Source organism: Aedes albopictus, chromosome 3, assembly GCF_035046485.1.
Source record: "Aedes albopictus strain Foshan chromosome 3, AalbF5, whole genome shotgun sequence".
NCBI lineage: Eukaryota > Metazoa > Arthropoda > Insecta > Diptera > Culicidae > Aedes > Aedes albopictus.
In genome coordinates this window covers 284,184,030-284,427,822 of record NC_085138.1, presented here as the reverse complement: position 1 = coordinate 284,427,822, position 243,793 = coordinate 284,184,030, and the positions used below count along the sequence as shown (strand labels likewise).

The 243,793-nt window shown below is 40.2% G+C and overlaps 1 long non-coding RNA gene and 1 pseudogene across 1 annotated transcript; one reads left to right on the top strand and one right to left on the bottom strand.

Moving 5' to 3' along the window:
* Positions 1 to 9,840: 9,840 nt before the first annotated feature.
* LOC134292206 (uncharacterized) lies at positions 9,841 to 124,861 on the top strand. Its single transcript, XR_009999522.1, has 2 exons — positions 9,841 to 11,993; positions 122,389 to 124,861. It is a non-coding gene; the product is annotated as an uncharacterized LOC134292206 (long non-coding RNA).
* LOC115256941 (uncharacterized) lies at positions 116,597 to 117,505 on the bottom strand (annotated as a pseudogene).
* Positions 124,862 to 243,793: the final 118,932 nt, after the last annotated feature.

The following is a 243,793-nucleotide window of genomic DNA, read 5'->3' as shown; positions in this document are numbered from 1 at the left end:
TATAAATCAACTCGCTCACTCACTCACTTTTTGTTTTACTGTTAGTACCTAGATACATAAGTCGGCGGGAGAATGAGTTGTCGAGTCAATGTGCTGAAGGCTAAGTGAGTTGATCGTTGATCAGTAATTGAGTTGCCCGTTCTCTGGCAGAAGAATAACTAAGATGATGAGCGAGTTTTTGGGCACTCACCTGAGATGAGAGGGGAAAGTGAGCTAGCTAGTAAGTGATTGGATTATTAGTGAACGAATGAGTGATTAGTTGATGAGTATGAAAGTTGGCAAGGGTTTTTTGCGTGAAAACACCTACTCGAGTTCAAATTGCCGGAATGATTAATGCTGTCCATGATAGCTCATGCAGATCACAAACGCGTTTTCCAGGGGGAGGGTTATGTGTTAAAAAATTGTAAGAGTAACAATAACAATAGAATGCTTACAGCAAAAAAGTTAAAAAGTGAAAATAAACATGGGACAATACTACGTAAAAGGGCACTGTAGATTATAACTACTTTCATCCTCAAAATGAAAATTATTGGAAAGGTGCGATAAGATAAGAGAGACCATATAGAACATTGCACATGCCGTCTGAAACTCATCATTATTCACAATTAAATATAGGTACAAAACAGCCGTAATGAAAGCGCTCAAGACCTTCCTATCAGCTAGCCGAGAAATTCAAACTCCCGTGCCAGAAGGCATCATTTGACGAAAACATCTCGAGAAGACGACGACGGACGGTCCCATCCCATCCATCGCATTACAGCTGCCGATCGTATACCGGACACACCGGGCAGCGGCTCTGCGCCAACTTTCCACATTCTATTCGAGATGAGCGAAGACGACGACTACTAAAACCGGGAAGAGAGGATAAGGAATGCTGAAAAAATGCCTTGCCGTTCCTCGCGGAATTCTTTGAGCTGTGGCTCACGACGCCGTCGTCCCGTCGTCCAGGTCGCCGTCCGTCGTCGAACGTCCAGTTCAACCATCAATATTGTGGAGGACGCGGAGACACGACGATGACGACGGGGCGCGATCACTCACGGTAGGTGACTATTTTATCTCCCGAAGCAGCACAAACCGGGAATCAGAAGGCACACACATGCGTACGAGCGGGAATTGACCTGCCGGGCGGGGAAAGTGGCGCATGTGCCAGACGTCCGGGACTGCGGAATGGAGAAGTGGAGGGTTCCTAGGTACTCTGTAAATCTTTGATTTATGTTAGATTAAGAGCATCATCCTAGAGAATTATTTTCTATTAGTACATACATTTAATTGTTCTATAACAAATTAGGGTAATAACACATACTAACAATAATATACCACACAGGCTGCCGCTCTCCATCCTCGGTCACACCCGATGCCCGAAGACCGCGTTCCACCTGGTCCACCCATCTTTGTCCTTTTGTACCAACTTGTCGGATTTGTGACGAACACCAACTTTGCAGGATTGCCATCCGGAATACTTGCAACCATACCTTTCTGGCTTTAGCTATGGGACAGATTACCCCTTCCTTCCACTCCTCCGATAGCTGTTTGGTTTCCCAAATTCTGTCTATCAACCTGTTTAAAAAGGTGACCAACTTCTCTGGTCTCATCTTCATTCATAAGGTTCTACTGGGATACAGGTATGTTCCGTTTTTATCAACACGGTCCGCGATTTTCAGTTGACAAAAACGGAATAGTGATAAAAACGGAATAATTTTCTTTGACAAAATATTTTGCAACATTTTAATACGAACTGATAGTTTTACTGTAGAACACATTCCAAAAGAAAAAAATATGCAGTTTACTATGAAATTTAATTGTTTTTTGATATCTTTGATCTTTGATATCTTTTAGCACACCTCAAATTAAATTTTCTGACTATGATGCCGACAAGTGGTTTTCACAACATTTTTTGAAATTTATCTTCGTTGAACGCAGGAATGACACATATTATAGTTCCAGTACCTAGATCGACGTTTTGAAATATGACATACTTCCAGAAATGATTCATCTCCAGGAACATAATTTCGAAATCCTAACAAAAATGGATATGTTTACTTTCTTCCGGAAGGCATTTCTCCACCAGTATCATCTTCACAGATTCCTGTAAAAGTTTCGTCTAGGATACTTAAAATCTCCAGGATTTTTTTCTAAGTAATCACTTGTAACTTCTCCAGAGTATAGGATTCCCCAAGAAGTTCCTCCAGAATTTTTCTAGGTTACCTTGTACTACATAATCACTTGTTTATCCTTTGGAATAAGATAAGAATTTTAAAGAAAAGAGGTTCTGCCCCTAATGATTTCTTAAGAAATTCCTTCTCGGATCAAGATGTCTCAGTTTAAAATTTTCCTGGAGTTTCTTCGAGGATCCCTTTAAATATTCTCCCAGGAATTGGAATTTATTAACCAACCTTATGCATTATGTTGGGAACAGCTCGCTGACGTAGACATCCTGTTGGAATTCATCCAAGAGTTGCTTTAGAGATTCACCAAGATTTTACTTTTGAAATAAAGGATTTACGCCGTTTCTCCAGAGTTTCATACGAGAATTCTTCTAAGATTACTCTCTGAAATCCCCCCAAGAAATGTTTCTGATATTTCTCTAGGAGTTTTTTCTGGGTTTTTTTCCAGAATGTCTTTCTGGGATTCCTTCAACATTTTTTTTCTAGAATTTCATCACAAGCTCTTTTTGGATTCTTTAAAGAGTTTCTTATGATATTTTTCCCTGGTATGTCCTCCATTCAAAAATTTATTTGAAGGATTCCTACAGGACTTTATTTTGGTATTTATGCGCAGTATAAACACCTACACCTACTGGAACTATTATGCACGGTGTACAGAAGGTGATATATTCCCGAATTCTGACAGTTTTTTGATGACGTAATTCAAATCGTTTATAGGAGATCTAGTACTCCACACCAATTTGATCTACGTGAAAAACGATAAGAACGACGTCATATGTTTACATCAAAAATAGATGTTTACATAGGTTACCAGCCTGCCTTGTGATATGTATGCCGTGATTATTATGAATACTTTCAAGAGATTTTCCAAGAGGATTCTCTATCTTTCATCTTTGTTATTTCTTCATGATTACTAGATGAACCAGCCTTGGGCAGAAAATCTCGTTAATAAGATACTATAATAATAATTCTCCCCGATTTCTTACTGCGTCTCTCAGAAGTTTAGTCTAGTAATCTTCCAGGATTTTTTTCCTCAAATCCTCAAGAAGTTTCTTCAGGGAGTCTTGCTAATGTTCTGTATAGAAATCTCCAGAGAGTTATTCCTGAGAATCCTCCAGAAGTTCATAATGGGAAACCTTGAGAAAATCCTCAAGAAATCATCGAAATGTTCCTCAAGGAATACTCTCAGAATTGATAGGATTTCTTTAGGATTTTTTTAGAGTCCTTAGTTTTTTGTACGTCTGAGAACCCTTCAGGAGTTGCTGGAGAAATCCCCAGATTATTTTCCAGGATCCTAGACTCCTCTTTCCTGAAGAAACTTATATTTGAAAGACTTAACTCCTTATTAACCTAAAGAAGCTTCTGAATTATTTCCTGACGATTAATCAGTAGAAACCCATTAAGGAATCTGGACGAACACAAGGTAGAATCGCTAGTAGGAATGACTGAAGAAAGTCAAGATTGCATTTTGAAACAATCGAAAGATGAAATTAGCAGTTTCGGTCGGGAAAATTTGGATAGGGTATCAAGTATGATAAGAGAGATCTCTGGTAGAAATTCGAAAACTTAAAAAAGTTTTGTAACATGATTGCAGTGTAAAAATTCAGACAATGACGTGACAGTCAAAGATAAACCATAAACTGTTTAAGTTCTCGAAAAACACTTGATGAGGCAGGCCTAGTTCCAGTTCACATCCGTGAAGAAAAAGAAGAAGAAGAAATTAGAAGAAGGATCTCCAAATGGACTTCCTGGAGCAATCCCCGGATAAGATACCAACTAAGATGCCCTAACACAATAGGCAAATGAAATAAAAAAAAAGTTCGATTATCCAGGATGTTTTTATCCTATTGCCGGAAAAACGAGTCCGTCCTTTGATGATTTTATATGCACATCCCATTTCTTATTGAGCCATTTTACAAACCCGACAAAATTGTTGATGATGATATTGATATTCACGTGTTACCTCCTGCCACCTCCTGTCTGGTTTTCATTAATTAAATTGGCTCGGTTTAATTTTTCTATTGGACCATTGGTTTAATTTTTCTTATGTTCAAATAATGAGTAAAATTATGCGTGAGATAAACTAACACATGAATTTACACACAAATTTGAAATGTGTTGAAAGCTACTGTAACGTATACGTCTTCTATATCATTATTGGTGGTTGCTTCAAATTCTTTCATGGACGTATTGCCTCAAAATTATTGTTAAACTATAAATAACTCGTGTTCGAGGGAACAAATTTGACAAAAACTTTAGTGTTGACAAAAACGGAATGAAATGTTGATGAAATCGGATAGTGACAAAAACGGATAGTGATAAAAACGAATAGTGACAAAAACGGAACATACCTGTACCATCCCCATCAACTGATTTGTTGATCCTTGACCTTCCTCAGCATGGGAGTTGTATCATTTCCGTCCTCTACTGCACTATCGTAGTCGTTTGCTCCGTTGCTTTTATCTCCCGTACCTCCGTTCTCCATGCCATTCAGTTGTTCATCGAAGTGCTGGTTTCACCTTTCAATCATTCATAGAGCATAATCCTATAGGAATGTCAATTGACAAATTTCCGGAAAGATTTTCGTAAAACATCTTGAAGGTATTATCGTAAAAGCCTGGAGGAAACCCTCAAGGTATCCGTCGAAGAATTCTTGAAGAAAATTCCTGGAGAACTAATAGGTCTCAAAAAAAGGGATCTCAACATCTACACCGGTCTAATAACTGGATACTGCCCCTGCAGATACCATCTAAAAAGATCGGAGCAATCCAAACCTCGAATTGTCGCTTCTGTAACGAGGAGAGAGAAACATCAGAACACATCCTCTGCTATTGCAGTGCCCTCACCCAACGTAGGTTCAAAGTGCTCAGCAAGCAAGCCCTTCTTAGGGCCTGCTGACATATGGATCTTATCCTTCAAGGACGTGGTTGGCTTTATAAAGCTAGTCTCGCCAGCATGGGAGAACCACATACTGTAACTCAGGATCTCTATTCATCCATAGTTGGTCTTGAGTTCAGTCAATACTAAGGTATCTCAGTGACAAACATGTTACTGAGATAGCTTGCGTAACTCACAGCAAAAAGGGTATATCACAATAGTTCTAAAATCTGGACGCAGTGATCTTCACCCGACAAACGAGAGAGGGGGTATCGGGAGGTCACAGGGGTGTTTAACGAGGTATTAATGGCGTCTCAGCGGATCTCAAAAGGTTCCATAGGGCACTGCATTGTTTTGATTTTGTATGGGATTTTGAAGTTTCTTGGCCTTGTTGTTTACAAAATTGCTGTAAGAGTGAAAGAGAAGGAGATAATTTCATTGCAGTACCCTATAAGGTTTCAAGAGCATTACGAAGGCGGTTTCGGAGAGTCTTAGTTGTGTTACATGGAGTCCGAGAGGGTGGGGGATTTTTGGCGGATTTAAGAGGCGTTTCGCAAGCGTTTTCCCGTAACGTGGGTAGATCACCTTAGAACGGTGCGTTGCGGTGTAAGATCTACCAAATCAAATTTTGATCTTTATATTTATATTATTTATAAATATTCCAAGATCAAAGCTTGATGTACTTGTTTGTGTTTGTGTAGTATATGTGTTTCAATGTAGCTGCTAATTAACATTTTATTTCAGAAGGCTTCAGGTAAATTTATCATATAATACATATAATATTGTAAAAATATGTAACTGTTGCGAGCGTATCACTAATATGTAACTTACTCGACGTACGATGTTAATATTACTTTATATTTCAGATTTTCAACCGAAGCATCTAGTCTAGGGCCCATATAGCCGAGGCGGTAAACGCACGGGTATTCAGCATGACCATGCTGAGGGTGACGGGTTCGATTCCCGGTCGGTCCAGGATCTTTTCGTAAAGGAAATTCCCTTGACTTCCTTGGGCATAGAGTATCTTCGTGCCTGCCACACGATATACACATGCAAAATGGTCATTGGCAGAGGAAGCTCTCAGTTAATAACTGTGGAAGTGCTCATAGAACACTAAGCTGAGAAGCAGGCTTTGTCCCAATGAGGACGTTACGCCAAGAAGAAGAAGAGAATCTAGTAATTCAACCGAAAGCCATTAAGATGACGAGGAAACGGGCAGATAACTGATTTGAAGCAGTTTAACAATGGTGTGCATAAACGTTTACCAAACATATCCTTTGGAGTCTACCCTTCCACTAACAACACCCAAATTCCCGTGACACCTAGGCCTAAGGAGAGATCGTAGAGTTGTCTACATCTTTCTTAGGTGTCCAACTAACCATCCTTTCCCTTTCCTTAGCAGTCGTAAGGACGTGGCCAGGACAGTTTTCGACCATTGGAGGATTGCGTCAGTCTTGTCTAAGAGTCAGAGATTAGTCCCAAATCTTTGTGCTTTGGTTCGGACGGGAAGGAGGCAACCCTCATAACAACGGTCTAGGACTGTACCACCTACGAATTTGTGCGACTCGCTTAATGCTAATGCTAATGCTAATGCTAATTTAAGAGGCGTTTCGCAAGCGTTTTCCTTCGGAGAGTTTCATGTGCGTTACATGGGTCCGAGTAGGTTTTAAGACGATTTCAGAAGCATTTCAGGAAGCTTCAGAGGATTATCAGCGTTTCAGAGGCGTTTTCGAGGGCTTTGCAGGATCTCACGAGGGTCCCACGGGGCTTTAGTGGGATTTCGGAGGCATTTAAGAAAACTCTAGAGGATTATTGATGGGTTTCAGAGGCATTATGCAAGCGTTTTCGGGGGTTTCGGAAGGTCTCATGCGTTAAATGGAGTCCGTGGGGACTTAAGGAAGATTTCAGCGGCAAAGGAAGTTTCAGAGGATTTTCAGCGGGTTTCAGGAGCGCTACATTTGAAATGCTCATTCATTTGAAATGACCTGGAAATCCATAGATTAGGAGTATTCGTGAAACCCCTCTGAATTATGACTTAAAATGCCTAGAAACGCCCCTGAAACTTACATAATCTTAACGCCCTTGAAATCATCATAATCAGTTTGAAACATCCCTAAAACCCCAGAAGGCCTTTGAATCGCATGTGAAAGGTCCTAGAATCCCCCAGAAACGCACCTGAAAACCTCTTGAAACGCCCCTGAAATGCTAACAAACGCCAGCGAAACCTGACGGAATGTCCTTAAAAGGCTCCTGATATCGTTTGAAACAACCCCCTGAAGCCCCTTGGAACTGCTTTTTGTGGGCTCTCACGGAAACCCCCTTGGCCCCATCTCAAATATCCAGGAGCAAGACCTAGGGTATGTGTGCCATCAGTAATCTCACGCTCTCATAGTCATCATATTCGGGAACAAGCGATTACGGCACCGATTGATTCCTTTCTTTTTGTTTTCATGCGTGCTCAATTCTAACTTAAAAAAAACAAAAATAAGAAACAAAATAAACAGCGCTTCAATCGTTTGCTTTCGTAGGATGAAAATGGGAGCTGCATGCTTGATAAGGGAACTAATACCCTACATTCTCTCATTAAAGCCCTGACTTTAGGACAGACTTGTTAGAATCCCAAAATGGCCGACCTGTATTACTCCCAAGTACTCTTTGAAAGATATCTCGGTAACCAAATGTCCAATCCTAATGAAATTGTACAGGGTTCTACTAGAATGTTGTAGCTTTCATTTGGTGACAGGAGAACCGAAATCGGATGACAGACGGCTAAGATATTTATTATGATACACTTGGTTAAAAATCTCAAAAGGTTTAGTTGTATAAGTCCTAAGTACTCTTCGAAAGATATCTCTGGAACCAAATGTGCAATCGAAATAAAAATTTCGGGCGATCTACTAGGATGCTGTAGCTTTCATTTGTTGCCAAGAGAACCCAAATCGATTGACAAACGGCCGAAATATTTATTATGATACACTTGGTCAAAAATCTTAAAAAGTTCAGATGTATGCATGGATGTATGACTCATAAGTACTCTTCGAGAGATATCTCGGTAATTAAACGTCCAATCGAAAAATAATTCAGTAGCGTTCTACTAGGATGTTGTAGCTTTCATTTGCTTCCAAGAGAACTAAAATCATTTGACAGACGGCTAAGAAACGTGCGTGACTTTTTTTTGTAACGCACATACACACACACATACACACATACACACACATACAGACATCATTTTTTTTTATTATCCCCCTATGGTTTAGAAGAAAAAAAAAGACATCAGTTCGTCGAGCTGAGTTCTTTGGTATATGAGACTCGGCCCTCCGGGCCTCGGATCGAAAGTCGGTTTTTCGAGCGATATTTATACCCTTCTTATGGGTGTAAGAAGGGTAAAAAGGCTGAAGCACCAGAAGGAGCTTTTGCGACAAGAAGCTGAAACAGAAAGGCACGAAATGTAGGTTGCATAATGGAAGGAGCGAATGTAGTTACAAATTGACGAATAGGAAGCACACCGGAAGAAGTGTGATGAAGTGCTGACAGGACATAACCTCCTTTGCAGCTGTGAGAGTACCTGGGGTTGTATAGAAAGAATAAACAGCGGCAGTTCGTAGCAGAAGTCGATCAACGCTTGTAACTAGGCTTTGGACTAAGCGAAGAAGTGTTTGAAGAGTTGGAGTGGGGATAAGAAGAAGAAAACTCCTCGCAGGAGGAGACATGGAAGTTTGTCCAAAGGTTACCATACATGGTCTACATGGTTCTGGCTAAGAAGCTTCCGTTATTTACAGGGCGAATGTTCATCGATGTCTAGGAGACGTTCATATCGGTGTGTAGATGTAGCGTGACTTCAAGAGCGTTTGGAGCGTTAAGCAATGGAAGCAAGGTATTGCTTCTCAATACAGTATCACAAATTATTAAGAGCTTGCGGATGCTGTATGGTGGGCTTGAACATGCAGTTGACGAACGTCCGGGAGGCACCATCTCCAAGAGCGGATGGATAGAATCTCGAGTAAGCGTTGTTGGATGAGGCCGAATTTGGAGGGGTTCCTCTCAAGGATTGTTGGAGATCGGTCAAAGCAGCCATCAACGACACTGCTAGGACATCGTCAGCTGGAACATATAAGATAGTCGTTTGAACTACTGGTACGACGATATGTTTGCTGGAGAAGAACGCGGCGTGAGCAACCCTTCCACAGTATGGAACTAGACAGAACTTGGAATGCTACAAACAGAAGCGAACACATCTGCTTCTTTCAGCAGAAACGCCATAACATGTGCCGTTCACAAGAAACACTAGCTTTTAAAAACCTCAAAACATCGCACAATGACTTCTTTCTGTGAGCCGGATTGTACAGGAATAAGGATGATTGTATCTTGATTAACTGATTTTAGGTGAATGAATGCTAGAAGCAGCACTTCGATAAGCGTGTGATGGATTAAAAAAGATTTTTTTCTAAAATTTGTGCGATCACTGTTCTCCGCACAACTGTAGCTTCACTGAGCAACTGGTGCGTTGCTGTCTCAATTCAAGCGACTCTCCCCTAAGCCAAACATCACAAGCATGGATAGGTGGTTCTCCGACTCACCAACGATGACCTGATCGGTGAGCATAAACATAAGAAACTTTGAACCAAAGAAACTCTCAAATCGAAGAAAACCGAGCACTCATTGAGTGATGTTGGCGAATAAGATATGTAGCTCTGTACCGGTCAACTTGACCTGGTGCTATCCAGAAACCCGGAGAAGACTGAGAACCCGGTCAGAGAGCGGCATGGCAGTTTTCCGCTCTTTTCCAGCGCACGGAACGAACCAACATGCATGCAGCGGACCACGGCGCACGCTCCGGCGCAGTCTGTTTTGACGAGTCGCGCATGTTGGGTGGTGGTGTCGTTCGCTGCTGCTGGTTCGGATGCTGCGTGCCCACTAGCTAGGCATAGGCTCATAAGAAAATTCTTTAGGACGCGAGGGGGGTGTTGATGGATTCACCACCCCACGACGACGGCACATCCCTCTGGTTTTGAGTGGACGGTGGTTGTTGGTTGGCTGTTAGTTAGTGCTGGAGATTGCGACGATCGGAAGGCGAGAAAACTGTTTCGTGTGATGGTGTGTAGCTGCGGCTGCTGGACGTTACAAGTTAAGTGAGTGAAGAAAACGATATTTTTTTTTTTCGGGGTGCAATTCAATGTTGGAATGGAGTGTGTCCTTTTCTTATTATTTAAATGAATAATTTCGTTTCGCGCGGGTAATGATGATTTTTTATTCCAGTTGATTGGGAGCAAGTGCAAGTGGAAGGGAAGAATGTTTTGAATGGTGAAAAATGAGTTCATAAACCGGTGAAGAAGGCGAAAAGTTGCTTGAAAAAGGGAGAGATAGAGCGAGGGAAAGGAAGATCACGCGTTTGCGAGTTTTCGGGTCGAAGAAATTCTTCAGTGATGCTTGATGATGATAACGATAATGGTGACAAAAGAGAATAACAATAAAATTTATTTCGCTTGAGATAAAGCCAAGAAGAAATACCACGCAAAGGGTTAAACGAGAGAGCGAAAGATTTTTTTTTTCGAACCACGAAAGTCGTTGGAATGGAGAAGGAATTTCGCCGTCCTTAAAAATGTGTTGCTGCCTTAGCGAGGAAAGATAAGACGAGTGAAGAATGAGAGTAATACGTGGTTGTGAGTTGATGAAGAACGCTTATCGCTAACGAAGAGGCAAAACATAATCTGCAAACTGCGGAAAAGTAATGGAACAAGTGATAAATGTATTAATTGTTTGAATTAATCATTAATTAAAGAGGCTGGTTTGGTGGGGAATGAAGTTCATCGCTTTTTAACAACGTTTCGTGCAAACCAAGTTCATGTACAGAAGAAGACTGTAAAGTATAACAGAGGTAATTGACAGCAAATAACAATAGAAGCCAGGAAAGGAATCGAGTATCTTTCGTGTGTGGAGTGACTTCAACGGTGAAGAGCAACAGAAGCAGCGAACCCCTTCTGAGATCTAGACTCATTGTAACCAAATCCCGCGCCGTTTCTGATCCCATAATCCCGTAAAGCGCTTACTGAAGAGATAGTGTATACAAAACGTGCAGGCATATTCCAGTGCAACTTAAAAAGGGCGGTTGTGTGCCAATTGTGTTTTTTCATAGATTGATACGGTGTTTGTGGTTTCCCACTGGTTGAAACAAGCGAAAACCATCAACAGACAAAATCTCCATTTGAGATTCTCAGCAAGTGGCCGTAATTCAGTACGCAGCAGTATCCCGTGTAGATGCTGCAGCGTAAACCAGACTTCGTGAATCGGTGCCGTATTACAACGGTCCTCGAACGAGACTTTAGACGGTGAAACAACAGGCAAAGCGATTACGTAAAATAAAGGCACAAGTTGATACAGCGAGCGCCGAAGAAGGGAAAAGATCAAAAACAATTTACAACCTTACAACCTGAATAGAAGACATCCGAACCGTACCACGTACCCTGGAGCTAGAGAAGAACCCAATCTATAGAAGAGCATCAGGTTCCTCCAGTTGAGGCAAGCATTTCGATTATTTTGTGTTGTTTTCTTCGTGTGGTGTTTGTGAACCTCCTTGGCCACCGTCAGTTCCAGTCCCAGTCAAAGAAGAAATCAGTGCCAGTGTGGTGGTTTGCATCGGGGTCTCACATCTGTGAGTGGAGTGCTGTGGCTCTTCAAGCTCCTACCAACTCTCTTCTAAATAAACCGACGGGAAGGACGACGTGGAAGAAAATCGACAAAATAAAAACACTGGATCTCGCGCGACGCGGACGCTGAACGAAGAACCGACGACACTCTCTTTGAGGCCGTGTGTCGGAGACGAGAAACTCTTGGAGAGGCGCGCAGAGGACGGCCGCGCAGGAATTCGGTTGTAACGCAGCGGGAAACCTGATTTTTTGCTTTGCCTTTCGAGCTGGCGAGGAGAGTGTACGCGCGCGAGCTCTACAGCGAGAGGTAAGTGCCCTTCTTCAGGTTTTTCTTCTTCCCGCGGGGTTCGTCGTCAACCCGGGTCGGTCGGTCCGGTCGTTGAAGTCTCCGTTGATGGTTGGTTGACTTCTGTGTTGGTTCATTTTTTGGATATTTTGTTTGAGATGCTTTCGTGTGTCATTTTTTTTTTTGTTCTTCTCTCTCGTCTTACCTGTTCGAGAAAGGATTCGTTTCAAGTTTGACGGGCTGGCTGACTGCTGCGGGATCATTTGGGTCATTATTTCACCTCCTAATGACTAGAAAATGAAGGGTTTTATTTCATTTTTTATGACTTTGCGTACGGTCGATGTCAAGCGATCGGAGCTCGATCGGAAGGTTGAGATTTTTTCTCGATGGAATATCAGCGGTTTTATATTGCATGATTAATGTAGGAATTATGTGGCGTTGAATTCTAACCACAAGTCATAATAAAAAGGTTTAATGTTCTCCACTTTCATGACTTTGAAATGAAACATAAATTATAATAGACATTGATATTTTTGTGGGGTTCAATACATGTGGGGTCCAGATGATTTTTTTCTCCAGCATAATGACAATTCAATATTTGAGGCTGGTGGTTGATCGTGATCGTTTTTTTTTTACAATAATCTCATCGTTGGCATTGGAAGTCAAAATTTAAATTTTTGACCTGTGGGAACGTTTTTCCTGAGTTTTAATCATTCCGGATGGAGTATTATGCTTATTGAGCTACGCTTTATATCAATGAGTAGTCCAAGCATCTGTGCTTGGTATAATCATTGTTCTTAGAACATTTATTTATTTATTTATTTGTATTAATTCATGTAACGTAGGGAAAACCCTTTTTTAACGTAGGAACATTTTTTCTATACGTACATACAATAAAGTCGAAGCCAACTTTTAATAGCCTATTCTGTTTGTTCTGATGATGCTGCTGTGCAAATTTGGACGTATCCGATCAAATCTAAAAGATCATGTTATTTTTTTTTCATATAAAAATAGTCATCATATGCAGGTAATTGAATAAGCCTAAAATTTTCACAATTGATTGGTGTTGAAAAGATGCCAACGAAATCTTTGAAGCCATTCAAGTATTCGCAATTCTTTTGTTTTTCTTAATTTCGAATGTCATCAAACACAGCACTACTTTTACTATATGTACCCTAAAACTGCGTATTTTTTGTAGTCTGGTATGTAGACATCTTTCAAATATTGAAGGTAATTGTTGAAACTGTCAGCATGGCATTATAAGTTACCATCACATGTTATTATAGGTATAAAGATTCTTTGTTGTAATAGAATTTCACATATTTAACATGTAATTGATGGCACTGAGCAAATAAGCCATGAAACAGTAACTGTAAGTTTGAATGTATGCATAGCATATTTATCAGTGCACTTTCGCAATGACGTTGACCACACATGTGCTGTACAAACTTAAGCACACTCAAACGGTTGAAATAATTTTGATGATACTTATTTCATCTCTACGATGGTACTTATAATTTTCTTTCACACTTTCTTCACTATCACAATTTGCTTTTCTTTATTTAATGACGTTAACAATTTGCCATGGTAGCAACACGTTGCCAAAAAATAGTCTTTAACAGCATCTTTGAGCTTGGCAATGCAATGGTATTTTTAGTGTCGAATGATGTACTGATTCCTAAAACGCGTTGATAAATAAAATGCAGCAAAATTAAGCAAAATTTTGTGTTTTTAATCCCTTTAAGTGTTTTATTTCTGCGACATTTGTGTACGATTGGTTGCGTCCTGGAGCTCAGCATTTTGCTTGAAAATGGTGTAGTATTCAATTTGGAAATAGTAGTTTGCTCAACAAGGTACAGAATGAAGATTTTTATAGCACGAGTCGTGCGAGGCTTGCCGAGTTCGATAATTACGATGAGTGCTGTAAAAATCGACTTCTGCACCGAGTTGCGTACAAGGTTTTTTTTTTTTTTGCAATTTTATGAATAACCACTTGAGGATAGTTTTTTAACATATTTTTTTCATCAAAGTACACATTGATGTTCATAGCCATGTTTAAGAAAGTCTGATCATAGCAGGTTATACTGTGCAGTTGTTAAGGCCGGACGGGACGGTGGTTGAATCGTCCGCCATTGCTCTGTTGCTAGTAAGATGCAAATCTCAACTTTTACTTCATATTATTGGCTAGAAATTTGATCGTTCATTTGCTCACTTGTGGTGCACAATCGACTAAAGTTTCAGCTACGTCAGTGCAGTGGAAATTGATATTTGCTTCTTCAAAATCGCGAGGCAAATTGTTAGAAAGAGAGGGAAGATAGGAAAAATTACACGTCGTCCCGTGCGGCCTTAACATTTTCAAAACTGAATCGAGAAGTTGATCAAAACTGAAAGCAGTGCTGTAATGATTCATTCCGCAACGCACATTAGTGCTGTAATGAACCATAAAAGTACTGCTAATTTGATGTGAGAAAGTAGGCCTTTTCCTGTCATTTGCAAAATGCAAATTGCAAAATGCAAATTGCAAAATGCAAATTATTTATACAACAAGTTACAAAAAGATGATTTTTTCAGCACGAGTCGTACATTTATCCAACGAGGCCAGCCGAATTTGATAAATACGATACGAATAGTGCAGAAAATATCAAATTTTGCAACGAGTTCCATGCTCAATTATATGCAATGATTTTTTCATTATACAACTCATTTGAGTTGCACAGTGTTCGTAATGCGCTTAAGTTTCATGATAAATGTTATCATTCCAGTTGCATAATGAATTAGTTCGGAAAAGTAGGTCATTCTGATACTGAAAGTAGCATAAAACAGAAATTATGATACTGAATTGCATAATAGTTGTTTATGCAACGAGTTCCAATTAACCGCCGACATCTTTGGAATGCAGTTTCTTTACTATCACATCCAGTTTTAATTCTGGGTGATATGAACTCACATGGTACTGGGTGGGGCGATCCGTATGACGATCACAGGGCGGTCATTTTATATGATTTATGCGACGATATCATCTTCGATATCATCTTCGAAAGGTGATCGAAGATTCTCATGGTAGTGATCACCTGCCCATTATAACCACCATCAAACATAATAGTGAAAGGTCAGACCAACCAATTCAGGTTCCTTTTGACCTCACTAGGAATATCGATTGGTAACAATTTGCAGCAGCGGTATCCTTTGGAGTTGAATTATTCAATCCACTCCCACCTTTGCATGAGTATCGATTCCTGTCTGAACTGATTTACACGAGTGCATTACAATCATAAAAACGGCGTGTTCCAAGTGCAACCTTCAAAAGAAGACCAGCCACACTAGGCTAGGATGATGATTGCAAACAGTTATATCATAAAAAATCTGATGCTTTCAATTCATGCTACTTCAGACCTTTATCAAGAGTACGCTAAGCTTGAAAGACATCTGAAAAACCTGCTGAAAGCAAGAAAAGCGTAGTTATTGCTATTGGTGACATTTCATTGAGGGTCTTGATGATGATGATGATGATGATTGTGTACCCACCATCAGCGCAAGGATTACCTATGGCTGCAGAGTCATACCGGAAGGAAATGATCTACCTGATGGTTTGTTGTAGCAGGGTAAGCTAAATTCACTGGAAACCTTCGGAAGACAACACGATGGTTGTTATCTCGTGACAAAGTCTGGCCACCCCAAGAACATTTGCCCAGAAACCAGTTCATTTAGCTTCCTTAGGCTACCCCTCCCAAAATCCCAAATATCATGTAATTTAAATATAAATAATTATATAGTTGATCAATTACCTGATTTTACCTGAAATAATAAATATTATTATTATGATATATAGAATTTAATTAACCTACATTACAATTACAACTTTATTTACCTGAACAGCGCTGAAACAAATAGTTATTATAGTAATTAGTTATAGTTAAAATCAAGCAAATAGCGACATTTCATTGAGGGTCTTCAAGAGAAACTTCGATGACAACGCTTTGGAAAGTGGCTCGCAACATGCGAAACCGCTCATCCTCTAATGAGAGTGACGAATACTCCAATTAGCATTAGCATTAGCATTAGCATTAAGCAAGTCGCACAAATTCGTAGGTGGTACAGCCCTGGATCGCTGTTATGAGGGTTGCATCCTTCCTGTCCGTTACCAAAGCACAAAGATTTGGGACTAATCTCTGACTCTTAGACAAGATTGACGCAATCCTCCAACGATCGAGTGCTGTCCTGGCCACGTCCTTGCGACAGCTAAGGGATGGGAAAGGAAGATTAGTTGGACACCTATGAAAGTACATAGAGACCTCTACATACTTTCAGGCCTAGGCGTCACGGGAATTTGGATGTTAGTGGAAGGGTAAAGTTCAAAGGAAACGTTTGGTCAACGTTCAGGTGCACGCAATATTTTTGGTTGATGCCTGGTTCCTTTCCTAATTCCTTGTTGGGTGTTCGATTCCAAATCTGAAATAAAAAGTAAAATTATAGATTTTTAAATGGTGATAGGCTCACAACAGTTACAAATTACCTGAATCCTCCTGAAAGAAATGGTTTATTAACAATGAAAAACATAACACGTAAAAGAAAAAAAAGTAGAGCAAATTGTGATCTTGAAATTTTTCTGCGTTTAAATTTACAAAGCTAAAAAATACAAGATCAAAATTTGTTATGGTAGATCTTACGCCGTAACGCACCATTATAAGGTGATCTACCCACGTTACGGGACATGAGAGTGACGAATACTCCAATCGCTGGATATTAAACTTCGCAAAACAGGTCTGCCCAGACTCGGTCCCAGCTGAACCGCTCTCTTGGGAAACTTGCTCTCTGGACAGACCATTCTCCATGCTGGAGTTCTCTATGGCTCTTCTTTCATCAAACAATTCAGCTCCGGGACGCGATATGATAAAGTTCAATCTTCTGAAGAATCTCCCAGATATCGCAAAAAGATGATTACTGGACCTGTTCAACTCCTTAATGGAGAACAACATTGTTCCGCATGAATGGAGACAGGTCAAAGTAATAGCTATTCAAACGCCTGGTAAACCAGCGTCTGATCATAATTCATACCGCCCAATTGCTATGTTATCATGTATGAAGAAGTTGTTGGAAAAAATGATCCTATAACGACTCGATCATTGGTTTGAATCTAATAACTTGCTTTCAAATACACAATTCGGGTTTCGCAAGGGTAAACGAACAAACGATTGTCTAGCGTCAAGTCTAGCGTTGCTTTCATCAGATATTCAACTGGCCTTTGCAGAAAAGGAGCAATTGCCTTAAGTTTTTTTTGGACATTTGGGGCGCTTTTGATTCAGTTTCCATAGAAATATTGTCAGAAAAACTGCACAATAGTAGACTACCAGGAAGCTTTAATAATTTCTTGTATAATTTGTTGTCAAAAACATATGAGCTTCAACCTCGGATAACTGATAACTTCCAGAATTAGCTACATTGGCCTACCCCAAGGCTCATGTTTAAGTCCCTTGCTTTATAATTTCTATGTGAAAGACATTGACAGTTGTTTGGAAGGCCAATGCACGCTGAAACAACAGATGATGCTGTGGTTTCTTTAAAAGGCCCACATGCAGAAATGTTGCAAAGACCATTGCAAAATTCCCTAAATAATCTGTCCGGTTGGGCAACAGGTTTGTGGATCGAGTTTGCTCCGCAAAAAACTCAATTGATTGTTTTTTTTTTTTTTCTAGAAAGCGGAATCCAGCCCATTAAAACTTAAGCTTTTGGGAATAGAAATCGACCAGTCTTTAACACCGAAATACCTTGGGGTCTGGTTTGATTCAAAAGGCACTTGGGGTACTCAAACTAAGTATTTGGTGCAATAATGCCAACAAAGGATCAATTTACTCCGCACAATTACCGGATCATGGTGGGGTGCTCACCCGGAAGACCTCATAAAACTATACAAAACGACTATTCTCTCTGTTCTCGAATATGGCTCTTTCTGTTTCCTCTCAGCAGTAAACTGCCACCTAATACAGTTGGAACGAATTCAATACCGTTGTTTGCGTATTGCCCTCGGCTGTATGCACTCAACGCATAATGCGGGCATAGAGGTCCTGGCAGGGGTGAAACCTCTCCAGTACCGCTTCTGGGAGCTCTCGCTAAGGTTACTTATCAAGTGCGGAGTGAGCAACACACTTGTTATTGAAAACTTCGAAGAAATGCTCAGGCTGAACAATCAGTCAAAATTCATGAGAATCTATCTGTTCTACATGTCGTCTGACCAAGTTATAACCTTCCTCGTGTACACTTCACTAATGACAGTTCCTCTGTTACATAAATACGATTTGTCCATGAGACAAGCTATTCAGGGAATACCAGATCAACTTCGGTGTATATCTATTCATCGCATTTTTAACGAAAAGTACCAAAATGTCAATTCCTGTAAGAGATTCTTCACTGATGGGTCTCGCATAAATGGATCCACTGGTTTCGGTGTCTTCAATGAAAATTTCACCGCCTTCCGCAAACTTCAGGAACCTTGTTCGGTTTATGTTGCTGAGCTGGCAGGAATCAACTTTGCTTTGTGGATGATTTCCAACATGCCCGTAGATCATTTCTTCATCTTCTTGGATAGCCTTAGTTCGATTGAGGCTTTCCGGTCGATGAAACCTGTAAAACATCCATCTTACTTTCTTACGAAAAATAGGGGAGCAGATGGGTGCACTGGTCCTTTGTATGGGTCCCCTCACATTGCTCAATTTATGGCAATGAAAAGGCGAACAAACCAAGGAACAAACTCTCTCGCAAAGGTGAGCGCACATGAAGGAGAGATCTATGATAGAAGAATTTCACATGATGAATTTTTCCATTTTGTTCGCCAGAGTTCTCTTCAACCTCGCGTTGAGCAATGTTTGTACTAAGTGCGGTTCCGGTTATGATGACATCGACCACGTAGTTTGGCAATGCCCAGATAATGACGCCTCCAGAGCACTACTTTTGGATACCCTTGGCCTTGAGGCCCGAGGTAGACAACCCTTTGTTCTTGTGAGAGATGTGCTGGGGACCCGCGATCTCACATACTCTCTCTCTCTCTCTTCTTGGCGTAACGTCCTCATTGGGACAAAGCCTGCTTCTCAGCTTAGTGTTCTATGAGCACTTCCACAGTTATTAACTGAGAGATTCCTCTGCCAATGACCATTTTGCATGCGTAGGGGAACAGAGCCCAAAATGCCAAGATGGGGTAAAACGGCCCAACGCATAAAATCATTCCTGAATGGGACTTGATCATTGCTATAGGTGAATGGTGTCAAGATATGTTTGCATTAAACATTCTTCTAGAAGCTAGGCCGCCAAATCCACGGAAAATCTTTTGATTTCCCAATGAAAACTGGCAACTTCCGGTTTTTCGTGCTTGCAATTAAGGTTTTCGGGTGATTTTATTACCAGCCAAGTGTTTCCAAGTAAATTGAGGCACCCATGGAGGCGCATGGTTGTTGAAGTCTACGCTATCCATGTTAGGGGTCATTCAAATATTACGACCATCGTTAAGCGGGGAAGGGGATGACACTCCTTGTATTGAGTATACGAAAAAACGTGACAGAGGGGTGAAAGTAAGTCGAAAATGCCAGAAAACTGATGGACGTAATTTTTGAATGTTTTCATGAAGTGGCATCTTACCCCATGGCAGATGGGCTTTTTGCACCACTTCCGTTTTACGAACCAGTTTTTGAAATCGCAAAAAATCGATGAAAATGCAATAATTTAGTGAATATTTTTGTTGAAGCATCGAGCAAATATTGTCTAGTTGCTGTTACCACTTTGAAAGCCTAACAAATGAGGCTATATATCATTGAAAACGATGAAAGTTTGAAAAATGGCATATTGCCCCACTTTCCCCTATATCGTGTGGCAGGCACGAAGATACTCTATGCCCAAGGAAGTCAAGGAAATTTCCTTTACGAAAAGATCCTTGACCGACCGGGAATCGAACCCGTTACCCTCAGCATGGTCATGCTGAATACCCGTGCGTTTACCGCCTCGGCTATATGGGCTCCATACCGATCTCACATACATAGGATGTATTTTCGACTTTCTTCGCTCTGCTGGTATAAAAGTTAAATTCGCTTGTGTTTTCTTCTCCAGTTTTTTTTCTCTGTTTTGTCCTCTTTGTGTTACCAAGCTGCTCCTGGCCATCCGGAAGACCAAGTCCCACAACAAGTTGGTACCAACACCACAAGGCACCGAATACGCTAGCAAGATGCGATTCACACCCGGATGAGCTGCAGTGAAACCTTTGGTCCAATCCTTACCCTGTCCATCCCTCACGAGTACCCTGGCTTCCACCCATTACTAACAGATATCATTAAAAAGTTATTACTGTGTATAATATATACTATTAAGTACAAAAAAAGATCTTCGGCTCCGTAAAGCGTTATACGCGATTGAGCCCCAAATAAATGAACTAGATAAAAAAAAGAATTTAGCAGTAAAAACAGGGTGATGCTAGGTTTACGATGCATGGCCAATTATTAGTGCTCGTTTTCTATAAGAAAGGGTCAAATTTCTAAGAAAACAAAACAAAAACTGTATCAAAATCAATACTTTATTGCCCTTCAATGGTGTTTGAGTAATGCGACTTGCATTACACTAAGGATACGGGCTTGGAAACGGTAATGTAACAATAGATAAAAAAAACTGGTCACAGTGACAGACCCGAACAGGAAAAAAAGTTGTGTTTTCTGTAGAGCTTCGTACGTGGATTCGTTTTTTCTAGTATTTATTCAAAATGAAAACTTCAGCTACCATACAAACATCTGTGATTGAATGCTAATCTCATCAATGCCCATTTCGGATACTGTTTCACCCCGGTCAAGCTACGTCATGCTATTGGTGGCGAAGGCTATTTATGGCGCGCTAACATACGCGGCTCATCCCCCCCCCCCCATCCTCCAAGATCGGATCCCGCTGAGCGAGAGCTCCGTTATACTCGCTCACTGCGGGATAATCGCGAACAAATCCCTGCCATCGCATCCATAAGCAACGAGACCCACTACTCAAGAGTCGAATAATGCACTGATTCTGACACGATAGATAAACCACACGAAGTCGAAGATATATGGATGCCAAAGGTGGTATGTTCCTGGTAGGTATAACCCATACCCATCCGGGTGTCGAGGAAAGAGGATTTTATAGCATTAAATTTGCATACAAACATGTTCCTGCGATGGTTGGTGGTGTTTGGTGTTGCTAAAGCTGAATCAGGAACGACACCCCAACGCAACGCCAACACTATCGATATTGGCAGCAGCAAACCTTTTCAGTAACCTCAGGCCGAACGAACGACGACGCGGCGGCCGGCGTGTCTCTATGAATGGACGCGGTTAGTCATGCACGCTGCTGACAACAGCGATGCGATGGCTCTATGCCTACACGCAAAACAAGAAAAGCTACCAAAACTTGCGATATGCCTTTTCTACCAATTTATGTATTAAAAACGTACAGAAAATATGATGAATCATAATCCATTCGTTGTATTAAGATGCGCTACACGGTTCCATAGCTTCCATACCACTACACACAAACACCTCCATTCAAACCCGAGAAGTTGAACCGGGTTGCGTCTAAAAATAACTTTCGCTTCGCTGCTGAGCTTCGCGTCCTATTGTCTACATGGAATTTTCCACTTGCAAACAGCAACCTGCTGGATGCGGGCTTTTCAGTGCACAATGGGTCTAGAGTCGTATTTACGAAGACAAAAATGTTTCTGCCAAGTTCTATCATTTCTTTTTTTTTCATTATTGTGAAATGATTACGGTCAATCAAGTGTGGCTTATCCAAAAATCTGCTGATTAATTATTCTCTATACAATATCAGAATGTTTTACAAAGTCATAGCAAATTTACAAAAATAAAACATTCGATTGATTTGATTGATTTGTCTTTATTAAAGAGACTTTCATCCCTTGGATAAAACATTCGAATCATTAGAACTTTTCGAAAAGTTTTCAATAAATTGCAACTTTTTTGCCTTTGGTCATATTTTAGTCGAGTCCAACGACACATGAAGACCAATACATTAGTCACAAACTTTCAAAATTTAATTTAATTCGGTTCGCTTAGTCCTAAGGTACAGTAATTTGATAAACGGAAGTCAAAAACTAGATATAGATAGAAGGGCTCTAATTTCGTGTAAAGTTGAATAATCAATCAAGCCAAAATTTGCACCAATTAAATCGAACTCGTTGAGGAACAAGTAATCAAAATTTGAATAGTTTTGGTGGACTTTATAAAAGGATACAACTTGTTAAACATGTTTTAGGCAATTTTTAAAACTTAGCCTGCTTTTTTATATACCACTAGGCGGTGCTAGAGGTCAAGCAAATTTTAAATTTAATATATCTCAGAATTCTGGTCACTTACAAAGTTGGTGTCTTTGACAATGTTGTTTGGTAGGTCAAGGGGTTACAGTTAATGGTCCACTTGTTTCGAAATTTTGCCACAAGGAAGCGCAAGTTACACATTTGCAAAATTATGAAAATGAATGTTTTTTTTTTCGTAAAGCAATCAAAAAGCTGTAATTTAGTTTTCTTTGAACATATTTAAGTCAAGTCAAAGGTTTTTCAAAGAGCTATATATTAGTCATAAATGTGCAAAATTTCATTTCATTTGGTTCACTTAATCTAGAGATATAGCAGTTTAACGAAGAACACTCAAATATGAAACATTTTACTAGAGTCGCTCCAACTTCATGTAAAATTATCCAATCGAGCTCAAATTTGTACCATTTATAGCAAATTAGTTGTGCAACTAGCAGATAAAATTTGAGAATATTCCCTACACATTATAGAAAGTTACAGGTTGCTGAATATATTCGAGATAATAAGTAAAAGATACATGCTTCTACTAATTTGCAACTAGCGCCGTTCACTGGCAGAATCCTGAACCAATCAGCTATTCAACTGAAACGCCTTAATAAACCAAACAACATTGCCGAAGAAACCAACTTTCTAAGTAATCAGAGTTCTGAGATATATGGAATATAATAATTAATTTATCGTCAGCGCTACCTAGTGGTGGAATTTTAAATCAAACGGCTCATGACCAGTAAAACCTTGGCTGGCCTAACAACTTTGCCAAGTATACCGAATATTTAAGTAATCATGGTGCTAAGATGTACGGTATGGAAATTTCGCCAGTGCTATGTCTTGCTGTCTGTGATATCTGTCATACCAGAGACAAACAGACGTAACACTGATGAAATGTTTATACCAAATATCTCATCATCCTGATTACTTAGAGAGTTGGTGTCTTCGGTAATATTATTTGGCTGGTCAACAACTAACAAATGATGAGCCGTTTGATTCAAAATTCCACCACAAGGCAGCGCTAGTGAGCAAACAAATATTATATTCCATATATCTCAGGACTCAGATCACTTAGAAAGTTGATGTCTTCGGCGATGTTGTTAGGTTGGTTACGGCCGCTCAGTTGATTAGCTGATTGGTTCAAGGTTCTGTCAGTAGGCGGCACTAGTTACGAATTAATTGAAGCATGCAACTTGAATTTATTATTTCAAATATATTCAGCAAGCTGTAACTTTTTCAATAATGCACCAAATATTCTCAAATTTTTCCTGCCAGTTGCACAACTAGTAAGCTATAAACGGTACAAATTTAGGCTCGATTGGATAACTTTACATAAAATTGGAGCAACTCTAATATAGTAGTTCATATTTGAGTGTTCTTCGTTTAATTGCTATATCTCTGGATCAAGGGGACCGAATGAAATGCGACATTGCACAATTATGACTATTACACAGCTCTTTGAAAAACCTTTGACTTGACTTAGACACGTTCAAAGAAAACAAACTTTCAGCTTGTTGATTACTTCACGAAAAAATATCAATCATTTGAATGATTTTGCAAATGTGTAACTAGCGCCGCCTAGTGGACCATTAACTGTAAGCCCTTGACTCACTTAACAACGTTGTCGAAGACACCAACTTTCTAAGTGGTGAGAGTCCTGAGATATATGAAATTTAAAATTTGCCGTTTATTGGTGGAATTTCTAATTAAACGATCCATCACCATCCATCATGGCATCGCAAATAAAATTATTAGAAAGCAAATTTTTGAATCAGTTTAACCAGACGAACCACCCTAACATAACAATAATAGGGAATAGGGTCAACAATTGAAAATAAACTTTCTAAAACACAATATGTGTCTAAAAACTTAAAGCTGAAGCTTAAACAGTTTTGTCTTCGCAAATACGGCTCTGGACCCATTGTGCAGTGTGGCGGCTGTATCACTTCCATCACCAAGCCACGTTTGTGTTTATCATGATGGCTTTCAGCCTCTTGTCTATTCATGTGCAGTTATAACCGTGCTGGTTAGAGCGCAGGATACCGTGTAACATCATGATAGTGTCTCGGTTCGATTCCCGCCGCCGCCCGTATTTCTTTTTAAACATGTATTGGTATTTGATGCCGCCGCTGCTGCCATGATCCGTCTAAAAATAGAACAAATAATGAGAAACCAGTGCGACAGAGCACACGCACACATGCGAAATTTTCCTTTTCCAGGTTCTAGGAAGCCAATACAATTTTTGGTATACTGCCACCTACCAATTTTTGTATTTGCAAGGCCCTAATACAATATTTGTATATGTTTCATACCCAAATGTATTAGAATCTGCCAATCTCAGGTTGCGTGTATGAGGGAACAAAAACAAGCTTTTACGGTGGGCATTTTTCACTGTCAAGAATGGCTTGTACGACCGGACAGGGCACATCTTTTCATTGTCATCTCGCGTATCTGTCTCGACTTGTGCAATGTTGTCAAGAAATACAAATTTCGCGACGAAATGTACTGCACATCCTTAGGTAGTTTCTTTCGGGGAAACCGTAAGATGCTATCATATGATCATAGCAATATGATGGAATAGTTGATACGGCTACTCACATCTACATGTAAGATGCTCGTCCAGATTCTCGTTTTCTCTAGCAGTCTTATTTTCCTTACTAAATTCTTCAAGTGTTCGTTGACGAGATTATTCTGCTGCACAATTTTCATCTTCCTCAGTAATTTACTTGGAGGAACTTATCACCTCATGTACCATATTACCCACTGTTTCAATAGTTCACCTCTAAATCTCTCCGAAGATTTTCCGTTAGTCATTCCTCCAGAGAATCAATGTTTCACATTTATTTTTTCGTAAAAAAAATCATTTTAGTCCACTGTGACTGTAGGAGCTGCAGTGGACTTTAATGCGGCTTAGTGACAGCGATCTCTTCGCGTGCAAAAAATCGCAAGCAAATACCTTCCTACATAATGCGTCCGTGCGAGAATCCTAAAAGAGTCCGATGCCGGCGACATCCAGCTGACGAGAGCCGTTGTTGAGGCGATTAAAATTAGAAACGTTATTGTTCGAAAGGCTAAACATTCCAGGAATCGCACACGCACTAACCTAAATTAAGAAATTAATTAGCTCTATGAAACGAACCTAGCGGGATGTCATTTATGCTCGTTCAGGGAGATACCAGCAGTCAGTCAGCAGAGAAATTCTCATCTGGGGAAAGGCAGCCATAAACGTGTTATTCGCTTAAACAACACTAATTTAGCGTCACGCCTAGTCGCATACCTGACTGCGACGACGACGACTGGCTGGTGGTGGAAAGTGGCAACGCCGCACACTGGAGTAACAGGGTCAAATTCATGGCCAAAAAGTTTAAACACGTTTTTATGGTGTATTATGCATGTACTAGCGATAAAATTGTGAATTTAGATAATCAGGAAGCATTTTGGATTATAAATAGCCATATTAATCCACGTAAAGGCTAGAAATGATTTCTTATAACCTCTCCACGGACAACGTTTATTTTCACCCCCAAAAATCGCTTGAAGCGTCGAACATTTTTATTTGACAACAGAGAACTGAAAAATAATTATACTTCCATGAAAAATATTGTTTCGAAACAAGGACCACCTCGTTTCATAGAAATTCTCCTAGAAGTGTGAGAGAAATTCAATTCTTTTATAAGTGTAGATAACGTGTTTATGTCTGTATCAAAGTTGTAAGGATTGTCATAATTGGGAAACTTGTTGAATAATTGTTCTATCTTCACACTTTTTGGGAATATGGGCCGTTATTTTGGAACGGCCCCTTAAACGCAGTTTAAATGTTGTACCTTTTTCTAGATATTTTGGGAATCACATTTTCATTTTGGGGTAACTTTTATAGTGCCCTGGAAAACACATCAAAACTAAAAAAATAATCATGGATTGAAATTTTAGGAGTTTGAACATGACGATAGAAGCCGTGTGGAATATATCAGTTTGATTTTTTCTATTAAAACATGGCATTTTAACACAACTTTATACATAAAAGTAAGTTCGTGGAGTACTGAGTGAAAAACTCAATGAGTTTAGCTATAAAAAAAAACAATATTTATCTGAAAATATTTTATTAACGGTTCATCAACATATGATTACATGCTACAAATAGTGAGCTCTTTATTTGAGTTGTTTTTGATTTTTTTATAACAAATTTTAAACACAACATTTCTAGCTACATTAGATTACACTGCGTTGCAAACATTTAGGCGTTTATCGGTGTATGGAGATTTCTGCCCAAGTTTACTAAATTAATTCCATTTGAAACATTTTGTTAATAGATAGAAGACCAGATTTGTATTCTGCTATGATCTACCGAGAATAAGTGGCCATTCATTGAAAATGTAGTCAAAACGAAGTTGCTTTTTCGAAATTAAACTTAAATTTTAACTAAGAACTAGTCAAAAAGGTGTAAATTTCAAAATGATTTATTTTTTCGTCTGGTACTTTCTGGTACCCGTTCTCTTGCGATTCACAAAGGATATGCCTTATATTTTATTGTAATTTTATCCAGATCGCGGAATGCTGCAGAATCTGAAAACTTTTTGAATGCTGAAAATGGTTCAAAACTGACAAAAAACATGATTTTGAAAACTCTTCTGTAAGAGAGCAAAATAAATGAAACCAGGTGAAGTTTTTTGTTTAAATGTTACACCCTTATCAGGAGAACTGTGTTACATGCTCAGTTATTTTCTTAAATTGTCAATATTTCGATAATTGAAGTTCTTCCGATGAGTTATGATGCAAATGAAAAAAACAGTAGAGAAAATCGTCAAATTTCGACATTTATTCTTAAAAAAATATGTATCCCAAAGTATTTTATTGATTGCCACATGATGAAGCATTACTTCATTCATCTTTAAAACATATTAGACTCTGGAAAACCCTGATAAAAGTTTTTCGACTTATGGCCAGGAATTTGGCCCATTACGCCTGTGTGCGCCGGTCGCGGTCGCTCGCTAGAAATGGGTCTCATCACTGATCCGATGGGGGCTGAGAGCTGAGGATACCTTTATAACCTACCTCTACAACTTCCTCGGTGTGGAATTAATTTCCTCGACTTGACTGTCCCGGCGGTGAGCATGTTGGTAAACAGCGATGAATGCATCTTAGCTGCAGCAGTAGGTAGGTTGCAATGCACACAAGTCGCTGGGGTCCAAGAGCTTGCAGCCGACGAGACAGCAAGCTGCCGCCGCACCTGATGGCGATTCATTCAGTCGGAAAGATTGTCTCAGATATGGCCACCATCATCACTGTATTTACCCACCATTTGAGATGGGTTTGAATGGATACGGGTCCGAGCGGTGCGAGGTAAGCCAAGTAAACTCACAGTTATCTTCTTCTCCTACAATAACATTACATAATTTAGTGTTAGATTTGTGGCGGCTCGGTGTTTACATAGGCCGTTTATGGCTTTTCTCAGAGGGTAGATTATAAAGAGACATTTTGTATGTATGACTGCAGCAACGGGGGGAAATCTAATTGAGTTTAATAACGAAATAATGGAACCTCTCTGTCGTGCAATGATTGCGGTAACATCGTACAAACCAATCGAGTCAACGCTGATTCGATAGAAGAGAAATCGTTAAACTTTTCCACTTTATCTCACACTTCTAACGCCATACTCGGTGCAAGTATCGTGTATTATGCCTACATACACCCATCCTAGAGTTGGAGAGATTCTTGTTTGCGTGGTGCTCAAGTGCTGTATGCACAAGTAGCTACTTGAATCGTTACGACTACGAATATCTGAATTAATGTCGTAAAAAATATGACGTTTCAATATAGTGTTGCTGATGGTGAAACTGTTGCAAACTGTCTGGGTTGGCCTTGCGAAATAGTGGTCGTATATTATGGACTCTCTGCATATACGTAGTGAACACCCTACAGAAAAATCGAAATATTAGTTCTCAAATGGTCGGCGTTAAGAGGATCGTGTATCTTTTTCCCAATTCCGAGAAAAACGATTTTAAAATTTACAACTCTGTAAATTCTGAGTTTTTCAATGAATTTTCTTGAATTTTTTGCTTTAACTTCTATGACTATTTATCGAAGCATCACTCTGTATTGATTGCGATAAAACGTAAAAATAAAGCCTAAAACCGAGCGATTGTTAAGTAAGCGATTTTACTTGGTCCATTCTGACTGAACGATTTGTGAAAAATCTACAACCAACTACATTAGGTACGTACTCAAGTTCATACATATTTGATTAGAAATTAATGCACAAGAAGGATGACAATTGACAGGTGTGTTGTATATGTGAACTGAAAGTTTGAAATTTGGAATTTTTCTTATAACACTTAAGATCATATTTTTCAACTTTTATGTTCAGTTAGAGTAGACCAAGTACAGCAGTTCAATTTCAATACCACATGAATGGTAGCCAACAAAAGGCCTATTCAAGCACTCTTGACTAGAACTTGACCCGGCTAACAAACTTTGAACTTTTTTCATAGCTCGGTAAGTTTTTGGAATGTTGTAGTTACACAGTTATTTTTTTCTTCAGAGGGCTGGCGTTTTTCGAATATTCGTTTAATCTGGGTGAGCTAAGTACAATCCTTAAATTACTAGTAACATGAACTTCTCCCTCAAACGGGTAATGGTTCATTTCAGTAGGATGCTTGACAGTTTATAAACAATCATATTTTGATATAGATAGGATGTCGGAGAATAGGTAATTTCAACTTGTTTTTCTCAGTGACATATGGTCCACTCTGTCTGCACGCAAAATGCCGCAATTCGCTTCAACATGATGATCTGCAAAATAAGATAATTGACAAAAATAAAAAGAGTTTTTACGTGTTAACTTGATCCATGATCTTTAGAAAATGCACCAAGGAGTGAACCGATTCGGTAACATATTACAGTTTGATGATGTATTATTTTGATTATTGGATTTCAACCAAAACATTTTTTTTTTCAATTCTCTTGACATCAAGCATTTGGTCCACTCTGACTGCATACTATTATCGATTTTCGCAGGTCAATCATAATGAAATTGTGCTATAACTCTAGTTTTTTTATTTATTTATTTATTTCAATTCATAGTACATATTTAACAGTTGGTAATTAAGTATGATCCCTATTGAACTATTGTTCTTTGAAAGGGTCATCAGATCTTATTGGACTAGCTTAGTAAATTATTCATTACAATTAAAAAAGAAAGATAATGAAATAACAATGATTATAACTAGAAAAAAAGTTGTTCACAGGAACTCAACGAACAATGAAGGTTTCAATATTACTTTTTATATGAGCTATAAAACGACGTTTAAACTGAGCTATGGATTGAGCGTTCTTGATGTCCTCTGGCAGTCGATTAAATGTGTCTGGTCCTATATTCTGGAATCGTTTCCTTCTTACCTCAGATCTGAAACCAGGTCTCTGCAAGAGATGAGCGTACCGCGTGCGATAGTGATGGGATGCGGAGTTGAACGACCAATTGTGGTGCATGTTGAGGCTATTCGTGGTTTTGTACATGATCATACAGACTCTGAGAGTGTAGAGTCCTTGAATTGGTAGAATATTATGTTCTGTCGTACTGTACAGATCGTTCATTGGATGTAGGAAAGGTAGCTTGAATATTGCTTTTATACATCGGTTTTGCTGAATTTGGATGTCCTTGAGATAGGTGTTATAAGACGATCCCCAAGCAGAGATACCGTACTGGTACCGGCTATGGATGTACGCGAAATACACTTTGAGCAGTACATGTTGAGGCACATATCTCGCGAGTTTACGCAGAATCCCACACAGAGATGCACAGTTTGCAACAGTTTTCCGTATATGAACGTCCCATCGTAGTTGATCATCTATGTGAACACCTAAGTATTTGTAGTACGACACCCTTTCGAGAATCTCTCCTTTGATAGTCAGAGTAGGAAACAATGAAGGTTCATCCTCTTTGGCACCAAAAACCATCAATTTTGTTTTGCTCAGGTTCAGCGCAAGAAGGTTATTCTCTAGGTAAGCTGTAACAAGATGTAGATCGTTGCACATATGTTGATACAGTTCAGCCACAGAGTTGGTTTCGTACGTAAGCGCTGTATCGTCTGCAAATAATCTAGGTTGTCCTTCCAACGGGAGCTTTGCAATATCGTTTATATAAAGCAAAAACAGCAAAGGGCCGATGTTGCTTCCTTGAGGAACGCCACAACTAACGTTTCGATACTCACTACAAATCCCGTCAACCATAACCTTCTGATATCGACCGGTGAGATAGCTATTAATGAGATCATTCGCAATACCACGGATTCCATAGGCGTCGAGTTTCTTCAGAAGTATCGAATGATTAATGGCGTCAAAGGCCTTAGACAGATCCAAAAACACTGCTCCGGCTACCTTCCTTCGATCTACAGATCGAGCGATGTCGTCCACCAACTCTAAAATAGCTACATCGGTCGTAGATCCTTGTCTGAACCCGAATTGTCTTTCATAAAGCAGGCCTGTAGTCTCTAGGAAACAGTGCAAACGTGTCGACAAAAGTTTTTCAAATACTTTGTTGATAGTTGGTAGGACGGAAATGGGTCTATAGTTGGTTGGATTTGTTGGATCGCCGCTTTTGAAGACTGGATACACGAGGGCCTTTTTCAAACAGTCGGGATACGCTCCAGATGACAAACTATCATTGAAGCAGTTGCAGATAATACCAGATAATACTGCGCTGTACTGCTTAAGTTCTTATACAGGGAAGCTGTCTACTCCTGTTGCTTTAGAGCTGTCTAATGTTCCTATGATGTTGATCACTTCTGATTGTGTAGCAGGTCTGAAGAATATAGATCTATCAGATAACTCCACGGTATTGAACCTGTTGATATTGCCATCCGATTGCAAACAACTAGCAACGTTTTCTCCCACAGATGTAAAAAAGCTGTTGAATACATCACCTACTTCACCGGGCTCAGTAACAAGGTGACCATCTACGATGAGTTTGTGTTGCTTGTGTTCGCCGGTTTTGTTTCCAAGTGCGTCGTTGACTCGGGTCCAGAATACTTTGGGATTACTCGTAGAGAAGAATCGTTGGTAGTATCTAGATTTTGCACGCCTTTTAGCTTCAGCCAACTTGTTATTGGCATGTTTTAGGAGATCCTTCACATGTTGATCCTGACAATTCCTTTTCCACCTTTGAAACAGATTATTCGATATTCTTCCGAGCTTCCAAATGTCCAAATTGTACCACGGGCAAACATTTTTTTTTACTTTCACCTCTACTGTGATTGTCTTGGAGAAGGAATCTTTGAGCTGCTTATAACGGCTGGTAATTGCTAGCAGTCGATCGTTGGGTTGCATGGATGAAAAATCGGTGGTCTCCAGGAACGATAGGAAATGTGTTTTTAATAATCGGTGGTTTACAACAGATTTGTATAACGTTCTGGTGCATTTTTCTATTTTAGTATTGAAGTGAGTTACTATGTAACAATGATCACTTAAATTACAATCCATTGTGCAGTTCGTAATGCGCTCGGAGATTTCAGCATGACAAACGACGTGATCAAGTATGTTGCTGCTTGTGGGGCGTGTAACATGCGTATTTGTGACAAGCATGTTGTACGAAGCCAATAACTCTGTGCAATAACTGTAGATACGTTTGGGCACCGCGCGAATCGATACTGTTTACAGGGAAATTGATATCCCCAAGGATGAAGCAAGGGTTTCTTGGATCCGACAATGATATGATGCTTTCCACGAAGGAGAAAAAGCGGTTGGAATCGAAGCTAGGAGGTCGATAGATTCCATGAACCGTGACACGAGATTTCCCAGGTAGTATAGCGGTTTCAATGTGGTGTAAACCATCGTCAGCTGTGTTAGCTTTCACTTCAAAATTGAGCCCATTTCTGATGAAAACGGCAAGCCCTCCAGAGGATGTTTAGTTTAGGATAGTTAGTTGCAACATTAAGCAAATCGGGTAGAAGTGCAATGTAATTCTTGATCAAATGTCTTAAATATCTTATTTTCATCAATTTTGTTACTTGGTGCCCTCTGACTTAACGCCGACCAAATATTCTATTCGCATTCTATCTGGTGAACTTCATTTATACATGCTACACTTCTTCTTCTTGACGTAACGACCTCACTGGGACAAAGCCTGCTTCTCATCTGAGTAATGTTCTATAAGCACTTCCACAGTTCTTAACACAGTTCTTAGAGCTCCATCTACCAATTATCATTTTGCATGTATATTGTTGTGTATATCGTTTGGCAGGCACAAACATACACTATGCCCTAATTTCCATAACGAAAAGTTCCCGGACCGGCCGGAAATCGAACCCGTGTCCCTCCGCATGGTCATAAAATATATCCACTCCCCTACGCCTTTACAACGTGGCTCTATGGGCCCTTAAAATAATGAAAGATTATCCGAAGGTATTGATGGGAAAGAAATTATGAACGTTTTCGTTTTGGAAAAGTTTTTTTTTGAAAAAATATGACATTAGAATAAGAGAAATGAATATATTATAATAATATTATTTGGAAATTTATTTTTCACTGGAAGACTTTTTTTTGTCTGTATTAACGAGATTTTTAACCCTAGGCTCGGGACCCACGCTTTACTTCCCTTCCGAAGGAAGAACTGACATGTTGTGAGAATGTCGGGAGTGGGATTCGATCCCAGGTCCTCGGCGTGATAGTCTAGTGTTCTAACCACCACACCAGGTCCGCTCCCCACTGGAAGACTGTTTTATTCAAAAACAATATGTTATGGCATTAAAATTGTTTATAATCATTGGATAACATCATGTTAACCCATACTGTTTCATCTTACCCCAGCCGTTGAACTCGCCCTGGTGTACCCTAATGGGAAATAGGCCATGATAGAGGTGGGGGTGATGAAAATCGACCAAAATGTCTACATAATTTATGGATACTCGCTTGAGGAAACTTGTAACGAAATTTCTTGAAAATTAGATCTTTTTTAAACTATGCTGTACACTGAATCAAAATTCAACCATCGCGCAACAATAACGATAATGTCGCAAGCTGAATTTGTTGTGACATTCTACCTAATGCGACATAGGTTTGTCCCAACTTGAACAGAGTAGGACAAAGATCGTGCGCCACGAGCTTAGAGATTTTTAAGGCTTGCATTGTGGTTTTCGTGCGGTGAAGTCTCTCAAATAAAGCTAAATCAATCAATTTTCGTGCGGTAACTTCGTGTCGGTAAACACTGCAACGCTGCTGAAGATATAGGGTATCGGGATGCTTCGTTGGCATAGTCCCCTCGTTCGGCCTATCTCAATGTAAACCAGAAACTCAAACAAGCACGCATAACTGGATATCGGAAAAGTTATGCGCTTAACAACTGTAATATTTTGTTTCAATTTTAGCACTTTGGAGCATTAAAATTGAATGAAAGTGTCACTTTGTTTAGCTTTTGTAGACGCCATGAATCTTCGGCTTAGTGGGTAGTCTATACACATGATAATAAATGGCATGATTCTGGAACATTTCGAATTGACTTTTCAATAACTGAACATTTGATGCGACGGTCAAAGACGCTATTTTGAACTTGTATATTTGTTTTCAACGAATAATTACTAATTTACAAATTGAATGTGGGCCGAATATTGAGGACATTTTTTTCACTATGTACCCAAATCTTGGCCCATCAATAAAGTGACGTCAACAACACTGATAAAGTGACGTCAACAACATTGCCTGCGTAAGAATCAAAAAGAACGAACAGGAAGAAAGATTTTGTGTGCGGTGACTGTAAAAATATAACACAATAATAGGGTTGCGTTGTTTTCTTTACTAAATTAAGATAAAACTTTAGTTCAAGTGATTTATTTATAGTTTTTTGAAAATTTGGCTCCGAAAATGTAATTTAAAAGTAAGATTGGTGAACAAACAGAGACAATCTTCAGCAGAATATTGAAAAAATGAGATATTAAGTGGTTCTAGTTCATGGAAAGCAATAGGCCAACGTTGTATCCACTAATAGGCCAATTTGTGTACCATAGACGAACGTTGCATACCATCGCATCGTATCTTTTTAACTTAATGAAGTAAATTCTTAAATATTTACGTTAGTTTACTTCCGATTGGTGAAACATGCATTGCCTAGAGTGTGTAATAGGGTCAACATATTATTTCTAGTGCAATTAATTCATGAGTTATGGTCAAAATTGTCAAGGCGGCTTGCAAATTAGGCCAAGGAATGGTACATATACCCTATCATCAAAAAAGTTCGTTTTTTTTTTGTTGGTAATAATTGATTATTCTCGAGTTAAAAAGTACGCAACAAACTCAGCTTCCGTTTCGTCTACGACAAAACATTTCGAGATCATTTCATTCTCTGTTACCAGTTGGGATAAAGAGTAATCGACGCGGCTTCTTTGTTGCTTGTTTTGTGCCTCTTTTGTCTGACAATTCTCTTCCCTGGCTGTGCATGTATCGCTCCTGTAAGGAGTGAGTATCGCAGCATAATCGATCGTGTTCGCTATTGTGTCGTGTGAAAACGGAACCAATAGACGCATGGATGTTTAAAATCATCCTTCATATATTTACTCAACAAGAACTGCAAACTTCATCACTTAACGTGTCTGGCAAATTTGTCATGAATTTTGTATCAATAGAATAAAACATTCCCGTATTTTTGTACAGTCCGTCACCTTACGATGCTGGCCACACTGATATGATCCGTAAATTATGCTTCAGTATTTTTGCTAAGTTTGTGCGGTTCGTCACTGTTGGTGTCGGCACAAAGCTTTGTTTCAATATATCGATATCATGGCAAGTAGCAATACATATTGGTTCACCAGTCCTTCCAATTGCGAAGTGACGCAAAATCTTTTTCATTTAGAATTTTCATGGTCTCACCATTCTTCCAAATTGTGAGGTGACACATTTGTGTGTATACTGTACAATTGCATGGATCGCATCGCTTACCAAAGTGAATCCTTGATCAATGCTACTATCAATCCCTCCTTACTAACAAAACTCCTTCCCGTGACAACTGTGAAGAGTCCAGTAGTACATACAACCTCTAGTAGCAACGGTTATCGAACTAACATTCCTTTCCTTCCCCGGTAGACCGTAAGGACGTGGCCAGCGCCGTTATTGACCCAATAAAGGTTGAGCTCTCGAAACGTGTACATTGAGGATGGTGGCAAATCCCAAGCCCCAAACCTATTGGTTCTCTGTGCAATTTCGCTAGCTCAGGTCAATCACGGAGTAGCAACTACGAAGTGCTCATGCTCATGCTCATATGATACCAGCGAGGCCGTAAGATTTGAGACGCAATTTTTCGCCCCCGTTATGGGTCGCTTTCAATCAATTTCAAAACCGGGTGCGAATATTCAGGGAACACCTTTCGCAAAAAACTTTTGTCTTGTCGGTCGTACCAAAAAGGCTTCTGTCTGTTTTTAGGACTCGAGAAGGTGTATATGCATCCCAATATTACAAGCGGAGACGACAAAAAATAGGATGCTTTCAGAAGAATGCTGCGTGGTTTTTCCAGGAGTTTCTTTCCTGAAAAGGTTTCGTCTGGGATTCTTTCAAGAGCTCTTGTCAGGATTTCTCCATTAAGTACTCTCGGGGTTCATCCAGAGATTCATTCTGGGATTTATTAAGGTATGCCTCCACTTTCGAGCACGCACAGCCTTTCCTTTTTTCTCGCTCGTTCATTTCATTGAACGCAAGAAAGAGCGAGATAACAGAGAGGGCAAACTGCCCACTCTATTATCTGTTTCTTTCGTGTGTTTGTTTACGAGAGTGAGTGAGAAAAAAGAAAAGGCTGCGCACGCTAGAGTATGCCTCTTGACTCTTTGAGATTACTGAGTTCCTAGATTCCTGCAAATTTCCTTCCGAAATTTCATAAGAAATTTATTCAAAAATTCATTAAGAAATTCCTTCTAGGAATACCCCATCTATTTTTCCTGAGATTTCTCCAAGAATTTCATTCGTGGTCTCTCCAAAAATTTACTCCGTAGGGTCATCTGGGGGATTCTTTTTTGGGATCCCTTCAGAAGTTCTCTCTGGTATCCCTTCTGATATTCCTCAATGGTTCCATGTCAGATTCCTCCTGGAACTTCTTCCAGCATACATTCATTTAAGATTTTCCAAATATTTTTTGGACATCCAGATTCCTGACAAATAATCGTGGAAATTCCAGCTACTTCACCCGGGATTCCTCCAGGATATTTTTTTGGGGATTGGTTCAGAAACTTTCAGAAACTCCTTCCAAAATTCCATTAGGGATTCCTTCCTGGAACTCCATGCGAGATTTCTCCCGTAAATCCTTCTGTGATTTAATCTGGAATTCTTTCTGATCTCGTTCTAGGAATCCTACACGAACTTCGTTCAGTATTCCTCCAAAAACTTCTTCGGGATTCCTCTAGGAATTCCTTTTGAGGTTCTTTTAGGAACTACTTCTGGAATAGCTATAAGAATCCCTTCCGGGATTCCTCCAAGAACTTTCACCGGGTTTTCTCTAGAAACTACTTCTAGTATTGTTTCGGGATTCCTCCGGGAATTTCTCCTGAAGTACTGTCAGGAATTGTTTGTGGAATTCTTCATCAACTCCATCGAGGATTCTTTCGAGAACTTTTCCAGGATTTCTTTGGGAAACTGTTCCGAGACTGTTTTTGGAACTTCTTCCGGGATTGTTTTGGAAAATCTTTTCGGGATTCCTCTTGGAACTTCTTTTGGGGACTTATTTTGAAATTCTATCAGAAACAGCTTCCGGGAATTCTTCAGGAAACCTTTTCAGTTTCATTTAGAAGCTTTTTTCTGGTTTCCGCCAAGCGTTCCGTCGGGGATTCCCGCAGATCCTTCTGGAATTTTTCCGCAAGTTTATTCTGGAATTCTTTCAGATGTTCCTAATGGAAATCCTTCAGGAGATTATTATGGTATTCTTTCAGGAGTTTTTTGAGAAATCTCTTCAGCTGTTTTTGTTAATGGAAATCCCCATGCAATTCCTACAGGATTTCCTTGAGCAAATACTCCATCAAGTTCCTTCTAGTTTTCCTCCAACAGTTCCTTCAGAGATTATTTTTTTTTCAGAAATACCTTCTGGAAGTTGAAAATAACTTCTGATGACATTTAAAAAAATCCCGGAACTCCTTGAGAAAACCCAGAAGAATTCCAGAGAGAATACCAGAATAAACTCCTAAAAGTATCCTAAAGGAAACATCTGAAGGAATCCCAAAGAGAATTTCAGGAACAGCTCCCTGAGGAATCACAGAAGTAAATCCTAGAGGGTCCTAGAATAAATTTGTGGAGAAACCCCGGAAGGGATTCCTGGAATAATCTCAGGAAGAATGGCTAGGGTGATCCTAAAAGGAGTAATCCTGCAGGAATCTTGGAATTAATTTCTTGAGAAACCCCAGCAAGAATCTGTTTAGCTTCCTGGAGGAATCCTGACAGGAACAGTCCAAGGAATTCTAGGCGGAGCCTCTTTAGAAATTTCAGAAGGAAATCCAGGAAGAACCCCAGAGGGAACTTTTGAAGGAATTCCAAATAAACCACCGGAAGAATATCATCCAGTACTCCCTGGGAATCCTAGAAAAAACTCCGGAATGAGTCCTAGAACAAATTTATGGAGAAACTCCGAAGGATTCCTGGTAGAACCCCCGGAAGGCGTCCCTGTGGAATCCCAGAAGGTCCTTTTTGGGGGGCGGGGGTTGCCACCCTGCCGTCATCAAGTCAAAAAGTCAACACACTTCCCACGCACGTGGACCCCATAACATATTGAATTAAGACAAACCACCCATGAAAAGCTGGCGAAATTTCACAGTCTTAATCGCAAACAACAAAGACTTAGAAATAAAAGAAAGTTTTACCTTTGTAACCGTAGCGTGCAGTACCTTATCGTCTTTTAAGAAACTAAAGAGTACTTTTAAGCATCAACATGTCCAAAGGGCGTAACTGCTTTTGAAAATATCTCCTGTTTACAAAGAACGGTTTTGTCCTTTATCCTTCTCACGCATTTTCAAACTATTACTTGATGGATAAAATATTCCTCTGCGATAGTGGCGGTGGTTTGCGTACGAGGGAGAAAATACGAAAATGGTTTCATGACTAGGTTTGTGAAACACGATAAAACTAAACTAAAATTTACATTGTTACTTGATGTTGGATTCTGGTAGTTTTGAATTTTACTGGAAAATAATAAAAAGAAGCCAAAAAAGATAGGTGGATTTTAAAGAATTTTAAAGAATTTTTAGAGATTTCTCTAAATAGAATGATTTGGAGTTTTGATTGGCTGTGAAATATGATAATTGTTAGTTGTGATGCTATGCAATTTTCTGTAAAATGTTGTTTGTTTGTCTCACAAATATTTACGTTTTACTAGGGTGATGTTGAATGGACTGTAATACATATTTGTCATGTGTTTAAATAACGAAAAAAGAGAAAAAATGTGTTGCCTTATGCTCCAAATTTTGCTTTCCTTCCCTGAGGATGTCCTCATTCAAAATCCAGCTAATCTGATTACAAACGATAATAAAATATAAAATGAACGCAACAAAGCCCAATCAAGCTGCGGTTTCAGAAGCGTTTCAATTCGGTAGCTGGACAACATTATAAATCCCCGACATTTTTGGTCAAAATCCGTTGATTGAACCTGAAAAAACAGCCATTATCAAACAGCTCTATATGGTGCACACACGCAGCATCTTACATACGTCTCTACGTCCCTCGGCCAACCGCCAATCATTCTGAAAGCTGTCCGTCGTCGTCGTCGTCGTCATCCAGTTCCAGTCTTCAAATCGTTCGCTTTGGGTTTCTCGCCGTAGGTATACATATGGCAATCTACCCAGCCATCCAGCGCGCTTAGTGTCTGCGCTTCAATTTGCTTCGCTTCCAATCTGGGCCGAACGTACCCCCATATACGGCCATAACACATTTCGATCCACATGATACAAGCCATCGGACGAATTAAAATTGCCCTGTTAAAATCACGCAAATCAGATCGCATTATATGTAAACTAGTTCTAATCCGATTGTCTTCTATCCGCTCGCTGCTGCTCACGGCTGCCGATGGATTCTTCCTTCGCGTCCACGAGTAGGTAGTGCTGCGTGCTGCGTCGGTTGTCTATGTTGGACTTGGCTATTTTTTTGCTTCTTCTTGCTCCTACCACTCCTATAGGAACTCCCATCTCCTGTTTTGGTCTTATTGCTGCTGGTGCTACTTCTCCGGAGCTGCCATGTTGATGGCCGCAGCCACTCAACCAGCTAAACGGAATGGAACTTCTGTGCACGCATGGAGATCAGGCCAACAACGCAACGCACGACGGACGGGGTCGGCGGGGTACCGAGTCTAGGGTAATTGGGTCTGTGCTGGGCGTGTTGGTTTGATCGATTCCAGCAGCGAACCGGTCATAGTCTCCGACTGCACCCTAAATAGAGCGTCCATAAAAATTAACGTCACCCGGCAAATTGGACAACTGGGGATCGCCGAGGAACTGGTGCTGCGCTACCACACGGTCTGCATAGACTGGGGCTGCATGCTTTCAGAAAGCGTAGATCAATCAACCATGATATCGCGTTGGACACCACCAGGCTGACGTGGGGCCTGTCTGGTAGTTCGTCTTTCACTTGACTGAAATACTAATTATGTACGTTCAATAGAGCGTAATGGGATAATTCCACAACTGTCCCGGCAGTGATCGGAGTGACTGGGACCCATAGGCGAAGCATAATTGTCTCTGTCTCAATCGGGGTATTTGCTGAGAATTCCACTCAATAACGATGAATAGTTCCGTTTTTCTCTTCTACCATTTATCCCTCCATAGGCTCGCAAAAAAATACTCAAATGCCATTCCTTATGACTGCTTCGAATTGAAATATCACGCTACTCTACTGGTTGGGCTTGGGATAGTTCAAGCATCCGAAGTAGGCCCTCGTTGCGCGGCAGCAAGAGGAAGTGGCGAAGAATCATCATCGCGTCAAAGGCCAAGAATTCCAGACATTCGCGGGCGCAGGCTCTTTCGCCGATCCGATCATCATCGTACCCTAGGTAGGTAGCGGGCAGGTCGGTTAAACGCTGGCTGTTGTTATTGTTATTGAGTGGCTTGCCTGTGCGTTTGGAGAGGAGAGGAGGCGGTCAGCGTGAGCTTCTTGACCGAGAGCTGTTCACGAACGGCCCGTGGCTAGTTTAGTGCGGAGATAAAAACAACTGCTAGCTGACGATGGCAAGGAAGGAATTTGCAGGGTTGGGTTTGGGGTATAGAAGGGAATCGAACCGGTAAGAAAAATCAGTCTGACGTGTAGTATTTTTGTTCGAATTTTGCATCCATATCATTAAGCAGGTTTGATTAGAATGAGAAACTTTTGGGTCTATCGATTGGCGTTTTTCTCGTTTGGAAATATTAAAACTGTCATCGGATAATCATACGGGGTTCGGTTTAAAACGGACCCCCAGTGAAAAATAGACATAGGCTTTTGTAGAAATCGTTGTATTTTAGGTGGACTTTCTTGAGATTTTTGGGAGAGATCGTAGCAGGCTCTGCACGCGAGTAGCTGCGTTTTCAAAACGTTACGCGTTTTCTTTGCTTCGCGTTGTTTTGAATATTGCTGGTGGTGCTTCGTCTTCTGAAAATTTTTCCTCAAAATATCCTTAATCGATCTTCGCTGCCCCCATTCGCTCAAAATTCATTTTTTTAGTTAACATAAAATTCATGATAATACTGAATCAACAATTTGCCGCCATAATACTCGATTTGCAGCTGCAGCTCTGCAACGTCGGTCACGCCCAACACTCGCCAGATCACGCTCCACCTGGTCCGCCCATCGTGGTCTCTGCGATCCACGCCTTCTTGTACCAACCGGATGGTTAGCAAACACCAACTTTGCAGGGTTGTTGTTTGGCATTCTTGCAACATACCCTGCCCATCGTATCCTTCCGGCTTTGGCCACTTTCTGGATGCTGGGTTCGCCGTAAAGTGCAGCGAGCTCGTGGTTCATCCTTCTCCGCCAAACGCCGTCCTCCTGCACGCTACCGAAGATCGTCCTTAGCACCCGTCGCTCGAAAACTCCGAGTTCTTGCAGGTGCTCCTCGAGCATCGTCCACGTCTCGTGTCCGTAGAGAACCACCGGTCTTATTAGCGTTTTGTACATGGTACATTTGGTGCGGGGGTGAATCTTTTTTGACCGCAGTTTCTTCTGAAGCCCATAGGAGGCACGACTTCCACTGATGATGCGCCTTCGTATTTCACGGCTCACGTTATTGCCCGCAGTTAGCAAGGAACCGAGGTAGACGAATTCTTCTACCACCTCGAAAGTATCCCCGTCTATCGTAACATTGCTAGCAAGGTTTGTCCTGTCTCGCTCAGTCCCACCTACCAGCATGTACTTGGTCTTAGCTGCATTCACACCAGTCCGACCTTTGCTGCTTCGCGTTTCAGGCGGGTGTACAGTTCTGCCACCGTTCCAAATGTTCTAGTAATAATATCCATGTCATCCGCAAAACAGACAAATTGGCCGGATTTCGTGAAGATCGTACCCCGGCTGTTGAGCCCGGCTCGTCGCATAACACCTTCCAGGGCGATGTTGAATAGTAGGCAGGACAGTCCTTGTAGTCCCCGTCGAGATTTGAATGAACTGGATAGTGCACCCGAAATCCTTACGCTGGTCTGCACACCGTCCATCGTTGCTCTTATCAGTCTGGTAAGCTTCCCGGGAAAGCTGTTCTCGTCCATGATTTTCCATAGCTCTGTGTGGTCGATACTGTCGTTTGCCGCTTTGAAGTCGATGAACAGGTGGTGCGTTGGGACCAGGTATTCATGGCATTTCTGGAGGATTTGCCGTACGGTGGAGATCCGTTGTCGATCGGCCGTCGATGAAACCGGCTTGGTAACTTTCCACGAACTGATTTACTTTAGGTGAAAGACGACGGAAGATGATCTGGAATAGAACTTTGTAGGCGGCATTCAAAATGGTGATCGCTCGAAAGTTCTCACACATTCACTTGTCGCCTTTCTTGTGGATGGGACAGATTATCCCTTCCTTCCACTCCTCCGGTAGCTGTTCGGTTTCCCAAATCTTGACTACTAACTGGTGCACACAGGTGGCCAACTTTTCCGGGCCCATCTTGATGAGTTCTGCTGCGATACCGTCCTTACCAGCCGCTTTGTTGTTTTTGAGCTGGTGGATGGCATCCTTAACTTCCCTCAGCGTGGGAGTTGGTTCGTTCCCGTCCTCTGCTGCACCAACATAGTCATTTCCTCCGCTGCCTTGGTTCTCCGTGCCTACATTCTCTTCGCCATTCAGGTGCTCGTCGAAGTGCTGCTTTCACCTTTCGATCACCTCACGTTTGTCCGTCAGGAATCTCCCGTCCTTATCCCTGCAGATTTCGGCTTGCGGCACGTAGCCTTTGCGAGATGCGTTGAGCTTCTGGTAGAACTTACGTGTTTCTTGTGAACGGCACAGCAGTTCCATTTCCTCACACTCCGCTTCTTCTAGGTGGCGGTTTTTCTCCCGGAAGAAACGAGTCTGCTGCTTCCGCTTCTGTCTGTATCGCTCCACATTCTGTCGGGTTCCATGCTGCAGCATTACCGCTCGCGCTGCATCCTTCTCCTCCAGAACCAATCGTTTCGTCGACTCCGTTCTACGTACCCGATAGTGCTCTCTGCTGCGTTGTTGATGGCTGCTTTGACTGTACTCCAGCAGTCCTCTAGAGGGGCCACATCGAGCACACCCTCGTCCGGCAACGCTGCCTCGAGATTCTGCGCGTATGCGCTGGCGACATTCGGTTGCTTCAGTCGCTCTAGATCGTACCGGGGCGGCCGCCGGTACAGTACATTGTTAAAAACGAAGAGTTTTGGGTGCAGTTTAACCACCACCAGGTAGTGATCAGAGTCGATATTAGCGCCGCGACAGGTCTTAACGTCGATAATGTCGGAGAAGTGCCGTCCATCCATCAGAACGTGGTCGATTTGCGATTCCGTTTGTTGTGGTGATCTCCAGGTGTAACGATACGGAAGGCTGTGCTGGAAGAAGGTGCTACGAATGGCCATGTTCTTGGAGGCGGCGAAATCGATGAGGCGTAGGCCATTTTCGTTCGTCAGCTGGTGGGCGCTGAACTTTCCAATCGTCAGTCTGAATTCCTCCTCCTGGCCTACCTGAGCGTTTAGATCCCCTATGATGATCTTGACGTCGTGGTTTGGGCAGCGGTCGTACTCGCGTTCGAGCTGCGCGTAAAATGCGTTTTTGTCATCATCAGTGCTTCCGGAGTGAGGACTGTGCACGTTTATTATGTTGAAGAATCGGCCCTTGATCTTCAACCTGCACATTCTTTAGTCGATCGGCCACCAACCGATCACGCGCCGCTGCATGTGGCCCATTACTATAAAAGCTTTTCCCAGCTCACGTGTGCTGCCGCAACTCTGGTAGATGGTATGATTACCTCTAAACGTTCGCACCATAGATCCTGTCCAACACACCTCCTGCAGCGCTAAGATTCCGATCCCGCGGTCCTTCAGTATATCGGCGAGTATGCGGGTGCTACCGATGAAGTTGAGAGATCTGCAGTTCCACGTACCGAGCTTCCAATAGCAAGTCCCTTTTCGTCGCTGTGGTCGTCGCCATCGGTATCGGTTCGCATTCTTCTCTTGTTAATTTTCCGGTGCTAGTCTTTTTTACGACTGGCTCGCAGGGCCTGATACCAACCCACTAACCCAGGGAGCTAGGCTTACCTTCCCGGAAGCTACGGGTTCTGCATTGGCATTTCCTTCAACTACAGTGCTAAATAGCTAGGCTCAAGCGCCAGTCTTCGCCGGGGGTGGTGTTTTTAATGGGCGCCCAGGAGATAATATTTTACCTGAGCTTCCACCCCCCCCCCCTCGCTCATTTTTCCCATTCTCATTCATTCTCGTTCTCACTCATTCATTCTTCTCTCATTCGCTCAAAAGTCCCATGTGAATAGAAAACCCAGCAAACATGGGCAGTTTGGTGTTTAACACATTTTTTTACCTGACGATTTTGCGGATCATGTAGTGTTGAGTAGGATAACTCGCTATTGTTTGTTTGTTTTTTTTTATTAACGACCCTTTAATCAAACATGATCATTCGGGTCGGATAACTCGCTATTGTTGTGACTACCGTGATTTTGGGTGAAATTGATCAGTGATGTGAAATTGATCGACGAGAGGGCCATTTTTACTTGTTAAAAAAACGCTTTAAGCTCAAGAGTTATTGAACGATGAGTTTACATGTTTTACAGCCAATTAGTCACATATGTATTTCTGTATAAAATTCAATATTTTCCTAAACTGGCAGTCAGGCGAACTTCAAAAACACTTTCAAACTTTTGTTACCGTAGCTGTATCGCAAATGTAATGAATATTCGAATGGATGTTTCTAGCTGCCAAGTATTCGCTTAATCCGGTTTCGTCATCACAAGTTCTATAAATATTGAAATTTATGCATAAAACTGTACTTTTTCGGAAGTTATAACATATATAGTATGGAAATTGCATACTATCAGGCGTTTTCTATAGATTAATGAATATATAAGGACAAGGTATTTGGAGTACATTGCTAAAAATTTCTAGAGCACCGTTTTTTAGAACTGTTGAACGGATTTGGATTAAAATGCATCACGCTGTTGACAACCACTGAACAATTAGCGTGATGCATTTTCATCCAAATCCGTTCAACGGTTCTAAAAAAACGGTGCTCTGGAAATTTTGAGCTATGTACTCCAAATACCTTGTCCTTAAACTTAAACAATTAAAAATTTAGTAAACTTGTAAAAATTTTGAATGACTTTTCGCATTTCCTCCTCCACTCCTCTTCTTGGCGTAACGTCCTCACTGGGACAAAGCCTGCTTCTCAGCTTAGTGTTCTATGAGCACTTCCACAGTTATTAACTGAGAGCTTCCTCTGCCAATGACCATTTTGCATGTGTATATCGTGTGGCAGGCACGAAGATACTCTATGCCCAAGGAAGTCAAGGAAATTTCCTTTACGAAAAGATCCTGGACCGACCGGGAATCGAACCCGTCACCCTCAGCATGGTCATGCTGAATACCCGTGCGTTTACCGCCTCGGCTATATGGGCCCTTCGCATTTCGGGGTGGTCAATTTAGGAGGAAAAAATATGTTTAGCACTCACAAAAACATTTCACTAACTGATCAATTTCACCCCGAAATTATTTTTTTGATTTTTTATTTCAAATGATATTTTTTGTAATTAAAATAATTTCAGTACAATTTTTACCCTCTTTGACTGATGAAAACCATGTTCGTACTTGTTTTAAAGCATAAAATTCAACCATATCGATAAGTATTCAAAAAACTTTCGTCAAAAACTACGAAAAGTGATCAATTTCACCCAAATTCACTGTACTTTACTTACTTTCAGTCCTGAGCACTTATTGTGGTGCAGAGGACCGAATTGAAAGCTTTCCATTCTGGGCGATTTCCCGCCATCGTTTTGACCTATGGCCAAGTCAAATTTATGTCGACTTGTTTCCTTGATGAAGCTGCTCCTTTGTTTCCTTGATGAAGCTGCGCCGCCATGAGCCTCTGTGCCTGCCTCTGCTGTGATGCCCTGCTGGGCTCAAATCTAACGCTTGTTTGCCGGTTCCGTTCCCGCCCCTGCGTAGATTGTGGTCGACCCACCTCCACTATCGCACCCGAATTTTTGTCGCTATCGGCTTTTGATGACATCGACAATGGAGCTCCATGTTGGAGATCCAATTGTGAGGGCAAGTTTCACTGGCACTGGTACAGCAGCACAGATTACACACGTTCGAGTTGAAGATTCGGATTTTGGTTCGTCGACTAGTCTGATTGTTTTTCCATACATTTCTTAATCTCTCAAAGGCAGCCCTCGCCTTCTTGATCCGTGCACCTATGTCGATCTTGGTGCCGTCGTCGGCCACCATTTGGCTACTAAGATATTGGAAGCTTTCAATATTCTCCACTGCTTGCCCAGTAGGTTGTCCCAAAATTTGCACATGGTCGAAAAGCTTGGGGGCTCACCCTGCAAATGATAGCTAAGGGTGTTAGAAACAAACTTTTGTATGACGGCAACTTTCAAAAATGACGTTTAGAGGTCGCCCCGGCGAGATTTTTGAAAAATGGCCATTTTTCGTAATAAATTTCATACAAATATTTTTTACCATACAAAAATTGACAATACCCACTATTTTTATATTTTTTACAGCTTGATATGGATCCGAACTTCATGGGAAAAATAATTAACGACATGTTTTGCAGGTAACTTATTGATACTGAATTTTTGAATTTACTAAAATTTGTCATTTTTTGATATACTTTGCATTTTACCCATCATAAAAAATATCTGAACCTAATGCTAATTTAAAACAATTTTCATAAAAAGATAGGAAATTTTATGAGGAAAAACTTTGCCGAAGACAGCATGGCGTTTTTTCTATCCGTTTTAGAGTTATTCACGATTTACTATTTGGTGAAATCTGGATTTTTAGGTATTTAAAAAAAAATCACAAAAGAACTGCCCAAAAACACATACAAAGTAAAAAATTACGCATGCTTAACAAGTTTTTGTCTTGATTGTGTTTAGGAATTATGGTAGCATCATTCATTGAATTTTTCTTTCCGTTGACAAATCCATTTTCTTTGATCTAGAAAGGCGCATACTAGCGAGAAACTTTATCATAAGGTACCATTTTGAGATGCCTCAGTAGGCCATGGCATTTATAACGGTTATGTACTGACAATGGTTTATACGAGCATAATACACATTCAAACGCACGACACATTTTATAGAAATATATTATATAGATATAGATCATTTAGAAGGTGATACATTCCGCAAAACATGTCGATCTTGTTTTTCGTTCAAAGACATGAATAAAACGTTCCAGTAGTACCTATCATTTTGATCAACAGATAGGACGATAAAAATGTCGTCACTTGTTTACGTCCAAAACTGTTGTTTACCAATAATAGCCTACCTTGTCTTTTTGTATGCCGTGTATGTGTTATGGTAATCAAATTGTTCTAACCTTGGATAACATTACGTTAACTCACTGGTTCATCTCATCCCACCCGTTTCAATTTGTCTCGGTGTATCTTATTTTCAGTGTTGATAAGATAGTTCAAATCAGTAGATGCAAAAAAAGACATGCCCTGCTTTTCAGAATGTCTTGAATTGGAACTTAGTATCTAAAAATTGGTATTCTTACGTAAGATGTTCGTAATCGCGATTTAAATTTGGCATGGATCAACGTATTCGCCTTTATTCACTTTGCCACTGTTTCCTGGGCTGTTTCACTGGTCCAGGACTCATAAGTCTTCATGTAGAAAAATAATTGAGAATATCGACAGGAAAGTAAGATAAACGCGAAAATATGGCTCAAAATTTTGTAGAGAATATCTTTTAAAAATCAATAGGCTTTACGAAGCTTGTCAAGAGAACAAGCTTTTCAAGAAATCTTTGCTAGTTAATTTCCATATGAAGGGATTGAATAACAAAAACTAAAAATCAAATAATGATGTCACCATAATTCCATAACACAATCAAAACAAAAACTTGTTGAGCATATGTGATTTTTTACTTTGTATGTGTTTTTGGGAAGTTCTTATGTGAGATTTTTAGAAAAATACCTAAAAATTCAAATTTCACCAAATAGTAAATTGTGAATAACTGTAAAACGGATGGAAAAAACGCCATGCTGTCTTCGGCAAAGTTTTTCCTCATAAAATTTCCTATTTTTCTATGAAAATTGTTTTAAATTAGCATTAGGTTCAGATACATTTTATGATGGGTAAAATGCAAAGTATATCAAAAAATGAGAAATATTAATAAATTCAAAAATTCAGTATCAAAAAGTTACCTACAAAACATGTCGTTAACTATTTTTCCCATGAAGTTTGGATCCATATCAAGCTGTAAAAAATATAAAAAAGTGGGTATTGCCAATTTTTGTACGGTAAAAAAATATTTGTATGAAATTTATTACGAAAAATGGCCATTTTTCAAAAATCTCGCCGGGGCGACCTCTAAACGTCATTTTTGAAAGTTGCCGTCATACAAAAGTTTGTTTCTAACACCCTTAGCTATCATTTGCAGGGTGAGCCCCCAATTTTTTTTACCATGTGCTATTTTGGGACAACCTATTGCCCAGCTACCGTGAAGCTGGAAGGGTTGCCCGTGTTTACATCCAACGATTTTGTCTTGTTGACGTTGATGGTAAGACCTGCCTCGGAGGAGCGATCGGCAAGATCACTGAGCTTACTCTGCATATCAGAGCGCCGTTGAGCTAGGAGAGCAACGCACGGTGTGTTTATAGAGCAACTTTAAAACAAAAAAATAAGTAAGTCTGAAATTTTGCCCAATGATACTTTGGGCCATATCCTTCAATTTGCTGGGTCGGTGGAAATCATCCATCGGGGGGTCTAGAACAAACATTTTTTTTATGGTTTTTTTATGCAAAAACTGTTAAAAGCGCATATTGTAAATTTTTGCATCTCCTACAAATAGTCACAACTTTTTTGTCTTTGAAGATAGAACCATAAAAATTTCAGGCGTTTCGAAGTAGTATGCGTAGATGACTGTGTGAAAATTTCATTGAAATATGTTGAATGGTTTTCAAATAATACCAAAACTTTCAAACGCATTCTAAAATACTAAGCATAGTAGCGAAAGTCCAACAAAATATCTATATATATATTATATAATAATACAAGAAAAATATTTAATTCTAAGCACCTTGAGTCATTATGATGGCAGTACTGTGAAAACTTGTTTTCTCGAATGATGAACAGATACATAGTCAAATACATGAAAGGAAAACACACACACTGCCATTATGTAGCTCTTCACTAAAGTATTAATTATTTATTTCAGGAACGTGGTTTTGCGTATACTTGTTTATTTTTTCCATTTTTTAATGAATCAGGTCTTATCTAAATATCAAATTGCAAGCGAAAGGCTTTAGAGAAGCGTGGCCCAATAATTTGGATTAAAAAAAATGTTTGTTATTTTTTCGATACATATAGTTTTATGTAGAAAATATTCTACTAGTAAACAACGCCATAACAATGATCAATCACTCTTCCTCATGCTTGGAGGTTTTAAATTACACAGAAATAGTTATTTATGCAACAAGTTGCAAAATGATGATTTTTTCAGCACGAGTCGTACATTTATCCAACGAGGCTTGCCGAGTTGGATAAATACGACGAGTGCTGAAAAAATCGAGTTTTGCAACGAGTTGCATACAAAGTTTTTTGTAATTACGAAAAACACCCATTTAGTGTGATCTTTTCCAGCTACACAAACATGTTTCAGTAGGAACCACGTGCACGTGCTCATGCTTGTCGGCGTAGTTTTTCGTTTGATCAGGTAGGCTCTGGTGTAGTAGGCGTCACCAATGATCGAGCTCCCGTTGTCAAACAGTTGTGCGCGGGCAAAAGCAAAAGCAGATTCAGCAGCTGCCTCTACCCTTGATTTGTAGTTCGAATCCGAATCGAAATTGTCCTGATTCGGATTCAAGCTGCTCAGTAGATGTAGAGGCAGAGGCTGAATCTACGGAAGGCATGGTGGTAAGTAAAAAGTACGCTCGAGCAAAAGTGCCGAAAAGTGCTACTTTTCAGCACTCTTAAGAGTGCCGAAAAGTAGTACTTTTCGGCACGCTTGCATTAGGGATGAAAAGTAGGCCATTTCAGCATACTTCAGCCAACTGAAATGTTCAACTTTTCACAACGTAATTACAAAAATATTTTTTAAACATCATATACAAATCGATAAGAATATTTAAGTCATTGTTATCAAATTGTTTTTACTAGGCTTTATGCTGAACAGCCAATTTTCATGCTTAATGTAGAAACATTTTCAATAAGTACTCCGTTCTTTCAACTATTCTTTCCGTACTTATTATCAGTTATTTGTTAATAAATGGTGGCATAAGCAATAAGCAACATATTGCTATTTAATTCAAAGACAAACTTAAGTTTAGGTCTAACAGCTAGGGTATCGCGCCACTCAGGCGGTGGCTTCTATATTCGTCTGTTTTCCACTATAACTCAGTCAATTTTGAACCAATTGACTTGAAATGTTGTACACGGGTAGATACTATACCTATCTCACCACATTCCAAAAGTTGTGTCAATTGGTTCAAATTTGACTGAGTTATAGTGGAAAACAGACGAATATAGAAGCCACCGCCCAAGTGGCGCGATTCCCTATATCAAATATCGTGGAATAATCCGGAAACTATGTTTAGTATCGTAAAGTTGCCCTTGATCGAATATTACCCAACTGAGTTCTGTTTTGAATTCAGTTCTCTTTATTGTGTTCTTCAATCAAGAGAGTGTTTTAATGTAGACTCACACCCACAACTTTAATGTTATTATGAGGTCTTTAACAGAGTTAACTTGTTTTTATTGCTTGACTAAGGTGAAATACTATTTAATTTTAAGCTTGTAAACATTAGTTTCAAAATAATTTAGTTTCTGTAGTTTTTCCTCAAAACAGAGATGTTTCCCAATCCTCGAGTGCTTTTCTTGGCTTACCAATAAACATTTAAATATTTTTTCGGAGAAGGCCGACATGCTCAGCAATCATAATAATTGAGTTTATTATAGGATTCGTAATACAGGCATACTTGTACTTGTGAACATGTATACGCAAAACCACGTTCTTGAAATAATTAATTAATACTTATTGAAAAGCTACATAATGGCAGTGTGTGTGTTTTCCTTCATGTATTTGACTATGTATCTGTTCATCATTCCAAAAACAAGTTTTCACAGTGCTGCCATCATAATGACTCAAGGTGCTTATAATTAAATATTTTTCTTGTATTATTATATAAAAAATATATAGATATTTCGTTGGACTTTTGCTACCAAGCTTAGTATTTTAGAATGCGTTTGATAGTTTTGGTATTATTTGAAAACCATTCAACATATTTCAATGAAATTTTCACACAGTCATCTACGCATACTACTTCGAAACGCCCGAAATTTTTATGGTTCTATCTTCAAAGACAAAAAAGTTGTGACTATTTGTAGGAGATGCAAAAATTTACAATATGCGCTTTTAACAGTTTTTGCATAAAAAACCTTCAAAAAAAATTTTGTTCTAGACCCCCCGATGGATGATTTCCACCGACCCAGCAAATTGAAGGGAATGGCCCAAAGTATCATTGGGCAAAATTTCAGACTTACTTATTTTTTTATTATAAAGTTGTTCTACACAACACACCGTGCAACGTCATCAACCACTTCGAAGTCATTTAGGTGCTCCCTGGTAATGGGCTACCACAGCACAACCCGCGATATTGTTCATAATCAATCGCACCTACCAGGATCTCTTTGATTACGATGAATAACAATAGCGGTGATAGTATACCTCCTTGCCTCACTCCAGCAACGAACCGGATGGGATCGGACAAAACACCGTTGTGCAGGACTCTGCACAAAAATGCCCTGTATTGTGCTTCAATGAGGCCGATGATTTTCTCAGGGACACCGCTGCGCATAAGGGCTACCCACTTATTTTCATGATTGAGACGGTCGAAAGCTTTTTCGTAATTAACGAAGTCCTCGTAGAGAGATTCTTGGAATTCATTGATTTACTCCAAGCTGCTTCAGGTCTGGACTCTTTCTAAGTTGACTTAATAAAAATGCTTGGAAGGACTTGGCCGGATGTGTGGAGTTGAGGTCTATGACATGGTAGATGGCACTTGGCGCTCACTTCACAGTTCTTTTGCGGACACGAAACGAAAAAGGATATTCGCCTTATATATTATATGTGTAAGGTAACGTAATCATATTAACAAAATTTTGGAGAGCTTCAGAGCAAATAAGTTTGTAATTGTACTATGAGCTTGACTATGAGTTTAGAGGATATTTTCACTTAACGGAGAATTAATGAATTTTCTAAAGTTCTCCTCTTAGTCATTGAACACATATTATACACGTTTTCAATCTTCCTTCATCATTCACAGACGACATATAGATAACTAATTAATGATCCTTTCGCTGACAATTATCGATCAAGTTGACCATCAAACAAGCCTTCAATAATTCATACAGCAACAGTTTCCCTTTGATGCATTGCGCTTTCAAAGTCATTTTCCATTCCTCCTTTTATTGAAGACCCAGCAGATACACTGTGATGCATACTGACAAGTCACCACCCAATGGCCGCCAGCAGGGCGGCGGGATCGGTGATACCTCTACCCGCCAGTAGTGGAAACCTCACCCAAGCCCAGTCAAATATGGCGAGCCAGAGCCACGCAACCCGATTGTCGCCCTGGGTCTACCACAATTCACCCTCTTGCCAAAGCAGCGCGGAACTTGCGCTATCATTTCCCAAAGAAGTGGAATGCTGATGCCAAGTCACCAGGTCGTCAACCGGATGGCGGACGGCAGGCGGACAAACGACGCGGAGAAGTAGCTCTAGCAACATTGTTGCCTCATTCCAAAGAGGGGAGATCTGACTACTTGCAGAAGTTCCGACGTGAGCGACCCCCGGAGAATTATTGGCTGCTATTATCGCGTGTGCGATAAACTTGCTCGGCGTTCGAAAACGATCGTTCAACGGCGCGACCAAGAACACGGCCCGCTGCTTTGGATGGATATTATCTCGGGAGATTTATGCTGAAGCGTTCACTTCTGGAAAACTTAAATTATTATCTCACGGCTAATTAACATTACGGTTCTGCCTTCAGGCCAAATGTTTCAGAACGGGGTTTGAAGCTGAATAAAATTTGACACATAATTTAAATTGAAACTTGATTATCACTACACCACCACGTTCTAAATGACGAGCGTAGATGACCGCGCAATACACAGTTACCGTGATTAATCGGAGCAATCGATTTGCCCAAAGAACCAATGAATGGGGCATTTTACAAGCTAACTGTTCTCTATGTGCACAGTTCAAGAATTCCATACTTAACCATCCTAAGATGTTAGGCTAGGCGCACCACGATAGCATAGTGTACGCTCAGCGAGCCTGACTGGGTCATATTGAGCCTAACATCCTACTTGGGGCTGTCCATTTATTACGATACCGAGTTTTCACGATTTTTCGGCACACCTCCCCCCCCCCCTTGTAAGATTAAGATTTTTTGAATGAAAACCCAAATATTTTTGTGTTTCGAGTGAGATTGCTTAAACCCCCCTTCCCCTTATAGGTAAATCCAACGGAAGCTAACGATCCCTCCGCATCTGGTGGCAGGAATGAGAACCCTATGAAAAAAGGGGCTCCTGCAAAATTTCACATGGAGCAGCATACCCGAGCAAAGTCTGACAGCAAATCGAAAACTTATTTTGATGTTGTGATATTGCAAATTATGATTACTCAGGTTGATGTCGTTTTGGTCGTTTTAACGGTTAAAACATCAAAAATGAGAGCATAAAAATGTTCCTGTGAAAGCAAGTTGAAAACAATTCCTGCTATCAGTGATGGCAAATTGATTACTGTTTTTGCTATCAGTGCGAAAAAATGGAAAAATCGTTAAATTTAGAGTTTTTTCGAATAATATGGAAACCTAAATGCAATACGCTAATTGCACTGATGGTATAACATTAGATGCTTCATACAAGGTCGCCTAGAAGTTTTGAAATGACTTAAAAACTTAAACATTTGTAATTATTTTAAATGACAGCAAAACGATATCAAAATTTGAAATCGAAATTAATCAAGTCAATCTGATATCAAAATATGATATCAATTTGCTGCTGATTACAAATCGTGTTTTCGATTTGCTATCATTTTGTTGTTAGACTTTGCTCGGGTAGGCAAACTGCACTTTTTTCACTTTTTCATATCGAATTCCGCATCGTAGAGAAACAAACGAGCACTCTTTGAAAAGAAAATCTAATTCTCTTTCAGATGCGCTTAGATCCGGTAGGTACTTACGAACAACTTATGTGATTAATTTGAGGAACTCTTGCTATGCCTCCGGCGGGCAATCTTCCGGATTTTTTGTTAGCTGGCCAATCCGGTGTCTGTCGCCGTGGGCATCGAGATTGATGATAATAGAAGCCATTACCAATCGAAAATAGCAACCACCAAGGCAAAATATGAGTTAATTTTGAAAACGAAAAATTGAATTTTTGATGTAAACAAACGATTTTGACCTTATCTCACTTAGCGCCTCTACAATTGGGGGTCATCCGAATTCACCTATGAACCCTTACGTAATTGATGAACGGTCCCCTAGGGTTAAATAATGGCGCTGGCTACGATCTTAACCCATATGCTCAGCATACTATTTTTGGAGAAGTTGTTCATAAGACCCATACTTCGAACATGGCAAAAAATTAACTTCAAAATTGCCTCACCAGATGGCGCAGATGCTGTTGCAGAGATTACATATGGCCACAGTTTATTACTACTGCCGCTGCCGGGACTTCTTCGGTGAGAACTTCTGATACACCAGCGGCTTCGATGAACAACTTCGACCGATAATTTCAGTTCTGGAACTCGTTTTTATTCTCGCGGAATCGCGGAATTCCGTGCGCTAACTCTTTCTGTGCTGTACCTACAACTTATTAGGATTTCGTTATCGGGATTAGGGAGGAAAACGGGAAAACTTCTACAACAATTCAAGAGCTTTATTTAAACGAGCCTATGGTCCACTGCACGAATTTATACTGGCCTGCTTACTCTCACACGAAATTTATCGTTTGAGAGGTGTCGGCACCGCTCAAACGTCAAATTTTCTGTGAGAGTAAGCAGGCCAGCATAAATTCGTGCAGTGGACCATACCGCGTAAATTACTGCAAGAAGTGCAAACTTAAAGCAGAGATTTTTTCCACCATTTTTAAGGGATCCCTTCAGGGATTTATCTAGAAGTTTCTTTAGAAATTCTTCCAAGGTTTTCATCAGGGATTACGCCCTGGCTATTCTTCCAGAAGTTCCTTCCGGAATTTATTTGCCGATTTCTATCGAGGTTCTGTTAAGATTTTTTCGGCAGTTTTCCCGGTTTGAGCTATTGGGACCCACGGTTTGAGCTATCGGGACACCCCGGATAAGCTATCGGGACCCACGCTTTACTTTGCTTCTGGAAGAAGAACTAACATTTTGTGAGTTTGTTGAGAGTGGGATCGATCCCAGGTTCTTGGCGTGATTCTCACGTACTTTAATTAATACATCAGATCCACCCTACCGGTTTCCTCCTGCGATAACCCCTAAGTCTCTATTCAGGATTCTTTTCTTGATCCATCCCGGGTTATTCCACCAGAAAATCTTTTTAAGTTTTTTTTTAAGATTCATTCCGAGCGTTATTCAGAGATCCTTAAAAAAAATTCACGGGATTCCTGTAGGGATTTCTTCTGAGATTTTTGCATTTATTAGCGTTTTGGATTCCTTCTGGATTTTATTTTGGATTTTTTCGGGATTCCTTCAAAGATTCTCCTTGGGATTTCTTCCAGGATCTGGTTTTGCTTCAGACATACCTTCCAAGATTTATTCAAGGATTCCTGTCACGATTCCTACAGGAATTCCTACAGGGATCTACCGAGATTCTCCTTGGTTCCTGTTTCCTCCAGCGATTTCCCTCAAGTTTCCTTTCGGGATTCTTTTATGGATCCTTCCTGGGTTTTCTGTAGAGATTTCTCCTGGGATTCCTTCAGGGACTCTGTTGTGAATACCACCATATATTCTCTCTGAAATTCTTTTAAGAATTTCGGCATTCTATGTATCAGGGATTCCTCCCAGGGTTCCTTCATTTATTCCTTCTGGGAATCCTTTAGGGATTTCTCTAGGGATTCCTTCCGCGATTATTTGACGAATTATTCCCAAGATCAGGATCCAGGGTTACCTTCTCGATTCTTCCCGGGATTTCTATCGGAATTCCTATAGAGATATCTCCCGGAATTACGTCAGGGATTTCTTCCGGGTTTCCATTCGGGATTCCTTAACAAATTCTTGAAAAGATTTCTTTATTGATTCCTCTTGGGATAGTTCCATAAGGTACGGGATTCTTACTGAACTGAGTTTCCTTTAGGAATTCTCCCGGGATTCCTTTAAAGTTTCTCCGGGATTATTTTAGGAATTCCTCTTGGAATTTATTTCAGGATATCTCCTAAAATTTATTCAGGGATATCTCCCAAGATTTCTTCAGGGACTCCTGCTAGGATTCCAGCAGGGATTTATTTTGGGATTCATCTAGCGATTTCTCTTAAGAATCCTACATTTATTCCTCCTGGGATTCTTGCAGGGATTCCGTTCGAATTCTTTCAGAAATTTCTGCCGGGATTCTTTAAGGGATTCCTCCAGGATATCCAAAGGGACTTCTTTTGAAACTATTCTAAGGATAAATACAAGATTCAGGGATTCCTCCCGGGATGCTTTCGCGAATTATCCCCAGGATTAGAGACTCGGGGTTTCCTCCTGGATTCATCCTGGGTTTTATCCCAGGATTCCTGTAGAGGTCTCTCCCGGGCTTACTTCAGAGATTCCTTCAGACATTTCTACCAGGATTTCATCATTGATTCCTCTCGGGATATCTTTATATATGTCTTTCAGGGTTTCTTTCAGAGATCCTTTCAAGATTTTTTTTTTCTAAAAATCCCTAATTTTACTGGGACTCCTTCTAAGAATCCCTTATTGATTTCTCCCGGATTTCCTTCCGGTTTTTTGTTTTTCAGGAACTCCTTTCGAACTTCATTTTGGGATTGCTTTGTGGATTGCCTTCTGGATCTTTTCAGGGATTCCATCAGAAATTTATCTCGTGATTGCTGCATGTATTCTTTCCGAATTTTCTTTAGTGGTTTACCTTGGTATTTCTTTGGGATTCCTCCTGAGAATTTTTTACGGGATTCCTTTATGGTTTGTCCGGGACTCCTTCAGGGATTCTCCTTGGATTCCTTTCAGGAATTTCTTCAGGGACAGTCCTCCCGGAATTCTTTCAAGGATTCCACTGAGACTCGATTAGAGATTTAGATATTTTCCTTCAGAATTGTCTGCCGCGATTGTTTCGTTTAGTCTTCATGATTTTAATGATTTCTTACAGGATACTTACAGACACTTCTCCTGAGATTTTTTTAGAGACTGCTCCCTAGATTTCTCCTGGGATTCTTTCAGGTATTTTTCTAGGATTATCTCGTGGACTTTTCTTGAAATTATTTCGTGTGTGCTGGTAGTTCATCGATTGGTTTTCGGCGTGAAGAGATACTTCAATATTCTTTCCTTGAATTGCTCCATGGATTCTTTCAGGGATTTAAGCTCAGCTAAGATTCATTTTGGGTTCCTTCAGGGTTCTTCTAGAAATTCCTTCTGGAAATCGTACCGGAATTCCTCCTTGTATATCTCTCAGTATTTCTTTCAGAATTTGTTAAGAGACTCCTCCTGGATTTTTTCGAAGGATTTTTCCCATGATTCCTCCCGATTTTCATCCAAGGATTTCTATCGGAATTTTTGCTGAGACTTTGTTAGATTAAATAACTTTCTTGGTATTCCCGCGAGGATTACTCCATGTGGTGGGAATAAGATTCTTCGATAGTATTATGAGTATTAAGTATGGACAAACATGCTTCAAGAAACAGAAGAGTGTCAAAAGTTGAAAAAAATGCAGCTTCATTTATAAATTCTGACTTATAAAAGATCCTTGATCGACAGGGAATCGAACCCGGATACTTTCAGTATGATCTTACTGATTAAAAAATGAGTTAAATTGTGAGACACCTTATGCGTTAACGGGTTAAGGTGATTGAGGAAGGGAAGGAATGTTAATCAAACAACCGTTGTTATGGAGACGGAAAATCTCTGTATCTTCACGATTGTCTGAGGAAAGAACTTTTGTTAAAAGGCATCTATTGTATACCGTCTACCTCCGTTGGTTTGAACGACATCTCATGCAAACCAGCGGGGTTTATTTTTTTAATTTGAACTTCTAGTAACCCTGTGGGCATCGGAAAACACACCCTTTTTGCTGAGAGGGGGTCAAATTAAAAAGTGTTCAGATTAGATGCGGTCAAACCAACGAGGGTAGACGGTACCCGTTGGTATGCCCGCATCTAATCTGAACACTTTTTAATTTGACCCCCTCTAATCTGCATATCGTTCAAACTAAAAATGGTTCAAACCTCATACTGTTCATGGAACGGGATGAAACGGAACGCAGATTCAAAACAAAAGAGCAAAAAGGGTTACGATCAGTGTGTTTTTCGATGCCCACAGGGTTACTAGAAGTTCAAATTAAAAATGAACCCCGTTGGTTTGCATTTGGTGTCGTTCAAACCATTGCAATGGAGATAGACGGTATTCTATACGAGACAACCCCTATAACGTCTAACCCAACTTACTTTTTTTTAGTAAAATAGACTTGAAGAGGTTCTTGGAATTATCATAAACCAAAATAACAGGTCTATGGTTTTATGACGGTCCTCAATAGTTTTACAAGACTAACTGGTCACCAAAAAGTTGCATGGAAAATAATACCAAAATTTGTGAGAAACATTTACATTCAGCTTCTTCGTAAAAATAGTTTATTTCCACGATTCCACTTTGTGAAAAGTTGATTCATCTCACTAGAACAGCATACTTCTTAATTATTGATTTCTATTTTTTATATTGATTTTCTGCATGATGTTTTGGCCTACTTTTGATCTTAGGCCAGTTTCAGATGCAATTTGTTCGGCACAGTTGTTGCTATCGCCAATCCACCTAAGAAACGCGCTCCATTTGCAACAAAAGAAATGCTTCCTGAACTTTATTTTTACTGTTGGTCATAAATCTTATCCTGCCATTAGGTGCGAACAGTTACGGTTTTCTCCCTGATGATAAAAAAAACACGGGAAGCGAAACCAGATCGCAAAATGACCAATGGTCAATGGCGATTACTACTTGCACGCCCCGGAGAAATGTCATTTTATTGGCTACCGGAGCGGCGGCGGTAGCCTGAACGCGTCTTGTTTTTCCATCAGCTGAATCCCACCAATAATACAGACAGGTTTTCACCGCAGCAGTTATAATGAAGATGAGCTTTGGAAGAAAGCTGTAGCAAACTGCCACATCGCATGAGGCCTCCTCTGCAAGATCCAGTTCGACGGGTTTCCCCTCGGCGAGTGAGGATGAAACGCTATGTTAATTGTTACATAATTTACAATTATGCAAATTCCTAATTGTTTGCGATCTTCTCTCATTCTTGGCCGGTCGTGATGATGGTTGCGGTTTCAACTCGTACTCTCTTTCTGCTCCAAACGGATTTCCATTGAAGAAGATTATGTGCCATCAATGGGGATCCAGCACTATTTATGCTGTGAGAAAAAGTGTGTCAAATCTCACATACTCGCAGAACCCATAAACATGCTGATCCCCAGGCTGCCCTCATCACGATGGTCGTCGTTTTCTCCGACACCATTCAATACGCCTTCTTCGACAAGCCTGATGGGCTGTCGGGCTAGACAAAACTCCCTGTGGAGAGAGAACGGTGGTGTAAGTTTGAGACTCACCGCTGCTCGTTAGTGACAGGCCGAAACGCAACGGTTGGGATCCAACCTCCGGATTTTTCTACTATTTTAATTAGTTGGAATTGTTCGAATTCTGACGCTGCTACCGTGGTGGAGTGCCATTGGGATTCGAGCACCTGTCCGCATCTTCCTAGTCCTACTAATGGATGGATTACGTGAGTGCGACTTCACTTTGGCGGTGGGCTGCTCGTTTGTTGCCGACTTCATCGCTAGCGTTTTTTCCCGGCTAGACGTATCGTTGGAAATTAGTTGCCGAGATTAAACGGTCATTCCGACGTGGAGATGGCCAATGTAGGACAGAACAGCAATTAAAATCAGCTATTGTTAGTTATACATGGCAAGGTTTGGTCGACGGAATGATGGACTAGGAATTGGACAAACCATGGAGATGACTGGAGTGGATCTGTGCTCGCAGAATTGTTTCTGTCGGATTATTTTTTCCATTTATTTTGTACAACAAAGATAAAACTGAATCATCACTTCTACAGCCAAACAACTCGATTTGCACAGCTGCTTCCTTGTTATAACGTTAGGAACGTCCTACATTCGCCAGACCATTTTCGACACGGTGGTGAGCCTATATTGCCCGCTGTGCATCACGTGTCGTCTTGTATCGTTCGGCATTCTTGTAACATGCCCTGCCTACATACACTGTGTCATTGTAAAATCAGAGCTAATTACTCAAGGTTTCCAAAATACAGTATGTAAAAATGCGAAAGTTTTAGAAGACATTGTTCACCTGCTTCCAATCGATAAACCATGCATTTATCTATTAGATTATATAGTCGAGACACTGATTTAACAATGACCTAGAAACATTTAGTAATTTTAATCATAAATCTTTGAAAAAATAATGTTGAACATATGGATCTCAAAAACGTCCACGCCTCAGAGGCCGTTTTTGAAAGCTGTTAATTTCTTAAAATTGCTCTCAGTCACATTCAATTGAATTTTATTTCAAGAACAGCACTTTCATAGCTTGACAAGGTATTTAGGCGCCCTTTGGTGGTTTGAACAAATAAGAAAATTTTCTGTCTTTTAAATTATGGGACATTTACTGAAAATTGTAGTGTACGACAAATCAAAACTTTCAGAAAATAATATGTATGATGCATCAAACTGTTTTCAAGTACTACGTATTTGTGTCTATCATGAATGTAGGTTTATGAAACTTCATTAGCAAGAAATTATCTTCATTTATTTTCAAGCAGTGTGAAGTTATTAGCTGATCAATCTAATACACGACTTTTGAAATATGCCCATTTTTTAGTATTTGGTTCCTAAGCATCTGATATTGTTTTCAAACAGTTTTCTAAACATGGGCAATTTCAAGAGTACCTATTTCTGCGTGATTTGTATGCATTGAAAAGCTTCCATCCAAATTCGTTAAGCTCAAATAATTTGAGGAAAAAATGATTTATTTTAGAAATTGTGGGCAATTATGAGGCATCGCATGTACGTAATTAATCAATATTTTGAAACAAATTTGAGATATCCTGTATGATAACCACCTCCTTATTGTAGCCTTATCTTAAAAGTACGGATTCATTATCAATATTGTACCAACAATTATTAGAAAACGAAAAAAAAATAAATTTTCGCATTTTTTTATGGGACATACTGTACGATGCCTCATTATTGGTACGGCCCTATGGAATTAACATCACTATTTTGCCATATGCAGCCTCAAAACGCCATTAAAATCATCTAAATCTCCAGAAACAACCAGAAAGCACCTCTGAAGCCCCATATAACTCCCTAAGATCCCATGAAACGCTCCTGAGACCCTATAAGGCACCCTTGACATTCCCTGAATTGCCCCTAAGACCTCCTGGTACCCTCAGAAATCCCCTGAAACCCCCTGAAACGCCAAGAGAACCCCTGAGTCTCCCCATGAGACCGCCTGGAGTTTAGCAAGCTGTAATTTTCATAGAGTGCAAAATTCTAAAATTTTGACTGTTTGTCAACCTGTGATATGTGCATCTATATGGTACAAATTTGGGCTCGTTTGGTTAATCTTTCGCTTAGTAGAATCGTTCTCGTAAAACACTATTTTTTAACAACTAATTTTCGAACTGTTCTATCTACGAAACCAGTGAATCGTATCAATGAAGTTTTGAGCATTCATCAACAATATATTGATACATAATATGACGTTATAAAATGTAATATTTTCTCACAATGAATAAAGTTATATCGATTTGAAATTTTCATCCATATAGTGTCCAAAAAGTGTCAATCCATCATAACTTTTTTCAACGTACAAAAAATGCCCTTTTTTTCAAAGAATTTTCAAGATTCAATATGTTGTTTATAAACGTTAAAAATTTCATTCGATTCGGTTCACTGTTTTCGGAGATATGACAATTCAAAAATTAGTTGTCTAAAAACAGTGTTTTACGATAACGGTTCTAACTTCGCGAAAGATTGATTAGAGCCTAAATTTGTTCCGTTGTAATAATGATGCACATATCACTTGCCGCAGCAAGTGAGCATGGATGATTACCAGTCAGTTTGCTTCACAAGCCAAACGACCGATGAGGAACAGCAGTTTCAGTTGGTTCGGTTATTCTCCGCTCCCTTTTCGTGTTCCTTCATAGTGATTGATGGTGCTATATTTTTCATATTCACTCAGATTCAAGCACTGGCGTACAATTTTGTTCGGGGTTGATATTTGTTTTAGACGGATGAAAGCCCATTCAGAAGCGTCACCAGAGGATCAAGGGGCGTTTTAGAGAGATTCGGAGAGATCCAGAGTTGTACCTGAAACTATTCTGAAAACCCTTGATGCACCCCTGGGATCCCCTTAACCCTTTGGAGACGGATGGGTCACATTAGCCCAGCCGAGAAAACTGACTAGTACAAACGTGTTCTAGACCAGCGAGGTTGCATCCAGAAAGACGAAAATGCCGTCTCCAAAGGGTTAAACCCCCTGAATCCCCTTGAGGTCCCCTGAAACGTCTCTGAAGCACCCTGAGATCCCATGAGATGCATCTGAGACCCACTGGAGCACTTCTGAAATTTCACGAGGCTCCATAAAACGCTCCTGTGACTCTCGGGAACACCCCGGAAAATTTAAATTCCTTGGCGCCCCCCTGAAACCACCTGAGATCCTTAAAAACGCCTCTGAGACCCCTACCCCTTCCGAAAGCCTATGATACACCCTGAAATCCTCTGAAACACCCTGAAATGCCCCTGCAACGCCTCTGAAATCTCCTGGTACCCCTTGAGGCCTCCAGATACGCCCCTGAGACTCTCTGACATGGTCCTGAGAACTTCTGGTATCCCCTGAGACCCTCCTGAAACTCCCCTCTCAAGTGATATTTAAAGTTTTATTCTACTCTATAAAAGATTTTCGTAACCAACTTTTTAAAACTTACAAGAAAACTGGTTCATGCATGAAAACTTCTCGATAGGGTCTTTAAGAGAGCATCTTCCAGATAAATGGCCAACCACAGAGAGGTTTTGCAAACCGTATTAAGATATTAATGACCATGTAGTTTTTGTCAACAAAAATTTTTTTCTGTCCGAACCCAAAAGTGCAGGAGAGTAGAAAAATTCAGGAAGAGATAAGATTTGCACGTAGGAAGGGATAATTTCAAATAATTTAGAAGTTACTATGCTCTGAGGCTGTTGTGAATTCAATTTTACCATAAATATTGGGATTGTAGAAGCATACAATTAATGCGTCTTGAAGATGATGAATGTCATCATCATGAAATAATTATTTTCCATTCATGTTTTTAAAAAATGGCAACATCCACAGCTAGCCAGTGAATCAAAATTCAACCATCGCGCAACAATAATGACAATGTCGCAACCTGTATTTGTTGCGACAAACAAACCCATGCGACATAAGTTTGTCCCAACTTGAAAATAATGGGATTAACATCGTACACCACGAGTTTAGAAATTTTTAAGCCTTGCATTGCGATTTTTGAACGGTAACTTCGAGTCGGTAAACACTGCAACTCTGGTGAAGCTCTATCATCAAACAGTTTTGACTTTGGGTTAGCAATAATTGATTATTCACGAGTTGAAAAGTACGCAACAAATTCAGCTTCCGTTTTGTCTGTAACAAAAAAATTTCGAGATCATGTCATTATCTGTTACCAGTAGGGATAAAGAGTAATCGTCGCACCTTCTTTGTTGCTTGTTTTGTGCCTCTTTTGTCTGACAATTCTCCTCACTGCAGCTAGCGAAAATCAAACGTAAGCAAGATGGCCAGTGTTCTACCTAGCTAACAACAGATGTCGTTACTAATCGAATGGAACGCCATTTGTTAAGAGTTCTGGCAGTTTTATTGCTGGTTCAAAATGCAATGGATTTGTTGTTTGGGTGGAGACCCCCTGGAACGCCTCTGGCGACCTTTTTTTTTATTCCTGGTCGGGTCTGTCACTGCGACCAGTTTTTAGATCTATTGTGACATTACCCGTATCCTTAGTGTAGTGCATGTCGCATTACTCAATTGCCATTGAAGGGCAATTAGGCATCGATTTTGATACAGTTTTTGTTTTGCTTTCTTAGAAATTTCTTTCTTATATGAAACAAAACAAGAGCACTGATAATTGGCCATGCATCGGAAACCTAGCATCACCCTTGTTTACCACTAAATTTTCCCCAGTAAGAAGACCCGGGTTTTAATATTAGCAGCAATACCATTTCAATAATGGAACATGTGTTCAGTTATAAGGATTCTAGAATGTTCCTTGCGTACTAGCACTTCAGTCTTCAAGGAGTTAGTACATACATGGATCCCTAACCCCAGACGCGCCAACTTGGTCAAATTATTGGGGGGGCAAAGCCAGGTTTTTCTGAATTTTTGTATGGGAAAATCGAAAAATCGTCAAATATTGGGGGGGGGGGGGGGGTCCTTATGGCAAAACCATGCTTGCCCCCCCCCCCCCTAAGTTGGCGCCTATGCCTAACCCAATTTGAATTCCTTTGCATTGAGTTTAGCCACAGATAATGAGGTTTTTAACTACATGCAAAGTAAAGTTGGTACACTTAGTTTTATTCAAAGGCTGGAAGTCATCACAACATCAGAAGCAAGGACTAAATACTATAATGCCTTTAAGGACAGACTTGTTAGAATCCCAAGATGGCCACCACAATGGCCGACTTTGGCACCTACTCACGATTTCGAGGGCACAAATCTCTTCGTAAACAAAACCACCGCATTTGATCTTCTTATTTTAAGCTTATTACAAGTGAGCAAGAACAGAATAATAAAATGCACTGTTGTTTGAAGCTTACTTCTTGAGATTTGTGCGTTTTAAGTTCTCATGCACTCTTGAAGCGGGATTTCAAGACGTTTGTCCTTAATTACCAGAACGCATATTCCAAAATTGAAAAATAGGACGACACTAGATTTTGGTTTGGTAGATCTTTCACCGCAACGCAAACCAAAAAGGCGATCTACTCACGCTACGGGCTCCGTTAAGGCCCCTTAGCGTGTCATCGCAAAATGGCTTCTTCAAAATCATTGACCGAAATCAACTTTACACAACATTGCACCAAAACATATTTGTCTTTTGGCGCGCACAATCATCGATCATTGCACGCAGTGATGTCGATCCTGCTGGCCAAAGCATCAATGAAATTGATCGAAATCAATTAAAAAATCCAGTCAAACACATTGGGCATCGTACACAAATTACGTAACGCTATAGGGGGAGGGGGGGGAGTCCAGCTTAGCGTTACGATCCATACAAAATATTTTTGGTTTTCATACAAAAAGCGTTACAAGGGGGAGGGGGGAGTCTGAAATTGCCGATTTTGGCGTTACGTAATTTGTGTACCATGCCTTGGTTATGCGTCATAAAATCAAAAATAATTTGTGGGGTGATTATTTTTTAACTTTTTTACCACAATTGTTAGTGAAATAAGCAAAGCATTATAATTTACGAAATCTTCACCAAGCGGTCCGCCAGCACTGCTGTTGCAGCAAACATAAACACTGAGAGAGCGTACCAAAATAATTCGATCATTTCTAGCTTGTTACATAAAAAATCTAACATTTTTCGTGACATTTGGATATGTTTCCTTGTTATTCATTGAAGTAGAGTAGTTTACTGCTTGAGTTGCTTTCAAATGATTCGTATTCTCGAAATGTTTACATTGGAGGTACCGAGACAAAGAGGTGCTATTTTTGTTTGTTTGTTTATGGAATTGGTATAGAAAGGCTACACAACTACTATCGTGCTTGATGATTGTTTTGGAATAAGAATCAAATAAGAAGAGTAAAAGTTGAGCTGACACGCTAAGGGGCCTTAAAGATCGAGCATATTTTAAACCCCCTCAACCATGCATCCCTCAGCACGGGTCGCCTGATACCTTGGATTGAGGTTACCTGTTTGGTGGACTTTTCCCCCGGAACAGGTGATCCGTAGTGCTATTCTAAGCCGGCAGCTACACGGGCAGCTCTGGCAACTCCTAAAGTACCTCTGAGACACACAAACGCCTTTGAGACCCCCTAGAATGTCCCTAAGATCTCTGAAGTGATCCTAATACTTCCTGGAATCCCCTGGGACCCTGTAGCAGCCCCAAAATGACCTTGAAACCATCTGAAACGCTTCTGAGACTACCAGGAACCCCCTCAGACACTTCGGAGCACCTCTTAAGCCCCATGGAACTCCCTAAGATCCTCTGAATCGCTCATGAGACCCTATAAGGCACCCCTAAGACTCCCTGAATTGCCCCTGGGACCACTTGGAGACCTCCTGAATCTTCCATATGACCGCCGGGAGCACCTGGAACTTTTGATTCCCGCTGAAGAGCCCCTGAGACCTCCTGGTACCCCCTGAAACCTCATGGGACCCCTAGAACGTCTTCCTGGTGTCTCTCTAAAACCCGCTAGAAACCTCTAATACGTTCTAGCAATCATTTTTTGCTCTACCCTATGAACGCCTCCTGGCCGCCGATGGTCTTGTCAAACATTTTAAGCATTATATTCTGATTTTCTAATTATTTTTATTTTCTTTTTCTTTACAGGTTGGTTATAATCAAATACTGTAATTCGGGAAGATCGATCCCAACGACGAACATTAAACAGGTGAACTTACAACAAACATTCAAACGTAAAAATCTCCATTGAGTAGTATCTGTTATTTTAACTTTTTGGGGTCAAGAAACTAAAAGCCCCAACGATGGAACGGAGCATAAGAAGCATGTCAGAGGGCAGTGATGTTGCGACAGCTGCGACGAAATAATTCGTATCCAAAATGTGTGTTCTAGCAATATCTAGTTTTACAGCCAGAAACTAAAACTCTCAAAAGGTTTCCTGGCCCGCATAGGAAATTTAATGTATATATTCAGATTATTACTCCGCTTCCCATGACAAAAAACACTTTCAAGTTCCACGAAGTTGAGATAAAGTTCCGAATGGAACTTTCTGGCTGCTTAAGAGGCTAACAATGAGACTTGCTGGAATTTCGCATATAAGATCCAGCAAGACTCATTGTTAACCTTTAAACAGCTTGAAAGCTGCTTAAGATACTACTCGGAACTTTATTAGATTTTTCAAGTTCTCAGAAGTTCATTTCTGTCACTTGATGTGCTGAGGATTTTTTTTGTCATTTTATCAAAAAACTACTTTATAAGAATTTTTTCATGGATAGCAAAATAGTGTTCGCTCCACATCAAGGATGGCAGAAAATCAATTCAAGCGATAAATGATACAGGATACGAATAATCCAAGATAGCCTTGTTCTTGCAGTAGCATGATGCCACCGCCTCACACCGTACTCGTATCACAGAACGATTAAAGCATCTGATGCACGCTTTATCGCGTGATGACCCGTTATCGGATAATGTTACAAGTCATGATAAATGTTATTCATCACATTGTTTGCCACTTATACACCCGTAAGCCGAATTCATGATTCGAAATGATACGTTCATAAGCATATCTGGAAGTTAAATCACCAAGAATGCTCAAAAAGTGAATGAAATCACTAATTTATCATTTCGACTTCATGATAACGATCGCATCGCGCCCGCACATGCCGAGCGAATCATTCTTCTCGGGCCGAAGCTTGTTATGATGCTTGACGACAAAATGTTATCGTTGTTGCTATGATCGCGCGATGCCGTTCGACCGCGACACATTCAAAATCTGATCATGATCACTAGATTTCCATCCTTGCTCCACATAAATTAAATGAAGTGCAGGCAGATGAAAACAAAAAAAAATAAAGAAGCCCACCGGTTTCAAGCAGAAATCCACTGCATGTCAGTTGTACACTCTACCCCACAATAGCGATGAAGTGACTTGAATCAAAGTTCTGTCGACATCTATGTTTGCAGTGTTTGCACACTTGTACAGTAGCGCAGTGTACCTCATCATATCAAGAGTCTATAGCAGCGTAGCGGTACGACAGCAGGTTAACACTTAGGAGCACCCGGTTCTAATATCCATAGAAGTGTGTCAAGTAAAGTAAGTTTAGTCATGCTTCACGCAATACAAGCTAACAACAGATGCCTGTGATGAATCTGAAAAGTTTTCTTTTTGTTTATACATTTATTTTGAGAATGTTCCTTCAGAAGCTGCTTAGAAGGCTATCCAGCGTGCTTATGTGAACTTTAAAGTTCTAAAATTACTTAAAAATGAAGCTGCTTGGAAGGCTAAAGAGCAACCTCTAACAAGCTGCTTAGTTTTCGAAGTATCCTCTTATCCGGACTTTCGGTTATTTGGGATGTCTTAAGGGAAAGCACGTTAGAATCCCAAGACTTTGGCACATACTCACGATTTTAATCCTCCTTGTGCATTGGGGTAATTTTTGCACTACTTCGGTGAGCTTAACACTAAAAACACTTATCGTAATGTCCATTTTCATGATTTCTTAGGCTTAGAATTCTTTCATGCCTGCCATACGATTTACACATCCAAAAATGATCATTGGTAGAGGAAGCTCTCATCTCAGTAACTATGGAAGTGCTCATGGAACACTAAGCTGCGAAGCAGGCTTTGTCCCGGTGATGACGTTACTCCTAGAAGATTAAAAAGAAAAAAACACCAAATTGAATGAATGTCAAAAGATGTCTGTTTTGGCGTCCGTAGAAAATCTGCTAAATTATTGCTAAAACAAAGCTCAATTAGTGATTCCTTCAATTCCGCCGCCCCTACACAAGCCGGCTGGATTCCCACACTTACAATTCAACACGTCACGCTTCGTTCATCACCGTAGTTTGCACGAACAGTCAACGAATTCATCACTGTAACATCCGGTAGCAATCTTCACTTTGGACACCATTCATCAAATATACTGCAGATGTTACCTCGCCACCATCATGGCATCAGAACACGTATTAACCCTTCGTCTGTCAAATGTTTCTTCAGACACCTTTCAAAGATTCCTAGATCAGAAAATACAAAGATATTCAAAGAAAAATGTCTAATTTCATTTCGATTAACTCTGTTAAACGGAATAGGATACATAGTACATTATTTTGATAAAATTTCAAACTTTATTGTTTTTCTTTTTTTATTTTTAACAAAATAAAGAATAGTGCCACAATGTAGGTACATATCTTTTTACGAAAAAAGATCTGTAATTGGATTGTTCCTTAAAAAGAATTTACGTTTCAAATCCATTTAGTTATATTGACCCCAATGTATAGTCGAAGGGTTAAGCCTATTGACTGAGTGGATGGTGCAGAGTGAGGCCATTCACTGAACACTTCAAGACCTTAGATAGACAGTCGGTTGGTGCTTGACGACACGGTTGTGGGAGAAAAGCATCAAACGATGACCTTGGCATCACTCATAGTTTTAATTCACCTTCTGCTGTGCTGTGGTCAGGTGGACTTGCAGAGAGGTTTTTTTTACAGAAGTCAATTCAGCGCCACCTGACCGCCCCAAAAGTCTCAGACAAGATTTGATAAGCTAATAGCTTGCAACCATAATTCAATGGTAATCTGGATTACTCGAGCTCACGGCACGGTTGCAAAGTTAGCGCTAGATGAAGTCATTAAAAAACATGGGTCATTGCTGCTGTGCTGTGGTAGCAACGGTAGCGGTGTTACTGAACCACTTGTCTTCTGTAAGGAATTAATCTTCGAAAAGATCAAAAGGTGGTGCAGGTAGCGTATGGTAGCCGTTCATGTCAGTGAGTCGGTGGTTTTGCTATTTGTTAATCCACCAACCATGCTTGCGTTTTAGAGTAAGCTTTACTACCGCTAGTAGGAGGTATAAATGGTCGCATTAGCTGAATTACGTAGGAGAAGTAGGTGTTTGATTACTTAAAAGATCTGTGTGTAATAAACTGTTAACATCTGAACTTTGAAACTTATACACAAAAAATCTTGATAAGGCAATCCATGAGACAGATGCGATCAGCTCATTTTCCTTGTTTACCATGTATTTTTGACATTCATTGATCGGGGTGACAGTTGAACTCAAAGGAATTTGTTAAGCACCGAGAACACTCGACGAAAATTTGGTAAGCTGTACGTACACTGTGTTACAATTTCAGCTGTCATCCCCATCGCGATATGTCCTCATGGATTGCCTTATTAAATATTAGGATAGGTGTTTAGCACGTACGGAAATTACTTCATGACGCGTTTCGAAACCTGTGCACGATAGAATCGGTAAACACAGAAATTTTTTACATGATTTTTTGCAGTAGCTGGCAACACTGGTCATGTAGATTTAAATATAATAATTATTGAATTATTCAATAACACAGATCCGGTGTGAGATAGGCCATTCAAATGTTCGAAGATGTTATAGTACAACTCAAATGTAGTACCGTAATCCGGGGTAACATTGATCAGAATTTTCTATCTTTCTTGAATAATTCTCTTGTTAAAGCAACCGTTACATGTTTTATATATTTTAAACAAGTACTGGCCCTCTGAGTATGTGTTAAGCTACTCGAAAAAGTATTGCAAAACTTTAAAACATGTTTAAATAGGTTTTTTCATCTAATTTTTGATTGTGTTGATTTGAAGTAACATTGATCATGTCAGTGATCAATGTGCATTTGTGTTGGAAATACCCTTACTTACTAAATTCGGGGTCGCTGATCGCGAATATGTTGTCCAAATTCTTACAAATTATGTATTTTTTAAGTTATTTTAGGATTAAAATCCTCTAAACCACAAATAACGCCTAAAAGTAGGCAATGGATTAAGGAATTGATAGCCGACTTTTAATAAATCGCATATTTTACTGAAAAATAGCATTTTCATAAAAGTTTCGTTTATTAAATCCAACTCTAGGATAACATATTGAAGTAATACAGTGATTTCGAGCCTCATATTGTATCTAGTATTCACGCCAAGCATGAATGTTTGACAATGTATCTCATTGCGTTACGAATCACAGTTACGGAAAAATCGATTTAATTCAATGTTTATGAAATTCAATTTTCATAAATTGCATGTCATTTAATAGCTAAATGATAGCAGATTACGATATACCATTCCATAGCAGAAACTGATTCAATGTAAAATGCTTGTTTGAACATTTCATGAGGTGGGTCAAGTCGATCAATGTTACCCCGCTGATCAATGATACCCCGGATTACGGTACATGGTTTCACATTGCGACACAAAAATATATTATTGTTGGTAACACTGATCATGCCGATTCAAATATAGCTCAATATCTTTGACATGGTGTGAGATAGGCAATTCTAATGTTCGCAAAGGTAAAGTGCACCTCAAGTGCAGTACATTGTTTCACGTTACGACACAAAGTTTTGGTAATTGCAGGCAACCCTGACCATGCAAAATTAAATAAAACTTAATATCTCAGATTAGGTGTGAGATCGGCAATTCAAATATTCGACAATGTAATAGTGAACCTCAAGTAAAGTTCATTGTTTCACATCGCGATGCAAAAATATATCATTACTGGCAACACTGATCATACATATTCAAATATAGCTCAATAGGGCATGTCCATAAACTACGTAGACTCTTGCGAGGGAGGGGAGGGGTGGATTGTCTGGCTAAAGTCTACGCTCCATACAAATTTCGAAAGTTGTGTATGGGCAAAAGTCTACAAGGGGGAGGGGGGCGTCGGTGCTGGCCAAAAATAAGTCTACGTAGTTTATGGACAGGCAATTTGAATGTTTGACAATGTTATGGTGCACCCTCTAGTGCAGTACATTGTTTTACGTCGCGATGTATCTTCATTGTTTCTGGTTTTCAAAATGTTTAGTTCAAAATGACCGGGCATGACAAAAACATGTAATGTAACAAAAAAATATTACTGGTTCCATGGTTCTGGAATCATTCCAGGGTATCGTGGGGTAGGTTTTTTCCTGGGTGTTCTTCCGATACATGCTTTTTGACATACCAAACTTCATGAATTCACGATTCAAGCTCATTTGTTTGCCATTCAGGGCATTTTTGACCAAATTGGTTATTTTCCGGAATCTTCCGGCCATCTGGTTCCCCCGGGCAAGTGGCCAATTTTTTTATCAGTTTTGAAACCTGTCTTGTGACAATTCAATCTTCGTGAATTTACGGGACAAATTCATTGAAGGCTGTTTAGAGTATTTTCTATCATTTTGGCCACATTCCAGAACCTTCTGGCCACCAGAGCCCCGGAGAAGGGCCCAGTTTTTGATCAGTTTTTAAACCGGCTTTGCGACATGTCAAACTTCGGAAATTTACGAGACAAACTTATTGAAGGCTATTTCAAGCATTTGTGGTCACATTGGCCACACTTCAAGATCTTCGCCATCTAACGAAACAAAGATAATGAAGGATATTTCGTCAATTTTTAACATCTTTCTGGATTTGCTTCAGAAATATTTCCTGGCGTTTCTTCTGGATTTTCTTTTGGTTTTTGTTCTAGAGTTTAACCGTGGAATCACGGATTCTTCTGAGATTCCTCTAGAAGTTCTTTTAGCATTTCAATTGGAATCAATCATGCAAATCCCTCAGTGATTTTTCCAGGAATGCCTTATGGAATTCCTGCCGATGTCTCTTCTGGGAACCCTATAGCAGATTCTTCTGAGATACTATAAGGATTTCTCTCTGGGGTATCCCCTGAATTATCTTCTAGTATTCCTCCTGGAGTTACTTCTGCGACCTGTCTGAAATGACTCAAGGGGTTCTACATGAAACTTCAACTGGACTTTCTGTCAGTTTACTCCCTGAAATTGTTTCTAACGTTATTTTCATGAACTTCTTCTGGGATACTTCCACATATTTCTTGCGTGACCTCTGCAAAAGGACCCCCGCCAAATCGTCAAAGCGTTTATTCTTTGATCTTTTTTAGCAGAAGTTTTATTTGCAATCTTCTTAATCAGTTATCTCTGGGATATCTCAATCCTTTTGCATTTTTCCACACATTTAATGTATGATTTCTCCAGAAAAGTCTTCTGTCTGGAGATCAGTGCGCAAAATATCCAAGCAGACGCGTTGAAGTTCACCAGGCGGCATTCTTATACACTTGCCTGCATATTCATAGTCAGCTGCTCGATACTCGTTTGTCCACTGAATGAAAGTCAATAAATATTTGAGACCATCTACGAAGTGGTAAATTGCTGATAAAATATTACCGTTTCGATTACATTTGATAGTGCTTCACATAAATCTTGTCCCATTTGATTGTTGTGAAGTGTTTTTTGTTGGGAATCGTAGCCATAAACGTAGGTAATTATAAAGATGTTTCTCGATCAGCTTCATATTCAATGACTACGAATTGACTGACTGTGTGAAGAGGAAGAACGAAAATTAAGTGTTTGTTTTGAATTTTGAGAGATAGTTTTGGCCTTTCACTGGATTTTTTTAGAATTTCTGGAATTGTTAAACTATATTCGAAGTTTCCCCCTTCGTTTGTTGTTCCTGGAAATCCTTGCAAGATTCGAATGGAAACTTCTTAAGAAATATTAGGTACAGTGGTTTTTCGGTTTTATCACGATCAAAAAAAATTTTACCGTGATATAAACGAAACCGTGAATTTGGTGAAACGAGAAAAAAATGTAATTTTTTTTATTTAAAATCGTTCAGCTGCAAAATATATGAGTCGTAGTTCACATTTTTTAACAGTTTTGGTGGACTGGACCATGCTGTATTGGTTTTATATTGATTTCGGAATGTTTTAGAACAAGTGTGATAAAAACGAAACGAAAATCGTGATAAAATCGAATAGAAAACCGTGAATTTGGGCGAGTAGTGATTAAAACGACTAGTGATAAAACCGAAACGCTACTGTACTACTAAACTGCCGTGAATCGCAAGTCAGTCCCATCTGCATTTTGGGCAAAAATGAGTTAATGGCCGTTTTCGAGCTTTCTTCGGAAGATCTTTCAGCTGCGTGCGAAAAAATATATAGTTTGTTCAGTAAAATTGAAAAACAACACTAAGTCAGATTGTCCCATAATGAAATGTAATCACAAGTCAGTCGTATTACGAACTTGTGCACCCTCCAGTACAAAACCTAACATTTTTTTAGCCAGTTTTAGATTTTTCACTGTTACGTTTTCTCGTTTGAAATAATATGTGAAAGTTTCATGATGATCGCAGAAGTTTTCAATTCAATGTGATTTTTTAGAGTTTCACATAAAAATCGAATTTGAAAACTTCAGAGGCCATTTTCTCAATGCCTACTTTTTACATATGGGACTGACTTGCGATTCACGGCAGTAAAGGAGTTTCAGAAAGATCTTCAGGAGAAATCCCCGAGGGAACTTGTTGGAAAATCCCAGAGGGATTTTTAAAGAGTCCGAGGAGGAACTTCTTGAAGAAATCCAAACGAAATTTTTGAATCACAGAATCAAAGAAGGCTTTCCTTAAAATATCCAAGAAGAAACTCTAGGAGAAATATCACAGGAATGTTTTGGAGATTTCTAGAACTTTCTTGAAGAGTCCCAGAATAAACATTTGGAGCTAGATCTTGAAGAATATCAGAAGTAATTCCTAAAAAAAACACTCACAAAGAACAATAGGAGAAAATCCGGAAGGATCTCCAGGAGAAATCACTGAAGATCATCTTGAGATTTAACAGGAATCATTTCAAAAGTTTCTTCAGCAATTCCAACAGAAGATCTTTATGAGAAATCTCATGTAGAGTTTCACCAGAAATATTCTACGATCCCTTCATATGTTCCTGCCAAGATTCCAGAAGAAACTCCAGGAGAAATACCAGAATGAACTTTTTGAGCGTTCCCAGAGTTGAGAAATATAAGAAAGTATTTCTGGAATTCCAAAAAAAAAACTCCCATGGAGCTTCAGTAGGAATAATAAAAAAATGAACAATTCCAGACATATTTTGAACTTATACAAGGTGTTAGGTTTCTAAACTTTTTAAAGGGTGATGGAGAACCATAACTGGTAAAAAAAGTTATTCTACGCCTATGGTCAAATCTCAACCGTTGCGTAGTTATTGAACTTTCCAGGTTTTTGACTATTATTGCCTTAATTGGCTATAAATTGAAAATCGTCAAACTTCGATAAGTTTGCGATCAGTATTTTGACCCAGATTATTGAATTTTCTACCAAATAGAGCATTTGAATCGATTGGTTTAGTTATTTAACTAAGTTTTCTAGGGCAAACAGCTCAAAAGTAGTATGTTTTAATTTGTTTTTGTCAATTATCTTTGTAAAATGCGTAATTATTTAAAATTCTTTCTATCGCAAAGCTGGATTATTAAATTTTCTATCAAATGGCATCTTTGAATCGATTGGTTCAGTTAAATAACTAAGTTTTCTAGGACAAACAGCTCAAAAGCAGTATGCTTTAATTTGTTTCGTCAATTATCTTTGAAAAATTGATAATAAATTAAAATTCTTTCTTTGGCACAGTTGTGACCACTGTTTCACTCTTCAATTCGTTCTTTGACATCAAACTTCTATCTCTTATCGTTTTCTTGCAATTTTTATTTAAATATCGCATTTCAGATCATAAATTTGCAACTGTCAAGGTAAGCAATTTGTTGTGCACTGTGCCGCACATTTAAATTGAAATTGCAAGAAAACGATAGAGCTAGAAGTTTGGTGTCTAAGAACGAATTGTAGAGTGAAACAGTGGTCACAACTGTGCCAAAGAAAGAATTTTAATTTATTATCAATTTTTCAAAGATAATTGACGAAACAAATTAAAGCATACTGCTTTTGAGCTGTTTGCCCTAGAAAACTTAGTTATTTAACTGAACCAATCGATTCAAAGATGCCATTTGATAGAAAATTTAATAATCCTTCGAATAAGAGTATAAAAACTGCGATAAATTTAACCATTTTCAAGTTATAGCCAGTGAAGGCTACATGGTCAGAAAATTCACTCATTTTCGAGCTAAAGTGGGACAACTCAAATATGAGTAAATTTTTTTTTTCCAGCGATAGCGCTGGCCCAAATGCGAAAATCTCATCAGTTTAAGTCGTATAATATTCTTGCTGATGTGAAGAATATTATACGGCCTAAATTGGTTGGATTTTTACACTTGGGCCAGCGCTATCGCTGGAAATGCAATTTACTCATTTTTTGAGCTGTTCCAGTTTAGCTCAGTTTTGTGTGAAGCTTACTCATTTTAGAGTAACTTTTTCTTAGCGTGTATAATAATCAAAAACATGGAAAGAGTATAGCACAGTATAGAGTTGCATGAGAGTTATTAGAAGGTCCTTCTTGAGGAGTTTCTAAAAGAAATACCCTGCGATATCCGAATAATATGCCTTTATCAAACGTACAGCATTTTTGTCAAAATTACTTTACAGGCCACATTCTTCATTTTCTTGGCTTAACGTTCCTACTGGGACAAAACCTGGGTCTATACGCACTTCTACATTTATTAACTGAGACACAGACGACATGTGTATATCGCGTGGCAGGCGCAAAGATACTCTATGACCGAGTAAGGCAAGGAAATTTCTTTTACTAAAAGTTCCTGGGTCGACCGGAAAGCGAGCTCGTCACTCTCAGCTGAATTCCCACGCCTTCACAGCTGTGTCTATAGGGGCCCCATTCATGAACTACGAGGGCCACACGTGGCCCGCGGGCCGTGGGTTAAGAACCCTTGGGTTAGTCTTTAGAAGATATTGGGTATGTACACGGGAAAAAATTCGTTGCCGGATCCATGACTAAAATGTTATGAAATCATAAAACTTGTCGCTTCATGATATTGTAACTACAAGTCATGATATCGTGACGTTAACAACGATTATCATGAATAATAATAACTGATTCCATCAACAAAAGCCATGGCCGTCAAAAGCGTTATAAAAAAATTAAGCTCGTTTTCATAAATTGAATACCATAAAGCTGAGTCATGGTAGCATGGCTCTGAGTCATAAAACTATGACGATGAGTCATCTCAACCAGACGCTGAGTCGTATGAACATAACGCAGAGTCATAAAATCATGAATCACAACAAACGAATTTGGGCACTGTAAGCGTTACGCAAACCCTCGCGCAGAATCACCTACGCCATTTTTGTCACTTCTGTCAAGGCGCCTTTTGTGAGCGGCAGTGTTTTCCGGTGAGATTTTTTTTTGGTTTTCGAAAAAGTGTAGTGAATTGTTCTTACTTAAATAGTAGAAAGCTATATAATTATTGAACTACATTCCAGAAGTTGAAAATGAAAAAAACTCCATATTCCGGCACAAAACTCCGGCCAGCTTCATCAGCAGCAGAACAATCAAGCTCACGCACAATTCCGGCACGAAATTTTGGCCAGCTTTACCAGCAGAAGAAAAAATACGGTATTATTGACAAATACCAGAATCATAAAAAATACTTCAATATTCAGGAACCTTGTTCATGATTTCAGAGTGCGTACTTCACGATAACATGACCTTAAATGCCACTTTGCACAAATTAATCCGATAGCATAAATTACAAATACTAGAATCATGCATACTGCTTATGTTTTTATAACATTAGGTAATAAATTTAGAACATGCTTTATAACATGACCAATACTACCATTTTTCGCAAATCGATCCAGTACCATAAATGACAAACACTTGCACCATGAGTAATGCTCAAGCTTTCATAAATTTAGTTCATAGTTTGAGTACGTACTTCATGATAATATGAACCGACTTACCTCCTCCTCTCCTCTCCTCTTCTTGGCGTAACGTCCTCACTGGGACAAAGCCTGCTTCTCAGCTTAGTGTTCTATGAGCACTTCCACAGTTATTAACTGAGAGCTTCCTCTGCCAATGACCATTTTGCATGTGTATATCGTGTGGCAGGCACGAAGATACTCTATGCCCAAGGAAGTCAAGGAAATTTCCTTTACGAAAAGATCCTGGACCGACCGGGAATCGAACCCGTCACCCTCAGCATGGTCATGCTGAATACCCGTGCGTTTACCGCCTCGGCTATATGGGCCCTAGAACCGACTTACCAAATTTCGCTAATAAAACTGGAACCATAAATGACAACTACTAGTTCTATGAATACCGCTTCTGGTTTTATGAATCTAGTTAATAGTTCTGGTATTCATGGGCAAGATATCATGACTTAACTTACAAATTTTTGTCAATAAATATGAAAAACGTAACACCAAGGTGACGTTACGGCAACATGAGTCATGAAATTATGACCTTTTTTTGTGGTGTATATTTATAACATAAAAACACACATTTTACGCGAAATCATGACTCATTTAGCAGGTTTCAAGCAGCGGATTTTTTCCCGTGTACGGCGCATTACTTTTACTTACCGCAAAGCCAACGCCTAATCCCTTTCTTGAATGCGAAATCCAACCGATCGTACTCACAATCGCCACCCACATACTGACATACCATTCGGTCGTTTGTACAACGACCGAAACATGCTGCAGTGCTGCACAACCGTGTTGTATACCCCATGATCTCAATTCGATCTAATGGAATGTGACAATCCGCATTATGTTATGCTTTTCGCCTGCTAATCCCATATGGGACGACGACGTCGAGGACGATGACCAACCTATGGGACTGTGTGTCCCCCTCGAAGGTTGCAATCTGAGGGCGAGGGGTGTGAGATCGCCCAGAGGTGATCGCTTTATAGGTTTTGACACTTGATACATTTTCGTCACGCGCGTCGGGCTCTGTTGTCGTCTGTCGGTTGCTGTTAGGCACACAAAATCCAATCAACGTGCAATGGACAACGACCGAGCACGGGCCCCCCTACTGGGTTTGGCTATGGCTGTATGTTGGTACGTAGTATGGTTGGAACAAAATTTAAATCGGGTGATCCTAGCAGCTGAGCTGGCAAGAAAATGTAGATCAAGGGATCGTGAACCCATAGGTGAAAACGTGCATAAAGGTGTCGACGGCGAAGGTGGCGTGCAAGGGTGGTGGGGGTACCCCGAATGACATCGATACTTCGCTTCGCCAGACACACAAAGTACTTATGTTCGGACATGGAGGATTATGGGGCGGGAGAGAGTTGGCCGAGTGAGTGTGAGATTGCAAGAAGTGATACGAAATAGGTTTGGGCATTTCCTGAAGTGCCGTTGTTGGTTGATCAGATTATGACTGCTTTGTTGCTTGATTTATTAAGAATGTGATTGCCATCGGGAGTGGTTGCTTTGCGAGTTTTGTTTTGTTAACATTAAACGGGCATGGAATCTCAAGAAAGCTTTGAGTATCTTTGCCTTATACTTGCGGGATATACAAGGCAAGGGCTAGTTTTCTCCACATACCAATACGCTTCTAAGCAAATATGAGGGAGAGGAGGATGGAAAAAGAGGCACTTGCCTCATCTTGATACTAAAGTTAATGTTGTCAGTCTTACAAACCAATTGATATAGAAACAACTATTTAGTTGAGGTCAAATTTAGGCCCAAGTACATTATTAGAACATACATTTAGGTAATGAGTCGGGACTGCCTTAATAGAAATGAACCTATATGGATTCAGCTTAATACCTAAGGGGATTTCAAAGTTGCAGAAAAGTTTAGAAAGATAGAAAGAGTGGCTCGCAGATTTGAAGGGATATCATGCGGGGTTTCAGAGAGATTTCAAAGGAGTTTTAGAAAGGGGGGAGGTCAGAGGTGTTTCAAGATATTTCATGGCGCTTCACGGGAGTTTCAGAGGCATTTCAAAGCTTTCAAGATGTTTCAATGAGTTTCAGGGCATTTCAGCAAGGTTCAGATGGTTTTGGCGGGCTTAGGAGGCGTAGTATCAGGTGCATTACAGTGGGCCCGAGGGGGTTTCAGGAGCTTTACGGATTTCAGTGGGTTTACAAGGGTGTTTCTTCATCTGTATTTTTAGCCCTAGGCCAGTTCATCTCGGGACCCACAATTTACTTCCCTTCCGAAGAAACAACTCACATTTTGTGAGTTTGTCGGGAGTGGGATTCGATCCCAGGGCCTCGGCGTGATAGTCAAGTGTTCTTACCATCACACCAGGTCCTCTCCCTACAAGGGTGTTTTCGGAGGTTTCGTAGGCTCTTATGTGCGTTACAGGGGGTTACAGGGGATCCGAGGGGCTTCAAAGGTTTTCGTGAGCATTTCAAGAAGCTGTTACAAAAAGTTGTTAATCTTCCGTAACTCACGCGGTTGCCATCATTGCCAACACCACGCTAATGCTGAATACAAAAACGAGATTTTTTCAACTTGTAGTACAAAATACAACACAGCAATCACTCGAGGGTTAAGGAAGCAATTTAAGAGGTGTTACATGGCCGTTTTTGGAGATTTTGAAGGGTCTTAAGTGCATTAGAGGGGGTCCGAGAGAGTTGCAGCGATCTTTCGGAGGTAATATTCAGATATTTTTTACGGGTTTTAGAGGCGTTTTCGGGGGTATTGGAGAGTCTGAAGTGCGTATAAATAAGGGTTTTGGGAGAGGGGGGTTGTGTTGTTTCTGGGGGGTTTTCGGAAGCATTCCAGGGAGATTCAGACAATTTTCAGTGCGTTTCGAAGTCGTTACAGGGGCGTTTTTGAAGGATCAAAAGAGCGTTACGAGGGGTTTTTAGGGGGCTTCAGGAAGCCTACAGTTTCTGACAATATATTTTGGACTGCTGCTCTTAGGGGGACTTCAGGGGGAATTTTGAAACGTTTCACAAGCGTTTAAGGCAGATTCCAAAGTAACTCAAGAAGCTTCAGATTTTTGTAGATCCGATGGAATATACTTAAACCTAGTAGGATGTTGGGGTCAATATGAACCAGACAGTCACACTAACGTGCACTACGTGGTGTGAAAATCCTAACAACTCAGGAGAATTAACGGAGTTCTTGGAGATTCTCAAACCAAAATTTTACGCCTCACCACTTACTTAGCAGCACATTGCTGCATGAGGCTATACAAACAAAAATTTCATGAAAACATACAAGTTAAGCAAAAAAATCAGTTAACTCATGCCTAACAAAGTAGTTAGAAAGTTTAGAAGAACTTTTCCCTTAAAATTGCTGGATGATCCAATTTTTTTCAAAAATCTAGATCTCAGTGGTTTTTCAAGCTTTTAAGTTGAAATTTGGCATACATCAAGGGAAATAGTTCTACGCACCCTCCCCCTTTTGGTGGCATGTCGAAATAGTTTTTTCTTGTATTTATTCAATGACTTTCGTCATTGAAAATTTGATTTTAGAGATCCTTGATACACGAATTACTTCGGTGAAGATACACCTGGATCACAATACAAGTCTCTATGAGTGCCTGAATGTATTCATTGCAATTAATTCCTTGGGACAGTTAAGTCAGAATACTCTTAGCGCCGCAAGACATAAGTGGGCAGTTGTTTTTGTTTAGTTTGGATGTTCTAGGATATCCAAACCATCCTGGATTTAAGACTAACATGGTCAACCGTATGTACCGCAGCCGCAATTCCAAATTACTTTGCGGCTTTTGACCGTAATTATCCGAGTTGTTTTGTAATTGAACGAGAAGTTCTTTTTATGATTTCCAGGCATTGGAAGATTTACAAACTGTCCTGAAGTTCAGAACTTTAAGGTTTAACAAAATCTACCACACTTTCTATCAAGTTCTACGTTCAATCTACGCTTGCGGTTTAAGGTTTGAGGTTGTACGACATGGTGAGGTATGCAAAATGTTCTGGAGTTCAGGGCTTTAAAGTTCTGAAGAATCTACCTCAATCGCCATTCAATCTACGTCTGCAGTAAATGTCCTCTGTTATACATGATGCTCTACAACTAAATGAGAAGGCCTTTTTACAGTTTGTCGAATATTTTAAAGTTTGCCTAAGTGTTCCGAAATTCAGGACTTTCAAGTTATACACAATCAACAACAATCACCATTCAATCTTCGCTTGCGGTTCACGGTTAGTATGATCCAAAGTAATCCGCAATACTACATGAAAATCTTTTGAGGTTGTACGACATGTTTCGGTATGGAAAATATTCTTTCGAGTTCTACATAATCTACCGCATTCACCATTCAATCTACGTCTGCAGTTATTGTCCTCTGATATCCATGATGCTCTACAACTAAACAAGAAGGCCTTTTTACGGTTGTTGGATATAGTCATGTGTGCTAAATGTCCTGAAATTCAGGACTTTCAAGTTTTACAGAACCTACCACAATCACCAGTCAATGTACGCTGTTCTACTGAATCTACCTCATTCTCCATTCAATCTAGGTACGTCTGCAGTTATTGTCCTCTGATATCCATGACACTCTACAACTCAACGAGAAGGTCTTTGTACGGCTGTCGGATATAGTAAAGTGTGCTAAATGACTTTCAAGTTATTCAAAATCTACCACAATCATCGTTCATTCTACGCTTGCGATTCACGGTCATTGTTATCCATGGTGCTCCGCAATGCCACGAGAAAATGTTTTTGAGGCTGTACGTCATTGTAAGATATACAAAATGTTCGTGAGTTCAAGATTTTCAAGTTCTACAGAATCTACATACCTCAATCGCCATCCCATATATACTTTTGCAGTTATTGTCTTCTGATATCCATGATGCTCTACAACCCATTGAAAAAGCCATTTTTCGTTTGTCGGATATTGTAAAGTTTGCTAAATGTCCTGAACTTCGGGACTTTCAAGTTCTACTAAATCTCCATCAATCTCCATACAATCTAAGCTTGCGGCTTACGGAAATTGTTATCTATGGTACTCCGTAATGCTACGATAAAATTTTTTGAGGTTGAACGAAATTGTAAGGTATGCAGTTCTGAACTTTCAAGTTCTACAAAATCTATTTCATACGCCATTCAATCTACAACCCAAATGGAATGCGTTTTTGCGGCTGTCGAGTGTAGTGAAGTTTGCTGAATGACCTGAAGTTAAGGACTTTTAAGTAAAAGAAATTCTACCACAACTGAATCTACGCTTGCGGGTCACGGTACTACATGGTACTTCACAATGCTACGAGAAAATCTTTTTGAGGTTGTACGACTTTGTAAGGTATGCAAAATAAGCTGGAGTTCAGGACTTTCAAGTACTACAGAATCTACCACAATCGTCATTCAATCTGCGTTTGCAGTTATTGCCCTCTGATATCCATGATGCTCTACAACAAAACGAGAAGGTCTTTTTACAGTTGTCGGATATAATGTAGTTTGCTAAATGATCTGAAGATTAGAATTACCACAATCGCCATTCAATCTACCATCGAAAAATTAAAGTTCACAGTGTCTACCATAGTTCTAGAGTATGCAAGTGCTACCAGAGTAATTCTAATAGCCATCTGCTATAAGGCAACGACCTTGTTCACGAGTTCGCATCTTTGTATAAGAAAAACTCGATCCCCGCATCCAAATTACCACCACGCCAAACTGACCATCCAAAACAGTCCACGCAACCCAGTGGCATTCTTCGCCGTCAGTCTTCCCGAATTTTAACGGTACCTTCTCCACACGGCAAGATCGAAAGTTCCCGGTGCACTAAACAAATAAAAAAGAAAGTATGTTTATAAAACACGCTAGCTCGCTCGTCCCTTGGGTCCAGCCAGAGCCAGCCAGTCGGTGCGCCGACTGACTGGAGTCTGCCTGCCTGCCTGCCTGCTTCTTTGCCACCTAGCACATTCCAGCGTAGGTACCTACGGGTCCAAACACACGAACGAAGGGGCCGCGGAGACGCGGTGACACTGACCTGCTCGGTTAGTTAGTCGCTGGACCCGCGCGCGCCTCCCAGCATCCAGATCCCAGCACGACGCGGCAGCGCATTATTTTTTGGGCGTTTCAAAGACAAAATCTTAATGATTCGCGTCGTTGGGAGGGAGAAAGAGAACAACCCCACCGCCACACGATTCGTGTTTTGCTAGATGCGCAGCGCACATGTTTTCTGGCCGTCGAAGACGTCTCGTGGCGCGGCACGGCGTGTGTGTGTAGAAAATTGAGCCACTTTTAGGGAACAAGTTTTACGTCTGGAACGAAACGGAACGAACGATCGTTGACTTTCACAAGTGATAAAGTTTGCACAAGCGGGGGGCTCTAGCCACCCATCAGCAGGCCAGCAGCGCTGCCAAACCTCGATAGTGCAGTTTTATCACGTTCGGCTGTCGTCTTTCCTTGTAGGGGTCCGTTTGCGGGGCGATCGAGGATATCTAGACGTCAACAGGCGATCAGAGTTGGAGCCTAGCGGTGCAACACCCGATGCGATGGTTAGATGCAACTAAGAAGCTGATCAGTGTTTATGAGCTTGCAGCGGCGATGATCGGTTACCTCGAAGTCATGGCAATTGGGGTGCAGTTAAGTGGTAGTACACTTTATAGGGATAAAGAGGAGTAATTTTACGCCGTCGATCGTCGAGATTTCACTTTCTACGCGCGGTCGCGGCGGCCATCGCCGGCAGTCAGCACGTGCGGGAGTTTTAATTGGCCCGATGATTGCGTCTGTTCGAGGAAATTGTAGCAATCGACTGAGAGCCTAGTAAGTACCCTATCAAATAGCAGTCGTTTGGGAAGCAAAATTGGTTTCCTTAGAAATAGTTCGCAAATTATGGACTGGTGTATCCATATCGAGGCCTTGTGTTTTCTTGAGAGACTAAGTATTACTTTTGTTTGCTGGTTTAGCTCGATCTTTGGTTCAAACGAAGCCTACTAAAGGGGCTTTGGCACGATCATGTGTACCACAGAACATGAGCAGGTGTACATTGAAGCTTGAATCGTGAAAAAAAAAATCCATTTGTCGCGGTGAGAATTGAACACGCGAATCTCAATTTGCTGGATGGCCACATCTATCATTCAGGCTACGACGCCACTTGTTGTGCCTCCTTAGCACGTAAGGGGACTGAATGGTTTCCACTGTACTATAGTAGTAAACCATGCTGCAAATGCCACAGCTAGACCTTCAGCTTGATTGACCGCCCGTAGTTGCTTCTTCAGTATCACCAGATCATAAACATTTACGCATGGAACCAATGAGACAGCTGCTTGGGATATGCCATGTATCAAAAAATCATGGGATTTTTACCATGTAAATATAGCTTTCTCTAGCAGAACGTGAGATTGATTAACCACCCGTAGATTCTACTCCATACTATCGGCAGACCAGCTACATTCACACAAGGAATCAATGTGATATCTGCCGGGGACTTGCAAGCATCTTCAAGTTGTGAGTGTTGGTGATTTTCTATTTTTAAGGCGACGATGATGCCTGCCACGTCAGGTTACAGGTCAATGTGGGGAAGGGGAAGGAAGTAATGACGGCAGATCATACATACCTCTGCGTCTGTACAAATTCCTGCGGATGTCGAAGGGTTGGTGGGATAGGGTTGGCAGAGGGTTCGTGGATGTCGTAAAGGTGAGAGAATTGATAGGTGAAATGATGCGGCACAGTTCGCTTGATTGCATAACTCGTAGGCGTTATCTGATAGGTTAACTTACTTACCTTACCGATCAGGCTAAGGCCGGGTTGGCCTCTGCTGTACATAGTAACCGCCTCCATTCCACTCGGTCCATGGCTGTTTGTCTCCAGCTCCGCACTCTGTGTAGGGTCCGCAGATCGTCCTCCACTTGGTCGACCCACTAGCTCGCTGCGCACCACATTTTCTTGTACCGGTCGGATGACTCTCGAGAACCATTTTAGTCGGGTTGCTATCCGACATCCTGATGACGTGATCCGTCCACCGTAGCCTCCCGATTTCCATGGTGTGGACGATGGTTGGTTCTCTCAACAGCTGATGCAGCTCGTGGTTCATTCGCCTTCTCCAAGTCCCGTCTTTCATCTGCACTCCGCCGTAGATGGTACGCAACACCTTCCGTTCGAAAACTCCAAGGGCGTGTTGGTCCTCTACACCTAGGGTCCATGCTTCGTGCCCATAGAGGACGACCGGTCTAATTAGCGTTTTGTAGATAGTTAACTTCGTGTGACGGCGAACTATGTTCGATCGAAGAGTTCTGCGGAGTCCAAAGTAAGCTGGATTTCCTGCCACAATGCGTCTCTGAATTTCTCTGCTGGTGTCGTAATCGGCGGTCACCAGTAAGCCCAAGTACACGAATTCTTCAACCGCCTCGATTTCATCACCATCTATATAAATTCGGGGTGTCAGGCGCGGTGATTCCTCCCTGGAGACATTTGCCATCATGTGCTTTGTATTCGACACATTAATGACTAATCCGATTCGCCTGGCTTTACTCTTTAGTCGGATGTACGTTTTCGCCATCGTCTCAAATTTACGAGCTATAATATCAATATCATCAGCGAACGGACTTCGTGAAAATCGTCCCACTCGTGTTTATCCCCGTTCTCCTTATTACACCCTCTAACGCAATGTTGAACAGCAAGCACGAAAGACCATTGCCGTAACCCTCTGCGAAAGTCGAAGAGACTCGAGAGTGTCCCTGATACTCGAACTACGCACATCACTCGATCCATCGTCGCCTTGATCAACCGTATCAGTTTATCCGGGAATCCGTATTCGTGCATAATCTTCCTTAGCTGTTCTCGATCGATTGTATCATACGCTGATTTTAAATCGATGAACAAGTGATGTGTGGACACGTTGTATTCGCGGCATTTCTGCAACACCTGGCAGATAGCGAACATCTAGTCCGATGTACCTCGTTCACCCATGAATCCAGCCTGATATTACCCCACGAACTCTCTTGCAATCGGCGATAGACGGCGGCATAAAATTTGAGAGAGTATCTTGTAGGCTGCGCTCAGTAGTGTGATCGCGCTACAGTTCCCGCAATCCAACTTGTCGCCCTTTTTGTAGATGGGACACACGATACCTTCCATCCATTCCTACGGTAATACTTCTTCCTCCCATATCTTGGTAATGAGCCAGTGTAGTGCTCTCACCAGTGCTTCTCCATCGTGTTTTAGTAACTCGCTTGGTAGTTGATCTGCTCCAGCGGCTTGTGGCACAATGCCTCTGCGCAAGTGGTTCAGCTTCTCGTAGAACTTTCGTGTGTCCGCGCCTGTGTGTAACGTGCCCCATTCGCTCTCGTATGGTGTTGCAGCATTCGCAACCATGCTACATTCTTGTCGTTTTTCAACAGATAGGTTAATACTGTGCTGTGAAAGTTGGAGGGAAGGAAAACGACTTTCTCAATCCGTTTCTGGTTCTAGCGATGGCTATGCACGAACATATGAACATACTTGAGTTTTATATGTAAAGTGGAGGGAGAACGTATGTACATAGGAAGAAAGTAACGGGCCAGGGATTGAACCCAGGATGATCTTCTGCATATGAATCAGAAGCGCTAGTAACTAGACCATCAAGCCCGGCTTTATAACTTTCTATTGCAGTCCATTAATTTCATAAAACATAAACTAGGTCAAAGATAAACTGATGAAGTAAAGCAGTCAACAAAATTTCAGATTCAATAGTTTCCCATGCCTGTTGCGACGCTTGGTCCAACCTTTGCCAAAACTCAAATCATGCTACCTATACCGCGAACCAAATAAAAGAATGATATTGTCTTCTTTCGATGATCCGTTTTGCTGTTATTATTTTGCCCGCTATTATTTTCCAAAACTGTCTTCGGTAAATTAAAGCGCATGACTATGACAAAAACCGATTGCCATGAACAACATTCAAATGCCTTACAATCGTCATGTCATATTTTGTTTTCGGAGGCAAAACATCGAAATGGGCGCGGCGGCCCATGTTTTCTTCACACGCTCGTCACCTCGTTCAATAAATGTCTCGCTGAGCAATTTGTTACGAAAAACCAAGAACCCCGTGTGTGTGTACGGTTTAATTTCATTATTTATCCGAACTCGAGCACGAAGACTGGACTGAACACTCCTTCGTCATAAGTGCCCGCCGGCGACAAAAGGTAAAGAGCACATGCTCGACGACCCAGGTCGTCCAGTCCCAGACGGAAGAATTGTGTTGGATAGGGGAAAAAAGAACAGCATAGGTACACTGAATTCACTAGGTCCCAACCCTGCTAGCTTAGGTAATGGCCACACTAGAGCATATTAATCATTTTTCTGTATCGGACCCTCTAGGTCGCCCCAACTCTTGGACCGAGCGTAAAGAGATCGTTAAATGCATCATGTACGTGACTAGACGGAGCCTCCCGAAGGGGTGAAGATGACAATTGAATGACAAATTTTTATGTCTTTAATCCTTAAGGACGCGCCCCGTTGTAATAAAGTACAAGACTGCTCATCGCATACAGCGCGAGCGCAGTGCAGTTTTAGGCGCGAATTCACGCGCGTACTGAAAAGTTAACTTTGCTAATACGCAAATAAATGTGGTGTTTACTGGTGATACACGCATTGCATTTACCCATACGCTATTGCGGTATACCATTTAATAGATTGCTCATATAGTGCCCCTTTTTGGTTCTCGGCTGAATAGTTTAGGCTTATCATTTCTACGGCAGACGAGCTACGTGCCCAGCCCACAGCAGCCTGCTACTCACTTACTTTCAGTCCTGAGCACCCATGATAATGAAGAGGGCCGAATTGGAAGATCTCCATCCTGGGCGATTGTCTGCCTTCGCCTTGACCTGTGGCCAGGTCAAACTTCCTTTATTTCCTTGTTGAGGCTGCGCCAGCATGAGCCTCTGAGTCTGCCTCTGCTACGATGTCCTGCTAGGTTCCAATCTAACGCTTGTTTGCCGATCTCGTTCCCGCCCCGTCGCCTGCGTCGCCTAGGGAGTTTATCCACGTTTTTTTTTGTCCTGTCTACATGAGCGCTTCACTTTCTTCTCGAGAACCGAATAGCGCTGACGGGCTACGGCTTTGGCTCCTCGTGTTTTCACACGCTCTATTGCGACTTTGGCGTTCCAGTGCTCCTCTATTTTACTCCAGGTATCATCTATGATCCACTGCTTTCCCTGGGTGCGTAGCTCACCCAAACTATTCTCGCCAGTGGCGATGAGGGCGTTTTTGATGGTGCTAAATTGATCTTCTACGCTTCCACCTTTCGGAATATTTGCAGAACGGTTCTCCAACTCCTCGACGAAGGACCTTTTCATCGCAACGTCTTCCAGTCAGTGGCCGATTTTCTCCTCCTGTCGATGGATCCTCGCAATGCGTAGCCGGATTTTGCCGTTTAGGAGACCCATGTTACTTTATGCACTGGTCGATGGGAAAAGAGTGATCCCATAATCATCATGTCAGTGTTGTTACAAAACTCTGCAAACAGCTCACCGTTCTCGGTCATTTCTCCGAGATCATGACGTCCCATGACTTGGTCATAGTCCGAGTTGTCGGAACCAACCTTCGCGTTGAAGTCGCCCATGAGGATCTTGATTGCACCTTTCGGAATGTTGTCCACGACAGCATTCGTTGACTGTAAAAGCTCTTTTTGTCTTGCTTTTCGGCAGCATCGGTTGGCGCGTACCATTGGATCATGGTAAGGTTTCGTGTTCTGAATCTGGCTACAATTATCCTCTCATTAATAGGTTTCCATGTTATAAGCGTGAGGTGGTCGAGAGGTGGCGGCAGCATTACGATGAGCACCTCAATGGCGACGTTGCAAGTACCGAAGGTGGCGTGGTAACAGATCTAGGAGTATGTGCACAGGACGAAAGACTTCCGGCCCCTGACCTTCAAGAGATTGAGGAGGAGGTTGGCCGGTTGAAAAACAACAAAGCCGCTGGAGCAGATCAACTACCAAGCGAGCTTCTAAAATACGGTGGAGAAGCACTGGTGAGAGCACTACACTGGGTCATTACCAAGATTTGGGAGGAGGAAGTATTACCGGAGGAATAGATGGAAGGTATCGTGTGTCCCATCTACAAAAAGGGCGACAAGTTGGATTGCGGGAATTACCGCGCGATCACACTACTGAGCGCTGCCTACAAGATACTCTCTCAAATCTTATGCCGCCGTCTATCACCGATTGCAAGAGAGTTCGTGGGGCAATATCAGGCTGGATTTATGGGTGAACGCGCTACAACGGACCAGATGTTCGCCATCCGCCAGGTGTTGCAGAAATGCCGCGAATACAACGTGCCCACACATCACTTGTTCATCGATTTCAAATCGGCGTATGATACAATCGATCGAGAACAGCTATGGCAGATTATGCACGAATACGGATTCCCGGATAAACTGATACGGTTGATCAAGGCGACGATGGATCGAGTGATGTGCGTAGTTCGAGTATCAGGGACACTCTCGAGTCCCTTCGAATCTCGCAGAGGGCTACGGCAAGGTGATGGTCTTTCGTGCTTGCTGTTCAACATTGCTTTGGAGCAATGTTTCCCAAACTTTTAGGAGGTATCGCCCCCTTAGAGCTTTTAAAAAATATTTTCGCCCCCCTAGGTGAGATTTTATTTTTCTATACTAAAAAGCTGAAACTGTGCATAGCTTAGGCATTTAAAAGCGCTACTGTGGCAAAACAAGTAGTGCCATTTAATGTATATACATCTGTGTCACTCTCAATTTCATAAAATTGTTTTGTAAATGCGTTGATTTTCCGCATTTGAAAAAAAAACCTGAATTTTTAACGCGCGTACATAAATATTTTATCGTTGCTTTGATCACCGTGTCCGTTAAGTATCTTTTTCTATTAAGATTGGTGTTTTTCGGTGACGATTGAGAACTCCTTCTTTATTCTTCATTACATTTCAACCTTCTTTCCTACTTTATTAACTTTCGGTCATCTTCAGAAGATTCCGCCGGACGTTCGTTTGTCAAGAATTAAGTGTATCGCCTTGACAAACGAACGCCTGGCGGAATCTTCTGAAGATGACCGAAAGTTAATAAAGTAGGAAAGTAGGTTGAAATGTAATGAAGAATAAAGAGTGAGTTTTCAATCGTCACCGAAAAACACCAATCGTAATAAAAAAAGGTACATAAATATTGAAATCGTGCTTTGTGCCTGCTTCTCAAACCGTTGTTGGTTGAGCAATGATTAATATAAATACAACAGACTGTGAACACTCGTGGACACTCGATATTCTCAACTAGATGTTTTACTATTTGTTCATAAACAACCGAGAGTCGATGTTTGGTCACAAGTAGTCATATAAGAGTCACAAAAATATCAGCGTATTTTCAAATGTAGTTGCTTTTCTCAAAATTGAAATCCTGATCCAAATCGATCAAGCTTCGTTTAAATTTGAATGCATCCTGTGTTTCAAATGAATTATCAAATAAGCATTCAAACTCAAATAAGCACCATTCATAACTAGATTTGAATGGAATTTTTGGAATACTCTCAAATTAACTTCCAGCAAAGTTTGTAATTCCTCCGAGAAGCTTCTCTGAAATATTTTCAAACACTGTGTGTGAAGTTTTTTGTAAGCACTGTGTTACGAAATTAAACAGAAAAGTTTTCTGAAATTCGTCTGAACCTCATGTTTTTGATTGAAAATCCGCCTTCGAGTTGAAACCCAGTTCTACTCATCAATTCGCGATAAAAACTCTGCTCCTTTCATAATTTTGACAATTTTTTTTGTTATATGGGTAGCAGTCAATTTTGCCAAAGAGTCCACATAAATACCCATAATTATGTCAAATAAAGTGTACAAAGTACAAAGTGCTATCCCAGATCATCTTCCGTCGCCTGTCACCTAAAACAAATGAGTTCGTGGGAAGTTATCAAGCCGGCTTCATCGACGGCCGGTCGACAACGGACCAGATCTTTACCGTACGGCAAATCCTCCAGAAATGCCGTGAATACCAGGTCCCAACGCATCACCTGTTCATCGACTTCAAAGCGGCATACGACAGTATCGACCGCGCAGAGCTATGGAGAATCATGGACGAAAACGGCTTTCCTGGGAAGCTGACTAGACTGATTAAAGCAACGATGGACGGTGTGCAAAACTGCGTAAGGGTTTCGGGTGAACTATCCAGTTCATTTGAATCTCGCCGGGGACTGAGACAAGGTGATGGACTCTCATGCCTACTCTTCAACATCGCTCTGGAAGGTGTGATGCGACGAGCCGGGCTCAACAGCCGAGGAACGATTTTCACAAAATCCGGTCAATTTGTGTGCTTTGCGGACGACATGGACATTATTGCAAGAACATTTGGAACGGTGGCAGAGCTGTACACCCGCCTGAAACGCGAAGCAGCAAAGGTCGGACTGGTGGTGAATGCCTCAAAAACAAAGTACATGCTGGTAGGCGGAACCGAAAACGACCGGATCCGTCTGGGTAGTAATGTTACGATAGACGGGGATACTTTCGAGGTGGTGGAGGAATTCGTCTACCTCGGATCCTTACTGACGGCTGACAACAACGTGAGCCGTGAAATTCGGAGGCGCATCATCAGCGGAAGTCGGGCCTACTACGGGCTCCAGAAGAAACTGCGGTCGAAAAAGATTCACCCACGCACCAAATGCACCATGTACAAAACGCTAATAAGACCGGTAATCCTCTACGGGCACGAGACATGGACCATGCTCGAGGAGGACCTGCAAGCACTCGGAGTTTTCGAGCGACGCGTGCTAAGGACGATCTTCGGCGGTGTGCAGGAGAACGGCGTGTGGCGGAGAAGAATGAACCACGAGCTCGCTGCACTTTACGGCGAACCCAGCATCCAGAAGGTGGCCAAAGCCGGAAGGATACGGTGGGCAGGGCATGTTGCAAGAATGCCGGACAACAACCCTGCAAAGCTGGTGTTTGCAACTGATCCGGTTGGCACAAGAAGGCGTGGAGCGCAGAGAGCACGATGGGCGGACCAGGTGGAACGTGACTTGGCGAGCATTGGGCGCGACCGAGGATGGAGAGCGGCAGCCACGAACCGTGTATTATGGAGAAATATTGTTGATTCAGTTTTATCTTGAATTTGATGTAATACTAAATAAATGAATGAATGTCAAATAAAGTCGATGTGTGTATTTAGTTCACATCAAATTCATGATAATACTGAATCAACAATTTGCCGCCATAATACTCGATTTGCAGCTGCAGCTCTCCATCCTCGGTCACGCCCAACACTCGCCAGATCACGCTCCACCTGGTCCGCCCATCGTGCTCTCTGCGCTCCACGCCTTCTTGTGCCAACCGGATCAGTTGCAAACACCAGCTTTGCAGGGTTGTTGTCCGGCATTCTTGCAACATGCCCTGCCCACCGTATCCTTGCGGCTTTGGCCACCTTCTGGATGCTGGGTTCGCCGTAAAGTGCAGCGAGCTCGTGGTTCATTCTTCTCCGCCACACACCGTTCTCCTGTACGCCGCCGAAGATCGTCCTTAGCACCCGTCGCTCGAAAACTGCGAGTGCTTGCAGGTCCTCCTCGAGTATCGTCCATGTCTCGTGTCCGTAGAGAACCACCGGTCTTATTAGCGTCTTGTACATGGTACATTTGGTGCGGGGGTGAATCTTTTTTGACCGCAGTTTCTTCTGGAGCCCATAGTAGGCACGACTTCCACTGATGATGCGCCTTCGTATTTCACGGCTCGCGTTATTGTCAGCCGTTAGCAAGGAACCGAGGTAGACGAATTCTTCTACCACCTCGAAAGTATCCCCGTCTATCGTAACATTGCTGCCAAGGCAAAAAAAGTCGATGTTTAAGTTTAATAGTAACAACATTTTTCTATAGTACTTGGCCAAACTTGAACTGTATGCTTGAATGTCAGGAAGTTTTTATGATGCAGTTGACATTCTCAACTTGTAATTCAATACTATTGATGTTTTTCAATCATTGAAAAAATCGCCCCCCTTTTTAATATTTTCGCGCCCCATTTTTGATTTTGCAAATTTTCGCCCCCCTGGGCCTGATTTTCGCCCCCAGGGGGGCGATTTCGCCCACTTTGGGAATCACTGCTTTGGAGGGTGTAATAAGAAGAGCGGGGATAAACACGAGTGGGACGATTTTCACGAAATCCGTTCAGCTGCTTGGTTTCGCCGATGATATTGATATTATTGCTCGTAAATTTGAGACGATGGCGGAAACGTACATCCGACTAAAGAGTGAAGCCAGGCGAATCGGACTAGTCATTAATGTGTCGAAGACAAAGTACATGCTGGCAAAGGGCTCCAGGGAGGAATCACCGCGCCCGCCACCCCGAATTCATATCGACGGTGATGAAATCGAGGCGGTTGAAGAATTCGTGTACTTGGGCTCACTGGTGACCGCCGACAACGACACCAGCAGAGAAATTCAGAGGCGCATTGTGGCAGGAAATCGTTCTTACTTTGGACTCCGCAGAACTCTACGATCGAATAAAGTTCGCCGTAACACGAAGTTAACCATCTACAAAACGCTGATTAGACCGGTCGTCCTCTATGGGCACGAAACATGGACCCTACGTGCAGAGGACCAACGCGCCCTTGGAGTTTTCGAACGGAAGGTGTTGCGTACCATCTACGGCGGAGTGCAGATGGAAGACGGGACTTGGAGAAGGCGAATGAACCACGAGCTGCATCAGCTGCTGAGAGAACCAACCATCGTCCATACCGCGAAAATCGGGAGGCTACGGTGGGCGGGTCACGTCATCAGGATGTCGGATAGCAACCCGACTAAAATGGTTCTCGAGAGTCATCCGACCGGTACAAGAAGACGTGGAGCGCAGCGAGCTAGGTGGATCGACCAAGTGGAGGACGATCTGCGGACCCTACGCAGAGTGCGGAACTGGAGACAAGCAACCATGGACCGAGTGGAATGGAGGCGGCTACTATGTACAGCAGAGGCCACCCCGGCCTTAGCCTGACCGGTAAGGTAAGGTAAGGTAAGTATGTTATAAGCGTAGCGTGGGCGTGAGCGCTGAGCAGGAAACCAACCCAACGACGACGAGTTCGCCTCGTAGGCCAGTTTATAGCAGAATTTAGACCGATGATGCCAATCTGTGATCTCCAAGGTTCGGCCAACGGACTTCGCACAGTTCTGAGATCTCAAGCTGTAACGGCATGCCTCATTGGCTAGTTGTGCTAGTTTACCCTGCTGAGTTAGGGTTAATACATTCCAAGTTCCAATTGTTGTCCGTTGTTTCGCTTTAAATAAAAGTCGTTGCCGTTGAATCAATTCGTAATATTTCATTTTCGTTTTTTTTTGTTTTTTTTGTGTATTTTAACTTAGATGCTAATTCTACACTCTTCATTTCCGGTTTCTGTAACGGTTTTTGGGCTTCGAGAATAGTAGATTGTTGGCCTAAGATCCGCTATCCACCGTGGTGGTGCTACCACTAGGTATCTAAGGTGAGAATCTGTCGCAGGGCTAACATTTCATCTATCGTTGATCTCCTCACTTTGAACGACAGAATTCCAGAAAAAAATGCATTACTCTGTATTTCGCATACTTCAATCGATGTCATTTCTTGTATAGGGGTAAATGAGACCATCCAAATAACTAACAGGCAGTTTTTACTCTTTTCTTATCTTCAAAATAATACGGTGTAAAAGTTGCAACAGCTGTTCGGCCGGATGTTCGTCTTTCCAAGCAGCCTTGTTTTTCTTCAGTCCTCTAATGACTGTCTTCACCTTGCCTAGCGTTCAACAATACCGCGAAGTGCCATCTCCACATGGCAGCCACTATTGTTTTATATACCAGCAAGTTTCCATAGTTATTGTTGCTTATGAGAGAAGAAAGCGTTGTTTTTCTACGTACACCATTGACAGTTTCGTAAAACCTCGCATATCATTCTATTACATACTCTCTTGCACCAAAGCAATCACATTTTCATCATGCTCCTTTTTCTTTTGTGGTGGATTCTTTTTTCGGTTACTCTTGCTTCCCCATATTGCTCCCTGTTCTGCCGGGACCCCGACATCAGAATCCGGTTTCTGGCAGCATTCATCTCGTCCGTTACCCTCTGAACTTCTCGTCGAACCTGCACTGCCGTATTTATCGCTCTATGAATAGACTCCCACAGAGTTTTGAGATTTTCGCTCTTGCTGATCTCACTAATCCATTCGTCCAGCTTCTAGTGATAGTTAGCTACCGTACCGTCTGCTGAAAAAGTTGGATGATGAAACGCGTCGATCGCCTGCTCCTAGAGTCCGTCACGGTTAATAACCGAGCTCGAATATTACTAGCTATGAACTAGTGATCTGAGTCGATGTTGGAAACCCTTAAAGTTCTAACATCAAATGACGTCCGAGAAGTGACGGCCATCTACAAGCATATGATCAATTTGGTTGCAAACTTCGCCGTTTTGGTGTCCCCAGTGGGTGAATTCCGGCGCACAATTTCTTCGAAGAGAAGAAAATTTTCTTACTGGTGGGCAATGGAAGAAAATTTCTTCTCTTCGAAGAGATTGTGCGCCGGAATTTGCCCACAGGTGTGCTTGCGGATATTCTTGCGTGCAAAGCAGGTGTTTAAAAAAGACAATACACCGTCTTTAGCCAGAGGCGGCACAGACGGCACATTATTAACACGAGACAACGGAAAACACACATAACATTCAGTGGTCCAATGGAGAATTTTCCGTTCGACGAAAAGTTTCTCCTACTGGAGCGGGAATCGAACCCGCACTACGAGGCTTACGAAACGCCTAGACGACTGACGCCGCTAACCGCACGGCCACGAAGCCCACACTAATGGCCAGCAGCAAAGTTGACTTATCTCAAGCCTAATCTCGTTGGTGACGGAGTGAAGATTCTACGTACCTACGTATTCATCCCTTCGGACCTGAGCGTTGACTTCATCGATGACAATTTTAAGGTCGTGTTGGGCATACTCCATAGTCCATAGGTCTCATAAAGATACAATGATACATATTGCCCTTTACTGGAATTTTACCAGATTTGCTGGTATGTCTGAAACATACTAGAAAAACTTGTAATTAGAAGGCACGAAATGTTGCTAGTTGACAAATTGAGAGATGAAATTTGTGAAAAAACTCGTTCTGGTGGGATTTGTACACACGACTTCGTATTCGCTAGACCGGCGCATTAACCAACTAAGCCATCATCACGTTTTTGAAAAATGAGTGTTTACGGTTGGTAGTTGGTTAAAGCGCCGGTCTAGCGAGTACGGAGTCGTGGGTTCGAATCCCGGCAGAACGCGATATTTTTTATCACAAATTCCATCTCTGAATTTGTCAATTAGCAACATTTCGTGCATTCTATTTACAAGTTTTTTCAGTATTTTTTCATATAGATAGTCGTAAAGCACATCCATCACGCCATCGGTTTTGTCATTGGTCGGTGCATAGACAATAGACATTGATCAGGCTGTAGTTAAATAATTTGCCTCGAATCTTCAATACTCAGATCCGCTCGTTGATCGGCTTCCACCTCATAGCTCGCTTCAACTGTTTCTCGATCACTATGAATCCAACCCAATAATCTGCCTTATCGCTGCCGCTGTGGTAAATGTTATGTTTGTTGACGACGAAATCCATCACATTGAATTTGTTACATTAAATTTGATTGCAAATTAAATTGAAGTGGCAACTGATAAATGAATTATGCAATCGATTCCTGTTCGGGCAAATGATCAGACAGCATATTATTCCTTACGACATCATGTAACATTCTTACGTCGGTCTTCGCCATCACGTCGTCGTCGCGTTGTTGACGGGACCGGGCGCAAAGTTTCCACAACTTTCGCTTGTGCCATAGGTGTACTACCTTTGCCCATTCAAAGGTCTGCAAAAACTATGCAAATTCGCTCACGACCGTCTCGCCGTACTGGACCCGTCGACGGCGGTCGTCGTCCCTTAATTCCATTCAGAACCCGCATCCAACCTCTTCGAACGGAACACGACTATTTATAGAGTCACCAACCACACGGACTGCAGGCAGCAGCCACCATCCGTATGAAGTTCAAGCCTCCATGGCACCCATTAAAAGTACATTAGAGGCTGGCAGCACAGAAGCAGAGCGTAGAGCATCATCGAAGTGAAAAGCTGAGCCAACTAATTAGAGGAAGTTACCATCGTCGTTCGTCGCGAGGGATTCCACCACCGCACCGCCATCAACGCACCACCGCGCACCGTATAAGGTCGAAACGAACATTAGAGAGTCGCATCCTACGCATCTGACCCTGCGCTGCTGGTTGCGTTGAAAAACAAAATAATCAACCTCTTCCTCCTCCGACCAATATAGTAGTTAGCCGGTCGGTTGGGTACCGAAATGGACGATATCGTTACTCGACCAGCAAACCAGCAGGGGAAATAATAACGAAACGAGATTCACTAATTCACCAGCCCACGTGCTCCGTGGACAATCAGTACGCTGCGCCGTGAGATGGTTTGCTTGAATGGTCGGTCGCGCGTTGATCGCGGCTGAAGCGCCAACCCCCGGAGAACGAAACAAAGTTACGGATTTGTTTTTAATTTTATTCATATCATCCGTTTTGATAGCGTCGGAAAGCCATAAAAACGCCCCACGGTACCCACGGTCAGTTAGGCCAGTCAGTGGTGGACGCGGACGGACATACGCAAGCGCAGGGAGGGGGCGGTTCCTCCTATATATGGGCTTATCTCATATTATACACGGGGACAACTGATTGGGAGTAGGCAGAGGCAGAAGCCTACCTGTTGGGGCAAGTGGCGAATAACGGTTCCAAGTGATAAAAGAAGTGGCAATTCCAGATTAGAATAAGCTGATAAGGTTTTGCTTTGCATTTAGGGGCCAGGACGTGGCTTAAGTGGCAATGCAGGTTGTTTTATGGGGCAGAAGTATTAGATTAATAGGCAAATCTCGAATGGAATTACCTTTTGACGGCAGATTGGATCGCGGAAAATATTTAGTTTTTAATGCTTGCTTCACACATTGTTGCGGTGCAGCAGAATCTGGAGAATTTAAAGTTCTTCTGTTTGGGGTTCTGAGTGTGACGTAGCATCAGAGAGAGACTCGCTTCTCAAATTTGAGTACCTACTTACTAGAACATCTAATTATTCGTAATTATAAAGAACAGCAGCTCTAGAACATGCTTCTTTTAGAAAATCTGGTTTTATGACGAGTTTATTAGAGCTGTAAAAATTACTAAGCTTTAAAATGAGTTTTATCGGTTTGATTGTAACGCTATAAGAAAACTAAAAATGTTACTTGGGTGGATAACAGACGCAGAGGTTTGTCAAAGCAAACCACCTTCCTTTCCTGTCAGCCTACGACTTAAGTTCCCACTGGGGTTGGCTACCCGATCTTCCTTTAGGTTGCTCGCGGTTTCCGGCTTGTACCACATATAGGTAGGAATCGGAGTTACTGCGAAGAAAAGGTCAACGATCTTGACTACGCATTATCCAACTTTCACCGTGCCAAAAATGATGATCCATTACTCCTGTGAATCAACTGAAGGATTCACCTATTAGATATAACAGAATACTGTCTTCGGCAAAGTTGTTGCAAATTGAGGCCTCTATTAGGGAAAATGGGGATATTTGTACTAGGGCCTTCATCGATAACCTAGAACAACCTGAACACCATGAAATTTGGAAAAACGAAATATTTGACATACCAGTTGTTCTAAAAGCTGAACTTGGATTTGGGTTACGTTTATATGTAATCATTTAGCCTTCGTCAAGAATATCAAAAGGTGCTTTATATTCTGGGATGTTCTAGGTGTTCCAAACTATCCTTTGGTGAAGTTCTTCAAATCTACAAGAATAATTTTATGTATTTCCGCCACAAATAATATCCTTGCATAATCTACTGGGATCTGTGAAACTTTTGACATCTACCATGTCATTTAGGGACACTATGGGGATATACCAGGTCAGCCAAACTACCTTGGAGTTCAGAACTTCAGGTCTACACTTGTAACAGTAGCCATATCTGTTATACTGAGTAACGTTGCATAATCAGCCACAGTTACTGGAGCAATTTGAAGCTTACTAGCTTATTCTGAACCTTTGAGACATTTAGAGTTGTCCAAACTGTTCTATAATGAAGTCCTCCATATCTACAGGGTGCGGCAGGAAAAAATGCGAAAAGTTCAAGGCACTATTACGCGCTAAATATGGGATATATATGACTATTTTTTCATGACAGTGTATCAGTCAATGTCTATATTCTAGCACTGAAAAATAAAAATGAACACATTTGATGTTTAACATGTGATAATGTAGGCCTAATTAGCGGATATCAATAAACTGCGCGCCCAATGGTCATTAAACAAAATGACTATAACAGTAACAAAATTAGCTCAAATTCGATGAACAACCAGACCACACTGATCCAAAGCCATGTAGTTTCACATAGCAGATAAAATAAGTACATATATTTGATGATATTGTAGAGAAAATCAAAAATTTTGTTTTATCAGATGCGAAATTTAGCGACCTGTGCGACTTTCTGCGGTTTGAAAATTCTGGTGGTCTTCATCTTCAGGCGCCGCCCTGTAAAGGTTAGTGACCAAAATGGGAAATTTTTTAATTAACTTTTCAGGAAACTAGCCTATTATAGATCATGGAACGTTGAAACATAGATTGGTTAATGTCAAATGGACGAAAATGAGGTTTGAAGTTGAAAAACACTTTCGCATTTTTTCCTGCCGCATACTGTACAAGAATAGCTTTATGTATTTTCACCATAAATAAAAGTATTGTATAATCTGCTGAGGTCCGCGAAGCTCTTGAAATCTCAAATGTCATTTAGAGACATTACAGAGATATTCCAGGTCAACCAAACTACTTTGGAGTTCAGGACTTCAGGTCTACACTCGTAACATCAACCATATCTGCTATACTGAGTAACGTAGCATATTTATCCGTTATTGCTGGACCAACTTGACGCCTATTTTTTTATTATGTACCTTTGGGACATTCAGGTTCATCCAAACTATTCTATAATGAAGTCCTTTATATCTACAAGAATAACTTTATGTATTTTCACCATAAATTATTGTATAATCTGCTGGGATCCGCGAATCTCTTGAATCTCGAATGTCATTTAGAGACACTACAGGGATATTCCAGGTCAGCCAAACTACCTTAGAGTTTAGGACTTCAGGTCTACACTCGTAACAGTTTCCATATCTGTTGAGTAACGCTGCATAACCAGCCGCAGATACTGGAGCAATCTGAAGTCTGCTAGCTTATTATGAACCTTTGGGAGATTCAGGTTCGTCCAAACTGTTCTATAATGAAGTCCTTCAAATCTACAAGAATAACTTTAAGTGTTTTCACCATAAATAATAGTATTGCTTAATCTGCTGAGAACCATGAAGCTCTTGACATCTACAATGTCATTTATAGACACTTTTAAAATATTACAGATCAGCCAAACTACTTTTTTTTCTTTATTTTTGAGACTTTCAGCCCTGAGCTGGTTCGTCTCTTAGTAGCCAAACTACTCTGAAGTTCAGGACTTCAGGTCTACACATGTATAAGTAGCCATATCTCGTTGCATAATTAACCGCAGATACTGGAGCAATTTGAAGTCTACTAGCATATTATAAATCTTTGGGACATCTAGGGTCGTCCAAACTGTTCTATAATGATGTTCTTTAAATCAAGAAGAAAAACTTTTTGTGTTTTTACCATGAATAATAGCACAGAGATTTTTTTGTATTATACAGACAAGATACAGAGTACAGAGAAATGCAGATTTTTAAAATGTGATACAAATTTCTCCAGAAATCATAATATTTGAAATTATTTTCGATAAATTTAATACAACTTTATAAAGTTAAAATACACACAAAGACATAGACACGTTTGATGCTTCCAGTGAGCTATTTGCTCTTTGGAAGAAACACGACACTAGACAACGGACTAGCATGCAACGTCCAGTGGCTCAGCCAAAAACTTTTCCTGACAGCTGCGGCGGGAACTGAACCCGCGCTCCTTAGCACGATGCGACTAAAAGCTTGGTGACCTTAGCCGCATGGCCACAAAGCCACATTGAAAAAAAAAACTTTATAAAGTGGTGCTTAAACTTTGAAGAATTTATGAAAATTTGAGTATTTTCACACGTGTTTTAAAAAATATTAATCAGTAAAATAAAAAAAACCGTCGAATAGTAGTACATTTTTGTAAGATTATATTGAAATCTAGGAGTCTCGGTGTCTGCTATACCCTCAAATACGGTGATACAGAAAAATCTGTATTGATAAAGATTTTTGATAAAATAATCTGACATCTCTGTAATAGCATAGCATAATCTGCTGAAATCCACGAAGCTCGTGAAATCTCAAATGTCATTTAGAGACACTATGAGAATGTTCCAGGTCAGCCAAACTATCTATGAGTTCGGAACTTCAGGTCTACACTCGTTACGAGTCGTAACATCAGCTATATCTGACATGCTGAGTAACGTTTCATAAACATTCGCGGATACTTGCCCAACCTGAAGTCTACTATGTATATATTATTATGAACCTTCGGGACATTGAAGGTCGTCCAAACTATCCTGAAGTTTAGCTCTTGACAGTAACAGTAGTTAGTCTCACAATGAACTTTAGACTGTAATCTGTAATCTCCCTGGCATATCATGAGTCATTTCAAGATAGTTTTGAAATATTCCAGATCACCCAAACTACTCCGGAGACCATAGCTTCAGGGCTACATTTGTGGTAATAGCTTTTGCCACTACGTTAAGTAGTGTTACATCATCCACTGTACTTATCAAAGCAGTTAGAGGAACAATACGCGATGATATATTTTTTGGGATATTATGGGCTTCTTACTGATATGAAGCTTAGTTGATAAAAGCAACCACTGTAACTTTCAGAAGACTAGCTAGCATTTAATTTAAGAAGTTACCATTACACCCGTAGACTTTAGGATCTAAACTCAAGAACAGTTTGGATGGCCTAGGCTTTTTCGTCTGATCTGATACTATAGATAAACCTTTCAGATGAATTACTGGACATGATAGATTACAAATCGTTGCTTTGTATAATGAAAGAAGGTATCATTACACCCGTAGTCTTCAGGATCCAAACTCAAGAACAGTTGGAATTACCTAGGCTATACCGACTGTTCTAATACTGTCTATTGAACTTTCAGGAGATTTACTGGACATGATAGATTACAAATCTTAGCACACTAGAGTAACAGGGTCCAATTCATGGCCAAAAAGTTTTAACACGTTTTTATGATGTATTATGTATGTACTAGCGATAAAATTGTGAATTTAGATATTGAGGAAGCATTTTGGATTATAGATAGCCTTATTAATCCACTTAAAGGCTAGAAATGATTTCTTATAACCTCTCCAAGGACAACGTTTACTTTCACCCCCAAAAATCGCTTGAAGCGTCGAACATTTTTATTTGACAACAGAGAACTGAAAAATAATTATATTTCCATAAAAAATATTGTTTGGAAACAAGGGCCTCCTCGTTTCATAGAAATTCTCCTAGAAGTGTGAGAGAAATTCAATTCTTTTAAAAGTGTAGATAACGTGTTTATGTCTTCAGCAAAGTTGTAAGGAGTGTCATGATTGGGAAACTTGTTGAATAATAGTTCTATCTTCACAATTTTTGGGAATATGGGCCGTAATTTTTGAACGGTCCCTTAAACTCAGTTTAAATGTTGTACCTTTTTCTAGATATTATGGGAATCACATTTTCATTTTGGGGTAAATTTTATAGTGCCCTGGAAAACACATCAAAACTCAAAAATTAATCATGGATTGAAATTTTAGGAGTTTGAACATTATGAATGATAGAAGCCGTGTGGAATATATCAGTTTGAATTTTTCTATTAAAACATGGCATTTTAACACAACTTTATACATAAAAGTAAGTTCGTGGAGTACTGAGTAAAAAACTCAATGAGTTTAGCTATAAAAAACAATATTTATCTGAAAATATTTTCTTAACGGTGCATCAACATATGATTACATGCTACAAATAGTGAGCTCTTTATTTGAGTTGTTTTTGAATTTTGTATAACAAATTTTGAACACAACAGTTCTAGCTACATTAGATTACTACTGCATCGCATACATTTAGGCGTTTATCAGTGTATGGAGATTTCTGCCCAAATTTGTAATTAATTAATTCCATTTGACACATTTTGTTAAGAGATAGAAGACCAGATTTGTATTCTGCTATGATCTATCCACCGAGAATAAGTGGCCGTTCATTGAAAAAGTAGTCGAAACTAGAGGGTCTTGTTTCCCGGACTGAAAAAAATCCCGGGATTCGGGATTTTTATTTTCCAAATCCCGGGATTTCCCGGGATCCCGGGAAAAATCTAAATTTTCTAAAAAACGATGAAAAGGTTAATGGAACGATTTCTTAAGCACTTTTAGTTAAATTCGATCAACTAATAACCATTATATTCGAAAGAAAATATATATATTTCATAGATATTTGATTGTTTGAGGGCAGTTGGAGACATTCAAAGGTATTTGAAAATTTTCAAATAAAGTTCATCTTCTTCCGCAATAGGTTAAAAAAAAAACACGGACACGTTTAGTACTTCCAGAGAGCTGTTCGCTCTTTGAAGGAAGCACGACACTAGACAACGGACTAGCATGCAACGCCCAGTGGCACAGCCGAAAACCTTTCCTGACAGCTGCGCCGGGAATCGAACCCGCGCTCCTTAGCACGATGCGACTAAATGCTTGGTGACATTAGCCGCACGACCACGAAGCCACAAAACAGGTTAACTTGGGCTATAGGTTAACATCTGCCTTACTTATCCGAAGGAATTTTTTGACAGAACTTGATGATATTTCTAGAGTAATCCCTTATAATTTACCCTGAGACGTGAATGAATTCTGTGAGAGAATTTTTTGACGGAGTTAAAATGGCAGTGCTAGAATGGTGATTTGAAAATTATTTGTTTGTTATTAGATATTATTTGTCCGCATTTTGTTTTTTTTTTCTTTAAGAAAATGTGTGACTTTTTCAATTATATGTGGATATACATTCATGTTAATATTTTAGAATTTCGATTAGTTTTTTTGGTGAAATACATTGAAGAAACTATGGAAAAAAATGAAGAATAATTCAAGACAGACCCTCTCAACAAACTTCTTGTTAAACTGATATGAATATCTTCAAAAAATCCTTATAAAATTCTTTCAAAAATTTATTTATGATTTCCATTTCAACATTTCTATCCGGAAAGTCCATTGATCTTTTTTTTCGATTTATTTGGCAGGACGACAACTTTAACAATTTATTCAGATGTTTTTTTTTTGTGGTTTTAACTACAACTTTTATATTTCTATTATTCCTATTATATGGTATTAAATTATAATCTTCGATTTTATTGTAAGATTCGCTTTATTAATTTTTTTTGCAATTCGATATTGCTCTGTTTTTCACCATAAATCATCACAGAAATTTATGCAGAAGATCTAAAAATGGTGTGCTGTTCCTTCTTGTAAATAAATTCCTGATTTCTCTTAGAAATTTCGTCAAAATTATCACTTGTATTATCTCTAGTGATTGTTGAAATGAGTTCCGCAGAAAATTTCGCCTGGACTTAAGAACAAAATGTCTCAACGAATTTTATCGGAAATATCTTTACGAAATCGTCAACAAATATTTCAAAGATTGCCAAAGTCCTGCAGAGGTTAGGGATTGTTTATCCGTTTTCTTTTGAAAATTCTGCGAATTTTCCTCATAATTCAAACGTAAATGTGCAAGCAATTGATTAGGGCTGTAGAATATTATATAACAACACAGTTTTCTTAAGGGATAACTCTAGAAATATCTAAAAATATTTGCAACAGTTTACATATTTCACATAGTGTAAAAATGTTGAACATTGCCATAAATTCCAAGTATTCTAGCAAGAACAATCTAGCTTAAAATAAATCATTTTACTTCACATTTCGATATTCTGTCTGTTGATTCAGTTTGATTATAATTGTAATGTAACGCCACATAAATGAAAAATGGAAAGGCAGTATAAATTGTAAAATGTAAAATCAATGTAAAAACAAAAGATTATGCCCATGTGGCGCCGGAGCCTTCCAAATAAACGAATAAGTAAAAAAAATGAAAAATGAATGACATAAATTTAGCCAAAATATCTTTGGTTTAATTAGTTGGACTTTCATCTAAACTTGATTTTAGTAGAAATAAACTAAACCTGACAGATAGCGTAGAATTAGCATTAGCATTAGCATTAGCATTAAGCGAGTCGCACAAATTCGTAGGTGGTACAGTCCTAGACCGCTGTTATGAGGGTTGCCTCCTTCCCGTCCGAACCAAAGCACAAAGATTTGGGACTAATCTCTGACTCTTAGACAAGACTGACGCAATCCTCCAATGGTCGAGCACTGTCCTGGCCACGTCCTTGCGACTGCTGAGGAATGGAAAAGGATGGTTAGTTTTGGACACCTATGAAAAATGTAGACAACTCTACGATCTCTCAGGCCTAGGTGTCACGGGAATTTGGGTGTTGTTAGTGGAAGGGTAAACTCCAAAGGATACGCTTGGTTAACGATCAGGCACACCATTGTTAGACTGCTTCGAATCAGTTGTCTGCCCAATTCATCCTGGTTTCCTCGTCATCTTGTTGGCATTTGGTTGAATTACTAGATTCTTCGGTTGATAATCTGAAATATAAAATAATATTAACATCATACGTCAAATAAGCTACATATTAGTGATACGCTCGCCACAGTTACATATTTTTAAAATATTATTTATATCGTACGATACATTTTCCTGAATCCTGCTGAAATAAAATGTTAATTAGCAGTACATTGAAACACAAATACTACAAAATACAAGGAAAAGAGCATCAAACTTTGATCTTGGAATATTTAAAAATACGGTAAATATCAAGATCAAAATTTGATTTGGTAGATCTTACACCGCAACGCACCATTCTAAGGTGATCTACCCACGTTACGGGGTACCTGACAGATAGCGTAGAATTGGATGGAAAAAGGAAACTTTTGATAAAGAGAAGGTTTCAAAGTGAAAAGATTTGTTTTAGTATTGCCATTTTTTTATTTTCGGGAAATCCCGGGAATTCTGAAAAATATCCCGGGATTCGGGATTTTTCAGATCCCGGGATATCCCGGGATTTTTGTCCCGGGAAATCCCGGGCAAGACCCTCTAGTCGAAACGAAGTTGTTATATCAAAATTAAACATAAATTGTAACTAAAAACTAGTCAAAAAGGTGTAAATTTCAAAATGATTTATTTTTTCGTCTGGTACTTTCTGGTACCCGTTCTCTTGCGATTCGCAAAGGATATGTCTTATATTTTATTGTAATTTTATCCAGATCGCGGAATGCTGCGGAATCTGAAAACTTTTTGAATGCTGAAAATGTACCAAAATTGACAAAAAACATGATTTTGAAAACTCTTCTGTAAGAGAGCAAAATAAATGAAACCAGGTGAAGTTTTTTGTTTAAATGATACACCCTTATCAGGAGAACTGTGTTACATACTCAGTTATTTTTTCAAATTGTCAATATTTCGATAATTGAAGTTCTTCCGATGAGTTATGATGCAAATGAAAAAAAAACAGCAGAGAAAATCGTCAAATTTCGGCATTTATTCTTAAAAAAATATGCATCCCAAAGTATTTTATTGGTTGCCACATGATGAAGCATTACTTCATTTATCTTTAAAAAATATTGGACTCTGGAAAACCCTGAAAAAAAATTTTTGACTTATGGCCAGGAATTTGGCCCATTTACGCCTGTGTGCGTAGCTTTGTATAATGAAAGAAGCTACCGTTACACCCGTAGACTTTAGAATCTAAACTCAAGATCAGTTTGGATGACCTTGGATATCCCGACTGGTCTGATACTGTCTATTAAACTTTCAGAAGACTAACTGGACATGATAGATTACAAATCGTAGCTTTGTATAATGAAAGAAGTTATCATTACACCCGTAGTCTTCAGGATCCAAACTCAAGAACAGTTTGAATTTACCGACTGATCTAATACTGTCTATTGAACTTTCAGGAGATTTACTGGACATGATAGATTACAAATCGTAGCTTTGTGTAATGAAAGAAGCTATCGTTACACTCGTAGACTATAGAATCTAAACTCAAGAACAGTTTGGATGACCTAGGATATCCCGACTGATCTGATACTGTATTGAACTTTCAGAAGACTAACTGGACATGATGGATTACAAATCATAGCTAGGTATACTGAAAGAAGTTATCATTACACCCGTAGACTTTAGAATCCAAACTCAAGAACAGTTTGGATGACCTAGGATATCCCGACTGATCTGATGTTGTCTATTGAACTTTCAGAAGACTTACTGGACATGATAGATTGCAAATCGTAGCTTTGTATAATGAAAGAAGCTACCGTTACACCCGTAGACTTTAGAATCTAAACTCAAGAACAGTTTGGATGACCTAGGATATTCCGACTGATCTGATGTTGTCTATTGAACTTTCAGAAGATTTACTGGACATTATAGATTACAAATCGCAGCGTTGTATAATGAAAGCAGTTTCCGTTACAACCGTAGACTTTAGCATTTAAACTCAAGAACAGTTTGGATGACCTAGGATATTCCGACTGATCTGATGTTGTCTATTGAACTTTCAGAAGATTTACTGGACATTATAGATTACAAATCGCAGCGTTGTATAATGAAAGCAGTTACCGTTACAACCGTAGACTTTAGCATCTAAACTCAAGAACAGTTTGGATGACCTAGGATATCCCGACTGATCTGATACTGTCTATTGTACTTTCAGAAGACTTACTGGACATGGTATATTACAAATCGTAGCTTTGTATAATGAAAGAAGCTACCGTTACGCCCGTAGACTTTAGAATCTAAACTCAAGAACAGTTTGGATGACCTAGGATATCCCGACTGATCTGATGTTGTCTATTGAACTTTCAGAAGACTTACTGGACATGATAGATTGCAAATCGTAGCTTTGTATAATGAAAGAAGCTACCGTTACACCCGTAGACTTTAGAATCTAAACTCAAGAACAGTTTGGATGACCTAGGATATTCTGACTGATCTGATGTTGTCTATTGAACTTTCAGAAGATTTACTGGACATTATAGATTACAAATCGCAGCGTTGTATAATGAAAGCAGTTACCGTTACAACCGTAGACTTTAGCATCTAAACTCAAGAACAGTTTGGATGACCTAGGATATCCCGACTGATTTGATACTGTCTATTGTACTTTCAGAAGACTTACTGGACATGGTATATTACAAATCGTAGCTTTGTATAATGAAAGAAGCTACCGTTACGCCCGTAGACTTTAGAATCTAAACTCAAGAACAGTTTGGATGACCTAGGATATCCCGACTGATCTGATACTGTCTATTGAACTTTCAGAAGATTTACTGGACATGATAGATTACAAAGCGTGGCTTTTTATAATGAAAGCAGTTACCGTAACACCCATAGAATTAAGGATCTAAACTTAAGAATAGTTTGGATGACCTAGGATATCCAGAAAAAATATTCCGCATAATATTCTACCGTTTTTATACTATTGACCACCAAAACTACAGAAAAACGTAGAAAAAACTCCAAAATAACGCTTGGAAAAATTCCGGCTTCTAAGGGTTGGCAGCATCCATTTATTACGTAACGCTAAAATCGACATTTTTAGACCCCCCCTCTCCTCGCTTTTTTGTATGAAAATCCTAAAATTTTTGTATGGACCATAACGCTCGGCCATACTCCCCTCTCCCCCTAGAGCGTTACGTAATTTGTGGATGGCGCCTAAACAAAATTATATTCTCCTATGAAACAGCAGAAACACTGAACAGTGTTACCCTAGCTAGAAGTTATTTGCTATTTGCCCATCGTCAATTCTCGCCCAGCTAGACCCGCGATCAACCGGTAGGTAGATGAACTCGCATTTATCTCGTGCAGGCGGCACCGCGGATCGTCCCGGATCGCAAATATTGAGAGTAAAAACGCGTTCCTCATTCTTCCTGATGGCTGGGCTCCTCCAGCATCGCGTCGTTGTTAGCGTGGCGGCGCGGCGCGGCGGCGGCCGTCACAGTAGGACTTTGTGCAATAAGAACCTTACCGGAGATAAATCCATATAAATACGGCTACACGCGGTAAAAGCCGAGTCGGAACCGTCGGAACGCAGCAGTTGGCGTGCAAAAGAGGAAAAAGAAACTTGAACCAGATCGTTGTTGGCGCGCACGTTTATCTGCGTGGCTCGGCCCGCGAAGAGGTTTGTTTATTTACTCGACCGATTCTTGAAAGCCTCTTTCCCGTTGGGCTCGACCCGAGCCATTTTTTTGTTAAGTCCGATAAACTGAACGTGCGCGAGCGAGCAAACTCTGTGCCGGACAAGTTTATTGCTCCATTACTTGCCCAAAGTTGGATTACTGCTGCCAAGGAGATTAGTACCTCCCTCGAAATACAAACAGTTATTTTTCGGGAAGCAGAATGCAGACATTCCACTTCTGTTCTTGAGGATAATATGGTTTTTAGGACATCGATCCAGTTTCGAGTTCTGCCAAGCGGGTTGCACCAAGCGTTCCGGAAAGGAATGCATCCTGAGATATGAGCTTACGTTCCTTTCATCATCCGCTAGCGATGCGAAGGCTGTATCGGTGATGGTACACAATAAACTGGACATATTTCTTCGCATTAATGCACAAAGATCGCAGCCGGTAAGAGTTATAAGTAGGCTTTTGTACTATCAACATTGTATCGGTGCAGTCCTACGAAGGTTTAAATGTCCCTTTATGAAGAGTTAGAGGAGCTAGACTACGGATGGGCAACGTTGCAGTGCAGCATGTAGCTGGAAGAGCTGTTTGGCACTCGAGCTATGCTTATTTACGGGACATCGCATGCCTCAATGAAAAAATGGTTGAAAGGAGAAACGAGAATTAAAATTTATGCCTGTCGATTATGAAGGTGCTCGGTTTATGCACATCGTGCATTCTTGTTGAATGCGTGGGGGTTTCTCGAGCAAAATATGTAGCGTGCGGTGATTTTCCAGAAAGCTTTGTTGAATGGGAGGGATTGAAGCGCTCTAACCTTTCGGGACATTCAAAGCAGAATTGTTGAACTATTCAATCATTAATGGAGGGCATATTTTAAGTAGTTAATTAAGTCTTTTATAATTATTTACATGCTTTCAGTCTTAACGAGTCACCACGTATCAAATATGCTTTTGATTCGGGGTGATTCTGTTTTGATCATAGTTACAGGCAAGGATGGGAAAAAATCATTCATTTATTGCGTATCCCTCACTCACATCCACGCACAATCTGATGCGAGTGTGCTTCTCCCCTAGCCAAGCAAAATCTTTCCACTTTCATTGTCCATTCTTTCTAATCGCCGAGCACCGGGCGACGCAAGCAACGACGGCCGAATGAATCGCTATCGAATTTGAGTGCCGAAGGCGAACGAACCAAGATTGAACGAATGTTTGCGTTCTGAGTCGGGTGCGAGAGCATTCATGTTGGAACGTTCATTTAGCGTTCAGTGGAAGCATTCAGTACTGGGAATTGAATCAGTGAGTGTGTTTTGATTCAATCAGCTGAATGCCACGCGGTAGTTGAGAGAGCGATCGTTCTTTCCGTTCTACACCGATGCAAGCTGATTCGTTTCGCACTCTATTTGTTTCTCTCCTGATTCGCTTCGGTGGCGTCGGTTGCGAGCCGTTCGTGTTGCGTTCGTTCTTAGTGCGCCGTGCTCTCACTCAGTATTGGGTTGTTGGCGTTCTTTTTGTTATTTTGCATCGCCGGTATTCGGGTGAGCGAATGAGTTTTCCCATGCTTGGTTACAGGAACCCGTAGACACGACATTCGATGATAATGCGCCTTTTCACCACTCACCGTTTGTAAGAATCTGAGCTAGACGAATTCCTCTACTACCTCGGGGGTATCTCAGTCTATTTCTAGATCAATCCTGTCGTGTTGGGCATGTACACCCGAACCTAACGCGTGAGGAAACGCTCATGAAATATGAGCGAAAGTGCTTTACCGGCGGTAGAAGCACTTAAACGCTCATGATTGATGGCGCGGCCCACTATATTTTTTTTACCTCACCTTGGCAAGCTATAATGTGTAGGTGCCGCCGGTTTGTGTATGTGTATCCACTCGCTTTCGCGGCACCTATACATAGAAAACTTGCATGTGTATAGTGTGTAAGAATTTTGAGAATGTATTAGTATCTGTTACCGCAATCGTATGAAATGACTGTGGTTTGCAGCAGTGAAGTTAATATTACAAAACAAAATCTGTATTGCAAGATGAGCGTTCTGAAAAATTGACAATGCTTTGTTGTCGAGCCGAGTACGCTTTTAGTCAAACATACTGAAATGCATGGTGGTAACTTACTTACTTACTTACTTACTTCTTATTTACTTATTGACTTACTTACATACTTATATACCTACCCAGAAAAAAAATCTGTAACGCTCGTAATACTTCCCAGAATTGCTCCAGAATGCTGAAGGTGTCGGAACTGAATGATACCCAGTCAACCAGTCATCGTATAAGATGTTGTATAAGATGTTAAAGTGGAGGCGATATGCGTACATTTTACATGCGCCTAAATGGAGGCATGCCCATATATGGCCTCCACTTTATCATCTTATGCAACATATTATACGATGACTGGTTGTCTGGGTATCTTTTCTTTACAAGGCATTACCGAACTCTCGATTTCGAATGCTCCTGAGACTCCTTGAAAATTCCCTCAGCTCCCCCTGAAACGCTCTTGAGGCCCCTTGAAACCCCCTGAGATCTCGGGAAACGCTACTGGAAACCCCCTGCCACGAGATCTCCAAGGGGTCTCAAGAGCGTTTAAGGGGTGGGAGGAGCATAGCTTTGGGACGTTTCAGAGAGTCTCTGGAGCATTTGAGATCTTAAGATCGGTAAGGTATTTTGGGCACTCTTCGCTATATAGCTGATTCCAAACCAACTGACTTGAAATTTTGTACACGGCTAGATACTATACGTATCTCATCGCGTTCCAAAAATTGTGTCAATTGTTTCAGAATTGGCTAAGTTATAGCAGAAAAGTGCCCAAAATTGGACCCCTGCCGAGATGGTTCCGTTTCCATATATAAGTTAGTGAGTAAGTAGCACCTAAAATGCTTCTGAGACCCCTTGAAGCTCCTTTGAATTAGTTTGTTACTAGAAATTAAGGGGTAAGGGGTTTCAAAGCATTTCGAGTTGTTTTTGGAGATTTCAATGGTGTTAAGGAGTTTCTGTACATTTAAAGGGAAGAATAAGGGTCTCTCATAGGATTTTTTTTATCAAGTTCATCTATTTATGGCTCAATAGCGTGTAACGCTTTACGGAGACGACATTCATTCTTTGTATTCAATTATATACAATTTTATGACTTTCTTAGGTCCCATGGTTACTCGTGGCTGCGCGAGGTTAGCGGGTCACATAATTTTAAGGGAAGGCATGGTGAGGATAAGGTTTCAGGGTTCGCTGTAGCACATCCGCGAGATATCTCATAGGATTTCGGAAGTGTTTCTCTGCGTTTCAACGCATTTCTTGGCGCTTCGGAGCATTTCAAGGAGTTTCGAAAGGTTTCCAGAGGCTTCAGGGGGCATTAGTAGATTCTAATAGAAGTCGATGAAATTCTGCGGGGAGTTTGCTGAGGGGTTTCAATGCATTTCCATGGATTTGGGGAGCTAAGTGCAAACTTAATACGTCGAGAGATCACTGATTACGCTTTTAAATTTGATGACCTACACTCAAAGGAGTTCTTGAAGATCAAGTTACACTGAAACCTCTTTTTGTGCCATGAAAATTTCAACATAAATTAAAAATGAACATTAATTTATAGTATACTAGCTGTCCCGGCAAACGCCGTAATGCCTGCCTACTGTGTTTTTTGACATACAGCTCCATAGGGACCGTCCCCGGTGAAGTCAGCTGTATGGGAGCCCCCCGTTCCAGAGAGCGGATAGGTCTCACACCAAGCTAAGAACCTTCCCCGGCCCCAACAGCACCCACGTACAAAATTTCACAACGATCGGTTCATTAGTTTTCGAATGCATAGCGGTCAGACAGACAGACAGACAGACAGACAGACAGACAGACAGACAGACAGACAGACAGACAGACAGACAGACAGACAGACAGACAGACAGACAGACAGACAGACAGACAGACAGACAGACAGACAGACAGACAGACAGACAGACAGACAGACAGACAGACAGACAGACAGACAGACAGACAGACAGACAGACAGACAGACAGACAGACAGACAGACAGACAGACAGACAGACAGACAGACAGACAGACAGACAGACAGACAGACAGACAGACAGACAGACAGACAGACAGACAGACAGACAGACAGACAGACAGACAGACAGACAGACAGACAGACAGACAGACAGACAGACAGACAGACAGACAGACAGACAGACAGACAGACAGACAGACAGACAGACAGACAGACAGACAGACAGACAGACAGACAGACAGACAGACAGACAGACAGACAGACAGACAGACAGACAGACAGACAGACAGACAGACAGACAGACAGACAGACAGACAGACAGACAGACAGACAGACAGACAGACAGACAGACAGACAGACAGACAGACAGACAGACAGACAGACAGACAGACAGACAGACAGACAGACAGACAGACAGACAGACAGACAGACAGACAGACAGACAGACAGACAGACAGACAGACAGACAGACAGACAGACAGACAGACAGACAGACAGACAGACAGACAGACAGACAGACAGACAGACAGACAGACAGACAGACAGACAGACAGACAGACAGACAGACAGACAGACAGACAGACAGACAGACAGACAGACAGACAGACAGACAGACAGACAGACAGACAGACAGACAGACAGACAGACAGACAGACAGACAGACAGACAGACAGACAGACAGACAGACAGACAGACAGACAGACAGACAGACAGACAGACAGACAGACAGACAGACAGACAGAAATTCATTTTTATATATATATAGATAGATAGATAGATAGATAGATAGATAGATAGATAGATAAAGCACATATGTATAAACAGGGAGTATAGAGCATAAATTAAGTTAGTATTTTAAATTATGGAACGTAATTCTAATGGCCACGGGGGTTTCAGGTGAGCCATAAAGGAGGAGGTTCCAGGGAGTTTCAGGGAAGTTTCGGATGGCTCAGGGAAATTTAGTAGTTCTTAAGGTCGTTTTTAAGAGCTTTAAGTCCGCCTCAGAGGCGTTCAAGGGAGATTTCAGTGGGCTTCAGAGGGGTTGAGATTTGTTTTAGAAATTAAATGCATCTTAGAGGCAGTTCAAGGGGTTTAAGGTGCTTTAAATAGGGTTTCAGGGAGCTCCAGGATCAACCTGAAACACCTCTGAAAAAACTCCGAAAGGCTCATAAGACCAGGCTTGTCCCCACTGAACGACCGAAAATTTTGCTCTTTGGATGTACAACATCAAAATCATTATGAATGTGCAATCTTTCCATTTTAGCTGATAAATAGAGGGATGTTAAAATATTCAAAATGTCATTTCGAATTGTCACACGCGCACTGTGGTGCGTTTTTTTGACAGTTCGAAATGATATTTTGAATATTTCAACATCCTTTTATCAATTAAGACGGAAAGATTGCTAATTTATAATCATTTAGATGGTTTAATTCCAAAGAGTACACAGAAAAAAATATTCATGTAAAATTCAGCGAAAAATCATGCACATAAAGGGAATGCTAGAGTTAGTACATATTTACATGAGATAACATGTAAAATTACGTTACGTTCGTGTAAATTTCCGCTAATAGTCGCGTAACTGGTTGGTGTCCATGATGGTTTACGCGATGGTTGGCGGAAATTTACACGATGGTAATGTAATTTTACATTATATCTCATGTAAAAGTGCACTAACTCTAGCATTCCCTTTATGTGCATGATTTCTCGCTGAATTTTAATTACATATTTTTTTCTGTGTAGAGTTTTCATGCATTCAGTGCGGATAACCCTGCCTGAGACTCCCATGAATTGCTTCTAAGCTCCTTGAATGCTCCTGAGAGCCCCTGAAACGCTCTTAAGGCCCCTTGGAACTCCCTAAGATCTCATAAATTTTAATATGAAAAAGAACTGCACTGTGCACACTTTCAGTGTGGAATGCCATCCCTGCCTACAATGCTCTTCAGACCCTCTTAAACCAGACTAGAAACCCCTGAAACCCACTGTTAAGCACCTGAGACACTTTTATATGCTTCTTGGGCCCTCTGGAACTTTGTGAAGCCTAAAATGCCCCCTAAAATGCCCCGAGGCCCTCGAAACACCCATAAACCCTCCTAAAACACCCGTGAAGTGCATCTGAGACCCCCTGAAACGCCTTTTAAACTCCCTACAGACCGCCTGAAACCATCCTCGAACTCCCTGAGTTTCTCTAAAACGCTCCTGAGACCTCTAGGAACACAACTGGAACTTCTTGAAACGCCCTTGATAACCCCTGAAATCACGATGAAACAACTGTGAGACTCCCTGACATCCTTCTTAAAACTCCTGAAACCTTCCTGAAACTCCCTGAGATCCCCTGAAACGGAACTGAGACTTCGTGCAACCCCCTGAAACGCTTCTGGATCCTCATGAGACCTATGTTAAATCATCTCTGTGACACTCTATTGCTTCCCCTTCAGACCCCCTGGATAATCCATACGCCTCTCCTTCCCACACGTCTTCCTGAGACTGAGACCTCCTTTTACTCTCCCATATAAAAGCTCCTAGCCACCGTTGCCATGGTTACAGCCATTCTTTCATTTTGTTATGCACAATATTGGTATAAACCTCCCTCTTTGAAAACTAACCTGCAGAAAAGGGGTTTCACTGTTTTTAACTCATTGAACTTCAAATAAATTTTGAACTTTGAATGATTACTGTGGTGTTTCTGTCTTGACAGTTCGAGTAATAATGATCTTTCTAAAATACACCGCCTACTCAGCGGTCTGCTAAACTACCACATCTCCTTTTCTTCAACGAAATATGTTAATTTTGTGACTGATTTCTTCTAGTAGTGGTTGTATGTCAAACACCGAGAACGAAATGCAGGAGTTCCCTTGTCAGGCGAGCTCCTCATCCCATTTTCCGCCGGACTCAACAGATCGCATCTGTTAGCGATTCGACGGCGTTGTAGTGTCTCTGACTTGCGCAGGCCTCCAGTTGCTAATTTTACTGTATTAGCTGGCTTTTGCTGAGCCCTTCCAACCGATCCGGGCGCGCGTCTTTGTACTTGGATGCCTTGGTAAGGAATTCCTCTTTGTCCTCTAAGGGAGTTAGGACGTGAAGTATATGGCGTTCCATCAAAAAGCGATTGGTGTTAGAGGGCACTAACGACGGTTGATCGGGCAAGATGGATGGATCTTTCATGGTGATGCTACCAGCACTTAGTGATGAGCTTTTCAAGGATACTTTAACGCGACGTTTGTTAAAGTTCGTAGCATGGCTACATCGTACATACCTGTACATACTTCCATTTGGACTTGGAAAAGGGTCGTGAACTGGATGACCATTTGTAAGTTTTGGCGCAGCGCGTTTTGCGTTTGTTATCGTCCTTACCTTCCTGCTACCCCGCCTGCCACTACCGGGGGACATAGCCAATACGTTGACTCCGTTAATGATAGAAGCAACGAAATTAACACTACTCATCGTCGGCGCCGTGGTTACTGAGTCTCTCGATTGGGTTTCTCCCGAAGTGCTATTTCTATTAGGTTCCGCATTGAGTACTGCTGTTCCGACCATTTTGGCTTCTACGGCAGTCTTAACTCTGATGGTACACTGCACTAGACCGACGTCATTTTGCTTCGCGTGTAATTTTTTTTCTATCTTCTGCAGTTTCAACGTCTTTTGCTGACATTTTGACTATGTTTCAAACCCGGCAGATGGAATATATTACAACTGTAGTGAATACAAGGCGAATAGTAATGAGTAAAATCGAATCACCTTTACGTAGTTTACGTTGAGTGTGTATTGATGACAGATACTGAGATGAACTCAAGGGAAGAAAAAGAAGCGAACGGATCGAAATAAATTTTCCTCCAGTTATATGACGAGTGTTACGAAGAACGGTCGACGTGAATAATAATTTTGTTTTTGTTAATAATAATAAGTAGATTTCGAATACGACATGGTGCAGTCGGTAGTGAAATGTTATTGAGTGAGGTTGGCCACCGGATCTGCTGGGGGAGAGAGTTTCTCCAGCAGAAGCACCAATCTTCCGGATGGGAAAGTGAGGTTTCCCACCGGATCTGCTGGGGGAGAGAGTTTCTCCAGCAGAAGTACCAATCCTCCGGATGGGAAAGTGAGGTTTCCCACCGGATCTGCTGGGGGAGAGAGTTTCTCCAGCAGAAGCACCATCTTCCGGATGGGAAAGTGAGGTTTCCCACCGGATCTGCTGGGGGAGAGAGTTTCTCCAGCAGAAGTACCAATCCTCCGGATGGGAAAGTGAGGTTTCCCACCGGATCTGCTGGGGGAGAGAGTTTCTCCAGCAGAAGCACCAATCTTCCGGATGGGAAAGTGAGGTTTCCCACCGGATCTGCTGGGGGAGAGAGTTTCTCCAGCAGAAGTACCAATCCTCCGGATGGGAAAGTGAGGTTTCCCACCGGATCTGCTGGGGGAGAGAGTTTCTCCAGCAGAAGCACCATCTTCCGGATGGGAAAGTGAGGTTTCCCACCGGATCTGCTGGGGGAGAGAGTTTCTCCAGCAGAAGTACCAATCCTCCGGATGGGAAAGTGAGGTTTCCCACCGGATCTGCTGGGGGAGAGAGTTTCTCCAGCAGAAGCACCAATCTTCCGGATGGGAAAGTGAGGTTTCCCACCGGATCCAGTTATATGACGAGTGTTACGAAGAACGGTCGACGTGAATAATAATTTTGTTTTTGTTAATAATAATAAGTAGATTTCGAATACGACAACAACCACCGGACCCGACAGATCGTATCTGCCGCTACGGTTGCTCCCTCCTAGGCGAGCATTACTTCGCTGGACCCAACGGATCGAGTCCGTCGCTTCAGCAGCCCCCTTCGAAAGGCGAGCTTTTTTTTCCAACCACCGGACCCGACAGTTCGAAACTGCCGCTTCGGTTGCTTCCTCATAGGTGAGCATTTTCTTGCTGGACCCAACGGATCGAATCCGTCGCTTCAGCAGCTCCCTTCGAAAGGCGAGCTTTTTTCAACTACCGGACCCGACAGTTCGAAACTGTCGCTTCGGTTGCTTCCCTCACAGGTAAGCATTCTTTTTGCTGGACCCGATGGATCGAATCCATCGCTTCAGCATCCAGCTCCCTTCGAAAGGCAAGCTTCCGCCGGACCCGACAGATCGTATCTGTCGCTACGGCAGCCCCCTTTTGAGGTGAGCTTTTTTTTTTTACTTGCACCGGCCAGATTTTCATCCGCCGGTGGAGCATTTTAATCCTCTTTTGTCTGACCCGAGCAGATATTATCCGTCGGGATCAGACTGTGCATATTTACCATCGACAATTCAAATTAAATTCCAATTAGCTTCAATTTTCTGCGCTGGGTTCTTGTTCGTCGTCGCCAATGTGGTGTTTCTGTCTTGACAGTTCGAGTAATAATGATCTTTCTAAAATACACCGCCTACTCAGCGGTCTGCTAAACTACCACAATTACTTTTTATGCTTGTAGGTAGATCGAATGACCTAAACTTACGAGAGTCTTTGGATACACTTAGATTTCCTCTCGCTTCAACTTAAACGTGTCTTGAATGTACGGTTGTCAATTTTACCATGGAAATGGTAGACTGCACATCATTTTTTTCCGGGTGCTGAATTGCTTCGGGAATTTCGTCAATAACTTCATGAATTTCTGCATAATTTTTGCGGTTTCTGCATAGTAATGAGATGGACCAGCCTCGAGCTGAAAATCTAAAAAATAAAGACTAAAAAATAGTTTTCTTCGAGGAATGCTTTACAAGTTATTTAATAAATTCTTTTAAAAAATCAGGCTTCTTTCGAGAATTCCAGTCAGGCTTTTCTGCGAGAATTTATTCTCACGAATTTCACAAGGGATTCTATCGTAAAATCATCCAGGAATTTCTTCGAGAATGCCTCCAGGGTGCCATTTGGGAATCGTTCTAGGGTTTCCTTCGAATATTTGAAGAATTCCTTAAGGGCGGAAGTTCTGTCTGGGAATTCTTCAAAACTATGTCTAGAGAACCTTACAGAAATAACTCTAAAAACTTTGTCGAGAAATACTCCATTGATTTCATCGGGAAATGTTTCGAGGTACGCTTTGGGATTTTATTCTGGAATTGCTTGGAGAACTTGACCCAGGATTTCTTCGGAAATTCCGGCGGCTTCTAGTGAGAAATGCTTTGGAAATTTCTCAATCAGTTCTTTTGACATTCTCCCTTAAATTTCCTTCAAAAATAACTCCATAGACTCCTATGAGAATGTCTTCAGGAATTTCTTAAGGATTTTTCAAGGAGCCTTAAGTAATTTATCCTCAGTTTCCGTCAAAAATTCTTCGAAGGTTTACAGTTGAATTTATCTTGGGATTTCCTTCGGAAATGCTTCCAGATTTTTTTTAATATCTCCATAGCATCTGGACACCTTTCAATGATCACTCAGCGAATAACTCATGAAATTTCTTTGGGGATTCCTGAAGAATAGTGCTCGGGTAATACTTAGAAAATACCTGGATGTATTCATTTTGGAATTTCTTTTGATTTCTTCCAAGTATTCCATCAGAAAATTCCTGCCGACTTCTTCGAGAACTCTTTTTTTGTGCAATCTAGACATTCTTTTATTCATTTGGTAATATCTGTTCAGTAACGGTGGCTGGTTGATGGCCGCGGCTTTTTAGCCTTTCTGTACTGCGAGTATAACTCTTTGCTGCAATGCTGTGGTATAGGAAGATCAGGTTTGAGGTGGTGGTGGCAAGATGAGTGACCCCGACGACGATATCAAGGCAGGAGGGGAGCTCGTGGGTGGGTGCGAAACAAAACAAGTTCATTCGACAACTTTCTTTAAAAATTGTGTGCGTAAATAACTATTTTTTTCAAAAATTTCTTTGGTTATTGGTTTAAACATTCTATCAGCAAATCGTTAGAAATTTCTTTGTTTGTTAAAAAAAAAATCTCCGGCCACTTTGGTATTTTTTTAAAATATTCTTTCTTCAAATGCCTTGGAAACTTTTTGTCAGTTTTTGTAGGAATTGGCTTCTTTAGTGATGTTATGATAATTCCATATTCTGAATCTGCTCGTCAAACTGGGCCGAAATCCAAATTTTCATGAATTTTGGTGCATGGGAATCAATTTCAAACTTGTTTGAGAGCGGTTTGCTGAATCACCCCTCGTCGGAATTTGTACTGGGTAACAAGCAGTAGCCCACCTGTAAAAAGGTGATTTCAAAAAATCTCCTTGAAATTGATTTAAGGTATCAAAATAAAGTTCTAGAAATCTGAAAAATATTATACTGGCTCAGAAAAAGATGCTCTTTCGTATAAAACTCAAAAATCAATATATTTTTGAAAATTTAAAAACCCAATTCCTTTGCAAAAAAGTATCCGAATTTTTTCGGAAATTTCTTTGAGAATTCTTCAAACAATTGGATTTGGACGTTTTTTGGCAATATTACTTTTAGTTAATACTTTTGAAAATTTCTTCGAAATTCATTTCGGAACAACAAATTCTGAGCAATTACTTTGGAAATTACTTCGAAAATTTCTAAAGCAATTTATTTGAAATTTCTTTCGGAAACATCTTGCAAAATTTCTTTTTTAATTCTTTCAAAATTTGTTCAATTGTTCTTGAAAAATTTGATAGTTTCTTTTTCAATTACATCGACAAAACTTTTTAATATTCTTTTGTGATTTTCTTCGAAAATTTCTTTGAGAATGTCTCCAGCAATGCGTTTAGAAATATTTATATAAATATATAAATATTTCTATATATATAAATAATATATAAACTTCATTGCCAATTCTAATTAATCCTTAAATGTAACTAGCTTAAAGACAAAAAATGACACAACTGTAGCACAGTAGGTTCATGAAGGCAGTAGAAGAGCCTCTCAACACCTCAAAAATTTTCAAAATTTGTATAATTATTTTTGGTAAAACAGTTTTTTTATATGATTTTGATCATATTCTCTCCTTTTTATTTCTTTAAGTATTGCCACTTTCCAGAACCTCGATTTACCCCTTTGGTCACGATCCCTTTGCTTCGACTTGGCCGGTTGTCTGGTCTTCACTCTTAACGAGCTGGCTTCTATTGAAAGTGCGGATAAGCGCGAAGGGAAAGAAAAGTCAAAGGTTTTCTTCAAAATTAATGATGCTGCTTCTGGTACTGCTGCTTGCTGCTACTGCACACAATCAGGTTGTGCAACGAGCGGAGAACGGCCGCGGCCGGGTCGTGCAGCAGACCCCATGCTGCGAGCGTACAAATTGTGCACATGCAAGATGTGGCGACGGCGAGGTCACTTTTGGGTTTCTTCTCTCCTTCCAAATATTTTGATTTTGACCTAATTACCTTCAACGGCATTCCGCACTGCTGTCAATCAACCGGAATGGGTTCTGGGTCGGAACCGGACGATCGGATGGGTTGGCTGGCGGTGCATCCTGCGCTGCAGCTTACATGCGCAGGTTCAGGTTGAGAAGACGGTGACCGGCGACGGTTTGAGTGCACGCGCGAATTTTATTTATTCGAACTCATTTCTGCCTTTTTTGTGAGGCTGTTCATGTTAATAATGTGCATTTTTCTTCTCTTGATTTTCATTTACAGATCGGGCAGCATAGTCATCAAGGATATTGATTCGAACGGTGAGTAAGCGAAATGACGGGGCAAATTGGGAATTGTGGTGTGTCTCAGTGGGTTACCCGGTAGGAGTAGACGAGCAAAGTTGCAAAAATGCAACTTTGGGACAGGTTTTGGGAACTGGTGAGTCATGTTTTATAATTTAGTGAAACTTGTTGCATGCCTAGGAACGGCAATCAAGAGTATACTTCAGAATTGAGGGCGTGTTTTTAATGATTTCCGTTGTCAGCTTTTATTTCCTCCTTTTTTTATCTTGTTCGTGTCTGTCACAGCGACTAGTTTTTAGATCTATTACACAAGTTTACAAAATAAAACGAAACTCGTGAACTTCTGTCAACGACTGAAATTTTTGAAGCATATATTAGCGCTGATTTCGAAACTGTGCTTTAAAAAATTTAAAGTAGAACAGTTTTTGAGTTTTAGCTCAATATCGAGTTTTACAACTTTTTAAAATATAGAATTTAATAAAATGCAAATATCTTGCGTTTTGTTCAACCAACTTTTAATCTTTTTCCATAAGTTAAAAGCTGAATATAATACCATTTGATCATCTGAATGCAGGTTTTGCGTCAGATTGATAAAATTCACGATATTGGCGAGATTTGGGAACGATCTCCTTAAATTTTAGCAAAATTTCCTAAAATATATGAAGAAATGTATTTTTTTTTCAATAAGAAAAAAGCAATTTAAAAATTCTTTCATAACGTTTTTTTTTTTGACATATCATATGTGGGCGAGAAACAGTAAAAAATTCAGCTCAATCGGAGCATTGATTACGGAGAATGAGGTGTGTGAAGTGAGCGACTTTGCTTAAAAATAGAACAAAAATCGATTTCAAATCATCAACCTTGTATGGAAAGTCGAAAAAAATTCCGCTCTACTGTAATTTTTTTCCTTCGCGTTTTCGAAATCAGGGCATGATTCTACACCAAAAACGATCATCAGCATACCGAGTTCAAAAATGCTGTAAACTAGTGTTATTAAATTAACCGTATCCTCAAGGTAGTGCATGTCGCATTACTCAATTGCCATTGAAGCGTAATAAAGTATCGATTTTTATACAGTTTTTGTTTTGTTGTCTTAGAAATGTGATCCTTTCTTATAGAAAACGGAACAAGAGCACTAGCACTGACATTGGAAACCTAGTATCACTCTTGTTTACTGCTAAATTCTCCCCAGTAAGAAGCTTAGAATCCGGGTTTTAACATTAGCAGCAATGCCATTTCAATAATGGAACAGGTGTTCAGTAATAAAGATTCCAGTCTGTTCCTTGCATACTAGCACTTACCAGTCTTCGAAGAGTTATTACATACATGGATTCCTAACCCAATTTGATTTCCTTTGCAATGAGTTTAGCCTCGGATGGCGAGGTTTTTAACTATATGCAAAGTAAATTTGATTAACTTAGTTTTGTTCAAGAAACTGGAAGTCACACCAGTATCAATTTTTGTGAGGTTTTAGTCACCAGTAGCGAAGACTAAATACAATGATTCCTTGAATTACCAGAACATATTTTCTAAAAATGAAAAATAGGATGACATTAGATTTCGGTTTGGTAGATCTTACACTGTAACGCAACACGAAAAGATGATCTACCTACGGTACGGGCTCCTTTAAAGATCGAGCATCTTTTAAACCCACCTCAACCATTCATCCAACAGCACGGGTCGCCTGATACCTTGGATTGGGGTTCCCTGTTTGGTGGTCTTTTATCCCCGGAAAAGGTGGTCCGTAGTGTTATTCTTAGACAATTCAGACAACCGCTACCAATACTACACAGCTTTCTAGGATAATCGGGAAAAGCAGTTAATATTGATGGTTAACTTCAAACGAGCCCGAACAGCCCTCCTGTTGAACGATAATCGTTAAAGTATAAACGATAAAGTACACACTAAGAAAATCTTAAATTTACCATGAACGTAATCGAACAAACTGACGCAATTAAGCAAGACACAAACGTAAAACGAACTCATTTTTGTGACTTAGATGATGTAATCATATAAACGAAAGGTTTCAAACTAATATTACGTCATACTGGACTTATTTGGTAAACTTCATAGCAAACGCCCACGATATTGAACCACATGGCTTATAATTTAGTTCATCGCGTTGTAAATTTACACGATCGATGACACAATCACTCTTTGTTTACTAACGGCTCAGTTTGAAACGTCAACTTTCAGATCCAGTCGTGTACGCGAAATAAATCAACTTTTTTGAAAATATTAAACAAATTTGATCTATTATCAGTGTTAATGTAGTTTATTTTGTGTGAAAAACCAATGGCAGCGTTTGTTGGACCCGGCGGAGCAAGCGTCAGCAGCAGAAAACTGTTTCACGATTCAACGAACCGGTGCCGAAAAGAAGAACTTCTCGATGGATGGTATTTGTTTGAATGTTGAAAACTTAATGTTAGTGTGATCTGGAAGCGTTCTGATAACTATGAGGAAAAACTAATGAATAAATAGCTAAAACACTATATCTTTTGTTTTTCATCATCAATTGTTTACCGAAAGTAACTGGGGTAATAAAATTGACTGGAAATTTTTTGAGGTTATGTTTCGATACGTGGTCATCTTACTGTAAAATTACCAGCATCTGCTCTCTTGTAAAAATAAGTTCGCACCTAATTTCGTGTCATTTTGCTCGCTGTAATATGTCGCCGTAAAATGACACAATTTTACACGTGTTTTTCGTAGTGTGTATGGATCCAGCGTTGCCACCAATTACTATTAAAGGGAATCAAATCTTATTTACCGATCATGCGAACAATCTGGGAATTGTTTTTCAATCAAGACTATGCTGGAATAAAGCGGAGTGTGATTTTGGAGGCAAAATGAAAAAGCCGCTTTTTTCATTCGGATCGCCGCGTCGTCGTCGTCGCCGATTTGGCCGTCCTCATCTTCGTACAGGGCGGTTTAGTGTGATTTTGGATTTTGGCAAAATGAAGAGGCCGCTTTTTTCATTCGGGCCGGCCGCGTCGACGTCGCACAGTGGCCGGCAGCCGGACAAAACCTCAAAAATCGACTTCAATATTTTATTTATCTAATATTTTTTTTTTCCAATATAGATACTTCAACTAAGACAAGCCCAAATTTTCAAGTCATTTGGTCACAAGTTGAGTCTTGTAGATTTTTTCAAAGTTGAGGTTTTGTGTGGAACTTTACCAGGGATTATTGTCTTTATTTTATGAGCTTTTTTCATGACCTCATTGTAAAACTTATGAAGATTTGGATAATGTGACAATATTATTGGTGTTTTTGGGTATGAATGACCATGCCATTTCAGGGTTTGTTTGGAATCCAATCACAAAATTATTATGTTTTTACAACATGCAAAAATATTGTCTTTTATGAAATTTTGGAGAAAAACTTCGTATTAAAGAGATCCAGTACTTGTTTAGTTTTTGGCTATATAGGTCATTGTTTGCGTATTTTTGCGCTAAGCGCGAAAATTTTTTTTTCTATTATGGCACAATGGAGCCGCATGGTTGTGGAGGAAGTGATATTGTTTGAAGTTTATATTTAATCTTAACATAATTCAAATTGGCATCAGAATACTAACAATTTAATGTAAACCTCATTCTAGTAAGAGACCTTCACTAAGTCAAGTGGTCATAAGGGGTGGAAGAGGGGGTGTTTGAAAACTGGATGGCCACAGCTCTAACATCTTTGTAAATTTATTTTATTTTATTCATTTATTTTTTTTTGCAGAAAAACACAAGAAGGTGCGTGCTTCAGTTAAAAAGAGTGAGCTGGAGAGAAGGGGAGTGATGACTAAGAATGATTAAGCCTTTATTCACTTAGACGCTACCTACATCCCGCATTATTAAAGACCACCAAATATAACTAACTCTTTGATCTTTAAAAATAAAGACGAAAAACAATCGTGAAAAAAATGTAACAATAACTACAGACCATTGCTCATTGATTTTCTTAAACTGATCGTTTTTTGAATCCTCTCCTCTAGTTAGAATTGCTCAAAAAGCTTAGAAGCAATCTTTTCAAGAACTTCTATCGTAGTTTCAATATATAGTGGCACAAATTCGTCGACACCTACGCGTTTCTTTTCTACACGCACATCGTTACAGTTTATAGCAGTAGTCATCTATAAAATATGGAAGTAATACACTAAACGGCGTAAAACACTACGTTAAATATTTTTCTGCGTAAGCGTCGCGATCACCAAGGCAATCTTTAATTATTTTTCTCATTTTTTTTTATTTTATTTTTTTTTTCAAAAACTTGAAGTTTTATTGTATGTTATTCATGCATTTTCTTTGAAAACATTTCTACTGAACGACACGACACACAGACACACTGTTTATCAATAATATTACCGATCTCTTATGATCGGTAATATTGAGAATACGTATTTCCAATTCTTTATATAGGTATAAGGTTATTTTGGTTGCGTCGTCAGAGATTAATGTACATTACAACATGTAAAACCTAAACTCGGACGAGCATATATGAAGTCGTTGAAACGAGATTTATGAAAAGCAGTTCAAATTTAATACAGTTCACTATATGAGACTATCTGAACCCATTTTAAATCGTTAATTTACCTCCGTGTACCCACCATAAAACTTCACGTGGTCTAGAGAGGGTCCCTGAGAATAGACCACGTCTTTTCAGCCAACATTGTGTGTACAGTAGCGTTTCGGTTTTATCACTAGTCGTTTTAATCACTACTCGCCCAAATTCACGGTTTTCTATTCGATTTTATCACGATTTTCGTTTCGTTTTTATCACACTTGTTCTAAAACATTCCGAAATCAATATAAAACCAATACAGCATGGTCCAGTCCACCAAAACTGTTAAAAAATGTGAACTACGACTCATATATTTTGCAGCTGAACGATTTTAAATAAAAAAAATTACATTTTTTTCTCGTTTCACCAAATTCACGGTTTCGTTTATATCACGGTAAAATTTTTTTTGATCGTGATAAAACCGAAAAACCACTGTATCTGAATTGATCCATTGACAGAAAACATAGATAATCGAAGTTTTCTAATGATTTATATGATTTTAAAGATTTTGGACTACCCTAACAGCAAAAAATACACAATTATAAGTAATTTCAATGCCAATACATGATATAGGAACCCTCAAATAGAAAGGTTGATCAAAATCTACGTTCAAAAAAGGCATCGTGTTAGCTTATTATCGATAACTTTTTACATGCCTCCCATAATCAGCAGATTTCAAAATTTTGAACCACCCTAATATAGTAAAATCAAAATATATGAATAGTTCCATATCAGAAATAGGTTTAAGGCACTTAAATAATCATAACCTATGAATTTTAGCCATTTCGGTTAACATTTGAGGTTTTGTCCGACCTTTGTATGGAGACCCGCCACTGTGCATCGTCGTACCCGTGTGTAGTTGTAGCGGTTCAGTGTGATTTCGGAGAAGAGGCCAGTTAGTGAAAGATGCTGCAGCACATACGTACTGGACACTTCGAAGGATGTTTATTGGTGAGCTCGTTCCATTTTATCAAAATAATTAATGTTAAAGGATGTATACAATTCTGCTCTGGTTTTTGTGTGTTTATCTAACAAATATTGAAAAGTTCGTCACGTCATGTGTCGGCGCTAGTTCCCAATGCACATTCAGTTGATAATAAATATGTTTCTTTCATCTTTTGCATTTACACAAAAATTTGAATGGTTCGTCATCTTCGGTGTCGACATTTGTAATATTTTAGTCAAAATGAATAAATGTTTTGACTCAAGTAAAGGTTGCATGAATCACATCACTTATCAAAGTGAATCCAAATCATGTGACTCTCCCCTCCCCACTAACAAAAACTCCTTCCCGTGACAGTCGTGGAGAAGATGAGGTGATCTCGGTCTCTAGTAGCAACGTACGTCACACTAACATTCCTTTCCTTCCTCGATGACCGTAAGGACGTGGCCGGTGCCGTTATTGACTAATAAAGTTTGGAATTCTCGAACTGTGCACATTGAGAGCGGTAGTTACTCCCAAGCTGCGTTTGTAGGTTCCTTGTGCAATTTCGATTGTTTTGGTCAATCACGGAGTGGCAACTACGAATTGTGCTGTCATCTATGCTCATGTTCATGCTCATGCTCAAGACTGTGCTGGAATAAAGCGGTTTCCATCCAGTGTGGAAAGGTGTACTATGTCAGAACTACCTCAACACATCAAGCTCAAACTGTTTAAGCCCTTGTTATTACCAAATTCTAACTTCGAAGATGTCATACATATTGTGGCATGAGCGTAATGATGGTGTCGAAATTGGAAGTTGCACGAAATAATTGTTACCCCTACGTATACTATTTTAACCGTTTAATTTCTGTTCGGCATCTGCAAAAATGCCCTCGGATGCCCTTTCTGCTGTTTCTACGAAATGAGGTCCTGTTTGCAGCTGTGTCGGATTATTCATCGTAATGATCCCTTGAACGTTGCTTAACCTTGTTAAAGAAATCACTATCCCACCTAAGTGGAATAATTTGGAGTTTGCAAGCATTTTGACATCCTTGGAGCTTGTGCGAGAAATAAAGGTGGAATCGCTGGTGAAAACCATAATAAATTCCTGGAGGAATCACAGAACAAATTGAAAATTTTTCAAAATACTTGTTTAAAATTTCTGAATTGTAAGAGAGTTGTTCTTAAGAACTGGAGATGAATCAATCACCGGCTGAAAGGCTCGATAATAAAGATGTTCATTCACCCTTATGAACTATTTATTGTTAAAAGCGTTACTACTTATCCAGGAGTTCCATTATTTTCACAACTATCTTTCAAATATATTGATATCTTCTCTAACAACTTCACGTTTTCCTGAACGCAAGGATGTTTTCGATCATCTGGAAATCGTTTGATTCATATGTCTATAACTCAGTTCAGAAGCCTAATATTAAAATGTGCTGTTCGGAAAACTTGAAGATTGGTCCTTTTTTACAATATCACCAAGATCGCCGTATTCTAACTCTAACATTTACGACGTAAAAGTGTTAGTGCCAAATTTTTCGATCGTTATGTATAGGTGTGTGGCTTAGAAAATGACGTCCTTGGTGATAATAAGGGACAATGGAAATTCGCGGCAAAATTTCTCAAATTTCGCGGGCTGCTATTGTGAATTTTGCGGACTGTTGAGGAAAACTTCAATTTTGAAGACCAAATAAAAAAATCATTTGAATTTTGTGAAGAGCAATCATAAATTCATCGAAAAAGTAACAATTTTGATGAAAATCAGATAAGAAAAGTTTTTATCAAGCAGATAAGGAATCGTGAATTACTCTACACTGTCAAAAGCTAACAGCCAATTTTTGCTTAAAAGTTTAAAATTAATGTAAATTTGTGGGGTGTTTTCTCAAATCTGCCAGATTTCGCAGCATTTCGCAGCTTCCGCGAAATTGCGAATTTCCATTGTCCCTAGTGATAATTGTAGTAAAAACACAAATTTACAAGTTTTCCGAACAGCACATTTCAATATCAGGGAAGGGTTCTGATTCTGACAATTGCTTGACTTATTTGTCATTAACTCAGTTCAGAACTTCTGAACTGAGTTAATGACAAATAAGTCAAGCAATTGTCAAGTAATCGAACACATTCTTTCCTGAGTGTTTCGTGAGTTTTTAAAAAGTTTTTTTTTGAAAGCTTCGCCACGCATTTCCAAGTAAACATTAGCATGTCTTTTTGGGTTTATAGCACTATTGTACGGCCAGTAAACAGCATGTTAGCTAGTTAACAGTACAGTACCATCTCACTAGGGTAAGAACGTTCCTTGTGGTTACTAGGGTTATTAAAGGATTTCTGACTTAATTTTGATCAGTGGTTTCACAAAAATCTACCAAGGGCTTCGGATTGGAGCCTCATTATTTACTTTTTAAATAAAATAATCATTGAAAAACATTATAAATCTGCTATGCAGACAACCATATATGTAGGTATCATACTTCCCTTGATTTTGTTGCCGTGTACACTATGCTGCCTAATGATGGTTGAAAGGGAAATCCAGACACCAGAAGATTGATAGCCAGACGAAACGAACGAGCAAGCCAATACCAATAACAAACGCCAAGCAGCTATGGGGCAGCCACCCAAAGGAGAAACCGGAGAATCAACCTAATCAATCGGTGTGCCCAATAATGTTTCGGGCAAGGCGCTGGCTGTCCAACATCCGATCGATCGACCAGTGGGTAATGGGCACCGTACCCAAACGATAGGGTGCGCGATGGAAAGTAAACATGAACAATCCGAGGAATGTTGAACGGAACCTTGAAAAAAAAATGGAAATCAGTTTTCGCAAACATTCAGCATCCAGTTCGGTTTTCTGGGTCAATGGACCGAAAGTTGTGTATAATAAATAATTTTGTCAAACGTAAACGACGGCTGTTGCTTCCGAAAGATGTGACTTGGGTAAACCTATTCCGAGAGCGACATCGATCGGCGAAAGTTTCAATGATCGGTCACGGTCGAGGAGGCAACTAAGCTGCAAAGGTGGGAACCTTTGGCTAATGGCCTGCTACGGGGCAGAGGTTTACAATTACAAGATTCAATGTTCAATGTGCGTTGGATGCGATCGATAGCGGAGTAAGGAATGTAGGTTAGAGGAGAGTGGGGTAAAGTGCGGTACTAGAAGGATCTAATTTGCAATTCAAGGAGATGGTTTGTTTTACAATTAGATTCTTCCAAACTGTTAGTTAGTGTTGAGTATTCTTCACTGATACACATCAGCTTTCATTAGCGTATAGCAGCATCTTGAAATTTCCCAAATTTTCAGGATAGTAATCTGCATTTTAACGTCCAATAGTAATAATTTTCGTGCAATTTAATCTCCGACATTGTGCCAAAAAATAATGAATAAAAGATTTTACTTGCAAAATAAGCCAGCCTTGTCGATTGATGTTGAATACTGCAACTAGGGTCTGGGATCGTTTGGGCAGGGGGACATATTTTGGGCACTTGGTGCCATTACTAAGGCAACTTCAAACCAATTGACCTCATTTTCGGGACACGGTGAGATGCATAACTTTTGTACATGGTTACTCAAGTAAGTACAAAAGGTAGAGTCAATTAGTTAAAAATTGACTGAGTTATAGCAGCAAGGGTCCAAAATAGGTTCCCCTGCCCAAATGGTCCCAGATCCTATATCGTTTTAAAATGCTGTTCATGAGATAAGCGTTAGAGTGATCAATTTTTCCCCAATAGCGCATTCCGCATAGATTCCGCCTCTTTCACTTTTATTTTCCACCCAACAAGACATTTCCCGGTCTTCCAACATGGGTCCGCGAGAGCAGTAATAGATGTGGAACCAGCTGATGCTCGAATTTGTCGACGCAACCGTGAAAAGCTGAGTCACTCGCCGTCGGGCTTCGGGCGCAGGCGGCTCGCACTGTTCCCGTATTTCAATTGATCATTAGAAGAAACTTCCACCAAAAGTGAATAATGACGGAGCGGCTGGCTTCGGGGGTTGTTTGGCGTCTGCGCGCACCGCGCCATTGATGATCGACAAGCATCGAGCAAGGAAAAACAAATCAACAGGCCAAGCTGCATAGCGAAATAAAATTATTGTGGTGGGTTATATGGATTTGAATGAAAGTGCAAATTTGGGGTAAGCATCTGCGGGCAGCCAGCACCCGGCTGGCTGACGTTGCGTTGTTGGTTTGGTGGTGGTGATTTAAAGGTTTCGATTTCAATGCGAGCAGGAAATCCCATAGAGTTTCACTTTCCGCACGAGTGTGATTCAATTTTGTTTTGGTATGGAAAATTGTAGCAGTTGAAGAAAGTTAACATGGGTAGAGATGTGCATCTCATAAGACAGGATTTGGCTAAAGCAGGCAAAAAACTTCTACAGTGAAAGTAAAGGTTTTGCAGCTGTTATGTTGCGTTCATACTGGTGGTCTCAACATAAATTGGTCGATTACAACAACTCACGTCAATGCAAATTTGATAGACTTGTGTGTAAAATATAGGCGTATTTTTTCTATCTTTTGCTCTTCAGAAGACATGAGTTCATTAAAATTATATTGGCTTTATAAACTTAATCCAATAGAACTGAAGTTAGGTGCGAAACTTTTTATAACTGTCTATTGTTGAGTATAAAGCAACTAAATACTTGATCTTCTCTCCTAGGCTGTCTGCTAATTCCGCAAGTAAGCACACGTCATGAATCATGATACGATTTTCCAAGCTGAAGCTAATGAAGGAACTGAGATTTCTCGCGCTTAGTATCATACGGGCGTATCTACAATGATCGATTTCTCTTCATCGATTTTCTCTTTGGTTAATAACTTGGCCGGCAAATCATTTTCGGTTGTTTTTGTTGTTTTAGATGCTAGTCCTAGTCGTCCTTTATCGGAACACACCGAGATATCATCCGAATATTGGTCGTATTGCCCGGAATAATCCAAAGAGAAAATCGATGAAGAGAAATCGATCATTGTAGATACGCCCGTATGATACTAAGCGCGAGATTTGTATCTTCCAAACGACGATGTGTTGCTTTCCTAATCAATCTCTCTGCTCTGGACGTATCGGTTAAATAATTATAAGTTTTTTTGGTCGTATTGGATAAGATTAGCTGCGATAAAATGGTAAAACAAAACTTTGCACTTGTGCAAAAAAAAAAGTTCCATCTGTCGGTCATACGTAAATAACACTAAGGGGCTGTCCATAAACCACGTGGTCATTTTTTTGGGACTTTTCAACCCCCCCCCCCCCCCCCCGCGTTGTCATTAGTCCATAGAAGGGATTGCATAGGACACTGCATTGTTTTGATTTTGTATGAGATTTTGACTTTTCTAGACCTTGTTGATTACAAAATTTCTGTAAGAGTGAAAGAGAAGGAGAGAATTTCATGACGTGCACTATTCTTTATTACACTAACGAACCTAACTTCAAAATGACTGACAACTCTCAGATCATTTTAACAAATGTAACACGAGCATGAAAAGGACAGCAACAAGATCGATAAAGTAGAATATATGATCCGTCTGTTTCGTGCAAGTGTGTGGTCTGTCAAAATGACCTGAGAAGTGTCAAACATTTTCATGGCTAGCTTTGTTGGTTTAATGAAGAATTGCCGAGAACTTTGAACCTACAATGGGTTAGTGCACTGCAATAGCAGATGATGTGTTCTGATTCTTCTCTCTCCTCGTCTCAGAAGCGACTTTTTGAGGTTTGGATTGCCTCGATCTTTTGTAGATTTTTGTAAATGGTATCTGCAGGTGCACTGTCCAGTTATAAGACCGGTAAAGATGTTAAGATCCCAAGTAGCACCTGCAACTAAAATGCAAATGCTCATCGTTGCAAACATGTTGCAACTGAGTTTTCATGAAACAAACAAAATTAAAACCTAATAAATCCTGTTGTTAATGCCAAACTGAGGTACAACATTTTTATAACAACTAGCGAAATGAAAACAAACGTCATCATTAGTCGAAACTTGTGAAACGAATTTGTAACTGAAGTATAATCTTTTTGTTTCAACGAATCTTAGTTACAACCGTTTAAAAACCAAATCAACCAAAACATTGATTCTGATTGTTATAAACATGTTGCACCTGGAACTTATTTAGAACATAACGAACAGTTTTGACAGGAGAGGTAGAAGTTCCAAAATGTGCGGCAAAATGTTTTTGTGATCATGAAAAATATAAAATGCACTATAAAAACCAAAATATTTCAAAAATTATGACATCATGTACAAATGAAATGTAACCTTTTCTTCATAAATTTATCGACATATTCCAAATTTTATAAAATTAAAGGTGTAAAATAGAAAAAAAATGAATTGGAAAAAAAATTCTGCCTCATTTTCGCAGTACTGAACGACCGATACCTACCACTGGAAATATATGAGGCTTTGAGAAATCTATCGTAACATACAAAAATATTAGAAGTTTCCCACGAAAAATTTTACAATGGGTTTACATTTTTTCCAAAAAAAAAAAAAACGTGAAATTTTCCTTACGTAATAAATGGACAGCCTCTTGTCGACATAAATGGGAAGTATACGTCCAAGTGTCTGCTCTTTTGGTTACTTATGTCCTACATGGAAAATTCAAACTACCCTATTTTTGGTCGATTTTACTCTAAAATGAGTATATCAAATTGATTAGTTACCCAGAATTAGGTTTATTTTTCCTTTCTCCCCCACACATGTTGTCGTAAATAAACAAAGATGCGTCTCTCCAACGGAGGTTCTTGAAGCCAATAAGCCAATTTTAGGTAAATGTAAATTTACCCAAATTTGAGTTAAATGAAGGGGGTCTTGGGTTGAAGTTACCTACTCTTGAGTAGGTTTTAAGCTGGAGGGAGGTAAAGGCAATTTACCTAGCGTAAGTTTAATCGATTCACTTATTGGGCCAAACTATGGGATTGCGTCAAAAGAATCCAATTTTGGGTAGTTTGGCGGTTCCGTTTACCGCGTGCAGCATTTTTGTACTTTGTCAATACGGATTCCCATAGACATGATTTAGCAAATAGTATCTTTCTAAATTTTGGAATTATTTTCAGCATTTTACGGGTGCATTAAACAAGCTGCTGAAATGTACTCCGTCAAATCAATATGGCGAGTTAATTTTTATCACAAATGCCTAAATTTTCACAGACTTATCGATAAATCTGAAGCGGCACACAAATTGACGTTCTCGGTCAGCCTTATTAGCGGTATATTTGTGCACATAATTATTGATCACATGAACGAAACTGTGAGTGTTGTCACTGGCAGTGACGAATGTGGTGACTAGCTGACTAGTTGTCGAATCGGTCACAGTTTGTAAGTCGACTATAAGTTATATCTTGGTTATAATTCGATTGCGTATTAAATCCGTTTATATCACGAATGGATTTTTATATTGGCTCCACCTCTTGCGCTTTTTTGGTTGTAATTTAGTCGTTAATATGACGATTGGGTCAAATGGCATAACTTTCAATATAGTTGCATACAAATTACAGGAACTTATTAATATCCAAGTTTGTTGCTTGGGATCCCTTTTGTTGAAACTTAATAGTTGGGTTTTCTTGTTGTTTATCGTGACGAGCCTTTTGGATTGACCCGTATGGGAAAGTGCGTTTCAGCTTTATTTGACTTGACTGACCATATTGTTCAGTTACATTTTTAGAGAGAAGTCTGAGATCCGACGGAAGGGTTCAGGTCCAGTGAACCTTTTATTAGATACATTCCTGGCCAGCTCACCAGCAATCTTGCTTCCCTGTAGATCCGTATATCCTGGGATAGAATAAAGGTTGACTTGAATGCGTATGGATAAGCTAAGGACACTAAGAGAGTTTGTTTAGATCAGAATGGTCAAAATGAGCATGTTCACGTTTGGTGGGCACAGATTTATGTTTGTTTTGATTTTGATTTCGTAATTGTTTTAGAAATACATATTTATTTTTACGAATTCTTCTAGTAATCTTGTAAACCGTTCGGAAATTGTTTTGAAAATTCGTTCGGCAATGCCGGCTGTATCAATCATTTCTTCTTGAACTCTTTCTGATATAGTTTCCTGTAGTATACGGAAGATTGTGAAGATTTTTTAGTTTCATGAATTTATACGTTTAACAGTTGTTTTGGAAAACTTTTCTCATGTAAGCGTGATTTTTTAGCAAAATAACAACGGGGTTGTTGCGATAAACCCAAAAATACCAAAATAGGGTAGCGAACCACTTGGGCAGTGGCCGGCATTTTGGGCACTATTCGCTATAACTCAGTCAATTCCAAACCAATTGATTTGAAATTTTGTACACGGCTAGATACTATACGTATCTCACCGCGCTTCAAAAGTTGGGACAATTGATTCAAAATTGACTGAGTTATAGCAGAAAAGTGCCCAAAATAGGAGCCCTGCCGAGATGGTTCCACTTCGCTATATATTTTACGCCTGTATTTTTGATCTTAAGGAACATTGTAAATGTTTGGGTTTGTTTAAATTTCTAACATTCGATGTGATAAGTTTCCAATTTTGTAGCCGGGTCTGCTGCCAAAAGTACCACGCATTTTTCTTCTTTCATTTTTTGTGATAATTAAAAAGCTCAATATATTATCTTACTGGGGTCGCTTCCTACATCGCGCTGTCAGGCTGCCACCTTAGGTATAACTGATGCAATGCAGCATTTCATATCCAGCCGCCGGATATCAGAGGAGCCGTTGTAAGAACCGCACCTCCTTGGTGCACAGGCTGAACTACCAGCTAAGCACGTCAGAACTTAGTGCTTTGCTATAGAGCATGAGGTAGCATCTTGTAAAGACCAAAGCAATGTTGGATGCCCCCAGGTTGTCGATTCACCGTTTTGCGGCCATTTTTTTTATTACATAAAATGTTGCTGTAATTTCTTACTCCGTGACACTTACAACACGCGTGAAGAATTAGCCCTAGTTAAAATTCCCGAATAAAAGGAAAAAGAATTACTACACGCCTAAATGACCGACGAAGCTATCAAAATCACCAGAAAACGTATTACTCTAGGATAGGGAGCAGTAACAAGTGTTATGGGAGGAAACGAACCAAAATTAGTCCATGCTATCGTTGCCTGATAAATTGACGCCTCCAAGATTCACTTTTCGTATCTAACCAAAAAGTTGACCTTACTCCAACATCATTGAAACATTCTGCAATTCTTTGGCCTTATCCAAAATCGCCGTTCCAATTCTTCTCCTCTCACAATTGCCTACTACAAAATCGACCCAGATTGAATTAATTTGAGGCTATATATCTTCTACCTGACAGGTTACTGCAGAGGCAAAAAATGGCCCTTGGAATTTGGCCAGCAAACTTGGGCCAGATGTTTGGCCGTTCTTTTGGACTCATATTTATCCTTGCCCTTGGTTGGTAAACATAACAAAACGGTATGCTAGCACCTTTGACATGTTGCACGAAATCGTGTTCGGTGGGTTGGTTCATGCCGAGAATGGACCAAACAACTGTGGAGGCATTTCATGGGCCAATCGCGCAAAAAGCAATAAAAAGCGAATTAGGAACAATCCCCGTTTTTGTTTTGGCAGCTATCGAAAACATTGGGTATGTTGCGAATTATCGAATCACGAAGCAGTCCGGGTTGAAAACAGCCATAGAAGAGCATACACGAACGAGATGGGTTGTTTTGAAGACGACGTGCAACAGCCTTGATTATGGTAATTAGGCACAGCCAATATTTGCTTGCTTGCGGGCGCGTCGGGCTAGACAAGACATGCCAGCCAGCAACTTCACTGCGCCCGACGACGACGCGACCATCGATAAAAGCTCTCACACCGTCGGGTTACATATATGTAGCTATGCTACATACATGAGGGGAAAACACAACATACCCCCGGACAGCAATGAGCAACAATAATTGTAATCAAGCGGACTCGCGAGAGTCCAACCGGGTAATCACATAGTAGGTCGCCAATTCTTGTAGTAGAGAGACCTTCGCTTGTTCCCGTTCCCTCCCTCGGCTACGGGTCAGACCCGGACACAAGCCCCCCAAGGGTGCTGGCTGGTGGTTGTTCATTTGTGACGGTCGGTAAGCAGATTTAAGTGTCGAACCCGCCCCTCCAACAACTCCATCCTGTCTCGGTAAGCATAAGCGCAGCGCATTCACTCTTTTTAATGGGCTGCCCCTGACGCGGCGTGGTGTCGAAGGAAGTGGGACCCTGACTTGCCCTACTGTGGGGCTTTCTTGTGTTTTATATTCAGTTTATTTTGGCGAATAAATACGCTATCAGCGATAATTAATCATTATGCCAGCGCCCAGGCGTTGTTGTTGGCTGTAGCCCGTAGTGACCTTAACTCGCAGACAGAGCAGCATGGTTGGGGGTGCAGGCGATGACAAATGCTGCTAGTGAGTGAATGAACAAATGGGCTATTTAATGGGAGGTAAATGTTTGGAAAATTTCACGGATAAACATTTCTGGTGAGTGGTGAAAAAGTGTTCATAACAGTGTGGACCCTTTGAATACTTGAAGGTGGTGTCAAAAAAAACGTTTGAAATAGCTTATTGTCCTCAACTCGGGCTGCAAAAAGGAGATGCAGTAGCCAGGAAGAAACGTCCAACATAGCTCTGGTCTTCATAAGTTTCTACCTCATGATTTCACGGGTCATGGACTGCCAATTTGGAATTGAGTGCTTAGCTGGCAGTACAGCCTGGGCAGCTATCCTGCTAACTAGATTGCGGGAGTACGCCCCGACCGTCTGTCCACTAAGGAGATACGGCTCAAACAGCGTCTGCTCTGGTATCCAGCACATCACGTCTGTTACTTATTTCTTCTGGCAGCTCCACCACCAACGTGTTCAATTTTTGAAATGTATATAAAATCGAATTTTACATAAAATCGAAGCAATTTTTTTATTTTTTTTTTGTTTAAATTTTATACCAAATCGTACATACAAAAACATATGAAAATTGAGTTTTCGCTAAAAGGCGCGGAGTTTTTGGCATATATTAGTAATTCTTGCTAAATAACCAATAAACCAAAGACCCAATTTGGACTTTGAATAAACCACTATCTCACTATTTTGTTACTATCGAAATCTTTTGTCGCCAAAACTATTTGTGGTTGATTCAAAAGCCAATATTTTGAGCAATGGACATACACAATAACGTTATTTGCATAAATAGCATAGCATAGCATAGCATAGCATAGCCGACCGTACACATCCTGGAGTGGCTGTCGATAGAGACGTTAAATGCGCCAGAAAATTTGCCTGGGACTTGACAAACCTTCATTGAACGACCTCTTTGTTCGACACCTGGCCAGGTCCTTACGATCAGCGGGGATGGGGAGGAAATGTTGATTAGATATCTACTCAGAATATGTCCAAGAACTTGGGCCACTTCATAGATATCTGGAGTTGGAAGTTGGATGGGGTTTTAAGGGATGCTTTCCTTGGCGAAAAAGCATATATTTGGTATATTTTTATAAGATATTATTATTTTTATTTACCTGTATTAATCTGAAAAAGAAAGTTATTTAATGATATTTAAAATGGCTTGATCATACCCAACTGGATCATTTGAATTTTGCTGATAGCAACCGAATTCATCATTGATGGGGTTTCAATCAATCTGCATCCTCTCGAATTCGTTCGGTTCAGCAGTAAGTTCTTTGATTCGAGATTTACAGGAGCTTTGCGACAGGTTCATTAGAGACGCTGGACAACGGCAGGCTGTACTTATACTGCTGAAAGTCCCTCTAATAAAGACAAATCAATCAATGTACTTATACTGGCTAACACCTTCATCTCTCCGTTGCTTTTCAACGTTTCAAACACCACTGTTCACGAGGGAAAGTTGCACAAAGAGAATCCGCGGTATCACTACTGATTTTTCGGACATTTTGCACAAGATCAAACATTCGCTGCTTCCAAACATTTCGAGCGATGTGTTAATTTTCATTCGCAAGTAAAGTCAGAAAAACACCAAATCGAAAAAAAAATCAAACGCAAAAAAACTGTCAGCACAAAATTTTAAAACGTCCGCGCGCGCTCACGGACTACTGCGATCTCCACAATAACGTTATTTGCATAAATGTCCCAAAAAAAAATTAAAAAATTGGAAATTCATTCAAGGATTCCTTTGAAAATGTCTCCGAGGATTTATTTACCGTGGAATTTTTTTACGAATTGCTTCATAAATTCCTCCAGGGATTCCATCTGAAATTCCTCAAGAGGTTCCTTCGGAAATGTAGAGATTCGTGAATAGCGCTTGACAGCGCGTGTTTACAGGATGTGCTGTGTTTGCCGAACGATCTTTCAGAATTGCTTCACCAATTCCTCCGTGATTTTTCACAAATCATTTCAGATATTGTTTGAGAAACTCTCTCTCAGAGATTTAGATTCAGAAATTCCTCAAGTTATTTATTCATAAATTTACCTAGGTATTCGTTTGGAGAATCCTTTGGAGATTTCTTTAGAAAATGTACCAAAAATTTCTTCGGAAATTTTATAATACGTTTCTCTATATATGTTTGCGGAAACTTGTCCAAGGATTCGGCCAAAAAATCCTTCACGGATTCTTTTAAAAAACCTTCCATTGACTCATTCGGAAATTTTCTTCAGAGTTTTGTTTAGAAATTCCTTATATTCTGTAAATTTCGCAAAAATTTTTTTTCAAAATATTTTTACATCATTTACTTCTAAAATTCCTCCACTTTTTTCCAATAAATTATCCATGAATTTCATCTAGGGATTCTTACAAAAATGCGTTCAGAAATTTCTTCAGAAAGCCCATTAGAGATTCCTCCAGAAGTTTCAGAAACATTTCATTCATTTATTTAGTATTACATCAAATTCAAGATAAAACTGAATCAACAATTTTTCTCCATAATACACAGAAACACTTGTGTATGACTTTTTTGTGATTTCTTCAGAAAATCCTTGAGAGATTTACCGTTTTTTCGAGACTTTTTTGGATTTTTTTTCCGAAAAATCCTTCGGAAATTTCTTTAATCATTTTCTCAAACGATCTCCCAAGGATTTATTCCAAAACTTTGCTTTTGAAATTGCTTCAGGGCTTTTATTTTGAACCTGAATTTCTGTCAAAAAAACTTCCTTGGATTTCTCTAGAAATTCTTCCATGAACTTTTTTAAAAAATGTGAGATCCATTCGGGAATTTTCTGCAGAGATTAGAAACTACTCAGGGTGTTTCTTCACAAATTTTTCGAAAGGGTTCTTTCAGAAAATCTCCAGTGGCTTAATAATGAATTCGACAAATTTCTCCAAGAATTTCTTTGAAAAATCTTCCACAGATTTTTCGATATTTTTTTTTCATAAACCATAGCTGAAATCCATCCCAGGTTTCAAATTAAATTAAAAAAAAAAATCGTTCACGAGTTCCTGAAAAAATCTTCCAGAAATTCTTAAAGAAATTCAGTCAGAATGTTTTTGCCTTGCTCGTACACCAAGGTGTACCGAAAGGCTATATGTTCACTCCAAAAACGAAAATTTGATAGAGCCCCCGGAGGGGTCAAGTGTTGTATACCAATCGACTCAGCTCCACGAGTTGAGATGATGTCTGTGTGTATGTATGTGTGTGTGTGTGTGTGTATGTATGTGTGTGTGTGTGTGTATGTGTACAAAAAGGTCACCTCACTTTTAGATAGTAAATATGAACCGATTTCAACGACCGATGGTTCATTCGACGGGGTACATTGTCCCATTGTTTCCTATTGAAAATGGTTCAGATCGGTCCAGCCGTTCCGGAGTTATGGCCATTTAGGTGTTCCGGACCGGTACCCCAGGAAGGGGCCAGATATGAAAATGCAACAAACCCATGCATGCGACCCATCAAACTACGGCATTTTCGATTATCTGATGAACGGGAAGTAGGAAAATAGTCTCTGACTATATCTGAACCGGTAGTGTTCCGGAACCGGTTCCGGATGTCCTGTCGGAAGTGGCCAATTAAAAAAGTGAACCAAACCCAGGCATGCGACACATCAAAGAGCGGCTTTTTCGATAACCAGATGAACGGTAAGCAGGAAAATAGTTTCAGACCATATTTGATCCGGTTGTGTTCCGGAATCGGTTCCGGATGTCCTGCCGGAAGTGGCCAATTAAAAAAGTGTACCAAACCTAGGCATGCGACACATCAAAGAGCGGCTTTTTCGATAATCAGATGAACCGTAAGCAGGAAAATAGATTCAGACTACACCAGATATATATCTGAACCGGTTGTGTTCCGGTACCGGTTCCTGCTGTCCCGCTGGAAGTGGTCAATTAAAAAAGTGAACCAAACCCATGCATGCGACACATCAAAGAGCGGCTTTTTCGATAACCAGATGAACGGTAAGAACGAAAATAGTTTCAGACCATATCTGAACTAATTGTTTTCCGGAACCGGTTCCGGATGTCCTGCCGGAAGAGGCCAATTAAAAAAGTGAACTAAACCCAGGCATGCGACACATTAAAGAGCAGCTTTTTCGTTAACCAGATGAACGGTAAGCAAGAAAATAGTTTCAGACCATATCTGAACTAATTGTATTCAGGAACCGATTCCGGATGTCCTGCCGGAAGTGGCCAATTAAAAAGGTGAACCAAACCCAGGCATGTGACACATCGAAGAGCGGCTTTTTCGATAACCAGATGAACGGTAAGCAGGAAAATAGTTTCATACCGTTTCTAAACCGGTTGTGTTCCGGAACCGGTTCCTGGTGTCCCGTCGGAAGTGACCAATTAAAGAACAAACCAAACCCATGCAGGCGAAACATCAAATCAACAAAAATGTTTGTTAACCAGATAAACGGACAGCAAGAAAATAGTCTCTGACCACACTTAAGATTACGGGCAGTGTTGCAGAATCAGGATAAAATCCATTGCTGAAATTACGTAGGTGAACAAAATCGATGCAAGCGATTAATATGTGTAAAAGAACAAAATGTTAATAAAAATTTAAGCGATCTTGTCAAATTACACCATTTTAGATTCCTGAGGATCAACGTTGTAAGGAAAAATTTAAATTTTATAGCACCCATCCCCTTTTGCGTCTAATTGCGAACAGTTTTGATGCACCTGGCTGAGCCCACGCGCTCTGTAACACGGTTGAAATTTGAATTGGCTTTAATATGGGAAATTTCGCTTGCTTGCACTTTTTTTTGTTAAATTTCACATGAATCTTATAGGGGGATTAGGGGCATAATGGACACCCGGGGCGAAATGGACACCCCTGTTTTTGCCGAAACCGTTGACCTTTATGTTAAACTTTGAATGCATAAGTGTAAAGGAACAAGTTATTGTTCTATTTTCCAAAAGTACCATTTATATTGCTTCAAAATAACCAAAATATCATTGAAATTGAAGTATGTTTTTCATATGGTGAAATTCTTATAATTTCGAAGCAGCAGCAAATAAGGTATTACGAGTGTTTGAGTGTGTCCATCATACAAACAAGTAAATTGTTAGCTTATCTACATGTATACGCAGATTTGGCAATGGATGAAGTATTATATTTTTGATCAGAACTTACTCAAAATAGCAATTGAAATTGTAGTCGATTCGGGGCGAAATAAACACTCGCAATTATGAATGGATGTACGTCCATTGCATACTGTTAGGCGTTTTAGAGAGTTTGGAAAAAATCAATCCGATTATGTTAGCCTAAAATTTAGTTAATTAACTTTGATGTTATGTAAACTCGTCTAAGATGGAGTATTATATCTGTGGTATTGATCTCCGTAGGCAAATTACTAAACTGGTCGATATTATCAAAGATACAGCATAAATCATGCAGGGGTGTCCATTATGTCCCGATGGGTGTCCATTTCGCCCCGTACCTTTCCTGCCAGCCCCAAAAAACACACGGTTTACAATTCACTATTTTTTCACAATACCGACATTCTACGTGCTGTAAATTATTGAAATACGTAGGAAATAAGTGTTGTAAGCCAACTGATAATTTGTTAAGTTTTTGTCTGTTGTACAGGCCTAACATACTCATTTTCTTAGGGTGTCCATTATGCCCCTAATCCCCCTAACTAATGATAATAAAATATAGGCTAAAGTGCGCAGAAAAAAAAAATGCCGAAATGTCTTGATACGGATCGGCATCCAGTGCTAGTGAAGGTGGTCAATCAGTCAACTGAGAGATTTGATATTTTTCAGCTCGGCCTATACGTTTAACATAGCGTCGGAATATGAGCCATCAATAAGTTTCCAAATTCAATTATGGCTTTGATAAAATTCTTGCTTTTCTGAATAAGGCTGACACAAATTTCGATTTTCTCTTATGTCCAGAGGGGTCCCCCTTGGAAATTTTGGTCGGAATTCAACATTTTGAAGAACGGCACAAATAAAAAAACCAATATTTTTTTCAAATTTTAAAGTGAAATTAGAGTCTTCCAGCAGTTTTTTTTATCAAAACCGATGAGTTAAGTTGTTTTGCTAATTTTTTTAATTTTTTTTTTAATAATTACATTTATTAAATATCAACTCCACCCCCATTGACTAGTCAACGAGCACTGTGACAAAAGAAGAAAATGAGATTTATTCCGTTCTAGAGTATTCTCAGGATTCAGGAACACTTCGGCTTATGGCCGGAAAAAATGTTGAGTACATATTCGACGAGAATGGCACTATCACCACTAGGTGGATTAATCTGGTTTTTATAATATCATCTAGGGATTCCTTTAGACTTTAGAATGTCATCTAGAAATTCATCAAAGAGCTCCTTAAGAAAAACTTGCACGGACAACTTCCAGAAATGTTGCATGGATTCGAAAAATCTTGCATATATTGTTCCAGAAATTAATCTATGTACGAATATCTTCCGATTTATTTCATAGATATTCCTCTAGAATTTTTTGAAGCATTCATCTAGAAAACTTTCCATGAACTTTCTCAAAAATACTTCATAACTTTTTTTTTAGAATTTGATTCACGGATATATTGAGTATCAGAAGCTCAAAATCACTTTTAATTTTGCTCAGATGCTTTCTAAAGAACTATCTCCAAGGATTGCTATAGGACATGGTATCCCAACCTTCGTTTCGCGACCCCCTACTGTTTTTAGGCACGCTGCGATTGTTCTACGAAAAGCGGGGTGACAACAAACTGGGGGGTCACGAGAGCCAAGGTTGGGAAGCGATGCTTTAGGAATTCTACAAGAGATTATCAAGGAAATTCCCAAAATTTCTTCACGTTCCTTTAGATATTCCTTCAAGACATTTCTTTTCCACAAATTGCTACAAGGATTTCTTAAGAAAGTCTTGGGAAATTCTGTAAGGATTATTTCAGATTTTTTTCTACAGATTTTGCAAACTTCTACAGAGGATTGCTATGGAAAGGCTGGAAGACATTCTTGCAGAGATTCCTGTAGAAATTGACACAGAGATTTCATGAGAAATTCCGTGGTAATGTGTTTTCTCAAAAATTCCTCCAGAATTTTCTTCAAGCGTACCTCTATAGATTTCTCCAGGAGTTCATTAAAAAACTATTTAGGACTTTCATTTGGGGATTTCTCGAGTTTTTCATTTCAAAAATATCTCAAGATGTTTCGTCATGTATTCTACCAGGAGTTTTCAGGTATTCCTTCCAGAATTTCTTCAGAAAGCTCATCTCTAAATTCCAAAAATATTCCTTTTTCTAGAAATTCTTTCAGGAATTTGTTTAGAATTTTCTTCAGTTTTGATTCTAAATTCCTTCTGAAATTTTTTCAGCGATGCTTTTGGAAATATCTTTAGAGACTTCTTTAATATTACTAAAATTACTTAAGTAATTTCGGCAGGGAGTTATTCAAGAGTTGTTCCATAGATTCTATCAGAAGTTGTTCCAGCAGTTCCTCCAGGAATTGCTCAAGCGGTTCCTCCAGAGATTCCTCCAGGAATTCATCTTTGGGAATATGACCGTGAAGGGACGCTGAAAACGGCGAACCTTGACTAACTAACACTGATTCTACCATATTTGTAATCGTCCAAAGCATTACATGACCTTTTTAGGGAATTTTCTACAAATTTTGGAATTCAATCAGCAGGCATATCTACCAAAAATATCAGGAATATAACACAATAGGTCACGATCGTTGAAGTACTAGATTTGAAGTAATAAGCTGAATTTTTTTATGATGAGAAGGTAAATTCTCCATTTTTGCTAGGAAGTCTCGCAAAAGCGTTGGTGTTATGATTCCTTGTCTAATTTGAAGTTGTTTGGGCAAAAATTGGAAAACAGCACAGTTTTCTAAGGTTTTGCTCAAACAGCATCAAATTAGACAAAGAATCACAATACCCACGCTTTTTTGTACCATTTACTTGCAGAAACGGAGAATTAACCTTCTCACCATACACAAATTTAGCTCATTACTACAAATCTAGTACTTCACCGATCGTGCACTATTCTCGGTGAGGAAGTCATAAGAAACCTTGAGAAAAATTTGAAGAAAAGTCTGGCGAATAAACAGTTTGCATGCATTGCGAAGGGATCTGTAAAAATATCGCCAGAAAATCACCCAATATACTTCGCTCATCATGATCATCGACAAAGCCTGAGATAATTATAAAAAAATAAAGTCAGAAAGGGAAGTATGAGATTAAAGTAAATATATAGAACTAAGTATGTCATGCTGTATGTTTTGGCGCTAATAAGGGTACTCCACAAAACAACTCATTGATATGAAGTGCTCCGCGTGTCAAAAGGCTTAAAACCCCTGCATTATAAGTCATCATTGTATCAACTGCAAGTTCTCAACTGATATAATATTGAAAAAAAAATCTATTAAAAAAATTGTATATAAAATCGAGGTAAAATGTACAATAATTGAAGTACATAAAATCGAGGGTCTATATAAACGAGGGTCCACTAAATCGAGGTATACCTGTACACTAGGATGCGGCTTATTTTTCAAAAGTTATTGCAACCTGGAATTCGTAAGCTCTTCTGGATTCAAATGACACAAAAAGAGAAACCTTTGAGTTTAAGCCAAAAATATTGAGATTTAGAGATGGCGCAATCGCCTCAAAGTTGAATTTTCGAGTAATAAAAAGGCGTTTTCACTTCAAGTGCTCATAACTTTCAACCGATATTCAATCATTTATGAATTTCTCTTTAATTACATTTCGAATAAACTCGCAGAGCATTAAATTTTTCCAAAGTTTCGCAAAATATGAGTTTTTGAAGATTTAATTGATTTTTTACTTCTTTTTACAAAAAAAAAAAATTAGAGTCCTATAACTTTTTAACCGTTTGACCAATTTCAAATTTTTTAGCTTGCTTTTGTAGATATTTTTGTTGCCTAAGAATGCTGCGAATAAACTGAACCTTTAAAAAATCGTTTCAAAATGAATAAATCAGAATTAAAATTTTAATTGTTTTCATGCTTAGTTTCGGGCTTAAAGAGGAAAATTCTAAATAATCATAAGGCAGCCTTAAACTTAAATTTTTGGAGTGTTCTGAATCAAAAAATATGTTTATGTTCTAAGTTCGAGGAAAAAAATAAAAAAAAATCTCCAATGTGTTCCATATCCCAAAAAAAATGATGCTAAGTACAGGGGATGGCCAAAATGTTTGGGATAGGCAACTTTTTTTTTCTCTCACAAAAAAGTTCAACATGCTATAACTTTTCATAGATCACATCAAAAAATCTCAAATTTTGACTGTTTGTCATCCTTTTATATGTGCATCGTTGGTACAAATTTGGGCTCGATTGTTTAATCTTTCGCAAAGTTAAAACCGTTCGGGTAAAACACTATTTTTCAGACAACTCATTTTTGAGCTGTCATATTTCGGAAACCAGTGAACCGACTGGAATAAAATTTTTAACGTACACTTACAATATACAAATGCTTCACAAACTATTAAAACATAGGTACTTTTTGAACGTTGTAAAAAGTTATCATAGATTGACACATTTTGGATTTTTCTCGAAAAAATGTATTTTTTTCACAACAATGTCAATATATTTTAGTGTTGATATCCAAAGATTTTCCACTTTTGTTCTCAAATTATCTCTAATCAGATATATTAGAGCCTATTTAGATTGAAGGAATAACACATTTTATAATTTTTGTGGGGTATTGTAAATTTGACTTATTTTGCTCAATATGGGTAAAAATTTCAACCCGGTATAACTTAATTCGCCGTGATTAAATTATACATTTTATAACGTCGTATCAAGTTTCAATATATTGTTGATAAACGTTTAAAAATTCATTTAATTCGGTTCATTGGTTTCCGAGATATGACAGTTCAAAAATTAGCTGTCTAAAAAATAGTGTTTTACCCGAACGGTTCTAACTTTGCGAAAGATTAATCAATCGAGCCCAAATTTGTACCAATGATGCACATATAATAGGTTGACAAACAGTTAAAATTTGAGATTTTTTTATGCACTCTATGAAAAGTTACAGCATGTTGATTTTTTTTGTGGGAGAAAAAAAGTTACCTATCCCAAACATTTTGGCCATCCCCTGTATATGGTTTGGAGTGAAAAATTGCAAATAATAGTCAAAAACTCCAATTTTGCATGACAAAATCAAGTTTTAAGGCATGTTTTGGCAGTTTTTGATAAAAAGTATCATAAAAATGACTACTTTGATGAATGATTTGTTTGGGACAAAGATAGGCAACAAAAATATCTACAAAAGCAAGCTATTGGCAAGCTAAATTGATCAAACGGTTGAAAAGTTATCGAACTCTGAAGTAAAAATTCTTGTAAAAAGAAGAAACAGTGTTCTACACGTTTATTCAAAATTTAATTTGTGAGAGATTCATAAAAAAATTGAAAATTGATTGAAAATTTAAAAAGTTATGGCACTTGAAGTGAAAAAACCGTTTTATTACTCGAAAATTCAACTTTGAGGCGATTGCGCCACCTCTAAGCCGCAATAGTTTTGGCTCAAACTCAGAGGTTTCTCAATTTATGTCATTTGAATCCAGAAGAGCTTACGAATTCCAGGTTTCTACAACTTTTCAAAAATAAGCCGCAGCCTACTGTACACCTTTGCTCGGATTAATTGTCATACAGATAAGTCATCGGTAGGCAAGACAGTGCCCGAAGCCAGGCTTGATAATCCTCCTCGAAACCAAAAGAGTTTTGCAACATGCTCTAGAGTGGTGTTTTGCTTCTGCCTCATCGCGAGGCAGTAAAAACTGAGCGAGGAAGAAGGGAACAAAAAAAAAGAGCCGATAATTATTTCGGGTTTTTTGAGTGCGATTTTCGCCTCGAGTATGTGAGTGGAACTCCCGAGTGTTTTTTGAGTGTGAGTGGACGTGAGAAACACAACAAGCAATTATGAGTGTTGGACGCACTCCTCGCTGCGTGGCAAGCTCACACTCGGTGCTGTTGAGGATTTGCGTTGTGATTTCTGAGTTTTATTTTCACTCCTCAGAAAATCGCCGAAATCGCTTCCTCATTTTCTCGCGAGGGAGTTTCTGTCAAACCTGCCTGAATCTCATGACATTTAAAAAACCTCTTCATACATGGACGGGTACAACAGAGATGTGTGAGTGATGTTCAACTAATCCCATCCAAAGGAGATTTGTATTGTGAAAAGAATGCTATGGTGGAATTGAGGCGTAGGACTCCTTCAACGGACGGAGATGGTCAAGAGGCTTCGTAGCTTGGAGGAAGAACGCTCCTGTCTAACGTGTCGTAGGTTCGATTCCCATTAGAGCAATTTTTTTACGCGATGCGAATCTCAACTTTTTCTTATCAAATACGTATTTCTGTAGTGTACACAATCTCAAAGCTTTTTCCAAAGTTGTATTATGCATTCAATCAAATCTGCTCATCAAAACAAATTTTTGCATTAATCAGATTATAATCAGATTTATAAATTTTTCATCTGAAATACAGTGAATACATTTTCATTGCAAACATTCATATTTTGAGCGAAATTTCGATGATGCGCTAATCCAGAATGTGACCTCCGAATTTATGTAACACGCACAGTGTTTGACAAAAACGGGGTTTACTCTAATTTTTCCATACTTCCATTGAAAAAAAAAAAAAATTCACTCTAATATTTAAATTTTTTTAGTGATACAAAGTTTTGAGCTTATAGCGAGACTGTGTTAAAGGTACGACTAAATAATGTTCTACCGCATACAAACGATAAAACGAAAGCAACTAATGTATTTGTTGTTAGTCTATTATGGTAGGGTATGTGTGAAAATGCAGCTTGTCCGAGTATCTATTTCCAAATAGGAGTGATACAAATGTGTGCCTTTACTATCTTGGACTACTTATAACTAAAATACACCCGATTTTTTTTTGTACGGGATGCGTACTCTGCAAAAAAAGTTTTGGTTCACAATAAAAACAAAAAAGCCATAAAATTACCATGATTTTTCGACGAATCATGCAAAAATAAGAGCTTAACAAACATTATTGAATGGATGGAAAATCCGTGTAAATCAATAATCGTGGGTAAAATGTACGTGTAAATGTTGAAGTGTAGATAGATAAATTTTTATCCCATACAAAATGTATGAAGTTTCAAAATCGACCAAATTTTCTTCAATTTACTATATTTTTTTTTAATCATCAGAAAAATAATCTTAAAAAAGTAAAAAGCTTGAAATCTGAAGAATTTTTTTGATATGCTCAGTTCAAAATCGACAAAATGACACTTACGCCTCTTTGCATTTGGGCCAATATGCAAAGTACGGAAAATTGTGAATAAAACCATTGTAGTTCACCACACTACCACAGAATATAACCACCAAATTAGAGGAATACATGATGTGGCAATGCCATAGATCGTGGACTTTTCCCGACCGCTTCCTAACTAAGAGTAATAACTCAGTAATTCAAATGGAGCCACTTATTTGGGCATGTTAATGGGGAACTTTGAGCCACAAAGAGAAAGAAGAATGGGGAACCTAAAGCGCATTAAATTTGATGACATGTTCGTTCAATCAAAATTAAATAATTGCCTCTTAAAACAAAACGATGAAAATCGATATCGGATACGGTCAAAGACCTATCTAGTAGGTGGAGAAGATCAATAAAATATATCACCTTATGGATAGCACGCAATCCCCTCATGTCTTAAGTTGATTAACATAAAGATATGGAACTCTGCCACTACAACCAAAATACAAGGAGGCTAGACTAGAATGTTTCGTCGAACGAACAAATCCAACCTAGGTTGAGGCAGGTTTTTGGAGCATTGTTTTCTCGAAACAAAAGCTAGATTATTATGGGGAAGGCTACCCTCATCCAATAGAAGCCAATATAATATGAGCCGTGGCCGGGAGAAAGGCACTATTCGATGCACGGACAGACTGCAGGAGGTGTGCTCTATGAAGGTCTGCTAGCAGTAGCAGCAGCAGCAGCAGCAGCAGCAGCAGAGGGTCGAATCTCCTATTACGGACAATCAATGTGTGGCCCCATCTACAGCGGTCGGTAGCTCGATTGAAGTAAATCGATCAAATTGAATGCAATCATGTGGTTAGATTGATTGGAAAATTGTTCTAATGAGCCGCTTGTTGGGGATGGTGGATCTGCGTGGCGCACATGATGGGTACTACATATGTACATATACGAGTTTCTATTCAATGTAGTAAATATTTTTTTGGGCGAGTTACTTGTCCAAATTAATAAAATTATTTTATAAATTTAGAATCGTGATGAAACAAGTATTTTTCTATGGAGTGATCTGAAAACAAATAATTTACACAATATATTTAACACTCACGGTTAGAGGTTTCCCATTAAAACATCAGCTGAAAAACTAAGATTTATCTTTTACCGCGTTACAGAGTACGAGAAACTAGACACGATCAAGTCTCCCTGCGAATCGTGACCAACGCGAACCAAATTTGTTTGTTTATATTTATCGTCGTACTGACGTCAAACCTCAGCAAATTCGGAACCGTTTATAATCAGTCCTGAAACTGGGACACAGTACTTCCCAAATATGCACACGAAGCGCCGTTCATTCCGAAACGAAAACGAAAGGGTTCCGCTGTAGAAAAGTCCCAGCAAACGTGATTTCTCCGTCCCCTATTAGGCACCTTTCTCCAAGCATCCATCAAATCAAATAGTTGTAGTACTGCTTGTAGATACGCAACGCACACAGTTCCAAAATAAAATTGGAAGTCGAAATATTATTTTCGCTCCTTTTCACACGTCTGCCAAAATCGTGGTCCATTCGCCGGACACCGTATTATTAGCCTCGGATGGACCACTACTGGACCACCGCACCGCGCCGCAGTAATGACAATAAAGGTGTTTATAATAATAGCAATACAAACATCGTTTCGGCAGTATGTAGTTTGTGGGTCACTCTGACAACGACTTCCACCGGATCACGACGTACGTTGGGACCCCGAAAACGAATATAAATTATTTACAAATTCAACAAAGGCCCCATACGTTCGAGGAAAACCATGGTCGAGCTGCCGGAAGCTGTGCGCAGCTGATGTCTACCGCCATATGAAAAACACGCTATTATTTATAAAGCGGAGACGGACCCACTGCATTTGGAGAAAGAGGAAAACGCAACAAGGCACACAAACACACACACATACATTTGATTGATTTATTTTGCCAATAATTTAAATCAACCGGGCTTAAGTGGCAGCAGTGCGTTCGGTCGGACAACCTCGGTCGGTTAAGCCGCCAAAGAGATTGGAATGTTGAAGAATGCCACCAGACGAGCCTCAACGGTTACCCTACGGTACAGACGGTGATTGGTCAATTGTGTGCGGAATCAAGCTCTGCTGCATTCTTCCGTGGGAAGTTGATTCTTTCGGTCTTGATCGGCAAGGGTTACGAAGGAGTTTCCTTCAATGCAGAAGCCTTTCTCTGAGCAAACTGGATTTAGATTGATTACATCATCATTGTTCAGTGAGTGAGCAGGGCTGCACTTCCGATAGGTAGCGGTCTGTCTAAGACCATTGTAACGCGCCATGAATGGGATCCGACCTGACTACCGTCGGTGTCGTTGCGCAATCCAATATCTGCGCGCGCAGATGCTTTTGTGATTGAGTTTTGCGCAACTTCAATGAACACAATTAAAGGGAGGTCAATTGGAGCTGCAAGGCTTACGTGAATGATTTGGATAGCTTTACTATTGAACAGTAGTGACACAACGCACTTGCCTAATCAGTTTGTGAATTTTTCAGCAATGTTTTTTTTTTCTCGTGTCTACTTTTTAGCCTATAGGCTATAGGCTATAGGCCTATAGATATGAGTGCAATAGGACACGGACTGTCAGAGTTTTCTCTCAAGTTTTTGTTAGTTTCAGCGATTGTTTTAGTTTGAGAATCGTACCAATTTAGTTCATATAGTAGTGAAGTGTTGGCACGGTAAAGGCTGGGTATGCTGCGCAATTCAGATTCCATTGTGAACCACTAGCCTCTGCCCAGCAACTCCTATCCCTACCTCCACGCGGTACCGGCCGGAAACTATGAGCAACCTTAGGGAAGATCGGGTAACCAACCCCGGTGGGAACTTTGGTCGTAGGCTGACAGGAAAGGGGGGGGGGAACGGAATCAGCAACAGAATAATACGAACCGAGACCAACGGCATCGGCAACGACCCCAGTGAACAAAAAGGAGTTGCGATTGGAAGCTCGGTACGTGGAACTGCAGATCTCTCAACTTCATCGGGAGCACCCGCATACTCGCCGATATACTGAAGGACCGCGGGTTCGGAATCGTAGCGCTGCAGGATGTGTGTTGGACAGGATCTATGGTGCGAACATTTAGAGGTAATCATACCATCTACCAGAGTTGCGGCAACACACGTGAGCTGGGAACAGCTTTTATAGTGATGTGAAGGTTGAGGATCAAGGGCCGATTCTTCAACTTCAGCATAATAAACGTGCACAGCTCACACTCCGGAAGTACTGATGATGACAAGGACGCATTTTACGCGCAGCTCGAACGCGAGTACGACCGCTGCCCAAGCCACGACGTCAAGATCATCATAGGAGATTTAAACGCTCAGGTAGGTCAGGAGGAGGAATTCAGACCGACGATTGGTAAGTTCAGCGCCCACCAGCAAACGAACGAAAACGACTTGTGACTCATTGATTTCGCCGCCTCAAAAAATATGGCCATACGTAGCACCTTTTTCCAACACAGCCTCCCTTATCGTTATACCTGGAGATCAGCACAGCAGACGGAATCTCAAATCGACCACGTTCTGATTGACGGACGGCACTTCTCCGACATTATCGACGTCAGGACCTATCGTGGCGCCAACATCGACCGACCACTATCTGGTGATGATCAAATTGCGCCCAAAACTCTCCGCCATCAACAATGTACGGTACCGGCGACCGCTACGGTACAACCTAGAGCGACTGAAACAACCGGATGTCGCCTCAGCATACGCGCAGAATCTCGAGGTCGCGTTGCCTTCGATGAGGCCCCTCTAGAGGACTGCTGGAGTACAGTGAAAGCAGCCATCAACGACGCAGCCGAGAGCACCGTGCCGCGAGCCGAAATGTGCAGGGATAAGGACGGAGGCCTCTTGACGGACGGACGTGAGGTGATCGAAAGGTGGAAGCAACAATTCGATCAGCACCTGAACGGCGTGGAGAACGTTGGCACGGGAGACCACGGCAACGGAAGAAATGACGATGACAGTGCAGCGGAGAACGGAACCAACTTCTTCGCTGAGGAAAGTTAAGAATGCCATTCATCAGCTTAAAACCAACAAAGCAGCTGGTAAGGACGGAATCGCAGCTGAACTCATCAAGATGGGCCCAGTCTGTCTGCATCGGTTGAATGTTAGGATCTGGGAAACCGAACAGCTACCGAAGGAATGGAAGGAAGGGGTAATCTGCCCCATTCACAAGAAAGGCGAACATTTGGAATGTGAGAGCTTCAGAGCGATCACTATTTTGAATGCTGCCTACAAAGTGCTATCCCAGATCATTTTCCATCGTCTGTCAACTAAAACGAATGAGTTCGTGGGAAGTTATCAAGTCGACGGCCGGTCGACAACGGACCAGATCTTCACCGTACGGCAAATCCTCCAGATTTTCCGTGAGTACCAGGTCCCAACGCATCACCTGTTCATCGAATTCAAAGCGGCATACGACAGTATCGACCGTACAGAGCTGTGGAAAATCATGGACGAAAACGGATGTCCTGGGAAGTTGACAAGATTGATTAAAGCCACGATGAACGGTGTGCAAAACTGTGTAAGGGTGATTACCCCTGATAATAATGATTTTAATCGTAGATTAAAATCCTCAGTCGATTCTCCAGAAGGTTTCTTTTTAGCTTGTTTTTGCGTGGAAAAGGGATCGACCCATTAAACACTGTTAATATTTCAAGAAAATGGCGCATCTCAATTGACCTGCATTCGGACGCGGCCGGCGCTGGTATTTCTTATTGAAAAGTATTGGGTTGGAATGCCAGCATTCACACAATGAGGAAAAGGCTAGTCTCAAGTTTCACATGTTGGTACTTTGTGTAAATCTAAAATTTCTGCATGTCACTCTGCTCCATGTCTTGCGACTCTGTATTTGGAAGAATCAACTATTGAGCATTTACAGCTCACGAATGTTTCCGATGTTATATGTGTTGCAGTTACAATATTCTTCACCTAACTTTTGAAAAAGGGGTATAAAAATCTAATAACCTTCTTTAAAAAATACTCAAAAACGGTTTGTTGGATTGAAATAATGTCTTCGAAGATGTTTAAGAGAGGGTATTTGAAGGACTTTTAGAAAAAAGTACACTGACAGTTATATTTATCGCGGACCTATGTTAGATGTCTAATAATTTCAATTTTCCTTCAAAAACCCCATGTTCGATTACATCAAAAGTTGAACTAACGTATTAAAGTTCCAATGATATTTTTTCCTACATTCAACCATACTTAAGCTACAGGAAATTCAAAAAATCAAAAAATAAAAATAAAAGAAAATAAATTAGAGTTCGTTAAATGTTATTCGAGACGACCTGGAAACTCGCATATCTGAGACATAATTGATCCAGTTTTGCTAAAAACTTGGCTAAAAACTATAAAACAGTTGAAAAAATGTCACTAAACTGTCACAAGGTCCCAGATATTTGTCTTATTTTTTATTTTTGAAACTCGCAATAACTTAAATACGGTTAGATGTAGCAAAGAAAGTTGTATTGTTTTTTTTATTGAAACCCGTACGTAGAAAAAAACAGGGTAAAACACTAGACTTCACCCCCCTAAAATTCTGCTCTAATCTTCGCCACTTCATACATAAAAAATGGAAACTATATGGAGGAGGCGAAGACTAGAGCAGTGGCATTCAAAAACTTTTTACTTTTGCTTTTTTTTTAAATCGTGGAAATTATAAAAATTCTAGAAAAAATTGGTTCACTTAAACAAAAAAAAAAGTTCGCGATGAACATCCATGTTGATTTTAAAAGTCGATGTTTTAAGCTAAGTTTCCTGTTGCCAAGTAGAGCGCTCAAGTAAAATTTCACCTTTTTCCGTAAGTAATTTTGACATTTGTTTAACTGACAGCATTTTAACGAAACGATGCTGTAAGAAGGATGTGAAGAAAAGGGCACCAGGTTGTTTACGATTTGGACTTAGAGAAATTTCGTTCTTTTCCTCAGAAAATGTTATTGAAATTTAAATGTACTATTTCGCGCGCGTGTAGGGAAAATGATTCAATTTAAAACTTTTGAGTGGGCTTCTGGGGAAAATCCAGATAGTGAGATTCCAACGGAGTTGTGAAGCTTTCCAGGGAAAATACTGATTAGAGACATTGCGCTGGAATTCTGGGGGAACTTTTAATGGTATTACAGAGAGAACTATGGTTAGATACTCATTAAAAATTCTGCAATTTAGGCGCTCGGACTACGATGGAAGGAATTCTGCTGGGACTCTGGTGGTTACTTTATGGAGTTGTTGAAGAAATACTGGGACAAAGCTTCACGGGAAATTTTATGAAGATTCACGAAGGATTCTTTGTGATGAATCTTCTGGCATTCCGTACGAAGGTTTTTCTCTGAGATTTCGCAGAGAAAATCCTTCCTTCAGCAACTTCTTCCGGGATTCCTCCAGAACCTCCTTCTAGATCTCCTCTAGGAGTAAATTTTTGGGTTCCTCCTATAGTTTCTCCTGGTATTACTCCAGGGGTTTCTTTAAAGATTACACCAGGAGTGGCATCAGTGAGATTTCTCCAATAATTCCTCTAAAGATTCCTTCAGAAATTCCTCCGAAGAATCATCCAGGTATCCATTCAGGGATTCCTCCGGAGATAACTCTAGAAATTGCTCCAAAAATTCCTCCGGAGATTCTTCCGGAATTCCTCCGCAGGTCCAGGAATTCCTCCGAGGATTCCTCGGAAGAATCTCTGGGAGGAATTCCTGAAGGAATCTCCGAAGTAATTCCTGGAGGAACCTCCAGAATTGGGGGAATTCCGGGAGGAATCTCCGGAGAAATTCCAGGAAGAATCCCCGGAGGTATTGATGAGGAATTCCTGGAAGAATCTCTGGAGGAATTTCTGGAGAAATCTCCGGAGAAATTTCCGGAGGAATCTCCGGAGAAATTTCCGGAGGAATCTCCGGAAGAATTCCCGAAGGAATCTCCAGAGGAATTCCCGGAGAAATCTCTGAAGGAATTCCCGGAGAAATGTCTGGAAGAATTTCCGGAGGAATCTCCGAAAGAATTTCCGAAGGAATCTCCGGAGGATTTTTTTGGAAAAATCTCCGAAGGAATTATTGGAGAAATCTCAGAAGGAATTTCTGGAGATTTGCTCCAGAAGATGCTCTGATGATTGCTCCATAAATTCCTTCGGGGATTCCTCCGGGAAATTCCTCCAGGAATGCCTCCCGGAAAGTCCTGTAGGAATTCTGGAAGAATTGCACGGGAATTTCAGAGGAACTCCCGGAAAATTCCTGGTGGAATTATTGGTGAACTTCTGGTGGAATTCCCGAGGTAATTTTAGATGAGTTCATGGGAAACTCCTGGAGGAATTTCTTGGAAACTCATTGGGGAATTCCAAGGGAATTTCTGCAGGATATCCCGGGGAACTCCTACAAGAATTCACGGGGAACTCCTTGATATATTCCCGACAAACACCTGAAGGAATTAACGGGGAACTTCTGGAGGCATTCCCGGGGAACTCCCGGAAATTTTATTGGGGGTTTCCTGGAAGTGGAACCTGATAATTTCTGGATGATTTCCCGGGGGAATCTCTGGAGGAATTTCCGGAACACTCCTTGAGAAATTCCCGGGGAACTCCTGGAGGAATTTGCGGGGAACTCCCACGAAAATATCCGGGAAAATCCGGAAGAATTCCTGATAATCTCCTGGAGGAAGAACTGGAGGAGAACTTCTAGATGAATTTCCGTGAATTCCTGGGGGACATTCTAGAGGAAATATCGGGAAACTCCTGAGAGGACTCTTTTAGGAATTTTCGAGAACTAGAAAACCTCAGATTTCTTTTGATAGAGCAAAACAGAGCACGAGCAATGCTGCAGATTCTCACATAATTCCTTTCTTCCAGGAAACAAACATATTCACCGAGCTGGAGTTGTTCTGAAATTAACCGCAGGATATCCGTGCTCATTGTGTTTTGCAGCGCATACGCGCCAACTTGTGACGTAGTTGGGGGGCAAGGCCTTTCAAAACCAATCGAATGCGGAAAATATCGATGCAATTCATCTTATTCAGGCATATTCACGTGAAAACTAGTGCATTGGACTGAAAAAAGTTGAATTTTGTCCAATTTTGGAGAGCTTTGACCCCCCAACTACGGCACAAGTTGGCGCCTATGCCGCAGCGGCATACTTGCAGATTTTTTTAGTACGTACCGCAGTGCTTCCGCATTCCATTGGCGAACCCATTGCGTTTTCCGCAATCAAATAAATAAATAAAATATTTGACGCTGTGTACTACATGCCTAAGGCCCCTGTGTACTAACAGCTTAATGCACCCTGATGTCTTTGGTGCGAAAGAAGAAACAAAAACAAAAGAGAAATGCCACATTAACTCACGGAATAATACATCGACATATTATTAAATTAACAACATGACTGACAGCATCGCATGACAGTGCCATCTGTTGGCAAATCTTTCTGGCTGCAAATTACTTATCAACTGCGAACGCTTAAGTAATTTTGATTGTAAAAGTTTTACGTGACCATTACTTGTCCTATCTTTTTACACAGTACTTACCAGGTGGAAACTAGCCATTAGGTGTTAACAAAGCAGGGTTTTTACTTTTTGTTTCAGTGATACGAAATACCCCAAGCAACCAAAAGTTCGGATTCCACTTGAAGAACGAACTCAGAAGTTCAAGTTCGGTTCAATTCCAGGTTTCGTTGAACTTAATTCTCCAAAAAGTTACTCTTGTATTGTTTATGAACTTGGAAGTACATGTACAAGCTTTTGACTTCTCTTCAAAACGACATTAAAGTCGAAAAAAGGTTCAAAAAGAACTTATGTTGAACTTAAAAACAGAGTTCAATAAAATATTAACCGAACTCATGTTGAACTTTTGCGTGCCTTTATAATTCAAATATAGTTCATTTGAACATATTCCAACAACTTGAAATCATCCGTTCCGAACTTGTTTCGAACTTGTTTTGAACTTACTACTGAAAGTTCGGATAAATATTAACCGTACCAAAAGTGAACTTCACTTGAACTTCGGCGACAGCGGGGCCGGGGAGAAGTTCTCATTCAATTAAATCACTCGGAAATCGAGCCCAGCAGCCACAGCTTGTGTTAATTTCACAAGTACACTTTGTTCCATTATAATATTTGAACGTACTTACTTGTAATCAACGCAAAGGATCCGTATTGTGTGGCTCAAAGGCTGCCCCCGCAGCGGAAAACTGTTCCCCCAGGATGCCGCCGGGGTTTTTTCGGCTGCGCACAAAAATTTTCCAGCTTTTCTGGATGTTTTCACAACCGTCTCACTTGTCACTGCAGCGCACCGGTAATCGACGCAATCGTATTCACTGAAAACTAAGCTGAAAACTTATAATCTTTTCTTGAAGTCGATACACTGGCCTTAATTTATTGCTTTGCACTGCGAACCACAACAAACTGAAAATGTCAAACTGCGTAAGTTCACAAGAAGATCCACGTGAACTTCTTTCGAACTTTCGACTGCAAAAACTATTCCAAGTTCAGGGAGAGTTCACACGCGAACCTGATTGAGCTCTACTATATGATATCAGCACATTGAGTAAAATCCCACAGTGCATAACAACACATACATGGAGTAGTGGTTAGGCACCGACTTTCAAAGAGGAGATCCCGAGTTCAAATCTCAGTAAGTAAAAAACATCAAACATTATTTCAAGATATTAGTCAATTTGGATTCCACATGAACCAATGGTTCTTAATAATAAATTACTTTTGAGGACTAAACAATTTTTTTTTCATTTTTTCGAAGTTTATTTTTAAGCTGAATAGCGTTCCTTTTAGCGACACAAGTGTACTTTTTGTGAACTGAAGTTCGGTTAATTACTTAAAAAGTGAGCTGAATAGAATGCTATTCATATACCTTCGAATAGCTGATTAGGCCCAAACATACTATTTTATCCGAACTTTTGGTTGCTTGGGACGTTATTCTCACGCCAGCGGGAGAGTATATATGCACTTTTTGCACTATTTAGTTCGAAAAGATCTTTAAGACACATTAACAAAATTATTACCACCACGGGATTCGGGACCTGGAACATGACTAAAACCAAACACGACACGCGCACTCTAGCCGCACCACCACGCCAACTACACAGAGGAGGGAATACATTTGCTCCATAAAAGCTACAATTGTTGGTAGCATATTTAGAAGATTTTCATGAAACTTTTTCCACACACTCAGCCAAATAACCTTAAGATTTCCATAAGGCCCAACTTATGAAACGGCCTTTAAATAATTCATAATGATTCGGATGAATTTCATAAGGTTACTCTATGACGTAAAATCGTCTCACAGCTTGGCTTTTATTCATGTTTAGCAACATGGTATTCTCAAGCGTCGATAGCCGTGTGGATAAAACACGGGCTCGGTGATCCCGACGTTCATGGATCGAGTCCAGTCTGCATCATTTTAAATTTTTTTCGTTCTTTTCATAAGTCTTTCTTATGAAATTTGTTATAGCAAGCACGATCAATTTTCATAAGGTATTCTTATGTCATCCATAAGAATTAGTTATAGCAAATTTTCATAAGGTATTTCGATGAATTTCGCTAGTTTTTTTCGCTGAGTGCAGGCAATTTGAAAAAAAATGAGAAAAATTGAAAATTACGTGGAAAACCAGTTGCATTTGAACGCGATCAATTTGCGTCCATGTTCAAATTCGGCACGCTGCGATCAGAACGATTTGAACATTGTTCAGTTCAAAATTTGGAACGCGTGCGAGCTCGAAATTGAACGCACCTTGAACAATGAGCAAGAACTGCACCAGTATAATGCCAACATGCTAACATCGTACCCTGGTACCCGCTAAACTGAAATGGTCATATTTCTGCCAATTCTTGCAATCTTGGGCTTATTGGATTCAGAAACTGACCTTCTAGTGTGAGGGGGGCCAGTCCGGTCACCGTGGATTGCGGATAATCCTTTCGGTGCAGAATCTTAATGCCCGATGCCACAATGTCCTAAGTCGTATGGCGCATTTTTCCGTGCAACAACGAGTGTATATAAATGCGTCACAAAGTCCTAGGAGCGAAGGCGTATAGGAGGATATGATGACGCATGCAAGCCAAGGAAGTGGCATCCCTATCCCACCAATGCAATGTTTTCGTAGCCAACATACACTCCCGTTCAAAAGTTTGGGGTCACCCCCTCAAAAACATGTCATTTTTTAGGCCCATATCTCCGCCAATTTGCGTCCGATTTCAAAACCCTAGGTTTCATTCAAAAGATAATAAGTCAAAGAAACTTTGAACATGATTTGAAAGAAACTTTTTCAAACAATTTTGTATGTAAACTTATCTCAAAGTTGCCAAATTTTCTAAAAAATGAATATAAACTTACGGCAGTGTCGCTGGAAGTTGGGTCGACCAAATTTTAAGATGAGAGCGGTAATATGACCCATTTTCTATTAGCTTTCAACTGCTTTTTATAGAACTTAGCTAAAAAATCTAGAAAAAAAGTTTTTAAGTAAATTAATCCTTGATGTCATCGACCAAAAGTTTGGGGTCACCCCTCAAAATGCTGTATCGGCCAAAAGCTTGGGGTCACTATCGTAAAACATGGAAAAGTGATTTGTTGATATCTTTGTCATCTTTCATTCAATTTTAATTCTTCTTGGCTTATTTGAAACAAAATGAATGATACTTACTGCATAGACATTGAACCACACATATTTGTTGAAATTTACATACTAAAACTTAACGTAAAGTTGCATCATTTTTTGAAGCGTGGTAAAATGTGCTAACTTTACATAACATTTTTACATACAAAAATCGTTAAATACGTTAAGTTGAAGACATCAAACGTAAATTTAGTTAATTATCTTTGAAATGAGCCAAAAACAATTAAAATTGAACTATAGATGACGAAGATATCACCAAATCACTTTTCCATGTTTTACGAAAGTGACCCCAAACTTTTGGCCGATACATCATACTGAGGGTTGACCCCAAACTTTTGGTCGATGACATCATGGATTAGTTTACTTAAAAACTTTTTTTCTAGATTTTTTAGCTAAGTTCTGTAAAAAGCAGTTGAAAACTAATAGAAAATGGGTCATATTACCGCTCTCATCTTAAAATTTGGTCGACCCAACTTCCAGCGACACTGCCGTAAGTTTATATTCATTTTTTAGAAAATTTGTCAACTTTGGGATAAGTTTACATACAAAATTTTTTGAAAAAGTTTCTTTCAAATCATGTTCAAAGTTTCTTTGACTTATTATCTTTTGAATGAAACCTAGGGTTTTGAAATCGGACGCAAATTGGCGGAAATATGGGCCTAAACAAATGACATGTTTTTGAGGGGGTGACCCCAAACTTTTGAACGGGAGTGTAACTGCGGCTCAAGCGTACGACTCAAGCTGACAACCTATCTTTTAACACAGCAGCATAGTTTTAATGCTGGGTAAGAAAACAAGAAGACCATAGAAGTCCCCTGATCCAAGCATCCAAGGACCGAGGCGTTGTCACCCCGGACGTTTCGATCCGCTCCCGTCCCAACCCCACAATCACGCCCATAATGCAATGTATATACGTATTACTAATATGGTGTTATGTGGTACAGTAAAGGGCCATGTTCCATGAAGTCTGATTTCTACGGAGCTCTGGACGACTGGACCGATTCATTAGGTTTACATATCGATAGAATAGTGCATTAGAACATTGAGCCGAATGGGGATCTGAACGGGCGTTCTTGAGCAGTGAAAAGCTCTGACACGCAAGTTCAATGTTTACTGCGTTCAGATCATTCTTGGCTCGCGTTCAGTTCAAATGCAACACTAAGGGGGATTTTTTTTTGTTTTCCCCTGACACTACTTACTTTGCAAAATCATAACTAAAGAACAAGGATGGGAACACTCACTTGCAAAGAGTTACACTCACTTGCTGTTTTCTCAGCTCAGATGCGTGTAATAAATAAGCGATGTATGGACGACTTTTGCCTTGTGGTTTTGTCTAAAAGTTTGTCGAATAGAGTTGGGGTCGCACACGATTACCCAAGTCGTGAAGAGGCTGCGAAGGCAACTCTCCACGAGGTGAATGTAAACTACATTCACCTCGTGGAGAGCCGCTTTCACAGCTCTGTCACGTCACGACTTTGGTATGCGTGGCGACACCAACTTTATTCGGCAAATTTTTGGACAAAATCACAGAACAAAATTCGTCCAAATATCATTTTTTGATTGCACGCTTCTAAGCGGAGCAAATAGCAAGTGAGTGTAACTCTTTCCAAGTGAGTGTTCCCATCCCTGTTCAAGAACAAAGCATCGTAGAAACAAAGTTTTTTTATATGAAAATGAGAGCAAATTTTGTCAGGAATTAAAAAAGATATTAGCTGGAAAAAGTTTTCCACAAAATTTTCCACCATCAAGAAAAATGGTAAAGAAAAGCCGCAAAAAGTACGCAAAAAAATATTTTTGAGATGGTAATTTCATATGCGTTAATCGCTGAAATTTTTGATATGACCTTTTTTGTTTTTGTTTTTGAATTATAGCCAATTTTGAAACATCGAAGATGAAACAAAAAAGCTGAAAAATCTATTTTTTCTTAACCGTTTAACCAAATTTACAGCTCTATTATCTACTAGGACACTACGTGAGCGATTACAAAATGGCAGCTTCACTTACACTTTTTTACAGTGCCAAATTGTATTCTATTCTACTATTTCAAACTGGTTCCCTATGCGCTGCTTTTACTTGTCTATACTCTGTTCATGGTAAAAGCACGCCCAAGTAACCTTTTGATGACCAATTAGCCTTATGAGATTCTGAGACCCGCCATAAAGCCTAATACCTTCTATTTCGGTTTTATGATGGTTCTAAGAGCCTATTCCAGTCTATTTGACTAAAAACGTTACTTGACCAGTGATGGTTAAGTGTGGGTGTTGTGGTTTTTACAGTCCAATTGAGGATCCATGAGTTGTCGTTCACTGATATCCAGTTATTCTGGTCCATATAGGCTGTGGGGCTAAAAAGAGGACCAGTGTCGGCCGCTCTGCAAAGGTAGCAGATTGAGAATCGCATCTTCTTTTGTTTGAGTGCTGCACAACGCTCCTGTAATAGCAGTGAACGCAAGACGTTGATTTTTCGTAATTCTGAGGCAACTGACGAAGAACTGCAAGTTCCGGGGCTATTGAAGTATTTGCTTTCCCAATCAAAAAGCTTTGTAACCTACTTATGGATCCTAGTGAAATTCTAGACATTTGACTCATACGTTTTACCAAAAGTTTTACCAAATAAAAAACAAAAATAATAATTTAGGTTAAAACAGCTCTCAGTTACACGAATTATGTCAAACCTTATAGTTGCTTCAAAAATATATGAATTTGTTGAATACCACTACAAAGAGATGAAAACGAGTTCATTAACACAAAAAATAATCAAAATGCCCCAACGTAAAGCCAAAGTCCACAACTAAGTGCAAATAACACTCCAAAGCTGTTTAAGTTCACAGTAGTGACTTTATGAATGACAACGATCTGGTCGCGCTGCAGAGAGGTGAGAGGCACACGGTTCGGCATATAATATGGGTAAATGGCAAACGGATCGCAAGCGCATTCAACTTGACAGGTACTTACTTGTTTCACCTTGGTCCTATATTCACGAGTTAGCACGACGACGACGACGACAACAACAATACGGCCATTAAGAACGCTGAAGTGATCCGCTCTGGCTCAGGTGTGCTTCTGTCTGTGATGAGAGGGTGCGCAAGCGTAAATCTGCAAATGCCTTTCAAACCGGAGATTCCAATCGAATCCAATTCAAGTCTCCGGTTGTGTATACTATAGACGGGCTACGACAAGTGACGGTGAGTTGAGTTCGTTGTATAAGCGAAATTAACTTACGATGGTGTCTTATTATTTGTTTTTTTTTTTTGGGCCTTAAAACTTCTTTCGGATCAATGGGCCGTTAGTGAAGGTTCGCGAACGAGGTCGCGCATTTTCATATAAAATGGTAATTTTGCTACTGTGGTCCAAGGCGCGGAATCATCGCCTTTATCAACATCTAAGCTGAGAAGGTATAATGGGGGTGATTTATGGTCGCCAATCATCGCATTAATGAAGATATATAAAATGTAAAACCGAGTAGGGACTTTGAGGTGGATACTGCTGTTGGGGTTGTTCGGAACTTTCACGCGTTCCTTCGATGCCGGACCATATTGGGCTACCGCGTAGTACGGTGATGGATGACTTGCACGTTTCTTGCTGCCGCCGATGGTCATTATTCAAAGGGGAACCTTTTGTGCTCTTTTGAAGGGCTCTTCGAGAGAGTATAGACCATTTGTTCAATTTTAATTGGATCATATTTTTTGCTATAGAGAGAAAGCTCCATATGGGAGGTGCAGATCTTCAAACAAAAGTTAGATACGTAACCAGCATTAACTTGTTTGAGTCAGCTTTTAAAGACTAATTAAAAAATCAAACGAACGGCAGGGGACTCAACAAATTGTTCTTTTGGCAATCGGAGATTGTACCCAAACCCCCAAAACATCATTTCATTTCAACCCAAAACGCTGTCTAGACGATAGACTTTACCTTTTCAACTTTCAAAACCCGCAGTATAATTTATTACAATGTATAACACAATAAACTATGTCGAGTAACATTTGTTCAACTATCTGTATGCAACGGTCCATTCACTCAAAACCATATTAATATTTCATGCTTCTGATAAGAAGCTATGCAAATATGAACGCAGCCGCCGCTACATTGCATTGCAATGCATTCGGGACAATGGACAGTTTTCAACCTTTCAAGTGCGACCGAAGCGGCACGCGGTTCTCTTTAACAAGGTTTTAAATTGATTCCGTTGAGTCTTCGTTGAAAGCGTAGGTAGGTAAAGTGATAAGCCACCTACAAGACTGTCTACACAAATTTGTCCAACGGCGGCCTACGCGTTATAGGGGGATATCAGTGTGAGATGCGCCGCAAGGACTACATTTGTCCAATGCACTACGTGCTTTTATAAAGGAATTTCATGTTTAAATTTGGTACATAAATCAGACAACTTGGTATTTATCGACTTGCAGTCACAGAAGCGCTCTGCGCTAAACATTGTTGATCATTGCCAACGTTTCGTTCCTATGGCAGGGATCTTCATCAGGCTTCGATGTGAATCTGCTTGTATGAAATTCGTATTGATCACACATCGGAATGTCGATTTGGGATTTGTACCGCACTTGTTTATTTGGACCCTAGCACCTTGATTGAAATCGTGGATGGGTTGTACACTAGCGAGGTTCAAAAAAACGTTTTATGCTGCACACCGCTTATTCGATTCCCAACCAGATTACATGCCTTCTTCCACAATATGAGCTCATTTGGTTGAAAATTGAGACTGCACAAGCCCTTCAAATTGTGTATGGGAATTACTATGGGAAAACGATGTTTTTCATTCAATTCACCGTATAATTTCATAGGTAGATTATTCCTCGCAATGAATTATGTATTTTGTAACTCATCTAAAATTCTTAATGGATATCCCACCCTTGCACAGTTACAAACTTAATAATAAACTTAATATTATTTTTTTATGGATAGCGTTAACGTGCATGCATACTAATTCACAGTAGACATGCTGATGGACGTTCTGCAATGAAGTATTTGTTTCCATTTAGGAGAAACATGTTCGTAACATTTCGCTTCAAGCTTACTACAGAGTGTGCCTGATACCGATATAACCAATACAAATGTCCACCAAAATGCCACACACCATTCGAGAGTTACATTTTTTTTCAATTATTTTACAATCGATCTCCAAACCAGTAGGATCATCATACCCATAAATAGAATGGCTTAACAGGTATCGCAAATATGCTCAACGTATATTCAATACCAAATGCTTAAAAAGTTATTTTTTATTTGAACGACGTATACGGGTTTGACATTCGCCTGTAAGTAATTAGATTTGTTATAATGTTCACCTGACTTTAGTTAAGTGATTCGACCACAAGTTCGACCAGTAATCTTTTTGTGATTTCAGAAGTTTTAGTATCATCCTGCATCTGGTTTTTCACATAATAAATTAACAAATACATTCAGTAGCAAAAAAAGCAGAGCCGAATTTTCCTCCCCAAAATCCGTCATGTTCAATTTCCAGTGGAATTCCTGGAGCAATTTCTGCAGCAATTCCTGGAGGAAAATCTGGAAGAATTCTTGGAGGAGTACTTGGAAAAAAAAAATCCAGAAGGTAGACCTAGAGAAAATACTGGAGACCCTGGAGAATCCCCGGTGGAACTCTTGGGGGATTTCCTGAAGTTATTCCTGGAGAAATCCTTGGAGGAATTCTTGTAAGAGTCTCTGGAAAAAATCTTTTGAGGAATTCGTTCAACAATACGTGGACAAATTTCTGCAATACTGGTTTAGGATATCCTAGAGGACTGCTCGTAGAAATTTCTGAAGGAATCTCCAGTAGAACTCCTGGAGAAATCTATAGAGAAATTTCTAGCGGAATTTCTGGAGGAATCTGTAGATGAATTCCTGGAGGAATTTTTAGAAGAATTCCTGCAGGATTTCCCAGAGGGATCTCTGGAAAAAATCCTAGAGGAATTCCTGAAGAAATTCGTGGATGAATCTCTTAAGGATTTTGTAGAGGAATACCAGAAATAATGCCTGAAGAAATCGCAGATAGAATTCTTGAACAAATTCTTGAGAAATCCTTAGAAGAGCTCCTTAAAAAACTCCAGAAGGAATACAAGAAGCAATTTGGAGAGGAATTACTAAGCAAATCCCTAAACAGTTCCTGGAGGAGTTCCTTAAAAAATACATGGAAAAATTCCTGGAGGAATCCTAAGAAGAGTTCCTGGAAGAATTTTTGGAGGAATTTTTAAAATAAGTTGTTCCAAAAAGAATCACAGAAGGAATTTCCGAGCTAAGCCCAGCAGAAATTCTTTGCAGAATCCCTGGAGGATATCCTAAAAGAATGCCTGTAGGGATTAACGGAGGAGTCTCCAGAAAAAAACTCCTGAAGGAACTTCTAGAAGAATTCCTGGAGGAGTTTTTGGAGGAATCTCTAGAGGCATTTTTGAAGGAATCCTTAGATGAATTTGCAGGGGAATCCCTGCAGCAATTCCCAGAGGAATCCCTGGAATAATTCCGGGAGGAATCTCTGAAGAAATTCGTGAAGGAATCCCACGAAGAATTCATGAAGAAATTGCAGGTGGAATCCTTGGAGAAAACGTGAAGGAGTTCTAAGAAGAGTTCGTGGAGGAACTCCATAAGGCATCCCTGTAGCATTTTCTGAAGGAATCTCTACAGGAATTCCTGAAGAAATTCCAGAAGGAATCCCGGAAACAATTTCTAGAGGCATTCCTAAGGGAATCCCTAAACAGTCCCTGGAAAAGGTTCTGATTTAATTAGTCCCTGAAACAATTCCAAGAGAAGAGAACTCCTAAAGGAATTCTAAAATGAGTTCTTGGGGAAAATGTTGAAGGAATTTTTAAAATAATCCCTGCAGTTGTTTCTGCAAGAAATACAGAAGATATTCCGAGTTAATCCCTGGAGGAATTCTCGTTGGAAAAGCTGGAGGAATCTCAGAAGCAATCCCATGAGGAATTGCTTAGGAAATCCCAGGAAAGCTTTCTTAATAAATTCCTGGAAGAATTTCTGAAGGAAAAAATATGAACGAATTCATGTCTGCAATAATTTTAAGACGGATTATTGTTGGAATCTTTGGATGGACTCCCAAAAGAATGTTTTGTACAATGTTTTAAGGTACACCTGGATTAATTTTAAGCTAATTTTTGGTAAAATTTCCTGTAGGGGTTTCTGGAAGACATTCCTGCTGAAATACTTCGATTTTTTTCAGATTGAATTATTGGAGCAATCTCTTGTGGAATTCTTGAAGGAATATATGGAGAAATCCCTGAAGAAATCTCTGAAGGAACACTTGCAAGAAATACCTAAAAAGAATTTCTGTTGACATTACTTTGGGATTCCCTGGAGAAATTCCTGGAGGAATCCTCGAAAAAGTCACTGGAACAATCACTGGAGGAACCTCTAAAGATATTCCTGGAGAAATTCATGGAGAAATGTCTGTGAAAAAATCCATGCTGGAATCACTGAAGGAAGCTATGGAAAAATTCGGCGATGCATCCTTGCAAAAGTATGTGTAAAAAAATCGGAAGGAATCGTGGGAGGAATTCTAAAAGCATTTCTTGGAATAAACCCTGAAAAAAATATCCCTGCAAGATGCCTATTAATGAAGGAGAAATTCCTGGAGAAGTCCCTTGTGGAATTTCTGAAAGAATCCCTGGAGAAGTTCCTGAATAAATGCCTCAAGGAATTTCAGGAGGTGTACTTGAAAGAATTCGTAAAGAAATTTCAGGTATTTTGCTCTTAGCATGACGTTTGTTTAATTGAATTCATGTAGCAGTAGCACATAACTGCACCCTGTAGCAGCATATGTTCTACAAAGTCCTTCTTTTTCCTTACCGGAACCGGTTCCAGCATATCTGGTAAATTAAAGCAACTTGAAACACTTGTTTATTTTTTAAATTTATCTAGACTAATATTTAAAAGGGCTTAAGTTTTTGACCTTTTTTTTTACTCAATGTAACTTAAAAATTACATTACCTTCAAAAAAGTGATGTTTGGGTGGGTTTTAGATATTCGTGAGAACTTTCATAATATTGAAAAATTCCTACACACTATAAAAGTTAAAAAAACAAATAAGAAAAATTATTCAATTTGCAAATTATGTATTTTTTTAAATTAATGAAAAAACTCTAATGAAAGACAATACAAAGTTTGCCATATATCGAAAGATGGGCACTTTTGAAGAAAAGCTTTTCTAAGGTAGCAATATTGGCAAGTTTTTGGCAGCTCCTCCCCTCTCATAGTATTCTTTTTGGCTCTCATAGTATAGTTTTTGGCAGCTCCTCCCCTCTCATAATATTCTCCCATTCCTTATAGATGGCTCGTCGCAATATCATAAACTCCCCCTAAAACGCTACGTCCCTAATGGACGGCTCATAACTACCAATTCTTCATGCCATCTGTTTTCTGCGTATTTCTTTCAAGTAGAAAAGAATAGTTTTGTACAGTGCGTTTTTTACAGATATTTTCATATATTAACATAGCTGCACATGTTTGATTCACAAATCTATCTAATGCAAAGTATTTGTTATTCTCATTTGAATAAGAAATTGGACTTTTCAGTTGATTTTCTGAAATTGATACTAAATAATGGAATTTCTGTGTAACATATCTGGTGCCTGGTTCAAGGGTGAATCCTAAATAATATACTTTGTATTCGATAGATTTATAATTCAAACACATAAGGCTATGGTCAATATTAATATGTGAAAATCTACGTATAAAAATACCCAAAAATTGATTTGTTTATTAGGTTCATATAATAGCAATTAAGTGAATTTGACCCATTTCGAATGATATTCTAATTTTTTTTATTGAATATTAATCATATCTGTTAAACTTTTTTGAACTCTGAAAGAATACTGGAACCATTACTGTATGAGTTTTCTGAAGAGTTTGTCAGAAAACCGGTTTCCTTAAAAGCGCTTATCTTGCGATATATTTAAAGATAATTTAAAGATAATTGTATAGACGTTAATATGTGACGCAATTGGTGGGGGCATTTGATTCAACAAAACTGGACTATTTTCAACTTTTTTTCAGCCGAGTGCACTAGTTTTTACGTGAATATGCCAAAACTATACGAACTGCATCAATATTTTCCGAATTTCATTTCACAAATGAGCATGTTTATAATTGACTTTATTTTTTTTAGCGTGTAGGAACCAATTTTTCAATAGGGTATCGGGATGCTTCGTTGGCATAGTCCCCTCGTTCGGCCTATCTTAACGTTAACCAAAAACACAAACAAACACGCATAACTGGAGATCGATAAGCTATGCGCCAAACAACTGTAACATTTCGTTTCAATTTTAGCACTTTGCAGCATTAAAATTGAATGACAATGTCACTTTGTTTAGCTTTTGTAGACGCCATGATTCTTCGGCTTAGTTGGTAGTCTACAAGCATGATCATTAATGGCCTGATTCTGGAACATTTCGAATTGACTTATCAATAACTGAACATTTTATGCGACGGTCAAAGACGCTATTTTGAACTTGTATATTTGTTTTCAACGAAAAATAACTATTTTACAAATTAAATGTGGGCCGAATATTGAGGACATTTTTTTCACTATGTACCCAAATCTTGGCCCATCAGTAAAGTGGCGTCAACGACACCGAAAAAGTGACGTCAACAACATTGCTTGCGAATGAACCAGAAAGAACGAACGGGAAAAAAGATTTTGTGTGTTGTGACTGTAAAAATATAACACAAAATGGGGTTGCGTTGTTTTCGTTACTAATTAGGAAAGAACTTAAGTTTAAAATACATTATGGGTTTAAAATACAAAGTCTTCATACCCATAAAATGCCATTGGATTCTGAGAGGGTGCTGCCAACCCCGAAGACGAGTTTGCGTGAAATTCTTCATACACTCTTAAAAACACATAATCGAAAATGTTCATAGCTTTTTTGTACATTTTTTACCATAAAGAAATTTTTGCAGATGGTAGCTAACAGAATAAACTTTATGCTCACAAAAAATCACGAAGTTAAAAAAAAAAGCTTTTTGAGATATTTAATTTTTAGTAACAAAATTCAGTTTTTCAGATTTTTTTTTTCGATGTGTATTTTTCTGAGAGCCGCCATATATTAATTTACAACTTTTCCGAGGACACCTTTCCGATCAAACAAGCTGTTTCCGTGATATATTTTTTTATTTGCATGTGTTTCATTTTTCATAGGCCCTATTTGAAAGTTTTTCGAGACATGATATGCACTTTTGATATGTAAAAATTCTCACTTTAAAATGAAAAGTATCAAGTAGATAAAAAAAATATCGATCAAAATCGATTCGTGCTGATGCATGGAAAGCCTCGGCTATGTAATTCTTCATTGTCTCGATACCCATCCACGTGCGTGAGCAATGGAAATGAAGGACAACATAGCCGCCTATGATGTAGTGCGCAAGTTTCGAACGGCTAACAACCGAGAGTAAACGGGGGAAGATGTCCTCATCCTGCTTTCGTTGGCTGAAACCGCAACTAAATTAAGTTTTGTCATGATATGGTCTTCTACAAAGTTGTTCATTGGGTTATCAACTATTATTCTTTCAATTCTGAGCGGCGTTCTGAATGAAAGACTGAAGGTCATCCAATTTCCCATATATTTGGACTGAACATCCCATACAAACCTTCAACTCATTTGCGCCAGCTCCGTTCTCAACCGATTGAGCTGAATCATTCACAGATTGTTCTTCTCATATAAAGGCACGACTTTAGAGGGTGAACTTTTTTTTCGCATCATACAAAAGTGGGCCGGTCTAATGTTTATTTTTTTCTCAATCTATATTAGCAAAAAGATGTTCTCTGGAAAGAGCCTCTCAATTGTGACCACGGGATTTGTAAATCTGGCCTTGCATGCCCTACCCCCAGAGTCCTACCCACACCTCGCGCCACTGGTCGAAATGATCAATGTAGCTTTAGCTTCACTAACTAACATGGATGCTGTGCTTAGGAAGTGCGTTTTGCCCAGAATCTCCCCAGAAACCTTTCGTTGCATGAACCACTGACTGGCTGACTCGAAAACCTTGAATTCCGTGCATTGTATTCTCGATTTGTTTGACATGTACAAATTAATGCATCCCAAATCTGAGATTACACTCACTGCCCCCGACAATCTAGGCTTATCATTTGTCACGAAAGCTCTTGTGGTGAATGAATGCACCTCTGCACCGATTCGTCGGCAGCTTCACCTTTCATCATGCCGCCTACGCAGCGGCAAAATAGTTTGACCTTTCCAAAACAAATAACGATGAGGAACCTTGCGGTTCAGTTCACGCTGGCAAACAAAATCCCTCCACCACCGTCGTCGGCCAAATCATCATCGTTGGGCCCAACTGTGTCTCTAACAACAACAAATCTCGGGTTCACCCGACCGAAGCGAAAGAGGTGTCATTTTTATAGTCCCGCTGAGCAATAACCCTTTTTCAGGGTGGTTGCTCTTGTGTTCACTGAGCAGTGGTGATTGTTGTATGGAACCATAGACGGCGAAGCGAATATGACAAATTTGTTTCAATTAACTTTACAAGCCAACTAATTATTCTACCACAGTGGGGAACGGTTAGGTACCCAGCAGCTCACCGACGATGTTGTGATGTTTCTTTTATGTGTATTACGGAGATCAAGGGTAGAGGAGAGCAACAGGTCTACCATAACACTTTTTTATGATCTCGGTCACAAAGCCTATTGTTTGGGTTTTTTTGGTTTGGCTTGCCGTGACTCTAGGATGCAGAACAAATACAGAAGGTATTATGACTCATAATGTATATTATTGTGGTAAGCCCGATCGAAATATTTTTGTTAACATGCTCCACACATGTAGCGATGCAGAGGATTGTTCGGTTTGGTATTTATTTTCTTTTTTGCTTTGAATGATTAAAAGGTCACTATTTCTATTCAATTAAGGTGAAACTCTTATCTGGCTTTCCGCTAAGGACATCTGCTGTTTAGAAGAAAATGTTAAACAAATTCCATCTAGAACACCTTAGTATAACCCAAGGTAGAATGTTCCGGATTTTTTTTATATAGATGCTTGATTTATTATACTGCCAAAGATTCAATCTTGTCTTCCTAATTTACCCGACATTTTTTCTGACCCAAACCCTTATTATGTCCAATTTAGCCGTCTGCCACTAATAAGGGGTTTATTTTGGACCTGCCCATCCGGGGGCGAATAAAGATACAAACAACCCAATAACGCACCGCTAAACGGTTTACGTTTATAGCCCATCCAACGAAAAGTGCGTAGCTATAGTCTGCGTATAAAAAATAAGTGTTGAATAATTTTTCAGCGATAAATCACCGATGAATTGTATTGTGCTCACGTGACCATGCCGGAGGTGGTGATGGATGATCAAGCAACGGCCGTGTGGGATCTCTTCTTATTGTTTTTTTTTCCTTATGTTCCGATTATAGGCATAAGGGGCTGTCCATAAACCACGTGGTCATTTTTTTGGGACTTTTCAACCCCCCCCCCCCCCCCGCGTGGTCAATAGTCCATACAAAAATTTTTATTTGTCTATACAAAATGGTCATTGACCGAACACCCCCCCCCCCCCCCCAAACCACGTGGTTTATGGACAGCCCCTAATCTTGTGCACTGGGAGACTTCTTGGCCATCATCCCTCAACCCCAAAATTGCAAAGTGTTGGATAATTGCCCGGCCAAGATCGAGCTGGCGAGATCCGAAGGCAAGCTCGCACGACGACCATAAACGGTTAACATTTCACTTTGGCTGCCTTTTTGTGGTGGTGCTGGCGGTTGTTTTTATGTGCGGGTGCACTAGGGTGTCGCGTTACGCAATAGGGGTCGAAAATGAATGGCCCCGGCCTGGCAGCCAGCCACCCTCGCTGCTGGGAAGTGCGAACGACGAGCTTTGAACAAGTCGATGATGATGGCTTTTAATACTAGCATGTACAACGTATTGGGGTGTCAAAGTGCAAACCGAATGAGGGTACCATTTCGGTGTCGAAGACCTAGTATATCTTTTTAAGGCGTTAATTATAAACGTAGGCACGAACCCAAATTACAGCTCAAGCTGTCAAAATGGTATTCATGACCAACAAGCCAAAGTTGGATAACCTACTTCAAATGCGAATTTTACATATCTTTCTTTTATTGTTTCTTACTACCAGTCAGAGTTGACTTTTGGCCTATAGAAATAAAATAAATAAAAATAGTTGACTTTCTCAGTCAAATCAAGGCCTCAGCTACTGATCGATGCGGAATTGGGTCCAGTGGGATGAGAAATGGGGTGATACACAAATTATGTCATGCAAAAACCGACCTTTTTCAACCCCCTCTCCACCCTTTGTCACACTTTTTGTATGGGACCTCAATATATTTTGTAAGAGTCATCACGCTTTGCAAAACCCCCCCTCCCCCCTAAAAGCGTGACGTAATTTGTGTACGGCCCCAATGCGCAATATAGATTACACTGCTCGACAAAATTTTACTGAATTTGGTGTTATGGGGTCTCCAGTTAGCCTAGTGGTTAAGGCTATCGTTAGGATCGCCAATCCGGAGACGGCGGCTTCGATTCCCGTTCCAGTCGGGAAAATTTTCTCGACTCTCTGGGCATAGTGTATCATTGTACTTGCCTCACAATATACAAATTCATGCAATGACAGACAAAGGAAGCCCCTCAATTAATAACTGTGGAAGTGCTCACAGAACACTAAGTCGAAGCGAGGCAGGCCAAGTCCCAGTGGGGACGTGGAGCCACAAAGAAGAAAGAAGGATGAGAAAAAACAGGGGTTTGGGACCCTGGAAGTGTCATAGTGAAAGAATTTTTAAAAAATATTGGACCTTGCCTTCACAGTTTAAGACCGAAGTTTGTATGGAGAACTTTTGGTGTTCAGTTGATATGCGCATTAGAATGTGTCGTGCATATATTTAGGCGTTTTAGGTATTTACACTGAAAGGAGCCTTGCAGTAATGACAAGCACACAAATGTTTTTAAATTTACCATGGCAAAACATGATCATCGACCCACCAACGCTTCTTGTGTGCGTTTTGTTTCTTCTCACATCAACCGGTTCGATAGCTGAGTGGTAGCGTGCGAGCCTGGTGATGTCAAGATTCTTGGTTCGAATCCGGTTGCCAACAGAAACTTTTTTAAATTGAAAATCGAGTCCATGGTAAAATTGAAAACATAATTCTGTTGAATTAAAACGAAACTCAGTCTGCACAAATTTAGTGACGTTGTGCATTTAAATTGACCCTCAGAATAGTAATTTTCACCGCAAGCCGCCGTTCAGTGTAGGTTTGTTTCGTTTAAGTCTAACGCCTAAATATGTGCACAGTAGGCTGCGGCTTATTTTTCAAAAGTTGTTGAAACCAGGAATTCGTAAGCTCTTTTGGATTCAAATGACACAAAAAGAGAAACCTCTGAGTTTAAGCCAAACATATTGAGATTTAGAGGTCGCGCATTCGCTTCAAAGTTGAATTTTCGAGTAATAAAAAGGTGTTTTCACTTCAAGTGCCATAGCTTTCTCAATTTTCAACCGATTTTCAATCTTTTTTTTTATGAATTTCTCACAAATTAAATTTCTAATAAACTCGTAGAACCTCATTTTTTCCAAAGTCACGCAAAATATGAGGATGTACAGGATGTACACCCCACGATGGAGAGTTGTCATGGATCTCGCTGGTGGGAAGCTATTCTCGTTGAACTTGGTATCTCTTACTGGGAATAGTCCACGCTTCTCCTTGTTCCACAAACGACAGACGTGAGATGCAGTATCCTCGAACTGGATTCCCCAAAAAAAGTCTTTTGTCACGTAAAACTCTCGCTGATCTTTCAAGTAGTACTCACATCCTTTGTCAACAGTCAGCTTTAAGAACAAACTTGTGAGAATCCCAAAATGGTCGCCACAATGACCTACTCACGATTTCGGGCGCACAAATCTCTTCGTAAACAAAACCAGCACACCTGATCTTCTTTAAAGCTTATTACAAGTGAGCAAGAACAGAATAATGAAATGCACTGTTGTTTGAAGCTTGCTTCTTGAGATTTGTGTGTTCTGATACACTGTTCAAGCGGGATTTCAAGAGGTTTGTCCTTAATATGAAATGCCCGAGAGCGACCCTAGCCGTCGCCTCGTACTCTCCAAATTTCTGGAAAACCTCGGACATGTTTTTGATTGGATATGCTAACTCACTCTGATCTCATATCGGCTACGATTCGTCCTCGCTTAACGAGTGCTTGTATTTATTTTTACCTTTCAGTTTACCGTTCATAGTTCCACACATGTTGGTCGCCAAATCATAAATTAAAAACTCTTTGATATCACTCCGCATGGAGTATTTAAGGATTATTTGATCGACAAACTTCGTCACAGCTTCTTTTTTCATGAAAGTGACGTCCTCGTCTGCTTTTCCCAGTTTATTCACGGAAAGGAGATTTGCTCATGGTGCACATTCTTTTTCTTTCTTCTTACCCACTCTTCTAAACAAACACGAGAAAAAAAAGGATGAAAACCCACTTGTAGTGAGTTAATAAATTAATCAGTGGATAAGATGCTAAGTGCGTGAGTAGATGATCAGATGAGTAAGTAAGTGAGCTAGTGAGTTAGTGAGGTAGTGACTGAGTGAATCAGTTAGTAAATTAAGGTGCAAGTTAATGGGAGAATGAGTGAGTTAGTGAGTGATGCAGTGAGTTACTTATTTAATGAGTGTTTGGTTTGGTAAGTGAGTCAACGAATGAGCGAGTGAGTTAGTGAGTGAGCTGATTAGTGGGTTAGTGAGTGTATGTGTGAGTAAATGAGTGATTCAGTGAGTGAATTAGTGAGTAGACTTGTGTGCGTGAATGATAGTGATGGCCTCGAATGATAATTAATAAGGATAATGGCATCTGCCATTGAAAGAAAGTTTGCGAATCTAATTTATAAGTGGGAAATACCGTAGCAGGGTAATGAAACTCATACCCTCACCTAAAACCGCCTCCCTCCCTCTAATGTTGCGGTAGCTAGCATAACTTGGATCAAAGCGAGCAAACCTCCGATCTGATGGGTAGTGTTCTTTCAGCAGACAGGAATGAAGCGGTGCAGCCTATAAACAAAGTCTGCTTAGTTCGACTGACTGTGTGCATCCCATCCGTTTAAACTAGAGCAAATATAATATATTAAGAATATGACCCACTCTAGCGCTAAACTGGCGAACGCATTTTACCGACAGCAGCGACACGGTTGACTCGCGGTCGAACTAATTTACTGCCGCAAAGCCGCAGGTGGCTTTGATTGAAAAAAAAAAAGAACATAAACAATGACAATTTTGGACGAACCCCAGACGTCATTTTTCAGTGCTCCAAGGTTTCACGTCCAAAGTTGTGGGATCTTGTAATGCAATTGAATATGGGAGTAAGAAACACGGTAGGTACTGCAACAATGCGCTCTTCAAGCCCGAGTATGATTCATGCGATTCATGCCATCAGGGCCGGATGTACGGGGGGGCGGGGGGCCAGGGCCCCGGGCCCTCACATTTTAGGGGCCCCACAAAAATCTTTTGTGGTTTTTTCACATCTGAAATAGGCACTGTTCGAAAACGCCGAAAAAGTTTTTTCGCTTTTGTAGCTCCAAGGGGCCTCCACTTCCACTCCGACAACTCAAAAAGGAAAGAAATACAACACACTTTTGGTTCAATGGCCAAATCTGTCCGGACTTCATGAAGGCATATGCAGGTATTGCAGGTGCATTGTCCGGATGGGAAAAGGAAAGATTACTTCCAAACACACCATAAGGTCCGACCAGCAACTTAAACAAATGACGTCTACGATGTAACGAAACACAACAGCTGCTTTGATGATCTTTGTTAAAATCGTTCGATTTCCTGACGCAAGAAGGCGCTGTTGTCGAATAAATGTGTTCGCCGATGGACTGTATGGAAAAAGCAAGAGTGGGTTATCTTGTACTTAAAAATCTTTGACTAGAGTCAATCTAGTTAGAGTCTGGCGGACTGTCATTTTCGACCGGAGCCAATCGAGCATAACGTCACGGTGTAGCATTTATCGGTGAGGGCACTATGACGTCATGCTCGATTGGCTCTGGTCGAAAGTGACAGTCAGCCAAACTCTAACTAGACTGACTCTAGTTCAAACGTCCTGATCCCAGTTGCTGGCAATGGCAACATTGTGCATAGGATCCAAATTGTCAAGTGTCATCAATTCTCAGTACACTGGATTTTCATGCGGCACCGCTTCTCTGCTGGCTCCGTAAAGAACATTGATGCAGATGGAGCAGTAGGCTGCAATATTTTACCACGTTGCGTTACACATTGTTTCGTTTTGTTGTGAAACTGACTTCAATAGGAATGCTGTAAGCTTACTTCTCGTACATGTGAATTAGAGTTTTCACAACTAGCCGCTCACTTACGTCATGATTTATTTGCCAACTCCACTCACTTTTGAACCTCTGCACTTACCAACACACCAACTCGCCAATCCACTAAATCACAAACTCACTTAACACATTTTTTTCATACACCCATCTAGTCACTTAGTGTCTAATTAACTAATTCATCAGCTTACTCACCAACTCACTAGCACACTCATTCAAAAACTTACTCACCAACTCACTTACTCATCAACCTGTTCACACTCACTTTTACATGAACTCGTTTAGTCACCGAATTTACCACTAACTTACAACTTACATAACTCACTCACCAATTCACTCTCCAACTCGCACATTTCTAAACTTACTCACTGAAGAACTCATACACCAACCCACTAACTTATTCGAGTAATACCTTTCTCGCGATCTGGGTTGTACCTAAAAGATTCGGTGTTTGTTTTTCGTTGTGAAATTTAAGGAAATGTCGATTTTTTGTAACAACCCTTCGTGAGATAAATGAGAGAATGGATAAGTAAGAATCTATTCACTCACTCACCAATTGACGACATTCTTGTTCAACAAATAATAAGCTACTTTCATTTTGAAACACGCTTTTTGTGTGCCAGTTTATTTTAAATTTGATCTTACTTTAAATTTGATCTTGCTGCAAATGTCATCCGATAACAGATACCAGTCATTCTATTCAACATCTTCAACGCCATCTTGCACAGTATATAACATCGGCTTTGTCATGCTACGCGACAATTGAGTCACTTGATTATAACTTTAGTTAAGTTGAATATCTACTATGTTTGCTTTATGCGCTCTCCGTGCATTACGGTCATATGTAACGTAGAAGCGACAAAGACTGAAGAAGCTACAATTTTCATTCAAGTGGAAAGCAAGTTCTGTTTCAGCTGGATCGTAATGCCAACATAAAATAGTAGAACTTACTATGCAACATTTGAATATTCATGCTAGTAAGTGAAGTAAATAACTAATCATTAGTAAATAAGCATCATCAACGTCCACTTGCCCACACGAAGGGAGACCTGATGACGAGAAAGAAGCGTTCTACGCGCAGTTAGAGCAAACATACGATGGTTGCTCGCCGCGTGACGTGAAAATCGTTGTCGGTGACACGAACGCGCTTGGTAGGAAGGGAGGAAATGTACAGACAGGTAATCGGGCGAAACAGCCTGCACGCCGTATCGGATGATAACGGCCAACGATGCGTAAACTTTGCAGCCTCCCGGGGTATGGTAGTCCGAAGCACCTTCTTCTCCCGCAAAGATATCCACAATGCCACCTGGAGATCACCCGACCATCGAACAGAAAACCAAATCGACCACGTTCTAACGGTAAATTTTTTTCGGGTATAACCAATGTCCGCGCATACCGCAGTGCGAATATAGATTCGGATCACTACTTAGTCGCTGTATGCATTCGCTCAAAACTTTCGACAGTTATCATCACGCGTCGAAGTCGAACGCCGCGGCTCAACATCGAGCAGCTGCGTAACGTAGAAGTGGCTCAAGACTACGCGCAGCAGTTAGCAGTGGCCCTACCAACGGAAGAGCAGCTTTGCGCAGCTACACTTGAAGATGGCTGGAGGGACATCCGATCCGCCATAGGTAGTACCTCGGCTACAGCACTAGGCTTCGCGACTCCGAATCACAGAAACGAATGGTACGACGGCGAATGTGAGCAGTTGAAAAACGAGAAGATTGCGGCATGGACGAGATTGCTGCAAAACCGTGCGAGAGCGAATGAGGCACGTTAGATCCGGATGAAGAAGCGCCAGCAGGAAGAACGAGATCGCGAAGCGATGGAAGAGCTGTACCGCGCTAAGGACACACGAAAGTTCTACGAGAAGCTGAACCGCTCGCGCAGAGGCTTTGTGCCACAAGCCGACATGTGCAGAGATAATCACGGGAATATTCTCACGAGCGAGCGTGAGGTGGTCGACAGGTGGCGGAGCATTACGATGAGCACCTCAATGGCGACGTTGCAAACGCCGAAGGTGGCGTGGTAACAGATCTAGGAGTATGTGCACAGGACGAAAGACTTCCGGCTCCTGACCTCCAAGAGATTGAGGAGGATGTTGGCTGGTTGAAAAACAACAAAGCCGCTGGAGCAGATCAACTACCAAGCGAGCTTCTAAAATACGGTGGAGAAGCACTGGTGAGAGCACTACACTGGGTCATTACCAAGATTTGGGAGGAGGACGTATTACCGGAGGAATGGATGGAAGGTATCGTGTGTCCCATCTACAAAAAGGGCGACAAGTTGGATTGCGGGAACTACCGCGCGATCACACTACTGAGCGCTGCCTACAAGATACTCTCTCAAATTTTATGCCGTCGTCTATCACCGATTGCAAGAGATTTCGTGAGGCAATATCAGGCTGGACTTATGGGCGAACGCGCTACAACGGACCAGATGTTCGCCATCCGCCAGGTGTTGCAGAAATGCCGCGAATACAACGTGCCCACACATCACTTGTTCATCGATTTCAAATCGGCGTATGATACAATCGATCGAGAACAGCTAGGGAATCGCGCTACTTGGGCGGTGGCTTCTATATTCGTCTGTTTGCCGCTATACTTCAGTCAAATTTGAACCAATTGACACAACTTTTGGAATGTGGTGAGATAGGTATAGTATCTACCCGTGTACAACATTTCAAGTCAATTGGTTTAAAATTGACTGAGTTATAGTGGAAAACAGACGAATATAGAAGCCACCGCCCAAGTGGCGCGATACCCTATGGCAGATTATGCACGAATACGGATTCCCGGATAAACTGATAAACTGATCGAGTGATGTACGTAGTTCGAGTATCAGGGACACTCTCGAGTACCTTCGAATCTCGCAGAGGGTTACGGCAAGGTGATGGCCTTTCGTGCTTGCTGTTCAACATTGCTTTAGAGGGTGTATTTAGGAGATATCCCCGCTCTCCTACGGTGGAGAGACGGGGGGGGGATTTTCACGAAGCCCGTTCAGCTGCTTGGTTTCGCTGATGATATTGATATTATTGCTCGTAAATTTGAGACAATGGTGGAAATGTACATCCGACTTAGGAGTGAAGCCAGGCGAATCGAACTAGTCATTAATGTGTCCAGGACAAAGTACATGATGGCAAAGGGCTCCAAGGAGGAATCACCGCGCCCGCCACCCCGAATTTATATCGACGGTGATGAAATCGAGGCGGTTGAAGAATTCGTGTTTTTGGGCTCACTGGTGGCCGCCGACCGCGCGACACCAGCAGAGAAATTCAGAGGCGCATTGTGGCAGGAAATCGTGCTTACTTTGGACTCCATAGAACTCTACGATCGAATAAAGTTCACCGTAATACGAAGTTAACTATCTAGGTACAAAACGCTGATTAGACCGGTCGTCCTCTATGGACACGAAACATGGACCCTACGTGCAGAGGACCAACGCGCCCTTGGAGTTTTCGAACGGAAGGTGTTGCGTACCATCTACGTCGGAGTGCAGATGGAAGATAGGACTTGGAGAGCGCGAATGCACCACAAGCTGCATCAGCTGCTGAGAGAACCAACCATCGTCCATACCGCGAAAATCGGGAGGCTACGGTGGGCGGGTCACGTCATCAGGATGTCGGATACCAACCCGACTAAAATGGTTCTCGAGAGTCATCCGACCGGTACAAGAAGACGTGGAGCGCAGCGAGCTAGGTGGGTCGACCAAGTCGAGGACGATCTGTGGACCCTGCGCAGAGTGCTGAACTGGAGACAAACAGCCATGGACCGAGTAGAATGGAGACGGCTACTATGTGCAGCAGAGGCCACCTCGGCCTTAGTATGATTGGTAAGGTAAGTAAGCCCTCCAAACCATATCGAATGTTCACTAGTTCACACCACTTGCTGAGTCTCCGAAGTCGTCGAACGAAGGATAAACCGGAAAAATAGAGAAAATTACCGCGCTAGGCGTTTTTCACTTCGCTTCACCCTCCGTACATAAACTCGGAACTACGACGGATGGCACAACGAAAACGCGAACTGGGCACTGTTTACTTTTTGCGCGTTTGCTTTTTAGTCAATCAACTCCCAACAAACCGCCGAATCTTACGGGCACATTGTTTTGATGTTGTTACATTTCCTAATATATGCACATTTATTACTCTAACCAAATAAAAACTTTGCAAAAATAGCAGCTTCAACTTTTTCCACATATCTGTGCTGGACGACCGCGCGAATTATATAATTACATATGGCAGGCAAGTGTAACGCTAAGAAGCGACCATGAATACAATTTATGAAAATGCTCGTTTCTATTCATTATTTTGGTCAACTCATTCATAATATTATGAATCATAACCATGATATTTTGACTTGACAGACTTTATAAGAACATGATTTTTTATTCATGATGAGGGGAATGGATTTTTTTTGTGTGTTGCAGTCATCTTATGTCAGATGAGGTCAGAAGATACGCTGCTTTTACGTCTGCTTGTGGAACCTCGGTACAGGGATGGGAAATGTCACGGCATTTCATGGAAAAATTGTCATGACATTTTTTAGTTTCTATCACCTCCATTGCGAATATCTGTTCGTGCGTAACACCAATCTGTAACGCAGAGTTATGGAAAGTTAACGATGTCGTCAATTAATGTTTGTTTCTAGGTACAGAGAAAACATTATGAGTGGGCAATGAGCAACAAATCATAGTGTCTGAGTCCAAGATCCCTCCAAAAACGCAAAACAAATTCCAAAACATTTCCCAGGTAGCTTAAATTACTCCATTTCCTGAGCCGATGCCTCGTAGTTTGTGTGCATGCGTGGGTTAAGTGGGCCCGGCCGTAAATGTGTCTTAATCTGATTTTCCACTTGCGCGCGGGAATCGTGCACGACCATCACCATCTGACTCCGATGTGTCTGTCGATCCGATGAACAGACCGAAACGAAGGAACTTCAACTTCAACTCCCGGCCAGGATGACCTCCATGGTTTTAAATAGCCGGCAATAACGCGGGTGAGCTCCGCGTCCGCAAGACTCTCCTCCAGCCGTAGCTTGAGGCTTTGGAACGGATATGTGCTCGAGTGAGAACTGGGAAGTGTACAAGCGCCGTGGGGTAAATAACTGCTCGGGAAACTATTGTAAATCCCTGACTAATAGGTTGAGATTAGTTGAGACTACGGCTGACTGGAACGATATTTTAGCTCGAAGGAAAACAGTCTGGTCAGAATAAGCACGATAATCATCTTATGGAGCAGTCTGCCAGTTATCAAGCAGAACGATCTTCGTTCGACCATGTGGTTTGGATTGTTACGGGCTTGGTAGGTTGTGGATGCATTTTCTTCAGAGCTCTAAATGTGACCGTTTTATATATAGCAACATCACTAATTTCGATTTTATTTATTGTTTCTTGCAGATCTTTGATTGTCGTGAATGAAAAGGTAAGAACAAGTTATCCAGGTTCAGAAGTTTATTCAGCAAAAATCTGAGCTATGGACTTTCTAACTAGCTATTTTTTCATCAAATAATAAATCATTCAATCGTGAAAAATGTCCTAGATCAAAACGTTAAACCAGAACCGTACATATACAGAAAGGAATACCACAATACTTCTTCCATGTGCCCGGATGTAACTCTCCAGTTACTTTGTGTGCAATGACCCAAACATTCGCCCAGCAAATTGTCTTCCGTTGCGTTTTGCTTTCAGACTTGGTGGAACCATGTGTCATTATCATAAATTTGGCACTGGTGGTGGTACTTTGCATAAAACTTCCATCACGCAAGATTCATGTCCCTCCAAATAGGCATCGTGCAAAAGCATGACAACACCAGAAAAACGAGGACGTAGGGAATCGCGCCACTTGGGCGGTGGCTTGTATATTCGTCTGTTTTCCACTATAACTCAGTCAAATTTGAATCAATTGACACAACTTTTGGAATGTGGTGAGATAGGTATAGTATCTACCCGTGTACAACACTTCAAGTCAATTGGTTCAAAATTGACTGAGTTGTAGTAGAAAACAGACGAATATAGAAGCCACCGCCCAAGTGGCGCGATACCCTACATCCATTCTTTGCGATGATATGTTGTGCCTTTGGTTCCTGTGAGGAAGCAGCAGCAGTAGTGTGATTAGAATCACTCGTCTCTCTCTCTCTCTTTCGGGAAAACTAATGACCGGGATGACCGGATGGAACATTGCTGGCTGTGTCAGTGTTCCTTTCCAGAGAACAGGCACACTACTCTCGGGCCAAACGACCGTGTCATTATGTATCACACACCGTGTACAAACTATGTTGCTCGTATAAAAACGTGTAATTGGGTACTGAGATCGTTTTGGTTTTGGACGAAAAATGAGCCCCACAAATATGGATTCTTTCAATCAGGGGTTTTCAACCGAGAATGAATATTGGGACGATTTTTTTAGGTCAAACAGTTCTTAGCTAATTTTCCGGTGGAAATTTGGAAAAAAATTTCTCGTAGTGTTTTTTCACACTTTCTTTTTTGGGACTACTACAACGTAAAGTTGAAAACCGCTGCGCAAATCGAACAAACTGCACCGTGTCGATGCAGTGACCAAAAAGAATTCCTCGAAATTGAGGCCCTCCAACAGATTCGAAACAGATGATATCGGACAGCAGCTGGTTTATGACATTTTCAGTCGAAGTTGCTCTTGCTCTGCGTTCATCGCTACTACTGGTTGCGGTTTTCCGGTCAATTCACTAACCGGACTGGTGCAACCATACACTGTTGCACCGTAAATATCGGGCATGCAATCCATGAAAAAATCAACCAAAATCAACGGAAGCGTAAATTGACCGCAGAAAAGCACTTCAATGTCTTAATTGTCGTGCAGAACGGTTGCTTCGGAATCGCTACCATAGCATTACCTCCGCCCAGCCGATCGTCAATCTTGATTGCTGATCTGGGGAGATAAAGCTACCAAAAAAAGTGAACTGGTGCGGTTCGTGATCGTTATCGAATTAATCCGTACTCAGCAGCCAACCGCTGACAGCCGCCATGACTTGATAAACCATTTCGGAGTTTTTATTTATGCTTACTATCTCCGATCAACCGACGACGACGACTCGACGAGGCGTTACTCGCTGAAGTCCGATTCGAACACGACGAAAGGTCAACAATTCAATCTTGCATTTCCAAGATGTGGTGCCGATATGGTAACCGGGGGACATTTCCGACAAAGTGGAATGCAAATTTTACAACTTCTGTAAAGTGATACTCGGTGGTGATGGTCGCCGCGTAATCTGCGCAAGTCGGTAAATCAACTTCATGACCTGCCCCATCGATGGCGCTTTTGCAACCGCCGCCGTAGTAATGTCAATGCGCGTCAAAAACGATTAATTGCTCCGACTTTATTATCGCACTGCCGCGTATGGGTCGAGCGTGTTGCCATTGGTCTTAATTGGTCGGTCAGAGTCAGATGCTGGGATGGCCAGAGATAGCCAGCACTACAATTTATTTATGAAAGGTAAATTGATTGAAGCGCGAAAATCCTTGGCGAAGATTTGGAGCGACGACAACACTTTATTGCCGGCCATTTCGCGAAGGTCGTGGCGGCACCTATGTACTGGCAGGCAGGCAGGCGGTGTGCATCAAGCGAACTGCCCAGACATGTTTGGGTTTTCCTTTTTGATTTGCAGATTTTGGGCAGAGTTGGCGCTACATGGTTCAATAATTACATGCTGACTTTGAGAGTCAATTTACGTTGACATTGAGCGGAACGGAAGACATAGTAGAAAGCAGTCGTTTTCTCACTATTGTGTTAAATGTTTGATTGGTTTCCTATATGGTAAAATTATTTGAAATTGCTGGCTGGGGTCGATTGTGTGGATGATTCATAAAAAAATATTTGGGATAATTGAATCACCCGGATGATCGAGCCACACATTATTTTTTTCTATTTATGATGTTTGTACAAAACAGAAACAGAAACAAGAAGACAAGAAGACAAAAAGACAAGAAGACAACAAGGCAAGAAGACAAGAAGACAAGAAGACAAGAAGACAAGAAGACAAGAAGACAAGAAGACAAGAAGACAAGAAGACAAGAAGACAAGAAGACAAGAAGACAAGAAGACAAGAAGACAAGAAGACAAGAAGACAAGAAGACAAGAAGACAAGAAGACAAGAAGACAAGAAGACAAGAAGACAAGAAGACAAGAAGACAAGAAGACAAGAAGACAAGAAGACAAGAAGACAAGAAGACAAGAAGACAAGAAGACAAGAAGACAAGAAGACAAGAAGACAAGAAGACAAGAAGACAAGAAGACAAGAAGACAAGAAGACAAGAAGACAAGAAGACAAGAAGACAAGAAGACAAGAAGACAAGAAGACAAGAAGACAAGAAGACAAGAAGACAAGAAGACAAGAAGACAAGAAGACAAGAAGACAAGAAGACAAGAAGACAAGAAGACAAGAAGACAAGAAGACAAGAAGACAAGAAGACAAGAAGACAAGAAGACAAGAAGACAAGAAGACAAGAAGACAAGAAGACAAGAAGACAAGAAGACAAGAAGACAAGAAGACAAGAAGACAAGAAGACAAGAAGACAAGAAGACAAGAAGACAAGAAGACAAGAAGACAAGAAGACAAGAAGACAAGAAGACAAGAAGACAAGAAGACAAGAAGACAAGAAGACAAGAAGACAAGAAGACAAGAAGACAAGAAGACAAGAAGACAAGAAGACAAGAAGACAAGAAGACAAGAAGACAAGAAGACAAGAAGACAAGAAGACAAGAAGACAAGAAGACAAGAAGACAAGAAGACAAATATTTTCAGCACTTACAACAACTTTTCGCTGAATGATCAATTTAACCCCGAAAGTAAAATTTCTGATTTTTCTATTTTAAACGATATTTTTTGTAGAGAAATGATTTGCAGTCGAATTTTCAAAGTCGTTGTCTGATGAAAACCATCGTCGTACTTGTTTTAAAGCAGTGAATTCAACCATGTCGATAAGCTTTCAAAAATTACAAGGGGGTTTAGAAAGTCCTTTGTCGGGTTCATTGAAATTCCAGGGAATTAGAAAGGCGTTTCAGGAAGGTTTAAGAGGAATTTCATAGGGTTCATGAGTGTTTCACGAAGATTCCGGGACCATTAGGGTCCATTAGGGGTGCTTTGCTGAAGCCCTAATACAAACTCCCGAAGTACCTCAGCTGAAACCCTTTCGGGACCCCCGGACCCCTTTTACTGTCCCCTGAAATACTTTGAAAACATCTGAACCACCCTGAAAACTACGTCAAACTTCATGGAACCCACACGAAAGTCTCCTGAAACTTCTTGAAATCAGGGACTATTGGCAGGGTGTAAAAAAAGCTCAAAGGGTTTTAGGGATGTCTCGACCTCCTTCAGTTCTAAGGGACGTTTTAAAGGGTTCCAACAGGTTTTTGAAAACGTTCAAGGAGGATTTGTAACGGTAAGCTTATTTCTCGTCACTCTTACACAGTAGAGTGATGGCAAATAGTATGAAGTGTAATGCCTAATTATCATCTATTGTATTTATTCGCAACATCTCGTACTCCAAAGGCAAAAGGTAATGTTAGAGGTGTGCATTGAGTGCACGTGACCTCAGGCACTTTTTGTCTGCGCCGGCTAGGCTTATCTCACTTTTATGAGGTCGCGCTCAGTCAATATAGCATGCCTCTTAATATCAACAACAATCAATAATAACATGTTTGTATTGGCAATCATTTTGTAGCTTAAATCTAGCGGCGTCGGTGGTGTAGTGGTAAGCGTGGTTGCCTCTCACCCCAGTCGGTCTAGGTTCAATCCTAGTCGACGCCGTCGGTATTTCTGAGACAAAAATATCTGATCACGCCTTCCCTCGGATAGGAAGTAAAGCCGTAGGTCCCGGCCCATGTGTTGATGGGTTCGATATGTAGGGTGTCAGGTGTGTGTGGATGTCTCCCTGACCGTCCGTGTTTAGGCTTAGTACCAGAAATAGGCGGACGTTAAACTAGAGCTGATGCCGAACGGTGTCGGCTCGCCAGAAATAAGAAGAAGAAGAAGAAGTAGCTTAAATCTATTTCTATCTAGTCTAACCTGGTTTATCTGCTACCGGTGAAGACTGCTGCAGACGTTGCGGGGCCCCGAACTGCAACGAAGATGATTCGATAGCGCACTCAATTCAAATGCGCGTGGCGTGAATGACGCGTCCGTCTATCACGTGCAAAGCCTGCTCCCGTCGTATCGTTTCTGCGCCTCCGGATCCACTGTGTCATCACAGGACCGGCGGCCGTCTCCTTCCTACACACGCAGTCACACGCACAACACTGATGATTAGCTACTCACTCGCTGGTTCGTGTCCGATGGTAGCCGCTTTCCGCCCACGCTCTGACTTGCCTGGCGGCCTAATTCATCCGGATGGCCTGGCAAATCTGGTGTGTATGGGTGCCGTCCATAGGGCCCATATAGCCGAGGCGGTAAACGCACGGGTATTCAGCATGACCATGCTGAGGGCGACGGGTTCGATTCCCGGTCGGTCCAGGATCTTTTCGTAAAGGAAATTTCCTTGACTTCCTTGGGCATAGAGTATGTTCGTGCCTGCCACACGATATACGCATGCAAAATGGTCATTGGCAGAGGAAGCTCTCAGTTAATAACTGTGGAAATGCTCATAGAACACTAAGCTGAGAAGCAGGCTTTGTCCCAATGAGGACGTTACGCCAAGAAGAGAGAGAGGGTGCCGTCCTGTCGATGGTCTGAGCGATTCAGTGCTGGTGCTTGTGGCGATGATTGGTCTAAGGTGCTGTGATGCCCACTATCGAACAATGCCAAGGGATTCCATCTGACTCCAGCGAGGGTCCATCAGAGAATTGGCGACCGTACTCGGACCACTTGGTCTTCCCGCTCCGTACTCCTCCGCTGTCTAGATCCTGCAAACGGAGTGATTCCGTAGGTTCAACGCTAATCCTGGTTCTCTTTGAATGCCCGCAGATGTAGTTTCGGGCTCGTGTCTAGCCAAAAATCCCGTACAGAAAGAGCCCTAAAGGAAAGCGGGAATCGCTAATTATCTGTCATGGTCCAAAATGTCTTAACTGCGTTTACTTCTTGAAGAAGGCTCTTCTCTCGTGTCGGGTTTCGGTTTTGCGGTAAAACGTTTGTTACAGAGCACACCAGGATTATGCTGCAAATTTAGACGTTTGTGGTTAGGTTGCATTTCACCTGAATCTCTCACATTACCGTTCTCCCTCGTGGATTATTCCTCCAACTCCAGTGCTGTGTTTTACGATGTAGCGGTCTTCAAAAGATCTTGCGGGTTTTATGCTTGGTACCTGTGATGGAGCGGTATTGTTATATTCTTCCCTCGAGCAAAAATTACTGACTTACGGCTTTTTTCAGTTGGTTTTCTCCCGAGTGATTCTTGATGTGACCAATTGGGGACTACGAAGGTGATGATTTTGTTTGCGGTTTTCTGTGGGAAAGTGATGGAGGGAAGATTTTTTGCTTTTTTTCACTCATACTCCCATAAGAAACCCCGTAGGAAGAAAGAGTGTTTCCCGGCTCATCAACCTTCGTAGTCCCCAATCTGCTGACTGCTGTATGCGGAGAGACCGGAACTGTGTTCTGCTGTTGTGTGCGTGTGTGGACGTGACGAGGAGGTTGACGAGATTGACAGGCGAAAGTCCGTTTCGTGTGGTTCTAACAGCTGGCTGCGTCCTTATGTTTATATCGCCAATTACACATTTAAATCGCGTTAGACTTATGTTGCACATAAAATTACTTTAACCGGCATGACTCGTAACAGATTCCAGAAGCTTAGGAACTCTGGGGAGTCCCAGGGGTCAATGTGCTTAAATACTCAGTAATTACACACCACACTCCCCTTAAACTTCCACGAACACTTACTCTGAAACCACTTGAAATGCTCTGAAATTTCCCTCAAGCTCCCTAAAATGCTTTTGAAATCTCTTCCTAGCACACATTTGACTCGCTCCTTGATCCTCTCGAAATTTCCTGAAATCCTTTTCAACTCCTCTTTATCTCCAATCCTACATTCCCTTAGCCACCCAGAATTCCCTGACACGTCACTGAAATCTCGTGGAACGATATGAAACCCCTTTCAACGCCTCTGAAATCCCCAAAACTCCTCGCGATGTTCCTAAAACGCTTTCGATACCATTTGAGTGACCCTTAAAAAGAACAACTCCCCTGAACTCCCTCTTGAACCTTCTGCTGGAACCCCTTGAGACCGCAGGGATCTCCTCTAATAACAATCTTGCGTAGAGCCAAGCACAGTGAGAAAGTATGCAGGGCAGAGTTCGAAATACAAGAGAGCTCCAGCGCACGGCTAAATAAGTGTGCAATACACAATCGATTGCATGTAAAAAAGGCGAGACATTGAGTAGAACGGCCCAAGAGGCACGTTAACCTCCGTTTGGGAAATTTGTGCCATCTCGTCTCTTTAAAATTGGATGTGCTGTCTCGTAGCAGCGTGTGTGACGTGCAGAGCTTCAAGTCACACCTTATTTCTACCTGGAACTACACTAAAGCCTTTCTGAAACCCACATGAAGCACTTTTCAGATTCTCTAAAATCCCCTTTAATTACTCTGGTACTTTCCGAAACCCCATTAAATGCTCCATATTCTGTTAGTTATGGCTTGTAACCTTCGAAGAAGTTTCCACCATAAAATCTGCCCTTTGGTGTGCTTTGCCTTATGATCATAACACCAATGTTAGTAAATGTAAATGTCATGCAAAAGGAAATTTTGAATTGTTAAAATAATATCGATTAAAATACATATTTTAGAACCCTATTGCCAATGAATAAAATGAAAAAATCAGATAGGGCATTCGAAGATAGGTAGCGTTAGCTCGACTCGCATACTCGGCTATTTTCATCTTGTAACCAAGACCAGCACTCAACTGTTCGAAGCCAGCAATGTGTGAGGAATACAATTCTTATTGGGAAATTATGTGTGCGTGGAACCTATGCCTCATCCGATAGGAGGGAAATCTACCCAAAGGGGATAAAAACCCTCTGCACCCACCATGAGCTCTCTTAATCCTGGGAAGCATCGAAAAGTGTACAGAGTGCTATTTCAAAAGTTATATTCAGGCTAAGCCTGTTCTAAGTGATAGTTAGGTAGATAGTTAGTGATAGTCCGTCGAAATACGGCCAACTCAAGCGCTCCTGAGAACTGTGGCAAGTTATTCCCGCCACCCTCAAGCCAAGTCATCGGATTCCCACCTCCCGCGGCCTACCGAGCAACCACCCGGCCACGTGACCCATCCACGGGACACGTGGTGCCCGACAACAGCCCAGCGAGTCACCGAGAATCGTCGAGAACCGTGAGTTGAGTGTTTTAAAGCTAGGCCACCAAGATTTAGAGTTTTCAATAAATAATAGGTAATAAAAATTCAATTTTACTTGTGTCGCGTAGTCCCTTTTGCATGCACTAAAGAAGGCGGTTTGAGGTGAAACGGATTTAAGTCGTCCAAGTGGTCTAAAGGTGAGTATTCTCTAGTGTGAATTGTCGGCCCTGAGATCGATAGAGGTGAGCTGACCTAGGGCATGCGGACGTCCATGCCCCAGACGCGTGGGCGTCATCGGCAGTTACAGGCTCTAGGTCCTAGAGTTGTAAGCGTTACGTCTCTTAAAGCGAGCCGTAATTAACTAGTGTTGTTTTTTTAATTTCTCACTATCAGTTGGTGCAACATAAGTTCCACTCGTTCGTCATCCTTACCAGTTATCTTGGTGTTAGTAAGGCACTGTCCACAAATTAGTCCAATGGACAGGAGGGGAAAATCGGGTGCTGGTTCAACATACGCTGACTGCAAGACTGAAGTGAAAAGGTCATTCGTCGAGGAGCTGGAGAACCGTGCTGTGGATATTTCGGAAGCTGGAAGCGTAGAAGATCAATGGAGCGCCATGAAGAACGCCTTCATCGTCACCGGCGAGAATAATTTGGGTGAGCTACGCACCCAGAGAAAGCAGTGGATCACAAATGACACCTGGAGGAAGATAGAGGATCGAAGGAATGCCAAAGCCGCGATAGAGCGAGCGAAAAACCGAGGAGTCAAAGCCGTAGCCCATCAGCGCTATTCAGCTCTCGAGAAGGAAATGAAGCGCTCATGTTGGCGGGACAAAAGAGCGTGGGCGGACTCCCTAGCCGACGAAGGCGAGAAAGCCGCAAATACCGACGACATTCGTCTCCTCTACGATGTCTCACATCACCTTAGTGAGTCTAGATGAATGCTACGATAAAGACACATCTGGACAGCTATTGACCGACCTGGCTGACCAGCTGAAACGCTAGTTCGATGCATTACCCGTGTAAACACCGAAGCTACATCATTGCAGGAGATAGAAACAGCCATCCGTAGCATGAAATCGAATAGGGCTCCGGGGGTCGATCGAAGCTGACCCCGCAGCATCCGCACAACTACTGCATCAATTATTCTGCCACATATGGGAAACCGCGACATTTCTGGTCGACTGAGAATGCAAGGTGTCTTAGTAAAGGTACCGAAAAAGGGTGACCTGACTGTATGCGATAATTCTCGGGGCATCATGTTACTGTATATCGTTCTCAAAGTTCTTTGCAAAGTGATCCTTTACCGGATACAGGAGGAGATTGACGCAGCTCTCCGACGGCAGCAAGCAGGATTCCGTGCCGGACGATCCTGTGTGGGCCATATTGTCACGCTCCGTATAATTCTGGAGCAAATCAATGAACTCCAAGAGTCTCTCTACCTGATGTTTATTGATTACAAATAAGCTTTCGACCGTCTCAATCACGAAAACATGTGGGAAGCCGTCAGGCGCAAGGGTCTCCCTGAGAAAATCATCGGCCTCATTGAAGCACAGTACAGGGCATTTTCGTGCAGAGTACTGCACAACGATGTTTTGTCCGATCCCATCCGGGGCGTTGCTGGAGTGAGGCAAGGATATATATTACCGCTACAGGCGGCAGTTCTTCATCGTAGTCGACGAGATCCTGGTGGGTGCGATTGATCGTGAACCAAATCATGGGTTGCTGTAGCAGCCCATTACCATAAAGAACCTAAATTACTTAAAACTGGCTGATGACGTTGCTCTCGGCAGCTCAACGGCACTCTGATATGCAGAGTAAGCTCAATGATCTTCCCGATTGCTCCTCGGCGGCAGGTCTCACCAACAACGTCAACAAGACCGAATCGTTGGATGTAAAAACGGTCAACCTTTGAAAGGTTACCTTTCAGCTGACTTAATAGCAAGTTCTACTGGCCTCCCAACAGGTGGGAAAAATGTGATAAGCTAGATGATAAGTATTGAACTGGAAATTTGCAACATGATATGTGTATCTACAGCCTTCTCTAACGGTATCTTCAATTCGATACTCCTCTACACTTTAGGTACCCATAAAAATTGATCACCCAGATGATCTTCTGTCTGAAAAAGATGCGAATGAGAGGGAAACTTGTTCCGAATTTAGTCTTCGTTTGTTTGGCTTATCTGATCAACGCTCGCTTAGGACCCTTTCCTAACACGGTTCATTAATGTTGGGCTTTTGAAGGCACACAAAGTGCACAACAAACTACTGTTTGATGGTCCGTACGGTTTTATAGCACATACCTATTTGTAACCGATTTCGTAGTCAAAACATCGCCAGCTTTAATCATCCCACTTGTAATCAATCTAATCGTCTTAAAATTAAATCATTTCACCCGTTTGCGTTCCAAGTTGGGTTCCATCTCTGCCGTTTCGTTGGCGATGCTCTCTGGATGATGGCCATGGCGTGTTAGAGAGCCGAGAATCTATCATTAACATTTGAGACTGACTGCCACGGCTTAGACATGAAAAGGGTTCGGAATGGAATTAAATAATCCCCTAAAATGTTTGTATCGATCCATCGCGCAACGCTCATTATACACACACCCAACGGCTAGGAGGCAGGACCGTTGTAGAGGCCATCCAACCTGCACATAAATCAGCCATAAAAAGTGGGAGCGATCAATGGCAGGTTCACACATCCGTACAAGCCGGGGCATTAGCACGAGAAATCAAGTGGATTTGGTTGTTGGGGGGAATCGATTTCCAGACACACAGGTAGGAATAGAAGCAACAAGTGAAACGGGAATGGAATGCGAAGATGTGGGTAAAATTTGTTTTTAATTTTGAGGTTCGTCGCTTTTCGCCTCCGAGGGGCAGAGCAACTCGGTCTGTCTTGCCCCCAGAGGGAATAATTAATTTGAGGGAACCCTTGGTTCGCGTGTGTTGCACCTGAAGCCCCGGAGTCTGCCATAAGTGTAGACTGGAGGAGAGATCGCTGATCGACGAAGAATGTTTTCGAACGGGGCAATTAACGACGAACGATACAGGTTTATGTAAGAAATTATGGCATCATTCATTAGATTGTTAGTTGGCATCGAATCAATCGAAGAAAACAAAATTATATTGCGCAATTCATATCTGTTACTAAAATTATAGTCGTTTGGTGGTTCAGTAAGGGTATAATGAACATGTCTACTAAATTGCAGCCTCTGGATAAACGATTGCTTACATGTCATCACTCCGTACAAGTGGATCTCTCTCAACATCGAGAAGCAGATAGTCAGTCACCATCACCAGTCTGCCAGTAGATCGAATGTCGCAATTAGCGAGGAATGTCTCAACGTAGTACCGATGCAATTCTAGCCAAAGATATTTCCACCATTCCGGCATCACCATCGTCCGTCGTTGGTTGTCTGAAGTTTTCTCTACGACGACGACGCGACGCCGTGGAGTACTCTCCACTAGCTTGCTCCTATGAGTAGCAATCTCAACCTACCTCAACAAAAAACGATAATTTTCAATTACCGTTCGCTTCATAACATTTATCACCTACGGTTTTCTTCAAATTCAATTTTATCTATATCCACGCTACGGTGCTTTTCCGCATGATCACATGGATGCTTGCAGTTGCGGTCACATTGACCTCAAACATTGTGCATTTCTGCAGCAGCAGCTATGTCGGGACACGCTTTTGACGTTGACCCAATTTTTGCGAACCGATTTCCCCCTTCTACTGCCAGTTCTCCTGTAAACCACAGGATCCCGCAATTAGGAAAAGCGTGCCGTGTTGGCTGAAAATGAGCAGTGATTCGTGAGGTTGTATTTTTCTCTGCACTCTGTTTGTTAGTGCCGATAATCTTTTGCATGCTTTTGGTTGATTATTTGCTGAGGTGTCTTCTCGTTAGGGAAAATTCAGGAACCGAAATTGCACAGAATATTTGCGAATGACAAATTCATGTAATTCATTTGCGTAATTGATATCAATCTATGTCGTAGGATTGAAACGTTCGTACGATATAAATGCAAAGATCCGTTGTTTCCAATAGTGAGGCCCACAATCCGTAAAAATGTTTGCACTTTTCCCCAGTGCTGTCATGGTAAAATCAAAGCTGGTTAGCCAAGTTTTTTTTTCTTTCTTTCTTGTAATTATTGCGGAAGGAGCATTTTCAAACTTCCATGAGTTCAGCAAGATTTTTTTTAAAGTTTCCTCCAAAAATTCTGTTAAAAATTTATTCCTTCCCCTGTATTGCTAAAGAATTTTCTCCGTAATTACCTAAAGGGACAATGCAAAAAAAATCCTTTAAGGATTCTTTCTTGATTTATCTTTTTTTCAGATTTTTTTTAGAAAGAAGATTCTTGCAGGAATTCCTACAATGATTCCATTCCTAACTATGCATTTTCATGAAAATTTCTCCAGTAATTCCTTCAGAGATAATTTCTGAAATTCATCCAGGAATTTTCCTTGTGTCTTCTTCAGAAGTTTTCCAAGAAATTTCTAAAAAGATTCATCTTAAAACTAGTCTACGCGTTTCTTAATAAATTTGTTTAGAAAATCTTCCTGGGATACGTCTAGCCATTATTTAGGAAATTCCTTCATGGACTGCTATGGAAGATCGTGTATGTATTCTTTCATGTGTTTCTTCAAACATTTCTGTAGAAATTTCCTCCAGGAATATTATTAAAATTCTTCTAAAAAATTCTCAAGAATTTTAGAAATTTCCCCAAGGGTTTGCAACTCCAGATGATTTATTTTGACGGAGATTCAAAGATTATATCAGATATTCATTAACAATGTTATCTATGGGATTTCTTTAGAAATGCAGACAGTTTTCCAAAAACTTTCTCAGGGATTATTGTTGAAATTACTCCAAAGTATCCTTCAGAGATTCCCTCAGGCATTTATTTAAAATTTTCTCAAGAAAATTCCCAAGAGACTCTGAGATTTTCTCCAGATGTTACTCTTCTTTGAAGACCTGCAGAGAGTCCTCCTGCTTGAAAAAACTTTTTTTCCGAAATTCATTCAGTGTTTCGAAAAAAAATTCAAGTCATCGAAAAATATTCAAGTTATCGAAAAAATATCCTGGATGTTTTTTTTTTGTTTCAGTCGGATTAATTTCAGAAATATCTCCTTCAGGGATTATTATGTAACTATCCCTGAAAAATTCTTCTATAAATTCCTCAGAGATATTTCCAGGAGCTCGTCTAAGGATTCCTTCTGAAATTCCCCCAAGGATCCCTCAGGATTTATACAAGAACTCCACAAATACTTTTGGCTGAAATTTCTGCAGCGATTTTTGAAAACATTTTAAGACATTTCTTCAGAAAATTCAGGAATCCTTACAAAAATGTTTATATCAATTTTTCCTTGAAATGACTTTCAGAATTCGTCAAAAAGTTTTTATGATTTTTTTGAAGGAATTGCGAAGGTATCTGAAGAAGTTTTTTGGGTACTTTCCTTTGAATTCCTGGAATCGCTTCAGGAAATTTTCAAGAATTTCCTCTAGTAATCTCCAAAGGTATAACAAGGAGAAGGGATTTCTCTAGAATTTCCTTAAGAGATTGTTTCAAGATCTCTTCCAGGAATTTTTATGTAATTTTGAAATAAAAAACTTCTGAAGAAAATCCATGGAGGAATATCTGAAACAAGTCATATGTTCTTCCTTTGAAGGAACTCCACGGAATATGTCTGACGGAGCCAAATCGTGAAGAAATTTCTGCAGGAATTTCTCATGGAGTTCTTAGTGGAATGCTTAGAAGAATTTACGAAAAAAGTTATGTATGATTTTTTTAAAGATTATTTATTAATTAATATCTGAGGAACTACACGATACTGCTGAATAAATCCCGTACTGAAGTTCCCGGAGAAATCCCCTACAATCTGTAGAAGTCATTAAAGTTATTTTTTAAAGAATTCCTGATGGAATATTAGAAGAAATCCAAGCGGGGATTTCGGAAAGAAACTCGGAAAGAATTTTTAAATAAATTTCCAGTGAAATATATACAGAAATCTCAGGAAGTACTTTTGAATAAATATCTAGGCCAGGGTCATATTTGAAAAACAAAAAACCCTTGAGGAATTCTTGTAGAAATCCCAGCAGGAAACTTCGAAAAATTTCCCAGAGAAATGCTTAGAGAGACTACTCGGGAAAGCTTTGGACGGAACTCCTAGAAAAATATATAAAATATTCTTCAAGAAAAAATCTGATGTTCTTTATTAAATGTTTTAAAGGAATCTGTGGAAGTTTTTCTAAAGAAGCTCGTGGAGAAATTCCGATATTTTGGTTTTATGAAGGCGAAAAAGAACAACAGTCACACATCAACATCATCGTGCTCGTCATTTCACCAAGCTTCGATATAGTAGAATAATAGAATACATTTAGGCACTGTACAAAAGTATAAGTGCAGCTGCCAATTGGAATCGCTCACGTAGTGCCCTAGTGGACAAAAGACCTGTAGATTAGTTATTGTTATTGTTATTTATTTTTAACTAAAAATTTTGAAAGAGGGAAAAGCTCCTTTGAGTGATTTCCTCATCTACGAAATTTTTCTCAAAAAGGCATAAAACCTCTTTTATCTTTTCAAAAATCATTATAAAATAAACTTAAAACTAAAGGCTCCTCCGGAAAATTAACCATAATCGAGCCGTGGTCTTGATGCGGATTTGTCAAGGGATGAACCAAGGTAAGCTGTGGATTAGGTTAAGTACTTAAAAACAAAAAAAATAATATCTGTACGAATTTCTGTATGGAACTCTGGCAGATTTTTCAAAGAAACCATTAGAAGAATTTATGAAAGAATCTGTAGAATCCCCTACATTTAAGAAGAAGTAATATTTGTAGGGTTTTCTAAACGAGTCTAAACGAGAGTTTTTTTTCATAATTTCTGGGGTAATCTCTAGAAAAGTTTGAAAAGAACTCTGAAGGAAGCTATGAGTTTTATTGAAAAAACCCCTGCAAGAACTTGTGACCGGTCGCTTCACGATTTCCACTTCTTTACGACGTCTCTCAGCCAAAACTGATAATTCATTAATTTAAGTTGGAAAACGACGAATATACTAAGCTAGCTAGTAGGGAAATTTATTCTAAATATTAAGATCAAATAAATAAGTAAATACAGTGGATTATGTAACACTACTTAACGCTATTATCATAAGTGAAGAGCTATGGGCTCCGGAGTAGTTTGGTCGATCTGGATTATCTCAAAACTATCTTGAAATGACTCATGAAATGCCAGGGGGATTACATACTACAGGGGGTTGTGTAATGTTACAGTTCAATGTGAGAATAACTACTGTTACTGTTACAAGAGCTAAACTGCAGGACAGCTTTGACTACCTTATTTGTCCCAAGATTCATAATAATATATTGTACACTTCAGGTTGGTCCAGTTACCGCAATTGATTATGCAACGTTATTCAGTATATCAGATATGACTGCTGTTACGAATGTAGAGCTCAAGTTCTGAACTCCAAGATAGTTTGGCTCACCTGGAATATTGCTATAGTGTTTCTAAATGCTGGCACGGTAAAGGCTGGGTATGCTGCGCAATTCAGATCCCATTGTGATCCACTAGCCACTGAGCGTCTGTTCTCCAGGAGGAGCGGCTCACAACAGCGTCTGATCCCCATGGTAGAGGCGGCTGATCTACGTCCGAGTGTCAGGGAAGGACTCTAAGCTCAACTGTGCACTATGGTCCTCCGGAAAGTAAGGGGTTGGTGTCAGGCCCTACGAGCCAGCCGTAAAAAAACCATTGTAACGGAAAATCAGCAACAGAATAATACGAACCGAGACCAACGGCAACGACCCCAGCGAACAAAAAGGACTTGCGATTGGAAACTCGGTACGTGGAACTGCCGATCTCTCAACTTCATTGGGAGCACCCGCATACTCGCCGATCTACTGAAGGACCGCGGGTTCGGCATGGTAGCGCTGCAGGAGGTGTGTTGGACAGAATCCATGGTGCGAACGTTTAGAGGTAACCATACCATCTACCAGAGCTGCGGCAACACACGCGAGATGGGAACAGCTTTCATCGTGATGGGTGATATGCAGAGGCGCGTGATCGGTTGGTGGCCGATCGACGAAAGAATGTGCAGGTTGAGGATCAAAGGCCGATTCTTCAACTTCAGCATAATAAACGTGCACAGCCCACACTCCGGAAGTACTGATGATGACAAGGACGCATTTTACGCGCAGCTCGAACGCGAGTACGACCGCTGCCCAAGCTACGACGTCAAGATCATCATAGGAGATTTGAACGCCCAGGTAGGCCAGGAGGAGGAATTCAGACCGACGATTGGTAAGTTTAGCGCCCACCAGCAAACGAACGGAAACGGCCTACGACTCATTGATTTCGCCGCCTCCAAAAATATGGCCATACGTAGCACCTTTTTCCAACACAGCCTCCCTTATCGTTACACCTGGAGATCACCACAGCAGACGGAATCTCAAATCGACCACGTTCTGATTGACGGACGGCACTTCTCCGACATTATCGACGTCAGGACCTATCGTGGCGCCAACATCGACTCCGACCACTATCTGGTGATGGTCAAACTGCGCCCAAAACTCTCCGTCATCAACAATGTACGGTACCGGCGACCGCCACGGTACAACCTAGAGCGACTGAAGCAAACGGATGTCGCCTCAGCATACGCGCAGAATCTCGAAGCCGCGTTGCCAGACGAGGGCGAGCTCGATGAGGCCCCTCTAGAGGACTGCTGGAGTACAGTGAAAGCAGCTATCAACGACGCAGCCGAGAGCACCATCGGGTACGTGGAACGGAATTGACGGAACGAATGGTTCGACGAAGAGTGCAGAACGGTTTTGGAGGAGAAGAACGCAGCGAGGGCGGTAATGCTGCAGCAAGGGACTCGACAGAACGTGGAACGTTACAAACAAAAGCGGAAACAGCAGACCTGCATCTTTCGGGAAAAAAAGCGCCACCTGGAAGAAGCGGAGTGTGAAGAAATGGAACTGCTGTGCCGTTCCCAAGAAACACGGAAGTTCTATCAGAAGCTCAACGCATCCCGCAACGGCTTCGTGCCGCGAGCCGAAATATGCAGGGATAAAGACGGAGGCCTCTTGACGGACGGACGTGAGGTGATCGAAAGGTGGAAGCAGCACTTCGATCAGCACCTGAACAGCGTGGAGAACGTAGGCACGGGAGCCCACGGCAACGGAAGGAACGACGACGCCAGTGCAGTGGAGGACGGAAATGAACCAACTCCCACGCTGAGGGAAGTTAAGGATGCCATTCACCAGCTCAAAACCAACAAAGCAGCTGGTAAGGATGGTATCGCAGCTGAACTCATCAAGATGGGCCCAGAAAAGTTGGCCACCTGTCTGCATCGGCTGATAGTCAGGATCTGGGAAACCGAAGAGCTACTGGAGGAGTGGAAGGAAGGGGTAATCTGCCCCATTCACAAGAAAGGCGACCATTTGGAATGTGAGAACTTCAGGGCGATAACTATTTTGAATGCGGCCTACAAAATGCTATCCCAGATCATCTTCTGTCGTCTGTCACCTAAAACAAATGAGTTCGTGGGAAGTTATCAAGCCGGCTTCATCGACGGCCGACCGACAACGGACCAGATCTTTACCGTACGGCAAATCCTCCAGAAATGCCGTGAATACCAGGTCCCAACGCACCACCTGTTCATCGACTTCAAAGCGGCATACGATAGTATCGACCGCGCAGAGCTATGGAGAATCATGGACGAAAACGGCTTTCCTGGGAAGCTGACTAGACTGATTAAAGCAACGATGGACGGTGTGCAAAACTGCGTAAGGGTTTCGGGTGAACTATCCAGTTCATTCGTATCTCGCCGGGGACTGCGACAAGGTGACGGACTCTCATGTCTACTCTTCAACATCGCGCTGGAAGGTGTGATGCGACGAGCCGGGCTCAACAGCCGGGGAACGATTTTCACAAAATCCGGTCAATTTGTGTGCTTTGCGGACGACATGGACATTATCGCTAGAACATTTGGAACGGTGGCAGAACTGTATACCCGCCTGAAACGCGAAGCAGCAAAGGTCGGACTGGTGGTGAATGCCTCAAAATCAAAGTGCATGCTGGTAGGCGGAACCGAACACGACCGGATCCGTCTGGGTAGTAATGTTACGATAGACGGGGATACTTTCGAGGTGGTGGAGGAATTCGTCTACCTCGGATCCTTACTGACGGCTGACAACAACGTGAGCCGTGAAATTCGGAGGCGCATCATCAGCGGAAGTCGGGCCTACTACGGGCTCCAGAAGAAACTGCGGTCGAAAAAGATTCACCCACGCACCAAATGCACCATGTACAAAACGCTAATAAGACCGGTGATCCTCTACGGGCACGAGACATGGACCATGCTCGAGGAGGACGTAAAAGCACTCGGAGTTTTCGAGCGACGCGTGCTAAGAACGATCTTCGGCGGTGTGCAGGAGAACGGTGTGTGGCGGAGAAGGATGAACCACGAGCTCGCTGCACTTTACGGCGAACCCAGCATCCAGAAGGTGGCCAAAGCCGGAAGGATACGGCGGGCAGGGCATGTTGCAAGAATGCCGGACAACAACCCTGCAAAGCTGGTGTTTGCAACGGATCCGGTTGGCACAAGAAGGCGTGGAGCGCAGAGAGCACAATGGGCGGACCAGGTGGAGCGTGACTTGGCGAGCATTGGGCGCGACCGAGGATGGAGAGCGGCAGCCACAAACCGAGTATTGTGGCGTACTATTGTTGATTATGTCTTGTCTTAATGATGTGGAACAAATAAATGTTTGTATGTATCCCATATAGAATCTGTGAAAAAAACTCCAGGGAAAATTTTCAACTACTCCTTGGAAGAATTTCTTAAGAAATCTGTGATAGATTTTTTAAAGAAATCTGTGGTGAAATTTCTGAAGAAATTCCAAGCTTCTGATTTTCTAAAAGAATCGATGAACTCATTTAGAAAAAAAATCCGAGTATTTTTTCGTGAGAGAATTCTCGTACGGATTTTTGAAAGAATTTATGAAGCAATTTCTGAGGAAACCCATGGAAGCTCTTCTGAAGGAGTTCTTTAGATTTTTTTAAGGATCCTCTGGAGGTAATTCTAACGGAAATTCTTGAGCAATTTTTGAAGGAATCAATGAAAGATGCTCTAAAAAACATCCAATCCATATAAGACTCTCTGGAAGGATTTTTTAAAGGATTTTTCTAAAGAAATCCACGGAGTAATTCTGGAAGGAATTCAAGGAAAGTTTACTGAAGGGGTTCTTTAATTTATTTCTGGGGAAATCTATAAAAAAAAGTTTGGAGATAATTTTGAGGGAAACTGAGTATCCCTGGAAGACCTTGTAAACAACGGTTGCGCGATGTCCACTCTTTTTCCGATCCTCATCCAAAACTCAGATAATGATTAGTAAAAGATCGAATATACTGAGCTTGTAGGGAAATTCATTCTAAAAATTAAGATAAAATAAATAAGTAAATACAGTGGATTATGTAACACTACTTAACGTAGTGACAAAAGCTTTAATCACAAGTGATCACCTGAAGCTATGGGCTCCGGAGTAGTTTGGTTGATCTGGATTATCTCAAACCTATATTGAAATGACTCATAAAATAACATGGGGATTACATATTACAGTGGGATGTGTAATGCTGCAGTTCAATGTGAGATTAACTACTGTTACATGAGCAACTGCAGGACAGTTTGGACTACCCTTAATTTGTCTCAAAGATTTATAATAATATATGGAACACTTCAGGATGGTCCAGTAACCGCAATTGCTTATGCAGAATATCAGATATGACTGCTGTAACGAGTGTAGACCTGATGTTCTGAACTCCAAGATAGTTTGGCTGACCTGGAATATTCCTATCGTGTCTCTAAATTACATTTGAGATTTCAAGAGTTTCACGGATCCCAGCAGACTATACAATGCTACTATTTATGGAGAAAACACACAAAGTTATTCTTGTAGACTTGAATGCCTTCATTATTGGACAGTTTAGACGACGTCCCAAAGGTTTATAATAATTTCTCGTAGATTTCAGGTTAGGCCAGTAATTGTGGTTGATTATGCAACGTTACTCAGTATAGCAGATATGGCTACTGTTACGATACTTTCTGAAGTTCTGAACTCCAAGGAAGTTTGGCTGACAAGGAATACCTCTATGGTGTCTCTAAATCACTTCGGAGATTTCAAGAGCTTTACGGAACCTAGCAGGTTATGCAATGCTTTTATTTATGACGCAATAACTTTATGTGTAGACTGTTCTTGTAGATTTGAAAGACTTCATTTTAGATCAGTTTGGACAACCCTGAATGACCAAAAGGTTTATATTAAGGTCAAACAGACATCAGATTGGTCCAGTAACTGCGGTTGATTATGCAACTCAGTACAGCAGATATGGCTACTGTTACGAATGTAGACCTAAGTTTCTGAACTCCAAGGTAGTTTGGCTGACCTGAAATATCTCTATAGTGCCTCTGAATGACATTTGAGATTTCAAGACCTTCACGGATCCCAGTAGATTATCTATGCAAAGGGTTAAAAATCAATCCGTGTTCGGAATTTATAACTAAGTGTAAAGCTTTCTGGCATTTTGTTTAACTCTAGATCGTTGTTAATGTTAACTTTCGGTTATCGACTTGTTTTCTTCAATTTTTCGGCTGTATGTGACATCCTAAAACAACAACAACAACACTCAATTGTTCCACACTCCACACAACTGTTAGGGTCTGGGACCATTTGGGTGGAGGGACCTATTTTGGGCACTTGCTGCTATAGCTCAGTCAATTTTAAACCGATTTACTTGATTTTTGGGACACGATCAGATTTGTACAATATCTAGTCATGTTCAAAAATTCAAGTCAATCGGATTGAAGTTGATTGAGTTATAGAAGCAAGTGTCCAAAATAGGTCCTCCTGCCCAAATGGTCCCAGATCCTATGTGATACAAAAACAATCGGTAAACTCACGCTCTCAGTTTGCGTTCTTGTCTTTCTTAGTTACGGTAATTTTCAAAACCTACTCATGGCATATATCATCGGATGTGGTGTGGCGTTGTCTCAGAAACCCATAGTCAGTCTCGCACAGCAGGGCATCCCCGGCATTAAATGCTTCATAATCTTTATCGGCTTGGTGCAATCGCCACACCAGCTCCAACTGGCATCCGATGTACCAACCTGCGAACGGGCAAGCAGAGCTTTCCTTCGTTCTAGCTTTTGATATCTAGTCGGTCCAACGTCGGTCGGTACAATGTGAGAGAAGAAGAGCGGAAAAAAAGATTCCTAATTTAAGAAATTAATAATTACATTACACGCCTAATTAGGCTTAATTGCTGATTTAACGATATAATATATAACCCGTACGCAATTGGGCGGGGTGGGGTGCGGTGCAAGAGGTGACCTGAATGAGGTTGCGAGCTGGAAACCGGCCATGATGGTGAGATCTGTTTTCCGCCTATTGCACGCACCGTAGGCGCTCTCACGCGAAAGGTCTAGCTAGCTTGTCTCTTCATAGATTGGGGACGAACTTAAGAGGAGTGCATCTGGAGGTTTCGGTTAATGCACACGCAACTTGAGTTTTTTTTTTTCGTTTCGAGCACGCTTGCTCGCGTTTTCTAATGGGTGCAGTAGTTGATAGCACTTTTCAGTGTTTTTTTTTGCTATTTTCCGGTTCAGCGCTGTCCCCGACTAGGATTTATTTATGGCTCAATTGCAAAGGTCATACAAACCGCCATGGTTGCTGAGCGACAGCGTAACTGGTTTTTGTGCACGTCTTGAACTAGATCATCGGCTCAACCATGGGATGTAAAATGGCAAAATGAATTATATAACCTTACGGAAACTAGCTGTGAATGGTTCGCGTGACATCCTACATTGTTGATTCGACAAGAACACGACTTTGATAAGCAATTGCAAAGAAAAAATGTTACTATTATTCATTTCGATGAGTCGCACAGATGTGTATATGAGACTAGTGAATATCGATTGTTGCACAATACTCACTCACGTCCTAGCTGGTAGCACTAGCGTGCGCAGGGTTCTTGCTTAGGGGGGGCACTACAATGATGGTGCAATATATGATCATGGTGCAAAATAGAATCATGGTATTACACCATGTATTACACGCAATATAAATTCCAAAGAAGGTGTTTCAACATGCAGTGGTGGTGCCTACATCGCCGAGTACTGAAAAAGACTTGGGAAGGTGATGATTTCAAGGTGAAGTGAAACTTTAAAATGAAGTCATTACCTCGACTCTAATAAAATTTTATAATTGTATCACATACAATGGAAAATATCGAGAAAATAATCAATTATAGAAAAAAAATGTCGTTATGGAAGAATTCCAATCTTGGACAATTAATGATGTTGAAATTAGGGAACACTTCATAGATTGAGTCCACGAAAAATTCTTCAAGAAATTCTTACAAGATGCATCCAGGGATTTTTTTTCCAGGAATTTCTCCACGGATTCCTTCAGAAAATGCTAAAGGAATTTCTCCGTGAACTCTTCCAGAAATTCCGCAAAATTCCTCCAGGGAATCCTGCACGGATTCGTCCAGGAATTTCTCCAGAACTTTTTTCCAGGAAGCCTCAAATATTTCTCCAGATATTCCTCAAATAATTCCTACAGAAATTCCTCCTGCAAATACACCACGAATTCCTCCAGAGATTTCTCCTAAAATTAATTCTAGGAAAAATCCTCTAGGAATTTCTGGCAGAAATTCCCGAATATTTGCTCCAGGAATTCCTCCAGCAATTGCTCCACGGATTCCTCTACAAAATCCTAAAGGAATTTCTCACGGATATCTTCCAGGAAATCTTTGAGAAATTCCTCCAAGAATTCTTCGATGGATTTCTCGAGAAAATTATCCAAGAAATTCTCAAGGAATTTCTTCAGGAATTCCCCAAAAGTTTCAGTCATGAATTTCTTCAGAAAATCTTTCTAAAATTCCTCTAGAAATTTTTTCAGAAATTTCTTGAGGAAGAACTCCAGAAATTCTTCCAGGAATTCCTTCAGAAAATCCTCTAAGAATTGCTCCACGGATTTCTGCCAGAATTTCTCCAGAGAATCCTAAAGGAATGTCTCCCAGAACTCTTCCAAGAATTCATCCAGGAATTTCTGGAGCAATTCCACAAGGAATTTCTCCAGAATATCCTCCTCGGATTTCTCCAACCTTTTTTCCAAGAATTTCTGCAGGAATTCTCCTAGGGATTCATTACTGAATTTCTTCAGATGTTCCTCAAAAATATCCTACAGGAATTCATTGAAGAATTTCTTCAGAAACTCGTCAAAAAGTTCCTCCAGGTATTCCTTTAAAAACTCCTCAAGGAGTTCCTTCAGGCATTCCTCCGGATTGTCCTCCAAGATGCCTTCAGATATTTTTTCCAGGGATTCCTCCAGAAAATCCTAAAGGAGTTTCTCTAGGAACACTTCCAGGAATACCTCGAGGAATTTCTCCAGGGAATCCTCCACGGATTCCTCCAGGAAATTCTCCATAATATCTTCAGAAATATCTCCAGGGATTCGTTAATGAATTTCTTTAGAAAAACTTCAAAAAATTCTTTCAGAAATTCCTTTAGAAATTCTTCGAGGAGTTCCTTCATAAATTCCTTGAGGAGTTTCTTCAGAAATTCACCGTGGAGTTCCTTCAGACATTTCTCCAGAAATTTCTCCAGGAAGTCTCATATATTTCTCCAGAAATTTCTCAAATAATTCCTTTTGTAAATACTCCAAGAATTCCTTCAGAGATTCCTCCTGAAATTTCTGCTAGGAAAAATAATTTAGAAATGTCTGCCAGAATTCTTTTAATATTTCCTACATGGATTCCTGCCAGAATTCCCCGAATATTTCCTTCAGGAATTCCTCCAGCAATTGCTCCACGGATTCCTCTTGAAAATCCTAAAGGAATGTCTCACGGATGTCTTCCAGGAATTCCTTGAGAAGTTACTCCAAGGATGCTTCCGTGGATTTCTGCAGAAAAAATTTAAAAAAAATCTCAAGGGATTTCTTCAGGAATTCCTCAAAAGTTTCATACATGAAATTCTTCAGGAAATCCTTCTAAAATTCCTCTAAAAATTCTTTCAGAAATTTCTCGAGGAAGAACTCCAGAAATTCTTCCACGAATTTCTTCAGAAAAACCTCTAGGAATGTCTGCCAGAATTTCTCCAGATAATCGTAAATGAATGTCACCCAGAGCTCTTCCATGAATTCATCCAGGAATTCCTTTCTCCAACATTTTTTTCTAAAAATTTCTTCAGGAATTCCTCTAGGGATTCATTAATGAATTTCTTCAGATGTTCCTCAAAAAAATCCTTCAGGGATTCATTGAAGAATTTCTTCAAAAAATCCTCAGGAAATTCTCAAGGAATTTCTTCAGGAATTCTCCCGGGGATTCATTTATAAATTTCTACATAATTTCCTCAAAAATTCCTCCAGAAATTCGTCCAGGAATTGCTCCACGGATTCCTCCAGAAAATCCTAAAGGAATTTCTCACGGAACTCTTCCAGAGAATCCTTAATGAATGTCTACAGGCACTCCGTCAAAAATTCCTCGATGAATTCCTCCAGGGAATCCTCCAGGAACTTCTCAGGAATCTCTCCAGGAACTTATAAATGAACTTCTTCAGAAGTTCTTCAGAAATTCCTTCGGGTACTCCTTCATAAATTTCTCGTGGAGTTCCTTCAGACGTTCCTTCAAGATGCCTCCAAGGATTTCTTCCAGGAATTCCTCTATGGATTGCTCCAGAAAATCCTAAAGGAATTTCTCCCGGAACTCTTCCAGGAATTCCTCAAGGGAATCCGCGGAAAATTCTTCCACAGAACCCTCCAGAAATTCTCCAGGATTTTTCCAGGGATATCTTCAGGAATTCCTGCAGCGATTTATCAATGTTTTTTTTTCATAAATTCTTCAAACAATTCCTCCAGAAATTCCTACAGAAATTCCTCCACAAAACTTTCATTATTCATTATTGTTTTTCTTCCGAAATTCCTCAAAAAAATCCTTCGGAAAATCTTGCAGGAATTCCTTCAGAAATTCATCGAGGAGTTCCATCAGACATTCCTCCAGAAATTTTTCCAGGAAGCCTCATATAATTTCTCTAGTATTTCCTCAAATAATAACTCCAGAAATTCCTCCAGTAAATACTCTAAGAATTCCTCCAATATTTCCTCTAGGGATTTCTCCAGGAATTGCTCCAAAGATTCCTCCAAGGGTTCCTCCAGAAAATTCTCAAGAAATTTCTTCAGGAATTCCTCCAGGGATTCATCCATTAAATTCTTCAGAAATTCTTCGAAATTCTTCCAGAAATTCCTCCAGGGATTGATCCAGAAAATTCTCTAGGAATTTCTGCCAGAATTCCTCCAGAGACTCCTAAAGAAATGTCTCCCAAAACTCCTCTAAGAATTCCTCCAGGAATTCTCCAGGAATTTCTCCAGGGAATCCAGGATTTTTTTCAGGAATTTCTTCAAGAGTTCCTTCTGGAATTCATTTATGATTTTGTTGAGAAATTGCTAAAATAATCTCCAGAAATTCCTCCAGGAATTCCTTTAGAAATTCCTCGAGGAGTTCCTTCAGACATTCCTCCAGAAATTTCTCAGAGAAGCCTCATATATTTTCCCAGCAATTTCTCTAATAATTCCTCCAATAAATACTCCAGAAATTCTTCCAAGGATTCCTCCAGAAAATCCTAAAGGAATTTCCCCCGGAACTCTTCCTGGTATTTTTCCTGGAATTCCTCTAGTAAATCCTCCAGCTATTCCTTCATGGAGTCCTCCAGGAAATTCTCAAGGAATTTCTTCAGGAAAGGATGGAACCCTTATACAGGATTTTTTAGGGATTTCTCAAAAATTCCTCCAAGAATTCTTCCAGGGGTTCTCCCAGCAAATACTCTAGGAATTTCTGCCTGAATTCCTCCAGAGAATCGTAAAGGAATGTCTCCCGGAACTCTTCCAAGAATTCCTTCAGAGATACCTCCATGGATTCTTCCAGGAATTTCTTCAGAAATTTTTCCAGGAATTCCTTCAGAAATTCCTCCACGGATTCTTCCAGGAATTTCTCTAGGAATTTCTCCAAGGATTCCTACAAAAACTTCTCCACGGATTCCTCCAGATAATCCCTAATTAATTTCTCACGGAACTCTTCCGGAAATTTCTCCAGGAATACCTCCATGGAAATCCTCCAGAAAATTATCTAGGAATTTTTGCCAGTTCCTCCAATATTTTCTTAAGGGATTCTTCTAGAAATTCTTCCATGGATTCCACGGAAATCTTAAGGAATTTCTTCTGGAACTTTTCCGGGACTTCCTCTAGGATTTTTTCCGGGAAATGTATATAGGAATTTCTTCGCAAATCCCTTCTGGGATTCATCCATGAGTTTCTTCAGAAATTCCCCAAAAAAATCCTTCAGAAATTCCTCGAGGAGTTCCACCAGCCATTCCTCCAGCAAGTCATTGATATTTGTCCAGAAATTCCTTGAAAAATTCCTCCAGGAATTTCTCTTGTTATTCCTTCATGTTTTTTTCCAAAAAAATCTTCAAGAATTTCTCCAGAAATTCCTCTTGGAATGCAAGCAAGGATTCCTCCAGGCATTTCTCCAGGAATTCTTCAAGGAACTGTTTAGGTGTTCCTCCAGAAAGTTCTCCAGGTATTTCTCCAGGAATTTCTACAAGAATTTCTCCAGTAATCTCAAATATTTTTCCAAAAATACCTCAAAGAATTCCTTCGAGAATTCGTCCAAAAATGCCTTCTGAAATACTGCCAGGAATTTCTACAGGGATTTCTCCAGAATTTTCTGTAGGGATTCCTCCAGAAATTCCTCCTCGAATTTCTCTAGAAAATTTCTCACAAAACTCTTCCAGGAATTCCTCGAGAAATTCCTATACGGATTCCTCCATGGATTTCTACAGGAATCTTTTCAGGTTTTTTTTCTGGAATTTCTCCAGGAATTTCATTAGAAATTCTCCGGGGATAACTCCAGGAATTTCTCTAGTTATTTCATCAGAAAATCCTCCACGAATTTCTCAACGGATTACTCCAGAAAGTTAAAAAAATACTGGGAATTTTCCAAAGCAGTTTCTGTAGGAATTCCTCTAGAAATTTCTCCAGGGATTCCTCCATTGATTTCTTCATAATGTTTCCCAGGAAATTCTCCAGGAATTTCTTCAGGAATTATCCCAGGGATTCATCAATGAATTTCTTCTGATACTTTTCATAAATCCCTTCAGAAATTCCTACAGGAATTCTTTCAGAAATTCCTCGAGGAGTTCCTTCAATCATTGCTCCAGGAAGCAGCAAATATTTTTACAGATATTCCACAAAGAGTTCATCCTGGAATTTCTCTAGAAATTCTTCCAGGAATTCCTGCATATTTTGCTTATGAATTTCTCCATAAAAACCTCTAGGAAATTCAAGAGAGATTCTTCTAGGTATTTCTCCTGAAATTCCTCCATGGAATTATCCAGGGGATCCTCCAAAGATTAATCCTGGGCTCCAAAACGGTGAGTCGATAAGGAGAGGGATACTACCAAAAATTTCTCTTGGAATTCTTCAGGAATTTTTCTTAAAATTCCTTCTCTGATTCCTTCAGGAATTCCTCCTAGGATTACAGCAGGGATTTCTCCAAGAATTTACCAAAGCTTTTTCCAGGATTTCCTAGGATTCCTTTAGGGATGCCTCCAGGGATTCCTTCAAGTGTTTCTCCTTAAAATATTCCAGAAATTCATTCTGGAATGCCTCCATGGGTTGTTCCAGAAATTCCTCCAAGTAGTGCTTCAAAAATTTCTCCAGAAATTCGTCCAGGAATTTGAAAAGAAATACCTCCAGGAATTTCTCCACGGACTCCTCCAGATATTCTTCCAATGATTCTTTCAAGAATGCCTCCACGGATTCCTCCAGGAATTCCTCCTAGAATTCATTGTGGAATTTCTCGACGAATTCTACCAGGAATTTCTCCAAGAATTATTATAAGCTTTTTTCTCACAATTCCTCCAAGGATTCCTCTAGAGATTTCTCCAGGAATTCTTGCAGGGATTCATTAATAAACTCCTCCAGGAATTTTTCCTAAACTCCTAGAAATTTTCTTCAGGGATTTCTCCAGAAATTCCTCCAGGCATTCTTCCAGAAAATCCTCCAGGAATTTCTACACGGAAAACTCTAGGTATACTGCCAAGGATTCCTTCAGAAATGCCTCCAGGGATTCCTCCAGAAATTATTCCAGAGATACTTCCATAGAGCGATTCTCAAAATGATCCACGGAATGCTATTTTGATACGCGAATTACAAAAATGGTATAAAATTTAATTGTGGCGTATAGGGTGCCTGGATGATACAATGAACACCTTGATGAGCACCAAAAAAGTGCATGGAATTTTAAAAAGGTATGTGTTGTGAGTATGGTACATTATATACCTTAATGATCAAGGGAACGTCAAGATAGTGCATGCATGGCAAGTAGTTGCAGTTTGATATATAGAATGCTTAGTTAAAGCACGGGATTTGCAGATGGTGTTAAAATAGCTGCTGCATAAAAGTCAAATTGCGTGCGGCAATAAAGGTGCATGATGTCACCGTGGTGTAAGGGATCCTTAGATCTTTGGGATGGTGCACGAAATGCTGATATAGAGCATGGAATTCAAAGAAGGTGCATGATGTCAGTATGGTGCATTAGTTTCACCATGATTCTGTTATACTCAACATGTTTCATATTAAGGTGCACTTTCAATTCGTTCAATTCGTCAAATGTAAACAACATCATAATGGTGCCTACACTCTGTCCAACTTCTATAAGACCACCCCCAAATTGTTTCAAGTCAACTATAATAATAACAATTTCGGGTCGATGTACGTATAATTGTACAATGCATTACAAGTTATTTTTTGTCTTAAATTTATTTTGGTTAAAAGTTCCTTCTTTTACTTTTGGAATAAGACTTTATGTTTTCGAGGTGTCCAATTTCTATAAGACCATCTAGTATATTACACATTATCATTAGGTAAAACTTATAAAAATTAACATATTGTAAGTACAATAATTCGCAGCTTTACCATTTCGAATAATGGCTTAGGAAATTCGATTTGGCATACTGTTTACTATATTCAGTAGAACAGAATTCTCAATGTTTTCCCATTCTGTTGTTATAGCGGATTTCAACTCATCAACGGTGACTTACTGCTTTCCTTCAGTATAAATCCTACGAACCAAAATCCCCCAAAGGTTTTCGACTGGATTTTAATCAGGTGAACATGCCGGCCAGTCGAGTAAATCAATTTTTCGGTCCCTGAACCATTGCCTCGTTTCGATGCTGTGATGGTATGAATAGTGGCTAATGCCTGTTGAAATGTAGACTTCTTCCGATCATATTTGCGCAAAAAAGGGAGAAGATGTCCTTCAAGAATACTAATGTAGTTCTGACTATTCATTTTGAAAGACGTGTACGCTATCTTCAGCTTTACGATTACACACAAGCCTGCCCACACCATGCATGAACCACTACCGTTAGGAGCTTTAACTTTTTTGCCCTTTCAATAGGGTATCGCGCCACTTGGGCGGTGGCTTCTATATTCGTCTGTTTTCCACTATAACTCAGTCAATTCCAGTTAACTTGAAATGTTGTACACGGGTAGATACTATACATATTTCACCGCATTACAAAAATTGTGTCAATTGGTTCAAATTTGACTGAGTTATAGTGGAGAACAGACGAAAATAGAAGCCACCGCCCAAGTGGCGCGATTCCCTATGTGGGCTTTCTATCAAAATTGTCGAACTGTCTCCAGGCAAACCTTTAAATTCAAAGTTTGCTTGATTTGCATCAAGGATTTGGTCGAATTCTAAGCTATTCTACCTATTTTTTTTTCGTATCCTTCAGGATCAGCAAGCAATCTGAAGGTTCACGCTGTGTTGGTCTTTTGATGGGCTTGTTTGACCAAATATGAGCCATGTCTAAAGGGACCTTAATTCCAACTTTTTCTTGGTGAAATGCCTCGATTCTTCCCTTCTCCTTCTCAGCGAGCACTTTACCCTTGGGCATTTTGATGCAGCACAATAAAAACACGCGAATCTGAGAGTGGTCTTATACAAAATGGACACGATAAATCGCAAAAACAGTAGTTACTGCTTGCTGCGTTCGCACACACACGATTATTCCTATGCATGGCACGGGTTTCACTCACACAAACTTATCATGGTATAAATTGAAGTGATGTGTTTTCTTCCTGAGAAATGGCAATCAAAAATCATCTGGTCTTATAGAAAATGGACAGAGTGTATAAGTAACGCTAAAATGGTGCATGAAATTTCATTAAGGTGCATATCAGTATGATGCATTAGATTCCTAGTTGAGTAATAGACAGTTCATTAGTTCAGCATAATGCGTAGATACCTAGATGATTCTGTTGACGCTTTGAAGAAGGTGCATGATGTTAGTGTGCTGTATTAGTCGTCACCGTTATTCAGCGATACTTGGCATTATTTATGGCTACATGCACGAATTACAAAAATGGTGCTTGGAATTCAATGCAGTGCCGAAGTCGCCATGGTACATGGAAAACAGTTTTGATTACGAAATGTCAAAATGGTGCACGTTATTCAAATATGGTGCTGACATTACTGATTAGTTAAAAGATGGTGCGTGAGATCAGCATGGATGCCTATATGATTCTGAGAACATCATGGTGGTGGATGGGATACTAAGAAATTGTATGTGTCGGTGGTGCATTAATTGCCACGTGATAAGATGTAAGGTGCTAGAATTGCAAAAATGGTGCATAGAATTTTATGTGGTACGGAAATCAACATGGATCAGGTATAAGGAGTACAATTTAACGTACACCAAAACTGAGCCTATAAAATTCAAATGTGAATTAAATGCTTAGATGACGCGTGAGATGGTGCTTGGATGTTTTTGTGAACATCATGGTGGTGCACGGAATACAAACAAGCTGAATGATGGTGCATTAGTATCACTATGATTCTTTTATACTCAACATGTTCCATATGTAGGTGCACGAATTGCAAAAATGGTGCAGGAAACTCAATCTGGCACAGAATTCAACATGGTCCAGGTGCGTGGAATGCTATTTTGTATTCGAAATGCCATTGCACCATGGGATTCAAATGTGAACCAAATGCCCATGCACCATGGGATTCAAATGTGAACCAAATCATAATGGTGCATAAGATGGAAAGGTTTGAAGAAGGTGCATGATGCTAGTGTTCTGCATTAGTTGCCACCGTTATTCAGTGATTATCAACATTATATATGAAAAAAGCTGAAATGGTGCTTGAAAAGCTTTGATGGTGCATGAAATTTAATCATGGTGCATATCAGTATGATGCATTAGATACCTAATTGATTAAAAGACATTGCATGAGATCAGCATAATGCGTGAATACCTAGATGATTCTGTGGTCATCATGATGGTGCATTGAAAGCTTTGAAAAAGGTGCATGGTGTTAGTGTACTGTTTTAGTCGTCACCGTTATTAAGTGATACTCGATATTTTGCATGGCTAGGTGCATGAATGGCAAAAAAAAAGGTGTTCGGAATTCAATGTCGTGCCGAAGTACACCACATACATGAAATACAGTTTTGGAATATAAAATGCCAAAATGGTGTATGTTATTCAAATGTGGTGCTGACATCACTAATTAGTTAAAAGATGGTGCGTGAGATCAGCATGGATGCCTAGATGATTCTGTGAACGACATTGTTAGGCATGGAATACTAAGAAATTGCATTTGGTGCAATAGTTGCAAACATGATTCAGTGATTCTAACATTGCATGGGTAGATGGAAGGTGTAAGATTCGCAAAAATGGTGCATAGAATTTACATGCCAACATGGATTAGGTTCATGGATTACAATTTGGTGTATGATATTACTATTAACCCTCGAGGAGTTGCATCTTTCGACGTTTGCATCATATTTCTTAGATATATTTTTTTTATAGAAGGGGGGGCAAGTGCCCCCCCTTGCCCCCCCCCCCCCTGTGCACGCTAGTGGCTGGTAGTCGTATTCAAGATTCTGAAATGGTCTTTTCATACAAAGTAAGAAGACTTCTTCGGTAAGGTTAACTCTAAAAATGAATCGATTGTCACCCGGTTACCCCCATAGTGGTACAATGTTTATTAATCTTCGCGTTTGTTAATATGTTGATACCTCACAAGGCAAGGAAGTGTTTCGTAACATCCAATTATTTCATCCAGAGGCATTCCAATGTTTTCCGCACCATAATAGTACATCTACTGCAGCAACCTTACCGCGAGCTAACGTTACACGGAATTGTTGCTGGCACCAACATCATCCAAACCGGCAACTAACCATTAGCCAATAAAATTTATGACCTACCTGAAGACAGAATACGCCAAGAATCCCGAAGCCCAAGTCGAACTATTGCTAGGTTGGCACCGCATTGACTGTGTATCGTAAAAAGCTCTCGGCGTGCATTAGATCCTCTATATAAGCACATAATTTGCCGAGACCCGATAACCTAACGAAAGCGAGAGTGCACTACTCTGGAAACCTTGTGACCCACCAACCAACCTACAGCGGACCTGCGTTCCTGCATTGTCAATGTGCTGTTGTTGCACCATTATTATCGATATTATAGTTGTAATCAAATTAATATTTTATTGCACCAACCTGGCAGCGAGCAGCTGAATGCAGCCATGGGTTGCGCTTGAATAGAGGAATACAACAGCCCTTCCGCCATATAAGCAGCCGAAGATATTCGCAGGTCAGAGTCTGTCGGGAAGGTGTGGTTAATTCGAGAGGCACGAGCCCATTGAGTTCCACAGACTACATCGCTCCAACCGTTAGCTAGACAAATAGCAGCTGTGTAGGTACACCTAGCGCTTATGCTTTGGGCTGCAACGGCATAACAATTTTCGAAATAATCACCGATTAGATATGCGAAATTTAATGATTTTTATAGCACCTTCTAGGAATTCTCGGTTGGCTGATTCAGCAACAGAACAGTGTTTCGCGGTGGCATGCAAATTAATCAATTATTTATCGATTGTTTTCTGGACACGCTTCTGTTAAATGGGATAGTCGTGTTTGTAAGGAACGGAACCATTGAAAATTTCGTAATTTGGTAGATAATGGAAGAATAATTTAATTAATTTAGAGCAAACAGGTTGGATTGAAATTACTTTTGTAAGTATCTAAACTTAGTTACTAGGAGGTAGTTGGCCTCTAGAATAAACAGATGACGTAAACACTTCTTCTGTGAAACTGTCGCTTTTTACTCTATTCTGTCGAATAACAACTGTACGCTCACGGGTTTTCCACTGCAACTTAAAAGCTCATGTCTGTTTACCACAATCGTCAAGTTATCTACATTCAGTAACCGCTGTAAATAACGAATTTGACATTTTGATGCACTGTCTGTCTGCTCGTTCGTTATATTTGCTTCCCGACCGCCCGGTCGCTGTGCTTCATTATTATGTGACAATTGCATCCATTGCAGATTTTGCAGTTTGCTGTTTCAAACTGGTTTCCAGTCTTGAGAGTTGGAAAAATTGTTTGTGAAACTTGCAACTTATAATTGAATAACCAGGGTATGCCTGTCCCATGTTGTGGTGAATGCTGAAGTTTAGAAGCTCTGTGTAAGTCTGTATGAGTCAAGGCTTTAATGTCCACAAGATCATACTGGAAAACGAAACAGCATTGATCAGCTGGATAGCATCGCTCGTCTGCTCACGAATAAAAGAATTTTCAAAGGATTAATTATTTAGATAGTTTCAAACCAGTAACGAAATATGATTTCTCGCATGTGTGTTGTTTTTCTTGGCCCGGTAAACAATACGTGAGTGCGGCATCTGAGATCAGTATCTGAAATTGACTTCTCGTATGCACGGAAGGACGCGAGGTTTTTACGGCTGATGTGCTTCGTACCATTGGATGGATGCATATAAAAAAGGTGAGCTCGTTCCATGTAACTTAGTAGGTTTTAATTTCAGAGCAACACTTTTGGCTAAACGAATAGTAATAAGTGTATATCTCCCAAAGCTGCGGTATGTAGTTAGTAGACTGTACCGCGTAGCTCTAGGTTCTTCTGGACGTACTCTGCTGAGTCGTCCAATTCCTCGTACTCTTATTGAACGATTTCGACCGTATTCCTTAGGTCGTACAGAGGTTTAGTCGCTAAAGCACTTCGAAGACGTCCTTTCGCTTCACCCTTTTTCGTCTTCAACCGCTTCTCGTTCGACATTTCTCCGACGCGTGCTACACAATAGCGGCTAAAAATACCCAGGAAGTACCGCAAAACTGGTGATAGAGTGATTGGAAAGGTACTCGTCTGGTACCTCCAATCAATCTCTGAAGGCCTTGAATTTATCAAAAAATACTGGGAAACGTGGCAAATTTAAATGAAGTATGTTGAGACTTCTTGCAGCCAGTGGCTTGGGGTTACGTTGAACGCACGGGACAGACAAACCAGTAAATTCTAAATAGTCAAAAGAAAGCTCTTTTATGGCATTTCCTATTGCAAAAACTTCAAATATAAACTTGGGACATCTTCCGGAAATTCCTTCAGAAATTTCGCCAATAAAGAAATATTTTGGGATTTTTTTCAGAAATTTATTCGACGAGTACCCCACAAATTCCCCCTGAAATTCCTCTAAGGGCTCTTTAACCCTTCAGGACGTGCGCTGTTGTAAAAAGTACAACACTACCAAAAAACCTCATTGGTCCTATACAGCACGAAGGATCAAACAGGCGTCCTGAAAGGTTAACATATTTATGAAAAGTCCATTCGAGAATTTTTCATCAAGTTTTTTTTTTTAGTTTCTAACATTTATTGTATCAGATATTCCACTCGTTATTCCTCAGAAATTTTTAAAACATTATTCAGGCAAATCTTGGATGGATTGCTTCAGATATTATGCTATAAATTCTTCAAAACTCCTATAAAAAATGTGATTCATTTAAGTGAAACGGGACGCCGTGTTATTTTTCCTATCTTGCCTCTCTTTCTAACGATTTGCCTCGCGATTTTGAAGATGGTAATCTCGAGTTCTATCGCACTAAAGATGCTGGAAAACAATTAGCATATGCACTACAAGTGAGCATACACAATGATAGGGTTTTGTTGCAAAATATGAAGTAGAATCTGAGATTTCCATCTTAGTAGCAAAAGAGCAATGGTGGATATTTCCTCGACCGTCCCGTTCGCCCTTAGGAAGGAAGGAAGGATTAATTAAAAGGAACAGTACTTAACACGATTTTTTTTTACTTATTGATTCATTTGAAAACCATGGATGAACATCTCCAGAAATACATTCAAAAATCCTGCATGTCTTCGGAGATTTTTCTGAAAAATCCTCCAGGAATGCTTCCATTTACTCCTTCATATAATTCTGAGGTTCCTTTAGGTTCTCCAAAATTGTCCAGAGATTATTTATCCCACAAATTAATTTAGGTGATTTAAAAAACTTCATTGGATTGCTCCGATATTGTTTCTCAGAGTGCTTTAGAAAATCCCCCAATGAGAATTCTACGAGTTTTGCTTGAAAGTTCTTGAAAGAACATCTTTCATGGATTCCTTCAGAATTTTCTCTAGAATTCCCTTTGGAATGTTCCAAAGGATCCTCCAGAAATTTATCCAAACATTTCTCTAGAGATGCTTCTATGTTTTTCCCCAAAAATTCTTCCAAAGCTTTTGTTTAGGAATCCGTACGATAGCTCCTGATATTCTACAGCAGTGATCCTTAGCCTAACTGTCTCTCTCTCTCTTCTTGGCGTAACGTCCTCATGTGGACAAAGCCTGCTTCTCAGCTTAGTGTTCTATAAGCACTTCCACAGTTTTTAACTGAGAGCTTCCTCTGCCAATGACCATTTTGCATGCGTATATCGTGTGGCAGGCACGAAGATACTCTATGCCCAAGGAAGTCAAGAAAATTTCCCTTACGAAAAGATCCTGGACCGACCGGGAATCGAACCCGTCACCCTCAGCATGGTCGTGCTGAATACCCGTGCGTTTACCGCCTCGGCTATATGGGTCCCTAACTGCCTAACTGTCTGTGCGGGCCAAAATTTAATTTTGAATAGAGACTGCGGGCCGCATGTCGTTCAGGAGTTTATTTTTAACAATTTTCAAGATTCTACACAAAATCCATTTGTCGGTTTTTTGAAAATGCAGCTTAGAAATTTCCTGAAGAGTACATCGAACCATTTATTTAAAAACAATTTTATAACTGTAAGGTTTTTTGAGACTTCACGTGCATTTGAGAAATTTCAGAATTATTTGTAGGGATCTCAGGGTTCTCGGAAGAAATTCACATAAACTGCCAGGAGATACTGTTGTGGAAATCCTTGATGATTTTAAAAGTTTATCTTGTGTAATTTCTAGGAAGCCAATGAAGAAATACTTGCAAACATGATTTTCTGAACAATGTGTGTAAGTAATTGTAGCCTATATAGAATAGATATTTTAAGAAGAATTTCCAAAACTATTGCTAGGCGAATGAAGAGAATCTTGCACATTCTTTGAAGTTTTTAGCGAAATTCCCAAAGTTTGGGCAACACTTCCTTCTGAATTTAGGCAAAAATTCTGTAAAATGGTTTTGAATAGTTTCCTGGTAGAAGTGTTGAAATTTTACGTTATATTGATTACAAGGAATTTTTCAGCCGATAAAAAACAAAACGGTCATTATTTTATTTTTTTTTTCGTGCAATTATACAAATTACTACTGACAAGTTCATCCACAACTCCGAAATCCATGGAAGAGAATCTGTAAAATTATCCTAATCTCATTATTCAAGCAAAACACACTATTTAGAATGTTTTTAGAAAAAAAATCGAAAAATTAGTCTTTTACTGTGTGTAAAACTTTCAAAAATCTTACTTCTTTTGAAAAACTCTCAATTATCAGTACCGTCAAATGGGGTAACTTGCAACACTTTTCAACTTTGAAGCAATATCATTGAAAATCTAAACATTTGAACCATCCTGTAAAGCATCGTGTACGCTAATTACCCAGAGTAGAATACTATGCAGCAATTGATTTATCAAAATATGTTGTCACCTAATCAGGAGGTGCGAAATACATGCTTGTTGCAAGTTTCCCCACAGATGGGGAAACTTGCAACACAGGACAAGAAGTTAAGTTAGCTATCATTAAACAGCACGAACATTCTAGTGCTAAGTCGTATTGTAGATTTTTGATGAAATGCATGAAAAATGCATTGTTAAGATGTACACTAACCAATTGACATATAATTTTTCATGAAAGGGTTGATAGTTATTGCGAGTGAGAGTATATCGTTTAGCAACAGGTCTCACGTCCCTCAAATATAAAATATATATATGGATTTCATGATATAGTACTAGTAACAAAATGTCAACAATGATAATTGTCATTTCTTGAAAAGGTAGAGTGAGTCATCTTTAAGTAGTTTTTAGTTGAAGTGGTGTTTGACAATTTCAGCTAAAGTAACCTTGATTGAAACACATCTATTGAACTTTGTAAATATCGAAGTCGTTAATTTGATGCTCTGTTGAAATAATTTAGTCCATCTAGGTTCAGAATTGATGTTGGTGATTATTTTGAAGCGCCCATAAATTAAATTAAACTTTTAACAAGATGCAACATGAATAAAACACCATAATATGGTATTTCCTAACAATGTTTGAAAATCACGTTCAAAAATGTAAAAAATGAGTTGTCATTTGAAAATGAACTCGTTACGTAATCAAGAAATGATCCGTTTCGGTTATTTCTGTCAAAAATATCGTAAAATGAAGATAAATAATAGAAGACTTTGTCAAATTTAACTGTTGCAAGTTACCCCATAGTGGTTGACGAATATAATAATGATTTTTTACATAACTTAGTCGATAAGTTTATTAAACTTTTATCGTTTAGCTAAGCTTACTATTAGGTACCCTAACTGCAACCAAGGTCATCAGACTTATCGCACTTACCATAGGGGAGAGGTGAAACACGATTTTCATACTTGTTTTTATGGCATAAAATGAGCAAACCGATTTAACAGTGTAGCTAAACAATAAACAAAGAAACAAAACTATTTTTTCCACTAAATCGATCCTTGGTATACATAATCTCTATAACCGAAATTGAAGGGCATACTAGTTTTCATTATTATTAGAAAATACTTCACATTTAGTGTATGCAATCGTGTTGCAAGTTACACCGCTGTTGCAAGTAACCCCGTTTGACGGTAGTTAATATGAATTCTCATGAAAGTTTTAAAATATAGTGAAATTTCTAATTTTCATTATGCAATCCACGAGTGGGTCACTTGCAAATACATTTCAACATCAGCTTGCGGGCCGCACAAAACCTGGTCGAGGGCCGCATGCGGCCCGCGGGCCGCAGTTTGGTGACCACTGTTCTACAGCGATATCTTTTAGGAATTATTTGAAAATCTTCTCTCAAAAATTTACCTCAGAGACTAGTCTGGCATGTCCTCTAAGGATAACTCCAATTATTTCTCCACGGATTCTTAAAGAAAGTTATTCAAAAATATTTCCTTAGATTTTATACGGACTTTCCTTAAGCAATAGTTTTTCTAAAGATCTTTGCAGGTGATTTCAACACGTATTCCTACTACCGAGATGAACCAGCCCTGGGCTGAAAATCTCGTTAATAAGGATAATAAAAAAAATAAAAATAAAAATAACACGTATTCCTACAGAATGTTTTTTTTGTTCAGAAATTCGTCTACAGATTTATCTAGCAATACTTCTAGAGAATCCTCCAAAATTTTTACTATAGGATTTCTCCAGAAATGTCTCAAGAAATCCCTTCAGAGGAGGGCATTGCTTCAGATATTCCTAGAGAGGTTCATTCAAAAGCAATTCCTCAGATTTCTTCAGAGATTCTACTGAAGATTTTTTTTAAAATCTTGCTGGGATTCCTTCTAAAATTCCATTGAAGATTTTTTTTCCGAAGATTTTTTCAGAATTTTAGGGATTTCTTCAGAAATACCAGCAAAGGATTTCCTCAGAAGTTTTTCCATGGCGTTTTATTTAGAAATTCTTCAAAACATTTCTTTACAAATTCTACAGTTTTTTTTTTGTTTTGAAAATTATTCTCAGGGTTTCTTCAAGAATTTTTTGAGCAACTCTTTTTGTGATTCCTGCAGAAATTCCTACAAGATTTTTTTTCGAAATTGCTCCTGCAGATTCTTTAGAAATATCTCCTCAGATGTCATAAGAAATCACAGCAGATTTTCTGCAGTCCATTCAATAAATTGCACACAAATATCACTTGTTTCAAAAAAAAAAACCAAAATTATGAACTTATATCAACAACCAACATTTTTGATTCATAATTGTGATCCGATATCAAGATCGTGCTTCAATTTTTTTAAGCAGAACAGTTTTTAAGTTTTTTCCTGAAAATCGTGCTCTACAGTTTAAAATTTTTTAGCATAAATAGAAAGCTGAATATAATATGTTTCGATCATCTGAACATAATTTTTGCATCAAATTAATGGGATTCGCGATATTGGTGATTATTTGCCAATCTCCTTAAAAGCGTAAGTGTCTCTACTTACGGGTCCGCCACACCCCCTTTTGGCCCTTCATACAGCGGTATGTTGAAGTCAGTGTGGTAATGAAATTGATCTTAACTGTTAAGTGGAACTGCATGCAGAGCAAGACTCAAGCTAGGATGGTGGCTACCTACATACATATATACATACATCTCTTTAAATTTGAGCAAAATTTCCAAAAAAATATTAAAGATTTGTTTTTTTTTTCAGTAAGAAAAAATCAATTAAAAGATTTTTTTATTCTTAACCACTCAACCTATTTTACAGCTCTTTTGTCCACTAGGGCACTACGTGAGCGATTCCAATTGGCGGCTGCACTTACACTTTGTACAGCGCCTAAATATATTCTATTATATTCTTATTCTACTATATCGAACTGGTTTGCCTTTGTGCTGCTTTCACTTTTCTACCCTGTCCTTGGTAGAATGATGAGCACGATGATGAAATGATGTGTGACTGTTGTACCTTTTCCAGTCCGATTGGGGGTCGTCCATTACGGGTTGCCGTTCGTCGATATCCAATTATCCGGGTTCGTTTGAGCTATGACAGCTCAGAAGAGGGTAAAGTGCCAGCCGCTTTCGGAGGGAAGAGCTACTGACGAAGTGCCGGGGCTGAGATCGAACCCATGACCATCCGCTTATGAAGTGAACGTGTAGCCACTGCGCCACAGGCCCCGGCAAGAAAAAATCTTAACGTACATTTGAAACATTAGATGTTAGCCAGTGTCAGTACAATTTCAGCTCAATCGAAGCATTGGCATCGTAAATAGAGGTGTATGAAGGGAGCAACCTTGCTTAAAAATTCCTCAGATTTCTTCAGAGATTCTACTGAAGATTTTTTTTTAAATCTTGCTGGGATTCCTTCTAAAATTCCATTGAAGATTTTTTTTCCGAAGATTTTTTCAGAATTTTAGGGATTTCTTCAGAAATACCAGCAAAGGATTTCCTCAGAAGTTTTCCATGGCGTTTTATTTAGAAATTCTTCAAAACATTTCTTTACAAATTCTACAGTTTTTTTTTTGTTTTGAAAATTATTCTCAGGGTTTCTTCAAGAATTTTTTGAGCAACTCTTTTTGTGATTCCTGCAGAAATTCCTACAAGATTTTTTTTCGAAATTGCTCCTGCAGATTCTTTAGAAATATCTCCTCAGATGTCATAAGAAATCACAGCAGATTTTCTGCAGTCCATTCAATAAATTGCACACAAATATCACTTGTTTCAAAAAAAAAAAAAACCAAAATTATGAACTTATATCAACAACCAACATTTTTGATTCATAATTGTGATCCGATATCAAGATCGTGCTTCAATTTTTTTTAAGCAGAACAGTTTTTAAGTTTTTTCCTGAAAATCGTGCTCTACAGTTTAAAATTTTTTAGCATAAATAGAAAGCTGAATATAATATGTTTCGATCATCTGAACATAATTTTTGCATCAAATTAATGGGATTCGCGATATTGGTGATTATTTGCCAATCTCCTTAAAAGCGTAAGTGTCTCTACTTACGGGTCCGCCACACCCCCTTTTGGCCCTTCATACAGCGGTATGTTGAAGTCAGTGTGGTAATGAAATTGATCTTAACTGTTAAGTGGAACTGCATGCAGAGCAAGACTCAAGCTAGGATGGTGGCTACCTACATACATATATACATACATCTCTTTAAATTTGAGCAAAATTTCCAAAAAAATATTAAAGATTTGTTTTTTTTTTCAGTAAGAAAAAATCAATTAAAAGATTTTTTTATTCTTAACCACTCAACCTATTTTACAGCTCTTTTGTCCACTAGGGCACTACGTGAGCGATTCCAATTGGCGGCTGCACTTACACTTTGTACAGCGCCTAAATATATTCTATTATATTCTTATTCTACTATATCGAACTGGTTTGCCTTTGTGCTGCTTTCACTTTTCTACCCTGTCCTTGGTAGAATGATGAGCACGATGATGAAATGATGTGTGACTGTTGTACCTTTTCCAGTCCGATTGGGGGTCGTCCATTACGGGTTGCCGTTCGTCGATATCCAATTATCCGGGTTCGTTTGAGCTATGACAGCTCAGAAGAGGGTAAAGTGCCAGCCGCTTTCGGAGGGAAGAGCTACTGACGAAGTGCCGGGGCTGAGATCGAACCCATGACCATCCGCTTATGAAGTGAACGTGTAGCCACTGCGCCACAGGCCCCGGCAAGAAAAAATCTTAACGTACATTTGAAACATTAGATGTTAGCCAGTGTCAGTACAATTTCAGCTCAATCGAAGCATTGGCATCGTAAATAGAGGTGTATGAAGGGAGCAACCTTGCTTAAAAATAGAACAAACATCGATTTCAAATCGACAGCCTTCCCAAGTAACAATCAGCATGCCTTGAAGGTTTATTCATGTTTTATCCTGGTTTTATACGAGCATGTCAAAAAGCTAGTTGTTCTAAATTAGTTTTATGTGGTAGTTTTTTTACTTTGAACCTTTGGCGTTCCATTAAACTATCATATAGCTTCTGCTATAAACATCTTCAATTAAAGACTTGCAAGTAGACATGAATTGGTTTTATCACTTATTATATACCATTTCAATAAAACTTGCATTTGCGGTTGTTGTCGGAGAGATTTTATTTTGTAAACAAATACACAAAACTGTGAGGCAATGCATAAAACCAACAAAAGATTTCGTGGCCGTAACATAAACCAAAAAAATGCTATGATAAAACCGCTAGTTCTATCATAAGCTCAGTTATGACTACCTCAGGAGGGTTAGCCCTATTGGAGGAATCATCAGGAACACAGAGTTTTATCAGAAAAATATGTCGCCTAGCCGGGATAATTCATGTAAATACAGAAAAAATATTACTCAATTTTATGATTTCACGTACAGCTTAAGATCAAATTAAACCATACAACACGTTTCCGTCATTTTATTTTGTCAGAAAAATTACATAATGTCTTGTTTCGTCCAGCGGTTGATAGGCCCCTACGTTGTGTATTATTCCCCCGGAGGAAAAGGTAACGACGAACTACTTTTTACTACGATTTATTGGCGCACCACAGAGAGGCAGTGCTCCTGCTCTGTGGTGTTATATTGCTTACAACTAACTACATATGGAACACACTGCCGCTTTTATAGGCGACAATGATAGTACGGACAGACAATTATAAAACATACGCACAAAAGTGTGATGCGCTGAAGGCTAGCAACACGCAGCCCAGTTCGACTGTTACAATAGTCGCCTAGTCGCTTGCTGCTAGCAGTGCAATAAAGGGAAGGCAAAACTATACAAATTGAATGAGCACCGCCGTGCTGCTGCTGCGGCTGAGCGTGCCTAGAAGACGCCGTTCATGTGTTGCGCCAACATACTCCCGCCCGAAAACGCACGTTTTCAAAATATCTTTCGCGCCGGGCAGGCTGACGACGACGGTTGATCGAGCCGATGGGGATGGGCTGCTTCGGCTGGTTGCGATCAGACTGCGATGATGCGCTCGCTGCTCTGACTTGCTGTTCGATGTAGGTCCGGCTGTGGTCGAAGATGATTCGCTCTTCGACGACGACGTGCGCAGTCGGCCAGGTAGTTTTTGCTTGACGTTGTTTCTCTGGCTTGGTTGATTGAATCCAATTCGCTTTCTGCACAGTCGATCTCGGGATGGTTGGATGATTGGTTGTCTTCATTCACGTTGACGACGACGGATGGCTTGATTGCAATCACATTGGTGGGATGATTGCTGGCTTGGGTTTGACGCTGTGGTCCAGGGATGGCGCTTTGGCCGAATGATGACGCTGGGGGTCCTACGGGCGGATGCTGGGATCCTTCTGGTGGACGCAGGGGTCCGACGAGTGGTTGATTCGGCAGGGCGATGATGCGCTCGCGGCCTGCAGGAGGACTCTCGAAGTCCGACGTGGATTATTCGACAGGCGGCGATGGTACGCTCGCGGCCTGCAGTGGACGCTGGGGTCCCAAAGGGTGGACGCTCGGGGTCCGACGGATGACAATTCGGCAGGGCGATGGTGCGCTCGCGGCCTGCAGTTGGACGCTGGGTCCCATGGATGGACGCTCGTGGTCCGACGGTGGATTCGGTAGGGCGATGGTACGCTCGCGACCTACAGTGGACGCAGAGGTCCGACAATCGATGATTTGGCAGGGCGATGATACGCTCGCGGCCTGCAGGTGGACACTCGGGGTCCGACGGGTGGACGGCAATGGTCCAAAGGAGTGGATGCTAGGATCCAGTGGGCGACAGCTCGGCCCTTGGTGAGTTGTGGCGTGGGTAGTCCGTCCGATGTTCCTCCGGGGTGTTCTTCATCCTGGTCACGGCACCAATGTTTCGTCCAGCGGTTGATAGGCCCCTACGTTGTGTATTATTCCCCCGGAGGAAAAGGTAACGACGAACTACTTTTTACTACGATTTATTGGCGCACCACAGAGAGGCAGTGCTCCTGCTCTGTGGTGTTATATTGCTTACAACTAACTACATATGGAACACACTGCCGCTTTTATAGGCGACAATGATAGTACGGACAGACAATTATAAAACATACGCACAAAAGTGTGATGCGCTGAAGGCTAGCAACACGCAGCCCAGTTCGACTGTTACAATAGTCGCCTAGTCGCTTGCTGCTAGCAGTGCAATAAAGGGAAGGCAAAACTATACAAATTGAATGAGCACCGCCGTGCTGCTGCTGCGGCTGAGCGTGCCTAGAAGACGCCGTTCATGTGTTGCGCCAACATGTCTTTTAAACTCCGCTGTGTTGAAAAACCCTTTTTTGCACCCAATTGCACCGAGTAAATTAAATGCATTAAACTTCCAAATTATGCATAGTTTGTGTGGCGCACTTAATTTTTGTCATTATCACAGTCACATTCATCACAAATTTTCCGTGGCATGTCTCCTGACACGTATTAAATAGGAAAACAAATCTGAATTCCATATCTGCATCTTTCCAATTGATGGCTGGATAAACAACCAAGCATAATTTATTCTGACGATCGAACATTGAGAGTGAAAAATAATCAAAACAATTATTTGACAAGTCAGAAGATGGTTTTATTTAGAAAATTGATAAAACTATGATACAACCCGAAGTCCTAAGCCGGTTTGCATACGAAGTCCTGTGGACCCTAATAAGACTGGGCCAACTAGCCAGAACGTGGGCTTATTGAGGCATACAAGAACTCGAGAGCATTTTCAAGTCGGCATCAATGGTTTTATGTTTAGGATTTTTTGAATCGCTAAAAAACTTTGATAAAATTAAAATTGTTACTTGGGTTGTATGGAAAGTCGAAAAAAATTCCGCTGTACTGTATTTTTTTCTTCATGTTTCCGAACTCAAGGCATGATTCTACACTAAGAATGATCATCAGCTTACCGAGTTCAAAAATGCTGTAAACTAGTGTCACTGAAGAAGGCACTTTAAGCAATCCCTGAGGGACTCCTAGAAGAAATTCTTGAATATTTTCTGGAAGAATACCTAGACAACAATTCCTGAAGTAATTTCTGAAGCTACCTCTGGAGCATTTCTTGGAATGCCTTGGATAAGACGTAGCAGAATACCTGAAGAAACACCTTAAGATACCCCCTTAGTTATCAGAACAAAACAAAAACACGAGAGACTTCTGAAGTAACTCTGCAAACTGCTTACTATTTTTATTAGGATCCCTGGCGGATTTTATGAAGGAATCCTTGAAGGACTCCTGGAGCCACCTCAGAAAAAAGAATACATTAAAATAGTACATTAAAAATACATTTTTTACAATTCTCGCATACATTTTTTTAAGGATTTGTACAGAAAAATCCTCAAACTAGGACCTAGAGTAATTTCTGAAGCAATCTGTGGAATAACGCTGAAAGATCTGAGACCGTTGGCAATCTGTAGAAAAAAATCTTGAAAAAAATCCACAAAAAATGATCCAGAATAAATTCTGAAGTAATTTCTGCAGGATTTTTTGAGACACCTTTGAAAAAAATCTGAATGAATTTTTTATTAAGAAGGAGGAATTAGGAGGAATAGCTGAAGGAACTATTGTAGAAACCCTTGAAGGAATTTCCAAAAAATCACTAGCGGAACTTCTAGAGATGTTCCCAAATAAATTCCCGAGAAAATCTCAGAAAAAATGGAGTAAAACCTGAAGGAACCTCTGGAGAAATAATTTCTGAAATGGTTTCCGGAAAAAAAACTTAATTTCTCAAGGTAACCCAGAAATTTCTGAAAGAATGTTGTGAAAAGATTTCTTCTGTATTTGCACTTTTTGAAGAAATGTTTCGAGTAATTTCTAGAAAACCCATGGAGAAATTGCTACAAGAATTTCTAGAAGAAAAAAAACGTAGAAGAATTTTCGGAGAATCTAGAAAAACTTCTAGAACGAAACCCTAAATCCTGAGAATTCTTTAAATAAATACATGAAGGAATTCAAGCATGAACTTGTGTAGCAATCAAACGACTAAATATCTTTCTTCCAACCAACGTTTCGGTGTTTATTACACCTTCTTCAGGGAATTAGAACTCGCAATCGTTTTTGTTCTGTGGGTTCGGTTTTAGCATGATCCGTCTAAAATGTCTAAAAAAGTGTTGGCAAAAATCTCTCTGAACAACAACAAAAAACGTTTTTTAAAAATATCTAAATTCGGAAACACCTCCACTATCCAACCAACAAAATGACCTTTGGTTGGATAGTGAAGGTTTTTCCAAATTCAGATATTTTTAAAAAACGTTTTTTTGTTGTTCAGAGAGATTTTTGTCAACACTTTTTTAGAAATTTTAGACGGATCATGCTAAAACCGAGCCTACAGAACGAGAACGATTGCGAGTTCGAATTCCCTGAAGAAGGTGTAATAAACACCGTAACGTCGGACGAAGAACGATATTTAGTCGTTTGATTGCGTTTGATGACTACGAAGCCGAAAAACTTCCCCGGTTATAAAGGATTTTCAGTCGATAGCGCTCTACGACTTGTGTAGCAATCCTTGAAGAAATTTTATCTAGAATCCCAAGAGAAATTTCTGATGAAACCCGTGGATCAGTTTCAAGTTCAATCTTTTGAGAAATTTCTTGCGAAATTCTAGAAGGACGGAAGTTTCTAGAAAACGGAAAGGATTCGTGAAAGAATTTTTGGTGGGAACTATGGAGAAATGATTTAAAAATGCATGAACAGAGAAGCATTCTGAAGGGATACCAAGAGACATTTTTAGAGGAATTCTCGCTAAAACCTATTTATGAAACCCTACGAGAATCTATACTAACATTTGAAAAGGAAGTAACAAACATGGGGAATTCCTGCTTCTCCAGGTCCTCCTGAGCGTATTTCCCATTATTCGTGTTATCTTTAACCAGTAACAGATAGAGCAGACTCCCTTATATCTGATAACGGGAAAAAAATTGCATGAAAATAATGAAATACACCTAGGAAGCCTTGAGTAACCACCTCTGATTTTGATTTTACTGTGACAGAGCTGTTCACCGTGTGAAAATCGGGGTGGGGTTCTCGAACGCTTTAATTCATTGGCCGCACAGTAAGCTTCTGCCGGGAATGACTTCAATTTCGATGAAGAACCACTGGTCACGTAGCATTATTGGGGATGGTGTTGCATTGTATAAAGTTCTATTTTAAGCCATGATGAGGTTGATGGTTTAGTGGATACCACTTCTGATTCGTATGCAAAAGGTCCTGGGTTCAATCCCTAACCCGACCTTTTCCTTCTACTTTGTATCTTTCTATCTACTTTCTCTCATCACTACATATACAACTAATGTATATTCATAAGATCATGCATAGCCATCGCTAGAACAGAAACGGGTTGAAAAAAGTAATATGCCCTCTTTCCAACTTCATAGCACAGTGTCAATCTGCTATATACCCCATAAAATTATACAACTAAGCCGCTTCTCCCACAGAATATTCTACCCACTATATTTATCATCTAAATATAGCACCTTCCTACAAATTATCGAATATCATCAAGCCGCACAAGATACTACATTGCATCGCATTATTGTATATTGTAAATCGCATAAGATAACCCTTCAAGTCGTATGAGCAGGATGCTATATATACAGATTTATCTGTTTATACAGATTTTTGAGCATCCGTACAGATTTCGTTTTATATGAAATACAGATTTTTAAGCTAGAGGAGCCAATTTATTTTTGTATGGGATACAGATTTTTCACCCAAATTTTGTATGGGATACAGATTTTTGAAAATTGCGATAGAGATTTTTCAAAAAATCATCTGGGATCCCTGCGTATGAGGCACTGTTATTGCTCCTTTTGTGATGTAACCTTCCCGTATAAAAGTATGTAAAGGTAAATGGAGCACCTTGGGACACTTTTTGATTTTGAAGCAATATCATTGGAAATTGCAGATTTAAACATTTGAAACAAACTGTAAAGCTTTGTGTACACTAATTACCACGACGTCCATTCGTAGATATGCAGTTGCATGTAGTTTTATATTTCTGACGATTGCCAAATGGTTCATGGACTGAAACGCATATCTCTGATAGACCATCACGCAATGATAGTTTCATTGCAGCACAAGAGATTATTTAAATGCACTCAGCAACATATTTTCTCTAGGTACGTTTAGCAGCACTACACCACAACCGTCTTCTTCATTTTTCTGGTACGATGTCCTAACTGAGCCACAGTTTTCAACTCATATTAGTGTTCGATGGACACTTCTTTACTACAGCCTACAGAGCATTCTTTGCTAACTGGTCATGTTCGCATTCGCACATCGTATGGTAGATATGAAGATCATTTATGCTCTAGGAAACCAAGGATATTTCCATTACCAAGATCCAAGAATTTGCGAGGAATCGAACCCAGGTCAAGAAGGATCTTACGGAATAGCTGCGCGTGTAACGACATTCAAGAACTCTTCCATCACCATGATCTCGCTAGGAAAGCATCCTATACCTAGTGCAGAAAATGCGCCCAACCCCGACCCGAACGAGATAAAGATAAATTATAACCTGCAAATTGATTTATTATTCGATACATTGGCAGCTCCCCAGTCGAGGCCAGTCGAGCGTTATGTTGCTTCGAACTCTAATCCTTGACAGAATCGTTATTCATTCGCTGCATGGCATGAAAGGCTGAAAAAAAAGGCCAACCATCATCGCAACTAGGAGGGGAGGAGAAAGAGTGAGGAATTTGCGCACTCAAATTAATAAACTAACAAAACGGTGTCGATAGGTGGATGAAAGCCCGGCTGGAAAGCCGGGTTTGCATCAGATACGTGGGTCTACTGATAGAAATTTGAAATTATGATATCGATCTCTAGGAGTTTACCCGGTTGGGTTCGCCGTCATTGGCCTCGTTGAAGTCGAGACTGCTTATTTTGCTGGTATGAGGTGAATCGCTATTGGGATTTGCACTGTGACTACCACACACTCTTGCTGTTAGCTTTCGAAAGAGACTAAGAAGAACATAGAAACATAGAAGCATTGAAATAAAAAAAAAACATTTAAAAGACATTTGAAATATAGAAGCGTGGTAACAAATTATGAAATATGATCATATGAAAAAATAAACGAAATAGTACAATACAAACACAAATAAGAAAAACATAGAAACAAAGGAAAGGTAACAAGCATAGATTTATAGAAACATAGAACATAGGAATAAAAATTGAATATACCACCCATTACTTTGGTATCCTTCTACAGTAAAAACCGATTCAATTGAAAAACACCTTACCTTGTCCCTGCGTCTGCATTTGCCCCAGATAATTCATTAAAATTCAACTTCAAGCGTGCGTTCACAGTCTGTATGTCGGTAAGTGCTTTCATATTTCAGACCACAGTTGCTTCTTGTAGATATTTGCATGACCCGATCGAATGAACGGCGGCATAACCAATCGGAGCAGCACGCGCTCCAACCAAAAGCAAATGCACTTAGCTGCATGATGGAAATGGATTTTAGCAGCTCGTTCCCTGTGACAGACGATGTTGCGGACCGAAAGTGAACGAATGTTACAAATCCACGGATTTGCATTGCTAGATTGAGTCCGAGAAAACACTGAGCAACTCGTTCCATTAATCCAAGCGCGACAGAAGTCATTTACTTCGTGCCATACGACTGGTACCTACCAGAAATATTTATGTTCTTTATGATGTTGCGGTCGACCGAACCATGTCACTGCGGCTGGCTGTCCTCTCTTCGTCGCATGTGTGTTTCTCTTTGCCCTCTGAGATGCCGAATAGAACAAGTCGTGCCTCCGGGGGGCAGATTTATTAGCACTAATTATGCAATTTGCGACAGTCGTACAACACAAAGTTGGTTCACTCTTATTTGTTCAAGGCAGAGGAAATCCGAAAACAACGTTGAAACCAAGCGATGACGATACTTAATGCGATTAACGCCGGATCAGTCAGTGAGCCGCGTCCGACGGTACCTTGTGACACGGCGGTAAACGGCTGACATGTGACTTGTTGTGAAACGGAGTTTATGGGGGCCGTAATTCAAAATTTTTTACGACATTTCCAAAGGCCCAAAAAGGTGCACCGCTCATAACTTGCGCACCGACTATAGTAATCAACGCTCATTAAATAATCAGGCGAGTAACAAAACGGCGATGGAATCTTTCGATTTGTGTTGACATCTGCGAGAACAGGATGATGATGGCGCTGATTGAAAAATTTGAACGATAGTGACACAAAAATACCGCTCAAAATTATTGGATTAAATTCTGCTTTCATGTGGATTAAATTCTGACTGGATTTGGGGTTTGGAAATGGATTAAATTCGGATCGAATTGGATTTGGATTGGATTTGGATTGGATTTGGATTTGGATTGGATTTGGATTGGATTTGGATTGGATTTGGATTGGATTTGGATTGGATTTGGATTGGATTTGGATTGGATTTGGATTGGATTTGGATTGGATTTGGATTGGATTTGGATTGGATTTGGATTGGATTTGGATTGGATTTGGATTGGATTTGGATTGGATTTGGATTGGATTTGGATTGGATTTGGATTGGATTTGGATTGGATTTGGATTGGATTTGGATTGGATTTGGATTGGATTTGGATTGGATTTGGATTGGATTTGGATTGGATTTGGATTGGATTTGGATTGGATTTGGATTGGATTTGGATTGGATTTGGATTGGATTTGGATTGGATTTGGATTGGATTTGGATTGGATTTGGATTGGATTTGGATTGGATTTGGATTGGATTTGGATTGGATTTGGATTGGATTTGGATTGGATTTGGATTGGATTTGGATTGGATTTGGATTGGATTTGGATTGGATTTGGATTGGATTTGGATTGGATTTGGATTGGATTTGGATTGGATTTGGATTGGATTTGGATTGGATTTGGATTGGATTTGGATTGGATTTGGATTGGATTTGGATTGGATTTGGATTGGATTTGGATTGGATTTGGATTGGATTTGGATTGGATTTGGATTGGATTTGGATTGGATTTGGATTGGATTTGGATTGGATTTGGATTGGATTTGGATTGGATTTGGATTGGATTTGGATTGGATTTGGATTGGATTTGGATTGGATTTGGATTGGATTTGGATTGGATTTGGATTGGATTTGGATTGGATTTGGATTGGATTTGGATTGGATTTGGATTGGATTTGGATTGGATTTGGATTGGATTTGGATTGGATTTGGATTGGATTTGGATTGGATTTGGATTGGATTTGGATTGGATTTGGATTGGATTTGGATTGGATTTGGATTGGATTTGGATTGGATTTGGATTGGATTTGGATTGGATTTGGATTGGATTTGGATTGGATTTGGATTGGATTTGGATTGGATTTGGATTGGATTTGGATTGGATTTGGATTGGATTTGGATTGGATTTGGATTGGATTTGGATTGGATTTGGATTGGATTTGGATTGGATTTGGATTGGATTTGGATTGGATTTGGATTGGATTTGGATTGGATTTGGATTGGATTTGGATTGGATTTGGATTGGATTTGGATTGGATTTGGATTGGATTTGGATTGGATTTGGATTGGATTTGGATTGGATTTGGATTGGATTTGGATTGGATTTGGATTGGATTTGGATTGGATTTGGATTGGATTTGGATTGGATTTGGATTGGATTTGGATTGGATTTGGATTGGATTTGGATTGGATTTGGATTGGATTTGGATTGGATTTGGATTGGATTTGGATTGGATTTGGATTGGATTTGGATTGGATTTGGATTGGATTTGGATTGGATTTGGATTGGATTTGGATTGGATTTGGATTGGATTTGGATTGGATTTGGATTGGATTTGGATTGGATTTGGATTGGATTTGGATTGGATTTGGATTGGATTTGGATTGGATTTGGATTGGATTTGGATTGGATTTGGATTGGATTTGGATTGGATTTGGATTGGATTTGGATTGGATTTGGATTGGATTTGGATTGGATTTGGATTGGATTTGGATTGGATTTGGATTGGATTTGGATTGGATTTGGATTGGATTTGGATTGGATTTGGATTGGATTTGGATTGGATTTGGATTGGATTTGGATTGGATTTGGATTGGATTTGGATTGGATTTGGATTGGATTTGGATTGGATTTGGATTGGATTTGGATTGGTAGTGTCCTATCCAGGGCTGGCTTTCTGGGTAGTGGCGTTCGTGTAATGGCGTTTGGGGTACTGGAATTCGATGTAATACTGTAAAGGGGGAGAGTCGTTTTATGTAAGTCGGTCTGTAGATAGTGATGAGCTCGTTCTATATTATTTTTGTTGTACTTCCACGTAACAATCCATATTGATATTAAGAACTCGATTGAATATTTTGTCCTCTTCCCATTTTTCTAACAAAAAACTCAGAGAAGAGAAATAATCAAAGACAGGAAAGCACAAATCCATTTGCAAAGAAAACAAGATCACAATCTGCGAGTATGGATCCATTTCTCACAACGGAATGATCGCCATGCGGCGGCATGTATGCATTTGTACAAGAAACCGGTACAGAGAGCAACAGTACCCTACTAATGAACTGTATCATAAAATTAATTCCATTTCCCACTGCGTATCTGCATCGCATCAGTTTAACGACAATGTTACGATGTGACGGTTGATTGGTACTCGAACCAACTCTTGAATCGCATACTGTCCGTCGACGATTGTCTCGATTTCACGCTCACAAGAAATGGCTTTCTCCCGTTTTCAATTTGGCAGCCGCAATTTTACGTGCTATTTCCCATCGGATATTGATTATAATACGAATCTCCCTTTTCTGCTTCTCTCTTCCAGGTAACTGCCACACAATGGCCTCGGATAATTGGTAGGCAAAACCTTATTTCCCTGGAAATCCAATAACTTTCACACCACATCAAACCCTGTCTCGGCAGCAATCAATTAACTCTTCTAAGTGACACCTCCAATAAGTAGTCTCGCTTAATGGAAATCACCGGTAATAGGATTGTCACGTCAAGGTGACGTCGTTCAGTACAACGCGCAACCGAACGCAATCACCGCAGTCGGTGGTAGGTAGGTAGGTACCTACCTACCGTCCAGTAAACTCTGCCATCGAATCGCGAATGTTTTGCTACATTGTTGCTTGAAGGACCACTCATAGGCTCCCCCGAAGATGCGGCACAACTAGCGACGAGACCAAGACGACAACGAACGCGGATCATTTCATCACGCAACTCTACTATTGGCGACTTTGTCGCGGACTAATGGCGTCCTCCACCACACACCTCCGCCAAACGACGATACCAATCGGCTTAATGAATTGTTAGTTGCTTGGCCTCTGGAATTTTCACCCCTTGCGGTGCGGTGCACTATCTGTCCATTAGAGATGGGGTAGGCGGTTGGACGAAGATCAGCGAGATAAATGGCTTCATTAGAACAAGTTGCTGCAAGTACCCCAGCAGAGCATTAACATTCTTTTTCTTCTTTATGGCTCGACGTTCGCATTGGAACTTGGCCTGCCTCTCTTCAAGTTAGTGTTCTTAGAGCACTTCCACAGTTACATATTAATTGAAGGGCTTTCTTTGCCTGTCCATTGCATGAATTTGTACATTGTGTGGCAAGTACAGTGATACACTATGCCCAGGGAGTCGAGAAAATGTTCACGACCGGAACGGGAATCGAACCCGCCGTCTCCGGATTGGCGATCCATAGGCTTAACCGCTAGGGCAACTGTAGACCCCAGCATTAAAATTAGGGTGGCTCAAGTTTGTATGAAAAAATCGCAAGTTAAAACACGCAGAAAAATCTATGGTAAAATAAAAAATATTTGAGGTAAACTCAAACAAATTGTCAATTTGACCAGGCCACAGAAATAATACTGTTTTAAACAAATCATACGTCAGATTTGAAGCAAATTCATTTTTGCAAATAAACATGCATTTTTTATCCATATTTGACAAGTTTATGTTAGAAATGAATGTGAATATTTTTGTTTTGTGTGGCAGGTTTGTTTTCCTATTAATTTTACTAATTTTTTTCCTTTGCTGGGAAATCTCACCTCTCCCGTGACACATTCAATGTCAACATCATGAATATCTCATACGCTCCCGCAAACAACGGGAATCCGTGGAAACTTTTGGGGAGCTACGACTTTTTTGCAGCAAAAAATCTTCGATCTGCAGCTGGAACTTGTGAGTTTTGTTTACGTCTTAAACGGCGAAACGGGGGGCTCCTCAATGGGTATTGTAGAATCAATATGTAATTGAGCTAGTTTTAAAAATTAATTTTTTTATTTAAACATTTTATCAGTTCACCGAATAAACATAATTATTTGTGTTTCAAAAGAACGAAATTTATGTCCGTGAATAAATTGGCCCACTTTCCATAATCTACTTGATATACGGTGCGACATATGAATTCATATCTTTTTTGGTAAGGTTCTTAGTAATGACTTCTAGTAACGATGTTAGTGGGACTTCAAAGATGTCTTATGGCCACTTTGGGATCCTGGTCCAATCCCTCCGGATGCCGATTCCAGCCATTTCAAGTGGAGTCTGCTGAAAATACGATGCGACATATCATTTCATGCCTATTTTTAGTAAAAAATGTTAGTGATAACTATTTAATTTGAACTCACAGATCTCATGTGGCCACTCTGGAACTTGTTGCAGTTCCTCTTAATCCGGATTCAAGACATTTCCTACTTTTCTGGTTTTCGCACCAGGCTATTTTCAGCTAAGTCAACTTAATAAAGGGTGTGACACATCATCTCATATCTATTTTTGATAAGGATGTTAGTGGTGACTATTTATGACCTCACCGGGGTCATATGACCACTTTAGGATCCTGGTCCAATTCTTCCGGATCCGGTTTCCGGCATTTCAAGTGGAATCAGCAACACTATTCGGTTTTCAAATTAAGAAAAAAAATTTTACATTTTATACGAAAGAGCACCATTTTCTGAGCCAGTATATTTTTTTCAGATTTTTGGAACTTTATTTTAATACCCAAAACAAATTTCAATATTACCTTTTGACTGCTCGGTAACAGCTTGACAGCTCCGCTCAGTACAAAATCCGACGAGGGGTGATTAATCAAATCGTTCCCATACATACTTTGATTTTTGAATAGGTTCCCGGGTCGTCCGACAGCTCCAAATTCATTACTACTAAAATTTCGTGAATTGTTGCAGGCAATGATGCAAATTATCACCTCACGAATGCTCAATCAACTAATCAATTGGATTTTTATCGCTTGCGATTGAACTGTACACTGCTCAGCGATGACCAGAGGCAAAGAGGTGGCAAAACGAACATGATGTAACTCACAAACGATTTTGCACACATCTGTCAGTGCCGCCACATGCTCACCCGAACAACCGAACGACACCGAATGGGTTTGTTTTAGAAACTACGGCACGAACGTTCGACATGCATACAGAAGCAACATTCGCATGTACCGCCACCACACCAATAACGTCTCCAGCCTACGATGCTTCGCAATAAGCTGATCGAAAAGCATCATGAGCGATGAAAAGACAGGCTTGGCTGGAACGCAACAGCTCAACGGCGAAAAGGAGCAGCCAACAATTATGATCAGCGTCGAGTCTGTTCGTGTGCTATTCGTACGGGAGGTTGGTTTGATAAAGCGAGGAAGGGTGAAACGTTGTCGAAAGCGAATCACATCATTACGCGAATGTTTGCACCAAATAGCAAGCTTGGTTGCAGGAATCGTTTTCATGATTTCAGAAGAAATTCCTTCAAACAGTCCTTCAGAAACTCCTTTGGAATTTTCTTCGGATTTTCTTATTTTTTTCAGGAACTCCTATAGAAATTGAAAAAAAAAACTCAAGATATTCCTTCCGGATTTTCTCTAGTTTTCACCCAGCCATTCCTCCAAGAGAATCTTGCAGGATATTCTCCAGAGGTTCCTCCGGGTATTCGTCCTGAATTTACTGCAACTATGCTTTCTGAAAAATTTTTCCTTGATTTTTTTCAAAAGTTTCCAATAAAATTCTTCTGGTACTTTGGGGGGCTATCGACTGTGTCAGAAAAAGGGTTTGAAAGGCCCGAAACATTGGATCAGAATAAAAAAATAACGTTTTAACTGGTCTTTCGACTGTGAAAACCGAAAATCATGCAAATGTAAAATTCTGGGAATTCCTTCAGAGCTATCTAGAGGGTTCCTCCAGGTATTTCCCAGGAGCTCCTCCAGAAGTTTCTCCTAAAACTAGTGGAGAAGTTGCTTCAGAGAATTTTGTTCAGGGATGCCTTCAGGATATTTTTAAAAACATTTCTTGGAATCTCCACAAGTATCTCCAGGAATAACTTTAGATATTCCTTCAGTGAATCCTTGAAAAAACTCCCAGAGGAATCTCAAAAGGAATCCCAGAAGTTATTTCTAAAGGGACAGCAGGAGCAGTACCTTCTAGAACCTTCTAGAAATTTCTTCAGTAACCCCTGACATTTTCCCAATTAAAAAAAGTGTAGATGAATTTCTGGAAAAAAAACAGTGGAAGAGTTGCTAATAAAATCCCCCACTGACATTTATAAAAAAAATCTTTAAACTACTGATGGAGGCTCTGGAAACATTTCTGAGGAATTCCTAAAGAAGTTTCAGAAAGAATCCGTGGAGGAACTTCTGAATGAATCCTGGAAGAAATTATTTGATAAATTTTCTGAAGATATTCTTCTAACAAATCCCCGAAGGAATATTTGAAAGAACCTCGAAGAAATTCTAGAAGGTGTTCCTGAAGAAATCCCTTGAGCAATACTTGAAAAATTAGCTTGAAAACCCCATGGTTTCAGGAGTTTATTAGGGAATATTTAGAGGAATTCATGTAGAAATCACAATTCAAAATTCATGGATTTTCTGAAAAAAAATACCCGGAGAAAGTTGTTATTTTGTTAACAAAAATCCTGGATGAATGTCTAGAGACACACTTAAACTTCTTTAAAGCAGAGTAGGGAAATCTCATGACAAACTTCCAAAAGAATTTCTGAAGTGGTTTCTTGAAAAAAAAAGCTGGAAGAAATCCTGGAAGAATTTCCGAGAAAATACATAAAGGCATACACGGAGGACGTATGAATTTCTGCAGGAATATCGGGTGGAATACCTGCTCTGCCGTAATTCTGCAAAGTGACGTAAGCGACATGATAGTTTTGGCCCATTTTTTGGTTATTATGCATACAACTCTTGCTTATCCTCTAAGTTTCTTTCCATAGATGATAGATTACGTTTAGATCTTGCATTGTTAAACAGCTGTCATACCACAGTGTTATTTTAACACCAGATATTATATATAATGTACCAAAAAATATCGACATTTTCAATGGCGCTTACGTCACTTTGCAGAATTACGGCAGTGCATAGATCAATTTATTGAAGAGTTCCATAATGAATTCTTGAAAATACCGATGGAATGGAATCGTAAAAACATGGATAAATTTATGAAGGAGTACCTGGGGATATTTCTAAAAAGTCTATAAATGACGTCACGCTTTTAGCAGGGAGAGAAGCTTAACAAAGTTTGATGACCCATACCCAAATTTCAGAGATTTCAGACAAACGTTTGCCAATTCTGCGCGATGCTTTCTATAGACATCTTATCAATAGAGCAATTTAAAAAATCCAAAATATAAAATCTCAATATAAAGAATGAATTAATCACAGGAGACATTTTTAAAGAAATCTTTGGTGCAATTTCTAAAGGTAACTTGGGAGATATTTCTTAACGAATCGCTTGTGAATTATTCTGGTATCCTTGAATTTTTTTCTGAAAGACTTGGGTGATTTTTTGAAATAAATCCTAGATAAATTAAAGTATTTCTAGGAAAAAAAACGCTGTTAGAATGTCTGGAATCCGTAGATGGTTTTGTGGAAAAATCCCCGAAGAAATTTCTGAAATATATCATGACGAAATTTCTTAAGCATGGAGGATTTTCTAGGAAAAATCATGATGATATTTCTGGAGGTTGCTCTAGGGGAATTTCTAAAAACAAAAAAGGTTCTCAAGGAATCCGTGGAAAAATATTGAAAAGGAATTTATGGTGGAATCTCTAGACGAATTCCTGAAAATATTGAATATAATAAATATTCAATAGGATCAACATCCCTAAAGAATTTCTATCAGATTATGAGTAAAAATATGGTACATAAAGTTTTGAGAAAATTCTACAAAAAAATAAATGGAATTGCCGACTGTCTGAAAAACCCGCGTCTAGAAAATGCCCTATGAAATTTCTAGAGGATTCTCCGAAAAAAATTCCGCAAAACATATCGAAAAAAAATCATAAGAAGTAAAAGAGGAATTCTCGAAATTCCGACAAAATTTGAAAAGCATTTTCTGAAGGACTTCATGAAGGAATCTTCAGAATTTCTAAAACATATGACTTCAAAACAAATAATACTGATGCGATTCCGTATTCCGCATTGCGTTTGAAATTTGTATGGGATTTAGTATGGGAAAAAGTGCTTTTTTGCATTTTCTCATAAGGCCGTTACAAATATTTATTTCACTTTTTGTCCCACCACTCTTTCGCAGGTCGAGGGGGGGGATAAAAATAATAAAGCATTTAATCTGAAAAATATTAAAAACTCATCGGATTTGTAGAAGAATTTTTAGCAAGATTCGATATTTTGATAAATATTTTTTTATCTGCCCCCTCAGAATACCATTTTGAGCCAAACATTTTTGAAGGGGGGGGGGGGGGAGTGACAAAAAGTCAAAAAAAAATTTGTATCAGCCTAAGTCGAATTTTTTACTAGAACCATGTAACTGTTGACGTTGAAGTATACTCTAAGTGTCTAGGATATGCTGGAAAAAAGATTGTCGAAAATCGCAAAGTGATCTTGAGAAACTTCAGGGAAAAAAAATGTTGGTAATCAAATATTGAGATTTTATTATTTAAGATACTACTTTAGATCAGTGTTTCCCAAACTTTATGGAGGTATCGCCCCCTAAGAGCTTCAAAAAAACATTTTCGCCCTCCTAGTGAGATTTAATTTTTTGTAGTAGAAGGCTTAAACTGTGCTTAGCTGAAGCCTTCAAAAGCGCTACTGTGGCCAAGCTAGCAACTTTCATTGTCATTAAATTGTTTTGTAAATGCGTTGATTTTAATTTTAATGAAAAATACTGAATTTTAATCGTGCTGATTGATATTATATTTGTGCCTCCTTCTCATATAATTGTTGATTGAGCATTGATTAGTCGAGATAGAACGCACGCTGAAGATCTATGAACACTCGGTATTATTAACCATGTTTTACAATTGTTCCAAAAACGGAGTT